The sequence below is a fragment of the Saimiri boliviensis genome, chromosome 5, assembly GCF_048565385.1.
Source record: "Saimiri boliviensis isolate mSaiBol1 chromosome 5, mSaiBol1.pri, whole genome shotgun sequence".
Taxonomy (NCBI): Eukaryota; Metazoa; Chordata; class Mammalia; order Primates; family Cebidae; genus Saimiri; species Saimiri boliviensis.
Window position 1 is genome coordinate 9,746,367 of NC_133453.1, and position 247,341 is coordinate 9,993,707.

General features: G+C 49.1%; 5 protein-coding genes, 2 non-coding genes and 1 pseudogene across 11 annotated transcripts; 2 read left to right on the forward strand and 6 right to left on the reverse strand.

Moving 5' to 3' along the window:
* Positions 1-392: 392 nt before the first annotated feature.
* COPS7B (COP9 signalosome subunit 7B) lies at positions 393-32,430 on the reverse strand. Of its 3 annotated transcripts, XM_039470169.2 has the most exons (8): positions 32,214-32,424; positions 26,941-27,219; positions 24,788-24,965; positions 22,044-22,119; positions 18,890-18,978; positions 15,841-16,043; positions 13,486-13,591; positions 393-4,571 (listed from the first exon to the last, which is right to left on the reverse strand). In XM_039470169.2, the coding sequence occupies exons 3-8, from the start codon at positions 24,947-24,949 to the stop codon at positions 4,413-4,415; spliced, it is 795 nt and encodes a 264-aa protein (XP_039326103.1). In that variant the 5' UTR covers positions 24,950-24,965; positions 26,941-27,219; positions 32,214-32,424; the 3' UTR covers positions 393-4,412. The 3 variants fall into 3 exon arrangements, with proteins under 3 accessions (XP_039326103.1, XP_010339464.1, XP_010339465.1); XM_010341162.3 differs by lacking the exon at positions 26,941-27,219 and having other exon boundaries at positions 32,214-32,430; XM_010341163.3 differs by lacking the exons at positions 18,890-18,978; positions 22,044-22,119; positions 26,941-27,219 and having other exon boundaries at positions 32,214-32,425.
* A 342-nt stretch (positions 32,431-32,772) lies between these two features.
* Positions 32,773-90,958, forward strand: PDE6D (phosphodiesterase 6D). 3 transcript variants are annotated; one of them, XM_074398857.1, is made up of 6 exons: positions 32,774-32,949; positions 78,476-78,656; positions 83,337-83,439; positions 84,674-84,799; positions 85,515-85,620; positions 90,352-90,958. In XM_074398857.1, exons 2-6 carry the CDS (start codon positions 78,642-78,644, stop codon positions 90,431-90,433), a joined length of 432 nt encoding a protein of 143 aa, XP_074254958.1. In that variant the 5' UTR covers positions 32,774-32,949; positions 78,476-78,641; the 3' UTR covers positions 90,434-90,958. The 3 variants fall into 3 exon arrangements, with proteins under 3 accessions (XP_010339463.1, XP_074254958.1, XP_003930656.1); XM_003930607.4 differs by lacking the exon at positions 78,476-78,656 and having other exon boundaries at positions 32,775-33,031; positions 83,351-83,439; XM_010341161.3 differs by lacking the exons at positions 78,476-78,656; positions 85,515-85,620 and having other exon boundaries at positions 32,773-33,031; positions 83,351-83,439.
* LOC120364479 (small nucleolar RNA U13) lies at positions 52,166-52,269 on the forward strand. Its single transcript, XR_005579730.1, has one exon. It is a non-coding gene; the product is annotated as a small nucleolar RNA U13 (small nucleolar RNA).
* Positions 59,806-59,907, reverse strand: LOC120364428 (U6 spliceosomal RNA). The gene has a single exon (XR_005579689.1). It is a non-coding gene; the product is annotated as a U6 spliceosomal RNA (small nuclear RNA).
* A 22,839-nt stretch (positions 90,959-113,797) lies between the features above and the next one.
* On the reverse strand, positions 113,798-118,766 carry PTMA (prothymosin alpha). The gene is made up of 5 exons (XM_074398859.1): positions 118,529-118,766; positions 115,855-115,926; positions 115,328-115,421; positions 114,858-114,931; positions 113,798-114,559 (listed from the first exon to the last, which is right to left on the reverse strand). The coding sequence occupies exons 1-5, from the start codon at positions 118,571-118,573 to the stop codon at positions 114,512-114,514; spliced, it is 333 nt and encodes a 110-aa protein (XP_074254960.1). The 5' UTR covers positions 118,574-118,766; the 3' UTR covers positions 113,798-114,511.
* Positions 115,653-115,771, reverse strand: LOC141584721 (U4 spliceosomal RNA; annotated as a pseudogene).
* A 122,247-nt stretch (positions 118,767-241,013) lies between the features above and the next one.
* LOC120364359 (large ribosomal subunit protein eL39-like) lies at positions 241,014-241,196 on the reverse strand. Its single transcript, XM_039470196.2, has one exon. It carries the CDS (start codon positions 241,179-241,181, stop codon positions 241,026-241,028), a length of 156 nt encoding a protein of 51 aa, XP_039326130.1. The 5' UTR covers positions 241,182-241,196; the 3' UTR covers positions 241,014-241,025.
* Positions 241,197-243,027: 1,831 nt separating this feature from the next.
* TEX44 (testis expressed 44) lies at positions 243,028-244,450 on the reverse strand. The gene has a single exon (XM_003930606.4). It carries the CDS (start codon positions 244,412-244,414, stop codon positions 243,164-243,166), a length of 1,251 nt encoding a protein of 416 aa, XP_003930655.2. The 5' UTR covers positions 244,415-244,450; the 3' UTR covers positions 243,028-243,163.
* Between the last annotated feature and the right edge of the window lie 2,891 nt (positions 244,451-247,341).

A 247,341-nucleotide genomic window follows, 5' to 3' on the forward strand; every position in this document is an offset into this window, starting at 1 on the left:
TTGAGAAAACTCCAATTTTGAAAGAAGGTCTACTCTGGATAAAATGCATCAAACAGCATCACATGCTACAGATAAATCTTTTGTGAAAGGAAGAGTCAATTAATGTGGTGAACGTCACTGCTATCTTGAGAAACTGCCACAGTCATTCCCGTCTTCATCCACCTGACTGGTCAGCAGCCATCGACATCAAGGCAAGACCCTCCACCAGCAAAAAGATTATGACGTGCTAAAGGCTCAATCATTAGCATTTTTTAGCTGTAAAGGATTTTCAGTTAAGGTATGTACTTTTTTTGAGATATAATGCTATTGGCTACTTAATAGGCTACAGTATAAAAATGGCTTTTATATACACCGGGAAACCAGAACTTCACGGGACTTACTTTATAGCAATATTTGCTTTATTGTGGTGCTCTGGAACCAAATCCACAGGATCTCCAAGGTATGCCTGCAGAATGGTCAGGATGTGGTGAATCATATACGGGACAGGGAGGAGTTAAGGAAGAACCCCAAGTTCTGGCTCAGGCAGATGTCTGCTATGAACTGAATTGTCTCTTCCAAAATTCATTATATTGAAGTCCTAACCCCCAATGTGATTGTATTAGTGATAGGGCCTCTAAAAAGGCAATTAAGGTTAAATGAGGTCATAAGCGTGGGGGGCCCTAACCCAATAGGACCAATGTCCTTAAAAAGGAAGAGACACTGGAGAAGTGTGTGCAGAGAGTAGAGGCCTGGCCTGGCGCAGTGGCTCATGCCTATAATCCCAGCACTTTGGGGGGCCAAGGTGGACAGATCGCTTGAGCTCTGGAGTTCGAGACCAGCCTGAGCAACATGGTGAAACCCTATCTCTACCAGACAGACTACCCAAGGCATGCTAGACTTGAAACTCAGATACCATGGCAGTGTGATGGGTCCTTCGGGATCAACAAAAAACCAACTTGCTGCATTTTTTAAAAAGTGTTTGAAGTCTCAGGCTGCCAGAAAAACAACTTTAGTACAAAAACTGGAACATTCTGGTTTCAGGCAACCCAGTACCTCATAGGTGGAGAAAACAAGAAACATGTAAACATATCACAAGCAGATTATCATTTAAGCTTGTTTGACCACCACACCATTTCCTGTGACTGAAAAGTTTGGGGAGAAGAGAATCCTACTATCAGTGATGACCATCTCGGATTAGTACCCCAGGAACGGCTGTACCAGGGGCTTGTGACCACCTCCCTAATGTTACCCAAATAGGAAGCATAACACCTCTCATCTGAACAGAAAAAGCAAAAATGGCTTCAGAAGGCAGAAAGCTCAGAGGTAAAGATAGTGCTCAAGCCAGCCCACAGGCACTGCCATCGAGCTAATTCTTTTTAATCCTGTGGTGTCTCCTTCCCTAAGATGTCTCACTGTTGATGAGGACATCTCTTTGGAATGTTTTGTGTATAAAACACTTCTGCACATTTTAGACCTGTGCCCAGCTACCAGGGTGCCAGACAGGAAACTGCAGAGCTTGAAGGCCAAGCCTCCTACCAGAGCAATGAACATCTGTCTGGGCCACTATTCCCACAATTTCTGGAGGCCCCTATGCCATATTCTCTGCTTCCTTATTAAGTGGCTGGGTGGGTTTGGCAAGCAGAAATGAGGTGTGTTAAAAGCGCAATGGCTGCAGGGACTGGGTCCTGGTACGTTGGGTTCCAAGTTGGGGCTCCATCTGCATCATGAGTGTCCCCACCACAACCTCCTCACTGCTGTCACCACCTCCAAAGGAGGCCGAGTCCTGGAGGTGGGCTTTGGCACGGCCACAACAGCATCAAAGGTGCAGGAGGTCCCCATCCAGAAACACTGGATCATGAAGTGCAATGACAGCATCTTCCAGTGGCTCCAGGACTGGGCCCAGCAGCCACACAAGGTCATCCCCTTAAAAGTCCCGTGGGAGGAGATGGTGCCCACCCTGCCAGGTGGTTGCTTTGATGGGAACTTGTATGACATGTACCCACTGTAGGAGGAGACGTGGCACACACACCAGCTCAACTTCATCAAGAACCATACTTTTCACCTGCTGAAGCTGAGGAGGGTGTCCCCCTCACCTACTGCTACCTCACTTCCTAGGGGCAGCTGAAGTCAAGTACTCAGGTATCACCACCATCCAAGACACAGGTGCCTGAGCTATTGGAGGCAGACCTTCGGGGGAAGAACTTCCTCAGAGCAGTAATGGTGCTGGTCCTGCAGATGATCACATCCCTGGTCATCAAGCCCTGAGCCCACCCAGCCCTCACCAAACAGCCCTCTGCCACCCCTCCTCAGTACCTTCAGAGCCTAGAAGCCCAGGCTCTGGCTTGTCATAGCCCGACAGCTGACCCTGGCTGTGTCTCTGGGCAGCTTTTCTGACCTCTACAATGGAAACACTGTTGCTTCCCTGCCAGGGTCCTGGAAGGCAAAATCAACACTAACACTGGGCTTGCTCCTCCCTCAAAATAAGGGCAAGATGAACTCTCAGAGGAACAGCAGCACGTAGAGAGGTGCCAAGGGTCAAGGGTGGAGAGCAGACTCCAGATGAGAATGCAGCAGAGCAGATGACAGGATGTGCAAGTCAGGTGATCTAAGATCTAAGTGGCATGAGCCACTGTGCGCAGCACTCTTAGGCTTTTTGAGAAATATACTTTCCCCAAAATTTCCATAAGATTTGTTTCACCTAGGTATTACCCAAAAGGATCTGGTGGTGAAATCAGTGTGGGTATAGGCTTCCTCACCATGGACTGCTTGGAGACCTGAATAATCAATTTCCAATGAGGATATGGGATGCAGGGAGTGCCATATTTATTCAATAACGGAACCCCTTTTCCACAGAGCATCTGACAGGGGGTTTCATGAAACATACTTTGGAAATTAAAGTGAACTCTCCACTTGGGCATAATGTTATGTGGGCACATGGACTGGCTTAAAGGGGAAACGAGAATACTTCAATATTCAATCGACAGTAGGCAGCTGCTGGACATTTTAGAAAAAGAAGAAATCCATTTTTTGACCATGGCTAAACATGGTGAAACATCATATTTTCCTGAACCACCCTAATCCCAGCCCCTGAAGATCTACCAGGTTTGCAACCCCACACCCCACAGTCACATACATTAAATCACACTTTTATTTTTTGTAAAATGTGCTTTTTCCTCAATGAACTTTAATATCAGTCCAGGACCTCCACTTCCCCTTAAACAACACACACACACACACACACACACACACACACACACACACACACACCCCACTTCCCCTTAAACACACACACACAGCCCTCCAATCAGGTGAAAAATCCCGGGCGATTAGTCTATAACAAATATTGACACGAGGGGGAACAAAAGCATGTTGAAATGTATTAGAATCAGAACCTGTACAAAAAAAAAAAATTAAAATATAACCTGAAACTGTTCAAGTTCAGAAGTCTAGTTAAGTCCTTTTCTCTTGCCAGGAGAATGCCATCATCAGAGGGCTCTGGGTCATCACCAAGGAAGTGTAGAAAGATAGACGGAAGCAGCAACAGGTCCTTCAGCAGACAGAGGGGCATCGGTGCCACCATCCCTACCCAGGTGGAGCCAGGAGGAGTTAAAGATCTCAGGAGAGCAAGCATTAGCCGGCAGCCCCAGTGGGCTGCTGGGGTCTATACACCAAATACAAGGCTGAGCAGTCAGAGGCAGCAGGAAGAGTGGCCAGGGGAGAATACCAAGCCAGAAGGAACCACTTCTGCCACCCAGCAGACCCACAGCACCCTCCGTCTGTGCTCAGATACCAGAGGTTAGTCAACCCAGCACTCCCAATTGATCAGAGATCGAAGCTGGGCTTAAGAGGCTGAAAACCCATGGCTTTAGTAAACATAGCCCAGCATCACGTCCCTCCACGGCCTGAACTGGAGCTGCCAACAAGGGATGAGGCAGAAGAGGGAAAGCAGAGCATCTTAACGCCTGGCTAGAGATCGCTGCACCATCATGGGGACTGCGGTATGAGGGGCTGGAGAGAAACGCCCCCTCCTCACAAGGGGAGGGGCCTCCTTCACAGTCATCCCTAGGGGCTGGTCAAAGCTGCCTCCAGCTTGTAACCAGCCTGACAAAACGACATGGAGCAAAAGAAAAACTGGGAGGGAGACAAGCCCTTACACAGAGACAAGAACCTCCTGGAGGGAAGCTGGGCAGTGTCTGACCCTGTTGGGATGGCATTGGCGGAGCCCCTGAGTCTGAAGGAACAACTGGGGGAGGAGGGAGTGGGTGAGGGGGAGTAACAGTTTTTCTGGAACAGTACCAAGAGGGTGGGGAGGCGCTGGTGAGGGGACGGGCAGGTCTGGAACTCACTGCAGGTAGAGAGGGGAGGAAATGGGCCCTTGGTGTCCCCTCTCCACCTGACCCAGGCCTGGTGAGTGCCAGCTGCCCCAGCCGGCCCTAGTGGCGGCTGGAGACCAGACCTTTCACTTTGGACATCTTCTTGGTGGGCTGCCTCTGCTCAGCGTGAGGGGGACACTCCCGTTCAGCCAGCTGCTGCTCCATCTCCTGAGCTGAAGAGGATGCGGTGGCTTTGAGTGTCTTCTTGATGTTGGTTACCTGGTGGGGAAACAGAGAATCGTGTGCTCAGCCTGTATGTGCTCACTAAATCTTGCTCTCACTATGTCTTCACTTCAGACAGAAAGCTAAAATCCTCTGCAAGAAAATCTGAAATAAGCTTCAGAAATCCAGATGAAGAGAAACAAGCCTGGGCTATTCACAGATAAGTGGAAACGAGTCAAGCAAAAATGTGGGACTAATGCTCTCCTGGTGGAAACAAGTGGAAGGGACCATTTGGCAAAGAGGCACAACACTAACAGTGAAACAAAGTAGTGATTAAAATGTTCGCAGAGCCGGGCGCGGTGGCTCAAGCCTGTAATCCCAGCACTTTGGGAGGCCGAGGCGGGTGGATCACGAGGTCAAGAGATCGAGACCATCCTGGTCAACATGGTGAAACCCCATCTCTACTAAAAATACAAAAATTAGCTGGGCATGGTGGTGCACGCCTGTAGTCCCAGCTACTCGGGAGGCTGAGGCAGGAGAATTGCTTGAACCCAGGAGACGGAGGTTGCAGTGAGCCGAGATCGCGCCATTGCACTCCAGCCTGAATAACAAGAGTGAAACTCCGTCGCAAAAAAAAAAAAAAAAAAAAAAAAAAAATGTCCGCAGAAAAAAAAAGAGGGACCCAAGAATTCTACACTCTGCTGCTATTCATTTATAAAACCACAAATATTTTCGTAAGAACTTTGGGAATACAGCTCCATGAACCCTTCTTGAATAAACAGTAGATGATGAACTTCAGCCAACTAAGTGAGAAACGAAGAAAATGTAGTAAAAGTACTGGCAAAATGCTATTTCGCTACTATGTACAGCATACCTTTCTTTCACTTAAAGTACAGACTCAAAAATATTTAAGCAGTTCTTGAACATTTTTCCATGTCAGAACAGATATCCTCTGTGATATGTGAATACTACTCTATTATGAAGGTTCTTCAGTTTTTTGAATTGGTTCCTAGTTTGAGTTTCAGTGCTATGCTGAACAGCCCTCTATGTTTACCTTTGCATACCTCTGTGAACATGTATGGAAGATACTCCTAGAAGTAACCTTTACAGAGCAAAGTGGATTTACATTTTCCATTTGAATCAGTACTGCTATATTGCCTGCTGAAAAGGGACTATTCCAAACCTTTGTTCCTCAGCTTGTTGAGAGGAAGAAATAGCAGGAAGAGGATGGTAGAGGTAGGGAAGAAGACAGGTAACAGTTTTTTCAATTTTTTTTGGAGACAGTTTCACTCTGTTGCTCAGGCTGGAGTATAATGGCGCAATCATAGCTCACTGCAGCCTCAACTGCCCGGGCTTAAGTGATCCTCCCACCTCAGCCTCTTGTGTAGCTTGGACCACAGGTGTTCAACACCACGCCTGGCTAACTCTTAAAAAATTACTTGGAAAGGCAATGTTTCATCATGTTGCCCAGGCTGTTCTTAAACTCCTAGGGCTCAAGTGACCCTCCCACCTCAGCCTCCTAAAGTGCTGGGATTACAGGCATGAGCCATGGCACCCAGTCAGTTTTCCACACAGTGGAAAGGGAGTTGTCAGGGTCCAAAATTCTGAACAGTCAGAATATCATGAGCTTGAGAGTAAGAGACAGTCCAAATGCAAAGATGAAACAATGCTATGAGAGTGAGACAAAAACTGGGTGCCTAGAGGAGCGCCATCATCTGCAGAATCAATTTTAACTAGATCAGAAATTGTTGGCTGGGCGCGGTGGCTCATGCCTGTAATCCCAGCACTTGGAGGCCGAGGTGGATGGATCATAAGGTCAGGAGTTCAAGACCAACCTGGCCAACATGGTGAAACCCTGTCTCTACTAAAAATATAAAAATTAGCCAAGCATGGTGGTGCACGCCTGTAATCCCAGCTACTTTAGAGGCTGAGGTAGGAAAATCGCTTGAACCTGGGAGATGGAGGTTGCGGTGAGCTGAGACCATGCCACTGCACTGCAGCCTGGGCAAAAGAGCAAGACTCCATCTCAAAAGGAAAAAAAAAACAACAAAAAAAATAACAACAACAACAAAAAACCATAAATTGTTTTCTGTTGTCATTATTTTGAGATGGGGGAAAGAGCCATGCCCCAAACTTCTGTAACCTCAATCGACAAGGTAGCCTTTCTGAAAAGAGAGTGACAAGAGGACTGTGGGCTGAACAGAAATTACAGAGGGCAGTCTGGGTATGGTGGCTCATACTCCTAGAATTCTGGGAGGCTGAGCAAGGAGGATTGCTTAAGAGCAGGTTTCAAGACCAGCCTGAGCAACATAGTAGAACCTGTCTTTCTAAAAAAAAAAAAAAAAAAAAAAAAAAAAAGAATTAGCCTGGCGTGTACCTGCAGTCCCAGCTACTCAGGGGGCTAAGGCAGGAGAATTGTTTAAGCCCAGGAAGTAGAGGCTGCAGTGAGCCATGTTTGCACCACTGCACTCCAGCCAAGGTGACAGAGTAAGGCCTTGTCTCAACAACAACCAAAAAAAATAAAGAAAGAAAAGAAAAGAAAAATGAAAGAGAAAACCAATTAGCCCAGTTAGGTGGCATACACCTGTAGTCCTAGCTATTCAGGAGGTTGAGGCAGGAGGATAACTTAAGGCCAGGAGTTTGAGGTTGCAGTGAGCTATCATCGTGCCACTGTACTCCAGCCTGGGTGTCACAGCAAGACCCACAGCACGCGCGTGTGTGTGTGTGTGCGCGCGCGCGTGCACATATATATAATTAAATAAATAGAGAGAGGCATCAACTCTGGGTTTATCCAGTGTCCTGCCAGACCACAAAACACCATCTGGGAACCCTGAGGCATCTCACCCTCCTGGCAGCTCACTGCTGCTTTGCTGTATCTCATTCAGTGAGCTACCTGGTGAGGTAAGTGAATGATCTGGAGCAAGTCAATGGCTTGCCACTCTTTCTCTGATAAAAGAGATTATTTATTTTACTTTAAGCCTCTTTTTTTTTTTTTTTTTAAATAGAAATGCGATCTTGCTATGTTGCCTAGGCTGGCCTCAAACTTCTGAGCTCAACCAATTTGCCTGCCTCAGCCTCTTAAGTAGCTGGGACTGAAGACACACACAGTTATGCCCAGCTAAGGCATATTTTGATTACACTGGATGAAAAATTAGGAAATTTGATTTCTCAGGGAACACTGCTTTATCTAAAAACATTCTAAGGCTTCTCCAATTTGATATATTTTCTAAATATCCAGAAGAAAATGAATTAAAATCATGAAAGGGAACAGCATGACTTTAGTTTATTTCTTTGCATGACAGTAACCTCTGACTTCCAAAGATCCTGCAATTTAACGTTACCTGAGGGAATATATTTTAAATTTTCCCCAAAAGCTGATAAAATTTTAATCAAGTAAGACATTAGAAAACTAACAAGTTTTTGTTTCAAGGATTGTATTTCCAAAACTTGTATCTTTCCAAGCAAATAATTACCTTCCCCATTTGGCAAAATAGCTTTATTAAAAATTAAAAAACGAAACCAAAAATATTTCCTAATTTCATCTTGGCTGATAAACACTATTCGGCCTTATTTCCTCACGTTAATTGTGTAACAATTTTTACTAAACAATCAGATTATGCTACAAATAGTTTTCTATATTACTTCATTTAACACGTCTTAGATTTACTGACAGTCTCATAACCCCTACGTGAGTAAGGAAAAGGGATTACTCAATCCCCAAATAATGGTTGTATTTTCAATCTGCTGTATCTGTGTTTCTGTAACATAAAGTTATTACCAGCTTACCAAAAAGTGACAACCAGCATTTATCTCTTTAGAGTGGCCCAAGGTGACTTGGGCTAGCTTTGGACTCAAGAGTATCAATGGCTGAGCTGAGTGATGAGTCCCCAACCTGCCAGCCAAGGAGCAAACTCTGCCTGTGGCACATTCACCAAGGCAATGCTCTGCTGCCAGCCTCTCATCAATCGACCAGTTCAACTGACCCCAAAGGTTTTGCTTTTTACTCTCTTACTTTTCAAAGCTCAACACTTCCAATGCTTCTCCTTCACAAAGCCACGAATTCACAGTTCTCACTCTGGTCTTGAGGGAGCCTGCGCATCACTCTTTTGCAGTCACAGAAGGGCTTACTTACCCTCTGCTTCATTTCTTTACTGCCACCCCCACCATAATGCAGCCTTCCTTTCTCCTGGCCACTCAATTCTGTTTAAAAACCTTTGAGATTCAAGATCCTGTCAAAAGTTTTTGAGCAAATAAGTAGAAAGAAGCATGGACACCTTCCCCTGTCATTCAAATGCCTATTTACTTCCTCAAGCAATTTTCTCCTGTAGAAACTGCTCTCTCAATCAGCTGTTTTAGGTGCTCCATGACTATGATATGCAATAAAAAGATATACGACTTAGCCTGGGAAAAACTTGGTTTTTTCTCTAGTTCTGAAACACCAAGATCGGATGTCTTCCTTCCACTCAAGCCTGCCCTGCACTCAAGCCATGCTAAGCCACACTCGTCCCCCACACCATACTTGGAAGCGGTCATCTCCACTCTGCCCCTCTGTTTTTCATGCACCCTGGAAGGGCACCACTCCTCCCCAGCTCGCCCATCTCATCCTGCCTGGAGAGTTGAGCGCCTCGTCCAAACAACCTGCCCTGACCGCTGCAGCCCACGCTGATCTGCCACCCTTCAACCTGTACTTGCCTGGCAGTGCCTCTCCCTGTTCGATGGCCTCCCACACACTGTGTCTCCTTTGTGTGTCAGAAGCATACGTCTCGCTCCGCCAATAACACTGCCAACAAATCTAAGTCCTCTACAGTCATTACCACTTTGAGGCAAAATGTAAACACCCTGCAGAGAAGAAGAGGGCTTCTTGGGCAAGTGTGTTTAACTCTAGGAAATGAACCCTTAATCCTCCACAGAGGCCTGGCCTGGGCTGGGGCAGTGCCATGGTCCTCACACTGGGATCCATTACAGAGTCGCTTTGCTCAAGTCAGCTTTACCGCTGCATTTATAACACACAAGTCACAAATGAGACTTCTGAAGCACTGACAGACTCTCCCAGTAGAGGGGACCTTCTAAGTCAACTAACTTCTTCCAGTAGCTGGGCAGGTGGTAAGCGCAGATAGCTCCTTCTAGGGCTTCAAATTGGCCACCCAGGCAGGTCAACCAATTAAAACTCATTTTGGCCTTGCAGACTTTAAGAATTCCAATTCCTCTTTCACAGAGCCACCCTTCAATTGACAACAAAGGTCATCCTCACAGACTTGTCTTCTTTTACCTAAATTTGGTAGAGTCCCTTATGAGTTTCTTCCTCTTACAGGCTCCTTAAAACATGAGCCTCTGAAAAGTAGGACTGCACTGCTAGCAAAAATGTAGCCTAGCTCTATCAGAGACCTTAAATATTTAGGCAAAAGGAGAGAGAAGAATTCCTGGGGCAGAAAACCTTCCTTCAGTTGAGGGGCAAAGCAAAGGCAGACAAGAGGAAATGCAATGCAGTTGGAAAAACTGTGCCAATAAACCTCGAGATTGTCACTAACTCCTAGCGGATTTTTTACATAATGGAAAACAGAGCTTACTTTGTCCAGTTACACTTTAGGACCTACATGACTAGAACACAGCCTACTTTGTAAATGTGGCAATAGTTATAAATTAACATTCTACATAACATCAGACATAGGCACGAACAAATATAAAGAAAAATGGGGCTGGGTGCAGTGGCTCAAGCCTGTAATCCCAGCAAGTTTGGGAGGCTTAGGCAGGTGGATCACTTGAGGTCAGGAGTTTGAGACTAACCTGGCCAACATGGCGATATCCTGTCTCTACTAAAAATACAAAAATTGGGCTGGGTGCGGTAGCTCACGTCTGTAATCCCAACACTTTGGGAGGCTGAGATGGGCACATCATGAGGTCAAGAGATGGAGACCATCCTGGCCAACACGGTGAAACACTGTCTCTACTAAGAATACAAAAATTAGCTGGGCGTGGTGGCGCATGCCTGTAGTCCCAGTTACTTAGGAGGCTTAGTCAGGAGAATCGCTTGAACCCGGGAGGCGGAGGTTGCAGTAGTGAGCTGAGATCACACCACTGCACTCTGGCCTAGGCAACAGAGTGAAACTCTGTCTCAAAAAAAAAAAAAAAATGAAAGAAAAGCGGTTTGGGCATGGTGGCTCACACCTGTAATCCCAACAAATAGGGAGGCACAGGTGGGAGGATAGCTTCAGGTTAGGAGCTCAAGACCAGCCTGAACAACACAGCAAAACCCAGTTCTCCATAAAAACAAAGAAAAAAAAATCAGCCAGGTGTGGTAGCACGCACCTGTAGTCCTAGCAACTTGGGAGGCTGGGGCGAAAAGACTGCTTGAGCCCAGGAGGCTGAGGGTGCAGTGAGCTGTGTTTGCACCACTGCACTCCACGCACTCCAGCCTAGGTGACAGAGTGAGATCCTGTCTCAACAACAACAACAAAAAAAAGGAAATACTTTCCAAAATCAAATTTAAATGTGCAAGTGTTCTGTAATGCTCTGAGTATTACCTCCTCACCACAGTGCTTCCTCAGAGATAATGAAACAGCTCATAATGTTCCCCCAGGTATGCTGGAACTAGGAACTAATATGTGTTATTTCCACGAAAGCCTAAATGGAGAGAATATTCTTCGGCAGTCTGTGATAGGGCTGACTTCATTAAGAAGGAGGGCTCTTAAAGCTACAACTCACCAGAAGATAATTGTTGTTATAAGATTCAGGAGGGGGACATCATGTTTTTCTCTCTGAAAACAAGCAATCTAATTTAAGGACAAATAAAAAAAAAAAGCTCACCAATCAGTTGACAAAATAGCTTTTAAAAGTTAGGCCAACAGTAGAAGACTCATAAATACAAAAAGAATATGACAGAATCACCCTGGTTGGTTGTAGATTTCTTTTTCTTTCAAGCCAGTAACTATTTGGTGAGTACCTTCTGTGTACCTCAAGCAGGGGGCAAGCAGCCTCCAACACTTAGCAGCCAGAGCATGCATTTACTGAATGGAAAAACTGACAAAGCTCTAAGCTTTGGCCATGCTCAGGGAACAGACGATATTGGTCTGTTCCAGATTTTCTAGAAGACTATGACGTCAATAGATTGTTTTAATTGGTGGTGGAGGCGGCCTTGGCCTTTTCCTCAGATTTCTTTCTCAAATGTAAATCCTTATTGCCACCTGCTGGCAGCATCGGGCTCTGCTAGTGTCTTCCAACCACTGGTAAATTTAATAAAACCCTGTGTGCTAGTGCACACACTCTCCCTCTCTGTGTTTAAATAACCAAAATTTAAAGAGTCTACACTGTAACTCAGGCTTCAGCCAGGTGTCTACAATAGCTCTGTGCACACCTGGCTTTCTTTTGTCTGATGCTATTTATCATGAAAATAAACTTGAATAGTTCAAAATTCTAAAACTAGTATCATTCATCTTTGTTAATGACCTCGATGCCAAAAATCAGGTGGTGCGGTTAGCCTCCCAACCTTATTCTGTCCAGAGTTTAATTTATAGGGAAGAATAAATGAAAGGAGAGAGTGGTGAGCCCTTCCTACTTTGTTCAGACCTCAAAGCCAAATTAGAGGTCTACCACTATCATGAAGAAGGTGGTTGCACAGCTTATCAGAAAAGCAGCAGGCTTATTTTCCTAATGGTCTTTGCTTTTGGCTGGTGTTAACTATAGTGCATACTTCCTTGCCCAGGCTGGTCTTGAACTCCTGGACACAAGCAATCCTTCCTCCTCACCTCTCAAAGTGTTGGGATTACAGGTGTGAGCCACTGTACCCAGCTCACAGTTCTATGGCTAGAATGATTAAAAATGGTCTATGAATTGAACATCCACAGAGTATATGTATATAGGGCAGTGTGTGTATATTCAAAAAAATTAGCTCAAATTCACAAAAAGCAGAGTTCAGCAGACCATTAACACACTTCTATGGTGTGCCAGAAATATCCAGTTCAACATTTGAGTATCTACTTTGGGTTAGGCATGGGATAAGAAGCTTATCTTACAAATAGGATACAGGTTTTATTTTCAAGGAGTACATATAAAAGTATAGGGAATCACTCCAAATTTCACAAATCCCCCTTTGAAAGGCACCATCTACTCATTCTTATGATTCTTAGCTAGAATTCTGGGCCCTACTCTGCCACACTCTTAGACACCTGATTTTCAAAATTCATTAAGTATCATTAACATTTCAAACCCCATCCATCATAGAAAAGAACTTCCAATGCTAAGGAAGATCAGTGCTTCTGGTGTTAAGGGCTCCAGATAAATTCTGAAGTGAGGTCATGTCATGTATCAGGCAACAAGTACACAAATGCTCATAACACAAAGGCTGGGGCCTACATCTGTCCAAGAGGCTAAAAGTTTCCTCAACAACCAGGTGTCACTAAAACCACACTTACATCCTCTTAACTTCACTTGCAGCTCATCTGCCAAATTTTATCCCTTTCTTCTTTCCGTATGAAACATGCCATGCATTTTACAAGTTTATTATATGTAGAGTTTAGAGAAAAAGAATAAAATAAGCACTATGTGCCCACCATGCAACTTAAGCAGCAGAACATTTCCAGGGCCTTGAAGCCCCACATGGCCCTGCCCAGCTGTACCCCTCCCTCCATGCCACCTGGTTACTTATCACCATCTTACCCATTTTTAAGATCCATCCCCAAACTCATTTTCTTTTGCTCTACAGCTGCAAAGTACATGTGTAATGAAACTACAACATTCTCTGTTCTCCAAGCCTGATCAATCACCCTATGCTGACCAGGAATCAGAAAGAGACAGAACACCAAGAGCGGGAGCCATGTCACACTCATCCCTGTACCCCAGCACCTGGCCCAGGCCCATTTGTTGGTGACTGCTTATTTCATCTACACCAAGATTCGCAAAACAAAAACATAAACACTGCAAAGAAATCAAGAGGTATGCCCTGGAGAGAGGAACAAACGTTCCTTTCCTTCCTTACCTCTGCTTCTACCTGCTGCTGAGTTCGGTTGTGATTCTCTTTGTACTGGTTGGCTCTCAGAACTTGCTGCTCGATGCCCAGCAGAACTGCTTCACAGCCGTCACACCTACAATGGAGAAAACCAGCCCTGAGCTGCAGAAAGGCCTGGGAAGTCTCTTCCAGCCTCTGAAATCTTCCTCCCCAACATCTTACGGGACCTCCTTTAATACTCCTTCTGCCACATCTCTTGCCCATTTACTCCTTCCAAAAGACAAGCACTTCTAAATACCTACTGCAGGACATAACACAGGACGTAAGGAGACAAATATGGTAGTCTGGGGCTAGTTTCTTAGAATACAGCTTTAATTTTCAACTTTGTATTTCATGGAAGATGGTTTTGTAGCACCTAAGATTAAAGAAAGTAGGATAGGTTGGGTGTGGTGGCTCACGTCTGTAATCCTAGCACTTTGCAGGGGCAAGGAGGGTGGATAACAAGGTCAGGAGTTCGAGACCAGCCTAGCCAACACAGTGAAACCCCATTTCTACTAAAAATACAAAAATTAGCCGGGTATGGTGGCACACACCTGTAGTCCCAGCTACTTGAAAGGCTAAGGTGGGAGAGTACCTTGAACCTGGGAAGTGAAGGCTGCAGTGAGCCAAGACCACACCATTGCACTCCAGCCTAGGTGACAGAGTAAGACTCTGTCTCAGAAAAAAAAAAAAAAAAAGGAAGAAGAAGGTAGGATACGATTTTTACAGATGGCATTGAGTAATCCTTTTCTCAACAGAAAAAAAAGATTTTCTAAAAGCATCCTATTTTGAAGATTCCTCCTTTTCTTAGAAGTTTAAGTTACTTCCTAATTGCCATACCCTTCCTCCTATTTTATTTTCCTCACTATTAACTTTTTTAATAACAAAAAAGTTGAAAGAATACTACAATGAATATCCCCATACCTCCACTTAAGATCCAACAGCTGTGAGCATTTTGCCATATGTGTGGTACCCCGCTCAGCAAACCAATTTTGTTTCAATCTACCACCAGTGCCTAAACATGAGTTGTAAGCATCTCTACTAATAAACACACTGTGGTAACCAGTTAGTCTGGCACCTCTATGTCAAACATATTGGGGACTTAGAAACTGGAAAGCAAACTATGGACATGAAAAACTGTGTCAGCCATTTCAAAAACAGAATAGGACAGCCAACTTTGGCAGGTTCAGAAACTAGATTTTGTGTGCCAGACCATTTTGTGATGGGGTATTTCTAAGTTTATTTCTTATTTATTCTAAGTTTCGTAACCTATTGAAAACTTCTACTTGTGTCAGATGTTGAACAGAGAAGGTGTTTGGGGCCACACCTGGGACAGAACTTGGGGTGAGGGGTGAGCAACACATGTCCTGAGGTAGAGTAGCTTAAGTGAGGGAGACTTGGGGGCATAAGACCCCAGGAAGTCAAAGTGGCGCTGCTCCTCTCTGGATATACTTCTCTCAGGGATGAGCAGAGATTCCACTTCTCTCCCTAACCTGTGCACAAAGCTCACCAGCTCTGCTTCATGGCTTCCAACATGCCATGTGCCTGCCTGGGGACATACTCTCCTCACCTCCAGGCACACGATAACCCTGCCTCTCCTTCAAAACTGAGCTAAAACTTCTCCAATAAGTCCATCTGGCTTTATAAGCCCCAAATAATTTAATCACTCCAAAGTAAATCCTCACAGAATGTGTGACGGCTCTTGCAAATATCAAATTTCATAAAAACAGAACATCCAAATGTCCCAAGGCTTTTTATACACCAGAATATAGTTATCAGATATTCTATGGATGAGTCTGTATTCCAACTTAGAATGACCCACTCCTTGTTTTCCATGTCCCTCATGGTGTTTTACAAACACTAGCCCAATACGCTACTGATTTGGAACCTAAGTCCTTTTATCCTAAGAATCTTACAAACATGTTAACTTCCACAGGGATAGAAAAATTAAGAAGAACAAAGAAAGACTCTTACAAGCATTAACCTTCTTGGCTCAGTAAACTTTGAGTCTGAGTTTAGCAAAGGCAGGACTAGCCTCACACAGTCAGGACACATAGGCTCCACCTGCTAACCCTGGGCATTTTACGGCCCACTTTTAAATAGCCCCCAGTTGCATTTAAGGCAAGAACTATTTTACAACCAAGGCACCAGGAGGCCTGAAATGACTCCTGTTGTCACCCAGCTGTGATCACAAACGTAGCCCCACTCTCTGGCTCACTGTCCTAAAGCCTCAGCTCCCAGGCAGCCACAGCCCCACCCCAAACCCTCAGCTGACACCAAGAAATCACATTTTTGCAAGGAGAGGCACAAAAGACATGCTAGATATCCCCCTCCTTATAGCCTCACCATTCATGCAGGGTCTTGACAATATTATTGATATCCTTCTTTCGGATGTCACGGCCAATGCAGAAATCCACTTCCAGCAGCTGGTTTCGCTGGTCCAGCTTGCCCTGGATGATGTCAGTGTAGACAGCCTCAATGATGAGGTCTTCTAGTTCCCGGAGATTCCGCATCTCCAGGTCTTTCAGCAACACGGAGTAGGGGATACACTGTAGATAAGGCCATGTGATCGTTATAAAAACCATCTGGCAAGCATTAGCGAAAATGCAGGTATGACCCACATAGCCAACAGCTGCCTCTAGGCTCAGGAACTGCAGGCTAGTGGTAATTACTAATGGCTAGGACAACAAGAGATGGATAATGAACGATGAGACCTAGAAGACCCATCAACATCTAAGAAAGCAACCTCCTGGTTCTCTACCTCCTTGGCTTCACCCAGCCTTCAGATTTCACATGCTGCAGCATACTTGTAGAGATCCTAAAAACTTCTACCAGTGGAGAGAAAGGGAACTACTCAGTATATGCCACTCTGCCACCTTCTGGAAGCTTTCAGATTTTGCCAGATCACCATAATCTCCAATAGATCCCAGACACTGGAGAGAACTGGCTACACACAACAAAGTGCAAAAACAAACAAAAAACCCGCAGGCCAGCACATCTACCGACAGGTGGCCAATGGGGACTGCCAGCTCAGAGGTCATCCTGAAGATTGCATCTGTTTTCTCAGACACTTAGAACCACTATGAATTCCCAACAATAGTTCTTTACTGGGCTGTACCAACATTCTGCATGACTCCAAGACTCCAGTTTTCTGCAAATCCTCTGCCATATAACTACTAGTTTGGAAATTAACACAGTGATCAAATCTGTAGAAACAGACACGAGAAAGATATATACAGAGAAGAGAGCAAATATACCTAGAAGGGTTTTCTATGGCTAAAGGCATGATATCCATGGGCAGTAGGTGGACTTACAATGACAGGTTACAAGCCAGGCGCGGTGGCTCAAGCCTGTAATCCCAGCACTTTGGGAGGCCGAGGCGGGTGGATCACGAGGTCAAGAGATCGAGACCATCCTAGTCAACATAGTGAAACCCCGTCTCTACTAAAAATACAAAAAATTAGCTGGGCATGGTGGCGCGTGCCTGTAGTCCCAGCCACTCAGGAGGCTGAGGCAGGAGAATTGCCTGAACCCAGGAGGCAGAGGTTGCGGTGGGCCAAGATCGCGCGATTGCACTCCAGCCTGGGTAACAAGAGCGAAACTCCATCTCAAAAAAAACAAAACAAAAAAAAACAATGACAGGTTACAGAAATGAGGAAAAGGGTCACTTCGACTTCTTTACTATACTTGAGAAGTCCACAATCAGGACATGAAAAAAGGTCAGGTCCTCATTTCCCAACAAAATAGGGCTCCCACTGAAATGCTAGGCTGAGAATCGGAGTGTCATTATATCAGATAAAATGATTTCAGCAACTGAAATAGCAATCCAAGAACAAAACAAACCAAGTGCAGTGGTTCGCACCTGTAATCCCAACACTATGGGAGGCTAAAATGGGAGGACTGCTTGAGGTCAGCGGTTTGAGACCAGCCTAGGCAACATGGTGAGACCCTGTCTCAATTTTTAAAAAATTGTTTTAAGCTAAAAAATAAAGAAGTAGATAATAATAATTCTATATATATACACACACACACACACACACATCTATCTATCTACCTATCTATCTATCTATCTATCTATCTATCTATCTATCTATCTATCTATCTTGGCCAGGCATCATGGCTCGTGCCTGTAATCCCTGCACTTTGGGAGGCCAAGGCAGGCAGATAATCTGAGGTCAAGAGTTTAAGACCAGCCTAACATGGTGAAACCTCATCTCTACTAAAAATTAGTTGGGCATGGTGGTGCATGCCTGTAATCCCAGCTCTTCGGGAGACTGAGGCAGGAGAATTGCTTGAACCCAGGAGGTGGAGGTCACAGTGAGCCAAGATCAAGCTACTGCACTCCAGCCTAGGCAACAAGAACAAAACTCCATCCTTTCAAAAAAAAAAAGGAATATATATCACTGAAGCTCAATCATGGAGGGAAAATGCTAAAACCAAAATTTTTTAAAGGCATAGTCCCACAAAAATTTAGGCATTTAGGCTGGGATTAGGCAGAGAGCCAAAATCAACTATACATTAACTAAATCTGGACCATCATCATTAATGGCTGTGAGCAGCTGGCTGCAAGTCATCTTCTAAATCAACTGTGGGAGAGGACTTGGAGGTACAGTAGAAGAGGTGGTACCCTATATCAAGTTAGAGTCTAAAGTTAGCATAGGAGACACAAATTCCAATTAGTGCAATAAACCTTGGAAATCCCAGAGAAAGGCAGTATATTAAAAATCTAGGCTGGGCATGGTGGCTCACGCTTGTAATCCCAGCACTGTGGGAGGCTGAGGTGGGTGGATCACCTGAGGTCAGGAGTTCAAGACTGGCCTGGCCAACATGAAGAACTCCTGTCTCTACTAAAAATACAAAAAATCAGCCAGGCATGGTGGTGTATGCCTGTAATCCCACCTACTTGGGAGGCTAAGATGAGATAGGAGAATCACTGGAACCCAGGAGGCGGGGGCTGCGGTAAGCGGGTATCATGCCATTGCACTCCAGCCTGAGCAACAAGAACAAAACTCCACCTCAAAAATAAAATCTAGTAAGTCAACACAGCAAGTTTTTCCTCTAGCATGGGCACAGTTCACTGTACACTGAGCAATAGATAAAGTTATTAACTTGCCTTGAGATGCCTTGCTATTTGAAAAACATCTATCTTTAACAGCAGTCTCCCCTTAATATGGGAAAATGCTCATCCCACATGAGGTACCACAGCATGCCACATACGCTTCCTGTATGGAATGGGGAGTACTTGTCTACACCATTTTATCTTTTCCTCTGTAAAACAAATTTTATGCATTAATGATGTGACTCTCTTGTGTACAGCTCAGACTTCTCTCATTGATGCCAGTGAGACAGCTGACTCGGAGTGAAGAGGAAGACAGACGAGGGCTCAGGACCGTACCTTCATTCTTGATGCCAAGCTCACGATGGTAAGATGCTTCAGCTTGTTCTGCTGAGCTGTGCTCAGTTCTGGCAGGCTCTCCTTGTTGGCTGCTCGGTCCCACCCACCACAAAAATCAAGACATAAAATAAAATTAGGATTTCTTTTATGGAATAAGCTCACCAACTCCCCAGACCAAATCTACTACTGAATCACTATCATGACTTTGCACTTATTCATTTGGCAAATACTGCCATCTCCTTTGGAAGACCATGTACTTCCAAAGAAAAGACTCGGTCTCTACACACCAAGTTTAATCTCCTAAAAACTGAACAAACAAAATGATGTGGCAATTATCTTAATGGAGTACTATTTGTGCCCCTTGTGACATTCAATTAAGTTAAACACAACTTCACTGAGCATCTGTTATGTGCAATGCTCTGTCTTGAGAAGAGCCAAGGATGAATAAGATGGGCTTTGCCAGGGCTGCTGCACGGCACAACTCCAGGGCCACCAACCACCTGGAGGTGTGCAACTTAATGGCCCTGGATTTGTCCTCGGTCTTAAAATCAAATGTTTCAATAGCTACATATGCAAGGCAGAACTACCAGAAAAAAGGTACAAGCTACCAGAAGAAGAGAGGGATGGGGAGGAGGTAGAGGGTGAGAGGAAGAGAGAGAGGGAAAGAGAACAGTATCATCTGGGAGGTACAGGAGATAAAAAGAAAGACTTCATGGAAGAGATGGAGTTTGAGTTGAGCTTTGAGGAAGAGGTAAAATTTCAGTAATAACCATAAATGATAATAACAGCAAGGGCAGCAGCTGCAGCAGCTAACATAAATAGCAAGCTTTACATCTTGTGGATCACACAGATCCACACATCCAGTTCATCTTCACAACAACCCCACAAGACTCCAAGTGTCATCAATTCCTTAACCACAATTCTGGATTCCAAAAAGCTGAATCCAAACTAATTTTTTTTTCTTAAGCATGGTGCTGAAATTCATCTGGTGGGAATTTCTGACCTGAACCAAGACAGGCTTTTTGTCCCACTTGTCGTGAATATTCACCTGTTTTGCTGCAAAATTATGAATGTGTTTAACTGCCCACATTCTTCTGAAAATGTTACATAAAGAGGCATGTGCATCACATTACCTTTTTAAAGTCCCCAAAATTCTAAATTCGGAAACATCTACCCTCAAGGAGTGTAGGTAAGGAATAATGGACTTGTATTGTTACTCCCACCTTACAGATGAGGAAATTAAGATTACTTAGTTAAAGAACACAAAACTAGTAGAAGTGAAGCCAGACTAACAACGGGAAGTCTGGTAATAGAGTCTGTGTAATGCTGCCTCTTTTTTTTTTAATTTTGAGACGGAGTCTCGCACTGTCACCCAGGCTGAATGCAGTGGCACGATCTCAGCTCACTGCAATCTCCACCTGCTGGATTCAAGCAATTCTCCTGCCTCAGCCTCCTGAGTAGCTGCGACTACGGGTGTGCGCCACCATGCCCAGCTAATTTTTTCTTTGTATTTTTAGTAGAGACGGGGTTTCACCGTGTTGGCCAGGATGGTCTCAATCTCCTGACCTTGTGATTCACCCACCTCGGCTTCCCAAAGTGCTCTTTAGTAAGCAAAGATAGAAGAATAGAACACACTCACTGGAACAAAGGGAAGATCAGAAAAAAATGTGGTGTGCCAGGAAGTGGCCAACTGTCCGGTCTGACAGCAGCACAAAGTAGAAGTGACCAGGGAGAAAGGAGGAGAAGTCAGGGATATTGCAGAGAAGGCCCTGAGTATCAGGCTACTGTCAAACCATTAAAAAACGGTAGGAAAGCCAGAAAAAAATGGTTTGGGTAGAAAGTAAGTTAGTGGTTGGATATACAAGTATCTCATTCCTAATATTTAAGATTCTAATTTAAAATGACTCAAATGCCCTACAATAGAAAATGGGCTAGATTATAAAGCATTAGATTATGAAATATTAAAATTACAAATATGTAAAATATGGATGTCTATAAGTATGAGACAAGCAAGACATAAAATTATATACATAGTTATACCTGTGTAATACAAAACACAAACGTAAGGGGCACAAAAAACTCCAGCATCCAAATGTTTGCTGGAGACGCAACTATAAGTGATTTTTATTTATTTATTATTTTTATTTTATTTTTTTTTTTTTTTGAGACCGAGTCTCACTCTATTGCCCAGGCTGGAGTACAGTGGTGCAATCTCAGCTTACTACAATCTCCATCTCCCAGGTTCAAGCAATTCTGCTGCCTCAGCTGCCCGAGTAGCTGGGATTACAAGTGCCCACCACCTAGCCCAGCTAATTTTTGTATTTTTAGTAAAGATGGTGTTTCACCATGTTGGCCAGGCTGGTGTTGAACTCCTGACCTCAAGTGATCTGCCTGCCTCAGCCTCCCAAAGTGCTAGGATTACAGCATGAGCCACCATACCCAGCCTATGGTGACATTTTAAAAATCTGTTTTCCAAATTTTCTTCAATAGGCTGATATTATCTTGATAATATTTAAAATGTTAAAATATTCCACAGGTATATATTCTGATGCTTCATAGCACTCCAAGAGCCCTACCAACACCCATCCTCAAGAATCTCATCTGGAAAACAAACAAGGGCACCATTTGTGGATGAGCACACATAGTCCCCATTTTTTTTTTCTTTTTTTTGAGATGGCGTTTCACTCTTGTTGCCCAGACTGAAGTGCAATGGAATGATCTTGGCTCACCACAACCTCCACCTCCCAGGTTCAAGCAATTCTCCTGCCTCAGCCTCCCCAGTAGCTGGGATTACAGGCATGTAGCACCACATCCAGCTAATTTTTTGTATTTTTAGTAGAGACGGAGTTTCTTCATGTTGGTCAGGCTGATCTCAAACTCCTGACCTCAGGTGATCCGCCCGCCTTGGCCTCCCAAAGTGCTGGGATTAAAGCCACCACACCCAGCCACACAGTCTCCATTTTACCCACTAGAATATAAAAGGTGACAAGGAAAATTCTCTTTGTGAGGTCACCTACTGGGCACAGCAAAATGGGAGGCAGCCAGGTCAAGAAGTCTCCCCACTACCCCATGCTTTATATCTCAAACCTTGATGGTCTTCCAAACTGAGCAACATAATTAAGACAGGTCTTTTGAAGGATCTTCACCAACTCACCTATGTAATCTGGGTATGTCCCATAGGCAAACAGGTTCAACAACTGCAAATAAGCAGCATTAGCTCCTTCTGCAAGCTGAGGAGGAAAAAAAAAGTTCACAGACCAAACTGTCTACCAATCACTGTTGTGTTCAAACAGAGGATGGGTGAGCATGTGTCAAAGATGCCATGGCTGTTTATTCTGTACTATTTGATTATTTGGCTCCTCAGGTTTCTTCCGACTCTGACTCTTCAAGAAAAAATAAACAAGATTATTAAAGCCCCAAATTTAATTTCTCTCTGAGTATCAAGCTACTGTTTTACTTTCCACAGAGCATGCCCAAGGAATTGCTTTTCTCTCTCACACACATACAAAGCATTAAGCACTGGAAGCAGTTCAAATCTTCTCAAGATTCTGTTTGCATCAAAACAAAGACTGGAGCAGCCCTGTCTACATACCAGCTTGGCAAGTATGGTATGAGCTGTTACCAACCCAAAGTGAACAGAGCTCAGGATTGGTTCCAAGTTTCAGGACTACATGTGGACTATGAACCCTGGGAGAGACCAGCATATCGTAAGACATAAGAGAAAGCCAGGCTGAGACAGAAAGCCAGGCTGGGAGACAAAACCAGGATATCAGTCTGCCCCAAATAAAATGTCCATTAAAATTACTTACTCCTCACTGATGCTGATGGCAAAAAGCCACATGTAGAAGAAAAACGAAAAGATCCACTGTTCTGCCTGGAACTTCTCTGCTGTCAATTATCATGACTGATTTTTTTTTTTAATCACAAACATGCTCCTGTTACCCTTCCAACTTACCAAGCTCAGTAAACTCTAAACAGAAATAGCAAGTGGTATTCCACAGACAGCAATAGTAATACTACTCAATTTTGGCCATTAAGAAAAAAAGGTTCCAAGAAATGCATCTATAATTTCAGATCACTGAAAAGCAACCAGCTTATTCTCAGCCCACATATGGAAAAACGCAAAGTATGGGGAGATAAAGGTGGTCTGCTAAGCACCCTATGGAGAACTCCAGCATCCTAATACCTCAGGTTACCGGAAATCTCCTAAAGTCCCTGAATCAGAGAGGGGAGAAACCTGGTAAAGACTATCCAATCTAGCCCCACTTTTCAGACACATAATTAACAAAATGAGCCAGAAAAGAGTATTTTCTCCAGAGCACATACTCCAAACTTCTCCCACTGGCCTAAATCAATAAGGTCTTTCTGGCTTTAATTTCCATCCACCTCCTCTTAATCTTCCACAGTTACAAAACAACTACTTGGCATATTCACGCAGTCTTTTCATGAACCTGAAGGAACACATTACCCCTTGGTCATCTCTTGTGTTGAAAAATGAACCCAGTTCTCTCAGATTTTTTTCATAAAACTCATTTTCCACTTCTGGTAAATGAAATTAGTATTGAAAGCCTAATTATGTGTCAGGCTATTCAGCTCTGAAAAAACAATGGTTAGCACTACAGACCTTATCCTCACAGAGCTTACAGTGTGGCAAGCAAGCCTGACATGAGATACAAACTTACAATGAAAAGGTAAAAGTGGCTCTTCTCCTCTCTGACCATCACTGGTAGAGGAGCCATGTGTGGGCATCTGAAATGCTGGGCTGTGGGGAACTGCTCCAGTTTCCTCATCAAGAAGAATACACAGACACACAGAACTTAGTAACCTGAAGGCTGGCAATTCCTTTGGTTACAACTAGCTGATTCACTGAAACTCCTGTTAAAACTGGCTGTGGGTGTGGAGCCAACAGCAAAGGTGTTGTGGTGGTCATGAAGGTGATAAACTGCCCAAAGAAAGAAGACCACTTCCTATATGCAAATCGCCACCACCAAGAATTCCAGGGCCGCTCTCAACACCATCCAGCACATGCTCCACAAGAAGTACCACCACCCACATCTGTGCATGGCAGCCATCCACAGAGCCAGCACCAGCCCACACAGCCAGAAAACTGTGACAGTGAAGAGGAAGGGGACCTTCCCCACCAATCCACCAAAAGCTCCTGAGCACCACCCTCCACCCCACAAAGCAATAAAGATGCTCACAGACTTTTCTCAAGTAAGTGAATAAATATAAATAAATACAAGTGTTCAAAGTGGGAAGTAGAGGTTGAGAAGTATAGATTGCTTCACATCTTCTTGTTCCATCTCTTCAATGGATCTTCTCATTTTTGAGGCACAATAACCAAAACTGGATACCCAAGGTTTTAATAACAAGCAAGCAAACAAGTAAAATGAACTATTCTAGCTTTTCATGTCATACCTAACACATCCACTTCAGCACAACACTGCCCTTTTCCACAAGAACAATATACTCCTACTCATGTCCATTTTATATACAACAGCAGTAAGTTTCTGCTGTGTATGTCCCTGACCAATCTTCCTGATTGATATTGCACTGGAGATTTCTGGTCCCTACGAATGCCTGAATCTACCTTTATTAAACATCAGCCCACGCTTTTAGCACTACTTTTCTAATTTATCAGGACCAATTTGACTTTTTTACTATCTTTTAGATCATTATTAGCAACAATCTGATTTTACCCAAGGTAAGATGAAAATACTGGATCAAAGGAGCCAAGGACAATCCTTTCAATCTCTCCCCCTGCCCCACCAGTTCCCAGCCTTCTCTCAATAGGGTACCTCACAGGTTCACAATACTTCAGCATTGAAATTCTTCGGAAACCTGGACAATTACAGAAAGGCTTAGAACAAAGAGAAATTGTTTGAAAACCGTTCTTACCTCCTGCACATTGGCCAGCTCCAGAAGTTCTCCAAAGACATACACTCCAGGGGCCTCTAAGACCTGGCTTATGAGAGCAGTGAGGGCTGAGCCACTGGTACCTTTGGCTAGTAAAATAAACTGCTCCAGGAGGTTACTTGAGGGTTTCTGTTCCCCTGCCATTCTCTGGCCTTGAAATCTGTCCAAAAGAAAAGTGTGTCAGTCATTCTTTCTTCTCCTTTGCAAAGTCCATGCCTATTTAGTGCTGGATCAAACACCAGAATACTATAATTTTATAGTGTTCATAAATAAAAAACAGGCCAGGTGCAGTGGTTCATGCCTGTAACCCCAACACTTTGGGAGGCCGAGTCAGGTGGATCACCTGAGGTGAGGAGTTCAAGACCAGCCTGGCCAACAGAGCGAAACCCCATCTCTACTAAAAATACAAAAATTATCCAGGCTGGTGGTGGACCCCTATAGTCCCAGCTACTTGGAAGGCTGTGGCTTGAGAATCACTTCAACCCAGGAGGTGGAGGTTGCAGTGAGCCAAGATCAGGCCTCTGCACTCCAGCCTGGGCAACAGAACAAGACTGTCTCAGAAAAAGAAAAAACAGTTCCTGAGTCCAGATGCAGAATTCTCACCACCTTGTGAGATGGGTGGAGTTCAACCTGGAGTTAAAAGGATCTTGTCCTAAATTCTGATGTATGAAACACTTTTAAAAAGTCATTTCACTTCCACCTGCCCTCCTCCAGAGGCAACACCTTCTAAATCCTTAAACCTGATCAAGACCTAAAGAAAAACACAGCAGTTTCTCAGCAGCTGTTTTATATCCACCTCGTTTACAGATTCTGGTTAAGAAATGGAGGATACTGCCCAAACACAGAGGCACCAGATGTAAGCAAAAGCAATCAGTTACAGCTCCCACTGTGTCATCAGAATCCCATCTACAGGAACACACAAAAATTAGACACGAAAGATGTCTTATCAAGTCAGGTAAGCATAGGAAAAGGAAGACATCATTTTGAAAGAAAAGCGGCGACATAATCAGACTAAGAACATGAATGCTGTGTAAGACCATGGAGGAAAATCCCTGTATTCGGCCTCCTCCTGATATATGACATTTTAAACAAATGTGACTGCAGAATGTGTACAAAACCTCAAGATTTGAGAAAACAATGAAAATACTGTATTACCACTCCGAAGACATTAGGTACAGGAGGGTCCCTCAATTGTATAATCTAATTACAAGCTGAGTGTACAGGAGTTCCAGGTAAGAGTTCTCCTCCAAGAAGATACATATTGGAGCAGCGTTGACAAAATGAACAAAAGACGGTATAGTAGAGTGGAGCAATGAACAATTCGAAGAATAGTTTGGTGCAAGACAAAGTAAGTTTTGTGGAAGCAGGCACACAGAAAAGCAGCCCTTTCACAGTATTAGAGAAACAAGTATGTCGCCTCACTTAGGATTACCTAAGAAGGTCCGGCCAGACACAGGGAAAAAAAAAAAAAAGTGAAGTGCTAGGAAACAACGGGTTTTGAGGAAAGAAGGGAAAGTGGAAAGAGAAGGGGAGAGGATACGAGGAAGAAGGAAAGGAGCAGGGAAGAAAGGAGGGTCGGTGACGGTCAAGAGACGAGGAGCGAAATGGCCCTTCCAAGTGGACCCGTGTGAAGAGACAGGGGGATCTCTGCCAAGAGACTGAATGGAAGGAGGTGGGGGTAGAAAAGCGGTAGGGAAATAGAAACTTCGGTCCCTTCAAAAGATCTCGACTTAAAAGAGCAAAGCTTGTGGGCGCAGAGAATGTAAGGAGATGTCGCTCTGTTCTGGAGTGGGAGGGACAGAGGAGGCTAGGCACAGAGCGGAGATAAATTCCCGTCAGGGGAGGGCGCTATTTTGATGGACCGGAGTGGGGCAAACGGGCAGCCCTTGGGGATGGGAGAGCGAAGGCAGCCACAGCGCTGAAGCTGAGGGTCGCAAGCCGCAGCAGACTTCAGGTAGGGCGGTCTGTTCCAAGCTGGGCCGCAGGCGTGGAGTGAGGAGCCACGGGGCGCGCTCCCTAAGGCGGGGGCGGGGCAACACGGCCGCGGGCTTCCTCGGCGCCTGGCGCTAAGCCGGATAGTGCGGCAGAGCTTGGAACGCCGGCCCTGCTCGGCCCACCCGCTCGCTAGCCCCTACCTGTCCTCGCCACCTCTCGGTCCTCTGGGTCGCTGGCTCGGCCTCCCGGCGCTTGCCCGCAGGTTGTCAAGCGTCCATGATCAGCCCGGCGTCCGGCGCTTTTCTGCCTCCGCCGACCCGTCGCCCGTGCAGCTCCCCCGGAAGCCTCCCACCGCTGCACTCGCGTTCCGCCCACTCAAGGTTCCCCCCGCCGCGTTCACAGCCTTCGACCTCCGGTGAAGCGGGGGCGAGGTGGCGGGGAAGAGGCTGCAGCCCGGGAACCAGGAGGGGTGGAGGTGGCTAGGGGCCAGAGGAGAGGAATGAGGCCTATCCCGCACTGCCGCCCAATCGTCGCCTTCGCCATCCCGGGCTCCAAAACCTCCCCTTAGGCTGCACTCTCTCAGGAGCTCCCCATGGCGACTGCGCTACCCCTGGGCACGGAGATACATTAAGCCTACTATCTACCCCTTATTGAGCGTTTTTCCATATGCCACGTGCTGTACATCCATTATCTCGTTGAATTCTCATAACTATCGCTAGTATTATTTTTCCCATTTTTCAGATGAGTTAACTAAGTCCAAAAGTCAGAAAGTGGCAAAGCTTGCTTTGGAACCCAAGCTATCTGAGGCTGAAGCCCATGTTCTTGATCTCTATTCAGAAAATGTTTTAAAATAAGCAAGAGATGGGTTGAGCCAACAATGTTCTGTGATCAAAATGTCATTGATACCGTTGCATCTGGTGCTTACCAACTCCCCTGGGAAGATGGCTAAGAAATGCCACATAATTGAACACAAACTGATTCTTGTATACACCACAGTCTTTCAGGTCTTGAAAATGAGAGAAAAAGCCCTATTTGTCTATTGTGCATTAGAATGCAGAAATGAGATAGGACAGATGCAAAGGCGCCTCACACCAACCCATTCATTCATTTATTCAAAAACATTTCTTTAGCACCTATTATGTCCTGGAAAGTTATATGAAGATAAAACAAGGTTCTTACCCTCAAAAGCTCCAATGTGTTAAATGCTATGAGGAGGATATGACAACAGCTTGGAAGCACAGAAGAGAAGAGGTTGAAGTAAAAATAGCCAAAAAGTGGAAAAAAGGCAGGTAGTGCCCATTGTCACAGGTTTGCACCGTGCAGCTTATACTAATATCAAAAAGAAACCCAGAGTGGCTTGACCCCAGGGTTCAAGTGAGAAATGAAGAGTACACAGCTGGAGTCAGGTCGTCAAGGGTCTTGGAATCCACATGCCAGGTACTGGGGAACTACTTAGGCTTTTTTTTTTTTTTTTGAGACGGAGTTTCGCTCTTGTTACCCAGGCTGGAGTGCAATGGCGCGATCTCGGCTCACCGCAACCTCCGCCTCCTGGGCTCAGGCAATTCTCCTGCCTCAGCCTCCTAAGTAGCTGGGATTACAGGCATGCGCCACCACGCCCAGCTAGTTTTTTGTATTTTTAGTAGAGACGGGGTTTCACCATGTTGACCAGGATGGTCTCGATCTCTCGACCTCGTGATCCACCCGCCTTGGCCTCCCAAAGTGCTGGGATTACAGGCTTGAGCCACCACGCCCGGCCTACTTAGGCTTTTTAAGTTAAGAAGAGGTATGAATAATTGCCTCTTTAGAGTGATCATGCTAGGTGCTATAGGAATGGATTGGATGTGGAGAGAACTGGAGGCAGGGGAAACCTCCAGTGAGGTGACTGATTTATTCTAGATGAAAGATTATGAGATCTCAAAGGTAGTGGCAACTGCTGGGTGAGGTGGCTCACGCCTGTAATCCCAGCACTTTGGGAGGCTGAGGTGGGCAGATCACCTGAGGTCAGGAGTTCAAGACCAGCCTGGCCAACATGGCAAAACCCGATCTCTACTAAAAATACAAAAATTAGCTGGGCATGGTGATACGCACCTCTAATCCCAGCTACTCAGGAGGCTGAGGCATGAGAATCGCTTGAACTCAGGAGGTGGAGGTTGCAGTGAGCCAAGACTGCAACCACTGCACTCCGGCCTGGGTGACAGAGCAAGACTCCACCTCAAAACAAACAAACAAAGAAACAAAAACAAAGGTAGTGGCCATTAGGGATGAAAAAGAAGTGATATGTTTGGAGACATTTAGACTGTAGAATCTATAGGACTTGGTGACTTGGTGACGAGTTGAATACAGAGAGAGTGAAGGAGCATAACACCCAGGATTCTGTCCTGGGAGGCCAGAGCTGTCTGCAGCTGGTGTTAGGTGAACAGGGCTATGGAAGAGGAGGGGCAAATATGGAAGTGAGAGAAAGACAAGTGAGTTTATTTGGACTTCATAAAAATTTCAGCAATGTCTCCACTTCCTCCAGAACAATGTCCAGACTCCAAAACTGCAATTTGGATTTAGTGTTTTGGTTTTTTTCTCTTAAGAGATTAAGTCTTACTCTGTCACCCAGGCTGGAGTGCAGTGGCACTATCATAGCTCACCGCAGCCTTGAACTTCTGGGCTCAAGGGATCCTACCACCTCCACCTCCCAAGTAGGTAGAACTACAGATGTGTGCCACCACAGTCAGCAAATGTGTTCCTATTTTTTTTTTTTTTTTTTTTTTTTTTTTAGAGATGGAGTCTCACTATGTTGCTCAGGCTGGTCTTCAGCTCCTGATTTTGTGACCCTCCCATCTTGGCTCCCAGAGTGCTGGGATTAGAGGTATGAGCCACCACGCCCAGCCCATGGCTGCAGTTAAAGCCCTTCAAAGTATGCCTCCCTCCTAATTCCTCGAGCTTTGCTTTGTTGCACCCCACCCCCTTCACAGTCCAAACTCCCATGCCTGGCACAACTTAAACCTTCCTTCTCAGACACCAGGACTGTGCTCAAGCTTGCTTTCTTTTTTTGTAATGCTCTTATATATTCCTGTAAAAATCCTATCAACTCTAAAAGCAAAGATTTCTAAAATCCAGTGCAAAAAATACTAACCATAATAGAAAACATGGAACTTTTGCACTGTGTTAAAATTAAGAATTTCTGGCCAAGTACGGTGGCTCACACCTGTAATCCCAGCGCTGTGGGAGGCCGAGGTGGACGGATCACGAGGTCAGGAGTTTGAGACCAGCCTGGCCAACCCTGTCTCTACCAAAAATATAAAAATTAGCCAGGCATGGTGGTAGGAGCCTGTAGTCCCAGCTACTTGGGAGGTTAAGGCAAAAGAATCACTTAAATTCAGGAGGCAGATGTTGCGGTGAGTCTAGATTGCGCCACTTCACTCCAGCCTAGGCCACGGAGCAAGACTCCATCTCAAAATAGAATTTCTGCTTGTCAGATGCAGTGGAGTATGCCCATAGTCCTACTTGGGAGGCTGAGGCAGGAGGATCACTTGATCCCAAGAGTTCAAGGTTGTAGTGGTACCTGTGAATAGCCACTGCATTCGAGCCTGAGTAACATAGCAGAGACCCCATCCCTTGAAATAATAATGATTTGTTTCAGAAGACACCAGTAGGAGAATGAAAAGACAAGCCACGCCTTGGATAAGACATCTGCAAAGCATATATCAAAGAACTCCATATCCAGACTGTAAAGAACTCCATATCAGTAAGAAGACAGCCCAATTTTTAAAAGTCAGGAAAAGAACGGGCACTTCACAAAAGAGGACATTCAACTAGCCAAGAAGCATATTGAAAGGTGCTCAACATCAGGAAAAACGTTAATAGATACCTTAATGCAGTAACATTCAGCTAGAATGGCTAAAATTAAGAAGACCAACAACAAACATCTGGTGTTGGCAAGGATAAGAGGCACCTAGAACTCTTAGTGAAGGCGTAAACTGGTACAATCATTTTGAAAGACTAGCAATGTCTATCACTGATCATGGGCAAACCCTCCCTACACACCAGCAATTCCTATCCTGGAAGTGTGTGCAAGTGTCTGCAAAAAGATACATGTAAGAATGCTCACTACAGCTTTGCTAATAATAGTCCAAAAAAATAACAACCCAAATGCCCAACAGTGGGAAAGATAAATTGTGGTATACACATACAACAGAATACTATTCAGCAGTTAAAAGGCTACACACAACATGGATGAATTTCACAAAAATACTGACAAGGTTAAAAAGCCAGACACATACTGTACATACTCTATTATTACATTTAACTACTCTATGATTACATTTAACTGGAATTCAAGAACAGGCAAAACTGATCTACGGTGATACAGTCAGAAGAGTGATTATCTCAATATGTAAGAATGTAATACTGATTGGGAAGGAGCACTAGGCATGCTAGAAATGTTCTTTATCTTGATTTGGGCAGCAGGGACAGGGGCGTATACCTATGTGAAAATTGTTCCCTTGCTGTATGTATGTTACATTTCATTATCAAAAACTTTTTTAACATAAAAAAAAAAAGCAAGCTCAAATGCCACCTTCTCATTAAACTTTTGCCAGCTGCAATGAACCTTTTTATAAGGGCCTCCTTAGCATTCTGATGTCATTTCTTTATGCCATTTTACCACACTCCATCTTGAATCTCCGTGGAGTCTCCTTATTTCTCTAAATAGATGTTTTGTTTATCTTCCTGGTGGCAGTGACCATGTCCTTCACCTTTTACCCACTCAGTGCCTGACAAATAATAGGCTGAAAACATGTTTGTTGAATTACATGGAAGAAAAAAATTGGGTGAGTTCCCAGATGGGTGAAAGCAAGGACAGGCAGAGGAAGGAAGGCCAAGAGAAGGTCATAGGAGGTGTCCAAGGAAACCGTGGCTCACGCTGCAATTTTACCTACTTCCTGAAATCACGTTAAATGTCACTTTGAGTGGCAAAGAACAAAACACCAAGTCCTACCTAGGCTGAAAATAAATAAATATAACACTCCCTCACTTACAAGAAATCACCAAATAAATGCTATCTAATATCTGGGTGTTTCAACACTGGATGGGAAAACCGTTCAAGGAGAATAATAATTCACATCGCCATCCTGCTAAAAATATCACCTCCTTAGTGTGGTGCAGAGTCCAGACTGCAAGTCAGCAGACTTAGGGCCGAATTCTAACTCCGCCCGAACTTGCTGTGATCTGTGATCAATCCCTTCGCCTCTCTGGGCCTCAGTTTCCTCATACGTAAAAACGGGGTAGATTAGCAAAGTCCCTTTCTGTATTGATATTGAGGATACAATCCATAGCTCTCCCGGTCCAAAGCAGGAATACAGCAAAAAACCCCCGAAAAACACGTAAAAGGCGCCTCAGACCAACAAAGAAACACGACTTGAAGAAGTCATTTTGTTATCTTTCACGATTCAATCGTGTTTTTGTTTGTTGTTTGGTGCCTTACCATGATTTGCAGAAGATGTCTGAGTTCCATGTAAACAGAAGTTAACTCTCTGCGGCCTGTCATCTTCTTTGGAGGGTGAGAAGGGTCTTCCCGCCTGGTTTCAAGTCTCGGGATTCTGAAACCACCAACTCAGCTGGCGGGTTTATGAATTTGCGCACACTGCGCGGCACACTGGAGCCTTAAGTTATAGAGGAACCGAGTGCAGGGAATGTTGGGATTTGTAGTCCCCGGGCCTCTTTGTGGTGCGCTGGGATCTGTGGTCCCCGAGTACACCGCTGGAATGCTGGGAAATGTAGTCTGTGGCATCGCACAGTGCAACTAGCTGCCGTCTCAGACGGTTAGTGTGCTCAGTGGCGGGAGCAGGTCCCTAAAGCCTCTGCATATCCGAAGGCAACCCTCCGCTGGGACAAACTCTAGGCAACAACACCAGATGAATATTATGTCCTTTGGGACTTCCCGGGGTGGGCCCTTCCCATTGACGTTCACAGTCCCCCTGCGAAGCCGCTGCGCCCTTCTATTGGCTGATTGGGTTGCCAATTGCCAAGGCGGGCTTGCCATTGGTTCCAGGAGGGCACTCGAGGCTTCAGGGAAGGAGAAGGGATCAGGAGCGGGAGCTGAGGAGAGAGAGAGGCCGGTCCGGGTCTGGCCGCTGCTGCTGCTCTCTCGAGGTTTCCAGGCCGGGCTGCGGCTCCATCCTCGGCTCCTGGGCACCGTCTGCGAGGCTCCGCCGACCAGAGTGAGAAAGCCGCGGGCGGCGACCGCCGCATCATGTCAGCCAAGGACGAGCGGGCCAGGGAGATCCTGAGGGGCTTCAAACTGTATCCGCCCGGGAGCGGGGCGGGGCCGGGAGGACTTGGGAGACTGCCGCTCCCTGAGGAGACTGGCAGGGGACGGGGGCCGCGCCAGGTGGGCCCCACAGAAGAAGGGCTGCGGGAGGGGAAAGGAAAGGAGCAGCTTGCCGGGCCCCCGAAGGGACCGGGCGCAAGAGGCGGCCCCAGGGGCGTCCGGAGGAAGGACGGGGACGTTGACGGGAGCCCCGGGAGCCCCGGGGGGTGGCGGGTGGGGACGGTGGAGCCTGGGGGACGGGGCTGCGAGGGGCGCCGGGCGTCGGAAACGCTGTCGGAGAGGCCGGCTGGATTCCGATCCCCGGCAGGGACCCAGAGGCCGGGAGGGAGCTGCGGCCCGCAGGGAAGGGCTGAGGGGGCGCGGTGGGCTGATCTCGCAGGCTAGAAGCGCTCTGGCGGGAAGCCCACCCGGGGAGCGGGGAACAGTGACTTGGAGCGGGCGACCTTGTGTGGGACAATTACCAGTGCTTTAAAAGACTCTCTCAGGTCTCCCACCGCACCGCACCCCACCCCTGTCTGGTTTCCACAACTTCTCTTCCAAACTTGTGGCTTCTTCCAGGGCTGGAGTAGTTGGGGGGCGGGGGGGCGGGGAAGAGAAGTCCAAGATCGACCTTGTCTTAACACTCTCGGCCTCCTGAGGCATTGGTCACTGCCTCCCCCACAGCGCCTCGGTTTTCTTTCCAGCTAGATGGGGACAGTAGACTTGGGTGTGGGACGCCTCGCGCTGGGACTCCTAGCCGAGGTGTCTTTGCTGGCTCCTGTCCGTGTGGTTAACGCCTGGCGGTGGTGGAGCTGTCCAGCAATGGTGTGATGTCGCTGGGGCAACGCTAGAATAGAGCGGGTTAGAAAAATCATTGCCTCGGGCCTGTTGTGGTGCCGCTTTTGCAACCTTTCCTCGTGGTAAGGAAGCTTTGCGTTTTCGTGGAGTGTGTTAGGCTGTCACCATATGATGCAGATGAAAAAAAATGCAAACTTGTATCTTCACATTTTCCATTCTCCTGCGGACTTTAATCTCTTCATACATCTTGTCTGTAATCTATAGTGCGGAACGTTCTTAAATTCCTCCCGCCGTGAAAAGGTGATCATCACTTTTGGGCTCCTCCCTTGGAGGTTTAGTGCACCGTTCTCTTGGTCTGCCGTTGCGTTTTTACAATGTCTATGTCACCCTTACAAATTTTAATTGCTTTGCTATGATCAGAAACCAAGTTGGTAATACATTTTAGATCACAGTGCAAAAAGTACAAGTGAGATTTTTCAAATGGAAATTGATCTTTGCTTTTTTAAAAAATAAAGGCTGTATCCCCTTTGCATACTACATTTCGTGATAAACTTTAAGAACTTTTATGTAGTGGTTTAGTGGCAGCCTCTTTTAGCTCCATATGCATTTCTGTGTTTCTCTCCATAATGGATCATATAGGTATACAGGGATGACTAAAATGCTAGAAAAGCTATGACATGGATTTTATTTTCCCTCAAGTAATTATATTATTACTTAACAAGTAACAGTGTAATAATATTATTAACAAGTAACAATGTAATAATATTGTTACTTAACATGCTGCATAGGCAGTAAACCAGAGATTATGGAGAATTGAGAGGTTGAGAGGTTTCAGAAGCAGCATTTTCATCTGATTGGAAAAACCATATTGCTGAAAAGAAGAAAGGTATTTTTAATGGCTTTTGAACAAGCAAAAAAGTTTGAGCTTCTCACTTTCAGTTTTGGCTCTTGAACCTGTTGAGAAAGAGGGTAAGAGACAAATACAGAAAAGAGTAGAAAGCAGAATCTGTGTCAGCCCACTAGAAGGAAAAGTGAATCAACTGATTCAGTGATGTTAGCGCATCCAGAAACAGGCTTTCAGAGAGAGCTTGACCTGAGCTAATTAAACCCTGAAGCACAAGGGAAGCAGCCACATCAAAAAGTTAGCAAGAGAGCAGTGGCATGCTCATCCTCTGGTAGCCTTTATTAGGCATCTGGGGAGTAAGAGAGAAAAGAAAAGCAGAAATGTTAGGATATGCTACTCCCTTCAGGAAAAAGTGAAATTAATGTTGGCCAGGTGCAGTGACTCAAACCTGTAATCCCAGCACTTTGGGAGGCCAAGGTGGGCAGATCACCTTAGGTCGGGAGTTCGAGACCAGCCTGACCAACATGGAGAAATGTTGTTTCTACAAAAAATACAAAACTAGCTGGGTGTGGTGGTGCATGCCTGCAATCCCAGCTACTCAGGAGGCTGAGGCAGGAGAATTGCTTGAACCCAGGAGGCGGAGGTTTCTTTGAGCCAAGATTGTGCCATTGCACTCTGGCCTGGGCAACAAGAGTGAAATTCCATCTCAAAAAAAAAAAAAAAAAAAGATAAAATGTTTTAGTAAGGAACTATCTGACTGTTGTCCACTTTTTATTGGGTAGATTTTCTGAACTTTCAGAGTGTCTTGTTTCTGTAAGAATTGTTTATCACTGCAAAAAGAGCACCATTATGTTCTCCCACCAACAATATTGATGGTACTCAGTTGACCTGTTGACTAGGTTAGTCTTTTTTATTTGCCAGTTTGTACAACAAATGAGATCTTGTTTTAATTGGTATTCTACTGGATCCCTAGATCCATGAAGAGGTAATGTAGCATAGTGGTTAAGAGTTATACTGGCCTGTGGCTATACTGCCTGCACTGGAGTTCTCGCCCTGCACTCCTAGTTATGTGTCCGTGAGCAACTGCTTTAACCTCACCTCAATTTTCTTATCTGTAAAATGGGGAGTTCAAGACCAGACTGACCAACATGGAGAAACTCCGTCTCTATTAACAATACAAAAATAAAACAAGCAATGAGGAAAGGATTCCCTGTTTAATAAATGGTGTTGGGAAAACTGGCTAGCCATGTGCAGAAAGCAGAAACTGGACCCCTTCCTGACACCTTACACTAAAATTAACTCCAGATGGATTAAAGACTTAAACATAAGACCTGACACCATAAAAACCCAGAAGAAAATCTAGGCAGTTCTAACCATTCAGGACATAGGCATAGGCAAGGACTTCATGACTAAAACACCAAAAGCATTGGCAACAAAAGCCAAAATAGACAAATGGGACTTAATCAAACTCCAGAGCTTCTGCACGGCAAAAGAAACAGTCATTAGAGTGAATCAGCAACCAACAGAATGGGAAAAATTTTTTGCAATCTACCCATCTAACAAAGGGCTAATATCCAGACTCTGTAAAGAACTAAAACAGATTTACAAGAAAAAAACAAGCCCGTTCAAAAGTGGGCAAAGGATATGAACAGACACTACAAAAGAAGACATATATGAGGCCAACAAACATATGAAAAAATGCTCATCATCACTGGTTATTAGAGAAATGCAAATCAAAACTACATTGAGATACCATCTCATGCCAGTTCGAATGGCAATCATTAAAAAATCTGGAGACAACAGATGCTGGAGAGGATGTGGAGAAATAGGAACACTTTTACACTGTTGGTGGGAGTGTAAATTAGTTCAACCATTGTGGAAGACAGTGTGGCGATTCCTCAAGGACCTAGAAACAGAAATTCCATTTGACCCAGCAATCCCAATACTGGGTATATATCCAAAGGATTATATATCATTCTGTTATAAGGACACATGCACATGAATGTTCACTGCAGCACTATTTATAATAGCAAAGACTTGGAACCAACCCAAATGCCCATTGATGACAGACTAGACAGGGAAAATGTGGCATATATACACCATGGAATACTATGCAGCCATAAAAAATGATGAGTTCGTGTCCTTTGTAGGAACATGGATGAACCTGGAAACCATCATTCTCAGCAAACTGACACAAGAGCAGAAAATCAAACACTGCATGTTCACATTCATCGGCAGGTGTTGAACAATGAGAACACATGGACACAGGGAGGGGAGCATCACACACTGGGGTCTGTTGGGGGGAACTAGGGGAGGGACAGCAGGGGATGGGGAGATGGGGAGGGATAATATGGGGAGAAATGTCAGATATAGGTGATGGGGAGGAAGGCAGCAAAGCACATTGCCATGTATGTACCTGTGCAGCAATCTTGCATGTTCTTCACATGTACCCCCAAACCTAAAATGCAATAAAATATATATTTAAAAAAATACAAAAATAGCTGGGCATGGTGGCACATGCCTTTAATCCCAGCTACTCAGGAGGCTGAGGCAGGAAAATTGTTTGAACCCCAGAGGCAGAGGTCACAGTGAGCCGAGATTGCCCATTGTATTCCAGCCTGGGCAATAAGAGCGAAACACCATCTCAAAAAAAAAAAGTTATCTGCCAGGCACAGTGGTTCATGCCTGTAATCCCAGCACTTTGGGAGGGTGAGGAGGGTGGATTGCTTGAGCCTAGGAGTTTGAGACCGGCCTGGACAACATGGCAAGACCCCACCCCTACAAAAAGAAAAACCCACAAAAATTAGCCAGGTGTGGTGGCATATGCTTGTGGTCCCAGCGGTGGGGGGTATCACCTGAGCCTGGGAGGTGGAGGTTGCAGTGAAACCAAGATTGTGTCCCACTGCATTCCAACCAGGGTGACAGAGTGAGACCCTGTCTAAAATAATGATAATAATAATAATAGACTCCTTATTCCCAATTAATTGATAAAAATTTAAAAGATTGGTAATGTTCATATCCTGAGAATGGTACTGTATGAAAATAAAGTAAAATTTAAAAATTAGGCCAGGCACAGTAGTGGTTCATGCCTGTAATCCCAACACTTTAGGAGGCCAAGGTGGGCAGATCACTTGAGGCCAAGAGTTTGAGACCAGCCTGCCCAATATAGCAAAACCCCCTCTCTATTAAAAATACAAAAAATTAGCCAAATGTGGTAGTGCACACCTGTAACCCCAGCTACTTGGGAGGCAGAGGCAGGACAGTCGCTTGAACCCAGAAGGCGGAGGTTGCAGTGAGCCGAAATCATACCACTGCACTCCCGCCTGGGCTACAGAGCGAGACTCTGTCTCAAAAAAAAAAATAATAATAAAAATAAAAAAAGAAAAAAAAAGAAAAAATGATGCCAGGCTCACCCCTGTAATCCCAGCACTTTGGGAAGCTGAGGTGGGTGGATTACTTGAGGTCAGGGGTTCAAGGCCAGCCAACCTGGCCAACATGGTGAAACCCTGTCTCTATTAAAAATACAGAAATTTGCTGGACATGGTATGGGCAGCTGTAATCCCAGCTATTAGGGTGTCTGAGGCAGAAGAATCATGTGAGCCTGGGAGGCCAAGGTTGCAGTGAGCCGAGATTGCACCACTGCACTCCAGCCTAGGTAACAGAGACTCAATCTCACACACACACACACACACACACACACACAAATTCAATGTTCACAACTTTGAGGGAAAGGGGCATTCTCATTTGCTTTATGTGTGTGTTCATAGTGTCTGAAGGCAGTAATTGATATCTATTGAATGTTTTAACGTAACTGTAGTAGAATTTATAGCACAGTGGTTGAAAGCATGGGCTCACTTCCAAGGTTTAGACTTACTGCCTTTACTATTGTGATTCTCAACAGAACACTCAGACTCTGAGCATCAACATCTGTATCTCATATCATCAGAGGGTTGTTTTGAGAATTAAATGAAACTGAATAAAAGATGTTTGGTTCAGGGCTTGGCACATAGTAAGTAATATCTTCTGCCATTCATTTTATTAATAATAATGACAGGCCAGGTGTGGTGATTCATGCCTATAATCCCAGTACTTTGGGAGGCCAAGGCAGGCAGATCGCCTGAGGTTGGGAGTTCGAGACCAGCCTGGCCAGCATGGTGAAACCCGTCTCTACTAATAAAGTACAAAATTAGTCAGGTGTAGTGGTGTGCACCTGTAATCCCAGCTACTCGGGCGGGTGAGGCAGGAGAATCACTTGAATCCCAGGAAGTGGAGGTTGCAGTGAACTGAGATTGGGCCACTGCACTCCAGCCTGGACAACAGAGTGAGACTCCATCTCAAAAATAATAATAATAATGACAATAGTGTTAATATGATTGTAAAGCCACTTATTTCTCTGAGATATAACCAATACCTTCATTCTAGTTATATTTTCTTATAGAAAAACTATGGTATTTCTGTTTTGCCTCTGAAGAAATAAGCATTGATGTATACCCTGTGTTAATCTGTCTAGAAAATGAATCTCATTCTAGTTTATAGCAGGTTAGCAAAAAGAGTTTGGCTCAGAAGCTTTCTGAAAGCACCTTTCACTTGTGTTCTTACATTTCTTCTCCCATACGTAGTTTGATCCTGGAATCCCTATATCCTTTTTCTTTTTTCTTTTCTTTTTTTTGAGACAGAGTCTCTCTTTGACACCAGGCTGGAATGCAGTGGCACAGTCTGGGCTTACTGCAACCTCTACCTCCCAGTTCAAGTGATTTTTCCGCTCCAGCCTCCCAAGTAGCTCGGACTATAAGCACACACCCCCATGCCCAGCTAATTTTTTGTATTTTTAGTAGAGATGGGGCTTCACTATGTTAGCCAGGATGGTCTTGATCTCTTGACCTCACGATCTGCCCTCCTCGGCCTATCAAAGTGCTGGGATTACAAGCATGAGCCACCGTGCCTGGCCCCCTATATCCTTTCTCATAGTACCTTGATCTTTGACTTTGCTTCCAATCAAAAAATAATTGGCTTTACATCTTTTATTTACTCACTTGAATAAAGAATAAGAATAGTAGACTTATTAAGAACAGTCAACTATAGAACTCTCGAATGTCAGTATTCCCAAATACAGTTGCCTTGGCCAAATGTTAAAAATGAATTTGAGCCGGGCACGGTGGCTCACGCCTGTAATCCTAGCACTTTGGGAGGCCGAGGCAGGTGGATCACGAGGTCAAGAGATCGAGACCATCCTGGTCAACATGGTGAAACCCCATCTCTACTAAAAATACAAAAAATTAGCTGGGCATGGTGGTGCGTGCCTGTAATCCCAGCTACTCAGGAGGCTGAGGCAGGAGAATTGCCTGAACCCAGGAGGCGGAGGTTGCAGTGAGCCGAGATCACACCATTGCACTCCAGCTTGGGTAACAAGAGCAAAACTCCATCTCAAAAAAAAAAAAAAGAATTTGAGGTTTATTATTTTCTATAATATAGTTTTTGTCTATCAACCCATATTCTTGGAAAGCAGCCAGACATACCACTCACATAGCCCCATTTCATGTAGATTGTGATTGGTAGCTTGTTTCCTCATGCATGGACTCGAGAATTTTTATTGTTATCCTGAATAGATTAAATGAATACAATGTCCTATGGATTATCTTAAGATTCTTTTTTTTTTTTTTTTTTTTGAGACAGGGTCTCACTGTCAGCCAGGCTGGTGCCATCATAGCTCACTGCAGCCTTCACCTCCCAGGTTCAGGTGATCCTCTGCCTCAGCCTCCTGAGTATCTGGGACTGCAGGTGTTCACCACTACATCCAGCTAATTTTTGTATTTTTTTTCCCTTTAAGAAAGGGTTTCATTATGTTGCCCATGTTGGTCTCAAACTTCTGGGCTCAAGTGATCTGCCCACCTTGGCTTCCCAAACTGCTAGGATTACAGGCATGAGCCACCACACCCGGCCTTACTTAGGATTCTTACAGGCATTCCTGCTTTTGCTTTTTGGAAGGAATTTAGAGTATAACTAGATACTTATAGTCTTCTACTAACTTTCTAAGCTTCTTCCCAGGATTGTGTATATGGTTTATAGTGAAACATTATGGTAACTTCTGGACAAAGGGGACAGAACACAGTAAAACTCTCATGGAAAATTACAGTTGTATCACCACTACATTTGATAAAGGACTAGCAGTGGTTCTGAGGCTTGGAAGCTCTAGGCTGATCTCAACTAGGGTTGACCTCGGTTTTACCTCCCAGCCCTTACTTGTCAGCATTCTGCATCCACAAATCCTCATGTTATGGGAGGATTTGACTTATGAACGTATAGACCTGTCCCCACCTAGTCCTGAGCTAAAACCTAGCATCAGAGAAAGGAATTGTGAAGGCCATCTTCTCCAGCAGCCTGACTAGTCTAATAATTGCTTGAATGCTTAAAACTCAAATTGTCAAAGTTTTGAGAGCAGCATTCTTTTTTGCTTTTGTCCTGCTTATAATTTTGGAGCTGCGAAGAAAAGCAAATATATTTTCTTAAAGTTCAGTATCCACAAATATTTCAATGGATTGGACTAAAGCATACTGTTTATGGCAGAGAAGGTGATGGTCTCACTGTAGGACACATGACAGCTTGTTTAGTCTACAGCAAAGAGAGGCAGGGGGAAGTGGAACTGGTACAAAGGAGGACTACTTGAAATATGCCATACATTCAATAATGGGGGAACTGAGGGGAGTTTGACCTAAAGATGAAAAGAGCTGGACAAGGGATGTGAGTATTCTCTTCTAAAGTTTAAAAAAAAAAAAAAAAAAAAAAAAAAAAGGTGTTCTAAAGAGGAAGAATTAAATGTTGCTGTGTAGCTCTCAGAGGAAGTACAAGACTTGAGGGGCAGAAATTACAGATGACAGAGTTTAGCCCAGTTTCTAACAATTAGTAGAGTTATCTGAAAAAAGACATTTTCTAGAAAGTGTTTCAAGCAGCAGATGGATGCCTGTCTGTCAAGAGTATTGCAGAGGGAAATTTTGTATGTATCAAATGTATATTATAGTAGATGATCTCCAGAAATACTCTAAAATCCTTTCCCAACACTACAATTCTTTGATTTGGTGACAGCCTTTCTTACTTAACAAGTACTCTTTTCAGCAAATATTTACATTGAGATATGTTCTATGCCTAAAATAGACAAAACATTTTTTGTGACTTGTTTCCTTTTTGTTTTTGATATAACTCTTTTCTTAGACGCTCAATATTGAAGTATTTGATTTAGTGCACTGTGGATACAACTGATTCAGGGTCAAGGAGAGCAATTATTGAATTCAGAAAACGTTGAGAGAATGAAACATAAATAGCTCTAATATAAATTAACACTATAAATATAGCCATAAGAAGAAAGGGGTAGTCTAATAATATCTGATATTCTTATACTGCTTTTTGGTCTTTAAAGAACTTTGATATATTACAACAACCCTATTCATTATTAGCCTCACATTATAGGTGAAGGAATTGAGGATTGATGAGGTCGTCACTTTGATGAAGGCAGAGCTTTAATTTAAGCCTTGTTTTGTCCTTTTATAAAGTCCATGTTTTCTATGGTATAACATGATGCCTCTCTAGAGAATTTATTCTTTTGTTGCTGTATTATTGATTGAGTTTTAAAATTTTCTCAGCTTGGCTGAGCAAGGTGGCTCACGCCTGTAATCCCAGCACTTTGGGAGGCCGAGGTTGGTGGATCACTTGAGGTCAGGAGTTCCAGACCAGCCTGGCCAACACGTCAAACCCCATCTCTACTAAAAGTATAAAAATTAGCTGGGCGTAGTGGTGCTCACCTGTAGTCCCAGCTATTCGGGAGTCTGAGGCACAAGAATCTCTTGAACCCAGGTGGCAGAGGTTGCTCAAATTTAAAAAAAAATTTCTCAGCTCACTGCATGCAGCCTTAACCTCCCAGGCTCCAGTAGTCCTCCCACCTCAGCCTCTCAGGTAGCTGAGACTACAGGTACACACTATCATGCCTGGCTAATTTTGGGGTTTTTTTGAGACGGAATCTCACTCTGGTTGCCCAAGCTGGAGTGCAATCGCACAATTTCTGCTCACTGCAACCTTTACTTCCCAGGGTCAAGTGATTCTCCAGCCTCAGCCTCCCGAGTAGCTGGGATTACAGACGCCTGCACCCATGCCCGGCTAATTTTTGTATTTTCACTAGAGATGGGCTTTCACCATGTTGGCCAGGCTGGTCTTGAACTCCTGACCTCAGGTGAACCACCCACCTCAGCCTCCCAAAGTGCTGGAATTAACAGCCATGAGCCACCACGCCCAGCCAATTTTTGCATTTTTTTTTAGAGACTGGGTGTTGCCATTGTTGCCCAGGCTGGTCTTGAACTCTTGGGCTCAAGTGATCTGCCTGCCTTGGCCTCCCAAAGTGCTGGAATTAACAGACATGAGCCACCATGCCTAGCCCTTTTCTCAGTGTTTAAGTCACAGCCAGATATATTTTCCACTTGAAAATTATTCTCTTCTAATGTGGTAATATTCCCTATATTACTATATTTTTCTCTCAACTCTCCAGATACAGAGGGCAGGGTTTAGCTCAGGATAATGATTTTTTTTTTTTTAACAATTAGAGTTACCAGGGGAAAAAAAGACATTTTCCAGAAACTGTTTAAGCAGCAGATGGATATATTCTTGTTTTCATTTTTTTTCATCTTAAGCACAGTCCTCTTAAGCATTGTCCTCTGTGGTCAAGAGATAGGGATCGGATTAGTAATTTCAGTGATGATCAAACATAGGAAGTTGTTACTCAAGTCTGATATGCACAAGATTGTGTCCATATAGTTTCGTCCAATAAAGTAACACAAAATTTGTCCCACATCGACCTTGTTTTCAGATGAGCAATTCAGACAATCTCATTAATAGGGGAAAAAAGTGAAAAAGTCTTGGATATTAGCATGGTTAAACAAGATCATGTGGCTTTATTCAGAATACTGAAAGCTACCTTGTGCCCAGTTTATTTCCGTTTCATTCTGAAACCTTTTTCTTAAACATCTATGAAAAATATTAGACGAAAGCATATTGTGGGTAGGTTATAGAACCAACCCAAGGGTTCCTGTTACAGAGTGTTACGCATTTAGGGTTTGTTTTAAAGGTCCCTTAAGTATTTATGGATTGATGAAAGAATCTAACAGACTATTTCTTTTTCTGATTCTCTGTTTAAAAATGTGGATGAGGGGGCCAGGTGAGGTGGCTCACACCTATAATCCCATCACTTAGGGAAGCTGAGGCGGGCGGATCATGAAGTCTAGAGATTGAGACCATCCTGGCCAAAACGGTGAGACCCCCGTCTCTACTAATAATACAAAAAAAAAAACAAAAAAGTTAGCTGGGCATGATGGCATGCACCTGTAGTCCCAGCTACTCAGGAGGCTGAGGTAGAAGAATCACTTGAACCCAGGAGGCGGAGTTTGCAGTGAGCTGAGATCCCACCACTGCACTCCAGACTGGCAACAGAGCAAGACTCCGTCTCAAAAAAAAAAAAAAAAAAAAGTGGTTGGGGCACACATCTGTGGTCCCAGCTATTTGGGAGGCTGAGCCAGGAGGATCACTTGAACTCGGAAATTAGAGGTACCATGAGCTATGATCGTGCCTCTGCATTCTAGCCTGGGCAACAACAGAGCAAGACCCCATCTCTAAAAAACTGTATACTTACAGATCTCTGTGTGTGAGCAAATTGTAGGATAGTTGTAACTATGCCATGTATGGCACTGCTACCTTGATGACTACTCTGTCTGGAAAGTACAGTTCTTCACCAGGTCACTGCTAAAGCTTAAGAAAAAGGGGGCCAGGCACAGTGGCTCACGCCTGTAATCCCAGCACTTTGGGAGGCTGAGATGGGTGGGTCACGAGGTCAGGAGTTCAAGACCAGCCTGGTCAAGGTGAAACCCCGTCTCCACTAAAAATACAAAAATTAGCTGGGTGTGGTGGCAGGCACCTGTAATCCCAGCTACTCAGGAGGCTGAGGCAGATAATTGCTTGAATCCAGGAGGCGGAGGTTGCAGTGAGCCAAGATGACACCACTGCACTCTAGCACATGCAACAGAGGGAGACTGCATCTCAAAAAAAAAGAGAATTATCATTGACTAGGATCTTAAAAGAAGAGGTGTTACCTAGTTTAATCTTTATGATAGTAGGGAGTAACATAGAGAAAGGAAAGTATTTCAAGAGTGAGTTGGAGTCAGGAATGAGGAAGGATAAGGGTCAAAGAAGTTCTCGGAATTCATCAAAATTTTATTTATTCAATGATATTTAAGAATCAACTGAGAGTCCCATGATACGTTATAGGTCATGGTGATCTTTTTAAGAATAAGAGATAGTGGCAGGGTGCAATGGCTCACACCTGTAATCCGAACACTTTGGGAGGCTAAGGCATGTGGATCCCTTGAGCTCAGGAGTTTGAGACCAGGCTGGGCAATATGGTGAAACCCTGTCTCTACAAAAAAATACAAAAATTAGCCAGGCATGGTAGTATGCACCTGTAGTCCCAGCTACTCGGGAGACTGAGGTAGGAGTATTGCTTGAGCCCAGGAAGCAGAGGTTGCAATGAGCCAAGATCATGCCACTGCACTCCATCCTGGGCCACAGAGCAAGGCCTTGTCTGGGGAAAAAAAAAAAAAAAGAATAGTTAAAGGAACAAATAAACTATAGTATTTCAAGATTAGAAAATGAATTAAATAGATGAGGAAATAAAATCAGCAAGAATAGATTACTCTTTCAAGAAATCTGGTGACCTAGGAAAGCAGATATTAAGGGAGCAGCTTGAATGGGTAGATATAATTTATTAAATAATGAAAATCACTTATTTAAGCTATCTGACTTTGCACAAGTCACTTAATATCTGTAAAACCAGGATAATGCATGCTGTTTGATGGAGATGTTATGAAATTTGAATGAAATAATACATGCCAACTCACTTTAAAAACCATAGATCTGGCTGGGTGCAGTCGCTTACACCTGTAATCGCAGCACTTTGGGAGGCCAAGGTGGGCGGATCACCTGAGGCTGGGAGTTTGAGACCAGACTGACCAATATAGAGAAACCCTATCTCTACTAAAAATACAAAAAGTAGCCGGACATGATGGTGCATTCCTGTAATGCCTGTAATCCTAGCTACTCAGGAGGCTGAGTAGGAGAATCATTTGAACCCGGGAGGCGGAGGTTGTGGTAAGCTAAGATTGTGCCACTGCACTCCAGCCTGGGCAATAATAGCAAAACTCCATCTTAAAAAAAAAAAAAAACCAGCCGGGCAGGTGGCTCACACCTGTAATCCCAGCACTTTGGGAGGTCGAGGCAGGTGTATCATGAGGTCAGGAATTCAAGACCAGCCTGGCCAACATGGTGAAACCCCATCTTTACTAAAAATACAGATATTAGCCGGGCGTGGTGGCACATAGCTGGTATGCTGGGCAACAGAGCAAGACTCCACTTCAAAAACAAAAAAAAACCAAAAAAACCTGTAGCTTTCAAATGCACTATGCTTTCTATTACATTATCACAATCATTATCTTTGCTTTAAAGTTTAGTTTTGCTTTCTATTTTGCAAATTTAGAGATTTTATGTTTCAGGGTATCAGAGAAGCCAGAGCCTTAGTGATTCTTTTTTACTTCAGCTTAGATACCTGAAAGTCTTTTTTTAACAATTCTGGGAATTTTTTTTTTTTTTTTTTTCAGATGGAGTCTCGCTCTGCCACCCAGGCTGGAGTGCAGTGGCACAATCTTGGTTCACTGCAACCTCCACCTCCCGGGTTCAAGCAATTCTCTGCCTTAGCTTCCCAAGTAGCTGGGATTACAGGCACCTGGCACCATACCCAGCTAATTTTTTGTATTTTTAGTAGAGATGGGGTTTCACCATCTTGGCCAGGCTGGGCTTGAACTCCTGACCTTGTGATACACCTGCCTCAGCTTCCCAAAGTGCTGGGATTACAGGTGTGAGCCATGTGCCCGGCCAATTCTGGCAATTAATTGTGGCTCTTGAAGTGACAACAGAAGAAACCCACAGATGACACTTATATCCCACTGGAAAATCAAAATCATCGACTTTTTTTTTTTTTTTTTGAGATGGAATCTCACTCTGTTGGCCAGGCTGGAGTGCAGTGGCTCTGTCATCCAGGCTGGAGTGCAGTGGCCCAGTCTTGGCTCACTGCAACCTCCACCTCCTGGATTCCAGTAATTATCCTGCCTCAGCCTCCCGAGTAGGTGGGATTACAGGCATGCATCACCACACCCAGCTAATTTTAGTATTTTTAGTAGAGACAGGGTTTCAGTTGGTCAGGCTGGTCTAAAACTCCTGACCTCAGGTGATTCACCCTTCTCGTCCTTCCAAAGTGCCAGGATTACAGACATAAGCCACCATGCCTGTCCAGCTTTTACTTTTTTAAGAGTTACAGTTTGAAGAAGTTGATTTTCCTCCCAATTCTATAGCATTTTGTTTTTGTTCTTTGTTTTTGAGGCAGAGTCTTGCACTGTTGCCCAGGCTGTAGTGCAGTGGCACGATCTTGGCTCACTGCAATCTCCACCTCCTGGGTTCAAGCAATTCTCCTGCCTCAGCCTCCAAGTAGCTGGAACTATAGGTGTGTGCCACCATGCCCAGCTAATTTTTTTTGTATTTTTAGTAGAGACAGTGTTTCACCATGTTGGCCATGATGGTCATGATCTCCTGACTTTGTGATCCACCTGCCTCGGCCTCCCAAAGTGATGGGATTACAGGCGTGAGCCACTGTACCTGGCCTACTATAGCGTTTTTAAAAAACTGGTGAAGGCTGGGCATGGTGACTCATGCTTATAATCCCAGCACTTTGGGAAACCGAGGCAGGCGGATCACAAGGTCAAGAGATTGAGACTATCCTGGCCAACATGGTGAAACCCTGTCTCTACTAAAAATTCAAAAATTAGCTGGGCATGGTGGCACACACCTGTAGTCCCAGCTACTCAAGAGGCTGAGGCAGGAGAATCACTTGAACCCAGGAGGCAGAAGTTGCAGTGAGCTGAGATCACGCCACTGCACTCCAGCCTGGTGATAGAGCGAGTCTCTGTTTCAAAAAAAAAAAAAAACTGGGTGAAATTCAGGAATCTCTGAATGTAGATTTTGGATTTTGATAAGCTTCAAGGAAATATCCCTGTGCCTTCAAATAACCTGAAAGAAACAGTGGCCCTTTTGGGAATATGCCCTTGGGAAAGGGCCTTATATTATCTCTTCTTCAATCAGGAGGTACTGGGAAGCAAATAAAAGTACAAAGGGAGCCTCTAAGAATCTTTTTGGATATGTCTCTTCTAGCTTGTTTCTGACCAGTTCCAGGCACCTAACTGTGCATGTCAGTAGGATAATGGGCTGACTAGAAAAAGAAAGGTTTGTTTCATTGTTTGATTTTGGTAGGAAGAAGACTGTGTTACGTTTCAGATACTGATATTTTTCTCATTACTAAATTACTTGCCTCCACTGTTTCTCAGGCCAGTTTAAATTTTGAGTGTATACTTTCCAAGCACAGTAACTTTGCCAGCACAAGAGTATTATTTCACAGGGATATCACCACTGATTACAGTGCTGCATATTATGTTTCAAGGATACTGAAACCTGGGTTCTCAGGGATCCATTTATATTTTCTCACCTTATGCTCCATAAATGGGAAAATCACTTGGAAATCATTGGATGGAAAAATATATTTAAATGCCTGTGAATTAGAATTGGTTCTTAAGAAGGTACTAAAGTCAGAATGCTCTGTATAACCAACACTAAGGCAGAAGCATAAGAGGGCTCTGACATAAGTGGTATTTAAGAATTAATGAAGAAAGTGGGAGTAAGGAAGAAAATGCATTCAGAAAGGGAACAAGGAGGAGAGAGTTTGAGAGGGGAGAGATCATAAAGGCAGAGTGTGAAAAGATGGAGAACAGGAAGAAAAAGAAAAAGCCACAACTAAAAACTATGAAAGCAGAGTAAAGAAAGACAGCCCTGTAATGAAAATGCTCAGAATACCACCAAATAAAAACTCCCTTTGTTTACTGCTAGTCGTTGCAGCTGCTTCCACCCCAAAGTAATGAGAAGGGAGAGGTTTTTCTTTATGCCTGTGACCTTGGTTTTGAAGCTTTACTTCATATTGCTCTGCTCTACCATAGTAGACATTAGCATATATCATTATGTGCTTAGTCAGCCATTTTGCCTGAAAAATATACTTACCTTGAAATTACTCAGAGCCACATCCTCATATATAATTTATGAGTACTCTGTCAAGTCATGAATTCAAACTTAATGCAGAATGGGCTTTTAAATTCTAATGTATTGTTACTTGCAATTCAGCTGACTGACTTAGCTGTTCTCCTTAGGGAGAGCGGAGGTTTTTTGGTTGGTGGGTGGGTTGGTTTTAACTTTTCTTTTTCTTTCCGAGTTCTAGCTTTAAGTTGCCCACCCCCTACTTTTTTTTTTTTTTTTTTTTTTTTTTTTTTTTTTTTTTTTTTTAAGAGATAGGATCTTGCTTTGCTACCTAGGCTGAAGTGCAGTGGTGAGATCATGGCTCACTGCAGCCTTGAACTCCTGGGCTGAAGCAGTTCTCCTGCCTCAGCTTTCTGAGTAGCTGGGACTACAGGCATGCACCACTGTATAGTTAATTTGTCTTTTTTTTTTTTTTTTTTTTTTTTGGCAGAGATGGAGTCTCACTATGTGCCCAGGCTCATCTTGGATTCCTGGGCTCAAGCGATCTTCCTGTTTTGGCCTTCTAAACTGTTGGGATTACAGGCATGAGCCACTGCGCCCAGCCTAAATTGCCCTTTCTACAGTTTGCTGGTTTGGCTCCCAGACACTCTTCAATAAGCCTTGCTTTTTGGTTGCCAAGCCTGAAAGAGAATTCTAATGAACTCTCTGACTTGCCCTCTATTGCTTAGTGTGGTTCAACACATATTTGAGTGCCAGTTACATGCTGAGCACTGAGAAGAGAAAGATAAATAATATAGTGTCAGTAGAATTTGACTTGCAAACTAATATATTCATGGTACTCTCTGATAAGTACTATGACACAGGTATAAACAAGTGGCCAGGATAGGAGGTAATGCTGTAACAGACAGCACACTGGAGACTGGAACGGATGGCAGAGACTAGACCTAGTGTCTTCGTCCAGTAAGCCTTGATTTGCCATCTTGACTTCACCTGCAGCATAAAGCAGTTTGTTACACCTGCTGGCCTCCTGGTTGCCTGTTGATTTCATATTCTTTGTCAAACTATCCTTTCTGTTGACAGCCTTCCTTATCTCACCTTTCTCTGTTGTCCTTTTAACCTATTAATAGTTCATTAGAAAATCAATATTCCACAGACCTATTTACAAAGCCTAAACTTTCAGTGTTCCTCAGAAATGTATATGAGAATGGAAGAAGGTGGTGGTGGTGGTGGTGGTGGTGGTGGTGGTGGTGTTGGAGACAGGGTCTCCTCTGTTGCACAGGCTGTAGCACAGTGGCATGATCTTGCCCTCAGCCTCTCAAGTAGCTAGGACTAAAGCCGCACACCACCATATCTGGCTAATTTTTTTTTTGTTGAGACACAGTCTCACTTTGTTTCTCAGGCTAGTATCAAACTCCTGGGTTCAAGTGATCCTCCTAACTTGGCCTCCTAAAGTACTGGGATTGCAAGCTTGAGCCACTACACTTGGCAAGACTTTTTATTGAACACTCACACAAGACTAGACTAAGACCTTGTCAAGAGCAAAAGTCTTTTTTTTTTTTTTTTTTTTTTTTGAGACGGAGTTTCGCCCTTGTTACCCAGGCTGGAGTGCAATGGCACGATCTCGGCTCACCGCAACCTCCGCCTCCTGGGCTCAGGCAATTCTCCTGCCTCAGCCTCCTGAGTAGCTGGGATTACAGGCACGTGCCACCATGCCCAGCTAATTTTTTGCACTTTTTAGTAGAGACGGGGTTTCACCATGTTGACCAGGATGGTCTCGATCTCTCGACCTCGTGATCCACCCGCCTCGGCCTCCCAAAGTGCTGGGATTACAGGCTTGAGCCACCACGCCCGGCTAAGAGCAAAAGTCTTATCTTACTCTTCCTGTTTCCTAGAACAATGCTGCTTAAACTATGGCTGGCAAACAATCAGGTTTTTACTTTAATCCTTCATAGACCAATATTTTTGTAAAATACAGTAAAATGAATTATTAGAAAAATAACATAGTGCCAGGCCTTGTGCTTCATGCTTGTAATCTAGCACTTTGGGAGGAGTTCAAGACCAGCCTGGGCATCATAGACCCTGTCTCAACAAAAAAAATTAAAAATTATGCAGGCATGGTGGCACACGCCTACAATCTCAGCTACTCAGGAGGTTGAAGGGGAAGATCACTTGAGCCCAGGAGTCTGGGATTACAGTGAGCTATGATCACACCACTGTACCCCAGCCTGCGTGACAGAGTGAGATCCTGTCTTTAAAAAAATTGTTTTTGGGCCGGGCGCGGTGGCTCAAGCCTGTAATCCCAGCACTTTGGGAGGCCGAGGCGGGTGGATCACGAGGTCGAAAGATCGAGACCATCCTGGTCAACATGGTGAAACCCCGTCTCTACTAAAGATACAAAAAATTAGCTGGGCATGGTGGCGTGTGCCTGTAATCCCAGCTACTCAGGAGGCTGAGGCAGGAGAATTGCCTGAGCCCAGGAGGCGGAGGTTGCGGTGAGCCGAGATCGCGCCATTGCACTCCAGCCTGGGTAACAAGAGCGAAACTCCGTCTAAAAAAAAAAAAAAAAAAAAAAAAAAAAAAAAAATTGTTTTTAAAGAAAAATGACGTAAAGTAAAAGCTTTTAAAAATTATTGAAATAAATTATTCTGCTGTATTATTATTAAAAACTTTTTTTTGGGCCGGGCGCGGTGGCTCAAGCCTGTAATTCCAGCACTTTGGGAGGCCGAGGCGGGTGGATCATGAGGTCGAGAGATCGAGACCATCCTGGTCAACATGTGAAACCCCGTCTCTACTAAAAATACAAAAAAACTAGCTGGGCGTGGTGGCGCGTGCCTGTAATCCCAGCTACTTAGGAGACTGAGGCAGGAGAATTGCCTGAGCCCAGGAGGCGGAGGTTGCGGTGAGCCGAGATCGCGCCATTGCACTCCAGCCTGGGTAACAAGAGCGAAACTCCGTCTCAAAAAAAACAAAACAAAACAAAACAAAACAAAAAAACTTTTTTTTTAATAAGAGACGGGGTCTCGCTGTGTTGCCCAGGCTGGAGTGCAGTGGCTATTCACAGGCGCGATCCTACTACTGATCAGCACGGAAGGTTTGACCTGCTCCGTTTCAGACCTGGGCTGGTTCACCCCTCCTTAGGCAACCTTGTGGTCCCCCGCTCCTGGGAGGTCACCATATTGATGCCTAACTGTGCAGACACCCAATCGGCATAGTGCACTACAGCCCAGAACTCCTGGGCTCAAGCAACCCTCCCACCTCAGCCTCCCGAGTAGCTGGGACTACAGGCACGCGCCACCGCGCCCGGCTACTATGAAAAACTTTAAACACCATCCTTTTGTAGTTCATGAGCATGATGATTGGGTGTTCATGTGCTTGTGTGTGATGTGCCACCCTTGAACCTTGTTACAACATTGGCGCATTACCCATCTGACCTGAAGAAGAAAAAAAAAAAGAAGGGGAAAAAAAAAAAAACCTTAAATACATGTCACAGGCTGGTAGCAAATGAATTCATAGACCAGCACCAGTCTATAGGCCACCTTCTGAGTAGTATTGGAATCTCCAATATTTGTGCCTGATACAGTACCTCAGCACATGTTTGTGCAATAAATACTTGAATGAGATGGTTGACATGATTATAGAGGTAGACAAAGAAAAAAGAAGAATAGAAGCTCTCTTTGGAGAGTTGAAAGGAAATGATTATGTGATAAACTCAAGATTACTGCAATAATGCTACTCTCCAGCTAGGTGCAGTTACTACAATAATGCTACTCTCCAGCTGGGCGAAGTGGCTCATGCCTATAATCCCAGCACTCTGGGAGGCCGAGGTGGATGAATCATCTGAGGTCGGCAGTTTGAGACCAGCCTGACCAACATGGTGAAACCCCATGTCTACTAAAAATACAAAAAAATTAGCTGGGTGTGGTGGCGCATGCCTGTAATCCCAGCTACTAGGGAGGCTGAGGTAGGAGAATCACTTAAAGGGGAGGTGGATGTTGCAGTGAGCTGAGATCATGCCATTGCACTCCAGCCTGGGCAACAAGAGAGAGACTCCATCTCAAAAAAATAATAATAATAATGCTACCCTCCATGTAAAACAAACTTTTTGTCATTAATTCTGAATACCATTCTTTGGCTCTCTAGCAAGACAAATAAATACTAATAAATCCTCTGTCTGAATTTCTGAAAAATATAGTTTTGATCTTGCTGAATATGTAAAACTTGTTCTAAATGACTGTACAAAGATGTCAACCTGTTTATCTAAACTAGCTCTCATGCAGATCTACAGTTGGCTAGGATTGATTTCAAATATATATATATATATATATATATATATATATATATATATATTTTTTTTTTTTTTTTTTTTTTTTTTTTTGAGACGGAGTTTCGCTCTTGTTACCCAGGCTGGAGTGCAATGGCGCGATCTCAGCTCACCGCAACCTCCGCCTCCTGGGTTCAGGCAATTCTCCTGCCTCAGCCTCCTGAGTAGCTGGAATTACAGGCACGTGCCACCATGCCCAGCTAATTTTTTGTATTTTTAGTAGAGACGGGGTTTCACCATGTTGACCAGGATGGTCTCGATCTCTTGACCTCGTGATCCACCCGCCTCGGCCTCCCAAAGTGCTGGGATTACAGGTTTGAGCCACTGCGCCCGGCCCTGATTTCAAATATTAACACCTGCTCTTAGAACCAGTGCATTTCTCCATGTTGCCGTGTAGATCATACTGCCAAATGCTTTCTCTGCCTGCAATTTTCTTTTTTTTTTTTTTTTTTTTTTTTCATAGAGATGGGGTCTCACTATGTTGCCCAGTCTGGTCTTGAACTCCTGGGCTTAGGCAATCCTCCCAGTAATCCTCCCTACAATCCCAAAGTGCTGGGATTACAGGTGTGAGCCACTGCACCTAAGATCTCTGAGATTTTCTTGTTTCCTGTGTGTCTTCTCAGAAGATTAGCTGAATAGGGTAAGAAATAGTTTTATGAAAAACTTTGAAAAAAACAAGTCTTCTGTGTCCATTAAGATAATTTCAGGTTGCTTACAACACTATAAGTCTACAGTTCTTAAAACCAAATTGTTAGGCCAGGTGTGGTGGCTCACACCTGTAATCCTAGAACTTTGGGCGGCCAAGGCAGGTGCATCACTTGAGGTCAGGAGTTCAAGAATAGCTTGGTCAACAGGGTGAAACCTTGTTTCTTCTAAAAATACAAAAATTAGCTGGGCATGGTGGTCCCCACCTGTAATCCTAGCCACTTGGGAGGCTAAGACAGGAGAATCACTTGAACCCAGGAGGCAGAGGTTGCAGTGAGCTGAGATTACACCACTGCACTCCAGCCTGGGCAACAGAGCAAGACTGTCTCCAAAACAAAAATTGTTAGTCCTTAAATCCCCTTCAGATAAATTTAAAAAAAAAAAAAAAAATCATGGTTTCATTCAAGGCATAGAAAAGAGGAGGTCTACTTTTTAATAGCCACACGTATAGCTATTATCAATGGAGAATATTATTTTGAAATATTTAAGCTCACAATATTTAAGTGCAACCTATTACAGGGAAATTTTATCATAAATGGAATTTTGTTTTCAGTGTGAATCAGTACAAATTCAATGACTCAATACATTATCTTCCTTCTCTACTAAGCATCTCCCCAAGAGAACATTGTTAGGAAGGGCAAAAGGGCCATTTCTGTGGTATATTTGAGGGAGTCTGCTTGCCTTTCTCACCCTCTCATCAGTTCCTCAGCTCTTGTAGCTCTGAAGGAATGTCGTCACAAAGGTAGCCAGGACCCTGCAGTTGCCTGGAGCCTCTCTGTTCCCAAGGATATGTAGTGAGAACAGACTTCTGCCTGAATGTTAGCTATGTTATTTACCAGCTGTGAGTTCCTGAGAAAGATATTTAACTGCTGGGAGCACCACTATTTTATGTGGGTATGAGTATTAAATAAGATTGAAAACTAGAAAAGAGGGGCTGTTAGCACAGTACATGACATACATGTTGAAAGCAGGTACTCAAATATTAGCTCTTTTACCCTGCCTCCTCTTTCTTTAAGGGTAACCTTTAAACTATGAATATAGCTAGATGCCAGATAGGGCTAGAAATATTGTTTACCTTTTTCCCGGCCTTATGCTGTCTGCAATTAAGTTAAACAAGACTGTTAGAAAGCTAGCCCTGAGAAATGCAAAACAGTTAAGACTTTGTCTGCATTGATAATTAACCATAGGTTAAGAATTATTGATTTATAGCCATTGTTGGGCTAATACAATTAATGGGATTTCCCTTTAGCCTTTGGAAGTTTTATAGAAACTCAGATGACAGACCACAACCTTAGTCTTAGACTCATTTCTGTTGCCTCCATTCTAATGTATTCATGGACCAGGTTGTCAGGCAACACTCTTATCACTTGAATATGGAAAAGATCATCCACTCAACTGGTATCAGATCTGTTACCTGGACATCGTTATGGCTTTACGACTTTTATATAGTTTGATGTGGTTCAGTAATTTCTGGAAAGCTCACTTAGCTAGAAAATAGAGTCACTAGCCTTGCTTCATGTCCTTTTTGTAAATATGCCTTTTGTTCATTAAGGGTATATAAAAAAGATTAAAAATCAAGAGTCCCAAAAGTATATGGGTTTTGACCTGTGAAATACAGTAGCAGCATAATCTGATCTGGCGTTTTGTATCCTGTAGTATTTGGAAATGCCTTTCTAATCTCATGTCCTAGAGAAACTACTTTTTCCTGGCCTTATGCTGTCTGCAATTAAGTTAAACAAGACTATTAGAAAGCTAGCCCTGCGAATGCAAAATAGCTAAGACTTTGTCTGCATTGATAATGCCATAGGTTAAGAATTATTAATTCTTGTACCATGAACATAGTAATCATGACTTATTCATCTTACATCCCTCAGTCTCTCCCTGGTACAAACCGGGTTTGCAGGATAGCTGGGGGTGTCGTATAAATGTTAAAAATCATGGATGTTAGCTGGGCGCGGTGGCTCAAGCCTGTAATCCCAGCACTTTGGGAGGCTGAGGCAGGTGGATCACAAGGTCAAGAGATCAAGACCATCCTGGTCAACATGGTGAAACCCTGTCCCTACTAAAAATACAAAACATTAGCTGGGCATGGTGGCGTGTGCCTGTAGTCCCAGCTGAGGAGGCTGAGGCAGGAGAATTGTGTGAACCCAGGAGGCGGAGGTTGCGGTGAGCCAAGATCGCGCCATTGCACTCCAGCCTGGGTAACAAGAGCGAAACTCCGTCTCAAAAAAAAAAAAAAAAAATCATGGATGTTAGAATCAGGCAGTCAAAAACCATCTTGACCACTTATTGGCTTTGTGACCTTTGAGCAATGAAATGAAGCAAAAACTTACCATCCTCAAACCACAGATTCCTCATCAATGTAAGGGCTCTAATAATAATGCCTATTTCATAGGGTTATGTGAACTAATTTATATATGAATAATATCTAAATTATTAGCATACTATCTAGTACTCAGTACATTTTAGCCATCTTCATTATACAATAAATAGATACTGAATGTGAAGACTGCATACATTTCTGCCAAAGTTTTTTATACCTAAGTGATGTGTAACACAAATCATCTGACAAGAGACTTCTTTCCATATCTTCGTAAAGCCTTCCCCTTACTATCTTCTATTTATTTAAACAGAAATTTACTTGGATGTGACCCATTTGATACGAATCATACAAGCTGATTCAAATAATTGCTCCAGCTAATTTACATGAAGGTTTTCCTATTTTATTGTTTTTAGAAATTATTTTGGAGTTATAAAAGTCTGGTAGTGACTTACGAATATCTTTATATTAAATGTTTACCTTATTGTTCTAAAAAATACTAAACATTTCTCGTTTCTGTGGGAAGACCCTCAGGGGAAAAATAGTTTTTTCCCTGTTTTGGGGGCTACATCTCTAACCTGCCTGGAAGTTTAGAAATTCCCAGAATGGTATTGCCAAGAAGCCGCAGAGCGATGTCGTGTTTGAGCTTCTTGCCATTCTTAATGCTTACATAGAGAAACATTTGGGCAGTAGTTCACTGTTTGTTGTTAGTTCCTAAAGCACTGCCAGGGGAGACTTATACTCCTGGGGTCTCTTCTTGTCCCCAGGAGGGAGTTGATGGAAGATGGTTATTAATCTACACCAACTTCAGTTTAGTAGCTTTTCTGGCTCCCAAACATGTTTTTGACAGAGAAATAGATTCCACAGATCCCCTTATAGTGTTTATCTATCCCTTTCCAGCATTGTAGCCATGGGTTTATTTTTTTATAACAATTTTTTAGACATTTGATCTTTTTCTCTCACTGCCTACCCCTCTTCTCCCCCATGCTTGCTTGCTTTCCTTTGTACACACAAATACATAAGCTCCAGTGGCTATTTTTTCCCTGAAAAAAGTGTTATTCCAAACCTTTCCAATCTCTAAAATCTCATTTCCTATAAATATCTTTTTCCCCTTTTTCTCTTTAAAATTGTTTTATTTATTTATTTTGAGACAGGGTCTCACTCTGTAGCTCAGGCTGGAATGCAGTGGCACGAACACAGTTCAATGTAGATTTGACATCTGGGCTCAAACAATCTTCCCACCTTGTCTTCCCAAGTAGCTGGGACTACAGGCATGTGCCATCAAGCCTGGCTAATTTTTATTTTATTTTATTATTTTTCTCTTTTTTTTATTTTTTTATTTTTTTTATTTTATTTTTTTTTTTTTTTTTTTTTTGAGATAGAGTTTCGCTCTTGTTACCCAGGCTGGAGTGCAATGGCGCGATCTCGGCTCACCGCAACCTCCGCCTCCTGGGTTCAGGCAATTCTTCTGCCTCAGCCTCCTGAGTAGCTGGGATTACAGGCACGTGCCACCATGCCCAGCTAATTTTTTGTATTTTTAGTAGAGACAGGGTTTCACCATGTTGACCAGGATGGTCTCGATCTCTCGACCTCGTGATCCACCCGCCTCGGCCTCCCAAAGTGCTGGGATTACAAGCTTGAGCCACTGCACCCGGCCATTTTTTTTTTTTTTTTCTTTTTTAAGACGGGGTTTCACCATGTTGGTCAGGCTGGTCTTGAACTCCCGACCTCAGGTGATCCGCCCGCCTTGGCCTCCCAGAGTGCTGGGATTACAAGCGTTAGCCACCGCGCCCAGCCTATTTTATTTTATTTTATTTTATTTTTTTGAGACGGAGTTTTGCTCTTGTTACCCAGGCTGGAGTGCAATGGCGCGATCTTGGCTCACTGCAACCTCCGCCTCCTGGATTCCAGCAATTCTCCTGCCTCAGCCTCCTGAGTAGCTGGGATTACAGGCATGTGCCACCATGCCCAGCTAATTTTTTTATTTTTGGTAGAGACGGGGTTTCACCATGTTGACCAGGATGGACTCGATCTTTTGACCTCGTGATCCACCCGCCTCGGCCTCCCAAAGTGCTGAGATTACAGGCTTGAGCCACCGTGCCCGGCCTATTTTATTTTTTTAATAGAGATAAGGTCTCTCTATGTTACCCAGGTTGGTCTCAGACTCCTGGCCTCAAAAAATCCTCATGCCTCAGCCTCCAAAAGTGCTGGGACATCAAGCGTGAGCCACCATGCCTGGCCTAGAAATCTTTTAATTCCCAGCCTTAACCCTTTGTTCATCCACTGTGGACCACCCCTCTCTGTCTGGTGGTATAGAATATGGGATTTAGTGGCTATAATTTTTTTCTTTTCATTCTTTATGAGAGTCTTCTTTTCTAGTACCCTAAAGCTACTCAGAGTATGGTCTCTGAGCCAGTAGCATTGGCATCATCTATCTGGGGGCTGGTTAGAAATGCAGAATCTCAGCTCCCACCCCAACCTGCTGAACCAGAATCTGTATTTGTGTGTGTGTGTGTGTGTTTTCCCCCTGAGATGGAGTTTCGGTCTTGTTACCCAGGCTGGAGTACAATGGCATGATTTCGGCTCACTGCAACCTCTGCCTCCTGGGTTCAAGCAATTTTACTGCCTCAGCCTCCCAAGTAGCTGGGACTACAGGCGCACGCCACCATGCCCAGCTAATTTTTATATTTTTAGTAGAGACGGGGTTTCACCATGTTGACCAGGATGGTCTCGATCTATTGACCTCGTGATCCACCCGCCTCAGCCTCCCAAAGTGCTGGGATTATAGGTGTGAGCCACCGCGCTCAGCCCAGAATCTGTATTTTAACAAGCTCTCCAGATGATTGGTATGCACAGGAAAATTTAAGAAATCCCTTTTGTAAATCACCTTTTGCTCAAGGGTCAGGGATTAGGGGACACTTTGTCAAGTAGTAGTTCTCCACCCTGGCTTCAGTGAAATCAGTTGGGGAACTCTGAAAAATACTGATGCCTGAATTTCACCTCTGGAGATTCTAATTGGTTTGGTGGAAGGTCAGGTCCAAGAATCAGGAGTTTTAGAAGTTACCCAGGTGATTCTAATAGGCAGCCGTTGAGAACTACTGTTGTATATGGTTCTTATAATTTGCCTTAGCTTCTTAGAATACAAGGTATATATAAGTTGATATGGCCAGATGCAGTGGCTCATGCCTGTAATCCCAGCATTTTGGGAGGCCAAGGTCGGGGGAATCACTTGAGCCCAGGAGTTTGAGACCAGCCTGGGCAACATAGTGAGACCTTGTCTCTACAAAAAAAAAAAATGAGCTCGGCATTCCTATAGTCCTAGCTACACAGAAGGCCAAGCCAGAAGGATCCCTTGAGCCCAGCAGTTTGAAGCTACAGTAAGCCATGTGCACCACTGCACTACCTACCTATCTGTCTATCTAAGATGCCATTTTAGACAGACAGACCGACAGGCAGGTAGGCAGGTTGGTAGGTAGGCAGGTAAGAAGGTAGATAGATAGGCAGGGAAGGCTAATGATTAAAATATACTTTTACAATTACATTTGTGGGGAGAAATATTTAATATATGTGCATTAAAAATTAGAAATATATACATTAAAATATTAAATGGTAATCTCTGGGTTACTTCTTTTTTGTCCTCTGTTTTCTTTCTGTTTTTTAAGGGGCCATGCTAATCTTCTCTGTATCGTTCCAATTTTAGTATATGTGCTGCTGAAGCAAGCACTGTCCTCTATTTTCCAAACTTTCTGTAATAGCCATTCCTTTGGTAAAAAAAAAAAATCCTTATATGTGTAAATATAATTCTTAATAACTATGATCACATTATACATATTTTGTAAACTGCTTTTTAATTAAATTTTTTTTATTCTTCCTGTTCACATATCAATACATTATGAACATTTAATCATACCATTACACATAATTAGATAGGCTTTTATATTGTTTAAAGTGAATCCTGACCCAGGATAACTGAATTTTTACCTTAATTTTATTTACATATTGATATGGGTTTTTTAATAAATTGTTTAGCCAGGTGCAGTGGCTCACACCTGTAATCCCAGTACTTCGGGAGGCCGAAGTAGGCAGATCTCCTGAGGTCAGGAGTTCAAGAGTAACCTGGCCAACATGGTGACACTTCATCTGTACTAAAAATACAAAAATTAGCTGGGTGTGGTGGCACGCACCTGAAATTGCAGCTACTGGGGAGGCTGAGGTAGGAGAATTGCTCGAACCCGGGAGGCAGAGGTTGCATTGAGCCGAGAATGTGCTATTGCACTCCATCCTGGGCAACAAGAGTGAAACTCTGTCAAAAATAAATAGTTTAATTCTTGAACGCTTTAGTATTTAGAAGTTGTCCTGGTCCACGGAAGGGGACATTTTTAAAAGGAAATATGTCTTGGGAGGCCAAGGCGGGCGAGTTGCTTGAGCCCAGGAGTTCAAGACCAGCCTGGGCAACATGGCAAAACCCTCTCTCTACTAAATACATACATTAGCCGGGTGTGGTGGCGTACACCTATAGTCCCACATACTTGGGATGCAAAGGTGGGAGGATCACCTGAGCCCAGGAAGTTGAGGCTGCAGTGAGCTGTGTTCATACCACTGCACTCCATCCTAGGCAACTGGAAAAAGAACCTGTCTCAAAAAAAGAAAGGATATCTGGGCCGGGCGTGGTGGCTCAAGCCTGTAATCCCAGCACTTTGGGAGGCTGAGGCGGGTGGATCACAAGGTCAAGAGATCGAGACCATCCTGGTCAACATGGTGAAACCCTGTCTCTACTAAAAATACAAAAAATTAGCTGGGCATGGTGGTGTGTGCCTGTAATCCCAGCTACTCAGGAGGCTGAGGCAGGAGAATTGCCTGAACCCAGGAGGCGGAGGTTGCGGTGAGCTGAGATCGCGCCATTGCACTCCAGCCTGGGTAACAAGAGTGAAACTCTGTCTCAAAAAAAAAAAAAAAAAAGAATACAGGCTTCTTCAAGTAGTGTTTGATCGGAGTTTGTGCCTTAACCTGAGACTATGGCCCTATCGATGTTGGCTATCTTGTCTAGGTATGCAAATCAGGAAGATAAGAGATACCTGGGTATGTCACAGTGCTGAAAAATGATACAAGTCAGTGAGTGGATATTCAGCTTCAGAGGCCTGTTTTAGACACTGGTACTTATCTCACAAGGCCTGATCACAGGCAAGCTGAAGATGGTACTTTGTACAAGCCTCCATTATAGATAGTCCTGCTCATATTGTGTTGTAATTATTCTTTTACTCCAGGGACCATGTGCAGGAACCATGTCTTATTAATCATAGTATACCCTAGCCCTAAGTGTTCAGTATATGTTCATAAGTGTTCAGTAAATGTTGGACAAATGAAATACCCAATTCAGCCTTCTTATAATCTAAAACCTTTTGGTCATATACAAATCCAGATTAATTTGACTTTTGTTTTTTCTTTTTACCAATTACATGTTGATCATTACTTAATGCCAATAAGTCTTTACATTACTATACTTAACTAGTCTCTTTTTTTAAGTGTAGAACACTTTTTTTTTTTTTTTGAGACGGAGTTTCGCTCCTGTTACCCAGGCTGGAGTGCAATGGCACGATCTCGGCTCACCGCAACCTCCGCCTCCTGGGTTCAGGCAATTCTCCTGCCTCAGCCTCCTGAGTAGCTGGGATTATAGGCACGCGCCACCATGCCCAGCTAATTTTTTGTATTTTTAGTAGAGACGGGGTTTCACCATGTTGACCAGGTTGGTCTCGATCTCTCGACCTCGTGATCCACCCGCCTCGGCCTCCCAAAGTGCTGGGATTACAGGCTTGAGCCACCGTGCCCGGCGAACACTTTTTTTTTTTAAGTGAAGTTGATAACTATTCTGGAGGAAAGATGGAGAAAAATAATTAAGAAACTTTGAACCTAAAATTATATCAAAATTTGAGAACTAGATTTATTTTTATTTTTTTGAGACACAGTCTCATGCTGCCACCCAGGCTGGCGTGCAGTGATGCATTTTCAACTTCAGTCTTCTCCTCCTGGGCTCAAGGGATCCTCCCACCTCAGCCTCCCAAGTAACTGGGACTACAGGTGTGCACTACCCTGTGACAGCCTAATTTTTGTCTTTTTTGTAGAGATGGAGTTTCACCATATTTCCCAGACTAGTCTTGAATTCCAGAGCTGAAGGAATTCACCGTCCTCGGCCTCCCAAAGTGCTGGAATGATAGGCATCAACCACCATGCCTAGCCAGATTTTTTTATATTTTTTTACTTTTAGAGACAGGGTCTCACTCTGCCACCCATGCTGGAGGGCAGTGGCACTATCATAGCTCACTGCAGCTGTGGAACTCTGAGACTCAAGCAATCCTTCCACTTAGACCTTCCAAAGAGCTGGAATTATAGGCATAAACCACTGTACCCACCCATGGATTAGATTGTTAGACTTGTTTTATCTATGTTCAAAATGAAACTGTACTTTGGAGGATATGTGTGTGCTACGCTGCCTGTCAGCATAGTAACTTGACTCTTAAATAAGATATGCAAACACAAAATTAAAGAGTATTTCTCAGCTGGGTGCAGTGGCTCAAGCCTGTAATCCCAGCACTTTGAGAGGCCGAGGCGGGTGGATCACGAGGTCAAGAGATCGAGACCATCCTGGTCAACATGGTGAAACCCCGTCTCTACTAAAAATACAAAAAATTAGCTGGGCATGGTGGCGCGTGCCTGTAATCCCAGCTACTCAGGAGGCCGAGGCAGGAGAATTGCCTGAACCCAGGAGGTGGAGGTTGTGGTGAGCCGAGATCGCGCCATTGCACTCCAGCCTGGGTAACAAGAGCGAAACTCCGTCTCAAAAAAAAAAAAGAGTATTTCTCAGGCCAAGCGTGGTGGCTCATGCCTGTAATGCCAACACTTTGGGATTACAAAGTGTTGGGATTTGGGGGGCCAAGGTGGGTGGATCACAAGGTTAAGAGTTTGAGACCAGCCTGGCTAACATGGTGAAACCGCATTTCTACTAAGAATACAGAAATTAGCTGGGTGTGGTGGGTGTGCCTGTAATCCCAGCTATTCAGGAGGCTGAGGTGGGAGAATCGCTTGAACCTGGGAGGCGGAGGTTGCAGTGAGCCAAGATCATTCCATTGCACTCCAGCCTGGACAAGCAACAGAGCAAGACTCTGTCTTGGGGAAAAAAAATAATAATAATACATGCATATATATATGTATATTTCTCTGGGCCTGGTGTGGTAGTTCACACCTGTAATCCCACCCCAGCACTTTGGGAGGCCAAGGAAGGAGGATCCCTTGAGGCCAGGAGTTCAAGCCCAACCTAGGAAACATAGCAAGACTCTGTCTCTGTTAAAAAAAAAAAAAAAGAATATTTTTTCTGGCCACAAATGCTAATATATTAGATAAATGAATGAGATGCATGTTTCATTTTTGGGTAACTAGCAAAGTTATTGCTCTAGAGTATTATTTTGGCTTCCTAACCATTAGTCAAAAACTATCTGTAGTTGTCAGCTTGGAATTTGTTCATCCTAAGTAATAGTTTTTTTTTAATTTTTAAAAAGTAGCCGGGCGCGGTGGCTCAAGCCTGTAATCCCAGCACTTTGGGAGGCCGAGGCGGGTGGATCACGAGGTCGAGAGATCGAGACCATCCTGGTCAACATGGTGAAACCCCGTCTCTACTAAAAATACAAAAAGTTAGCTGGGCATGGTGGTGCGTGCCTGTAATCCCAGCTACTTAGGAGGCTGAGGCAGGAGAATTGCCTGAGCCCAGGAGGCGGAGGTTGCGGTGAGCCGAGATCGCGCCATTGCACTCCAGCCTGGGTAACAAGAGCGAAACTCCGTCTCAAAAAAAAAAAAAAAAAAAAAAAAGGCTGGGCAAGGTATCTCATGCCTATAATGCCAATGCTTTGTGAGGGGAGGTCAAGGTAGGAAGATCGCTTTAGCCTAGGAATTTGAGACCAGCCTGGGCAACATAGTGAGATCCTATCTCTACAACAGAATAAAAATTAACTGAATGCAATAGCACATGCCTGTAGTCCCAGCTACTCAGGAGGCTAAGGTGGAGAATTGCTTGAGCCCAGGAGTCCAAGGCTACAGTGAGCTGAGAACACACTACTGTACTCCAGCCTGGGTGACAGTGAGACCTGTCTCAAAAAATACATATATATATATGATTTAAGATTGGTCCAGAATATATAATACATTTTAGTATGTGCCAAATTGCTATTTAAAATGACTTCCAGCCAGGCACAGTAGCTCACACCTATAATCCCAACACTTTGGGAGGCTGAGGCAGGCAAACCGCTTGAGCTCAGGAGTTCGCACAGCCTGGGCAACAGGGGAAAACCCAGTCTCTACCAAAAAAAAAAAAAAGGCCAGGTGCGGTGGCTCAAGCCTGTAATCCCAGCACTTTGGGAGGCCAAGGCGGGTGGATCACAAGGTCAAGAGATCGAGACCATCCTGGTCAACATGGTGAAACCCCGTCTCTACTAAAAATACAAAAAAATTAGCTGGGCATGGTGGCACGTGCCTGTAATCCCAGCTACCCAGGAGGCTGAGGCAGGAGAATTGCCTGAACCCAGGAGGAGGAGGTTGCGGTGAGCCGAGACTGCGCCATTGCACTCCAGCCTGGGTAACAAGAGCAAAACTCCATCTCAAAAAAAAAAAAAAAAACTTTTTTTTTTTGAGACAAGAGTCTCACTTTGTCACCCAGGCTGGAGTGCAGTGATGTGAGCTCACTGCAACCTCCCACCTCCTGGGTTCAAGCGATTCAGACTTAGCCTCCTGAGTAGCTGGGATTACAGGTGCCTGCCATTATACCCAGCTATTTTTTTTTTCTTTTTTTTTTTTGTATTTTTAGTAGATATGGGGTTTCACCATGTTGGTTAGGCTGGTCTCAAACTCCTGACCTCAGATAATCCACCCACCTCAGCCTCCGAAAGTGCTGGGATTATAGGCATGAGCCACCACACCCAGCCAAAAAATTTGTTTAAAGTAAAAGATCAAGGGTTTGCAGATAGCCAACCTGAACGCCGTGGCTTACACCTGTAATCCCAGCACTTTGGGAGGCCAAGGCAGGTAGATCACTTGAGGTCAGGAGTTCAAGACCACCCTAGCCAACATGGCGAAACTCTGTCTACCAAAAATACAAAAATGAGCTGGATGTGGTGGTGAGCATTGTAATCCCAGCTACTCGGGAGGCTAAGGCAGGAGAATCGCTTGAGCCCAGGAGGCAGAGGTTGCAGTCAGCTGAGATCGTACCACTGCACTCCAGCCTGGGTGACAGAGCACAACTCCATCTCAAAAAAAAAAAAAAAAAAAACAGCAAAAAAAAAGTCAACCAAAAATATCACCTGCATCTTTATCTCACTATTTCCCAGCTATTTAATATTAAGGTTTTTAATATCTCTAATACTTAGTTTTCTCATCCAGAAAATGAAGTAATAGAGGTAATAAGACCCAATTCACAGGATTTTTATATAGGTAAATCACCTAATACAGGGCTGGGCATACTGACTGTAATGAGGTGAAGTATGAGGAAATTAGACCTAAATATTAAAAGTTTAAATGTAAGAGAAAAATAATAGTGCACACAAGCTAGTAAGAAAGCCTATATACTCAGAGAAAACAGTACATTTAGACAATGTTAATACTAATCTAGTGAGTACCTATTGTGTTCCAGATGTTCTATTAGTTTTATATACATTGCATCTTATTGAATCTTCACAAAAATCATGTATTTATTACATTATGGAGTTGAGGCAAACTAAGCCATAAGAAAGCCCAAGACCACTAAACTGTTAAATGGCAGAGCCATGATTATACCCGGGGCTGTGAGACTACGCCTGTGCTTTAACCACATTGTATACTGATGGGAGGAAAGGCAGTGAAACTAATGTGAAAGAATGTCAGAATATGGATAAGTAAAGGGAAGAGAGGAAATCAAGAGTCGGAAAAACAAAAAAGGTTTGAAGAGATGGTATCACATACAGGGACAGGTTAGTTATTATAGTGATTGACCCTCTTTGGCTGGAGCAGATGTTTTTTGAGGTGAACTGGAGACAACCTGCATAGTTCAGGATGTTGATCAAGGGTGTCTAGACTTGATCCAATGAGGGGAGAAGCATTGAAAGCTTTTGAGTAGGAAGGTGACATGATACAAGTGATATTTGAGAAAAATTATTCTGGCAGCAATGTGCAGACTGGATTGGAGTGGAGGGGAGAGAAAGCAGTTAGGAAGTTCTTGCAGAAGTCCAATAATTTGGAAACATGACAGTGCATCTCAGTGGAAGAAATACCAGGATCTGGTAACCGGAAAGGAAGGTTGGGGAGGTCATGAAAGGCATGTCTAAACACAAAGCCTTCAGGCAATTTTGGCACGGAACTAATGTGTCCTCCTTCACCAGATTAGAAATCTTGAGAATGAGCTATAAATGACTCCCTGGCTCTTCTATAAACTTCCTGTTTTCCCCAAATGCAGGCTCCTCCAGGCACCAGTCCCTTCTGGTGGTGTCAGCTCCCTGCTTTATATTCCACCCAGTTATCAACACCACTACTGTCCTGTCAGAAAGCCCTTCCATTATAAACAAAATCCCCTACCTCATGGAGCTCTTCATAGAGCCCTCCTTCCATCTTCCTACCCTCACTGAAACCTGACCCTCCCGCATGGAGGCAGCCTCCTCAGGAACCCTCTGGGGACGAAGCTGCTTCTCCGTCACTTTCTCTGAGGGATGGGCTCAGGGGTCAGTCTGCCAGGTGAAAATTTGCATTTCCCTCATGTTTTGCCTAATGCTCTTTTGAGGTGTTTATCTTTTTTTTTTTTAGATGGAATTTCGCTCTTGTTGCCCAGGCTGGAGAGCAATAGCGTCTCAGTTCACCACAACCTCCACCTCCCAGGTTCAAGCGATTCTCCTGCCTCAGCCTCCTGAGTAGTTGGGATTATAGGCATGCACCAACATGCCCGGCTAATTTTGTATTTTTTAGTAGAGACAAGGTTTCTCCATGTTGGTCAGGCTGGTCTTGAACTCCTGACCTCCCAAAGTGCTGGGATTACAGGACTGAGCCATCATGCCCAGCCTGTTTATCTTTTTCTTATCGTATATAAGTGCTTATTATATAGTAAAGAGTTTGTCTTTTTGCTCATCATATTATAAATATTTTTCTAGTTTTTCATTTGACTTGCCTTTGTTTACCATGATTTTGAGTTAAAAAAGATTTTCCCTTTTTACTTTCTGAACTACTTTTTAAAAAAAAAAAAAAAAAAAGAGAGACGGGGTTTCTCCATGTTGGTGAGCCTGGTCTCGAACTCCCAACCTCAGATGATCTGCCCGCCCTGGCCTCCCAAAGTGCGGGGATTACAGGTGTGAGCCACTGCACCCGGCAAACTACTTTTTAAATTAAGTTTAATTACTCAGATAATAACTCTTCTTGTAAAAAATTACAATAGGGCTGGCACAGTGGCTCACGCTTGTAAATTCCAGCACTTTGGGAGGCCATGACGGGAGGATCACTTGAGGCCAAGAGTTCAAGATCAGCCTGAGCAACATAGTAATACCTTGTTTCCACACACACAAAAAATTTTTTAATTACAACCATTTTTTTCCCCCTGCGATGGAGTCTTGCTCTGTTGCCCAGGCTAGAGTGCAGTGGCTCAGCTCACTGCAACCTCTGCCTCCTGGGGTTCAAGCAGTTCTCCTGCCTCAGCCTCCCAAGTAGCAAAGATTACAGGCATCTGCCACCATGCCCAGCTAATTTTTGTATTTTTAGTAGAGACAGGATTTCAGCATGTTGGTTAGGCTGGTCTCAAACTCCTGACCTTAAGTGATCCACCTGCCTCAGCCTCCCAAAATGCTGAGATTACAGGTGTGAGCTACCGCACCAGCATTAATTACTTTCATAAGCAATCAGCTTCCCTAGAATTGGGAGCCTGTGACTGAAATCAGAATTGTCATTGGTTTGAGCACTTTGGTGTTTATAGAAGTGCTTAAGACTTAGTTTTTCGGAGTCTTTTACAAATAAGTTGTTCTTTATTTCATTACGAAAAACACTGTAATTTTAAAAGTTTATAATAGAGATATCTTTGTCATTTCGGCTGCTGTAACAAAGTGCCAAAGTCTGGGTGGCTTATATACAATAGAAACATTTCTCACAGTCTGGAGGTTGGAAGTCTGAGATCAGGATACCAGCATGGTCAGGTTTTGGTGAGAGCCTCCTTCCAGGTTGCAGACTACTGTTTTCTTGTATCCCGATGTGGTTCAAAGAGAGGGAAAAGCTCTCTAGGGTCCCTTTTGTAGGGCATTGATCCCATTCATGAGGATTTTACCCTCATGGCCTCATCACCTCCCAAAGCTCCACATCCTAATACCATCACATTGGGGTTTAGAATTTCAATGTATGAATTTGGAGGGGACACAAACATTTAGTTCATTGTAAGAAATAAGGGTCAAGTTTAGTCTTGGGAGGAGAGGATAACAAAGGTGATAGCAGAGCAAGAAGAAGATTATCCTTTTCTTTGCTGTGTAACCTTGGCCAGGGTACTTAACCAGTCTACTTTATTACCTTTCTCTTAGTCTCATCACATGAGAAACTGCCATTCTTTGGAATAAGTTTTGTTGCATGGCATTAATGGCATTCTCATGTGAAAAAGACAAAAGCAGGCTGGGCGTGGTGGCTCACATGTGTAATTCCAGCACTTTGGGAGGCCAAGGCAGGCAGATAACTTGAGGTCAGGAGTTCAAGACCAGCCTGGCCAACATGGTGAAACCCTGTCTCTACTAAAAATAAAAAAATTAGCCAGGCATGGTGGCGGGCACCTGTAACCCCAGCTACTCAGGAGGCTGAGGCAAGAGAATCACTTGAACTTGGGAGGTGGAGGTTGCAGTTAGCCAAGATCACACCACTGCACTCCAGCCTGGGCGACAGACATAGACTCCATCTCAAAAAAAAAAAAAAAAAAAAAAAAAAATAGGCCAGGCCTGGTGGCTCACGCCTGTAATCCTGACACTTTGGGAGGCTGAGGCAGGCATATCACGAGGGCAGGTGTTCAAGACCAGCATGACCAATATGATGAAACCCCATCTCTACTAAAACTACAAACATTAGCTGGGTGTGGTGGCACATGCCTGTAGTCCCAGTTACTCGGGAGGCTGAGGCAGGAGAATCACTTGAACCTGGGAGCAGAGGATGCAGTGAGCCAAGATCACGCCACTGCACTCTAGTCTAGGCAAGAGAGCGAAACCCCGTGTCAAAAAAAAAAAAGACAAAAGCCATTTTCTTCTTGCAGCAGTGGAAGTGAAGACTATTGAGAGGATGTATTTTAGAGAGATTTTCTTGAGGTGATATGGCTGGCTTTGCCCTGTAGTTGGTACATCTAGGGCAATTGTAGCCAGCCTCTAATAACAATAATTGCTGTCTTCCCTATTCCCATTTTCCTCTGTCATGTTTACCTCCACAGGGATTTTCTAAGTTGGGGAAAGGTTTATTCCTACTTCCTTTCTCATCTTGATCTGAATGTGGCCCTATGGTCATCATAACACTTGATTGGGTTCCTGAAAGGCCACTCAACTCTTTTGATGTTGCTAATGTTTGAAGCCTTATGAGGGCTTCAAACAAGAGTGTGCAAGCTGACCAGAGTGCATAGAGATGCCTACCTGCATAGTATATTCACTGTGCCTTGATGAGAATGGGTGTAGGAAGGAGTGTAAAACAGAAGGGGGAAAGGGAAAAATCTTTGAGCCACAACGTAAAGAACTTTCAATACTAAGCTAAGAAGTTAGCACTTTCCTCTGAACAGTGAAAACCTGTTGAAGGTTTTTGAAGAGGAGGTAATGATATAAGCCAGTTTGTATTTTAGGACTGGAATGCTAGTCACAGTGTATTAGATTGTAAAAGCCAGACTGGTGGGTTTTTAAAACTTTTTGTTATTTAATTTATTTCCATGCAAAAGCTTATCTATGTGAAAGCTAGTGGTTTTTTATATTTTTACTTTTTTGAGACGGAGTCTCGCCCTGTCACCCAGGCTGGAATGTAGTGGCATGATCTCGGCTCACTGCAACCTCTATCTCCTGAGTTCAAGCAATTCCTCAGCCTCCCAAGTAGGTGCAATTACAGGCACCTGCCACCACACCCAGCTAATTTTTACATTTTTAGTAGAGATGTGGTTTTACCACGTTGGTCAGGCTGGTCTCAAACTCCTGACCTCAGGTGATCCGCCTGCCCCAGCCTCCCAAAGTGCTGGGATTACAGGCGTGAGCTACCTCGCCCAGCTGAAACAGCATTTTTAACAAAGTCATGAAAGCACCCTTTGAGAAACAATGGACTAGAGACTGAAGGAGAAAAATAAGTTGGGAGGCTGTTGGACCAACAATATAAAAGAGAAAAAATACCTTAAAAGAACTCTTGACATCTCTCAAAAGGAGAGTAAAAAAGAAAGATTAAAAAAAAAAAAAAATTCTTGACAGCAAGTGCAAACAGTAGACAACAATCATTGCTTGCTAGTCATTTTCCTCCAAAAAAGACTGAACACAAGGGAGCCTTCATTTAATTTGTTTTCAAGTTAAGATACTCAGATCTCTCAAATATAATTTCTGCTTTGTGTATGTCTATCTAATAGTATATATAATACAAGTATAAATTAGAATTAGGTCTTATCTCTAAAACAGAAGAGGGTGAGCAAAGAGATGAAGATAAGTATATGAGCAGCACAAAAGATTGCAGCAGGTTTTCTAGAAATTACAAGGTTTTGAGTGAATAAAACTCAAGTCAAACATTAATACAAATAAGCTTTCGGTTTTGTTTTCCTTTTTGAAGATTTTAGAGAAATAAGATAATATACCCTTCTATTTATTTTTTATTGATTTATTTTTAAGATGGAGTCTGCCGGGCGCGGTGGCTCAAGCCTGTAATCCCAGCACTTTGGGAGGCTGAGGCAGGTGGATCACAAGGTCAAGAGATAGAGACCATCCTGGTCAACATGGTGAAACCCCATCTCTACTAAAAATACTAAAAATTAGCTGGGCGTGGTGGCGCATGCCTGTAATCCCAGCTACTCAGGAGGCTTAGGGAGAATTGCTTGAACCCAGGAGGCGGAGGTTGCGGTGAGCCGAGATCGTGCCATTGCACTCCAGCCTGGGTAACAAGAGTGAAACTCTGTCTAAAAAAAAAAAAAAGATGGAGTCTTATTCTGTTGCCCAGCCTGGAGTTCAGTGGCAAAATCTTGGCTTACTGCGACCTCCACCTCCTGGGTTCAAGCAATTCTGCTGCCTCAGCCTCCTGAGTAGATGGGACTACAGCTACCTGCCACCACACCTAGCTAATTTTTGTATTTTCAGTAGAGACAGGATTTTACCATATTGGCTAGTCTGGTCTCAAACTTCTGACCTTGTGATCCGCCTGCCTCAGCCTCCCAAAGTGTTGAGATTACAGACGTGAGCCGTGGCGCCTGGCCAATATATGCTTTTATTAGAGAATTTGAAGTTGTCCATAAAAAGTCACTTCCATAATTTGCCTTTTTCAATCCTGAAGAATTATGGTATAATAATGTCCTACACTTGTGTATATCATGTTTTATAATATCTAAACCATTTTTGTAGGCGTTTCTTATAATCCCAGAATAATTGTAAGGCATTCATATTATCTGTTGTTTACAAATTAAATCTCAGGCAGGTTAAATGACTGATCTAAGATCACAGCTGCTACATAATAGAAGTGAGACTCCAAAACAGATGTTCTGCTCCAAACCAACTGTATTTTCCCCTCTCTCAGCTTTTCCTTCTGACTATAAACTAGCATGCCCTATGGTTTCTGTCTTCCCCTGTAACTCAAATGAATTCCTGAGACTTACATGTAAGCATATCAAATAAATATTTTTAATCAGATTTCCTAGTATTGAAATATTTTCATCTTGGCGATAAAAATTTAGGTATCAGAGCACAGTCATATGATTTTTTTTTAAACCCAGCTGGACTGATATAAGTAATTGAGTAAAACAAATGGGGAGAAGAGATAAATCTGTAGTGCATAATTCTAAGTAATTCATATAGTTGTTATTTATCCTTCAAGGAAGTAGAGCATAATTCCCTACCCCTTAAGTTGTGCCAGGTATAGTAACTCCCTTCAAAAGAGAACAGTAGGGAAAGGAGAGGAAAAGAGTAACTTCACAATGGAAGAAACTGACAAAGACTACCCTCAACCAGGTGATGAGGTTAACATCAATAGTGATCAGTCATGTTGATAGCATGCATCCTTGATGTTGATGTGATAAAAATGACACTACCTCTGCGGTCTTCCTCCCAAAAAAACCGTAACTTCAGTCGAATCATAAGGAAAACATCAGACAAATACCAGCTGATGGATACCCTACAAAACACCTGACCAGTTCTCCTCAAAACTATAAAGGTCATAAAAAACAAGGAATATCTGAGACTCTCCCACATCTCAGAGGAGCAATAGTATATCAACATTGGTTCATTAGTTGTGACAAATGTAAGATGTTAATAATAGAGTATAACTTCATGTGGGGTAAATGAGAACTCTACTATTTTGCAACTTTTCTATAAATCCAAAACTATTTTTGGCTGGGTGCATTGCTCACACCTGTAATCCCAATAGTTTGGGAGGCCAAGGTGGGAGGATCACTTGAGCCCAGGAAGTTGGGACCAGCCTGGATAACATAGTGAGATCCCATCTCTATAAAAAATGTTTTTAAAGATTCGTCAAATGAAGTAGTAAGTGCCTGTAGTTCTAGTTACTCAGGAGGCTGAAGTAGGAGCATCAATTGAGCCTGCAGTGAGCAGTGATTTCAACACTGCACTCTAGCCTGGGCAATGAAGACCCTGTCTCAAAAAAAAAAAAAAAAAAAAAAAAACTATTCTAAAACAAAAGGTTTTTTTTTGTTGTTGTTTTTTAAGTTATATAGCTGGGCACAATGGCCCACACCAGTAATCCCAGCACTTCGGGAGGCTGAGGCAGGTAGATCTCCTGAGGTTAGGAGTTCGAGACCAGCCTAGCCAACATAGTGAAACCCCGTCTCTACTAAAAATACAAAAAATTAGCTGGGCATGGTGGCCGGCACCTGTAATCCCAGCTACTTGGGAGTCTGAGGCAGGAGAATCGCTTGAACCTGGGAGGCAGAGGTTGCAGTGAGCTAAGATCATGCGATTGCACTCCAGCCTTCGCAACAAGAGCAAAAATCCAACTCAAAAAAAGTTATATTTTAAGTAGAATAATTCTTGGTGAATTGTTATGAATTGAAATGTTTTAGATTTTTCCATCCCTAAATTGGTAATGAGGATTTGGGGTAATATCATTAGAGGATTATCTCAGTATGATTAAGAAGTGTCCAGCTTGTGTATGAACTGTTTTGAAGAAGATGAGTAAATAAGTTCTTTGGTTCTAACTAAAGGGAACCCATAAAATTATCAGAATAATGTCCAAATAAAAGGTAACCCTGAATATAATGCAATCTCTTCTTTTTCCAGTGAAAAAACATTGTTTAAAAGTGATGTGAGGCCAGGCATGGTGGCTCACTTTTGTAATCTCAGCTCTTTGGAAGGCCAAGGTGGGCAGATCACTTGAGCTCAGGAGTTCAAGACCAGCCTGGCCAACACAGTGAAACCCCACCTCTACTAAAAAAAAAAAAAAAAAAAAAAAAAAAAAAAGATTAGATGGGCATGGTGGTGTACACCTGTAATCCCAGCTACTTGGGAGGCTGAGTCAGTAGAGTCACTTGAACCCAGGAGGCGGAGGATGCAGTGAGCTAAGATCACACTCCAGCCTGGGCAACAGAGCAAGTGAGTAAGACAGAGTGAGTGAGACTCTGTCTAAACAAAAAAAATTGTGATGTGGATGAAATAGACATATATTTTCACATATATTAACTAAGACCATAAATGTTATCAAATAATATATGAATTTTAAAATATTATCTCCCTCTATACCACCTATCATTTTATATGAAACATATTGCCCTAATTTTTTAGATGCAACTTTGACATTAATACCTGTCACATTATAGGTTGTATTAGTTTGTTTTAATGATGCTGATAATGTCATACCTGAAACTGGTGGGAAAAAAAGGTTTGATTGGACTTAACAGTTTCACATGGCTGGGGAGGCCAAACCATATCATAGGTTGTCAGTAAACATGTATTGAATGAATAAAAGAATGAATGATAGTTTGATATCAGATATAGGGAGGGCCCTGGGTTAGTCTGTGAGGATCCACTTAAAGTCTTTTTTTTTTTCCTTATTTTTAAATTTTTAAATTTCCTATTGTATATTTCAAAATACCCACTTGACATCCCAGAAAGTCTTTGACTAGGAAAGTAATATACCAAAGATGAAGTGGAATTTAGGCTCTCCTCAGAAGAGACAGAGATAATCACAAATTGTCTGTCCAGGGGAGGATAGCCAAGTGTTGGCATGGAGGCAGAGAAGGAGCCCCAACTTAGAAATTAAGCACATGTGCATTCAAAAACCACTGTGGACTCAGTGTTCCCAAGAACCTCTCAGAGGAGGTGCCACTGACACCAGGACCTGAGGGTGTGAAGAATAAGGTCAAGAGTACGCAGCCTGTCTGGCGCAGGTGAGAAGAGAAAGAGGTAAGTGGTTTTTGTGCCTAGGGCATAGTGATTGAGGGGCCTTGTAGACCATGGAAAGAACTCGATTTTTTTAAGTGCAGAGGAAAGCCAGGGATTGACACCTAACTTGTAGTTTTAAAAGACCCCTTCCTTCTGTGAAGAGAATGGAGAAGAAGGCAAGAATGAAGGAAGGAAAATCAGTCAGAATGCTAGATGGGAGACGATAATGAATTAATTCTCATTGATAATAATAATAGCTAACACATGTATTACTGATGCCAAGGACTGTCCTAAACACATTTTATGAACCAGCTCATTTTAAGTATGCTCTTCGATTAGCACCCTCTTTCATTCTTAAAAGTATCATAATTTGGATGATAAATTACATGAAACTGTGAACCAGCCAATTAATATTTTCAGAGGGACTTAACACTTCAATGCTTAGTCTTCCTCCTCTGCTCATCAATTTCAAACTGTCTTATGAAACTCACTAACCCAAACAGCTATATAATATTAAAGTAGGAAGAAAATTGTGTGAGATCTCATCTTCAAATTTTCTGAGGCTCCTCTTTGTTGCCGTCTGTCCTGGTGCTCTCTCTTATTCTGAGTTGTATGTGGGCCTTTCTGTTTGGGTGTTTTTCTCAGTCTTTTTTACCCTTCACTCCCTGCCTGTGTCTCTGCCTCTGTGTGTGTCCCCCGTGTTTCTTTTCTCTTTCCCCTTTTTGTCTTCCCTTTCCCTCCCACTCTCTATTCTCTTACTCTTGATTTCTCTTTCTTATTTCTTCAACTGGCAAGTGAGGTACTGGCATGTACTGTGGACCTGTTTATTATATAAAAATTGATGTTGACCATTTCCATTTAAAACTAATTAAGATTCTCAGAACCAGTGTACTTATTTCAAAATACTCCTAGATAACTGTTAACAAACTAGTTTAACAGGGGTGTCCAATCTTTTGGCTTTCGTGGGCCACATTGGAAGAAGAATTATCTTGGGCCACACATAAAAACACTAACAGGCCAGACGCAGTGGCTCATACCTGTAATCGCAGCACTTTGGGAGGCCAAGGCAGGTGGATTGCTTGATGTCAGGAGTTCAAGACCAGCCTGGCCAACATGATGAAACCCTGTCTCTACTAAAAATAAAATTAGCTGGGCATGGGTGCAGGTGCCTGTAATCCCAGCTACTTAGGGGGCTAAGGCAGGAGAATCACTTGAACCTGGGAGGTGGAGGATCCAGTGAGTTGAGATTTCACCACTGCACTCCAGCCTGGGCAACACAGCAAGACTCTGTCTCAAAATAAAAATTAAAAAATAAAATATAGTGACGATAGCTGATGAACTGAAAAAAAAAAAAAAAAAAAAAAAAAACGTTTTGAGGAAGTTTACAAATTTGTGTTGAACCACATGCAACCCAGAGGCCGTGGGTTGGACAAGCTTGGTTCAAATCCTTTTATTATCCTGTTTTCTAGTTTTACATCTCTCAAGGAAATTTGCCTAGTGCCCCATTCATCTAACTGGTTTCTTCTGATCCCCAATCCTTCCCTTCCCATTCTACCACCCATCTCCCTCACTGCCTTCTATACCTCAAGTCTGCCCCCAGCTCCTGCACCAGACTGCATCTAAATCACACCAGGTCACAACTATTCTGTAAGACAAGGATTTGTGTAACCTGTCTGGAGCCAAGTGTCACCCAGTTCTTCCATCATATTCATGGAATATTTACTTCCTTTTTACCTTCCCTAACACTTAATACTTTGCAAACTATTGGTTTTGTTCTGAAGCTTATTTTTAAGATATTCTTACTTTTACATGTAAGAGTACTTCTTTATGTTTGCCTTATGTTTACCTTGTTGCATGTTAGAGGGTACCAGGGCCCACTCCTGTGTAAGGAGGAGGCTTCCCATAGGAAAGGAGTGTTCCTCTGTGCTCATCCTTAATGTAAATCACCAGAGAGCTTTTAAATGAACAAAGACCTGGCTGACCCAGAGGGTAGAATTTATAAATAGACTTCCAGCCCCTCCTTTAAAGCCTGTCCACCTAATCCTCCTCTCAAGATTGGAAGTGACTTGACCTTTGAGTCTTAAAACTCAGGCTTTTTTTCTCTGAAAAATCTGGTTAGCAATACGCTGTTAAAACAATGTTTTTAGCCAAATGATGACCAATCATCAACACTTGCCTTTCATTTCTAGCATTTTTAGCCAAATGTTTCCTCTCTTTTTTTTTTTTTTTTTTTTTTTTTGGCTCCTCAGAAGACAACTTGAAGTTTCCTCTTTTGAGGACCAGCTTTGCTCATTGTTATTATTTTAAGACACCTACCTTAATAACTTTTATTTCTCTTTACTAGTAGACTGTTGTGGATTTGCATTTTATAAAGCTGCATTTCTGCCATAAACTAAGAGCTTCCTTTTCACCCCTAAAATTACAGAACTTGGGGGGCCTTCAGTAGCCTCAATCCCAATATCCTTGGATGGAGCTCTCTTTGTATTTCTCTAATGCTATATTGAGGATAAAATCTTACAAAACGTGTTAAGGATTAAAATGTGCAAGGATTATAAAACTAAGCACATGATATAGATACTGGCAGATAATTTTCCAGATTAGGGCACAGGTAGGAACTGCATAGTTATTGAACTGGCCAAACATATAAATATATTTTATAAAATATATTTTTATATAATTCCCAAAAAGATAAGCAATTAGGGCCAGTTGCGGTGGCTCACACCTGTAATCCCAGCACTTTGGGAGGCCGAGGCAGGCGGGTCACCTGAAGTCAGGAGCTTGAGACTAGTCTCACCAACATGGAGAAACCCCATCTCTACTGAAAATACAAAATTAGTTGGGCATGGTGGCACATGCCTGTAATCCCAGCTACTCAGGAGGCTGAGGCAGGAGAATTTCTAGCCTGGGAGGTGGAGGTTGCCGTGAGCCAAGATCACACCATTGCACTTCAGCCTGGGCAACAAAATCGAAACTGTTTCAAAAAAAAAAAAAAAAAAAAAAAAGATAAGCAATTAAGTCCTTAACCTGACTATTTATAGAGAAAAGACACTCATGTTGTAAAAATCACTTATGTATTTTTAGCTACTTCTCTCCCTTGAAATAGGGGGAGCTTAAATTCACTCTTCACTAAATACCAGATAGAAGACTAATTTAAAATGTCCTTCTTTTTATCATTTAATGTATAAGTTGAAGAGTAAGTCCTGGCCCCAGGCTTTCCTTTCCTGACCTCTGCCAGTTACAGTAGTGCTTTTTCTGGAAAATCAGTCTGTTCCAGCTACAGCTTTGTGCAGCGGCCCTTTCTCCAGGACTTTTCTAGTTTGCTAGAATGTCTCACCTGCCTGTGAGCCTGGAACTGTAGAAGTCGTTTTAGTTTTGTTTAGTTTTATTGTTTAATTTAAGAAAATCTGATGTCTGTGTTGCTGTATTGGGTACATAGGACACTGTCTTCTGTGAAAGAATCAAAAGCTTGTTCAGAGCAGGTCGAATGAGGACTGTGTCTTCAGAAAACCTTGGGCTTAGCTGCCTGGGACAGTTTAGATCTGAGCTCAGAGGGGATTGATAGAGCAGTAGTATCTGTTGTTTTCCTTCTGCAGTTGGGAAGCTTTCTCTTAATTTACAGAGACCCTGGGATGGGTGAGCATGTTTGTAGTAATTATAATTGTGAGACATGACCTAAGCAAGTATATGAATGTGCTTTTGAATTTAATTGTTTATTTTTTTAAATAGTGGAATTTGAAAATATGAACCAGAGGAAGGCAGATCACATGGGTGGAGAGGAGCAGCACTGTCTGAAGATGTAATGAGCGTGGAAGAGCTTTTTAGGAATTGCACACCCTGAGAGGGGAGTAACACAACCATTGTGGCCTGAAAGTGAAGGTACATTCCTTTAGGGATGCCCACAAGCAGGGTGAGTGCACAGACGGCTTGACTCCTCATCATGTTGCAGGCACTCTGCTGAACAATACTTGGTTATCTTTTGGGACTTTTCTTGTATAGCAACAAAACCAGAGGGTAAAATGTAGTGCCATTGCACACATGATGATTCCAGTCAGCTGTATTGTTTAGGGTTCTCCACTGCAAGCTATTCAAACAATGGGAAGGGATATCAGGTTTTCAGAACTGCCTGCAATTTGAAGGACAGGGCCTGCAGCAGCAAAGACCACACAGTAGGAAAGGGCAGGTTGGCATACTCCTGCTACCCCTACCCTGAAGAACTGCCAACTCCTCCACAAGACCTTGTGTAATTATAGCTTCAGGACCCCAGAACTGGGCAGCAAATGTCCAAGGCTAGGCCTTCTTGTGCTCACCCCAATTATACCAGGCCTGGGAAAAAAGGATCTGGCCTTTCTAGCTGCTGTAGTACAGAGCGGTCACTGCCTTCCACAAGGAAGCAAGGATATAAGGTGCTTTGAGAAGAGAGTTTGATTACAAGGTAACAAACAGAAGGAAAAAAAAGTGTGGCCAGGTGTGGTGGCTCATGCCTATAACCCTAGCACTTTGGGAGGCTGAGGCAGGTGAATCACAAGGTTAGGAGTTCGAGACCAGCCTGGCCAACATGGTGAAACACCGTCTCTACTAAAAATACAAAAAATTAGCTGGGTGTAGTGGCAGGCACCTGTAATCCCAGCTACTTGGGAGGCTGAGGCAAGAGAATCCTTTGTACCTGGGCGGTGGAGGTTGCAGTGAACCAAGATCGCACCACTGCGCTCCAGCCAAGGCCACAGAGTGAGACCACATCTCAAAAAAGAAAAGAAAAGAAAAGAAAAAAAGACACACATAAAGTATATCTATGTTATATATATTTATCTGAAGCTCAGTCTCTTTCCAAATATTAACCATCTTTTGCAGACTTAGCCTCTGTGCTTGCATAATATTTTCTTTTCCTTTAATGGTTTGTCCATTTCTTTAAAACAAAACAAAAAGCCTCAGGACCCTCTTCTAAAATTTAGTCTTTATTTTTATTAAGTTGTATATGTTCATCATTTAAAGAATCACAGTCTACCTAGTTTCTAATGAAGAGCACCACTCCCTGTACCACCCCTATTTTCTACTCACCAGAAAAAACTTTTCAATTCTTTTTAGCTTATTTGGTATTTATCTTGATATTTCCAAAAAGCAAATTGTGGCTATGTCTTAATGATTTCATTTTAGCATTATTTATCCATTTTCCACTATGGAAAATGACAGTTTTGTTGTTTCTCAACATTTCGTGTCTGACTATCCATACATACTCTTGTTCCCTCATCCTCCCAGGTAATTATACTGGGCCTTAGCATGTACTCTCATTGTTATGACTGCATCAGCACTACTTGCAATGAAGCCATGTGTTATACTATGACTACTTTTTTCTTCCAGTACTACTTTTGATTTTTCCTTGATATCAGTAATTGGATTTTTGTCATTTGCTTAGGCTTTCTGTGCTTCTCATCAATTTGACGCCAAAATCTCCCCCTAATTGTATAAATCTCCTTTCCATATAAACACAATAGGTATTCTATGAATTTCATCTTTTTAAAAGAAAATCTCAGCTGGGCACGGTGGCTCATGCCTTTAATCCCAGCACTTTGGGAGGCCAAGGCAGGTGGATCACCTGAGGTCAGAAGTTCGAGACTAGCCTGGCCAACATGGTGAAATCCTGTCTCTACTAAAAATATAAAAAAATTAGCCAGGCATGGTGGTGAGCACGTGTAATCCCAGCTACTTGGGAGACTGAGGCAGGAGAATCACTTGAACCCAGAGGTGGAGGTTGCAGTGAGCTGAGACCGTGCCATTGCACTCCAGCCTGGGCAATAAGAATGAAACTCTGTCTCAAAAAAGAAAGAAAGAAAAATCTCTTCCTGAGCTTTCTGACCTGCTCTAGCCTGGACCCTGAACTAGTCACTCTGCAGACCTGCTAAAGAGCTACTATCTTGGGATCTTCCTTCCTTGTCACTCAGGGGACTCCCTTCAGCTGTTTGTTGCTTCCTACATCCCATGTCATCCCCTTTCTTGGTTTTCTCTGTCATTTTGGTGAAGCCATGCTATTCTTAGTTTCTTGAGAAAGTAAATATTTTTTAGTTTGTTTTAGGAATTGTTTTTCTGGGATTTTTTGTTTTTTGTTTTTGAGCTGGAGTCTTGCTCTGTCTCCCAGGATGGAGTGCAGTGGTGCAATTTTGGCTCACTCCAACCTTCACCTCCCAGGTTTAAGAGATTCTACTGCCTTAGCCTCCCGAGTAGTTGACACTACAGGCATATGCCACCACACCCGGCTAAATGTTTTTGGATTTTTAATAGAGACAGGGTTTCACTGTGTTAGCCAGGATGGTCTCGATCTCCTGAGCTCGTGTTCCACATGCCTTGGCCTCCCAGAGTGCTTTACAGGCGTGAGCCACTGCATCTGCCTCCCTGAGAATTTTAAAGGCCCTGCTCAATTGTCTCCTATCTTTCAGGGTTCCTACTGAAAAGTCTGATTCATTCTGATTTTTTTTTTCCCATTATGATTTGACCCTTTGTATAATGACTTGTTTTCCCTCTGGAAGCTTTCTTTTTTTTTTTTTTTTTTTTTTTTTTTTTCTTTCTTTTTGAGATGGAGTTTCACTCTTGTTTGTTGCCCAGGCTGGAGTGCAATGGCACAATCTTGGCTCACTGCAACTTCCACCTCCTGGGTTCAAGCAACTCTCCTGCCTCAGCCTCCCGAGTAGCTGGGATTACAGGTGCCTGCCACCATACCCAGCTAATTTTGTGTGTGTGTGTTTGGTAAAGGCAAGATTTCTCCATGTTGGCCAGGCTGGTCTCAAGCTCCTGACCTCAGATGATCCACCCACCTCGGCCTCCCAAAGTGCTGGGATTATAGGTGTGAGCCACCGCGCCCAGCCAGCTTTTGCTTTTCTTTGTCTTTAATGTTCTGTAAATCCACTATGATGTGACTTGGGTATTTGCTAGACACTTTCTTTTCTTTTCTTTTCTTTTTTTTCTTAAAGGGAAGGAAGTGGAGGACTAGACACTTTCAATCTAGGAAATTTTCCTGAATTAATTTATTGATGCCACCCTCCCCTCAGTTTTCTCTGTTCTGTCTTTCTAGAACTTCTGTTAGTTAGACATTGGAACTCTTGGACTTTTCTCCAGTTTTTGTGCCTTTACTCTCCCTTATTTTTTCAGACAGAGTGTCCCTCTGTTGCCCAGGCTGGAGTGCAGTGACATCATCTCGGCTCATTGCAGCATTGATTTTTGTGGGCTCGAGCAATCCTCTCACCTCAGCCTCCAGAGTAGCTGGGACCATAGGCATGCACCACCATGACTGGTTGATTTTGTATTTTTGTAGAGATGAGATTTCACCATGGTTCAGCTAATCTCAAACTCCCAAGCTCAAGGAATCCACCCGCCTTAGCCTCCCAAGTACTGGAATTACAGACATGAGCCACCATGCTCAGCCTGCTCTCCTATCTTCTATCTTTGCCTTTTTTGTTCTGAAAAGATTCTTCAGTTATGTCTTTGTCTTGAGTTGTTTGGTCCTGCTATCAAAATACGTGTGTTTCTAGAGTTCTGTTCGTTTTTAAATTGGTATTATTGACTCATTTAATGTATCAAACAATACAGAAACTAGAAAATATAAATACTTAGGTTAGAAGGCATTTTCTGACAGAGAATATCAGTTGACCTGCTTCATAAGTTGCAACCTCAAGCCAGAGAAATCCACCTAAGATATACACAATTTTATTGTATCAATTTTTAGTGTCTGTAGAGGTTATGTCATCTCTCTTTTCTTTTAATGCTCCTTTTTACAACGTTATGTCTTTATCTGTAAGCCTCTTTTTTTCTTTCATAATAAATGCTTTCTTGAATTTCTGGCGATACTTGGCTATCTTCTCCTATTTAGAAACAGGGCACTCGGAGGCTGAGGCAAATAGATCACATGAGGTCAGGAGTTCGAGACCAGCCTGGCCAACATGGTGAAACCTCATCTCTATTAAAAATACGAAAAGTAGCTGGGCATGATGGCATGCTCCTGTAATTCCAGCTACTTGGGAGGCTGAGACACAAGAATTGCTTGAACTCAAGAGGCAAAGATTCTAGTGAGCCAAGATTGCACCACTGCACTCCAACCTGTGTGACAGAGTGAGACTCTGTCTCAAAAAAATAAATAAAAGGGGGTTCTAAAAAGCGAGTTGAGAGTTGTGCTTGTGGGTGAAGTTTATGGACTGTGGCCTTCACTATGGAGTGATCTTCATGAGTTGTTTCCTTGGGATACATCTGATACTGTTTCTTTAGGCGTTTTATCTTGGTTGGTCAGATCCTGTTGGTAAATTTTAAATTTTGCACTGTTCATTTTTAATTCAGTTTTAAATTTTGCACTGTTCATTTTCTGTCACTTTCTTGCAATTTCCAGGTGTGTGCAGTCTTAGGATTCTTATAGATAAAAATATCTTCTCTAGGTCTCTGCTTCTTCCTTTAGATGTCTTTTTGACTCTCCTACACATTCTGATCTGCTTCCATGGCAATGAGCAGTTTTGACAGACTTTTTAAAAAGTAAACAAGAATTGGTGGGAGCAACCATGAGACACCTAGAGAACAAAGTGGGAGTCACTTTCAGTGCCTTATTTTTCCTTAGTCATATTTGATCAGAAATTGGATGAACCTTCGGGATGCTGAAACAGGGAAGATACTCTGGCAAGGAACAGAAGACCTGTCTGTTCCTGGTGTGGAGCATGAAGGTACTTTCCAACCCTTTGCCTATACGGGGCTGTCACCAATGCCAGACAAGGGCCTGGGCATCAGAGAGCTAAGTTAACACATACCTAATAGGCTGGTGAGCCCCTCAAGACACAGCATGTTAATCCATGTGTTGTTGACAGTTTCAGTTACTTTCTTTTTTTTTTTTTTTGAGACACAGTCTCACTCTATCACCTAGGCTAGAGTGCAGTCACGCGATCTTGGCTCACTGCAACCTCTGCTTCCCAAGTTCAAGCGATTCTCCTGCTTCAGCTTCCCAAGTAGCTGGGATTACAGGTGCACGCCACCATGCCCAGCTAATTTTTGTATTTTTAGTAGAGACGGGGTTTCACCATGTTGGCCATCCTTGTCTTGAACTCCTGACCTCAAGTGATCTGCCCGCCTCAGCCTCCCAAAGTGCTGGAATTACAGGCGTGACCCACCACGCCCATCCCAGTTACTTAATGTTTCTTTCTCCCACTTCCCAAAACTTATTTTGTGCTGAAATTTTTACCATTAGAACATATCCAAAGATATAAACTAAGATCTCAACTTTTTTCTCCAAAAGAAAATTTTTCATTTTTATCTCCCTCAAGTAAAAGATAGGGTTTAGGCCGGGCGCGGTGGCTCAAGCTTGTAATCCCAGCACTTTGGGAGGCCGAGGCGGGTGGATCACAAGGTCGAGAGATCGAGACCATCCTGGTCAACATGGTGAAACCCCGTCTCTACTAAAAATACAAAAAATTAGCTGGGCATGGTGGTGCGTGCCTGTAATCCCAGCTACTCAGGAGGCTGAGGCAGGAGAATTGCCTGAACCCAGGAGGCGGAGGTTGCGGTGAGCCGAGATCGTGCCATTGCACTCCAGCCTGGGTAACAAGAGCGAAACTCCGTCTCAAAAAAAAAAAAAAAAAAAAAAGATAGGGTTTAAATCACCAGAAGAGAGTAGAGAGAAGATACCTATGCAGCCCCTTTCCTGATGAGAGTAGCTAGATGAGGCCCTTAAATGAACAAAATCTGGTGTTCTGTGAAGATCTAGTATCTTTCAGATACAGGTGACCAATTGGAGAACTCTGCCTTCAGCCACACAAAGTATAATACACTTACCAAGGCATTATCTAAAATGTAATAAATAAAGTGTTGTCTAAATCAGCTGTAAGAAACTCCCAGAAATCTGAAGCATCATAGTCATGTGGTTTTCATTTAGAGTGGCTTCAACATTTGTTTTTCTCTTATCAGCCCGTGTTCCCAAGAAAATCCTCAAGTGCAAGGCAGTGTCTCGAGAACTGAATTTTTCTTCAACAGAACAAATGGAAAAATTCCGCCTGGAACAAAAAGTTTACTTCAAAGGGCAATGCCTAGAAGGTATTCTGCTGCCTACATGCCTGAAATCAGGGCTTAGGGCGACCAGGACAAAAGGCACACCAGTGAACTAAAGCAGTGCTTTGATAACTCCTTTTACAACTCAGTTTGTGGTAGGGTTCCTACGCCCTGCAAGACTGGGGATCCCCAGTGAAAACAAACCAAAACAAAGCTGGCCAATATAAGGGGCTTTGAGGTCTCTGACACTGGGAGCATGGGTGGTGCCTGGTTTAGGCACTGACGTTGTATTGTGATATGGTCATGGAGGAAGCTGCTGTGAGCAGGGCCTAGTACAGTGCTCTACATACAGTATCATACAGATTTGACTGGCAAGGCCACTCTGCATTGAATTCTCACCAAGCAGTGTAAGAGGGCACATATGCCCCTTTGAGCTAATTCCAGGTGAATTTAGCTATGTATCTATGTATAGTTCACATCTAGCCTACCTCTAAGAAAATGCTGCTTATATTATATCCTGCTTGCTGGTCCTAGTCCTTTAGACCTCAAATCAGGAGAAGCAAGCCTTTGGTGTGGTTCAGAGGACAACCTAAAGGAGGCTTCCCTGTCTTTCTTTATGCCTCTGGTCTGGGAGGTTGCTGATAGCTTCCTTTGGTGGTTTTCAGGGTAGAAAGAGGCTCACTGTAGAGGAGGGAAACAAAGAGCCCTTAAACTTTATACCGGGGCACCTGCTCACCCAGGCTTTTCCTTCTTCCTTCAGAATGGTTCTTCGAGTTTGGCTTTGTGATCCCTAACTCCACAAATACCTGGCAGTCCTTGATAGAGGCAGCACCTGAGTCCCAGATGATGCCAGCAAGCGTCTTAACGTGAGTGAGCAGGTCTCAGGAAATTATGAAGTGTGTCTAGAAACAGGCATTCCAGGCAAGTGGGACTCCTGGTGCCATTCAGTGGGCAGAGAGTTCAGCTGAGAAATATAGTAAAGGAGCATCCAAGGGTATCTAGGTTTCCAAGTTCCTGACCTTTTTCATATGAAAAAGACAGTGTGATAAAGTAGAAAGAATAAAAAAAAATCTTTAGACCAGATTTAAATTCTTGATTCACCGTGACTACCTGTGTCATCTTGGGCACTAATATACTTTTATTTCTCTGAGCCTTAGTCTTTAATCTCTAGACACAGAATTAATAATTCTGTCTTACAGAGATGTAATGAAGATAAAATGAGATGACATGAAAGGAGACTGCCTTTAATATATACCAAATCTATGTTAATTTGCTCTCATTCCTGACTATCATACTCTGGTACCTCTGTATTTTGTTTAGATCACCTTTAACAGAATCTGGCAAAGACCTATTAATAATTCTGTTTTCCCCAGCACTTTGGGAGGCTGAGGCGGGTGGATCACACGGTCAAGAGATCAAGACCATCCTGGCCAACATGGTGAAACCCCATCTCTACTAAAAATATAAAAATTAGCTGGGCATGGTGGCATGCACCTGTAGTCCCAGCTACTTGGGAGGCTGAGGCAGGAGAATTGCTTGAACCCGGGAGGCAGAGGTTGCAGTGAGCCAAGATTGCATCACTGTACTCCAGCCTAGCAACTGAGCGAGACTCCATCTCAAAAAAAAAAAAATAATAATAATAAGCTTTTGAGTATAATACTTGGTTACAGTTTTTTGGCAAATAGCTCACCATATTTATAGCTTTACCTCCTCTTCAAAGAATAATTCGTTTGTCCTTTGTCCAAAAATACTGTCAATAACTTCTCACCTCCCATTTTCTGTGGGAAGGATGTTAGTCTCTCAAATGTTACAGTAATAGTACTTTCTAAAGAGTTAGTCCCAAGTTAACTCTTGGCATGGTGGCACATGCCTGTAATCCCAGCTACTCAGGAGGCTGAGGCAGGAGAATTTCTTGAACCCGAGAAGTGGAAGTTGCAGTGAGTCAAGATTGCCCCACTGTATTCCAGCCTGGGTAACAGAGTGAGACTCTGTTTAAAAAAAAAAAAAAAAAGGCCGGGCACGGTGGCTCAAGCCTGTAATCCCAGCACTTTGGGAGGCCAAGGCGGGTGGATCACAAGGTCAAAAGATCGAGACCATCCTGGTCAACATGGTGAAACCCCGTCTCTACTAAAAATACAAAAAATTAGCTGGGCATGGTGGCGCGTGCCTGTAATCCCAGCTACTCAGGAGGCTGAGGCAGGAGAATTGCCTGAACCCAGGAGGCAGAGGTTGCGGTGAGCCGAGATCACGCCATTGCACTCCAGCCTGGGTAACAAGAGCAAAAAACTCCATCTCAAAAAAAAAAAAAAAAAAAGTCCCACAGATAAATTGTGTAATATTGGATCATCTCTTTCAACAGGTCCTTTATGAAAGCCATATTGAATCTGTTAAATTGAGGTTATTTACTTTTAGGTTTTTTGTTTTTTGGATTTTGTTTACTTATTTATTTATTTTAGAAACAGGGTCTTGCCATGTTGCCCAGGCTGGACTCCAACTCCTGGGCTCAAGTGATCTTCCTGCCTCAGCCTCCTAAGTAGGTAGGACTACAGGCATGTGCCACCATGCCTGTCTCTACTTTTTACTTTTTGGGGGTTTTTTTTCTTTTTTTTTTTTGAGATGGAATCTCTGTTGGCCAGGCTGAATCTCGGCTCACTGCAACCTCTGCCTCCTGGGTTCAAATGAATCTCCTGCCTCAACCTCCTGAGTTGCTGGGATTACAGGCACCTACCGTCACACCCAACTAATTTTTGTATTTTTTAGCAGAGATGGGGTTTCGCCATGTTGGCCAGGCTGGTCTTGAACTCCTGACCTCAGGTGATCTACCTGCCTTGGCCTCCCAAGGTGCTGGGATTGATTACAGGAGTGAGCCACTGCACCCAGCCCCTTTTTAAGTTGTTTTTTTTTTTGAGATGGAGTTTCACTCTTGTTACCCAGGCTGGAGTGCAATGGCGCGATCTCGGCTCACCACAACCTCCGCCTCCTGGGTTCAGGCAATTCTCCTGCCTCAGCCTCCTGAGTAGCTGGGATTACAGGCACGCGCCACCATGCCCAGCTAATGTTTTTTGTATTTTTAGTAGAGACGGGGTTTCACCATGTTGACCAGGATGGTCTCGATCTCTTGACCTTGTGATCCACCCGCCTCAGCCTCCCAAAGTGCTGGGATTACAGGCTTGAGCCACCGCACCCGGCCCCCTTTTTAAGTTTTTAATAGTTTTTTTTTTTTTTTTTTTTTTTGGAGACGGAGTTTCGCTCTTGTTACCCAGGCTGGAGTGCAATGGCGCGATCTCGGCTCACCGCAACCTCCGCCTCCTGGGTTCAGGCAATTCTCCTGCCTCAGCCTCCTGAGTAGCTGGGATTACAGGCACACGCCACCATGCCCAGCTAATTTTTTGTATTTTTAGTAGAGACGGGGTTTCACCATGTTGACCAGGATGGTCTCGATCTCTTGACCTCGTGATCCGCCCGCCTCGGCCTCCCAAAGTGCTGGGATTACAGGCTTGAGCCACCGCGCCCGGCCCCCTTTTTAAGTTTTTAATAGTTTTTTTAATAGCCAGATGTGTTGACACTTGCCTATAATCCTAGCTACTTGGGAAGCTGAGGCAGGAGGATTGCTTGAGTCCAAGAGTTTGAGATTAGCTTGAGCAACATAGCAAGACCACATCTAAATTTTGTAATAGAAGCAGGGCACTATGAATCACGCCTGTTATTCCAGCACTTTGAGAGCTGAGGCGGGTGGATCATGAAGTCAGGAGATTGAGACTATCCTGGCTAACACGGCAAAACCCTGTTTCTACTAAAAATACAAAAAATTAGCCTCGTGTGGTGGCACATGCTTGTAGTCCTAGCTACTCGGGAGGCTAAGGCAGGAGAATCGCTTGAACCTGGGAGGCAGAGGTTGCAGTGAGCCAAGATTGCGCCACGGCACTCCAGCCTGGGTGACAAAGCAAGACTCTGTCTCAAAAAAAAAAAAAAGTTAATAGAATTTTTTAAAAGTTTTAATGGTTTTAAAAGTAGATTTTTAATTACAATGGTCACTACTTTTATATCCTATCAGCCAGTCAGATTTTGAGTACCTTATTTACCTGTTTAATATAATTAATTACCAGCAGAAATGTATCTGCTGGTAATTAATTACCCTGGGAAAGTACAGTAGTTTATGAAAGCAGGGTTTTTTAGATTTTATTAAACTTCATTTGACTACTTCTTCAGCAGGCCTGATTTTTTTTTTTTTTTTTTTTTTTTTTTTTTTTTTTTTTGAGACAGTCTTGCTCTGTCACCCAAACTGGAGTGCAGGGGCACGATCTTGGCTCACTGCAACCTCCGCCTCCCGAGGTCAATCAATTCTCCTGCCTCAGCTTCCTGAGTAGCTGGGATTATAGGTGCCTGACACAATGCCCGGCAAATTTTTGTGTTTTTTTTGGTAGAGATGAGGTTTCTCCGTATTGGTCAGGCTGGGTCCAGGCCTGATTTCTTTCAGGTACTAAAACCATTAAGTCTGTGATAACATTTTTAGGTTAAGTCATGTCATGCTTTTTAGAGCACCCCCAAAATAGTTCAGGTACTCCTCAACTTATAGTGGGTTTACATCCTGATAAACCTATCTATCATAAGATGAAAATATCATAAGTCAAAAATGCATTTAGCATCCTCATAAATCCATTATAAAGTTGAAAAATAATAAGCTGATTCGTGTAAGTAGGGGACTAGCTATACTTAACTTTTTAGAACCCCCAAAAACAGTTGCCCTAAACTCAGTTCAAGTGTAATTTGGTAAGGTTATAGTCTATCCCATTTTACAAATAGGAGCACTGAGATATCCACCCAAAAAAATAAAATTCTGCCCTCACAATACAGGTGCATCATTTAGTGTTCTTTAGTTGTAAATCATAGAAACAGGCTCTGGCTAATACAAGAGTTGAAAGACTAAGGGGGAGACCTGGGGCGGCTTGGAAGATGCAGGGGACAGGAATTCCTGGATGGCTTCCTCAAGAAGCAACTACAGGAAGGATCTTGCTCAAGCGAAAGAGTCTGATTGGGCTAAGTTACATCCTCTGTTCACCCTTTTGCCAGGTGAGTGAGGGGCCACTCACTTGGCATATGGACTGGAGGAAGGGTAGTTCCCAAATGAAGAGCAAGGTGCTGTTATCCAAAGGCAGGAAAATAGACACAGGCCAGACCAAAGTCCACTATAGTGAGTACTGTAGGGAAGGATACTGCCACTGAGGTCTGCAGGCTTCTATGTGTAAACCAGCCAGAGGTGTCCATGAATGCGGTATCAGAAAGTCAGTCGGATCTATAAGCACCCTGTGTGCAGAGCACTCTACTAAGGGCTTTAGAGTGTATCAAGGAGTGGAGAAATGCTCTCACTTCTGATTTGTGAGCTTGACAGAGATAAATCTAACAACATAAGTTAAATGTCACATTAGACTTGTAGCCCCATATAGACAAGGATTTTAATGTCCCTAAGCTAAGGCTCTGGGTGGGTGCATGTCCATTGGCCTAGGAATCCAGATAGAAACCACTTTGTGGAAATGAAATCCTGTGCCTAACATGATCACTCTCTTTCTTTTGCCCTCTGTTTCTCGTCTTACTTACAGTGGGAACGTTATCATAGAAACAAAGTTTTTTGACGACGATCTTCTTGTAAGCACATCCAGAGTGAGACTTTTCTATGTTTGAGAGAAGAATATGTATGCATTTCAAGAATTTGGGTTTTTTGGAGGGAGGAGGAAACTGTTTACTTTTTCCCTCCACACGTTTGGTTTTTGACAGTTCCACCCCTAATTCCCTCAACAGCAGAACCTACCTGCAGCCACCAGGGGACCAGCTCTGTGTAGGTAACCAGATGGCTCTTTTTCCCAAGCCGCCATCTTCCAGCTGACCAGACTAAACTCCCAACCCCAGACCAGGGAAGGGGACAGGTCTCAAGTCCTTTCCAGTGTATACACAGGGAACAAATACATACCACAAACCAATAACTGTACCTGTCACCCTTCCTGACTCCTCCTTGGGCCCTACAGGCTACACATCTACCTTTGGCCCCTGGTTTTTGGAAAAATTCCATGTTCCTGACCCACGTTTAGTTTTTTTTCCTACCATTTCTATTTCATACATTCTCATACATTTAATTTGTAAAATAGACTGTGATATTATTATTACATAATGTAATTAAAAATACGAATTAAAATATTCCTACAGTCTTTAGCATGGCACTGCTTTTATCTCTCCTTTTTCTGGAAAGTGAACCTGGCTGCATGATGGGAAGAAACCAAATATAAGATCCCAACCGTATTTTACTCCAGGAACGGAACTGAAAGATCTTGTTCCTGAGTGCCACAGTTACTACTTTCCAAAATTGTGCAACAAACTTGAACCAAACCCATGACCTTAACATTTGTCTTTTAGACACAATTTTTAATGATTCTTTCCCACAACATACATGCACCCTTTGTTTGTTTATTGTTGTTAACTTTTTCTATTTGTTTACAGTATTCATTTGTTCAAGAAGTTTCCAGAAAGGGCAGTTCTAAGCTGGTAGAGTAGGGACTCTTGTACTCCTAAATGAGACTAGAAGCTACAAAATGAAGAGATCTCCATGAACCTAACTGGAGAACAATGGGAAGGCCTCTGGGCTGGGAGAAGGCTGGGAGGCCTTTTAAGACTGCCGTCATTTTTGGAAACCAGTGTGGGAGAGGAGGGATTACAACTGGCAGTGTTTTCAGGTCTGACATAAGAGAGAACACCAAAAAGTGTTCTTACCTCTGAGCTACCAGTAGCCTTCACTGTCTTTTTTTTTTTTTTTTTTGCTGTTGTTTTGTTTTGAGACAGAGTCTCACTCTTGTTGCCCAGGCTGGAGTGCAGTGGCGCAATCTTGGCTCACTGCAACCTCTGCCTCCTGGGTTCAAGCAATTCTCCTGCCTCAGCCTCCCAAGTAGCCCACCACCACACCTGGCTAATTTTTTTGCAATTTTAATAGAGACGGGGTTTCACCATGTTAGCCAGGCTGGTCTTGAACTCCTGACCTCAGGTGATCCACCCACCTCAGCCTCCCAAAATTCTGGGATTACAGGCATGAGCCACTGCTCCCAGCCTTCCCTCACTGTCTTTTATAAAATACCAACAATTACATGTTTTCCGGTTACCAAAGCAGTAAGATCTGAGGCCAGAGGACAGAACACACCAGAGGTATGGCTCTCTTTGGTGTGGCTCTTGCTCTCAGATTTCTGTTTACCTTTTCTGTCTATTACCTGAGTCTGTTTGCATCTGTGGGTGGGGAGGAGAAATGGTACATTTTTAATGTACTAGCACCATCTTTCAATGATGATTCAATTTCTCATATTAGATCTGTTGTCTTCAAAAGCTATTTTTTAAATACCAAAGGTTGGATGGAAAAACAAGGTGAGCCAGACACGGTGGCTTACGCCTGTAACCCCAGCACTTTAGGAAGCCAAGGCAGAAGGATCGCTTGACCCCAGGGGTTCAAGACCAACCTGGCAACAATGGTAAAACCCAGTCTCTACAAAAAGAAGTAATAATAATAATACATAAATTATCCAGGCATGGAGGTGTGTGTCTGTAGTCCCAACTACCTGGGAGGATGAAGCAGGTGGATTGCTTGAGCCCAGGAGGCAGAGGTTGCAGTGGGTTGAGATCATGCCACTGCACTCTGGCCTGAGTGACAGAGCAAGACCCTGTTTCAAAAAAAGAGAAAAGAAAAAAACAGGCTGGGCGCGGTGGCTCAAGCCTGTAATCCCAGCACTTTGGGAGGCCGAGGCGGGTGGATCACGAGGTCAAGAGATCGAGACCATCCTGGTCAATATGGTGAAACCCCATCTCTACTAAAAATACAAAAAAGTAGCTGGGCATGGTGGCACATGCCTGTAATCCAAGCTACTCAGGAGGCTGAGGCAGGAGAATTGCCTGAACCCAGGAGGCGGAGGTTGTGGTGAGCCGAGATCGCGCCATTGCACTCCAGCCTGGGTAACAAGAGCGAAACTCCGTCTCAAAAAAAAAAAGGAAAAAAAAAAAAACATAGCCAGGTGTGGTGGCGGGCACCTGTAATCCCAGCTACTCAGGAGGCTGAGGCAGGGAGAATTCCTTGAACCAGGGAGGCTGGCTGCTCTAAGGGAATAAAACAAAAGTGTGTGCTTCAGGGACAGTACTAATTGGGGGCTCCAAGTAGTGTGGGTGGGACTTGAACTGGTGGGAAGGAAGGCTGAATGCTAGGAGGAGAAGGAGGGAAATGGTGCAGGCCTGAGTAAACACAAGCAAAAGGAGAGGACAGTGGAACAGTAGGGACGAGGACTCTTCTAAAATCAAAGTCACCTCTTGTGTGGTAGGCCTTGATGCAGGCCCAGACGCCTGGAGATGCAGCTTTTTCTGGATACACTGAAGGCCACAGAATGTTCCCGGAAAGCGATGTATATAGACCAGGCTTGGCACAGTCGATGGCCACTGATTTTCAAACCACTGATGGGCACCTCCCCACCCCAGAGATTCTGATTTAGCAGGTGTGAGGCCCAGAAATCTGCGCGTTAAAGCCACCAGGTGATTCTGATGCAGGTGGTCTATGGACCATGCTTTGAGAAATACTGGTAGAGGCATTTAATATGTGTTAGAGACATAGATGTGTCTCTAACATGGGGATGGCTGCAGGACAGACCGAGGTCTCCAAGCAGCTTGCTTAAGGAACGGAGTCCCATCTCTGACCTGTACAAGCTGAGAAAGAGAGTTCAGCTGCTCAGGGTAATCAAGAGGGGCTTCAGAGTCTGTATAGGGGAGGAGAGTGGGGAAGAATCCCAGGCTGCACAGCCTTGGAGAAGGAGACTTGCGAGAAATAATAAGATTTCTATTTAGGCCGGGCGCGGTGGCTCAAGCCTGTAATCCCAGCACTTTGGGAGGCCGAGGCGCGTGGATCACGAGGTCAAGAGATCGAGACCATCCTGGTCAACATGGTGAAACCCCATCTCTACTAAAAATACAAAAAAATTAGCTGGGCATGATGGCACATGCCTGTAATCCCAGCTACTCAGGAGGCTGAGGCAGGAGAATTGCCTGAACCCAAGAGGCGGAGGTTGCGGTGAGCCGAGATCGTGCCATTGCACTCCAGCCTGGATAACAAGAGTGAAACTCTGCCTCAAAAAAAAAAAAAAAGATTTCTATTTAGAGAATTTCTGGTAAGCTTTGCTGTGTAATAGGCAATACACTCTTGCATCTGTACCCCCGTTTTGTTTCTTGCCAGTGTTTTGAGTATTGGGCTTTTGTGATCAGGAATGTGATGAAGTACTGAGTCAGGCCCTAGTTGGGCCTGACTCAGTCTTCCAAAGGGGATATAGCGACACTTACAGGCCTATTTTACCCACTAATAAGCTGCTGTGCTGGGCACAGGCCTGCCTTTACTGAGTTGGTCTCTAATAGGAGAATATAACAAATAATTATCAGAAATGCCATAAGAGGCCTGGCGCAGTGGCTCATACCTGTAATCCCAGCACTTTGGGAGGCTGAGGCAGGTGGATCACCTGTGAGGTTAGGAGTTTGAGATCAGCCTAGATAATATGGTGAAACCCTGTCTTTACAAAAACAAATATATATATGTATATATACAAAAAAATTAGCTGGGTGTGGTGGCCGGCCTAGATAATATGGTGAAACCCTGTCTTTACAAAAACAAATATATATATATACACACACACACACACAAATTAGCTGGGTGTGGTGGCCAGTGCCTGTAATCCCAGCTACTCAGGAGGCTGAGGCAGGAGAATTGCTTGAACTCGGGAGGCAGAGGTTGCCGTGAGCCAAAATCGTACCACTGCACTCCAATCTGGATGACAAGAGGGAAACTCCATCTTAAAAAAAGAAAGAAAACGAGAGAGATCCAAGATGTCTGATCACTAGCAGCTCGGGATTGTAGCTCCCAGTGAAAGTGCAAAGAACAAGAGGACGCCACACCTTCACATGAATTCTTGTTGCGCACACACCAGGAGATTCCCAGCGGAGGAGCCCCACGGGTCGCCAGCGCGACTCTTGTGACCGGCGAGGCGGTTTTGCTGGTGCCTCGGAGCGTTGGTTCTTGGTGCAGAGTCAGAAAAGCACCATCAATCTTAACGCCGCTGATTTAGTCGGCACAGTGGGTTGCTCAGATTTTGGCGCTGAGAATCAATAAGTTGGACGTCCACTCAGAAACCCAATTACAAAGACGGTAATTATAAAGACCACATGGATAAATCTACAACGAAGGGAAGAAAACAGCCAAAAAAGGCTGAGAATACCCAAGATCAGAAGCCTCTCCCTCAGCAGGGGATCCCAGTTCCTCATCAGCAACGAAACAAGGCTTGATGGAGAACGAGTGTGTTCCAATTACAGAAGCAGGCTTCAAAATGTGGATAATAAGAAACTTCTGTGAATTAAAAGAACTTGTTCTAACACAATCCAGAGAAACTAAGAACTTTGAAAAAAGGTTTGACAAAATGTTAACAAGAATACACAATTTAGAGAGGAATATAAGTGAATTGATGGAGTTGAAAAACACAATAATACAAGAACTACGTGAAGTATGCACAAGTTTTAACAGCCGAATTGATCAAGCAGAAGAAAGGATATCAGAGGTCGAAGACCAACTCAATGAAATAAAACAAGAAGACAAGATTAGAGAAAAAAGGATAAAAAGGAACGAGAAAAGTCTCCAAGAAATATGGGACTATGTGAAAAGACCTAATCTATGCTTGATAGGTGTACCTGAATGTGACGAAGAGAATGAATCCAAGCTGGAAAATACGCTTCAGGGTATTATTCAGGAAAATTTTCCCAACCTAGTAAGGCAAGATAATATTCAACTCCAGGTAATACAGAGAACACTACAAAGATATCCCTCAAGAAGAGCAACTCCAAGGCACATAATCGTCAGATTTACCCGGGTTGAAATGAAGGAGAAAATACTAAGGGCAGCCAAAGAGAAAGGTCAGGTTACCCACAAAGGGAAGCCTATCAGACTTGCAGCAGATCTCTCAGCAGAAACCCTACAAGCCAGAAGAGAGTGGGGACCAATATTCAACATCCTTAAAGAAAAGAACTTTCAACCCAGAATTTCACATCCGGCCAAGCTAAGCTTCATAAGTGAAGGAAAAGTAAAGTTTTTTGTGAACAAGCAAGCACTCAGAGATTTCATCACCACCAGGCCTGCTTTACAAGAGCTTCTGAAAGAACCACTACACATAGAAAGGAATAAACAGTATCAGCCTTTCTAAAAAATACCAAAAAGAGCATCAATATAATGAAGAATTTACATCAACTAATGGACAAAATAGCCAGCTAATATTAAATGGCAGTATTAAACTCACATATATCATTGTTGATTCTAAATTTAAATTGACTAAATCCCCCAATCCAAAGACAGACAGACAATTTAGATAAAAAACTAAAACCCATCAGTATGCTGCATCCAGACCCATCTCACATTCAAGGATACACAAAGACCCAAAACAAGGGATGGAGAAAGATTTACCAACCAAACAGAGAGCTAAAACAAATAAATAAAAAGCGGAAGTTACAATTTTTGCCTCTGATAAAATAGTTGTTAAAGCAACAAAGATCAAAAGAAGCAAAGAAGGACATTATCTAATGATAAAAGGATCAATGCAACAACAAGAAGAGCTAAAGATCCTAAATATGTACGCACCCAATACAGGAATACCCAGACATATAAGACTAATAAAGAGACTTAGACTCCCACACAATAATAGTCGGAGACTTCAACATTAATATTAGACAGATCAATGAGACAGAAAATTAACAACGATATCCAGGACTTGAACTCAGATCTGGAACAAGTAAACGTAATTAACATTTATAGAACTCTCCACTTTAAATATACAAAATATACACTCTTATCAGTACCACATCCTATCAGCTTAGAAGTTTAAACGAAATGTTGGTTGGCTCCTTGTTTGTTATTCTCTTCCCTCATTTTATTTTATGTCTCCATTATTAAGGACAATTATAGGCATACCCATATTTAGACTGCATTCTAGCCCGGGCAATAAAGCAATACCCCCATTCTCTCTCCCTCTTCCTCTTTCTCCCTCTATTCTTTTTATTATTTTTTTCTTTCTCAAAAAAAATAATGCTTAATACACACACACACACACACACACATACACACACACACAAAGAAACTTGTGCTCCATAGTTTCAAACCATCAACTTTTTTTTGGCGTATTTCCTTTTTTTTTTTTTTATTGTACAAAAAAAAAAAAGAAAAAGATGCCATAAGATAAATACCAGGTAAAAATCTAAAGGAAACGGAGATTAGGCTTAAGACAAAATTGGAAAAGCCTTTTCTCTTCTCTGGATCCTTCAACCCTCAGCCCACAAAACATGTTCAAATCACCTTAAAAAATAAATTTCTAAAAATAAGACTTCTCTTCAATCTTGCATGGCCTTCAGCTCCTGCTCTAGTCCTTCTCTTTCTCTGCAGATCCAACTTGTAATTGTCTTTACTCACGCTTCCCACTCCTCTCATCCACTCCTCAAACACTGCCATCTGGCTCTGGCCCCCACCCCTCTGTTGAGCCCCTTCGAGTCCTTGCTTTATCTGCTGCATCTGATTCTTCTGATGTCAGCTGGGTTTCTCTTCTCCTTGGATTCTGGGAACCCCTCCTCTGGGTGTTCTGCTCCTCCCTCCTCTGTAGACTCTTCATTTTCTTCCAGCTGCCTTGTCCCGAAAATTTCAGAATTTGCTTTTTTAGTTGTAGAGTATTGAGAACATGCTATGTGCCAATTCTTTAAGCATTATACATTTACGCCACACACATTTACTTTTTATATTCCAGACACTGTTTTAAGCAGTGGAGATAACTTGCTAGACAAGATGAGTAAGGTCCCTATTTTCCCATTAGATTTTTTGGTTGGTTTGTTTCTTTTTTGAAATGGAGTTTCACTTTTGTTGCCCAGGCTAGAGTGCAGTGGCATGGTCTCAGCTCACTGCAACCTCCACCTTGCAGGTTCAGCAGTTCTCCAGCCTCAGCCTCCCAAGTCGCTGGGATTACAGGCATCTGCCACCACCCACAGCTAACTTTTGCTTTTTTTTTTTTTTTTTTTTTTTTTTTGAGACGGAGTTTCACTCTTGCTACCCAGGCTGGAGTGCAATGGCGCGATCTCGGCTCACCGCAACCTCCGCCTCCTGGATTCAGGCAATTCTCCTGCCTCAGCCTCCTGAGTAGCTGAGATTACAGGCACGTGCCACCAAGCCCAGCTAATTTTTTGTATTTTTAGTAGAGGCGGGCTTTCACCATATTGACCAGGATGGTCTCGATCTCTTGACCTCGTGATCCACCTGCCTCAGCCTCCCAAAGTGCTGGGATTAGTGGCTTGAGCCACCGCGCCCGGCCAACTTTTGCATTTTTTTTTTTTTTTTTTTTTTTTTTTGAGACGGAGTTTCGCTCTTGTTACCCAGGCTGGAGTGCAATGGCACGATCTCGGCTCACCGCAATCTCCACCTCCTGGGCCCAGGCAATTCTCCTGCCTCAGCCTCCTAAGTAGCTGGGATTACAGGCACGCGCCACCATGCCCAGCTAGTTTTTTGTATTTTTAGTAGAGACGGGGTTTCACCATGTTGACCAGGATGGTCTCGATCTCTCAACCTCGTGATCCACCCGCCTCGGCCTCCCAAAGTGCTGGGATTACAGGCTTGAGCCACCGCGCCCGGCTAACTTTTGCATTTTTAATAGAGACAGGTTTCACCGTGTTGACCAGGCTGGTCTCGAACTCCTGACCTCAAGTGAACATCCTGCTTCAACCTCCCAAAGTGCTGGAATACAGGTGTGAGCTGCCACACCTGGACAATCTCCCATTAGATTTTAATGGGAAGAGAGAGAAGGTAAATAAATAATTTCAGATCATGATCGGTGTTGTGAAGAAGACAGTAATGGCAGCATCAATCTGGAGTGAGGGGTGTAGAAACTGAAAAAACTCAAGGCCAGGCATGGGTGGCTCACAACTGCAATCCCAATACTTTGGGAGGCCAAGTGGGAGGATCACTTGAGGCCAGGAGTTCGAAATCAGCCTGGAAAACATTGCAAGACCCTGTCTCTATTTCTTTTAAATAAATAAATGAAAGAAGTCAACGTTCAGCTATTGACTTCCAAAACAGGATTTGTGAATCTCCATCAAACCAAAAGTCTGGAAAGCCAGGCTTTACTCAGAAAGAAGAGTTTTTAAATCCCTTAAACTGTCATCAACTTGGTAATTAAGAACCAGGTGACCATACTTGATTACCTGTTGAATACAGAGAACTCAGGCTACAATGTGAGGGAAATCCTTGCATTATAGGAGGAGGTGAAAGCCCTCCCCTTGCAGCCAAGTGTAGGGTGGAGAAGAGAAATGAGGAAGAAGTCAGGCAAAGAGGTCAGGTGCCCTTGCTTTCCTTCACTCCCCAGTCATGGGTGAGAGGGGTGGGTGGACACATCCACCCAGTGTAGGGCATGGGCTGTCTCCTTTGTCCCAGCCCTACTGCCCCACAGCCTAGTAGACCCTAGCCCGCTGACTTCACTTCATAAACATCATGTTTGTGTCCTCACCATCCCCACAGCCCCCACCTCAGTTCCTGTAACCATCTCAGGACTGCAGAACTGGCCTCCCTGCCTGATTTTTCCTCCACATCACAGCCAGAAAGAACATGCTAAGCTGCAGGGCCAGCCTCTCTAGTTACAATACTGTCCTGTGCCTGTGGGACAGTACTTTAAGCCTGTATTGTCAAGTTTATTTTTAGAACTTCTTGCCAGTGACCTGGTAATTGTTTTACAGCTTTCAAAACGCACTGTTAAAATGGTCCTCAAAGTGAAGACATAATGGGCTTAGCAATTCTCTTTGGTGATTTTATTTGATCTGTAACCAAACAGCTTCAGCTGTAGCTTTGAATAAACTGAAGAGTGGAGTTGGATGAGAATCAGGAATTCGGTGAAGACTTTCACAAACTCACAGGGAGCCCACAGGATTTTTTTAATTTTCAAAGAAAATACAGTGGCACTGAACATCCGTCCTATTAACTCTTAACTGTTAGCTCAAGACTGTTAAGTTTCAAATTAGGTCGTGCTGCATTCTCTTTGATGAAATATCTGTGGGAAGCTGAGCTTGCAGAGGTTTGGGTGATAAGAAGCCAGAACACAGAGAAAATCAACGTGAACAGGAGATGAGGGTGGTGGTGACCAATCAGATTCCAAGGTTCGAAAAGCTGCGCAGTGCCTAAGGGGCACACACACCCCATTAGTAAGTCATTCATTTTAACTAAAAATGAAATTGCCCGGGGTGGTGGCTCACGCATGTAATCCCAGCCCTTTGGGAAGCTGAGGTGGGTGGATCACGAGGTCAGGAGATGGAGTCCATTCTGGCCAACAAGATGAAATCCTGTCTCTACTAAAAATACAAAAATTAGCTGGGCATGGTGGTGTGCGCTTGTAGTCCCAACCACTCGGGAGGCTGAGGCAGGAGAATCACTTGAACCCGGGAGGTGGAAGTTGCAGTGAGCCAAGATCAGCCATTGTACTCCAGTCTGGCAACAGAGTGAGACTCCGTCTCAAAAAAAAAAAAAAAAAAAAAAAAATTAAGCCAGGCACAGTGGCTCATGCCTGTAATCCCCACACTCTGGGAGGCCAAAGCAGGTTGATCACTTGAGGCCAGGAGTTAGAGACCAGCCTGGCCCAATGAAATCCTGTCTTTACCAAAAAAAAAAAAAAAAAAAAAATTAGCCTGGTGTGGTGGCATGTGCCTTTAGTCTCAGCTACTTGGGAGGCTGAGGCAGGAAAATCATTTAAACCTGGAAGGCAGAGGTTGCAGTGAGCCGAGATTACACCATTGCACTCCAGCCTGAACAACAGAGTGAGTCCCTGCCTCAAAAAAAGAAGAAAAGAAACTATTTTCTCAATTTATGTGTTTTTTTTTTCTCCAAAATAATATGGCAAGCTACTAAGTTAGGGCAGAAATACTTTATAAGTTGTTTGAACCTAACTAAATAAAGAGGAGTTAGATATTTATTTTGGCCTAGGTGCACTGTAAAAAAATTACTGAAACACTAAGATTGCTGTGAACAGAGAAAGTTTGGGGACCTCAGGTAAGCTCTTAAAGACATATTTGTGGCCAGGCGCGGTGGCTCAAGCCTGTAATCCCAGCACTTTGGGAGGCCGAGGCGGGTGGATCACAAGGTCAAGAGATCGAGACCATCCTGGTCAACATGGTGAAACCCCGTCTCTACTAAAAATACAAAAAATTAGCTGGACATGGTGGCATGTGCCTGTAAGCCCAGCTACTCAGGAGGCTGAGGCAGGAGAATTGCCTGAATCCAGGAGGCGGAGGTTGCGGTGAGCTGAGATCACGCCATTGCGCTGCAGCCTGGGTAGCAAGAGCAAAACTCTGTCTCAAAAAAAAAAAAGAAAGAAAGAAACATACCCTCAAACCCCATTACTGGCAGCTGTAGCAACAAATGGGTATTGACCACCCACTTCTGAACTCTGAGCTCTTGGTTCAATAGAATGGTTTTGAATTCTTACACTTATTAGAGAAAATGCATTCAAAGGAAAAGGCATCTACTCAGATACCTTAGAATGGCTTCTTAAGTGAATTGACTTACTCAAATCATCACCCAAATAACTCTTCTCTGTTATAAGAGGATAAGCAAAGTTATTATTACTTGAATGCTTTATATATAATATTAATTCATCTTGAGCTAAATTATGTGCATTTGAGATATATAATATGCTATCTGAGTATTTTATGGGTCACAAGGTACTCTGGCATAATCAAGTGGAGATGATTGGTCTACCTGTTTACAGAACTTAAAATTACATTTTATTGCTTTATGTCAGGATTAGAATCCCAATCATCTCTTCTGGCAGGTATATACCAACTTTTAATTGGCTTATATTCAGCAACAAGCTGAATATAATTTAACAAATATTGAAAATTTTGAATAATAAATATTAATTTGGTAAAATTAGGCTAAGATTATAACCAGTTTTTCTTGGAGGATTCCAAGAAAATAAAAGCAGATTTACTTAAAAGTAGACATTTTTGGCCGGTGCAGTGGCTCAATCCTGTAATCCCAGCACTTTGGGAGGCCAAGGCGGGTGGATCACGAGGTCAAGAGATCGAGACCATCCTGGTCAACATGGTGAAACCCCGTCTCTACTAAAAATATAAAAAATTAGCTGGGCATGGTGGCACGTGCCTGTAATCCCAGCAACTCAGGAGGCTGAGGCAGGAGAATTGCCTGAACCCAGGAGGCAGAGGTTGCGGTGAGCCGAGATCATGCTATTGCACTCCAGCCTGGGTAACAAGAGCGAAACTCCATCTCAAGAAAAAAAAAAAAAAAAAGACTCTTTTGGTGGGCACAGTGGCTCAAGCCTGTAATCCCAACACTTTGGGAAGCTGAGGCGGGCGGATCACGAGGTCAGGAGTTTGAGATCAGCCTGGCCAACATGGTGAAACCCCATCTCTACTAAAAATACAAAAATTAGCCAGGTGTGGCAGCTCAAAATTAGCCTGTAATGCCAGCTACTCAGGAGACTGAGGCAGGAGAATCACTTGAACCCAGAAGACGGAGGTTGCAGTGAGCTGAGATCGTACCACTGCACTCCAGCCTAGGCAACAGAGCAAGACTCCGTCTCAAAAAAAAAAAAAAAAAAAAGACATTTTATGGATATTAAAATAGTTTTATAACCAAAGTGATCCTCAAACATTTATAGGCTACAAATGATGTTATAGCACCAAATCCGAGAACCTCAGCTGTGGACCTAATGGTATTTCTGGAGGAGATACACAGTGATATTCTTTTTTTTTTTTTTTTTTTTTTTTTTTTTTTGAGGTGGAGTTTCACTCTTGTTACCCAGGCTGGAGTGCAATGGCGCAATCTCGGCTCACCGCAACCTCCGCCTCCTGGGTTCAGGCAATTCTCCTGCCTCAGCCTCCTGAGTAGCTGGGATTACAGGCACACGCCACCATGCCCAGCTAATTTTTTGTATTTTTAGTAGAGACAGGGTTTCACCATGTTGACCAGGATGGTCTCGATCTCTTGACCTTGTGATCCACCCGCCTCGTCCTCCCAAAGTGCTGGGATTACAGGCTTGAGCCACCGCGCCCGGCACACAGTGATATTCTAAGGAAAACCATGCCTCTGCACACAGGCGTCTCCTTGGCCCCCTACCTGAGGAGGCAAAAAGCTACTGGGATGGCTACATTGAAAACATGTCATTGCACAAGAGGCTACCAGCAAAAGTTAAGTCACTGTTTTTAATTTCTCTTTAATTTTTTAAATGTTTTAAAGAGACAGGTCGCACTGTGTTGCCCAGACTGGTCTCAGACTCCTGGGCTCAAGCAGTCCCCCCACCTTGGCCTCAAAAGTTCTGGAATTGAGGCCGGGCGCGGTGGCTCAAGCCTGTAATCCCAGCACTTTGGGAGGCTGAGGCGGGTGGATCACGAGGTCGAGAGATCGAGACCATCCTGGTCAACATGGTGAAACCCCATCTCTACTAAAGATACAAAAAATTAGCTGGGCGTGGTGGCGCGTGCCTGTAATCCCAGCTACTCAGGAGGCTGAGGCAGGAGAATTGCCTGAACCCAGGAGGCGGAGGTTGCGGTGAGCCGAGATCGCGCCATTGCACTCCAGCCTGGGTAACAAGAGCGAAACTCCGTCTCAAAAAAAAAAAAAAAAGTTCTGGAATTATAGGCGTGAGCTTCACTGTGCCCAACCAGTTTGTTGTTTTAGTAGGCCCCTGGGCAGTCCTACCTCGAGTCCCCCATATTCTCTTCCCAGTCCCCACTCAGGTCCCGTCAGTCCCTTCTCTGTTTCCCCCTACTATGGTCTGAATGTTGGTATCCCCCCAAAATTCCTATGTCTCCCTAAGGAGAAAGTGTTAGGAGGTGGGGCCTTTGGGAGGAGATAAGGCCAAGGAAGTGGAGTCTTCATGAATGGGATTAGTGCCCTTATAAAAAGAGACCCCAGAGAGCACCCTCCCTCTTTCCACCATGTGAGGACGCAGCAAAGAGGCATTGTCCATGAGCCAGGAAGCAGCGCTCACCCCACATCAAGTGTGCCAGCACCCTTTTGTTTTGTTTCTGTTTTTGTAGACCTAGCACCTTTGATCTTCAATTTTCCAGCCTCCAGAACTGTAAGAAATAAATATTTGCTGGGTTTTTTTTTTTTTTTTTTAATGGAGTTTTGCTCTTGTCACCCAGGCTAGAGTGCAATAGTGTGATCTTGGCTCACTGCAATCTCCACCTCCTGGGTTCAAGCAATTCTCCTGCCTCAGCCTCCTGAGTAGCTGGAATTACAGGTGCCTGCCACCATGCCTGGCTAACTTTTGGATTTTTAGTAGAGACGTCGTTTCACCATGTTGTCCAGGCTGGTCTCGAACTCCTGACCTCATGTGATGCACCCACTTCAGCCTCCCAAAGTGCTGAGATTACAGGCATGAGCCACCACACCCTGCCAATATTTGCTGTTTATAAGCCACCCAGTTGAAGGTACTGTGTTACAGCAGCTGAGCTAAGACACCCCTTAGTGTCACCCTGCAGTTCCCCTTACATTCCCCACTCAGACCTCCTCAGTCCCCCACAGACCCCTCAGCTCTTCCAGTGGCTGAGTCCTCTGCTATATGAGCCTCCTACGCCATAAGCAGCTGGAGCTACACCGGTCCTTGTCACACTGTGCCACCTGAGAGCCCTGATATTTGTTCCCATCCTGCCTGTAGAAGAGTTGCCAAAATCCCTGTAACCTGCAGTTGCTAATCTTGATGAACAGTGACACTCGGTGGTGGGGGCGAGGCTGTGTTTGTCCTCGCCTTGAGAGGAGCAGAGCTGGTGAGCTCAGTTCCAGACATGAGAAGCCCAGGGCCTCACGGGAAGTTTCTTGCCTAAAGCCTCCCTCACATAGGGTCAGAGCTGGACCTGTCCTGCTCCCAGCATCTTCAGGACAGGGCTGAGCGTGAGAACTGTGGAGGATCCACCATCCTCTGGTGCCACCTGTTCCCTTAGAAGTCCTTGGCTGTGATATCATCTGGTCCCTTCTGTGAACCACTTTGACCCAGAGAGCAGGTGGCTGTTTTTTGGCTGGAGCGACCTCAAAAGGAGTGGTGGTGAGTGAGCCTGGTGGCCAACTATGTGACAAGGTCTCAACTAGCTGTGGCTAATCTTGATGAACAGTGCCACTCAGTGGTGGGGCCGAGGCTGTGTTTGTCCCCCCTCAGACAGCAGTATCCTTCCTCTGCTTGTAAAGACCCAGAGAGCAGGGATGAGAGGATAGTTCCTCAGAGGCTGGTGGCTCGGCACCCCAAGACACAGGCATCCTACATTGGCATCCACTGAAGGACCTGTGTGCTCTCTGGGGCATCCTGTGGCACTAGCTGCCAGCCCATGAAGTCACTCATGTCTAAATTGTCTCTTTCCTGCTCCTAGCCCTACCCCAGTTGGCCTTGAAAGGCTTGTCCCCTCCCTGTGCAGTCAGCAGGGCCCTTTCTCACTATCCTCTCCCACTGTAGTCATGTCTCTGAACTTTGGTCCATGATACATAAAAACACATTAACCCTTTGCTACTCTTGAGAGCTTGGTTTCCAGTGGTCATCTTGCTATAAGTAAAGAGAGTCTACTTTGAAACTCAAGCTGAGCAGTGCCTTCTTGACCCAGGCTGTGTCCTTCCCTCAGGGAATGAGACTCAAGCTTCCTGCCTCATCCTAGTGGTGGAAGAGCTACAAAGGGAAGTGAAAGAAGTACTCGGGGACAATACCAAGGGGAATATTGACATGTGGTTCCACTACCACTGGGTGCAATCATACTTCAGGCCCACCTGCCCAAGAGCAGGCCCAGGTCACTCTGCTTCCATTTTGAATTGTATTGAAATTCCTCCGCCAGGCATGGTGGCTCATGCCTGTAATCCCAGCAGTTTGGGAGGCTGAGGCGGGTGGATTACAAGGTCAGGAGTTTGAGACCAGCCTGGACAACATGGTGAAATCCCGTCTCTACTAAAAATACAAAAATCAGCCAGGCATGGTGGCGGGCACTTGTAGTCCCAGCTACTTGGGAGTCTGAGGCAGGAGAATCACTTGAACCTGGGGGGGCAGAGGTTGCAGTGAGCCAAGATCATGCCACTGCACTCCAGCCTGAGCGACAGAGGAGACTCTGTCTCAGAAAAAAAAGAAATTTCCCAAATACCCACGGAATGGATGCTGAAGACATCAGTTGCTTTCTCCTGCCCAGCCCTCCCTCCTATTCATAACGTTGACTTTTCATAAGGGAAGACACCTAATCCATTCTCACCCTCTGTCCAAGTGCCTCCGTGAGACTGACTTGGGGATGGGGTCACATGACCAGATCTGACCAGTGAGAGCCTTCCGCAGGACTTGGGCTGGAACCATCGGGGGAAAAAGACTGGTTCCCCTTCGGAGATGGTGGGTCCCAGCGGGCCCGCGAGCTGGACCTGCAGAGCACAGACCCATCTCAGCTGAATTAGGAGTAGGGGGATGAGGGGCTGCTGGCTTCCCAAAGGGCTCGTGATCTCTGTCATACTGCCTTCTCATGAGTTTCATTAGAAAACCGACAATTGGGCCGGGCGCGGTGGCTCAAGCTTGTAATCCAGCACTTTGGGAGGCCAAGGCGGGTGGATCACGAGGTCGAGAGATCGAGACCATCCTGGTCAACATGGTGAAACCCCGTCTCTACTAAAAATACAAAACATTAGCTGGGCATGGTGGCACGTGCCTGTAATCCCAGCTACTCGGGAGGCTGAGGCAGGAGAATTGCTTGAACCCAGGAGGCGGAGGTTGCGGTGAGCCGAGATCGTGCCATTGCACTCCAGCCTGGGTAACAAGAGCGAAACTCCGTCTCAAAAAAAAAAAAAAAAAAAAAGAAAACCGACAATTGGGGCCTGGTGCAGTGGCTCATGCCTGTAATCCCAGCACTTTAGTAGGCCAAGGCGGGTGGATCACAAGGTCAAGAGATCAAGTCCATCCTGGCCAACATGGTGAAACCCCGTCTCTACTAAAAATTTAAAAATTAGCTGAGTGTGGTGGTGCGTGCTTGTAGACCCAGCTACTCGAGAGGCTGAGGGAGGAGAATTGCTTGAACTCGGGAGATGGAGGTTGCAGTGAGCTGAGATCCTGCCATTGTACTCCAGGCTGGCCACAGTGCAAGGCTCCATCTCAAAAAAAAAAAAAAGCAAAGAAAAAACCAACAACTGTCCTGTTAACATATTACCTTTTCAGCCCTCCCACTCCTATCACCAAGCTAGGTGAAGAAGCTGTGAAAGTAGTCACCATAGCGGGCGCGGTGGCTCAAGCCTGTAATCCCAGCACTTTGGGAGGCCGAGGCGGGTGGATCACGAGGTCAAGAGATCGAGACCATCCTGGTCAACATGGTGAAACCCCGTCTCTACTAAAAATACAAAAAATTAGCTGGGCATCGTGGCACGTGCCTGTAATCCCAGCTACTCAGGAGGCTGAGGCAGGAGAATTGCCTGAACCCAGGAGGCGGAGGTTGCAGTGAGCCGAGATTGTGCCATTGCACTCCAGCCTGGGTAACAAGAGTGAAACTCCGTCTCAAAAAAAAAAAAAAAAAAAAAAAGAAAGAAAGTAGTCACCATGTTCAATACTACTATAGCTGTGAAATGGTCCGAAAACAAAACCAATGCTAAGGAAAACAGAACTGACAGAGGGCGGGAGGTAGACGGGTTCCTGATGACATGGTTTGAACACCTGAATATTGCTGCACTGCCTAGTGGCAGTGAACTCTACAGAAAGAAAATCTTTGTTTGTTTGGTTAGTTGGTTGGTTTTGTTTTAAGACAGGATTTTGCTTTACCACCCAGGCCGGAGTGCAGTGGTGCAGTGGTTCACTGCAGCCTCAACCTGCCAAGCTCAAGCAATCCTCCCACCACAGCCTCCCACGTAGCTGGGACTGTAGGTGCATGTGCCATCACTCCAAATTTTTTAATTTTTGTAGAGACAGGGTGTCACCGTGTTGCCCAGGCTGGGGCTGGCCTCAAACTCCTGAGCTCTCAAACTCCTGAGCGCAAGTGATCCTCCCACCTCAGCTTCCTGAAGTGCTGGGATTACAGGCATGAGCCACCATGCCAGAAAACCCTTTTAGCATTGCTTAACCTAGCATTTCTCCAGACAGGATGGAGTCACCTCCCCTTTATCAGGTACACCTTGGGGCAGAGAGACAACTGGGAGGTTCCAGGCTGCCTGAAGATGGGATCTCACACCTTAACCAGGAGCCTCCCAGGGCCATCAAGTTACTTCAGTGTGTGTGTTTGGCTGTAAGGCCCAGTGGGAGCACTCGGAGGTCAGAGGGCCAGAGATCACTGTGGGCAGGAGAAGAGGGGATGGGGGCTCCACACAGAGGACTCCAGGTGGGCAGCTCAGATGACCCCTGCCTTCCCCCCAACTGGCTGGAATGGTTCAGGCAGGACTCAGATCCTGCTGAGAGACGGACCATGACCATCACAGCCTCTTCTGAGGCTAACTCACCTCTCTCTATTCCTCCAAATCTGGAAACCACACCAGAGAAGGCATGCCCACACCTCTGTCCCCCACAAACAAGCTGTCTTTGTTCATGGAGACTTGGTTGTCCCTGGAGACTGGAGCCTGAAGCCCTGCATTTTCCGTTTATTAGTTGGGAGTCTTTCAGGTACAGATGACAGAAAACCCAACCTGAACTAGCCTAAACCAGGAGGAAATTTACTGGCTTGCATAACTGAATACTCTGCATGGCTGGATTGAAGAGATCAAGCAATGTCATCAGAACGTGAGGTTCCTCTGCCTCTTGGCTCAGCTCTGCTCCTCTCTGAGTAGACTGCATCCTCATCTTCTCAGCCTCTTAAGTTTAAATCCCTGAGGGACAAAACCAAATGTTTCTTACCTTTCCAGCAACCCAATAAAAAAATTAAAAAATAAAAATTGTGGGGAGGCCGAGGCGGGTGGATCACGAGGTCGAGAGATCGAGACCATCCTGGTCAACACGGTGAAACCCTGTCTCTACTAAAAATACAAAACATTAGCTGGGCATGGTGGCACGTGCCTGTAATCCCAGCTACTCAGGAGGCTGAGGCAGGAGAATTGCCTGAACCCAGGAGGCGGAGGTTGTGGTGAGCCGAGATCGCGCCATTGCACTCCAGCCTGGGTAACAAGAGTGAAACTCCGTCTCAAAAAAATAAAATAAAATAAAATAAAAATAAAAATAAAAATAAAAATTGTGGCCAGGCATGGTGGTTCATGCCTGTAATCCTAGCACTTTGGGAGGCTGAGGCGGGCGGATCACATGGTCAGGAGTTCAAGACCAGCCTGGCCAACATGGCAAAATCCCATCTCTACTAAAAATACAGAAAATTAGCCAGGTGTAGTGGTGAGCACCAGCTACTCTGGAGGCAGAGGCAGGAGAATTGCTTGAACCTGCCAGGCGCGGTGGCTCAAGCCTGTAATCCCAGCACTTTGGGAGGCCGAGGCGGGTGGATCACGAGGTCAAGAGATCGAGACCATCCTGGTCAACATGGTGAAACCCCGTCTCTACTAAAAATACAAAAAAGTAGCTGGGCATGGTGGCACATGCCTGTAATCCAAGCTACTCAGGAGGCTGAGGCAGGAGAATTGCCTGAACCCAGGAGGCGGAGGTTGTGGTGAGCCGAGATCGCGCCATTGCACTCCAGCCTGGGTAACAAGAGCGAAACTCCGTCTCAAAAAAAAAAAAAAAAAGAAAAAGAAACAAAGAAAGAAAGGGAAAAAAGTTCCAGAACTAGTTCTGACTGTATGACTTGGGTCACGCACCAACTTTGAACCAACCAATGTGGCCAGGGCACTTCAGGCCACTGATTGGCCAGGAATAAGTCACATGTTCTGCCCTGGGGCTTGTCTGAGTGTGGGAGAGAGGACATTCAGAAGGAAAGCTGGGGCCAGGTGGCTCACACCTGTAATCCCAGCTACTCAGGAGGCTGAAGCAGGAGAATTGCTTGAACCCAGGAGGCAGAGGTTGCAGTGAGCCAAGATCACGCCACTGCCCTCCAGCCTGGGCAACGAGCAAGAGCAAGACTCCATCTCAAAAAAAAAAAAAAAAAAAAAAAAAACATTGCTTCAGGGCATTGCTGCCAAGAATAGGATGAAGGGATGGCTGCTGGTAGCAAAAACAATAGATGTTCCCTGGGACCTTGGAGAGCCAGGAATCCACCAGCTTCTCCTTTCGGTAAGGGATCTGCTCCCTGCCCAGAGCCTCATAGTGGGATCCCCACATGAGTGCATGTAAAATGAGGTTGCTTCAAGTGACCACCTGGTCCTTCTTGTTGCTGTGGGTGACAGCCTTGATAGAGAGCCCATGGGAGCACCCACCCTTGAAGCTGGGTTCCTTGGCTGTGCTCAGGACTTCATGGAAGCCACACCAGTCACTGGCTGCTAGGCCTTCTCTGCAAATAATGCATTGTCATTCATCCAGTGTATGAGTAAGGTCAGTGTGTCAGGAGGCCTCATATTGTTTCAGCCATGTTTCCTTTTTTTTTTTTTTTTTTTTTTAGACGGAGTTTCGCTCTTGTTGCCCAGGCTGGAGTGCAATGGCACGATCTCGGCTCACCGCAACCTCCGCCTCCCGGGTTCAGGCAATTCTCCTGCCTCAGTCTCCCGAGTAGCTGGGATTACAGGCACGGGCCACCATGCCCAGCTAATGTTTTGTATTTTTAGTAGAGACGGGGTTTCACCATGTTGACCAGGTTGGTCTCGATCTCTCGACCTCGTGATCCACCCGCCTCGGCCTCCCAAAGTGCTGGGATTACAGGCTTGAGCCACCGTGCCCGGCCCTCAGCCATGTTTCCTAATCTGCGTTTCCATCACCTCTCTGAGCTCAGGCCAGACCCATGAGCATAGGCTGAGGTATCCCAAGAGGAGTAGCTCAAAACACAGCTCTGCCCGCTTCCCTGGCTGGCTCTGCCCATGCCTCTCCATGGGCTTGGGGTACAGGGAGGACAGGTAGCCACACTGCGAAACTGACCACACTTGCATCAAGGAGATGGGCTCCTGGGCAGACAGGTTGGGCATAGCGGGGACCTGACCTGTGAGGCTCAGCCAGACTCAAGCAGGCTCCAAATAATGCGAGATCCAAGGAGTCCAACCCCATGAAGCAGCTCCCACCAAGAGGACACCATGCTGTGGCCTGGGCCCTGAGGCAGGCAGGGCCAGTCTGTATCTGGGACACAGGCATTCGACCCGCAGAGGTGGCCTGGTAGAGGGAGACTAGGCAGCAAGGCCGGGGAAGGACTGAGATCCGGTTGGAGTTAAGAACGGAGGCTGAGGATCCTGACCCCCCACAGCTTGTGATGGCAGCAGAGGAGAGGCAGTGTTAGATACTGGGAGTGTGTAGCCAACAGCCAAGAGAGAGCCAGGAGGTAGAGCTGCAAGCCCCTGACTCCTTGCCCCTCATTCTAGTAACAGAGGGCCGTGGGATTGCACCCAGGGTAGCAGTCCCAGTGAGGGAAGGTGGAATTCTAGTGAGAGCGCGTGGCGTCTAGTGAGAGCGCGTGGATTTTAATGAGGGATCGTGGCGTCTTGTGAGGGATCGTGGCATCTAGTGAGGGCGCAGGGCATCTAGTGAGGGCAGGCGGTGTCTAGTGAGGGGGCATGGATTCTGGTGAGGGCGTGTAGATTCTAGTGAGGGCGCGTAGAGTCTAGTGAGGGCACGTGGAGTCTAGTGAGGGCACGTCGCGTCTAGTGAGAGCGCATGGATTCTAGTGAGGGCACATGGAGTCTAGTGAGGGCGCGTGGCATCTAGTGAGGGAGTGTACTACATGAGGCCCTTCCTTCCCTGTGTGCTGTACTTGGCACTGGAGAGAACTCAGGAACAGGCCTGCCCTGGCAGACACCATGCACACCACACATTTGAACAGAGCTGGGCAGGAGCGCTTGTCGCCGCAGGGAATCCCAAGGCCTTCAGGAGTGGAAGAGTGGACCCTAGCCTCCAGCTCTTGTTCCATGTAAGAGATAGTCCCCTGGGAGGGGACGTCAGTTGCCCAGAGGGAAGGCCTGGGAAAGGACTACTGACTGTGACATCTGACTGGGGTTCCAGCAACAGAGAAGGAGAAAGGTCTTGTTGGTGGGTCAGGGTGTGGAGGTGACTAAAGTTACCTACCTTGGGACCAGGGCCCACCGAAGGGTTTTTCCTGGACCGAACAGAATCCTGGGCAGAGGAACACGTTGCAGTTCTTCTGTGTCCACCAGAGGGCACCCATTTCCTGCTAATCTTTTCACCTGGGCTCCAGTGGGAGGCCATTCAGGGACTTTGGGAGTGGGCAAGGTGACTCTGGGCCCTGAAGCATATCCTCAGGCAGTGGCTAATTGTGTGCCAGGCTCAGGACTAAGGGCAATTGTGTTCTGCTGGCAGCAGCAAATCCTGTTCCAGGCCAAACCTTTGGCGAGATGAGGCAGCTCAGGCAGCACCTCCGCTGATGTCGGTGTCTCAGGGCAACCTAGCAAGGCCGCCCTGTGCCCTGGCTCATGCCTCATTCTGTTGTTCCCATTTTGCAGAGAAGGACTGAAGCCCACAAGGTTCAGTTTCTTGCCTCATGGTAATGAGGCTGCCCCGTCTGTGTGCGACCAGGGCTCAGCTCCTCCCCTTTCAGGGGGCGTCGCAGTAGTGGTTCTGAGCAGGACTGCAGGCTGAGGGAGCTGGGTGAGACCTGCTCTCAGCTCCAAGTGCTGTCTGCCGCGTGTGGCCTTCCTGCATGGACTTCACCTGCATTCCTGCCTTAGAGACATTCTCCTGGGCACCAAGCTTGGAAACATGGCGGTACTGAGCTGCCCTGGGCTGCAGGACAGAGAGGAGCTGGTGTTTTGACTCCGGACCCTCCCTTTCTTCCCTGGATGAACCAGGATGCAGACACCCAGGCTCTGCAGGTGGTGTGGGGTAGACACAGGTCAGAGGGTCCCTCCTACCAAAGCCTCAACCTGCCCCAATCCTGGTGGCAGCTGTCTGGGGACATGCTGGACAGGCAGCCTGAGCGGCCCCATGAGGATGACAGCTCCAGCCAGAGAAGGGTAAGGTCCCCCCAGAACTCTGGCACCTGGTGCACAGGAGCCGGTGTGCTGAGGGGCAGGAGGGAACCGGCCTCTTGCTGTCTTCACTACACACATTGCCCTTCTTCCCAGTCCCCCCAACAACCCAGGCCAGACCTCTGCAGACACCTCAGTCCTCTCCAGCGAGTTTTCCTGCAGAAACCCCTCGATGGCTTCCCCACGTCCTACATCGGTAGCAGGCCCACTGGCAGCACCTGTCCCAACCTCTGCAGCTCTCATTGGAGGATCCCAGAAGATTCCTGGTGAGCGCTAATCCTCACCTCCACCTCTGAGGGCTTGGGCTGAGGTGGCGCTTCCTCCGGTTGGCTATCCTGACCCACTGCTCACAGCCCTCTGTGAAAATCCAAACAGCATAGTAACTTCTCCAACTGTGTTCAAGGGACAGGCAGGGTGGGCCTGCCCAGCTAACCTAAGGGACCTGGAAGCCAAAGGTTGGATGACAGCCAGGCTGCACCAGAGCCCTGGAAAACCAAAGCACCGGCAAGCCTAAGGGGCCAGCAGATAGGACGTGCCACCAGCAGGGGGAGCCACACCGTGGAGCTAAATGGGTGAGGCCTGCAGAAGCAAAGCCACCCCTTGGTGGCATCTTGAGAAGCCTGGCAAGTTCTCTTGGGTCTGTGCCACTACCAGCCTGCACTCCACAGAATGGCAGTCCTATGTGTAGCCTCTTCTTCCAGTGCCCAGGACTTATACTCCCACCTCCAAGGAACCAGGGTCCCCATGTAGCACCCAGTGATGGAGTCCTCATCCCCAGTTAAGGCTTCTTGGGGCAATCACCGACTGCCCCGCAAGCAGCCCCCACAACTGCAGCTCAGTCCCTGAACAGCCACCAGACTGGTGGCACAGGTCACATCCAACTGCTTCAACCCACTGTCCCCAGGATCATCCCCCTCTCCTATCCATGTGCCCTGAAGGTCTAAAGAAACTGAAACAGACAAACCAGGCTTTGAGACAGCTTTGTTAGAACAACTCAGCAAAATAAAATTCCTGTTTATTGTTGGACAACATTGTTTCACACATACATCAAACAGGCCAAAAAAAATAAACAGCAACTTCATAGACAAAAAAGGAAAAAAAGGAAACCTTTTAATCTTTGGCCTTTTAACCATCTCATACAAACCAACTACTTATAGTACAGCTAAGTACATACACAACAAAGGTACTGGAATGCTCGGAATACGATTGTTTTTCTGTTGTCGTTTTCGCTTTTTTTTACAAGGTTTTTTTTCTCCTTTGAGATTATAATGAACATGGTCACACCACAAGTAAAGTCAGAAGTAGGACAGAGAACGCTCCGAAGGCTGGTTTGGTCATCCGAGATCATTAAAAATGGCTGACCCTAACAATATGTACAAAAATATAAAATGTAAATAAAAAATACAAACAAATTTCCTTTTTAAAGTACTTTTAAGAAAAAAAGCAGGGCCTTGAAAGTTTGGTTTTTTCCTCCCCTGTTGCAAATTCTCATGGTTTGGGTTGGGTAGTGGAGAGCGCGTCGTGTCATCTGCGGGTGGCACTGCCCGCGGTGGGCGGGCGGGCGGCCTCTCTACTCGAAGGTGACCACGTTTAGATTCTGAGACGGGAAGTGGAAGGTGAATAGGTCACGGCGGCCTTTTTTTGTTTTTTTTTGTTTTGTTTTTTTTTTAGTTTAACTTTTCCTTTTTTGCTGTCTAATCATCCTCGTCGGTCTTCTGCTTCTTGGTATCGACATCATCATCCTGGGCAGAAAAAGACTGTCAAGGCCCCTCCAACCCCAGTGGCCCTATCCAGCCCACTCAGTTCCCACCAGCAGACCAAGGACCAGGGACCCCCAGGGCCACAGCCCAAGGCCTCTGGGAAGTTGGGCCCAGGCCTGTTCCTTCCTATTCCTGAGATTCAGGACCACAATGCCCACCTATGAAATCAGAATCACTCTGTCCACGGTTTGAGTGCCTCAGGCACAGACTCGGCTAGAGGCGGGAGGGGAGACCCAAGATGCCAACCCCACCCCCTGCTTCTTTTCAAGCTAGAACCCACCTCATCATCTTCAGCTGCCCGCTTGCCCGTAGCAGACTCGGCTTCCTCATCTTCGTCTCCATCCTCCTCCTCACCTGGAGAGATTCAAAGGCCAGGTAAAGCACACTGCCCTCCTAAGGTGGCTCCTAGGGAAATCCCAAGGAAGCTGTGGAGGACCACAAGGTCCCAGCTCTGCCTCTACTGCCTGCAACTGGGCCATACCCACTGCACAGGTGGGCATCTGTCAGGGCACCCATACCCACTGCACAGGTGGGCATCTCCAGAGGTCCAAGCAGCTGGACCCCAAGAGGCGAGGCAACAGATCGGTGGCTTTCAGAGCTGCACGAAAGACACTTTGAGGTGTGAGCCCAGGACCATGTGGTCCACTGGCCCCTAGTATCATGGTCCCACTCCCTGAAGGCCCCACTCCTTCCCCTTCTGCCAGACAAGACCAGGAAACAGCGCCAACTGAGAGGGAGACGAGCACTCACCGTCGCCTTCCTCCTCCTCCTCCTCCTCCTCCCCACCTTCTTCCTCTTCTTCATCCACCTCGTTGTCAGCCTCCTGCTCCCCGTTTTCCTCATTCTCCTCGGCAGAAAGCAGGTCAAGTCATTATCAACCGACCCAAGGCTGGCCAGCGTTCGCCCCAGGCCTCCCACCAGAGCCCACCGATGCATCTACAGCCCAGCCCAGCCCTCCCCAGAGACCCTTCTCCAGGAAACACCCCCCAGGCTCCATAGTGAAACCTGCACATTAACGGCTCTAGGGGCTCGGGCTTCCCCTTCCCTGAGCCAAGTCCAAACTCTGAGCAGGGGGACTCCTCGGAACCTATTCTTGTTCAGGCGCCGCTCAAAAGGTTTTTACATATATTTAACTGGCAATAATCGCGCTTCAGGTAAACCTCATTGGCTACAATACTGCCACTGTGCAAAACTATATATATGTATGTTTTAAGTACAGCAAGAAAAACTGTGGGGCAGTAGCTGCCACGGCTCAGGAGGGTAAGGCGGACACTCACCGCATTCCCGTTAGCAGGGGCGTCTCTTCCATTTTCCGCCTCTTCCACAACTTCCTTCTTCTCCTTCAAGTCCTTCATAAGGGAAGAAGGAACCAGTAAGTCTTCTGAGCAACCCAGGGCACGCAAAGGCACTGACAACTAACGACAGGTCCATAGGGCTGCTCTGTCCATCCCAAGAGTCGCATGCGACATGGGGAGAATGACCTGACACCCCTGTGGGACTAGTGTCTCCTGCTAGTCCAGTGGAAGGAAGGCCCGCAGGGGCGTCTGTGATCGGGTTTCCCATCCTTTAAGACCCGCTACAGCGGGTTCCCACTGCCGCTTGGCGCTTGCTAGGAGCCATGCGGCGCCTCAGCTCCAACCCGTCGGGCCGGGTGGACGAGCCCCGGACACTCACGCCCATCAGCCTGCTTCCAAGTGCAGGGAGCTCCGCCCCGCAAGCCGTCTTGGAAGGCGACAGGTTATGTTCCAGAAATAAATAAGGCTACGAGGGAGGAGCCTGCGCGCAGGGAGAGCCCCACCAGCGCGCCAGCCTGGGAAAACCAGTGAGGCCGCACCGACTGGCCCCAGCTGCGAGCCCTGGCCAGGACAGGTCGCTGAAGACGCCAAAGCACACCGAACCCCAAATCCAACCGCTGTTCGAGAGGCCGCAGACTGCTGCTTGGCGGTGCCCCAGGCCGGGGCCTGCCGCCCACTCAGAAGCGCTGCCTGGAGCGACCAAGTCCCGGCCTCCTCGCGGCGGTTCGGGGTCCGGACCGCACCTCAGGGATGGGACTCCACCTGTGTTCTAAAAGGCAATGCCGCCCCGGCGTCCCTTAACTTTTTCCATACGACACGGCCGCCAACACCAACAAGCGTCCCACGGCCGGATTGCGGGAGCCCCTCGGTCGCTGTCCACAAGCGTCCTCAGGCCCACCTGTTTGCCCTCTCCGTCCCGCCCGCCCGGCTCCGCGGACCCTGGTGCCGCCCGCTCTCGCCCCCTGGTGGCCGAAGCCCCGGGGAGCAGGTGGGGGCAGGGAGGTCGCGGCGCGCAGGCGCGCATCCCCCGCCCGGCGGGCTTTGCGCGCGGGCCTCAGCACGCATCGCGCGCAGAGAGCACGTGGCCTGGGGCAGCCGAGTGCGTCCCCGGCCTTGGAGACTCCCGGCCGGCAAGCAGAGCTCGCCGTGCCACGCGCCCAAGTGGCGCCTCAGGCAGCGGGACTCTCAACTCGACGCCCCCCTGCTGCCACCCCGGCAGTCGAGATTCGCGGGCCTGAATGACTGCATTTGGCGGGCAAAGTCTTGCGGGAGATTGCCCCGAAATCCAACCGGCTGCGTTAGTCTGAGATTGTCGGGGATGTGCATCTCCAGCTACTCATCGCCCTCGCGGTAATTCATCTTTTACTGCTTCGGAAAAAATCGAACACCGAGGCCCAGCGCTAGGAACGGTTTTCTCCCCCCATAAACTGGTTCCCGGACTGAAACCAGAAGGGGCCACCACGAGCCCCTGCGGAGAACCGGGGCCGAGTTCGGCTCTGCCAAGGGAGTCGCCCCTGGGAGAACCAGAGGTGACGCCAGGGGCACAAAGATTAAAGAGACGCCAAGGTGACTTGCGCCAATCCCCACAGGGGCACACAGGGCGCGAACGAGGGCCGAAGGATTCAGAAAAAACCAGTCCGTCTGAGACCTCTGCGCTCCCGCCGAGGGCGGAGACCGTACCCAGGGCGGACAGCGGGACCAAGGCGGCGCTGAGAACAGGAGCGGAGCCGCGCCAGGCGCGCAGGACCTCATAGCCATTGGCAGTTAAACCCGCCTCGGGTCCCGGGAAGCCCCCCCCAGTTCGGCCACCACCGGCCTGTCGCGGCCGCGGTGCTGGTCCGCGTCGCCCCGAGCTGCGGCACACACGATGCTCCCGGGCAGCCGCCGGGGGCGCCCATCGTCGCCGTGGCCCCGCGCTTCACTTTCTCTTTCCTCCCCCTACGACGCGTGGGCTCGCCTCCACAGCCAAGCCCGGCACCGCGGTTGCATGACTGAAGCTGGGCGGCTGCTCCCGGCGCACTCACCTCGAAGGGCGCCCACCCCCGCCTCCCCGGGCGCCCAAAGCCGATAAGCCCGTCACACCTCCGCGAGGACGACCGACGTCGCGGCCCTCGGGCCCGCCGCCCCATCCGCCTTATCGGGGCTTAGTCCAGATAAACCACCTCGGGTCCGCTGCAGGGCGCAAAACCGGCGGCCTGGAGCCTAACAAAGAGGAGCGCGGCCGGCGAGCGCTTGCAGCCACTTCCCGCGGCCGGCCCGCGCCCCAACACGCGCCCCCCAGCACTTCCGATTCCCAACGCGCTCGAGTTTCAAAGTTATTTCCGTGCGCCCGGCGGGCCGACGACCCCCAGCCAGGTCCTTCTCCTCCCGCCGCCACTTGGACGGCTCACAGACTAGTTTGGAGAGCACTGAGCTAGCCTCTGCGCCGAACCCCGGGCTCACTCCCCGACGGGCTTCACGTCTGCCCGCGGCAATTCCCGCCCCCTCCCCCGCACCACACAAAGAGTGGGCTGCCTGAGGGCACCGCGCCGGGGGCGAGCCGTTTCACCACAAGAGGAAGCAACAGCGGGCTTGAAGCAGTCCAGCTGTTGCGCTCCAAACGTGGCCCGGGCGGCGGCGCGCGGACCCCGAGGGGGCGGGCGGCGTCCAACCTCACCTTGGTGGTGATTTCGGAGCTGGTGTCTACCGCTGCGTCTGACATGGTGGGGCACGCCGGTGATCCGATGCGGGGTATTTAAAAAAAAGCGAGAGTTCAAGGACTCTGGCGATTAAGCTGCCGGAGTCCGCGACGGCGAAGGAGGCGCGCGGCGGAGGCGGCTGCGGCGAGCAAGGAGTCGGACGAGGAACAATGCAAAGATGGCTTTTCAGAGCAGCCAGTGGGGGACTCACGCGGCGCCAGAAGCTTTAATATAGATTAGTGGGCGGCGCTCGGCTTCCCATGCCCAGACGCTATTGGCTGAGCGCAGGGAGCGGGCGCTCGCTCATTGGCTCGATTCCGAACAATGGACAAGCGTGCTTAAAGCGGCAGTGCCCCGGCGCGTCCCGCGCTGCGCAGTCGCCGGTCGCTCTGTCATTCAAGGCCGGAGTTTGTCGGGGTCTTAGCGGCGCCGAGGCCGCGGGGGAGGGGTGCGCGAGCGCGTTCTGGACGCTCGCGCTCCCGCAGCTGTTTTGCTGGGGCTGCTGACGCAGAAAGCCAAAGCGCGGCAAAGCTGCCCGCCCAGCTCCTTTCCCTCCCCCTCTCGCCCTCCCCGCGACTGCTCGGAAGGAGGGGGAGGGAAGAGGGGGCGGTGGCGGGCGCACGACGGCTGCCAGCGCGGGGGAGGGGAAGGCGGGGTGCTGGGCCGCGCTCGCCCCGGGCGGTGCCCAGCCCAGTACCCGCGGAGGTGCCCGCCTCCCTCGCCTGGGCGCCTTCGATCAAGTACAGTCTCAGTGCAAGTGGACGGAAGCCCCACGACGAGCAACAAGGTCACGAGGCCGAGACCCAGGCACCTGGGCCGCACCGTCCCTCTCCTATGCCCTCGCGCCCGCCCAGGGCAGTGCACCCCTAGTCCCGTGGGCAAGCGACCCCGTTTGCCCACCACCAGGTCCGACGTTCGTCGGTCAAGCCGGTCAACAAGTGGGCACCGTGCCAAGCACACAGGGATTCATGCATCAAGGGGACTCGAGCGATGCCGGCTCCTGCCTTCGAGTGGGACAGCCCGCGGGCCCCGCACGGCATAGCGGTCCCCTCACTCTAGGGCTCTGGTTAGGGTCCGTCCCGAGCGGTCACTGCCGTCGCGACAATCTCAGGGCAGCCTCCTTCCAGCGGCCCGCCGGGCCATCGAGTCTACCCTCCCATCCCACTGCTGGACTGCGATGTGCATATAGGCATTGCAGAGTTACTCGGGGGAAATAATCGTCTCTTGAGCCAGTTGGACTAATCCTTGGGGTTTAGGGGGCCATTTAGATAAATTTGGGGGACCATTTAGAGAACCATGCGGACGCCCGAGAAAGAGGAGCATCAAGACGCCACACTCAAGATGGCGCTGAGCTCGGCAAGTGTGGCGTGACGTAGCGATCCAACCCACGTGGGCGATCCAAGAACGACAGGCTATGCCGGCCTTATTGCCATCGCACTTGGCTGTAGAACTAAGAAATCCACTGTGTGGGGAAAAAGACCAGAATAGGTAAAAAGATACGCCTGAAATTTACCTGTGCCACACACAAAATGGCGAGAGGGAGCGTTCGTCCCTGTGCTGCCAAAAGGGGGCGCCCGACACGGAAGGCGGGACTCCAGAGAGACGAGCGCACATTGGCCGAGAGTGGCGGGCGAACACAAAGTTGACGCTTTGCGTACTGCCATTGGCAGTTCCGGCCGTCTCTCTCTCGCGTGCCGCCGAACTGGGAATGAGGAAAACCCGGAGTATAGGATCGGGGAGGGCGGACGATGCCAAGTCCAGCCAAGCTTGTGCTCGGGGCTAGAACAGAGACTGAGTCTCCCTTCTCGGTTTCATTAGGTAATGGGCGAGATGGCTCCATCCCCACAGCGGGGCTTTGCTGAGCTTAGCACGCACACTCCCGGCGGGGAGGAGGCGCGCAGTGCCGGGCGCCACCCCGTCTCCCGCACGCATCCGGCCCGCATCCCTGTTCCCAAATGACCGTCTAGCCGCTGCACTGTTGGCCTTTACCGAGCCAGTGTTACTTAGGAAGAAGCCCGGGCTCCCAGTACTTTGGCCTGAAGAAACGTGGGGCAGATGCTAGGCAGGGCGTGGATACCGCTCCACCACCCGCTGCCCAGCCGTCACCCTCCCGTGCGGCGGCGAAGGAACGCCCGCTGGGTCTCCGCCCTGCCCCCAGGCGCCCCAATGGCTTGAGGTGGCATTCTCCTCTGGGCAGGCGCGCCCCAATCCTGGGGACTCTCACAATGCTGTTCTGGAGAGCCACGCTTCTCAACTCTTTGTCCGTTCCCCTCCCTCCTACCGCCAGTCTGTCTTGACCGCCGCGTAGACCTGGGGCGGCTCTTCACAGAGAGGAAGGGCTCCTCGGCCTCAGCCCCCGTGACCCCCTCCTTTGTTTCACATTCTCGGAGAGTTGGAGGGATTATGCGTCTCGTAAACAGGGAGACCGAACGCCTTCCACCTGCAGTGCATCCATTAAGTTCTAGTTACCCTCGAGGGGACTGTTTTTCCACAAAACCTGGATGCAGTGAGAGCCTTGTCTGTACCACCTCTAAGCATCCAGGCTTCCCCCTAGTCTGGATGGTGGCCTTCAGGCAGTGGCCTGTGTCCACAGCTGAAATTCCGGACTTGACAATTTTGGATTCAGGCCGTTGTGGGAGCGGGAAGGTCAAACACCCAGGAGAAACTGATGAATGTGAATTTCCCTCTAAGAACTGCTTTGCGTGACATTCCCATGCAGGTGGCTTTGCTACAAGTGGGTGAGGAAGGCTCATGCCCACTGGTTCCAGACTCACCACTTAAATTTCCCAGACACTCACTGAATGGCCGCGGAGTACATGGCAGTGAGCCTTTGGTACATGTTGCATTTTCATGTACAAGGTGGGTAGGAGTTACGGAGTTGAAGCATATGAAACATGTTTATGTAGGTCAAAACCAACTGAAAATCAACACATTTACAGGTTCAATCTCTGATATAACCCTCCTTTTAAAAAATCGTAAAAGCAGACCTAGGGATTTTTGCCAGGAACTTGGAATTACCCACTGGATCAGTGATGGAGCCGAGGCTAAGTCCGAAAACAGAGGAATCTGCATTTTTAGATGAACCCTGGGGTGGAAGTTGGCTCCATGGACTTTCCCCTTAACCGGGAAGTGTAGCATCTGACACCTCGTAAGTCGTGGAGTTATTTAGGCTGTGAATGAAGAACCGTGTTCCTTCAGCAACAGGTAGCTCCCTACCTCTTTTGCTGTTGCTTTTTTTTTTTTTTTTTTTTTTTGAGACAGAGTCTCGCTCTGGCATGACCTCAGCTCACTGCAACCTCCACCTCCGGGGTTCAAGCAATTCTCCTCAGCCTCCCGAGTAGCTAGGACTACAGGAGCATACCACCACGCCTAGCTAATTTTTGTATTTTTAGTAGAGACGGGGCTTTACCATATTGGCCAGGCTGCTCTCTCAAACTCCTGACCTCATGATCTGCCCACCTCAGCCTCCTAAAGTGCTGGGATTACAGGCATGAGTCACCAGGCCCGGCTTTTTGTTGTTGTTTGAGACAGAGTTTCACTCTTGTTACCCAGACTGGAGGGCAGTGGCACAATCTCAGCTCACTGCAACCTCTGCCTCCCCAGTTCAAATGATTCTCCTGCCTCCCTCACTGTCCCAAGAAGCCAGGATTACAGGTACCTACTACCACGCCAGCTAATCTTTGTATTTTTAGTAGAGACAGAGTTTACCATGTTGGCCAGTCTGGTCTCGAACTCCTGACCTCAAGTGATCTGCCTGCCTCAGCCTCCCAAAGGGCTCCCAAATTATAGGCATGAGCCACTGCACCCGGCTCACTTTTTGCTGTTTCTGAACAGACTGTTCTTCCTGTCCCTTGTCACTTCCACTCATTGATATATTTCATGCTCTTTGTTATTACACAAGAAGCCAGGCACTTCTGTGGCCTTGCCCTTCAAACCCCCCAAGACAAGTGGTAAGCCTCCTTTCCTAACCCCAGTCTGAGATACAGTGGGCTTAGGCTAGAGCTGCTCCGAGCAAGGGCCCCAAATGGCCTCCAGGCATGTTTTGTTTTTTGTTTTGAGACCGGGTCTTGCTGTGTTGCCCAGGATGGACTCCAACTCCTGAGCTCAAGTTATCCTCCCACCTCAGCCTCCTGAGTGTCTGGGACCACAGATGCTTGCTACTGTGCCTGGCATTTCTGGGGGGAATTTTCACAGGGATGCCTCTGGGTGGCCTACACACTGTCCAGATGGCCCACAGGCATCTCCCTGCCCAGCCTGAGTAACACATTGATCTCATCTGCCTGGCCCTGTGGGCACTTCAGTTTGCAACTAAGCCTGCCCCTAAAGCCATTTCCAACTTATTCCTAATTGGTTATCTCACAAATCTGCTTGATCCCAAAAAGAGCAGACAAAGTTTATATTTTGTTCTGTTTTGAGATGGAGTCTAGCTCTGTTGGCTAGGCTGGAGTGCAGCCGCACAATCTCGGCTCACTGCAACCTCTGCCTCCCACGTTCAAGCAATTCTCCTGTCTCAGCCTCCAGAGTAGCTGGGATTACAGGCACACGCCAGCATGTCTGACTAATTTTTGTACTTTTAGTAGAGATGGGGTTTCATTATGTTGGCTAGGCTGGTCTCGAACTCCTGACCTCATGATCCTCCTGCCTCAGCCTCCCAAAGTGCTGGGATTATAGGCATGAGCTACTGCGCCTGACCAACAGAATGTATTTTTAAACTGCCTGGGTTGAAATGCTAGCTCTGACATACACTACCTTTTGTAAATTGGGCAAGTTACTTCCTCTCCTCTAAAAAACAGAGAGGACGGCCAGGTGTGGTGGCTTACACCTGTGGTCCCAGCCCTTTGGGAGGCCGAAGCAGGAGGATTGCTTGAGCTCAGGAGCTAGAGATCAGTCTCGGCAACATGACAACATGACAAAATGTCGTCTCTACAAAACTTTTTTTTAAATTACTCAGGCATGGTGGCATGTGCCTATAGTCCCAGCTACATGAAAGGCTGAGATGGGTGGATTGACTGAGGAAGTTAATATTCACTGTACTCCAGCCTGGGTGACAAAGCAAGACTCTGTCTTAAAAAACAAAAAATAGGCCGGGCGTGGTGGCTCACGCCTGTAATCCCAGCACTTTGGGAGGCCGAGGCAGGTGGATCACAAGGTCGAGAGATCGAGACCATCCTGGTCAACATGGTGAAACCCCGTCTCTACTAAAAATACAAAAAATTAGCTGGGCATGGTGGCGCATGCCTGTAATCCCAGCTACTCAGGAGGCTGAGGCAGGAGAATTGCCTGAACCCAGGAGGCGGAGGTTGCAGTGAGCCGAGATCACGCCATTGCACTCCAGCCTGGGTAACAAGAGCGAAACTCCATCTCAAAAAAAAAAAAAAAAAGGCCAGATGCAGTGGCTCACACCTATAATTCCAGCACTTTGAGAGATCGAGGGGGGCAAATCACGAGATCAGGAGTTCGAGACCCACCTGGCTGACATGGTGAAACCCCATCTTTACAAAAAATTAGCCAGGCGTGGTAGGGCACGCCTGTAATCCCAGGCTACTCGGGAGGCTGAGGCAGAAGAGTTGCTTGAACCCAGAAGGTGGAGGTTGCAGTGAGCCGAGATCGTGCCACTGCACTCCAGCCTGGGTCAGAGTGAGACTTCATCTCAATAAATAAATAAATAAATAAGAGAAGACAATAATAGTTCCTACCTTGCAGGATTATTGTGAAAACTGAGTAAGTTAATATTCAGAAAGTGCTGCAAATAGCGCCTGACACATCTGGGAAACCGTTGCGCCTCATTTTCCAGCTGCCATCTGTACTGAAGTGGGTTGGCTTTATAGAGCTTCTAGGACTCTGCACAAAGGAACTATGTCTTCAGCAAGTTCTCTTCATATGCAGTGGGAAATGAGGGCACTGGCCTCACTGTTTCTGGAAGTCTGTGATTCAGTGTCCAACATGCTTGGCAGCCCCTCTGGCCTCAAAGGCATGACAGAGTCTGGGAGGCAGGCGGAGTGGAGCAGGTCTCAAATAATCCCGCCTTCCCGCCCTCCAGAAACCCAGGAGTTCCAGACTGTGGTTTCCTTGCTCAGGCATCAGGGCCTGAGGAGCTGCCAGGAGCCTTTCAACCCTCCCGCCTTTCGGCCTGGCTGGGATTGTGTAAGAGCCCCTCACGCCTGCTCCCTCGGCACGCCCAGGCCTGCCTGTTGTCCTGGGAAGCTGTGCCAGAGCCCCGGCTCCTGGTACCCACACAGGTCTGGCCATCCTGGGAGGTTCCTGCCTGGTAGGGAGAGGGTGGGGAATGTCTCATAATGTCCCAGACCTGGCCCCAAACCCATACCAAGACCTGCAGAGCCAGGGCATTAGCCTAGGGAAGGAGGCTGGGAGAGGTAAGTGTGCAGTGGGCACGGATGCCACTGCCCCCTGGATGGCAAAAGGCCATTGTGCCAGTCCTTGACTCCCTGCACACGTGCTCCTTCAGATTCCCTCCAGGAATCCTCTGCCTGCCTGTGTCCCTTCCCGGCTCTCTTCCCTGGTTCCCTCCACGCATGTGCATCTATTTGCATAGCTCTTGTGGTGGGTATTTTGCTTAAGCTCCGGTTACAGTTCACGAGTGGGTGGGCCCAGCAGCACAGCGTGGTCAGGCCCAGGTGCCAGTTGGGGGAGCACGTGATCAGGCACACACAGGATGCCCTGCTGTGAACGTCTGCAAGAGCGCTGCACTCAAGGAAAGGTTAGACATCACTATGTGACCTTCTGCCACATGGCCCCCCATGGGAGCCCAGAAGACCAGGAGCCCCAAGTAGGCAGCAAGGAGGGTCTGTGTGCCCATGCCCAGCCAGGAGGCCCAGGTCTGATAAGCACAAGGGTGAGGAGGCCAGGCTCTGCAACTTCCTGATGCTTACTCGCTTACTCTTTCCTCTTCCCGGTTAATTTTTTTTTTTTTTTTTTTTTTTTTTTAGACAAGGTCTCCCTCTGTCGCCAGGCTGGAGTGCAGTGGTGCAATCTCGGCTCACAGCATCCTCTGCCTCCCGGGTTCAAGTGATTCTCCTGCCACAGCCTCCCGAGTAGCTGGGACTACAGGTGTGCACTACCATGCCCAGCTAATTTTTGTATTTTTAGTAGAGATGGGGTTTCACCATGTTGGGCAGGATGGTCTTGATCTCTTGAACTCTTGATCTGCCTGCCTCAGCCTCCCAAAGTGCTGGAATACAGGTGTGTGCCACCTTACCCAGACAATTTTTTTTTTCAGATGGGGTCCCACTACGTCACCCAGGCTGGAGTGCAGTAGCACGATCTCGGCTCACTGCATCTTCTCTGTTCATCTTAAATGTGTCTTTTCTAACTTCCCTTCTCCCCTGGCAGAGAATCTCCCCAGCTTGTTTGGGGAGAAAGGTGTAAGGAGCACAGGGCAGAGGCAGGGGGAGGACATACCACCATCCCAGACTGGCTCACTGTCCTCCTGCCACAGGAGGCTGTGGACAGGTGACCCACAGTCCCTGTTTGAGGGATTCCCAGGATGCAGGACTCTCAGTGCCACACCCAGAAAAGCTCCTGAGCAGACTGGGACATGTTGGTCACACTAGTTCACTCCTTATCACACACTGGGAACATTTATTTACTTTTTTTTTTTTTTTTTGAGAAAGGGTCTTGCTCTGTCACCCAGGCTGGAGTGTGGTAGTGTAATGGCACAATCTCTGCACACTGCACCCTTGACCTCCTGGGCTCACACAGTCTTCCCACCTCAGCCTCCAAGTATCTGGAACTACAGGCGTGCACCACCACACCCAGCGAATTTTTTTTATTTTTCGTAGAATGGGGTTTTCCTATGTTATGCAGGCTGGTCTCACACTCCTGGCCTTAAGTGATCTTCCTGCCTCAGCCTCCCAAAGTGCAGGATTACAGGCATTAGCCACCGCACCTGTCCAGATAAGGACATTTCTGAAGAAATCTGTAAACACCACAGTCCTTGTGGTCCTCAGTCCAAAACCAGCCTCCCACTGAGATCCATCCCTCTTTGCTACAGGAACCCAGGGTCACAGGACCCTGGGAGCATTTGGATTGCACGTGGCAGAGCGGGGGATTGAAGGGCTTAGGTAGATCACAGTGCGAGCTGCTGCCTGCAATCAGGCCCTCCAGGGAGGGCTCTCAGCTGCCCCAACGGTGAGGATCGCTAATCAGGTCCATAGCATGAGATCTGTTCCTTTCTAGATCCCAGCCCCGTCAGAGCAAATGTCTCTAGAAGGAGAAGAGATTTCTCAAGTTCCTTTCAGAAACATTTTCTCCTCCAAGATGTTTTCTGAGAATCTCCCTTGAACAATTCTTTTTTTTTTTTTTGAGACGGAGTTTCACTCTTGTTATCCAGGCTGGAGTGCAATGGCGCAATCTCGGCTCACCGCAACCTCCATCTCCTGAGTTCAAGCAATTCTCCTGCCTCAGCCTCCCGAGTAGATGGGACTACAGGCGTGCACCACCATGCCCAGCTGATTTTTGTATTTTTAGTAGAGACGGGGTTTCACCATGTTGACCAGGATGGTCTCGAGCTCTTGACCTCGTGATCCACCCGCCTCAGCCTCCCAAAGTGCTGGGATTACAGGCTTGAGCCACCGTGCCCGGCTCACTTGAACAATTCTATAGGAAAACCTCAAAATAGGATGCGGTGTCACCCAGAACTGAGCCTCACCAGGGAAGGGAAGGGAATGTGGAGGCCCTTCCAGAGAAGCTCGAGCCCCACGCATATGTGAATTCCCAGGGGAGAGCGGGCAGTCGGCACCTGGACTGTTAGCTTTCCCAGCCGTCCTCAGCCTCAAACAGTTCTGGGCTGGGCAAGTTGTGGCCAGGCCTTGAATTGTGGTCATTTATGGCCCATTCCAGAATCTTTATCCGCTTCTCCCCTCCTGTTGCTGTTAGATGCTGTAAGAGTGTTACCCTGCTGGGTGAGGTAGCTCACACCTATAATCCCAGAACTTTGGGAGGCCAAGGTGGGCAGATCACATGAGGTCAGGAGTTCGAGACCAGTCTGGCCAACATGGTGAAACCCTGTCTCTACTAAAAATACAAAAATTAGCTGGGCATGGTGGCAGGTGCCTGTAATTCCAGCTAATTGGGAGGCTGAGGCAGGAAAATTGCTTGAACCCGGGAGGCAGAGGTTGCATGAGCTGAAATCAAGCCACTGGACTCTAGCCTGGGTGACAGAGTGAGACACTGTCTCAAAAAAAAAAAAAAAAAAGCAGCAGCATTGGGTAGACACCTCTCATCCACTTTGCTGCTGGCATGGTCTCAGCATTCCCACTTGCTAAAAGGCGAGAATATGGCCAGTGCCTGGAGAGGGAGCAGTACGGCTGTTGGTCCCCACTCTGACCTGACTGTTCACAGGGCTGCGGTGCTGAGGCACACAGTCCCTGACTAAGACATGTTTTTGAGACCCCAGAGTATTAATCACTTTGGTATGAATCAGTCTTCTCTTGGGCTGTATGTGATACATGGGAGGTTCCCTCAATTAAGATTTTTAGGGGTGGGGCACAGTGGCTCACACCTGTAATCCCAGCACTATGGGAGGCTGAGGCAAGATAATCACTTAGCCCAGGAGTTTGAGACCAGCCTAGACAACATGAGACACCATCTCTATGAAAAAGAAAATTTTTTTTTTGAGACAGAGTCTCTCTGTGTCACCCAGGCTGGACTGAAGTGGCACAATCTTGACTCACTGCGACCTCCAACTCCCAGGTTCAAGCAATTCTCCTGCCTCAGCCTCCCACGTAGCTGGGACTACAGGAGCGCACCACGACGCCTGGCTAATTTTTGTATTTTTAGTAGAGATGGGGTTTCACTATGTTGGCCAGCTTGGTCTTGAACTGAGCTCAAGTGATCTACCCACCTTGGCCTCCCAAAGTGCTGGGACCACAGGTGTGAGCCACTGCTCTCCGGCAAAAAATAATAATAATAATAATAATAGGCCGGGCGCGGTGGCTCAAGCCTGTAATCCCAGCACTTTGGGAGGCCGAGGCGGGTGGATCACAAGGTCAAGAGATCGAGACCATCCTGGTCAACTTGGTGAAACCCCGTCTCTACTAAAAAAATACAAAAAATTAGCTGGACATGGTGGCGCGTGCCTGTAATCCAAGCTACTCAGGAGGCTGAGGCAGGAGAATTGCCTGAACCCAGGAGGCGGAGGTTGCGGTGAGCCGAGATCGCGCCATTGCACTCCAGCCTGGGTAACAAGAGCGAAACTCCGTCTCAAAAAAAAAAAAAAAAAATAATAATAATAATAATAGCCAGATATGATGGCACATACCTGTACTCCCAACTACTCAGGAGGCAGAGATGTGAACATTGCTTGAGCCCAGGAGGTCAAGGTTACAATGAGCTATGATTGAGCTACTGCACTGCAGCTTGGGTGAGAAAGCAAGATGACAGTGTCCAAAAAAAAAAAAAAACTTTTAGGATGATGCGTTGATGTGTTCTGGAATGTTCTTCAGAAGTGTCTGCTTCTCGGCTGGGGGCGGTGGCTCATACCTGTAATCCCAGCACTTTTGGAGGCTGAGGCGGATGGATCGCCTGAGATCAGGAGTTCAAGATGAGCCTGGCTAACATGGTGAAAGCCTGTCTCCATTAAAAATACAAAAAAAATTAACCAGGTTTGGTGGCGGGTCCCTGTAATTCCAGCTACTTGGGAGACTGAGGCAGGAGAATTGCCTGAATCCGGGCAGCGGAGATTGCAGTGAGCCAAGATTGCGCCATTGCACTCCAGCCTGGGCAACAAGAGCAAAACTCCAACTCGAAAAAAAAAAAGAAAGAAAAAAATGTGGCGGGTGCGGTGGCTCACGTCTGTAATCCCAGCATTTTGGGAAGTGAAGGCAGGTGGATCACGAGGTCAGGAGTTCAAGACCATCCTGGTCATTATGTTGAAACCCTGTCTCTACTGAAAATACAAAAATTAGCCAGACATAGTGGTGGGCACCTATAATCCCTGCAACTTGGGAGGCTGAGGCAGAGAACCCCAGCTTTCAAAGCTTTCAGCTTCATGGAGACTGTTGCCTGGCAGTAGTAGGGCTTCCTCATGCTTTGTCTCGGTCCCAGTCGCTCCCCTCTCAGGTCCCTGAGCCCCAGCCACAGTGGGACACGGAGCTCGTTGCCTGCAGGATTCACTCCTGGGCTTGATTGACATTGGTCCCAAACAGGACCCTTTACTTCCCCCACCTCATTCCCCTCATCCAGGGCTGACACGAGCGTAGATTTCTGAGCATGGACAACGGCTGTGTCGGCACCGGCCTCCCTGCGGGCCCTGTGAGCTGGGCATGGGCAGGGGCAGGCATGATTCCGTTCTCCACTCAGCATGGCCTTGAGCCTTGCATATCCAGCTACACTTCATAAGAAACGATCGGCCAGGCGTGGTGGCTCATGCTTATAATCCCAGCACTTTGGGAGACTGAGGCAGGCGGATCAGAAGTTCGAGACCAGTCTGACCAACATGGAGAAACCCTGTCTCTACTAAAAATACAGATTAGCCGGGCAAGGTGACGGGTGCCTGTAATCCCAGCTACTCAGGAGGCTGAGGCCTGAGGGAGGAGAATCACTTGAACCCGGGAGGGAGAGGTTGCATGAGCCGAGATTGCGCCACTGCACTCCAGCCTGGGGGACAGAATGAGACAGACTTCATCTCAAAAAACAAACAAAAAAAATGAGCCAGGCATGGTGGTGAACACCTGTAGTCCCAGTTACTCAGAAGGCGGAGGCAGGAGAATCGCTTGAACCCAGGAGGCAGAGGTTACAGACAGAGGTAGCAGTGAGCTAAGATCATACCACTGCACACCAGCCTGGGCGACAGAGCAAGACTCCATCTCAAAGGAAAACAAAAACAAAAACGATCAATTCTGTTTCTCTGATGTTCCATTGAGTCCCTTTCCCTGGGTGTCAAGGCCTACACCATGCCAGAGTGGTAAGAGAAGAGAAAAAATGAACATACTCCAGTTACACTGAGCAACCCTGCAGCAGAAGGAGATGGGAAGAGCCTCCTTTTACAGATAGAGATGCTAGGGCCGCCAGGCGCGGTGGCTCAAGCCTGTAATCCCAGCACTTTGGGAGGCTGAGGTGGGTGGATCACGAGGTCAAGAGATCGAGACCATCCTGGTCAACATGGTGAAACCCCGTCTCTACTAAAAATACAAAAAATTAGCTGGGCATGGTGGCGTGTGCCTGTAATCCCAGCTACTCAGGAGGCTGAGACAGGAGAATTGCCTGAATCCAGGAGGCGGAGGTTGCGGTGAGCCGAGATCGCGCCATTGCACTCCAGCCTGGGTAACAAGAGCGAAACTCCGTCTAAAAAAAAAAAAAAAAAAGAGATGCTAGGGCCAAAATGGGGGCCTGATTTGCCCAAGGTGACCGGCAGGGTGGCCCTGGTCAGAAGGTGACCCCTGGTGACCCTGGCTGCCAGGTCTCCAGGCCCCACACCCTGCCTCTCCTTGAATGATGGGGGCCCTGGGTGACACCAGCTCTGAAAACGCAGAGACCAGTACAGGTCAGAGCAGCCAGAAGTGCTTTCTGGAGCAAACAGAGCTGGGGTGAAGGGAAAGGGCAAGGGCGAGAGCCTGGCCAGCTCCAAGCAGAGGGATTCCAAGCATGATTCCACTTGGGTGCACAGCAATGGGGTTAGAACCCGAAAACCCACCCCAATGGGGGCCCAGTGAATGACCACAGCCACGGCGCTAGCACCTTGAGACAGAAGCAGCAGAGAGACCACCAGTGAGAATGATGACAGCTCCTGCTCACTGAATGAACTCTGGGCCAATCATGGTTCTGAGTCCTAGACACACACTCACTCAGCTCCATCCTATGAGGCTTGTTGTTACCCCCACCTTACGGTGAAGGAAACTGAGGCACAGAGTGAGCAGGTACTGCCCAAAGCCACACAGTTATTCAGTGGCAGAGCTGGGATTTGAACCCGACCTGGCTCCAGAGCCCCCTGTTACCTGCAGTTGCAGCATCAGCTTCAAGGGGAAAAGTCACAAGCAGAACCACCACCATCCACATGGCAGTCCCCTTGACCACCCTGTCCCCTCATGCACCACAGAGGGGATCGTGGGGTGTCCTCTTTTGAATGGTAAGCAGTTTCCCTTTTTTTTTTTTTTTTTTTTTGAGATGGAGTCTCGCTCTGTCACCTAGGCTGGAGTGCAATGGCCCGATCTCGGCTCACTGCAACCACCGACTCCTGGGTTCAAGTGATTCTCCTGCCTCAGCCTCCCGAATAGCTCGGATTACAGGTGTGTAATTTTTTTTTTTAAGAGACGGGGTCTCACTATGGTGCCCAGGCTGGAGTGCAGCGGCTATTCACAGGCGCGATCCCACTACTGATGGGGTTTTGAGCTGCTCCATTTCTGACCTGAGCCAGTTCACCCCTCCCTCCTTAGGCAGCCTAGTGGTCCCTTGCTCCCAGGAGGTCACCATATTGATGCCGAACTTAGTGCGGACACCCGATTGGCATAGCTCACTGCAGTCCAGAACTCCTGGGCTCAAATGATCCTCCCACCTCAGCCTCCCGAGTAGCTGGGACCACAGACACGAACTACCGCACCCGGCACAGGTGTGTAATTTTTGTATTTTTAGTAGAGGGGAGTTTTGTCATGTTGGCCAGGCTGATCTCAAACTCCTGACCTCAGTGATCTGCCTGCCTCAGCCTCCCAAAGTGCTGGGATCATAGGCGTGAGCCACTGCACCCGGCCAGCAGTTTTTCCGTATTTCATTGTATGTATTTGAGATGGGGTTTCACTTTGTTGCTCACACTGGTCTTGAACTCCTGGCTCAAGCAATCCTCTCACCTGGGCCCCACAAAGTGCTGAGATCACAGGTGTGAGCCACTGTGCCCTGCTGGAGTTTTATTTTCACAAACTGAGACACTCATTCTCCAACAGATGCCTCAAAGGTGGTAGGGAGGGTGTCCCAGATGAGTGATTTCTTGTTGTAAAGCAAGATTTTTCTGGTAGGACCTGGCAACCCGGGCAGGACATTTTGCAACTGTTTGTTGCCAGGGGCTCATCAGAAGGCCTACTAAAGACATGCTCCCAGGGTGTTCTCTTGAGATTTTTCATGGCATCGGTAGATAATTGGTAACATCTGCCTTGAACGCATTTCCAGGCTAACCTATCCCATGGTCTTGCTCCAGCGCTGCTCCAAGAAGTACTGCATTGCACAATGTTCCTTTTAAGGGGACCCGCAGGACAAATTCTCTCTGGTCTCAGCACCCGCAGGACAATGTGACTCTGTGTTTAGAAGTACAGGCTCCAGGTGGCCCCTTCTGTGAGTGGGGCAAGATCCCCTCCCACAACTGGGCTCCTCGCCTGCTTCAGTGTCATGGAACTGAGTCCCCAGGCAAGAGTGTGACCCCTGTGAGCTGCTTCTCATGTGTAAAACGCACAAATAATAACTTCCTGGCCCGGCCTGGTGGCGCATACCTGAAACCCCAGGACTTTGGGAGGCCAAGGGGGGAGGATCACTTGAGCGTAGGAGTTCAAGACCAGCCGGGGCAATACAGTGGGACCCCCACACGTTCCCCCCACCTCCATCGCTACAAAAAATTTAAAAAGTAGCCAGAGCCGGGCACAGTGGCCCATGCCTGTAATCCCAGCACTCTGGGAGGCTGAGGCAGGCAGATCACGAAGTCAGAGGTTCAAGAGCAGCCTGACCAACATGGCAAAACCCTGACTCTACTTAAAAATACAAAAATTAGCCAGGTGCGGTGGTGCACACCTGTAATCCCAGCTACTTGGGAGGCTGAGGCAGGAGAATGGCTTGAACCTGGGAGGTAGAGGTTGCAGTGAACCAAGAACATGCCATTGCACTCCAGCCTGGGTGACACAGCAAGACTCTGTCTCAAAAAAATTAAGTAATTAATTAAATTTAATTTAATAATTTTTTTTTTTTTTTTTTTTTTTTTTTTGAGATGGAGTTTCGCTCTTGTTACCCAGGCTGGAGTGCAATGGCGCGATCTCGGCTCACCACAACCTCCGCCTCCTGGGTTCAGGCAATTCTCCTGCCTCAGCCTCCTGAGTAGCTGGGATTACAGGCACGTGCCACCATGCCCAGCTAATTTTTTGTATCTTTAGTAGAAATGGGGTTTCACCATGTTGACCAGGATGGTCTCGATCTCTTGACCTTGTGATCCACCCGCCTCGGCCTCCCAAAGTGCTGGGATTACAGGCTTGAGCCACCGTGCCCGGCCTTAATAAATTTTTTTTTAAAAGTAGCCAGGCATTGTGGTGCATGCCTGTACTCCCAGCTACTCAGGAGGCTGACATGGGAGAATCACTTAAGCCCAAGAGATCAAAGTAGCAATGAGCCAAGATTGCACCCTGACTGCAGCCTGACAGAGCAAACCTCTGTCTCTAAACAAACAAATAAATAACTAAATCTTGGCTGGGCGCGGTGGCTCACGCTTGTAATCCCAGCACTTTGGGAGGTCGAGGCCGGTGGATCAAAAGGTCAGAAGTTTGACACCAGCCTGGCCAACATGGTGAAACTCCGTCTCTACTGAAAATACAAAAACTAGCTGGGCATGGCGGCAAGCGCCTATAATCCCAGCTTCTCGGGAGGCTGAGGCAGGAGACTGACTTGAACCCAGGAGGCGGTGGTTGCAGTGAAGCCACTACACTCCAGCCTGGGTGACAGAGCGAGACTCCATCTCAAAAAGAAAAAAAAAAAAAAAAAAAATCTTGGCCAGGCTCAGTGACTCACACCTGTAATCCCAGAACTTTGGGAGGCCAAGGCGGGAGTATCACCTGAGGTCAGAAGTTTGACACCAGCCTGGCCAACATGGTAAAACCCCATCTCTACTAAAAATACAAAAATTAGCTAGGTTTGGCGGCGGGTGCCTGTAATCTTAGCTACCTGGGAGGCTGACGCAGGAAAATTGCTTGAACCCAGGAGGTAGAGGTTGCAGTGAGCCGAGATCATGCCACTGCCTCCAGCCTGGGTGATAAGAGTGAACTCCGTCTCAAAAAAAAAAAAAAATTGATAAATACCAGCCACTTATTATTACCAGGAAAAGCTGGGCTTTTGAGTAATTTGTTTCCTTTTTTTTCTTTATAAAGCCTCCAGGTCTTATAACTGGTCCCCTTTCCTTCTCTGTCTTGGCTGTCAGAAGCTCGGTGCCAGCTGCGAGTTGCAGCTCTTGCTTCCGTAGCCTCCCGGAGGCTGACAGGACTAACCCTGCCTCTGACTTCTTCTTTCCCACCTATTTTCCTTGGTCCAACAACTTCAGTTATTTTTCTCCTGTTGTCCTTTAGGTATTTCTACAAACTTTAGAACTGAGGCCTAAATTAATTAAAGTGGTAATGAATTAAACAAACTAGAGCCTTTTATACCCAGGGCAGTTTCTCACGGGTTATGTCATTTGAGCCTCATGCCAATCAAGGCAGGTGTCCCCATTTCACACAAGAGGAAGTCAAGGCTGCCAGAGGGAATTGGTGGGGGTGGGGACCAAACCTGGCTTTGCCCCCATCCTGGCTTTGTACCCTGGCTTTGACCCTGTCCCGGCTCCGTGGGTGGCTGCCCCCACACATGAAGCCCTTCCCACAGTCCCTCGCCTGGACATAGCTTGGTGACTATGTGATCACCTCCATCTCAACTTCCATTTCCCCAGTATCATTCTCTGGCCTTTTGAGGGAAATTTCCAAGAGATGATGTCGTTCTCTCCATTACTGAAGGATGAATGAGAAACTAACCACCCCCTGTGTGGCCCCCCATGGCATCTACTCCAAATGGTTCTGATTGGCCTTCCCTCCTGGGCCAGACAGGAATGTCCCCGGGAGTGGCAGCATGCTGCTCAGCCTTAAGGAAGTGTCGTCCTGGGCTGGGCACAGTGGCTCACGCCTGTAATCCCAGCACTTTGGGAGGCCGAGGCGGGTGGATCACGAGGTCGAGAGATCGAGACCATCCTGGTCAACATGGTGAAACCCCATCTCTACTAAAAATACAAAAAAATTAGCTGGGCATGGTGGCGCATGCCTGTAATCCCAGCTACTCAGGAGGCCGAGGCAGGAGAATTGCCTGAACCCAGGAGGCGGAGGTTGCGGTGAGCCGAGATCGCGCCATTGCACTCCAGCCTGGGTGACAAGAGCGAAACTCCATCTCAAAAAAAAAAAAAAAAAAAAAGGACCCCTCCTCTCTTGGAGGCTTACAATCTTGGTATCCAGCTGAGCACCTAAAGCTCCAGATGTGCCAGGCAGGCCCAGAGCTGAGTTGGGGCCTGCCTGGGTGGGAGAGAGCTGAGCCACCCTTCAGAATAGAAGGGGAACAGCGGAGCCTTTCCACTGGCATGGAATATCAAAGCAACCCGAGTCTTATAATGTATTCTTAATGTCCCTTCTTAGTATTCAAAGCTTATGGTCGTTGCTTTTCAAGAATCTGTGGGAGCGTAGGTGGTGGTGTTACCTCTGAGGTCAGCTCTGCTCCGAAGCTTCCAACTCCTACCCTGGGGTCCCCTTCCCAGAGGGCCTCAATTATCTCCAGGTCTCAGGCCACGGCCCGCCTGCTGCATAGGCACACCGGTCCCCTGAGCTCTGTGCCTTCGTCCCAAACACTCACCACATACAGACTTCCTTGGGCCCCACAGCCCAGGAACAACATGAGCGAATTTGAGTGTTTCCTGTGTGTTGGCACACGGGTGTCAGCCAACTGACCCTCTCCACAGAAACACGCCCGTCCACATCTGTCCACAGGCCACCATGCACGTGTGCTGCCTCAGGCCGCTGGAGCTCAGGGGACCACTCTGGCCAGAGGGGCCCGTGGGAAAGGCCAGGGAAGAGCCAGGCCGGAAAACACAAGAAACAGTGCTGTGGGGCCCGAGCCCTGGCTGCTCGCTGGTGGGGATTTGAGGGAGGCTGCCTTGCCTACATGGACAGAAGCACAGAATGGAGCGGCCACTGCAGGGGAGCCTGGGGTGGACCTAGAAGGCAGGGCGACAGGGACCTGCAGGCGCTCGGCCACACCCAGGCCCCACCTGTCCTCTCTTCCCTGTGACAGGCCCGTTCCAGACTCCCACGCCCTGAAGCAGGCCGATTCCAGACTCCCACACCCAGTCTCTGGGTGTGCACGTACATTGTACAACCATGAACGCGGGTCCTGCATCGAGTATGGTCAGAGGCATGCGCATGCGCCTGCAGATATGCGCATGCGCCTGTGTTACCACCAGCCATTCAAGCACCCTTCAGCCGCCCAGGGCCCAAGCACCAAGCTGCTCCCTGCAGATCTGTGGGTGTTGGCTTTATTCTCCCTAGTATGTGTCTGTATTAAGAAAACTTGTGGGCCGGGCGCGGTGGCTCAAGCCTGTAATCCCAGCACTTTGGGAGGCCGAGGCGGGTGGATCACAAGGTCGAGAGTTCGAGACCATCCTGGTCGACATGGTGAAACCCCGTCTCTACTAAAAATACAAAAAATCAGCTGGGCATGGTGGCGGGTGCCTGTAATCCCAGCTACTCAGGAGGCTGAGGCAGGAGAATTGCCTGAACCCAGGAGGCGGAGGTTGCGGTGAGCCGAGATCGCGCCATTGCACTCCAGCCTGGGTAACAAGAGCGAAACTCCGTCTCAAAAAAAAAAAAAAAAAAAGAAAACTTGTGGGCCGGGTGCAGTTGCTCATGCCTGTAATCTCAGCACTTTGAGAGGCCGGAGCAGGAGGATCACTTGAGCCCAGGAATTGGAGATCAGCCTGGACAACATAGGGCGATTCTGTCGCTACAAATAAATTAAAAGGCGCGGTGGCTCACGCCTGTAATCCCAGCACTTTGGGAGACCCAGGCGGGCAGATCTCTTGAGGCCAGGAGTTTGAGACCAGCCTGGCCAACATGGCGAAACCCCGTCTCTACTAAAAATACAAAAAGTTAGCTGGGCATGGTGTTGCATGCCTGTGATCCCAGCTACCGAGGAGGCTGAGGCAGGAGAATCACTTGAACCCGGGAAGCAGAGATTGCAGTGAGCCGAGGTTGCTCCATTGCACTCCATCCTCAGCAAAGAGAGGGAAACTGTCGAAAGAGAGAGAGAGAGAGAGAGAAATAAAGAAAAAAAGAAAGAAAAAAGAAGGCCGGGCGCGGTGGCTCAAGCCTGTAATCCCAGCACTTTGGGAGGCCGAGGCGGGTGGATCACAAGGTCGAGAGATCGAGACCATCCTGGTCAACATGGTGAAACCCCGTCTCTACTAAAAATACAAAAAAATTAGCTGGGCATGGTGGCACGTGCCTGTAATCCCAGCTACTCAGGAGGCTGAGGCAGGAGAATTGCCTGAGCCCAGGAGGCGGAGGTTGCGGTGAGCCGAGATCGCGCCATTGCACTCCAGCCTGGGTAACAAGAGCGAAACTCCGTCTCAAAAAAAAAAAAAAAAGAAAAAAGAAAGAAGGAAAGAAAGAAAGAGAAAGGAAAGAAACTCAGTTCCACCGGAGGCATTTCATGTGGTCCAATTCCTTTCCCAATAACAGAGAGGGATTGTGGAGCTAACCTAGTCCCACTGCCCACCATGACAGGCATGACTCCTCCATAGCCCCCTTCGGGGCTCACCTGCTGACATCTGCACACCAGGGTGCGCACACAGTCATGCACCCCCACCTGGGACGTCAAGGCACAGCCTGCTCATGAGAAAACCCTGCCTCCTCATGAGCGCAATGCAGGCCTCTTCCATCGACCCCCAAACCCCGGAGGTCAGGGGAGGTCCCAGCTTAACTTCTCTCAGTCTCTGTTTCTTTTTCTTCTTTTCCTGAGATGGAGTCTTGCTTTATTGTCCAGGCTGGAGTGCAGTGGCGCGTTCTCTGCTCACAGCAACCTCCCGCCTCCCGGGTTCAAGAGATTCTCCCACCTCAGCCTCCTGAGTGGCTGGGATTACAGGCGCACACCACCTCTATTTTTAGTAGAGATGTGGTTTCACTATGTTGGTCTGACTGGTCTCGATCTCCTGACCTCAGATGATGCACTCGCCTCTGCCTCCCAAAGTGCTGAGATGACAGGCGTGAGCCACCGCACCTCACCTCTCCATTTCTCTTTGTAAAGGTGGGATTGGGATGAGAATAAAGGTACCTTCGCAGACTGTAAACTGCTCTATAGATGCTATTTATCATGATGAAACCATTTAAGACCAATTACAGAGCAACACATCAAGGATTGTAGAACAATGCTGGGAAAATTGCACACATATGTGCTAAGGAGGCCTGGAGGAAGAGCACTCTGAGCCAAGCTCTGCTGTGGTACCTGCATTTGGGTGGCATCTCTATGCCCTGCATTCTCTGCACAAGATAAATGCCTCAGAGCCAGCACAGGGGCAGGAGACTGGCCTCACATGACCTTAGGACGTCTGGCTCAGAGACAGGATCACACAGCTCACAGACAAGGCCAGGTTTGGAATTCAGGTCTTTTGGCCTCAAAACGTGAGCGCTTTTCACGCTGTCACTGCAGTAGGCCAGTTTTCAAGCCGGAGACAGGGAGACATGAGAGCAGATGTGAGCCACATGGGTGAAGCGAATGTCTGCCATGAGGAAGGGCAGCTGCACGTTCACGCACTCATCAGCACACGTTCACTGAACACCTGCCTCCACTGGAGGAACCGAACATTCTGGGGACCACAGAAGAGAGTGGGATGGGTTCCTCAGGGCTTTTGTGGCTGGGTCCAAGGGGCTACCTCCCTCAGCCTTGTTAGAGGCTGCCAAGGGCCGGCTTTCCTGCAAGAGCAGACCTCTGGTTTTTATCAACACCAGTTAGTAGATCCCAGGGCTTCAGCTGCAGGGGCAGAAAGACGCAGAGATGGGGGAAGGAGGACAAGGGGGCCTCCCTTGGGTCACCCAAGGTGCCAGGAGACTCAGAGAGTAGGAGACAGAGCCTGGCAGAGTGGGCCAGGCCTGCGTGCAGGAAGGCCTGGCGGATGGAAGCAGTGGACCAGTGAGAGGGGGCAGGGATGGGCTGATGAATAGACGGATGAATAGCAGGTGGACCGGCAGCCAGGGCTGATCTGGGCATCAGCCTCCTGCTCCCAGCCGCTGGCCAGGCCAGTGGGCTGGGGGCAGGGATGCCACAGGCCTCTGTTGTGGGTGAAGTTGTGGTCATGAATCACTCGCCAGCGCCAGAAGCCTGTAGGCCTCAGCACTCGCTCCCTGAGGATCAGCTAATTCACTTGGAGTGAGGCCGGCGCTAATGACGGCCCCTGTACCTAAGGACACCCCAGCCCTGCCGAGCCCCCTGTACTGCTGAACTCCTAGCAAGGGACCCTAAGACGGTGGACGGGACCCCCTCCCTGCCACAGGCTTGGCCAGCTCCCTGCCTGCCCTGGGGAGGGCCAGAAACACCCTTGAGGGAGGGGAGACCCCCGACCCTTGGTCTGATGAAGCTGGGAGAGGAGAGGCAATGCAGGCACCCCCTCTTGAACTGCACAGAGCCTAATTATGGGAGCAACTGGGAAGGAGATGGGGGGACTGGTGGGTGGGGAGGGGCAGTCTCGTCCTTCCCTGGTGGAAGGAGGAGGAGAAGGAACCTCATTCACCCAAGGCCCATCGCCAGGTCCAAAACTCCAGGCCCTACCAGGAATAGAAACTCAAGTCCCAAGAAATGAACCACTTAGAAAACAAGGCCAGGCACCTTGCCAGGCTCTCCCTGATGCTGGCTGTTGGCTGATGGCACAAGTGTGGCATTCCTGGGCTGGCCCCGCCCCCTTCCAGTTCTTGTACCAGGGTTTAGTGAACACATACTATGTGGCTCCCTGCTGAGGTCCACACGCTGTCCCAAAGGCTTAGCCAGGAAAGCACTCAGCACACAATGATCACCAAGGCGAAAACAGCCAACGTCCACCCACCATGGCCTGGCCCCATACCCAGATTCGGCATGCACTGCCTTGTTTGTTCCCAGCTCCACCTGCAACGCAGGGACTGCTAAAGATGTCTGTTTTATAGATAAGAAAACTGAGCCTGTGGAGGTTAAATCATCGCCCAGGGCTCTTAACTTGTACGTAGCAGAGGTGGGTCTTCAATGACTCCCATGCATAGCCTCCAAGGCTCCAAGTTGGGGTGAGGGGGTAAAGGAGGGTGCTGAAAGGTGAGGTCAAAAGAGCTGGGCACTGAGACGGGGAAGACTGAGGGGCTCACCCTTGGGGTTCTCAGCTCCCATTTAGGTATCTGGAAGCCCCTCCTCACCTCTCACCCTGGGAGAGCTCATTAACAAGCCCTCAAGGGGGCAATGGGGAGGCCAGAGGGCAAGCACCCTTGGCTCCTTGGGCTGTACTGTGAGGGGTGGGGGATTGCAGGGCTCTGGGGGGTCCACGGTCCTGCCTAGAACATGCATGAGTGATAGGCGGGCTCTCCACCCTTGTGATGGCTGCTGTCCTGGTGCTGGGCACCTGCCTCGAGCCTGGGTCCTCTCACTGCTCCGTAGCCCCCAGGCTCATCTCCCGGGCTGAGATGGGCGCAACCGCAACCAAGCAGGCCCTGCAGGACTCTCGGTCCCCAGGCACAGTCGCAGGTGGTCCCCAGGCGCAGCCGCCTCCCAGGAGTTGGGGGATGGTGAAACAAAGGGGACCTAGCTTGGGAGGACAGGAGGCAACCACGTGCTCCCTCCCAGCCCCCCACCCTCCAGTGGTGGGGCCTGTAGGGATGGGGCCTAGAGCGCCCTCTGCCGGCCTGGGGGCTCCTTGAGGGAGGAGGTGGCAGCTCCGGGTCCCTGATCAGCAGTTCCTCTTCCAGCACCTGAGGCCTGGCCAGGTGTATGCCAGTGTGTGCCTGTGTGTTCTGTGTATGTGCCTGTGTGTGAGCGGGTCTCTGTGTGCGTGTGGCTGCCGATGTGTCCAGGAATGCCTGGGTCTGATGTGCGCACCGTGTGCCTGTGTGTGTGTGAATCTGTGAGCATGCGTCTGTGTCTCCTGCACGCACGGCCTGCATTTTTTCTCTGTGCGTTTGTGTGGGTGCATGTCTGTGTGAGTGTGGGTGTCCACCTGGGCTTGGCCCCGTGGGGTGTGAACGGAACCAGGCTGATGCAGGGGAGGCTGCAGGGCCTCACTTACCTGAGCCCGACTTGGGGACAACCTGCCTGAAAATTGGAGGGAAGCAAGGAAGAAGGCCGAGTGGTCCCCCCAGCCTCTGTGAACATTTATTCAGTGCCTACAAGGAGGAAGGGAGGACAATGTAGGGCTCAGCTCTGTCCCCTAAGGAGCTTTGCATGTGAGAAGTCCGAATCTAGCATGATAATTAGCTCCCCTGGAGGTGCCTCCAAAACACAAGGCATCCTGGGGGCCCTAGATGGCCCGCAGCAATCCTAGAAGGCTCCTTGGAGGAGGCAGGCATGCCTGGAGGCTTGAGGGGGAGGTAAAGCCTTGGACAGACAGATAAGTTGGTTGAGGAAGGAGGGGGGCGCCCAAAGGGCTCAAGGCACAGGAAAGCAGCTAATCAGCGGGAGCGGTGGGAGCACAGGGGCCCCCTGGGGGTCCAGTGGTGAGGAGCAGGGCCAGAGCTTCACGGCAGGCTGGGCACAGGGGCCCCCGTGCTGCCTGGTGGGGAAGGGTCACAGAAGAAGTCTGAGTGGGGGTGAGGGTGGACTGGGGGTCCTTGGCCTCCTGCCAACACCCACAGAAGGGTGTGTGGCTCCGACTTAGGTAGTCCTGCCTGCCCAGGTGCACCAGAGGCCAGGATGCCCAGGGCACAGGCTGACCACAGACACTCTCACCTCCGGTTCAGGGGCCTGCTCGGCAGCCGCCCAGGGTGCAGGCTCATCCCAACTCCCCCTTCCAAGGCCCAGCGGTGCCCGCGCTGCACCAGCTGCGGTGGCCTCTGGGCGCTCTTGTGCCATCAATGCCTCCTCTGTGGCCTCGGAGGGTAGGCCGGGTAAGGCCTGGGGCCCCAGCCAGCTCGGTCCCCTCTCCGGGTGGCACTGGGCTGGCCTCTTTGGCACTGGCCTTGGGGTCCTAAGTAGGCATGCTCCATCCTGAGGGCCCGGTGGCCTGGAAGCCTGGCAGTGAGGTGGGCCCTGTGGTGGCTTGTGAACTCCATCCCAGAGAAAGCATCCTGAACATACACTCATCCAGGCACACCAGGGCAGCCATGTGGGCACACGTTCAGGAATGGGAGGAAAACTTCTACACTCCAGCATGCCTTTCCTATCAAGTCTCATTCGCTCTCTAGAAGCTGGTGTGCTGCTGGCTCCTTGCCCCCAGCTGCCTCTTCCCTGATGGTACCCAGGCCTCTCTTAGGGCTCTGGAGCCCTGGTTACTGGTCTGCCTCGGGGGTCTATTGCTCAAACCTCCCCCATTCCTGCTCATTCACATGCCCACTCAGGCCGAGCCCCTCCAATCAATGCCTTGTGCCACACTTGGGCTCAAGGACACATACTGCTTGTGGTCCCAGCTTTGTGACCAGTGCCAGGCAGGGCCCCTCAGGAGCACTGCTCACTATGGACACCACTGCCCCTAACACCCGGGAGGGGAGGTAAGCAAAGGTGCCCATTTATTTTTTATTTTTTATTTATTTATTTTTTTGAGACGGAGTTTCGCTCTTGTTACCCAGGCTGGGGTGCAATGGCGCAATCTCGGCTCACCGCAACCTCCGCCTCCTGGGTTCAGGCAATTCTCCTGCCTCAGCCTCCTGAGTAGGTGGGATTACAGGCACACGCCACCATGCCCAGCTAATTTTTTGTATTTTTAGTAGAGACGGGGTTTCACCATGTTGACCAGGATGCTCTCGATCTCTTGACCTCGTGATCCACCCACCTCGGCCTCCCAAAGTGCTGGGATTACAGGCTTGAGCCACCGCGCCCGGCTATTTTTATTTATTTATTTTTAGAGATGGGGTTTCTTCATGTTGGTCAGGCTGGTCTCGAACTCCTGACCTCAGGTGATTCGTCCGCCTCAGCCTCCCAAAGTGCTGGAATTCCAGGTGTGAGCCACTGCACCCAGCCAAAGGTGCCCATTTCTGACACGCTGGGGCTACCCTTCCAACTCAGGAGCTTGAGTTCCCATCCAGGCCGCGCTTCCTCCCCACTGCTGACAGCAGTTCCTTCCAGGACAGCTCTGCCTACATGAAACTATCCCACCCTCCCAGAAACAGGGGCAGGCCATCATGTTGCCCCAAATCACAGCTGCCTAGCTGCCCACAACAGCTCGAGCACAGGTAGGAACCAGGCCTGGGTTCCAGCTGCCCCTGTGGGAGGGCACCACTTCCCCACCGCAGACCTCTCTGGCTTTCTCTCACTGCCCTATGGCTACGGTCCCCCACCCTGCTCTGTCTCTCTTCTGTGGCTCCTCCTAACCCCAGGATTAACTACTTGTTTGGCATTCAAGGCCCCTCCATCGCCTGGCTGCAAGCCTCTCCTCCTCCTCCCCTCCCCTGCTCCTCCTCTCCCTCCGCCCCTCCCTCCGCCCCTCTCCCTCCCCCTTTTCTCCTCCTCCTCCTCCTCCTCCTCCTCCTCCTCCTTGCTGTGTGCCTCTCCCCCAACCTCTCTCATTGCCGCCCCATTCTCCCACTTCCCTCCCCTCCTGCTACACCCAGTCTCACTCTGGCCTTGAGATGGGGTGAGCAGCTAAAAAGGTCACCTAAGGGAACCCTCCTGCTCCCCAACCGTGCTCTGCCCAGAGCAGGGCTCCTGGTTCACACGGAGGGGTTTCCTCCCTGCTGCTCCCCCTGAAGCTCAGCCCCTGGCTTCTTAGGGACTGGCCCTAGCAGAAGCCCACCGAGGCCTCTGCGGTGTGCAGGCTGCCATGGTCTTCTGCTGTCCTTGAGGCCTAGTGCCAGGCTGACCCTCTCCTGGAGCAGGTGTTGGCAGGGAGCTCAAGCAGCAGGGGAACTAGGGGGCAGCGCGGTGGGGAGGGTACGGAGCTGCCAGCCCCTCTCGGCGCCACCTCTCATGGCCCTGGGAGCCGTTGCTAGGCTGGCACCTGGCAGCAGCAGGAGCACGTGCTCTCGGTCTCTGCACGCACAGCCTGTCAGCTGCGCCCATAGCCCACATGGCAGAAGCCAGCCTTGGGCATGGGGCAGCTCTTTGCCCAGGGGGATGCCAACAGGCTAGTCAGACTGTGGGGACTGGGGATGCAAGCACAGACGAACAGAGCAGGGCCCTGGGGTCACAGAAAGGGAAACCCTTCCACGACTCTACAGCAGGTGGGGGTGAGCAAATGGGGGGTTCCCACTCCTGACACCCCGAGGGGCCCAGCTGGTCTTCCTTAGCTTGTTTTTTTTTTTTTTTTTTTCTTTTCGAAGATGGAGTCTTGCTCTGTTGCCTAGGGTAAGGTGCAATGGCACAATCATGGCTCACTGTAGCCTCCGACACCCCGGGCTCAAGTAATCCTCCTGCCTTGGCCTCCCAAGCAGCTGGGACTACAGGCGTGCGCCACTGCAACAGTTCGTTCTTTGGCTGTGTTGTCTGCATCCTATCTGGTGGACTACCCAGGGCCCTCCTGGCATTACTGGGCGCTAAGGGGCTGACAGGAGCGTCCCGACCTCCCCACATCCCTGGGTCTGCCTTTTTGCTCCTGTCGGGGAGGCTGCAGTGCAGAGGACTCTTCAAGGCCTCACATCTGGGAGCCTCCTCTCTTCTTCAGAGCCTTTCCAAGGGCCTTCATTCTGACCAGGAGCTCAGAGACAGAGCTCAGGCCTGCTCCCAGCTCCTCGAACGGTCCTGAGCTCCATGACCAGGGCCTCCCCAGGGCAGGGCTCAGGATGCATGTGGCTCGAGAAAAGGATTTAAGCCTTGGGCTTAGGGGGACCAGATCGCCCAGACTGGGCCCCCCTGCCCTCCACGCTGCAGGCCCAGGAGCAGATTTAAGCACTGGGCGTGGGTAGTGAGAGCCCAGAACTGGGGTCTGCGGGGGTGGGGGGGTCCATTCTGGGCAAACTCTTCAGCTGGCAGAGGCTCCTGCCAAGCCATTTCCCCGCCCTGCCCCTGCCCCTCCACTCATTATCAACTTGGGGTTTGTGTGCAAACAGCAGCTGGTCTCTCTGGTCAGCCTCCCTACCCGCTCAGCCGCTCTACTCCTCCCCTGGTCCCCAGTGCCTCTCAACTGGCTCCTCCATACCAGGCCCTGCCTCTCCCCACCCCCCACCAGGTGATTTAGAAGCTGGGGCCCTGGGGAATCCCCAGAGGGAAGGCAGCCCCTGACCATTTTTGGCCCTGGGTCCCAAATTTTCCTCTTGCCGGTGATATGAAACCCATCTGGGACACCGTGAGAGCCGAAGTGGGTAAGTAACTAAGCCAGAGTCACTGAGCAGGGCAAGGGCAGAGCCAGGATTCACACCCTGTGTGCCTGTTTGCAGAGCCTGTCTGCAGAGCCAGCCTGCTCCCCACCTTGGCTGTTCCTCCGACTGCCCCCAGGGCCTAGCCCTGCTTCTATTAGGGCCGGGGGAAAGGTGGACCCACTTCCAATCTCGTTAGCTTCACCGGCTTCAGCTGGAGCAATCCTGTGTGCCTGTGGTTGAAACAGGAAGGCAGGCAGGGCCAGATGGCAGTCAGTTACACCAGGAGCTGGGACTGGATGCTAAGGCAGTGTGGGAGAGCCCTCCCGGCAGTGGGCCCTACAGACTGTGGAGGCAGAGGGCTAGCAGACAGATTGAGAGACCAGGCCAAGAGTAGAAGAGCCTGGGCCAAGGCGCTGACCTGGGAGAACGGGGCAGGCCAGGCCTGGGAGCACAGACTTGGCCCCAGCATATAGTGGGGTGCCACGAGGGTGAGGAGGACAGCTGGGTCTCTGGCCTGGGCAGTAGTGAGGATGGTGAGTCCTTCACAGAAACAGGAATGGGTGTGACCAATGGAGTACTTGAATTTGAGAAAAACTAGAGATGTTTGAGGGATATCTCCAGGGGGCCCAGGAGAGAGATGGGGGCAGGGCAGGGAGGTCTGAGATTGGCTGGCCTAGGAGAAGGTGGAGAGAATAAGGGGAGAAGGGGCTGAGGGTGGGGTCCTGAGCAGAAGGCGAACAGGTCTAGGAAGGGAACTCCAGGAGAGGGAGAGCAGGAGTGTCCCCTGGACCTGGGGATTAAGAAGAGGCAGGGGTGGGGCCTGTGTGGGTGCCAAGGCTCCTAGCTAGGTAGCTGGGTATTCTGTTCTTTGTAGATTCTAGCTTTTTTTTTTTTTTTTTTTTTTTTTTGAGATAGAATCTCGCTGTGTCCCCAGGCTGGAGTGCTGTGGCACGATCTCAGCTCACTGCAACCTCCGACTACCTGGTTCAAGCGATTCTCTTGCCTCAGCCTCCCAAGTAGCTGGGGCTACAGGTGCATGCCACCAGGCCCAGCTAATTTTTGTATTTTTAGTAGAGATGGGGTTTCACCATGTTGGCCAGGATGATCTCAATCTCCTGACCTCGTGATCCACCCGCCTCAACCTCCCAAAGTGCTGGGATTACGGGTGTGAGCCACCGTGCTGGGCAGCTCTTTTAATCCTTACAGCAGTGCTGACCTGGGATACAGAGTTGACCCTGGTACTATAATCCTGCCCATTTCACCGCTGAAAACGCCGCGGCTCCGATTCAGTGAGTGACAGAGCGCAGCCTCACACGGAACCAAGATCAGGCCAGGAGTGCCCGCGGAAGCGTGGGGACTAGGGCTTGTTGAAGGCCTCTTGCACAGTACGTGAGCCCTGCGGAGCGCTGGGGCTTTCTGCTGGGGAGGCCACAGACCCAGACCAAAGGGGACCACAACCGGGGTGGGGGGTGCATTCCCAAAGCGGGTTTGGAAGGAAGTCGGTATGTGAAAGGCAACGGGGACAGGACAGCAGCGTGGGCAAAGCAAGGAGGCTGAGAGTGAGGAGAGCCGTGGCCCGGGAAGGGACGGCGGGGCCCGGGAAGGGACGGCGGGGCCCGGGCTGGACACTGCCCAGGTCCTGGGTTCCTCCGTTGCCCTCCGCCCGTGGTCAAAGTTCAGTCCCTCCAAAGGGTTCTTCTGGGGCTTTGGCCAGGCCATCCCGAGCGCCCGAGGCCGCCACGGGCACACGAGCATGCCCAGCCACTCGCGGGCCGGTGCCTGGCGGCAGGGCCCGGAGTGCACCTGGGTCGGGCGCAGCCCACGCGCGTGCACTCGGCGGGTCCGCACGGGCCGGAAGCCGAAGGGCCGGAGCGGGGCGCCGGGGAATGCAGAGGGGAGCGGGAACAAAGGACGCGTCAGGGCGGGGGCGGCCGGGCCAGGCAGTGATTGGTGGCCGGGGTCGAGGGCAGCGTCCGGGCCGGGCCGTGATTGGCCGCGATCTCCCGGGGGGCCCCTGGCGCTGGCCCCGCCCCTCTCGGCCGAAACCAGAGACCCCAGCAGCGGCCGGGGACCCGCAGCCGCCATCTGCGTAGGGGCGGGGCGCCGGCCCGGAGTCGGGTTCCCGCGCAGCACCCCCCCCACCCCGCCTGCACCGGCCTCCCCCGCCGCCGCCCCCGGCCCAGCTGCGCGCGGGGTCCCCGGGGTCCAAGCAGGAGGCTGGGCCACCACCGTGGGGGAAAGCCCGATGGACACGGGAGGGCCAGTGGGCCCGAGGGGACAGGGGACAGGGCCTAGAAAGCGGCTCCGTCCGGGGCCTGGCGGTGGATGGTGGCTGGACTGGGAGAGCACTCAGAGAACAGGGGACATTGGAGAGGGTGGGCTGGGGGGTGAGACCAGGTAGTGGAGGAGGCCGCAGGCTAAAGGACAGCTCAGGGAGGGGTGATTCGATGGCCGGAGCCCGGCAGCTCCAAGAGTCACTGGGACCGAAGGCGGCACCAGAATTCCAAGCAGGGGCCGGGCAGGGTTTGGAGGAGAGGTTGTTAGCAGTTCACCACCAGCCAGGAAACTGCTGGGTGGTTTAAGGCGGGATGAGGGGACTTCTCCACTTCATGCTTCTTTCCCAGCGGCCTGGGAGGTGAGAGAAGGGGTGGGGCTCGGGCTGGGCCGCCAATCACAGCCTCGGCTCCACTTTGAATCTGGGCTGGCGGGCGCGGGCTGCCTGGCCGCCAGGTGTGCCGGCGCCCTCTTTGTCCCTGCTTGCCTGCCCAGGCACGTCCCACTCCATCCCCATCTTTCAGGAGGCTCCGTGCTTCACACGCTGGTTCCCGCCTCCCCAGGTGTCCCCAGCCTAGACTGAAGTTGGACGCAGGTTCTGCCCCTTTGAATGTTGATGACTCAGCCATGCCTCCATGCAGCTGCATCCCCAGCCCGGCACACGGGTCATCATCCGCAAGGGACAGCAACCTCCATCCCCTAGATGGCCACCTAGGGCCCCGTGGTGCAGGGAACAGGGCTGGAGTGGAAGTAACAGCCCATGATTTGCGGCAAAAATCCTGGCAGGGGGCTGGTCCAGGCACTAGCTGTGTGACCTGGGGCAAGTTCCTTCCTTAGCTCCCGAAGATGTGAGACTAAGATAATAGGGGTCTATCTCCCAGGTTGCTGTGAAATTAGATGGGATCCTATAGAGATGAGAGCTTTGTGAGAGTAAAAACTCAACACGTGTAGGAGGGTGGAGGGGTGTTTTCATTCTGCCCAGATGCTACGGGACTGGCAGCCACAGAGTGGGTGGACCCCTGGTCCCTACTGCATGGGCCAGTGCTAGGATGCCAGGTCGGCCAGGAGAGGCCAGTACAGAGGCCCATCCATCCCTGTGGATCCCTGAGCCCCAAACAGAAGGGAGCCAGAGTTCAGGGACCTGGCCCTCACACCATCCCCAAGCTCTCCAAGAAAGATGAGGCAGAGGGATCTGGAGGCTGTTTTCCCTTTATCTTTAGCCCTGGGGATGTGGAGGCATTCTCCCAGGTCAAGGCTAGAGGGTACATCTGGACCCCCATGCTTCTCTCGGATGCCCCACACGCCCCTACCTCTCCTGATCTGCTCCCCAGCTACTGCCTTGGCCTCCTCCACTCCTGCACTGGAACCAGCCTGCTCATGATTGAAACCTACTCCTTGCTAACTGTGCCTCAGTTTCCCCATCTGTAAAATGAGGATGACGATAACAACGGAGCAGTTTTCTGAGTGCTTTACATATACTCATGCTGAGCTGTTTAATCCGTATAACAACCTGATGGGGTAGTAACTCTCGTTATGTCTGCCCTACTGTACCAATAATAAGTAGAATAATGGAAGTTACACTAGATACCTAGTTCCTACAGTCATGGAATAAATGAGGTAATGCATGTAAAAATAAAAACTCTGGGCCGGGCACGGTGGCTCACACCTGTAATCCTAGCACTTTGGGAGGCTAAGGCAGGTGGATCACCTGAGGTTGGGAGTTCAAAACCAGCCTGACCAACACGGAGAAACCCTGTCTCTACTAAAAATACAAAATTAGACGGGCGTGGTGGCACATGCCTATAATCCCAGCTACTCGGGAGGCTGAGGCAGGAGAATTGCTTGAACCCAGGAGGTGGGGGTTGCAGGGAGCCAAGATCACGCCATTGCACTCCAGCCTGGGCAACAAGATCGAAACTTCATCTTGGCAGGGCACAGTGGCTCACACCTGTAATCCTAGCACTTTGGGAAGCCGAGGTGGGTGGATCTCCTGAGGTCAGGAGTTCAAGACCAGCCTGGCCATCGTGGTGAAACCCCATCTTATAAAAAGAAAGAAAGAAAGTTACTCTGGAACGGCTTGAAATCTCAGTACATTCTAGCCGGGGTTTTTTTTTTTTTTTTTTTTTTTTTTTTTTACCCAGCCCCTCCTACCAACACCCTTCCCCAAAATCTAACCTCCAGTCCCACCAAACTTTAGACACACACCTCTTCCCTTGCCCTAATTGCCTTTCCCCTTCTTTCCCCCACATTTTTTCCCTGTGTCCCAGGACCTGGCACACACGGGTGCTTAATGCATGTTTCGGAATGAATAAACGAGGTTTTGGAATGAATAAACGAGGGTTTTGGAAGGAGGCTGGCTGAAGGGATTATTTGATGCTCATGCGCCCTCTGGTGGTGATCATGGGCATTTCAGGCCTTGGCTCAGCGTTTCAAACAGAGTGGCAGCACAAGGTAGCTCATGCCTGTCATCCAGTGCTTTGCTTTGGGAGGCCGAGGCAGGGGGATCGCTTGAGCCCGGGAGTCCGAGAGCAGCCTAGGCAACACAGTGAGACACACTCCCCTGCAATTTAAGCAAAAAATTTTAAAATTAGCCAGGTAGCCAGATGTGGTGGCTGACTCCTGTAGTCCCAGCTACTTGGGAGACTGATGTGAGAGGATCGCCGGAGCCTAGGAGTATGAGGCTGCAGTGAGCCACGAGCTGTGATGGCACCACTGCACTCCAGCCTCGGTGACAGAGTGAGATCCTGTCTCAAAAATAATAATAATACTAAGATGGGTGGGCAGGCTAAGTGTGGTGGCCCATGCCTGTAATCCCAGCACTTTGGGAGGCCGAGGGGGATGGATCACCTGATGTCAGGAGTTTGAGACCAGCCTGGACATGGTGAAACCCTATCTCTACTAAAAATACAAAAATTAGCCGGGCGTGGTGGTGCGCGTCTGTAGTCCCATAGTCCCAGCTACTTGGGAAGCTGAGGCAGGAGAATTGCTTGAACTTAGGAGGTAGAGGTTGCAGAGAGCTGAGATTTCACCATTGCACTCTAGTCTGGGTGACAGAGTGAGACTCCATCTCAAAAAGTAAATAAATAAGTAAAACGAAAGGGCAGAAGGCAGAAGGCAGGCTGGGCCTGGGAAGGTGGGTGGCAGCTACCTGAGGACAGAGTCTGCAGCCCAGGGCTTAGGCCCTGCAGTCTATGGGACTCCAGGGATCTTAGCTCCTTAGCCAGCTCCTCCTTCCTTCCCCTTCTCTGTGAGATCCCCTTTCATGTGTTTGTGTTCCACTTTTTTTTTTTTTTGTCTTTTTTTTCCCCCTTTTTGTGGAGAACGGGGGTCTTGCTAGATCACCCAGACAGGTCTCGAACTCCTGGGCTCAAGCTATCCTCCCACCTCTGCCTCCCTAAGAGATGGGATTACAGGCATGAGCCACCATGCCCCACTCGTGTGTGTTTGTGTGTCTGTGTTGTGTGTGTGTGTGTGTGTGTTTCTCTGTGTGTGTGTCTGGGTGTGTGCCTGTCATTGTGAGCTGAACTGTATGCCCAAGAGGCCAAGTGTTCAACTGTGTCTGCACAGAACAGATGGTGGCAGTGGGTTCTGTCTTTGGAAGATGTAGGTGTGGGTGGAGCTGGGTGCAACTGAGCCCACATTTGTTGCTGTGTCCCCTGCTTGTGTATGGCTGTCACCAGGAACCTGTCTGGATCTGAGAATGCTGGAGCTCAGCCTACCAGTAAGCCAAGAATGGGCCACAACCTGTCACTGGAATTTTCCAGATCTTGGTTCACTCAACGGTGTCTAGGTGTCTGTGGTCTAGAAAAACTGGTACCTAAGCCCTGAGAGTCTTTTTTTTTTTTTTTTTTTTTCCAGACAGAATTTTGCTCTTGTTGCCCAGGCTGGAGTGCAATGGCACAATCTCTCAGCTCACCGCAACCTCCACCTCCCAGGTTCAATCAATTCTCCTGCCTCAGCCTCCCAAGTTGCTGGGATCACAGGCATGCACCACCATGCCCAGCTAATTTTGTATTTTTGGAGAGATGGGGTTTCTCCATGTTGTCCAGGCTGGTCTTGAACTCCTGATTTCAGGTGATCCACCCACCTCAGCCTCCTGAAGTGCTGGGATTACAGGCGTGAGCCACTGCACCCAGCCTGAGTCTCTTTTTTTTTTTTTTTTTATTTCTTTTTTTTTTTTAAAGATGGGGTTTCACCATGTTGGTCAGGCTAGTCTTGAACTCCCGACCTCAGGTGATCTGCCTGCCTTGGCCTCCAAAGTGCTTGGATTACAGGCCTGACCCACCATGCCCAGCCCCCAGCCTGAGTCTCACACACATCTTGCTGTCGGCAGGTATCAGGGCCCCTGGGTACCTGTGTGTGCTGCTTAGGGGGAAGCTGGCGCCTCCCTTCCTGTCCTCTTGTGTATGTATTCCCTGTGTTCCAGCTGCATTTGCGAAGCAGCTGCTGTGTATGCTTCTGGGGTAGGAAGGAGTTGCACATCTTCGTTCATGAGCATCTCACAAGGTTACTCGAGGCTCTCTAGTTGCGCGGCCAGGACATCTTCCTGTGCACAGGCAGCCTTGCCTAAGAGCGAGGAGCTGGGAGGCAGACATGTTTGAGTTCAAGTTCAGGCCCTGTCTAGCTGTGTGTCTAGCTTTGTCTAGACAAAGGATTTAACTTCAGCCTCAGTTTCTTCATCTGCTAAATGGGAAGAAGAAGAGTGCCTACCTCCTAGGCCATTGTGACAAGTAAGTGAGACGAAGACTTGAGCAGTGTGACAGGCACACAGAGGCATGTAATACGTAATGGTGGTTACTGGTGCATTTCTGGCTCTGAGCTGGGCCTCTGGGCTGTTTCCTGTCCCCATATCTCTGTGTCCTGTGACCTGTGACACATGGCACAGTGTGTCATCATAAACCCTGCTGAAGCGTTTAGAATGGCCGTAAGCAGCTCCCCTGCAGCCAGCTAAGAATACTTTCCGACACCTGGGCTGCAAAACCGCTCGCTTCCTACAGACGCGAATCCACATCCAGGTGGCGTGGTTTTCCAAATCCCAGGTCAGAACACCTGGTCTGACCTGGGAGCTGTATTGATGGGGCTAAAGGGGCGAACTGTTTGCAGCGAATCTTCGCTGGACTCCCCAGTTTCTGGCCTTGGTGCATTTGGCCACCTGGGGGAGCCCCTGTGCCCTTCGGTCAGAGGGGAGAGGGGCCATGCGAGGGGAGAGGTGCCGGGAGTCCAGAGGGGTTTGCGGGCTGAGGGGCCATCCCCGCCGGAGCCAGGTCAGGAGTTAACCCATCTGCTGCCAGCCCCAGCTCTCACACCCCAGGGGTCTGGGTAGACACGCCCAGGGTGGGGTAAGGCTGAGGGGATTTGCCCTCCCTGGGACTAGTGGCTGCAGACAGAACATGGTATTCTGTGCAAATGACTGAGGCCCAGTCAGTCATAGTGGCTCCTGCTTGTAATCCCAGCACTTTGGGAAGCTGAGGCAGGTGGATCACAAGGTCAGGAGTTTCAGACTAATCTGACCAATATGGTGAAACCCAGTCTCTACTAAAAATACAAAAATTAGTGGGCGTGGTGGCCCATGCCTGTAATCCCAGCTACTCATAGGCTTGAGGCAAAGGAATCACTTGAACCCAGAAGGTGGAAGCTGCAGTGAGCCAAGATTACACCATTGCACTCCAGCCTGGGTGACAGTGAAAAAAAAGCAAATAGCCGAGGCCTTCAAAACATACCCACCCCTTGCTCAGAAGACTGATGCGCTCAGCCGGCCATGTGAGAATGTGTGTAACTGCCCAGGTCACTGGGACTCCCAGATCAGTGCAAATGCCTGCAGATTCGTGAAGCCCTCTGCAAACCTCTCACTGTAGCTGAGAGCACCGGTGCCAGAGTCTACCAGGCAAAGCTTGGCCCCTCAGTGTGCAGCCACTGCCTGGACCTGTGCCTGTAAGTCCTCACAGGACCCAGAGGTCAATTCCACCTTACCATCCTTACTTTTGGCCTGAGGAAACCAAGGGCACCCAGCTGGCGCACAGCAAGGCCTCTCTGTACCCAAGATGCCCTATGCCAGCCCTCGTTCCCAGCCTCCCCACTTCCACTCTTAGAGGGAGACCACCAGCACCAAGGCCCAGGTAGAGAGAGGGGCCTGCAGGGAGGACAGGAGGGCAGAGAGGCGGGCCCGGAGAAACGGGCACCCAGGGGACAGGGAAGAGGAGGGCTCTGAAGACATGGACAGGGGGCCAGGTAGGTATGTGGTTGGTTGGGTGGGAGGACTGGACTCTACAGAAGATCCCTGGAGCAGCTGCAGGAGGCCAGCTGCTGAGGAATGAGGAAGGGAGAAGGAGGTGCAGATGTGGTGAGAATATCTCTTTCAAGAAGGAGGCTGTGGCCCGTAATCCCAGCACTTTAGGAGGCTGAGGTGGGCGGATCACGAGGTCAGGAGTTCAAGACCAGCCTGGGCAACGTAGTGAAAGCCCTTCTCTACTAAAAATACAAAAATTAGCCAGGTGTGGTAGTGGGCACCTGTAGTCCCAGCTACTTAGGAGGCTGAGGCAGGACAATTGCTTGAACTCGGGAGGTAAAGTTGCAATGAGCCGAGATCATGCCACTGCACGCCAGCCTGGATGACAGAGATTCCATCTCAATAAATAAATAAATTAAAAACCACATATATGGCCGGGCGCGGTGGCTCAAGCCTGTAATCCCAGCACTTTGGGAGGCCGAGGCGGGTGGATCACGAGGTCGAGAGATCGAGACCATCCTGGTCAACATAGTGAAACCCCGTCTCTACTAAAAAAAATACAAAAAACTAGCTGGGCATGGTGGCGCGTGCCTGTAATCCCAGCTACTTAGGAGGCTGAGGCAGGAGAATTGCCTGAGCCCAGGAGGCGGAGGTTGCGGTGAGCCAAGATCGCACCATTGCACTCCAGCCTGGGTAACAAGAGCGAAACTCCGTCTCAAAAAACAAACAAAAAAAACCACATATATGGAGGCTATGAAGTCAGGGAAGCAGGAGGGAGATAGGCTGGAGCACCTCATGTGAGCAAAGAGGGACCTGAAAGAAGCCAACAGGAGGGACAGATGGAGTCAGGGCCAACATAGCGTGGAGCCCGGCCGGGACTGGGATAGGGAGCTGCTTGCGGGTGAGAGGCAGGAAGTAGGATACCCCGGGGTGTGGGGGAGGGCCCTCTTCTCCTGCTGGATGGTGGGAGGAGGAGCCAAGAGGATCGGATGGGGAAGAGGAGGGAGTGTGGATTTCCAAGTGGCCCGGGGTTGGGGGCCTTGGAAGTGAGTGCCATGGGGAGTTCAGTGCCCAGAGTTTATGCCTCAGGAGGGGCCATGACTTTCAGGGACCAGGTTCCAGGGTCCCGAGGATGAGCTGGACGTTCTAGACCTGGCCTCCCAGATCTGAGGCTCTTCCCCTCATGCCTCCTTTCTCTGAGGCTCCGACCAAGCTCTTAGGGGAGACTGCAAAGACCCTCCAGAACCAGGGCTCATCAATTTTGGTGGAAAACAAGGTCTGCCGTGAAATCAGAACTTTGGTTCCTGCCCAGGGGCTAAAAGGACTTATTTTATTTATTTATTTTTTTTCTGAGACGGAGTTTCGCTCTTGTTACCCAGGCTGGAGTGCAATGGCACGATCTCGGCTCACTGCAACCTCCACCTCCTGGGTTCAGGCAATTCTCCTGCCTCGGCCTCCTGAGTAGCTGGGATTACAGGCACGCGCCACCATGCCCAGCTAATTTTTTGTATTTTTAGTAGAGACGGGGTTTCACCATGTTGACCAGGATGGTCTCGATCTCTTGACCTCGTGATCCACCCGCCTCGGCCTCCCAAAGTGCTGGGATTACAGGCTTGAGCCATCGCGCCCGGCTTATTTATTTTTTTTTTTTTTGAAACAGAGTCTTGCTCTGTTGCCCAGGCTGGAGTGCAGTGGCTCAACCTTGGCTCACCGCAACCTCAAGTGACTCTCCCACCTCAGTCTCCAGAGTAGTGGGAGTACAGGCGCGAGCCACCACGCTTGGCTAATTTTTTTTTTTTAATTTGAGGCGGAGTCTGGCTCTGTCGCCCAGGCTAGAGTGCAGTGGCGCGATCTTGACTCACTACAACCTCCACCTCCCGGATTCAAGTGATTCTCCTGCCTCAGGCTCCCAAGTGGCTGGGATTACAGGCCCGTGCCACCATGCCCAACTAATTTTTGTATTTTTAGTAGAGACAGGATTTCACCGTGTTGGCCAGGCTGTTCTCAAACTCCTGAACTCGTGATCCGCCTGCCTCGGCCTCCAAAGTGCTGGGACTACAGGTGTGAGCCACGGTGCCTGGCTGAAGGGGCTTTCTGATCTTCAGGTGGGGCCGGGCTAGGGTGATTTTGGTGCCCCCAGGAGACCACAGGGAAGCAGCCTGGGAGTAGACCCACCTTCCCCCTCTGCCCTCAGGCCAGGACCCTCCCTTTCAGGCCTCCTGTTTCTCCCCTCCCCCGCCCTGTACATTCCCCAGGTTCAGCTGAGCTTCACAGTGTGCAGTGGGTGCCCTGAACCCATCTCAGCCCTGAGCCAGGTATCCCTGCCATCCACTCCTGGGGCAGCTGGGCCTGAGGGCAGCCCTGCCTACTGGTGCTGGGAAGCCCCTCGATGGCCCTGCAGCCTGGGGGACAGATGGTCCACTGCCCCACTGTGGGCTCCTCAGTAAACCCTGTGGGGGGCCCCTTGGCTTCTCCCTGTGGCCTCCCCAGTCTCCCCCTCACACTCTGAGAAGCGGTGAGCTGAAAGAGACAACATCTGGGGCTCCCCAGGGCCCCCATGGCTCAGCTATCTGCCACCTGCAGTCTCAGGGGACAGCAACCACCCAGTGCTGGCGTCGCCCTGCCCATCATCTTTTGAGGCAAGGTCCCAAGCTTAGCTCCCTCCTGGCCCGGGTCTTTCAGGCAAGAAAGCTATGTGGGTGGCCGGGTGCTGTGGCTCATGCCTGTAATATCAGCACTTTGGGGGGCTGAGGCAGGTGGATCACCTGAAGTCAGAAATTCAAGAATAGCCTGGCCAACACGGTAAAACCCCATCTCTACTAAAATTACAAAAAATTAGCTAGGCGTGGTAGTGGGTGCCTGAATCCCAGCTACTCGGGAGGCTGAGGCAGGAAAATTGCTTGCACCCAGGAGGTGGAGGTTGCAGTGAACCAAGATTGCGCCAGGGCGCAGAGTGAGATTCAATTTCAAAAAAAAAAAAAAAAGACGGCCGGGCGCGGTGGCTCAAGCCTGTAATCCCAGCACTTTGGGAGGCCGAGGCGGGTGGATCACGAGGTCAAGAGATCAAGACCATCCTGGTCAACATGGTGAAACCCCGTCTCTACTAAAAATACAAAAAATTAGCCGGGCATGGTGGCGCGTGCCTGTAATCCCAGCTACTCAGGAGGCTGAGGCAGGAGAATTGCCTGAACCCAGGAGGCGGAGGTTGTGGTGAGCCGAGATCGAGCCATTGCACTCCAGCCTGGGTAACAAGAGTGAAACTCCGTCTCAAAAAAACAACAACAACAAAAAAGAGGCCCAGTGCAGTAGCTCATACCTGTAATCCTAGCACTTTGGGAGGTTGAGGCAGGTGGATCACGAAGTCAGGAGTTCAAGACCAGCCTAACCAACATGGTGAAACCTCATCTCTACTAAAAATACAAAAATTAGCTGGGCATGGTGGCACTCACCTGTAATCCCAGCTACTCAGGAGGCTGAGGCAGGAGAATCACTTGAACCTGGGAGGCAGAAGCTGAAGTGAGCCGAGATCGCACTACTGCACTCCAACCTGAGCAACCGAGTAAGACTCCCATCTCAAAAAAAAAAGAGCTATGTGGGCTTGGCTCAGCACCCTGCCGTGGTCCCTGTATGGAGTCGGAGGAGGGGTTCCCAGCCAGCTCCTCAAAAGTCTGCCCACATCGGCCCCCAGACACACAGGGCCACCTGAGCCCCAGACTAAAAGTCTGCCCTCAGCCTGGTGGTGGTAGGGGAGGGGGCAGACATCACCGATGGTCTGTGTGATGACTCCACTTGGGATAGGACAGATTTCAGCAAAGGCAGAGGGCTATGAGTGCCCTTGGGCAGGGACTCATGGCTCAGGGCTCCAAGGAGAGAGGGCCCACTGCTTAGCTGGGTCCTGCCCGGTGGGTGAGTGCTTCACCAAGTGCCTGACCACTCCTCTCTCGAGCATACCCACGGACCAGGCCATGGGAACTCTTTTCGGAATCTGGGTGTGGCTGGCCCTTGTCAGTAGAGAAGGAACAAACATTGATTTGCATATGGGGCCAGTTTGCATTTCGCACCCAGGCTCTGGTCCAACCTCTGCTCCTGCCCACTCTGCTCAGCCCGCTCAGGTGGCCCATGCACTCAGAGGCAGAAAGGTGATATGCTGGCCGGCAGAGCTGGGACCAAGCACTGGGGTTCGGCCAGCAGAGACCTGGCCCAGGCTCTCCAGCCAGCTAGGGCTGTCTGGCTAGCCGAGACCCCAGGACTCTCAGAACACAGCCTACCTTGGGCAGGACTGCAGGTGTTCCAAGGGACTTGGGGGCCTGGGGCAGGAGCGCAGGGGAGGAGGGGGGCGGGGGTACTGGAGGTCTCCAGGCAGAGGGCTGGCCTAGGAGGCAGTTCCTTAGACCAGCCACTGCTGCAAAGCCACACCTCCTCCAGCGACAAAGAGGAGGCGGGCAACTGCCTGTGCCCGGAGTCAGCAGTGCGGGTCTGGGTGTGGAGCCAGCTCTCCTTGGCACATCTGGGCAGGCGCTTTCTCAGGCTCAGCGAGACCTAGGGGCATGGGAGCCGGGCTGAGCCGGCCACCTTCGGCTGGGACACAGGGGGTGTCTACTGACCCAACAGGCCTTGGCCTGGTGGAAACCGTGGTCGGCAAAGCCTCCTCCCGCAGGGGCCTCTCTCCCAAATCTCCCTTTTTTTTTTTTTTTTTTTTTTTTTTGAGACGGAGTTTCGCTCTTGTTACCCAGGCTGGAGTGCAATGACAGGATCTCAGCTCACCACAACCTCCGCCTCCTGAGTTCAAGCAATTCTCTTGCCTCAGTCTCCTGAGTAGCTGGGATTACAGGCACGAGCCACCATGCCCAGCTAATTTTTTTGTATTTTTAGTAGAGACGGGGTTTCACCATGTTGAACAGGATGGTCTCGATCTCTCGACCTCGTGATCCACCCGCCTCGGCCTCCCAAAGTGCTGGGATTACAGGCTTTAGCCACCGCGCCCAGCCCAAATCTCCCTTTTCTTTTCCATTTGCGGCAAATTTCATCTTCCTCTGCTTCCCTTCGTGGACAGAGGGGTTTCCTCTCCGTCACAGTGACCCTGAGTGGGACTCAGCAGGGTGCCATGGCCCTGACCCAACCTGCCCCCTGCCCCCCCCAACTCTGCCTGAGCCTCTGTGGCCACCAGGTGGTTCTGTTGAGGAATGTTGGCACAAAACCCCTTCAGGGGAGGAAAACCTCTCTGGGCAGAGGCCCTGGTTCCTCCCTGGGACAGTCCGTGGCTCTCAGCCTTTGCACTACAAATTCAGGTACAGGCTGGTCTCAGCCAGAGCTTCCTCCCTGCCCTTCACCAGATCCAAAACCTGTGTGGCCAGGCGCGGTGGCTCACGCCTGCAATCCCAAGCACTTCGGGAGGCCAAGGCAGACGAATCACCTGAGGTCAGGAGTTCGAGACTAGCCTGGCCAACATGGTGAAACCCCATTTCTACTAAAAATATAAAAATAAGCTGGGCATGGTGGTGGAGGCCTGAAATTCCAGCTACATGGGAAGCTGAGGCAGGAGAATCACTTGAAACTGGAAGGTAGAGGTTGCAGTGAGCCGAGATCACTCCAGCCTGGGCAACTAGAGTAAAACTCTGTCTCAAAAATAAATAAATAAGCCGGGCGCGGTGGCTTAAGCCTGTAATCCCAGCACTTTGGGAGGCCGAGGCGGGTGGATCACGAGGTCGAGAGATCGAGACCATCCTGGTCAACATGGTGAAACCCCGTCTCTACTAAAAATACAAAAAACTAGTTGGGTGTGGTGGCGCGTGCCTGTAATCCCAGCTACTCAGGAGGCTGAGGCAGGAGAATTGCCTGAACCGGGGAGGCGGAGGTTGCGGTGAGCCGAGATCGCGCCATTGCACTCCAGCCTGGGTAACAAGAGCGAAACTCCGTCTCGTTAAAAAATAAATAAATAAATAATAAATAAATAAATAAATAAAAAGAATCTGCAACCTGTGGGCTTGGGTGAGGGGTGAGTTTGACCTGGCCCCCATGGCAGAGAGGACCAGGAGGAGCCAGTGGCTCAGGTGCCATATGAAGTCTGCCAGCCACCAGCCTGTGGTGATTCCCCACCTCCTAGCCCTCAGGAGTCAGTCAGCAAACACTTACTAACCCAGAGCTGTGTGTTCACAACTACCCAATGCCTGTGCAGCTCTGTGGGCTGCAAAGCTGAGCCACAGCACCTGGAAGCCCGGGAGCCCAGGGGCTCCTCCACCCCCAGGCAGACACCTGCCGATGACCTGCTTATGGGTCTCAGCTTGGGGACTGGGAGATCCCCAATGCCAGGTCTTGCTCGCTGAGAAAACCAAGCAAGGGGCACATTCCGGCACCTTCTTGCCCCACAACTAGACTGTTGGCCCTCAAACAGGTCCCACCTAGGAGGGCCCAGACCTGCCCTCTTCCAGGGTGTGGTGCCATTGCCATACAAAGCAAGGAGCCTCATGCTCTGCTAAAACTCTGGAAGTTAAAGTTATATCTCTCGTACAAAGGACCAGCCTGGGGCTCAGAGAGATGCAACCATGGTGTGATGCTGAAATAATCCCTCGCAAGGCAGGCTGTGTGGACAGCAGCATGGAGTGCACCCCAGGAGGCAGTAGGCCCCGCTCCACCTCCACAGCCCTGGAGGACTGTCCTGAATGGCGCAGAAGTGGAGTGGGGCCTAATGCAGAGTTCATTGCAGGGACCCACTGCTTAAAAAAAACTCTGCAGCCGGGCACGGTGGCTCACGCCTATAATCCCAGCACTTTGGGAGGCTGAGGTGGGTGGATCACGAGGTCAAGAGATCGAGACCATCCTGGTCAACACGGTGAAACCCCGTCTCTACTAAAAATACAAAACATTAGCTGGGCATGGTGGCACGTGCCTGTAATCCCAGCTACTCAGGAGGCTGAGGCAGGAGAATTGCCTGAACCCAGGAGGCAGAGGTTGCGGTGAGCCGAGATCGCGCCATTGCACTCCAGCCTGGGTAACAAGAGCGAAACTCCGTCTCAAAAAAAAAAAAAAAAACAAACTCTGCAACCTCCGGGCACGGTGGCGCATGCCTGTAGTCCCAGCTATTCGGGAGGGTGAGGTGGGAGGATCGCTTGAGCCCAGGAGTTCTGGGCTGTAGTGTGCTATGCAGATCGGGTGTCCGCACTAAGTTCGCACCAGGTTGCCTAAGGAGGGGTGAACCGGCCCAGGTCGGAAATGGAGCAGGTCAAACCTCCCGTTCTGCTCAGTAGTGGGATCGCGCCTGTGAATAGCCACTGCACTCCAGCCTGGGCAAAATAGCCAGACCTCGTCTCCTTAAAAAAAAAAAAAAAAAAGAGGGCCAGGTGCAGTGGCTCAAGCCTGTAATCCCAGCACTTTGGGAGGCCAAGGCGGGTGGATCATGAGGTCAAGAGATTGAGACCATCCTGGTCAACATGGTGAAACCCCGTCTCTACTAAAAATACAAAAAATTAGCTGAGCATGGTGCCGCGTGCCTGTAATCCCAGCTACTCAGGAGGCTGAGGCAGGAGAATTGCCTGAACCCAGGAGGTGGAGGCTGCGGTGAGCTGAGATCGCGCCATTGCACTCCAGCCTGGGTAACAAGAGCAAAACTCCGTCTCAAAAAAAAAAAAGAACTCTGCAACCTGCAGGTGGTAGAGGGGTGGGAAGGATGAAGAATGTTCTGGAAACTATGTCATATGTGGATGGTGTGGAAAGCTGGTGCTGTCTAGTCCAGAGTAGATGGCTGCACGGCAGCACGCTGGCTAACATTCAGTGTTGCTTCAGCAATCACAGCCGTGGAACACCGCTACATTCCAGCTTCGTGTGAGGCGGAAGATGTAGCAGGGAGCAAACTCCCCTACCACGCTGCTTTCATAGACCCCACAGTCAGAACAAGGACTGTGAGGACAGGAAGATTTTGATTCCATATAAGACAGAACACACCCGCCGGGTGTGGTGACTCATGCCTATAATCCCAGAACTTTGGGAGACCAAAACAGAAGGATCACTTGAGCCCAGGAATTCAAGACTGGCCTGGGCAACATGGCAAAACCCTGCCTCTACTAAAGATTCAGAAATCAGTCTGGCGTGGTGATTTATACCTGTAGTCCCAATTACTTGGGGGAATTGAAGGGGGAGGATCGCCTGAGCCCAGGAAGTCAAGGCTGCAGTGAACCATGATCATGCCACTGCAATCCAGCCTGGTGGATGAAAAAGCAAGACCCTATCTCATAAACAAGAAACGAAACGAAACAAAACCATACCAAGGTAGTGAGTTCCCCGCCACTGGAAGCAATCAAGGAAACAGTAAAGAGATTTACTTTTGGTAGTTGGGCTGAATGAAATAAGCATTCAAAGTTCCCTTTGAATACCAGTTTGGCCGTTTTATCGGCATCTGGATTGTGAAATGTCAGATGCTTCTGAGTGTCCATTTCCCCATCTATAGATTCCTGAGACCTCCCCCAGTGTAGACAGAGAATCTTAAAACTGAAGGGTCTATGCACTGATGTACTAACCAGACTCTACTTCAGCTCCGGGATCCTAGTGTACTGCAGAAGACTGGTTCTCCAACTGGGGGACTTGAATCCTACCCACTTCCACTGAATCAGGACGGGGCAAGATGGCTGGGGCCCATGGGAGCTCTGAGGCAGGAGGTGACTGTCTCAGTGTCAGGTGGTAAGGGCAGTGGCTGGGAGGAAGTCAGTTTACAGATGGATATCCCTTGACTGAGAGACCAAGGACGGACCTCGGGAAGCAGAGCATCAAGGGGCTTCGGGAGAAAGGATGGGAGTCGCAGGGCCAGCTGGCAGCCAGGCCCAGGAGGCTCTTCCCCTCAGCCAGGTGTGGGTGGTGCTGGCAGTACTGGCTTGCCAAGGCTTCCTGAACCAGGGTTAACTTTCAGACTCAGCCTCAACCTATACTCTCTGAGGTCAGACCAATTCAGGATGTACTGGAGCAAGCGAATTTCTTTTTTTTTTTTTTTTTTTTTTGAGACGGAGTTTCGCTCTTGTTACCCAGGCTGGAATGCAAAGGCGCGATCTCGGCTCACCGCAACCTCCGCCTCCTGGGTTCAGGCAATTCTCCTGCCTCAGCCTCCTGAGTAGCTGGGATTACAGGCACGTGCCACCATGCCCAGCTAATTTTTTGTATTTTTTTAGTAGAGACGGGGTTTCACCATGTTGACCAGGATGGTCTTGATCTCTCGACCTCATGATCCACCCGCCTCGGCCTCCCAAAGTGCTGGGATTACAGGCTTGAGCCACCGCGCCCGGCCTCGAGCGAATTTCTTACTGGAGCCCCATTTAAAAAATATCCCTGGCCGGGCGCGGTGGCTCAAGCCTGTAATCCCAGCACTTTGGGAGGCCAAGGCGGGTGGATCACGAGGTCAGGAGATCGAGACCATCCTGGTCAACATGGTGAAACCCCGTCTCTACTAAAAATACAAAAAATTAGCTGGGCATGGTGGCGCGTGCCTGTAATCCCAGTTACTCAGGAGGCTGAGGCAGGAGAATTGCCTGAACCCAGGAGGCGGAGGTTGCGGTGAGCCGAGATCGCGCCATTGCATTCCAGCCTGGGTAACAAGAGCGAAACTCCGTCTAAAAAAAAAAAAAAAAAAAAAAAAAAAAAAAAAAAAAAAAAAATATCCCAGTAGCCAGGCATGGTGGCATGTGCCTGTAGTCCCAGCTACTTGGGAGGCTGAGGTGGGAGGATGCTTGAGCCAGGAGTTCTGGGCTGTAGTGTGCTATGCCAATCAGGTGTCCACACTAAGTTTGGCATCAATATGGTGACCTCTTGGGAGCGGGGGACTACCAGGTTGCCTAAGGAGGGGTGAACCGGCCCAGGTTGGAAACAGAGCTGATCAATAGTGGGACAGTGTCTGTGAATAGCCACCCGGCACTCCAGCCTGGGCAACACAGCAAGACCCTGTCTCTTAAAAATAAAAAAAAAAAATTAAAAAAAATCCCAGCCAGGCGCTGTGGCTCATGCCTGTAATCCCAACACTTTGGGAGGCCAAGGCAGGCGGATCACAAGGTCAAGAGATCAAGACCATCCTGGCCAACATGGTGAAACCCTGTCCTTACTGAAAATACAAAAATTAGCTGGGCATAGTGGCATGTGCCTGTAGTCCCAGCTACTCAGGAGGCTGAGGCAGGAGAATCACTTGAACCCGGGAAGCGGAAGTTGCAATAAGCCAACCTCCAATGAACTCCAGCCTGGCAACAGAGCAAGACTCCATCTATTTTAAAAAAAAAAAAAAAAAAGGCTGGGCGCGGTGGCTCAAGCCTGTAATCCCAGCACTCTGGGAGGCCGAGGCGGGTGGATCACAAGGTCGAGAGATCGAGACCAACCTGGTCAACATGGTGAACCCCGTCTCTACTAAAAATACAAAAAAAAAAAAAATTAGCTGGGCATGGTGGCACGTGCCTGTAATCCCAGCTACTCAGGAGGCTGAGGCAGGAGAATTGCCTGAACCCAGGAGGCGGAGGTTGCGGTGAGCCGAGATCGTGCCATTGCACTCCAGCCTGGGTAACAAGAGCAAAACTCCGTCTCAAAAAAAAAAAAAAAAAAAATCCGGCCGGGCGCGGTGGCTCAAGCCTGTAATCCCAGCACTTTGGGAGGCCAAGGTGGGTGGATCACGAGGTCAAGAGATTGAGACCATCCCAGTCAACATGGTGAAACCCTGTCCGTCTCTACTAACAATACAAAAAATTAGCTGGGCATGCTGGCACGTGCTACTCAGGAGGCTGAGACAGGAGAATTGCCTGAACTCAAAAAAAAAAAAACCCCATGGGAGGCCGGTCATGGTGGCTCACGCTTATCCCAGCACTTTGGGAGGCTGAGGTGGGTGGATCACCTGAGGTCAGGAGTTTGAGACCAGCCTGGCCAACATGGTGAAACCCCATTTCTACTAAATATACAACAATTAGCTGGGTATGGTGGTGGGCGCTGTAATCCCAGCTACTTACTTGGGAGGCTGAGGCAGGACAATCTCTTGAACCCGGGAGGCAGAGGGTGCAGTGAGCCGAGATCACTCCATTGCACTTCAGCCTGGGTGACAGAGTGAGACTCTGTCTCAAATTAAAAACAAAAACAAAAAAATATATATCCTGTGGGGAATACGCCCCATCAGACATTCAAGTCTGCTTTAAAGGCTATCACCTTGGAGAAGTGAGACACTGGCCTGAGAATCTAGGGCAGTTCAGGGGTCTGAGTAGACACCCCAGGGGATCAGGGGCTAACCAGGCTCTAAACAGCTGGGGTGCTCCCTGAGGTCACTGTCACATATCCCGAGAGAGAGTGCAACGACCACAGAGCCTTGGTTTGCTGTGGGAGGCAGCTGTGCTGTGGTCTGCCGGTTTCTTTTTCTCTTTTTTTGGGTGGGGGGAGGGATGGGGTCTTGTTTTGTTGCCCAGGCTGGAGGGCAGTGGTGCGATCTCAGCTCTCTACAGCCTTGAACTCCTGGGCTCAGGTGATTCTCCCACCTCAGCCTCCAGAGTAGCTGGGACCACACATGCCACCTTGCCTGGCTGATTTTTTCTGTAGAGACAGGGGTCTCACTGTGTTGGCCAGGCTGGTCTGAAACTCCTGGGCTCAAGCGATCTGTCCACCTCGGCCTCCCAAAATGCTGGATTACAGGCCGGAGCCCCAGGGTTGTTTGCAGTTTGGCTGTCGGCGCTCATGGAGGGCTAGCACCTGTGGCCGGCCTGGGAACAGAGGGAAGCCGCATTTCCAGAGATGCAGCTCCTCCACTTCCCACCCCGGGCTGTCCCTCCCATGAGTCACCCGGTTATCCCCCCACAGCCAAATATAGCTCCCAGGCCTGCCGGAAACAATGGAAACAACGGGTGTAGCATTGTGCCCCATTGTGCCCGGTGCTAAGTGGGGGGCGGTGAGGAGCACCCTGAGGCTAGGGGCCAGCCAGCCCACCCTTCACCCCTTCCTGTCCGGACCTGGGGTCTCTGCTGTGCCTCTGATCTCACAGAGTCTCCCACAAACACGGGGAATTCAGAGAAACATCCCGTAGAGAAGCAGTGACCACTTCCTCCTAGGGGACTGTGGGCCACTCCAGGGGACAAAGAGCAGGGAGGGGTGTCCTTTCCTCCAAAAGATGAGGCCAAGATCCAGCTGGGCAGGGGTTCTGCTTCTGTGATCGCCCAGGGTGTGTCCGGTCCTCCCCAGCAGCCTCTAGGGCGCCGCCTGGGCACTCAGAGCCACCACATAAGGAAATGTTTGTGCCTTGGGGGCCGGGCAGTGGCTCTGCGCCCTCCCCCCATCTCTCTCTCCCCGCCCAGGCTGCCTCCCAGATGGCCTGGGCTGGGGCAGTTGGACCCAGGAGGAACTACCCTGAGGCCTGGGCTGGGGACTCGTCCCAGCCTCCGACTCACCCCAGGCCTCAGCTGAAGACTAGGCGGGGAGAGGGCCGGAGGCAGGGCCTGCGGGCCACTCTCGGTGGTCCTCCTGCTGCGCCGCCTCAGGGGACACCCTTCCTGGCTGGGCCTGCGCTGGCCGGAAATCTTCTCCCTTTACTCCCCTGCATGCAAGGCAAGCTGCTTGGGGAGCGGGAGGGAGGGCAGGACACATCAGGGCCAGCCAGACTGGGAGATTGGGCTTTGAGATCTTGGAGCTACCACACCCAGAAGTCTAGGAGCTGGGGGTGGCCAGAATCTACTCCCTAAAGAATTCCCACCTGCCCAGCCCAGCGGTTCCCCCAGGAGCCCAGAGCAGCCTTCCTTCTCAGGGCTGTAACTAGGCATCCTGACTCCCCCCAGCCACCGCTGACAGTGGAAACATTTTATAACCTGCTTTCTGGCAAGCCCGGGCTCCCATGGGCTGCCTTCCTTCTGGAGTTTTCCATTAAATTATTTACTCGAGCCCACAGACCTCTGCAGGAAGTCAGCAGGCACAGGGTGGCATTTATTCTTCTGCCATCTCATTTCTCTAGGGAACCCCTCCTCTTGAATGTGGCTCCTTTGGAGGTCAGAGGCCGAGGATGGTGGCATCTTCTAGGTCCCTGTTGTTTACTCTTGAGGACAGAATTTCCCACCAGGTGTTTCCTGGGCACGGACCCCTTGCCCAGTGCGGCATTCAGAGGGGGCAGCTCTGTCCCCCTGCTCAGGAGTGGGGTGGGCTGGGGAGCTGCCTCTGGAGCCCTGTGCTAAAGGAGGGGGCCTTTGAAGGAGAGGACATCACTCAGGTCCTGGGGCTTTCTGGGAAAGTAGAAAACCTGCCTGTTCTGCAGGGAGACCAGCTCACCTACTTCCAAGGAAGCAGACCTTGTTTAGAGCAGGTCTCAGAATTGGTGCCCTGAGGGCTCCTGCCCTTGGCCCTGGTGGTGGATTAAAGTGCCACAACCTGGCCTGAGGCCTGAGTGCACAGGAACCAAGGCTAGATGGCTAGACACTGGTTCCCTTGCCCCACCTTCCAGGTGGGCACGGCTGCCAGATATGGGGCTGAGGGAGGTCAGTGGGATGGCCCTACCACGGCCACCTCTCAGACTGCCCTGCACCGAGAGTCCCCCATTCCCTTCTGAGGAAGGTCCCAACTGGTGTCCGAGGGACTGCAGTCAACTCCCCCGCTACTCCCAGAAGCAGGGGCTGGGGGCCATGCCCAAGCCTGGGAAGAGGAAGACAGTGCCTAGCAAGGCCACTGCCTCCGTGAGGAGGAGGGCCTCCCGCCACCCAATCCCCACCTTCTCTGTTAAAATTCAAGATGCACAGGGTTGAGGGGCTGAAGGCAGGCCCCGGAGCACAGACTTTACCCATCACTGCATTGAGCGAACGAAGCTGTTTGTTGGCTTTTGGACCCTTGTGTCCCAGGACTTGGGTCTGTATATTCCTTAGAGGCAGAAACTGCTCCGTGGCTCTATCCCTAGTCCAGACACAGGCCTAACAGAGCATGTGCTCAGAAAGCATCTTCTGGAGGACCAAAAAAAAGGCTTCATTTCAGATAAAAAAAGATCTGGCCTAGGCTGGGCAAGGTGGCACAGGCCTGTAATCCCAGCATTTTGGAAGGCTGAGGCAGGAGTATGACCTGAAGTCAGGAGGTCGAGACCAGCTTGGCCAACAAAACCCCATCTCTACTTAAAATACAAAAAATTAGCCGGCGTGGTGGCATCTGGCTGTAATCCCGAAATCACACCACTGCACTCCAGCCTGGACAATAAATCAAGACTCCATCTCAAAATAAAAAAAGTGTCTTTTGAGGGGCTGAAAAAAAAAAAAAAAAGCCTTCATTTCAGATTTAAGGAAAAAAAAAAAAGATCTGGCCTAGGACAGGCACACTGGCTCACATCTGTAATCCCAGCACTTTGGGAGGCTGAGGCGGGTGGATCACTTGAGACCAGGAGTTTGAGACCAGCCTGGCCAACATGGTGAAACCCCATCTCAACTAAAAATACAAAAATTAGCCAGACATGGTGGTGTGTGCCTGTAGTCCCAGCTGCTCAGGAGGCTGAGGCCTGAGAATCCATTGAACTCAGGTGGCGAAGGTTGCAGTGAGCTGAGATCATACCACGGCACTCCAGCCTGGGTTTACAGAAGGAGACTCTGTCTCCAAAAAAAAAGAAAAAGAAAAAAGATCTGGCTACAGCAAAAAGGCTGTCTTGCAAAGTGTGTGAAGTACTCCTGGTCCCTTTTGAGACATGTTCCAAACGGCTGAAGGAGGGATTCTCAATGGAGAGGTAGACACCTCAGGGGACAGGTTTCCCTGAGCATGACCGGAGAGTATCTGTAATCATAAACACAGGATGGGAGGCGCAGTGGCCCGTGCCTGTAATCCCAGCACTTTGAGAGGCTGAAGTGGGCGGCTCACCACAGGTCAGGAGTTCGAGACCAGCTTGGCCAAGAGAGTATCTGTAATCATAAACACAGGATGGGAGGCGCAGTGGCCCGTGCCTGTAATCCCAGCACTTTGAGAGGCTGAAGTGGGCGGCTCACCACAGGTCAGGAGTTCGAGACCAGCTTGGCCAACATGGTGAAACCCTGTCTCTACTAAAAATACAAAAATTAGCAGGGTGTGGTGGTGGGCGCCTGTAATCCCAGCTACTTGGGAGGCTGAGGCAGTTGAATCGCTTGAACCGGGGAGACGGAGGTTGCAGTGAGCCTACACTGTGCTACTGCACTCCAGCACGGGAAAAAAAAAAAAAAAAAAGAGAGAGAGAGAGAGACTAGGCGCTCTCTGAGGGAGAGACCAGGAGGGTCACATCAGGGACGTCGGCAGTCACTCCAGCTCCGATGCTTGCCACCTGCGTGTCTGGGACAGGTCTTCTGTGTCTCTGCGTCTCCCTCTATTCTCCATCACCAGAGGTACTTTTTTTTTTTTTTTTTTTTAAAAAGACGTGGTTTCACCATGTTGGCCAGGATGGTCTCAATCTTCTGACCTCGTGATTCACCTGCCCCGGCCTCCCAAAGTGCTGGGATTACAGGTGTAAGCGACCGCGCCCGGCCAGAGCTACTGTTATTATGCAGGCCACCTGCCCAGGCCTTCAGTGGCACTGCAGGGCCGGAGCCTGCAGCCCGAGTCTCTTTTCTCGGGAAGAGGCCCATGCTCCACACAGAAGCCACAAGGAGCAGCAGCCCCAGAAGGTGTTAACAGCGGGGCACACGGGCCCTAACCCCAGACCCCAGCTGCTTCTCCCCACTGCTCCATGGGGAGGTCGTCCCTACGATCCCTCACTTCAGACGCCTGCCCTGAGCCTCACCAACAGGTTCCTCTTCCCACACACTCTTCTCTCCATCACCTGCCCCTCTGCTTCCACCCACCGCCCTCTCAAATGAGACGGAATGCCTCCCCCAACAGTCCTGGGCCGTTACTCCATTCTTGCTACCCCGGGCCCTAGTCTTGGCTCATGGCTTCCCCAAGGCCGCTTCCCCTAAGCCACTTTTCCGGTCATTGGCAAGCCATGCACCTCCTTCACAGCAGCCTCAGGATGCCCTTAACTGCCTATTTCTTGGTGTTTCTCCCACTGGCCTCAAACTCCGAGTCACCGCTTGCCCCCAAGTGCAAAGTTAGGTCCACCACAGCAGGAGCCCACAAGTCAGTGAAGAAAAAACAAAGTAAAGGTTCAAAGTCGCTTGGGGTGGCCGGTAGGTTATGCTTTGCACGTAAACTCGGCAAGTGCAAGTGAATCCAAAACAGGCCGGAAACAGGCCGCGGAGGCGGGGGCTTGCATTCGGGAGTCCACGCACATCCCCGGGACGCAAACACTGGCTCCTGCGAACCACCAGCTTCCCGAACGCACGTGTCCATGCACACCTGGACCTGTGCAAACACAAATGCGGACATTCTCGGGTCCAAATACATCCTCGAGGTCGTGCACACACGAATACATGGAAACCCTCGGGTTCGTGCATAACAGTGTGGGTGTGCGTGCTACGGAGTGCAAGCGAGGGTATGTGCGTGCACACGTCCGAAGTTGTGCATACACAGGAGCAAGCCACAGGGTTCTGTACACACGAGGCCTTGCACACCCGAGGCCAGCCCGCTGACCCTTCCGGAGGAGGTACAGACGCCCATTTCCCCCCATACATGGGCACCGCCGCAGGCTGTAGGCGCCATCTTCGCTCCGCGGGCAGCGGAAGAACAGGCAGCCAACGACACCCCCGCGTTTGAGCCTTTGTTGTGCCGGCTTCCGGGCGTCCATCACGCGAAGGCCGCGCGCGCCGGACCCAGGTGACGCGCCGGAGCACGAAATGGCGGGCGGGGGGCGGAGCGGCCGGGAGCCGCGCCTACTCGCGACTCCAGGCTCTTGCGCAGGCGCACAGCCCCGCGCGCGGTCCCGCGTTCCTTCCGACGCGCGCTAGGACACAAAGGGCTGGAGAGAAAGCACGGAGCGCGGTAAACCTGCGGAGCGGCTCGTGGTCTGGAGCCTGGAGCGGACTCTCAGGGCCGGAGCCGGGCTCGCCGGCATTGCGCTCGGGCGCGTGGTGGGGCGCTGCGCGGCGCTGGTTCCCTCCCCTTCCCTCTCTGTCCAGAGGCGCCTCGCGGGCCGGGGCGGGCGCTTAGGGCGCAGGCGCCGCGCGGGTGGGACAAGGCGCCTCCATTTTCCCTCGCGCGCGCAAATGGCGGAGCTGGGCGCGCTTCTTCTGGTGGGGGCAAAAACTCGCCTCCGGGGAAGCCCGAGGCGCTTACTCCCCAAACTCTTACCTCGGTGGGCGAGGTTAAAGCCGGCGGATGAAGCATTCTGGAAAATGCGTACACGTTTTGAGATGTGATTCTGAGTTTTTCATGGAAAAAGAAAAGACCCTTCCGCAAATTCATCCTGATAGTTTGCAAATTTCTACTTCAAATTGGGGTTACGGATTTGGAGGAGGTTAAGAAAAAAGGGAAAAAAAAATCACTATAGCAATCACATTCATTATTGCTGGGATTTAAAAAAAAAATTCACTAAAGAGACATTCCTGTATAAAAACAATGATCAAGAAAACGTTGAAAAGCAAACCTTAGCCATAAAACGAGTAAGTTCTTGGTTGAAGTTTTTGAAAGAAAGAATGATAGCGTTCACTTTACGTTTGCAATATGCCAGGTCCTGTTTGTTGTTGTTGTTGATGTTTTTTTTGAGATGGAGTCTTGCTCCGTCGCCCAGGCTGGAGTGCAATGACAGGATCTTGGCTCACTGCAACTTCCGCCTCCCAGGTTCAAGCGATTCTCCTGCTTCAGCCTCTCAAGTAGCTGGGATTACCAGCGCCTGCCACCACGCCGGCTAATTTTTGTATTTTTAGCAGAGAGCTGGTTTCACCATGTTGGCCAGGCTGGTCTTGAACTCCTGACCTCGTGATCCGTCCGCATTGGCCTCGCAAAGTGCTGGGATTGCAGGCATGAGCCACTGATCCTGGTCCAGGCCCTGTTTTAAGTGTATTAATTTTCTTTTTTCTTTCTTTCTTTTTTTTTTTTTTTGAGACGGAGTCTCACTCTCGTTACCCAGGCTGGAGTGCAATGGCGCGATCTTGGCTCACCGCAACCTCTGTCTCCTGGGTTCAAGCAATTCTCCTGCCTCAGCCTCTAGAGTAGCTGGGACTACAGGCACGCACCACCATGCCCAGCTAACTTACGTATTTTTAGTAGAGACGGGGGTTTCACCATGTTGACCAGAATGGTCTCGATCTCCTGACCTGATCCACCCGCCTCGGCCTCCCAAAGTGCTGGGATTACAGGCTTGAGCCACCGCTCCCGGCCTTTTTTTCTTTTTTGAGACTGTCCTGCTTTGTCTCCCAGGATGGAGTGCAGTGGTGTGACCTTGTCTCACTGCAACCTCTGCTTCCTGTGTTTAAGAGCTTCTGCTTCAGCCTCCCGAGTAGCTGGGAGTACAGGCACACGCCACCACGCCTGGCTGACTTTTTTTTGTATTTTCAGTAGCGGCGGGGTTTCACCATGTTAGCTAGGATGGTACTTAGGAATGTGAAAGGACAAATAGTTCTTTCAACCTTCCAGTACACCACTGTCTGATTTAGTTGCATGGCTCCCGCCAGGGCTCTTCAATGCCTTAGGACGTTTGGGTCATGGTTTTCCTGAATACTGGAGCAGTTTTTCCTTGTCCAGGAGAGCTGTGGTTGGGCAAGTAGAAAAACTCGGCAGGCTCAGAGGAGCCGGTCAACGGCCAGTTTCTCATGGTCTCTGGGGAGAGCTAGGTCCCGGCCAGTTGAGGGACGGAGTTCTAAGGTTAGAATGCTAGTTATATAGTGATCTGGGATCGAGAACGCATATAACCCATGTGATCAGTCTCTCTATTCCTCCTTCCCTTTTTTCCCCTACAGGGTGTCAGTAGTTAGTAGCATAATCGCAGGTCACAATTGTCTGACTTTTAAGTTTTGCAACTCATTTGAGAATTATGAGGAACGGCATTTTTAGGTCAGAATGGGGTCCAGGTAGAAAGCAGAGGGCAGGGATCATTCGTTGTTGATGCCTGAAGCAGCTGAGATTTTAAGGTTATTAGTCTTGCCCAAGTTCATAAACTAGTAGTGGAGCAGAGATACTTCAAGTATGAAGTGTCTGACTTGCAACCTCGGTTTCCAAGTCCTCAGGGTCCATGTGATCTTTTTTTTTTTTGAGACGGAGTTTCGCTCTTGTTACCCAGGCTGGAGTGCAATGGCGCGATCTCGGCTCACCGCAACCTCCGCCTCCTGGGCTCAGGCAATTCTCCTGCCTCAGCCTCCTAAGTAGCTGGGATTACAGGCACGCGCCACCATGCCCAGCTAATTTTTTGTATTTTTAGTAGAGACGGGGTTTCACCATGTTGACCAGGATGGTCTCGATCTTTCGACCTCGTGATCCACCCGCCTTGGCCTCCCAAAGTGCTGGGATTACAGGCTTGAGCCACCACGCCCGGCCTCATATGATCTTTTTATTGTGTCCATGCTTATTTCTCTCTCTCTCTCTCTTTTTTTTTTTTAAGATGGGGTTTCACCTTGATGGCCAGGCTGGTCTTGATCTCTTGACCTCATGATCCACCCGCCTCGGCCTCCCAAAGTGCTGGGATCACAGGCTTGAGCCACCGCGCCCAGCCCTAATTTTTTTTTTTTAATTCTTTTTTTTAATTTTTTTTTTTTTTTTTTTTGAGATGGAGTTTTGCTCTTGTTACCCAGGCTGGAGTGCAATGGCGCGATCTCGGCTCACCGCAACCTCCGCCTCCTGGGTTCAGGCAATTCTCCTTCCTCAGCCTCCTGAGTAGCTGGGATTACAGGCACATGCCACCATGCCCAGCTAATTTTTTGTATTTTTAGTAGAGACGGGGTTTCACCATGTTGACCAGGATGGTCTCGATCTCTCGACCTCGTGATCCACCCGCCTCGGCCTCCCAAAGTGCTGGGATTACAGGCTTGAGTCACCGTGCCCGGCCCCTAATTTTTTATATTTTTAGTAGAGATAGGGTTTCACCAGTTGACGAAGTTTGTCTCGAACTCCTGACCTTACCTGATCCACCTGCCTCGGCCTTCCAAAGTGCTGGGATTACAGGAGTGAGCCACCTCGCCTGGCCAGAAAGTTATTTAACTTTCTAGCTTGTGACTTTGCCAAGTTACTCATCCGATTCTGTCCATCTGTAAAGTGTGTCCTGGCAGAGTTCGGGAGGATGGTTGGAGATAGTAATTGTAAAGTACCTAGACCATAGTGGGTGCTCAATATTTAAGTGGAAGCAGTCGGTTTTGGTTGTTATTTTTTGTGAAAATGAACAGGAACGTGATCAACTAGCTGTTTGCCATTGGGAAACATTAAGACAACTCACTGCGGATCACAGCTGTGTCTGGTTCCACGAATAACGTCTGAGACTGCTCAGAACGTTTAATCAAGGAGAGAAGTTTCCAAATTCACTTCAGAGACAAGCCAGGTGCTTGCTTGATGCACTGGGGACATGTTTTTGTTGTTGTTGTTGTTGTTGTTGTTATTCTTTTTCTTCTTCTTTTTTTTTTTTTTAGAGGCAGAGTTTCACCGTGTTAGCCAGGATGGTCTTGATCTCCTGACCTGGTGATACGGCCACCTCAGCCTCCAAAGTGCTGGGATTACAGGCATGAGCCACCATGCCTGGCCTGGGGACATGTATTATCTAGAGTAAATCATAAAATGCTTAGCTGGGATGGACCCACGTGAGATGCCCCTCCCTTCCCTGAATGGGGCTTGGTCTCAGCTGCAGCCCTGAGAGGGAAGGCCCAGTTTCAAAGCAGCAGGGCCTCTGTAAGCCACAAGGCTGAGTCTGGTCCCTGTATTCCCTGTCCAGTGGATTTGCGTGTCCTGTGTTTCAGTGTGGGTGGCAGGAGACAGACCAGTGAAGGAGCTCACTGATCCCTGACCTCGTGGAGCATAGAGTTTAGTGAGGAGGCCAGACCCTGAGGAAATTACCAGGGTAGTAAGTGTTAGGATGGGGGTGCTACACAAGGTGGCAGTGGTCCTAAGTAGGCAGAAGGCCAGGGAGGCTTCCTGGAGGTGGTGATTCATTAGCTGAGCCTGGCATTTTCTTTTCTTTTCTTTTCTTTTTTTTTTTTTTGAAATGGAGTCTTGCTCTGTGGCTCAGGCTGGAGTACAGTGGTGGGCTCTCAGCTCACTGCAAACTCCACCTTCCAGGTTCAAGCAATTCTCCTGCCTCAGCCTGCTGAGTAGCTGAGATTAGAGGCACATGCCACCACGCCCAGCTAATTTTTGTATTTTTAGTAGAGAAGGGGTTTCACCATTTTACCCAAGATGGTCTCAATCTCCTGACCTCATGATCCTCCTGCCTCGGCCTCCCAACATGCTGGGATTACAGGCATGAGCCACCACACCCCACCAAGCCCAGCATTTGCTAAGACTCTGAGGAATAAAAGGGCTCATTAAACATGAGGAACTGAAGTCTAGAAGGGCTGGGCATGGGGAGATGGGATGGGATGACAGGAGCTCAAAACAGAGCAGAGCCAGAGCATAGAGTTTTTTTGTTTTGTTTTGTTTGTTTTTTTTTTTTTGAGACGGAGTTTCGCTCTTGTTACCCAGGCTGGAGTGCAATGGCGCGATCTCGGCTCACCGCAACCTCCGCCTCCTGGGTTCAAGCAATTCTCCTGCCTCAGCCTCTTGAGTAACTGGGATTACAGGCAGACACCACCATGCCCAGCTAATTTTTTGTATTTTTAGTAGAGACGGGGTTTCACCATGTTGACCAGGATGGTCTCGATTCCTCGACCTCGTGATCCACCCGCCTCGGCCTCCCAAAGTGCTGGGATTACAGGTTTGAGCCACTGCGCCCGGCCCCAAGTCTTTTTTTTTTTTTTTTTTTGACACAGAATATCACTCTGTTGCCCAGGCTGGAGTGCAGTGCTGTGATCTCGGCTCACTGCAACCTTCGCCTCCTGGGTTTAAGCAATTCTCCTGCCTCAGCCTCCCGAGTAGCTGGGACAACAGGTGTGCACCACCACGCCCAGCTAAATTTTTGTATTTTTAGTAGAGACGGGGTTTCACCACGTTGGCCAGGCTGGTCTCGAACTCCTAACCTCGTAATCTGCCGGCCTCGCCTCCCAAATTGCTGGGATTACAGGACTAAGCCACCGCCCCTGGCCTAAAATTTTTTGATTCAATTTTTTTTTTTTTTTGAGACGGAGTTTTGCTCTTATTACCCAGGCTGGAGTGCAATGGCGCGATCTCGGCTCACCGCAACCTCCGCTTCCTGGGCTCAGGCAATTCTCCTGCCTCAGCCTCCTGAGTAGCTGGGATTACAGGCACGTGCCACCATGCCCAGCTAATTTTTTGTATTTTTAGTAGAGACGGGGTTTCACTGTGTTGACCAGGATGATCTCGATCTCTTGACCTCGTGATCCACCCGCCTCGGCATCCCAAAGTGCTGGGATTACAGGCTTGAGCCACCGCGCCTGGCTTTTTTTTTTTTTTTTTTTTTTTTGAGACAGAGTCTTGCTTTGTTGCCCACGCTGGAGTGCAGTGGGGCAATCTCAGCACACTGCAGCCTCCACCTCCCAGTCCAAGTGATTCTCTGGCCTCAGCCTCCCACGTAGCTGGGATTACAGACGTGTGCCACCACACCCAGCTTATTTTTGTATTTTTAGTAGAGATGGTGTTTCACCATGTTGGCCAGGCTGGTCTTGAACTCCTGACTTCATGATCTGCCTGCCTCAGCCTCCCAAAGTGCTAGGATTACAGGCATGAGCCACCTCGCCCGACCTTTTAATTTTTGAGATATAACTCACATAATATAAATTCCCCCTTTAAAAATATATAATTCAGCTGTTTTCACTGTATTCATAAAGCTGAACAACCATCTTCACTAATTCCAGAACATTTTCATTACCCCGAAGCAAAACCCATATTCACTAGCGGTCACTCTTCATCTGCCTACCTCCCACCCAGCTCTTGGCAACCACTAAACTACTTTTGTCTCTATGGAATTTTCTGTTCTGGACATTTCATATAAATGGGATCATTCAACATGCGGTCTTTGTGTCTGGCTTCTTTCACTTAGCATAATGTTTTAAAGTTCATCGATGTTGTAGCATATATCATTTCTTTTTATGGCTGAATAATATTCCACTGTATAGATATGCCTCAAAAGACTCAAGAAGAAGGTATTTCTCTGTGTGATGTGAATGAGTGATTTGGTGTTTGATCTTGGTGTGAGAAGCACTGTGCTCTGTATGGCACTGGAGTTGGACAGCCTAAGCTCTCCCCCTTGCTGGCTGTGTGACCTGAGCAAATCACTTTCTTTCTTTCTTTTTCTTTTCTTTTCTTTTTTTTTTTTTTTTTTGTTTTTTTTGGAGATAGGATCTCACACTGTTGCCCTGGCTGGAGTGCAGTGGTGCAATCTTGGCTTACTGCAGCATCGACCTCCCAGGCTCAAGAGATCCTCCGAGTAGCTGGGACTACAGGTACACACCACCATGCCCAGCAACTTTTTGTATTGTTTAAACTCCTGAGCTCAAGTGATCTGCTTGCCCCGTCCTCCCAACGTGTTGGGATTACAGGCATGAGCCACTGTGCCTGGCACATTTAAAAAATTAATGTAAATTTTCAATATACAAAAAAAGTAAGAGGCTGGCCGTGATGGCTCAGGCCTGTAATCCCAGCACTTTGGGAGGCCAAGGCAGGTGGATTGCCTGAGGTCAGGAGTTCCAGACCAGGCTGGCCAACATGGTGAAACTCCATCTCTACTAAAATATATAAAATTGCCGGGCACGGTGGCTCAAGCCTGTAATCCCAGCACTTTGGGAGGCCGAGGCGGGTGGATCACGAGGTCAAGAGATCAAGACCATCCTGGTCAACGTGGTGAAACCCCATCTCTACTAAAAATCCAAAAAATTAGCTGGGCATGGTGGCACACGCCTGTACTCCCAACTACTTGTGAGGCTGAGGCAGGAGAATTGCCTGAATCCAGGAGGTGGAGGTTGCGGTGAGCCGAGATCGCGCCATTTTTTCTATTTTTAGTAGAAACGGGATTTTACCATGTTGGCCAGGCTGGTCTTGAACTCCTGACCTCAGGTGATCTGCCTGCCTCAGCCTCCCAAAGTGCTGGGGTTACAGGTTTGAGCCACAGCTCCCCGACTTTATTCCAATTTTTCAATCCTTGACAGAGGGCTTTTGTCCCACAACCATATAGGGGAGGCACACCCAATAGGTAGAAACCATCTTGCAAGAACCCGGGGGAACTGGTTTTGTGGGCGGGTTGAGAAACCCGCAGGCTTGATGAGGCTGCAGAGGTATTCACTGAGGGCTTTTTTTTTTTTTTTTTTTAATTGCAGCCCCAGCTGTTGCAACTGAGGGCTCTTTGCCCCCTTCCTTCCACTGAAATCACGTAGCACCTGTAGAATGATCGTGTCCCCAGACCCTGGCCGTCTTTCCTGTAGTAACAGTAGTATCCATCAGGAACAAGCCAAGAGGGGGCCAGTCCGTACTACAGCACATGGTGCTCTGGCAGCCACATTTTAATATTTATTTATTTTATAGACAAGGTCTTGCTCTGTCCCCTAGGCTGGAGCAGAGTGGTCCAATCATAGGACTCCTGGACTCAAGCGATCCTCCTGTCTCAGCCTTCTGAGTAGCTAGGACTACAAGTTTTGTGCCATCACACCTGGCTGGTTTAGTTTAGTATTTTTGGTAGAGACATGGTCTCAATATGTTGCCCAGGCTGGTCTCAAACCTCTGGGCTCAAGCGATCCTCCGGCCTTGGCTTCCCAAAGTGCTCAGAACCACCACACCTGGCCGACCTTTTTTATTTTTCATAATTTTTTAAAGTGCAATGATACTACATGCTAAACAGGGTTTTTGTTAGTTTGCAACAGAGTCTGGCATTGTCACCCAGGCTGGAGTGCAGTGGCGCAACCTAAGCTCATGCAATCTCTACCTTCCAGATTGAAGTGATTCTACTGTCTCAGCCTTCCTAGTAGCTGGGATTACAGATGTGTGCCACCACACCAGGCTAATTTTTACTTTTTTTTTTTTTTTTGAGATGTTGTCTTGCTCTGTTGTCCAGGGTGGAGTGCAGTGGCAGGATCTCAGCTCACTGCAACCTCCACCTCCTGGGTTCAAGCGATTCTTTTGCCTCAGTCTCCTGAGTAGCTGGGACTACAGGCACACACCAGCATGCCTGGCTAATTTTTGTATTATTAGTAGAAATGAGGTTTCACCATATTAGCCAGGCTGGTCTCGAACTCCTGACCTTGTGATCCACCTGCCTCAGCATCCCAAAGTGCTGGGATTACAGGTGTGAGCCACCTCACCTGACCCATTTATTATGTTTTTTTCTTTGAGAAATTCTGGTACTTATATTCGAGTAAAGAAGGTGATGTGGCCGGGCGCGGTGGCTCAAGCCTGTAATCCCAGCACTTTGGGAGGCCGAGGCGGGTGGATCACGAGGTCGAGAGATCGAGACCATCCTGGTCAACATGGTGAAACCCCGTCTCTACTAAAAATACAAGAAAATTAGCTGGGCATGGTGGCGCGTGCCTGTAATCCCAGCTACTCAGGAGGCTGAGGCAGGAGAATTGCCTGAGCCCAGGAGGCGGAGGTTGCGATGAGCCGAGATCGCGCCATTGCACTCCAGCCTGGGTAACAAGAGCGAAACTCCGTCTCAAAAAAAAAAAAAATGTGACCTCTAGCCATTCATGTGCCTTCTTGCAAATCTTTCTCCTCACATTTAAAAAGACCACGCATCCTACAGATGACTTCTGAAAACTTTCTATCTGGATCTAACTTTTCTTTTTCAAAGTATTTTGTGCTTTTTTTCTTAAGTATAACTACTTATGGCAGGGTGCAATGGCTCACACCTTTAATCCCAGCTTTTTGGGAGGCCAAGGTGGGTGGATCACCTGAGGTCACAAGTTTGAGACCAGCCTGACCAACCCCATCTCTATTAAAAAAAAAAAAAAAAAAGAGCCGGGCGTGGTGGCTCACGCCTGTAATCCCAGCACTTTGGGAGGCTGAGGCAGGCGAATCACAAGGTCAAGGGATCGAGACCATCCTGACCAACATGGTGAAACCCTGTCTCTACTAAAAATACAAAAATTAGCTGGGTGTGGTGGCATGCACCTGTAGTCCCAGCTACTCCGGAGGCTGAGGTAGGAGAATTGCTTGAACCCAGGAGGCAGAGGTTGGAGTGAGCCGAGATCGTGCCACTGCACTTGAGCCTGGCGCCTGGCGACAGAGACTCTGTCTCAAAAAAAAAAAAAAAAAAGAAGAAAAGTGATAACTACTTATTAATCAACCCTTTATTGGTTAAACTCATTAAGTGATTTTCAACAACTGGGTGAGTTCTCTGGCTCCCTTGGAGGCTTTAAAGGAGGGATGTGCAGAAAGCAGTATTTGTGAAAAAGAGCTAAACTGTCAACTCTGTATGTAATTCATTCATTCTCACAACCACTCCATAAGGCATTGTTATTGTCCCTGTTTTAGAGAGGAGGAAACTGAGGTACAGAGGTTAAGAAGTTTTCCCAGGTTGCTTATACCCATTACAGCCAAGTCAATTCTAAGCAAAAAGAACAAAGCGGGAGGCATCACATTACTGGGCTTCAAACTATACTACAAGGCTACAGTAATCAAAACAGCATGGTACTGGTACCAAAACAGAGATATAGACCAATGGAACAGAACAGAGGCCTCGGAGGCAACACAACACATCTACAATCATCTGATCTTTGACAAACCTGACAAAAACAAGCAATGGGGAAAGGATTCCCTGTTTAATAAATGGTGTTGGGAAAACTGGCTAGCCATGTGCAGAAAGCAGAAACTGGACCCCTTCCTGACACCTTACACTGAAATTAACTCCAGATGGATTAAAGACTTAAACATTAAGATCTAACACCATAAAAACCCTAGAATAAAATCTAGGCAAAACCATTCAGAACATAGGTGTAGGCAAGGACTTCATGACCAAAACACCGAAAGCATTGGCAACAAAAGCCAAAATAGACAAATGGGACCTAATCAAACTCCACAGCTTCTGCACAGCAAAAGAAACTATCATCAGAGTGAATCGGCAACCAACAGAATGGGAAAAAATTTTTGCAGTCTACCCATCTGACAAAGGGCTGATATCCAGAATTTACAAAGAACTAAAACAGATTTACAAGAAAAAAACAAACAAGCTCATTCAAAAGTGGGCGAAGGATATGAACAGACACTTTACAAAAGAAGACATATATGAGGCCAACAAACATATGAAAAAATGCTCATCATCACTGGTCATCAGAGAAATGCAAATCAAAACTACATTGAGGCCGGGCGCGGTGGCTCAAGCCTGTAATCCCAGCACTTTGGGAGGCCGAGGCGGGTGGATCACGAGGTCAAGAGATCGAGACCATCCTGGTCAACATGGTGAAACCCCGTCTCTACTAAAAATACTAAAAAAAATTAGCTGGGCATGGTGGCGCGTGCCTGTAATCCCAGCTACTCAGGAGGCTGAGGCAGGAGAATTGCCTGAACCCAGGAGGCGGAGGTTGCGGTGAGCCGAGATCACGCCATTGCACTCCAGTCTGGGCAACAAGAGCGAAACTCCGTCTCAAAAAAAAAAAACTACATTGAGATACCATCTCACGCCAGTTAGAATGGCGATCATTAAAAAATCTGGATGTTGCCAACAAAATTGGGATCATCTAAATGGAGTCCAGCTGGCTAATTCTAAATATATGTATATCTTTTCACAATTAAAAAAAAAAAAAATCTGGAGGCTAAGGCAGGAGAATGGCTTGAACCAGGGAGGTGGCAGTTGCAGTGAGCCAAGATTGCACCACTGCACTCTGGCCCAGTGACAGATCAAGACTCCATCCCCACCCCCCCCCACACACAAAAACTTCAATAAATTTAACTTTTTTTTTTTTTTTTTTTTTTTTTTGAGACGGAGTTTCGATGTTGTTACACAGGCTGGAGTGCAATGGCGCAATCTCGGCTCACCGCAACCTCCGCCTCCTGGGTTCAAGCAATTCTCCTGCCTCAGCCTCCTGAGTAGCTGGGATTACAGGCACGTGCCACCATGCCCAGCTAATTTTTTTGTATCTTTAGTAGAGACGGGGTTTCACCATGTTGACCAGGATGGTCTCGATCTCTTGACCTCGTGATCCACCCGCCTCAGCCTCCCAAAGTGCTGGGATTACAGGCTTGAGCCACCGCGCCCGGCAAATTTAACTTTTATAAGACTATCTGCTCTACTGTTTATATTCCAATTTTATCAATTGATCCAAATATGTCCTTAATAACCATTTTTTCCCCTCCAGGGCAGCATTCAGTCTAAGACCAGATATTGCATTAACTTGTTCAAACCAGGACTTCCGAGGGAAAGATAGCACAACTAATAATTATGCTGAAAAGGGACAGAGAAAGCCATTGTGGTAAAAGGTTGATAATTGTGGAATCTGAGCAAAGAGGTAATGAAGTATATTTTACTATCTATTTTTTTTTTTTTACTTTCATGTAAAGTAAAATTGGAATATAAACAGTAGAGCAGATAGTCTTATTAAAGTTAAATTTATTGAAGTTTTGTGTGTGTGTGGGGGGGGTGGGGACGGAATCTTGATCTGTCACCAGGCTGGAGTGCAGTGGTGCTATCTCGGCTCACCTCAACTGCCACCTCCCTGGTTCAAGCGATTCTCCTGCCTCAGCCTCCCGAGCAGCTGGGATTCCAGGCATCCACCACCAAGCTCGGCTAATTTTTTTTGTGTGTTTTTGGTAGAGACAGGGTTTCACCATGTTGGCCAGGCTGGTTTAAAACTCCTGACCTTGCCGGGCGCAGTGGCTCAAGCCTGTAATCCTAGCACTTTGGGAGACTGAGGCGGGTGGATCACGAGGTCGACAGATCGAGACCATCCTGGTCAACATTGTGAAACCCCGTCTCTACTAAAAATACAGAAAACTAGCTGGGCGTGGTGGCACGTGCCTGTAATCCCAGCTACTCAGGAGGCTGAGGCAGGAGAATTGCCTGACCCCAGGAGGCGGAGGTTGCGGTGAGCCGAGATTGCGCCATTGCACTCCAGCCTGGGTAACGAGCGAAGCTCCGTCTCAAAACAAAACAAAACAAAACAAAACAAAAACTCCTGACCTCAAGTGATTCACCCACCTCAGCCTCCCAAAGGGCTAGGATTACAGGCGTGAGCCACCGCCCCCAGCCAAAGTTGATTTTTTTTTTTTTTTTTTTGAGATGAAGTCTTGCTCTGTCACCAGGCTGGAGTGCAGTGGTGCAATTTCAGCTCACTGCAACCTCCAACTCCCTGGGTCAAGCGAAGTGAAAGGACCAGAGGTGCCTGGGAGAGAGCTGGGGACGTGAGAAGCAGGGAGCCCCAACCAGTCCTCCCAGCCAGACCAGCTGCAACCTGCTATTGTCACCAGAGGGCCTGGAGGCGGCAGGTGGAGCACCTATCCATGCACACTCCAGGCTGGCTTCCAGCCAGGACGGAGTGTCCCTGGTTGGCAGCTCCACCGTGCCCAGGCCATCCTCCTATCAGTGGCCCCTCCTCTGCCTTCCAGGACTCCCACACCACCTTCACTTTTTTTATTTTTTTATTTTTTTTCGAGACAGAGTTTCACTCTTGTTGCCCAGGCTGGAGTGCAATGGTGAGACCTCAGCTCACTGCAACCTCCACCTCCCGGGTTCAAGCGATTCTCCTGCCTCCACCTCCCAAGTAGCTGGGATGACAGGCGCCTGCCAACATGCCCAGCTAATTTTTGTATTTTTAGTAGAGATGGGGATTTCACCATGTTGGCCAGGCTGGTCTCGAACTCCTGACCTCAGGTGATCGACCTGCCTTGGCCTCCCAAAAAGCCACCACGCCTAGCTCCCACACTAACTTGGAATGACAGCAGAATCCAACTCTAGTTCAAGAAGGTGTCCAGAAATCCAGGTTTTCCTCCCAGATTGAGGCCCCTTCAGACCTGCACACTTTAGAGTCTCAGGCTACAGTTGAGGATTCGGTGAATTTAGGATGGGAAAAAGTGACACCATGGATTTTTGCTGATCTCTCGTTGACATCTAGCATTTCCTTCTATGTGTACGTAAGCAGCATACCACAGTAGTATAGGCAGTTCCTGGGACTGTGTCACCTATAGAAAGTACAGGCATTTTCTTATCACACCACAGTTGTGGAAGGTATTTTGGCTGTCATTCATGTTCATCACAACTTTAAAATCATGGTAATGCCTGGCACAGGGGCTCATGCCATAATCCCAGCACTTTGGGAGGCTGAGGAGGGAGGATTTGCTTGAGTCCAGGAGTTTGAGACCAGCCTATGCAACATAGTGAGACCTCATTTCTAGAAAAACAAAACAAAACAAAACCAAAACTACCCAGGCATCGTGGCATGCAGCTGTGGTCCTGGCTACTTGGGAGGTTGAGTTGGGAGAATTGCTTGAGCTTGGGAGTTTGAGACAGCAATGAGCTATGATCGTGCCACTGCACTCTAGGTAACAGAGTGAGACTGTGCCTAAAAAAAAAAAAAAAAAAAAAAAAAAAAATCGTGGTAGTTATCAGGCTCACTACTGGATCTAGTTATTGAATAAATTTATAAAGAATTACCCTCACGCTTGTAATCCCAGCACTTGGGGAGACCAAGGCAGGCGGATCACTTGAAAAGAGGAGTTTGAGAGCAACCTGGCCGACATGGTGAAACCCCATCTCTACTAAATATACAAAAATTAGCTGGGCCTGGTGGCCAGCACCTGTAATTCCAGCTACTTGGGAGATTAGGCTAGAGAATTACCTGAACCTGGGAGACGGAGGTTGCAGTGAGCCGAGATTGCACCACTGCACTCCAGCCTGGGCTACAGAGCAAGACTCTGTCTCAAAAAAATACAAAAAAAGGCCGAGTGTGGTGGCTCACCCTTGTAATCCTAGCCCTTTGGGAGGCCCAGGCGGGTGGATCAAGAGGTCAGGAGATCAAGACCATCCTGGCTAACATGATGAAACCCCGTCTCTACTAAAAATACAAAAAAAAAATTAGCCAGGCATGGTGGCACGTGCTTGTAGCCCCAGCTACTTGGGAGGCTGAGGCCAGAGAATTATTTGAATCTGGGAGGTGGAGGTTGCAGTGAGCCGAGATCAAGCCACCGCACTCCAGCCTGAGTGACAGAGCAAGACTCCATCTCAAAAAAAAAAAAAAAAAAAAGGCCCGGTGCGGTGGCTCAAGCCTGTAATCCCAGCGCTTTGGGAGGCCGAGGCGGGTGGATCACGAGGTCAAGAGATCGAAACCATACTGGTCAACATAGTGAAACCCCGTCTCTACTAAAAATACAAAACATTAGCTGGGCATGGTGGCACGTGCCTGTAATCCCAGCTACTCAGGAGGCTGAGGCAGGAGAATTGCCTGAACCCAGGAGGCGGAGGTTGCGGTGAGCCGAGATCGCGCCATTGCACTCCAGCCTGGGTAACAAGAGCGAAACTCCGTCTCAAAAAAAAAAGAAAAAGAAACTGTGTCTCAAAAAAAAAAAAAAAAGAAAGAAAGAAGAGAAAAGAAAAAAAAGAAAAGGAAGAAAATAGGCCGGGCACAGTGGCTCATGCTTGTAACCCCAGCACTTTGGGAGGCCAAGGTGGGTGGATCATGACGTCAGGCTTTTCAGACCATCCTGGCCAATACGGTAAAACCCCGTCTATACTAAAATATACAAAAAATTAGCCAGGTGGGGTGGTGCTTGTTTGTAGTCCCATCTACTTGGGAGACTGAGGCAGGAGAATCACTGGAACCCAGTAGGTGGAGGTTGCTGTGAGCCAAGATTGTGCCACTGCAATCCAGCCTGGGCAACAGAGCAAGACTGTCTCAAAAAATAAATAAAAATAAAAATGCATAAACCACTCTGAGAAGGGTCCATGGGTCCTACTAGACTCCAGGGGGGCTGTAGCACAGAAGAGGAAGCAGCCCTGGCCGGCACCAACTGCCCTCACAGTCACCCCCAGCCCTCCTGCCTGGCATCCCTGTCTTCACTCCTGTGCCTCAGTGGCCTGGCACCCTTCCTCAGTGGATTGGCCACCTTCAGTGGCCACATGCTGCCATCTGCTGGAGTTGGCCCACACGACACCCTGGTGACACTGGTTCCTGCTGGTCCTTCTCTTCCCTGTGGCACCTCTGTCCTGGGGCAGTGGGTTGGCGCTGCCTGACCAGGAGGAAGATGCTCGGGGCAGGTCAGTGTCAGAGCACAAAACGAGGGTCTCAGAGCTGGAGGCAGGGGCATCTGTAATTTCAGTATCAGGCAGAAAGAATCCTTAAGGACAGTTGCTCTTTGACTAGATACACGAGCACAAGGGGCAACATTAAAAAAGTTTTTTAAAAATCTGAGAACCTCCCCCCTCAAAAAAATAAAAATAAAAGTGAGAAGTTTCTCTCCCACCCTGTCCTTGGCTTCAAACTTTTTTTTTTTTTTTTTTTTTGAGACGGAGTTTCGCTCTTGTTACCCAGGCTGGAGTGCAATGGCGCGCTCTCGGCTCACCGCAACCTCCGCCTCCTGGGTTCAGGCAATTCTCCTGCCTCAGCCTCCTGAGTAGCTGGGACTACAGGCACGCGCCACCATGCCCAGCTAGTTTTTTGTATTTTTAGTAGAGACGGGGTTTCACCATGTTGACCAGGATGGTCTTGATCTCTTGACCTTGTGATCCACCCGCCTCGTCCTCCCAAAGTGCTGGGATTACAGGCTTGAGCCACCGTGGCCAGCTAGGTCTTTCTTTTTGAGACAAGGTGTCGGGTGTGGTGGGACATCCCTGTAATTGCAGCTACTGTAAATTTAGCTGGGCGTGGTGGCACATCCCTGTAATCTCAGCTACTCCGGAGGCTGAGGCAGGCCAATCGCCTGAGCCTGTGAGGCACAGGTTGCAGTGAGCAGAGACGGCACCACGGCACTCCAGCCTGGGCGACAAGAGATGAAACTACATCTCAAAAAAAAAAAAAAAAAAAAGACAAGACAACGTTGGCTAGGCTGGAGTGTAGTGGCGCTATCATGGCTCACTGTGGCCTCTACCTCCTGAACTCAAGCAAGTTTCCCACCTCCCAAAGTGGTGGGATTACAGGCATGGGCCACTGAACACCTTTGGTGTCTTAAATGCTAATGTGTGAGGCACCTGGTCTGCACTGGCTTTTTTTTTTGAGATGGAGTCTTGCCCTGTTGCCCAGGCTGGAGTGCAATGGCGAAATCTCAGCTCACTGCAACCTCTGCCTCCCAGGTTTAAGTGATTCTCCTCCCTTAGCCTCCTGGGTAGCTTGGGATTACAGGTGCTCACCACCATGTTTTTTTTGTATCTTTAGTAGAGATGGAGTTTCACCATGTTGGCCAGGCTGGTCTCGAACTCCTGACTTCGTGGTCTGCCTGCCTCCGCCTCCCAAAGTGGTGGGATTACAGGCGTGAGTCACTGCGCCTGGCTGCATTCGCTTTTTTACTTAGCAACCTATGCTTTGGAAATTGTTCCTTATCTACATAGAAGTAGCAACCTCAATTTTTTTCTCCTTATTTTTCTCAGATCCTATTTCCAAGCCGTCCATTGAAATAACGTCTTTCCATAGAAACAGGAATACCGAGACATTGTTAGAAATTTCAGGATACTTTTAGGATTCTCTTACTCACCTCCAAAATTCTAGGGGTACTGAGTTGAGTAGTTCTGTATTCCTTTGTGGTGGATTTGCATTTAAAAGGGACTTCATAGGACTATGATGCTTTAACCACCAAAATGATTAGATGGTGGATTTTTGATCAATAGGATCTGAGGTAGCTTGGTCTCTGGGTGGAGGATTTTATCTGTGGTGTCCCTAAGTCCAGGTGTTAGAGCGCCATTATCTCTGTCTATTCCTTAGTGCTTGATGAGTTTGGTTAGTGTGAGTTGGTCCTTCAGAAAGGGATTCCCTTTGGCCCACAGAGCTGGGGACTGTACTGCAGACCATGGTGGATTCTTAGGTTCAGCATCTGGAGCCTGCAAATGAAGCTGACAAGAGAGAAACAAGAGACATGTTTGCAGGCAGGAATTTGCAGAAAAAAGTGACTCAAGGAGGCAGTTAGAATTTGGGGCTATATACTACTGAATGCCATAGGAAAAAAGGTAATTAAAAAAAAAAAAGAGGCCGGGCGCGGTGGCTCAAGCCTGTAATCCCAGCACTTTGGGAGGCCGAGGCGGGTGGATCACGAGGTCGAGAGATCGAGACCATCCTGGTCAACATGGTGAAACCCCGTCTCTACTAAAAATACAAAAAATTAGCTGGGCATGGTGGCATGTGCCTGTAATCCCAGCTACTCAGGAGGCTGAGGCAGGAGAATTGCCTGAACCCAGGAGGCGGAGGCTGCGGTGAGCCGAGATCGTGCCATTGCACTCCAGCCTGGGTAACAAGAGCGAAACTCCGTCTCAGAAAAAAAAAAAAAAAAAAAAGGAAGGAAGGGAGGGAGGGAGGGAAGAACAAAGGAAGGGAGGAAGGGAGGGGCTGGGTGGCCCAAGCCTATAATCCCAGCACTTTGGGAGGCCCGGGTGGATGGATCACTTGAGGTCAGGAGTTCGAGACCAGCCTGGCCAACATGGTGAAACCCTGTCTCTACTAAAAATACAAAAAAATGAGCCAGCATGGTGGTGCACGCTAGTAGTTCCAGCTACTCAGGAGGCTGAGGCACGTGAGAATCCCTTGAACCCAGGAGGTAGAGGTTGCAGTGAGCCGAGATGGTGCCATTGCACTCCAGCCTGCGCCAGAGACTCTGCCTCAAGCAAAATAAAATAAAAAGAAAGAAAGGGAGGGAGAGAGAGAGAGGGAGAGAGAAAGAAAGAAAGAAAATCAGATCCTTGGGCAGCACAGCCCACTGCAGAACCTCGGAGAAACAAAGAAAGAGGGGCGGGGCGTGGTCGCTCACACCTGTAATCCCAGCACGTTCAGAGGCCAAGGTGGGCGGGTCACCTAAGGTCAGGAGTTTAATATCAGCAACATGAAGAAACCCTGTCTCTACTAGAAATAAAATAAAATAAAAATTAGCCAGGCGTGGTGGCACATGCCTGTAATCCCAGCTAGTGGAGAGGTTGAGGCAGGAGAATGGCTTGAACTCAGCAGGCAGAGGTTGCGGTGAGCTGAGATTGTGTCACTGCCCTCCAGCCTGGGCAAGAACAGTGAAACTCTGGGGAAAAAAAAAAGAGAGAGGGAGAAAGAGAGGGAGGGAAGGGAGAGAAAGGAAGAAAGAAGAAAGAGAGAGAAGGGAAGAAAGGAAGAAAGGAAAGAAAGATTCTAAAGAAGGCTGTGGGAAAGTTAAAGAGAGAGAAAAGGAAGGAAGGAAAGAGAGAGAACAGGAAACAGAATAAAGTGGAAATTACAGGAATTATGGTTATATGATTTTTTTTTTCTTTTTTTTTTCTTTTGTCTGAGACAGGGTCTCACTGTCACCCAGGCTGGAGTGCAATGGCAGGATCTCGGCTCACCACAGCCTCTGCCTCCCGGGTTCAAGTGATTCTCCTGCCTCAACCTCCCGAATATCTGGAATTATAGGCATGCGCCACCACGTCCGGCTAGTTTAGTACTTTTAGTAGAGACAGGGTTTCTCCATGTTGGTCAGGCTGGTCTCGAACTCCGGAACTCAGGTGATTTGCCTGCCTCGGCCACCCAAAGTGCTGGGATTACAGGCATGAGCCACTACACAGGGCTGCCCATATGATCTTTAAAAAAATGATTTTCGGCTGAGCGCGGTGACTCACTCCTGTAATCCCAGCACTTTGGAAGGCTGCGGCAGATCATCTGAGGTCAGAAGTTTGAGACCAGCCTGACCAATACGGTGAAACGCCACCTCTACTAAAAATACAAAAATTAGCCGGGCATGGTGGCAGGCACCTGTAGTCCCAGCCACTCCGGAGGCTAAGGCAGAATTGCTTGAACCCGGGAGGCGGAGGTTGCAGTGAGCTGAAATCGCACCACTGCACTGCAGCCAGAGAGCAAGACTCCGTTTCAAAATAATAATAATAATAATAATGATTTTCAGAGTAAAGCAGGCCTTCATTCTCATAGAATTTGCTAAGTTTGTTTATATATATATATAGAGAGAGAGAGAGACAGAGAGAGAGAGAGAGAGAGAGAGAGAGAGAGAGAGAGAGAGAGTCTTGCTCTGTCGCCCAGGCTGGAGAGCAGTGGCACAATCTCCGCTCGCTGCAGTGGGACAAGCATATTTCTGTCTGTGAAGTCAGCGGGGCACACGATCCCAAGCTCAAGTGATTCTCCCACCTGGGCCTCTGTAGTAGATGGGACCACGGTGTGTGCCACCACACCTGGCTCGTTTTTGTATCTTTTCCGAGACTGGGTCTCACTATGTTGCCTAGGTTGGCCTTGAACTCCAGTTTGAGCAAGCTTCTCGCCTCAGCCTCCAAAAGTGCTGGGATACAAAGCACTTGGCCCACTCCCTCCTCCGCCCCCGCCCCCAGGCATAGATTCAAGTCGCGTGTAACGTGCACTCTCTTCCTGCTCACTAATCAGGCTTCTTCTTGTCTGAATTTCCACCGGACCGTGAATGGGGACCTCGTCGCTGTGGCTCACGCGGCTGGCTCCACAAATGGCTGTGGGACCAGCATGTTTCCGTCTGTGACGTTAATGGGGCACGTGGACAGGGGGGTTCCTGGTTCTGAAATTTGTTAGGGTGGAGGATGCCTCTGGCTTTGCTCTTTCTTGCATTCCACTTCACAATTCCACACCGCCACAAGGCGGTGGTCAGGACACCGCTGACCTCCTACGCGTTCTGCCCCCGGGAGCGCACTTGTGCGCGCGGGGAAACTGGCTGACCGGTGACCACGGGGTGAGGCGTGAGCAGCTTGGACCAGAATAGAAGGTCTAAATTTAAACTGTGACTGGAGGCTTCAGAGAGCCAGGCCGGCCCGCAGGCCCTCCAGGCGGCAGCTCGCCCCGCCTGCGGCCACACCCTCCCGCGCCCTCCCAGAGTGGAAACTGTTTCTTCCTGGCTGCTGAGAACCGGTTTCCTCCCAAGGAAATAACGTCTCACCGCAGCTGTGGCAGGAGCTGCCCTCTGGAATTTCCCTGCAGCGATGAAACACCCTCCTGGCTGAGCTGCTCTGAGATGGGACGCGCCTAGAGCCTGCCAGTGCACAACCCAGAGGGAGACACACCCAGAGACGTGCAGATAGAAACAGAAACACTGGAAACCCTCCCCAGGAGCGGCTGGGCCGCGGGGACCCTAGCGAAGCAGCTGCATCCCGGGCTCTGCCCTGGCTCTGTCCTGGCTCCTGCCCCCTGTGCCGCGAGCGTGGGTCGGCTCCTCCTCCTGAACCCCTGTTTTCACCTCTACAGTATTGAGAGAGATCTTTTAAAAATCAAAGTAGAACGGAACTTCAAAGGAATAATCCTAGAAAGTTCTGTGATTATTTCAAAGATGTTGCTTTCACTGTTCAAAATATTTTATTTTTAAAGTTGTTTTTTTTAAAAAAAAAAACAACAACTTCTTTTCAGGGCTGAACGTAGTGACTCAGGCCTGTAATCCCTGCACCTTGGGTGGCTGAAGCAGGAGGATCACTGGAGGCCAGTTCAAGACCAGCCTGGGTAACCTACGGAGACCGCCGCCCTGCGCCCCACCCCCACCCCGTCTCTACAAATAATTTAAAAACTAGCTTTTCTGATGGCATGAGCCTGTAAGCGGGAGGGTCACTAAAGCCCCGGAGGTCAAGAATGCAGTGACTGCACCACTGCACTCCAGCCTGGGCGACCCTATATCAAAAAAAAAAAAAAAAAAAAAAAAAAAAAAAAAATTCTGACCGGGTATGGTGGCTTATGCCTGTAATTCCAGTACTTTGGGAGGCTCGACGCAGTGGATCGCTTGAGGTCAGTGGTTTAAAACCAGCCTGGCTAACGTGGCGAAACCCCCATCTCTACTTAAAAATACAAAAAAATGGCCGGGCGCGGTGGCTCAAGCCTGTAATCCCAGCACTTTGGGAGGCCGAGGTGGGTGGATCACGAGGTCGAGAGATCGAGACCATCCTGGTCAACATGGTGAAACCCCGTCTCTACTAAAAATACAAAAAACTAGCTGGGCATGGTGGCGCGTGCCTGTAATCCCAGCTACTTAGGAGGCTGAGGCAGGAGAATTGCCTGAGCCCAGGAGGCGGAGGTTGCGGTGAGCCGAGATCGCGCCATTGCACTCCAGCCTGGGTAACAAGAGCGAAACTCCGTCTCAAAAAAAAAAAAAATTAGCTGGGCATAGTGGCACATGCCTTTAATCCCAGCTACTCTTGAGGTTGAGGTAGGAAAATTGCTTGAACCTGGGAGGTGAAGGTTGCAGTAAGCTGAGATCGCGCCATTGCACTCCAGCCTGGGCAACAACAGCAAGACTCTGTCTCAAAAAAAAAAAAAAAAAAAAAAAAAAAAAAAAAAATTCATTTCAGAACCTGTTTTTGGAACATATAAGTTGGCCTTGGCACATTTCCAGGCATTTCGTTTTTGTCTTGAGTGATCATTACCCTTGGTACCAAGACACTTCATGCTGGTTCCAAATAATGAATTTAAAAGATTTCTGTAAGCCAGGCACAGTGGCTCATGCCTGTAATCCCAGCATTTAGGGAGGCTGAGGTGGGCGGGTCACCAGGTCAAGAGATCAAGACCATCCTGACCAACATGGTGAAACCCCGTCTCTACTTTAAAAATAAAAGATTCCCACAAGAATAGTGAGAAGGTGGCCGGGCATGGTGACTCACGCCTGCAATCCCAGCATTTTCGGAGGGCCGAGGCAGGTGGATCACTTGAGGCCAGGAGTTTGAGACCAGCCTGGCCAACATGGCAAAACCCTGTCTCCACTAAAAATACAAAAATTAGCTGGGCATGGTGGCGGGTGCCTGCAGTTCCAGCTACTCAGGAGGCTGAGACAGGAGAACCATTTGAACCCGGGAGGTGGAGGCCGTAGTGAGCGGAGATCGCACCATTGCACTCCAGCCTGGGCAACAGAGAAAGACTCTGTCTAAAAAAAAAAAGAAAAGAAAAGACTAGTGACAAGGGTCTGGCAAATGCTGTCACTGCTGTCACTGTGGCCACATCCACCCAATGCCCAAAGCTGGCCCCCGGAGAGGGACAACTGCCCTGGATGGTCAAGCTCCACTTCCTAAACTTCTCAGCCATGAGCAGGGTCGTGGTAGAGCCTTGAATAGACCAACAGACACAGAACGCAAGGGAGCGCACGTGCGCGCGCGCGCGCACGCACACACACACACACTCACTCTCACAGCCAAATGGAAACTTCCCATTTCAGCCACAACCCCCAGAGGCAGCAGTGTGGCAGGACCCCAGCCACACCTCCCGGGGTTCTGTTCGCCCTGGGACTGGAGGGCAGAGGCTATCCCAGACTGATCAGGTCAGGGCGGCCGCAGCCCTGGACCCCCGCCACGCCGGCTCTGCCTCAGGCTCCAGGAGGGGAGAGAATTCTAAGGGGACACACACTGGGTTGCTGGGCAACACAGCAGTGGCGCACAGGGACGCACCCACTTTGGGACAACACACTCATACTGTTTGGGCACAAACATAATTGCAGGAAGCAGGCTGCTCAGCGGGGCCCCTCTCCAAGCAAATGCGACCGTCGGGAAAAGCCTCCGGGCATAACCGGCTGGGGAACTGAAAAGCCCACTCAGCTGCCCCCCAGAACACTTCCCCGGATTTGGACAGTATCCAGGCAAGGCCCCCAACTCCCAGTCACTCCTTAGTAACACACCCTCTCTTCTAAGTGCTCAGTCTAGACTCCTCGCCTCCCTTTGTGTTCCCTTGGAAAACCTTTAGCTTTTCCATTTTAATCAGCCAGTGACCAAATGATCTATTTCTGTAACTTCTAAATAGTAGCCAAGGATTGTTTTGAAAGATCTACAGTAAGTTACAAATAATGCCTCTGACGTTTCTTTTCTTTTCTTTCTTTTTTTTTTTGGGGGGGGGGGACAGAGTTTCGCTCTTTCTGCCGGGGTGGGAGGGCAATGGCGCGATTTCAGCTCACTGCAACCTCTACCTCCTGGGTTCAAGCAATTCTCCTGCCTCAGCCTCCCAAGTAACTGGGATTACAGGCATGCGCCACCACACCCAGCTAATTTTTTGTATTTTTAGTAGAGATGGGGTTTCACCATGTTGGCCAGGTTGTCCTCAAACTCCTGACCTCAAGTGATCTACCCACCTCAGCGTCCGAAAGGGCTGGGATTACAGGAGTGAGCTATCTCGCTGGCCTTGTTTGTTTTCAAATTCAGCCATGCAAACACTAAACACTCCAGCCTAAGTAGCCGTGAACTACAGGCACACAAAACAATTTTTAAAATTCACAGACAGGCCAGGAGTGGTGGTGCCTGTAATCCCAGCTACTTGGGAGGTTGAGGTGGGAGAACTGCTTGAACCAGGGAGGCAGAGGTTGCAGTGAGCTGAGATTGCATGTTGGCACTCCAGCCTGGGCAACAGAGCAAGATTCCATCTCAAAGAAAAAGAAAAATTCACAGACAAACCACGTTTGAGGCTTTTTTCAACCTGTGATTGTGGGAGACAGGCAAGCTTATCAACTTTTCAGCAATTCTTAAAATTCTAACTTGGTAAACAAAACCCAACCACTGCCAAAACTGTAGCATCTTGAAAGTATAGAATGGGCCGGGCGTGGTGGCTCATGCCTGTAATCTCAGTCACTTAGGAGGCTGAGGCAGAGAATGTGAGACTACCCCAGCCTCACATTTATTTAATATAAGTTTTACATAACACAGGAAACTTTGTGAATGAAAAAAGAAACAGGTGAGAAAAGAAAAGATCTTTTATCTGAGGAATTTGAGTCCTTTTCAGTTACCAGGCCCAGAGTGACATTAAAATGAGCCAGCAATCAGGGCCTACTGCCCCCTTTCAACAGAGCATTCATCTCTGAAACTGCTGGCTATTAACCTAATAATGCCTCGAGGGGACTCTATACCGTTGTAGGATCCGCATCATTGTAAAACTTAACCTGGAGTTTAACAATGGAAAGGCGGCAGGGTGCAGTGGCTCAAGCCTGTAATCCCAGCACTTTGGGAGGCCAAGGCGGGTGGATCACGAGGTCAAGAGATCGAGACCATCCTGGTCAACATGGTGAAACCCCGTCTCTACTAAAAATACAAAAAGTTAGCTGGGCATGGTGGCGCATGCCTGTAATCCCAGCTACCTGGGAGGCTGAGGCAGGAGAATCGCCTTAATCTGGGAGGTGGAGGTTGCAGTTAGCCGAAATCACATTTGCACTCCAGTCTGGACAACAAGAGCAAAACTCCATCTCAAAACAGAAAAACAACAAACCATGTGTAGCTGGTACAGTGGTGAATGCCTGTAGTCCCAGCTACTCTGGAGGCCAAGGCAGGAGGATCACTTGAGCCCAGGAGTTCAAATCCAAACTGGGCAACATAGTGAGACCCCTCCATTTTGTAAAATAATAACATAAGATACATAAAATAAAATAAAACAGGCCAGCGGGTGCTGTGGCTCACAGTGTAATCCCAGCACTTTGTGGGAGAACGAAGCGGGTAGATCAACTTGAGGCCAAGAGTTTGAGACCAGCCTGGCCAACATGGTGAAACCTCATCTCTATTAAAAATACAAAAAATTAGCTGGGTGTGGTGGCAGGCGCCTGTAATCCCAGATACCCAGGAGGCTGAGGCAGGAGAATCGCTTGAACTGGAGGTGGAGGTGGCAGTGAGTAAGATTGCACCATTGCACTCTAGCCTGGGTGACAGAGCAAGACTCCATCTCAAAAAAAAAAAAAAAAAAAAACAGGTTAGGCCGGGCACAGTGGCACATGCCTGTAATCTCAGCACTTTGGGAGGCTGAAGGGGAAGGATGCTTGAGCCCAGGAGTTTGAGACCAGCGTGGGCAACAATGTGAGACCTCCTCTCTAAAGAAAAAGTTAGCTGGGTGTGGTGACACCTGCCTGTAGTGTCAGCTACTAGGGAGGCTGAAGTGGGAGAATTACTTGAGACTAGGAGGTTGAGGCTATGGTGAGCCATGATTGTGCCACCATACTCCAGCCTGGACAACAGAGCCAGATCCTATTTATATACATGCATACACACACACACACACACACACAGAGACACTCAAGAATTTAAAGTGTTTACTTGAGCCAAAGTGCTGGGATAACATGTGTGAGCCACCACACCTGGCCAACCTGTGTATTTTTTATGTTAGGTTTGATGATGAAGTGTGTAGTCATGGAGAAGTGTGGTTTGATAAATAAATATTATCTAATGGCAGTAAACTGGCTGGGGAGTGGGTGGTGCATGGGACTTAGCAAGGCCTGTTTGTTCATAGTCTTGTCTGTGTCCCTGTGTCTTTGGAGACAAGGCTGTTCCTCTCCCCCAGATATCCGGAGGGCATCTCTGGAATGAGACTCTTTCCCTCCTCCCACCAAGAGAGTCTTGCTCTGTCGCCTGGGCTGGAGTGCAGTGATAGGATCTTGGCTCACTGCAACCTCTGCCTCCCAGGTTCAAGCAATTCTCCTGCCTCAGCCTCTCGAATAGCTGGGATTACAGGCACCTGCCACCACACCGGGCTATTTTTTGTATTTTAACTGAGAGATGGGATTTCACCATGTTGGCCAGGCTGGTCTCGAACTCCTGACCTCGTGATTCACCCACCTCAGCCTCCCACAGTGCTGGGATTACAGGCGAGAGCCACCGCGCCCAGCCCTGGAGTGAGACTCTTATGACCTGCTTTAGAGGAGCACGGTGAGAGGAGGGTGACAGAGCCCCCTTTTGCTTCTAAGGTTTTCCAGATGCTGAGGTGCTATATTTTGGGGTGGTGTGTCCTGAACTCCATCAAGTCTGTCCCATTCTTGGGATGTTTCCAAGCCTGTGTTGGCTTGGGGGAGATAATCTGGTTTCCAGAGGCTAGGCCAGGCCTCTCCAGTGCTGTCACCCCACAAGACTGACCTAGGGGCACCTTGGAGCTGCACTTGGCCATGAAGACCCTTGCCCTTTCCTTCCTCCTTCCCCCTCCCCGGAACAGTGACCCTTAGTGAACTGGGCCTCTGTGGACCCCGCTGGGAGAGTCAGCCTCCCGTGTTCCTCGGTGCTCTGCGCCCTTCGCCCTTTCCCTTTGGTGTTTCTGCCCTTGGAGGCCTCCTCTTGCCAAGTCACACTCAGTCCCTCCTCCCAAAGATCAAACAAAATATATATATATATCTACATATATTTTACATGGAGTTTTGTTCTTGTTGCCCAGGCTGGAGTGCAGTGGTGCAATCTTGGCTCACTGCAACATCTGCCTCCTAGGTTCAAGTGATTCTCCTGCCTCAGCCTCCCGAGTAGCTGGGATTCCAAGCATGCACCACTATGCCCAGCTAATTTTTTGTATTTTTAGGGGAGATGGGGTTTCATCATGTTGGTCGAGCTGGTCTCGATCTCCTGAACTCATGATCTGCCCGCCTCGGCTTCCCAAAATGCTGGGATTACAGGTGTGAGCCACTGTGCCCGGCCACACCTGGCTAATTTTTAAATTTTTGTAGATATGGGGATCTCCCTTTGTTGCTCAGGCTGGTCTTAAACTCCTGGCCTTGAGTGATCTGCCCACCTTGGCCTCCTGAAGTGTTGGGATTACAGGTATGAGCCACCATGCCGGGCCTTAATTTTAATTTAATTTAATTTTGGAGACAGGGTCTTACTCGGTCACCCAGACTGGAGTGCAGTGATGTGATCTCAGCTCACTGCGGCCTCAACCTCCCAGGCTTAAAATATCCTCTTGCCTTAGCCTTCTGAGTTGCTGGGACTACCACGCCTGGTGAATTTTTCTGTTTTTTGTAGAAACGGGATCTCACTATGTTGTCCAGGCTTGTCTCAAACTCCTGGGCTCAAGTGATCCTCCCGCATTGGCTTCCCAAAGTGCTGGGATTATAGGCATGAGCTATCACACCTAGCCCAGTTTTAATTTTTTTTTTTTTTTTTTTTTTTTGAGACGGAGTTTCGCTCTTGTTACCCAGGCTGGAGTGCAATGGCACGATCTCGGCTCACCGCAACCTCCGCCTCCTGGGTTCAGGCAATTCTCCTGCCTCAGCCTCCTGAGTAGCTGGGATTACAGGCACGCGCCACCACGCCCAGCTAATTTTCTGTATTTTTAGTAGAGACGGGGTTTCACCATGTTGACCAGGATGGTCTCGATCTCTCGACCTCGTGATCCACCCGCCTCGGCCTCCCAAAGTGCTGGGATTACAGGCTTGAGCCACCGCGCCCGGCCAGTTTTAATTTTTAAATGAGAATTTTTTATAGGGTAAAAGCCACAAACAAATTTGAAAAGCAAAAGACAAATTTGTAAACTGTATTTTCTGCACAAATGTGACAGGCAGAGACAAATACCCTTTATATAGAAGGGGCTTTTCTTTTTTCCCAGGCTGGAGTGAAATGGTGCAGTCTCTGCTTACTGCAGCCTCCACCTCCCAAGTTCAAGCGATTCTCCTGCCTCAGCCTCTGAGTAGCTGGGATTACAGGACCCTCCACCACACCTGGCTAATTTTTGTATTTTTGGCAGAGACAGGGTTTTGTCCTGTTGGCCAGGCTGCTCTCACACTCCTGCCCTCAGGTGATCCGCCTGCCTTGGCTTCCCTAAATGCTGGAATTACAGGTGTGAGCCACCACACCCAGACTAGAAGAGGCTGTTTTTTTTGTTTTTTTTTTTTGTTTTTTTTTTTTGTTTTTTGAGACGGAGTTTTGCTCTTGTTACCCAGGCTGGAGTGCAATGGCGCGATCTCGGCTCACCGCAACCTCCGCCTCCTGGGTTCAGGCAATTCTCCTGCCTCAGCCTCCTGAGTAGCTGGGATTACAGGCACGCGCCACCATGCCCAGGTAACTTTTTGTATTTTTAGTAGAGACGGGGTTTCACCTTGTTGACCAGGATGGTCTCGATCTCTCGACCTCGTGATCCACCCGCCTTGGCCTCCCAAAGTGCTGGGATTACAGGCTTGAGCCATCGCGCTCGGCAAGAGGCTTTTTTTAAAAGAATAGGGCACTGGCAAGGCTTTTTTTTTTTTTTTTTTTTTTTGAGACGGAGTTTCGCTCTTGTTGCCCAGGCTGGAGTGCAATGGTGCGATCTCGGCTCACCGCAACCTCCGCCTCCTGGGTTCAGGCAATTCTCCTGCCTCAGCCTCCTGAGTAGCTGGGATTACAGGCACCCGCCACCATGCCCAGCTAATTTTTTGTATTTTTAGTAGAGACGGGGTTTCACTATGTTGACCAGGATGGTCTCGATCTCTTGACCTCGTGATCCACCTGCCTCGGCCTCCCAAAGTGCTGGGATTACAGGCTTGAGCCACCGCGCCCGGCTAGGCTTGGTGCCTCACACCTGTAATCCCAGCACTTTGGGAGGCTGAGTTGGGCAGACTGCCTGAGATCAGGAGTTCGAGACCAGCCTGGCCAACATGGTGAAACCCCATCTCTACCAAAAATACAAAACTTAGCCAGGCGTGGTGGAGGATGCCTGTAATCCCAGTGGCAGGAGAATCGCTTGAATCCGGGAGGAGGATGTTGCAGTGAGCCGAGACCGCGAGTCTCCAGATAAAAAAGAACAGAGCACCAAGGATAAAGATGGAGCATGTGTGAGCTGGCAAATGACTCAACCGTGAGCCAGATGGTTAATAAGAGGAGAAAATCTTCAGCCTCTCTGTACCCAACACAAGGCAAATGTTATCACATTTGAGATAACATTTCTCCTTTCACCTATCAGATTGGCAAAAGAATATCACTTAGAGGAGAGGCTTTCTCACTAATGACTTCTAAGAATGCATATCATGGGACGAGCCTTTTTGGAAGAAAATTAAGCCTTTAAATTACCAATTCCTTTTCACCGGTCATTTCCACATCTAGAAATTCTTCTGGAAGGAATATTTAAGACGTCCAAAATGTAGCAACAAAAATGTCCATGGAGGGCCGGGCGCGGTGACTCACGCCTGTAATCCCAGCACTTTGGGAGGCCGAGGCGGGTGGATCACGAGGTCAAGAGATCGAGACCATCCTGGTCAACATGGTGAAACCCCGTCTCTACTAAAAATACAAAAAATTCGCTGGGCATGGTGGTGCGTGCCTGTAATCCCAGCTACTCAGGAGGCTGAGGCAGGAGAATTGCCTGAACCCAGGAGGCGGAGGTTGCGGTGAGCCCAGATCGCGCCATTGCACTCCAGCCTGGGTAACAAGAGCGAAACTCCGTCTCAAAAAAAAAAAAAAAAAAAAAAAAAAAAGTCCATGGAAGGATGGTTGCTAAAACAAAAAGAAAAAAATGATTTGTAGTTTTCTCATTTCTTGACTATATATCCAGTTCCCCCGGGTCCTTTTTTTGCTATATTTACTTAAATCCTGCACCTCCCATGCCAGAATGTTATTGCATATTTTATTGTCTTAATAAAAAATGCACTTGATAAATATTCTGAGCCTGCAAGTTTGAGGCTTCACCCAGCCCCTCCCTGGCCCTGCAGTCAGTCGCCTGTGGACAGTCTTCCCTGAAGCCTCGTGCTCTGAGACGTGTGGGACCTTGGAATGAGGCAGGGGCGTGGGGAGCGGACGCTGTGGGAGAGCAGTCGTCAGGATGAACGGTGAGCTCTTGGGGAGCAGCCTGGAGGTTGGACTGCAGGTAGCCGGAGCCCTGGTGCTCAGCCAGGTGTCTGGGATGAGGAGGCCTCTGCTGAAGAGGCCCTGGCCTAGGGTTGGAACCACCCCGTTTCTCTCCGTCCCCTCACCCTACCCAGCAACGTGGCACCTCAGGATGGGCCCTGTGCTCAGCCAAGCCCACTTTTGGGCTTGCAGGCCTAGCAGTCACCTTTCTCCCTCCCTCTCTCCCGCTCTCTCTCTCTCTTTCTTTTTTCTTTCTTCTCTTTCTCTTTCTTTCTCGAGACACGGTCTCGCTCTGTCATCTGGGCTGGAGTGCAGTGGTGCGATCTCAGCTCACTGTAGCCTCGTTCTTGGCTCACTGCAGTCTCCACCTCCCAGGCTCAAGAGATCCTCCTGCCTCAGCCTCCTGAGTAGCTGGGACTACAAGCACACACCACCATGCCCTGCTAATTTTGGTATTGTTTGTTGAGATGGGTTTTGGCTGTGCTGCCCAGGCTGGTCTCGAACTCCCGGGCTCTAGTGCACGCTTGCAGGCAAGAGCCACTGTGCCGGCCAGGCCCTTTGTGCTGTGGCCAGAGAGTCAGCTGTTTCCTTCACTTCTTCCCTAAAACGTGTCTTAGCCCTGCTCTTTTCTCCGATTTTCCTCATCCTGGTCCCCCTCCCCTGGGCCTAGGCTATTATACTCCCAGAGTCTCCAGGCTGGTTAGGAAATGTATGCAGATGCCTAGCTGTGCGCACAGACACACACAGAGACACACACACACACACTCTCACACAGAAACACACACACAGACACACAGACAGACACAGATACAAACACAGACACACAGACACACACAGAGACACAGAGACACACACACAGACACACTCACAGAGACACACACATAGACACACACAGACACACACAGAGACACACACACACAGAGGCACACACACACACACAGAGACACACAGACACACACTCAGACACATACACAGACACATAGACACACAGACAGACACAGAGACACACAGAGACACACAGACACACACAGAGACACATACAGACACATACACACAGACACACACATAGACACACAGAGACACAGACACACACAAAGACACACACAGAGAGACACACAAAGACACAGACCCACAGAGACACACAGGCACACACAGACACACACAGGCATGCTGCTTATTTGTAGCCCATACATACACACACTCACACATACTATCACACTGCCGCCTTACCCTTACTCCTGTGTCTCTACAGATACACAGATGCAGACACACTACTCTTATTTTTGGCCTCTACCTACATGCCTGCACGTGCACACACACACGTACACGCATACAAATAGGCACTGGTGTTTTCCTCTGAACATCATTCTTTCAGGGTCCTTACGGACCTGGTAGCCCCCTCTCCTATCAGCCTCCTTCTCAAGCTCAACTTTGACGCGTGGGCACCATTGGCTCCGCATCTCCCAGCTGCACCAGCTCAGCTTGCAGGTGGACCTGGAAGGCACTGCCCCATGGGAGGGGTGTCAACCCCTGTGGGCACCGCATTGCTGCCCTCACTGCCAAGCTGCTCTGGCGGTGGAGGAGGATCTGCCCATCTGACATCTGGTGCCTCCCTTCCCAGGCAAATCTCCTTGACACTGGCCAGCTCCTGGTGGGTCCACGAAGCCTTTTCAGGAGATGGATAAAGAGGGCGAGGAAGCCGGGCATGGTGGCTCACGCCTATAATCCCAGCACTTTGGGAGTGGATCACCTCAGGGTGGATCACCTGAGGTCGGGAGTTCGAGACTAGCCTGACCAACATGGAGAAACTGCCTCTACTAAAAACACAAAATTAGCCGGGCGTGGTGGTGCATGCCTGTAATCTCAGTTACTAGGGAGGCTGAGGCAGGAGAATCGCTGGAACCCTGGAGACAGAGGTTGTGGTGAACCGATTGTGCCATTGCACTCCAGCCTGGGCGACAGAGTGAGACTCTGTCTCAAAAAAAAAAAAAAAGAGGGCGAGGAGAGTGTTCTAGGCGGGCTCAGTGCCTCAAAGCTCATCTCTGCAAACTGTCACCCTCAGCCTTGTGTGAGCCTCTGGCAGCTACACCTTCCCAGGAGCAAGGAGCCAGTTCCAGAGGTTCCTAGAACAGCTCATCCCAGCCCCCAAACATCTTCTGACAACCAGGTCTTCCAGAAACCTCAGGGCCCCTGAGATGGGCATATAGCTCCGCCTTTCTTTTTTTTTTTTTTTGAGACGGAGTTTCGCTCTTGTTACCCAGGCTGGAGTGTAATGGCGCGATCTCCGCTCACCGCAACCTCCGCCTCCTGGATTCAATCAATTCTTCTGCCTCAGCCTCCTGAGTAGCTGGGATTACAGGCACATGCCACCATGCCCAGCTAATTTTTTGCATTTTTAGTAGAGACGGGGTTTCACCATGTTGACCAGGATGGTCTCGATCTCTCGACCTCGTGATCCACCCACCTCGGCCTCCCAAAGTGCTGGGATTACAGGCTTGAGCCACCGCACCCGGCCCCCGTCTTTCTTTCTTTTTTTTTTCCGAGACAGAGTTTCGCTCTTGTTACCCAGGCTGGAGTGCAATGGTGCGATCTCGACTCACCGAAACATCTGCCTCCTGGGTTCAGGCAATTCTCCTGCCTCAACTTCCTGAGTAGCTGGGATTACAGGCACACACTACCATGCCCAGCTAATGTTTTGTATTTTTAGTAGAGACAGGGTTTCACCATGTTGACCACGATGGTCTCGATCTCTTGACCTCGTGATCCACTCACCTCGGCCTCCCAAAGTGCTGGGATTACAGGCTTGAGCCACCGCACCCGGCCCATCTTTTGCACAGAAGTCTCATGATGTATTTGTGGTATGGCTGGTGAGAAGACTCCTGAACAGCTCTCTACCGCCTCTGAGGAGGAGGAACAGGAAGATGTCAACAGACAGGACTCAGGTCTCGCGGAATTTAACGTTATACAAGAAAAACAAACACAAAGTTAAAATGATGAAACATTCCCACAAGGCCTGGATTCTATTGCTATTGCTGCTGCAACTAATTACCACAAATTTAGTGACTTAAAACAATGCAAATTTATTTATTCTCGTACATTTCTGGAGGTCAGAAGTCTAGAATGAAGGGCCGGGCATGGTGGCTCATGCCAGTAATTCCAGCACTTTGGGAGGCCGAGGTGGGTGGATCACTTGAGTTTAGGAGTTCCTGACCAGCCTGGGCAACATGGCAAAATCGTCTCTACAAAAAATACAAAAATTAGCTGGGAGTGGTGGCATGTGCTTGTAGTCCCAGCCACTTGTGGGGCTGAGGTGGGAGGATCGCTTGAGCCCAGGAGGTCAAGGCTGCGGTGAGCTGAGATTCCACCACTGCAATCTAGCCTGGGTGACAAAGAAAACAGAGGGCTACAATGAAGGTGTTGACAGGGCCGTGTTGTTTTCTGGAGGCCTCAGAGAAGAATCTCTTTCCTCTTCCAGCTGCTAGGAACTGTCTATATTCCCTTGCTCCTGGTCCCTTCCTGCATCTTTTTTTTTTTTTTTTTTAATTTTTTAGTTTTTCTTTTTAAAGATGGGGTTTCGGCCGGGCACGGTGGCTCAAGCCTGTAATCCCAGCACTTTCGGAGGCCGAGGCGGGTGGATCACGAGGTCGAGAGATCGAGACCATACATGGTGAAACCCCGTCTCTACTAAAAATACAAAAAATTAGCTGGGCATGGTGGCACATGCCTGTAATCCCAGCTACTCAGGAGGCTGAGGCAGGAGAATTGCTTGAACCCAGGAGGCGGAGGTTGCGGTGAGCCGAGATCGCGCCATTGCACTCCAGCCTGGGTAACAAGAGCGAAACTCCGTCTCAAAAAAAAAAAAAAAAAAAAAAAAAAAAAAAAGATGGGGGTTTCACCATGATGGCCAGGCTGGTCTTGAACTCCTGACCTCAGGTGATCTGTGATCCACCCACCTCGGCCTCCCAAATGCTAGGATTACAGGTGTGAGCCACCGCGGCCTGGCCCTTCCCGCATCTTTAAAACACATCACCCCAGGCCAGACATGGTGGCTCACACCTGTAATCCCAGCACTTTGGGAGGCTGAGTTGGGCAGACTGCGTGAGATCAGGAGTTCGAGACCAGTCTGGGCAACATGGTGAAATCCTGTCTCTACTAAAAATATAAAAAAATTAGCTAGTTGTGGTGGTATGAGCCTGTAATCCCAGCACTTTGGAAGGCCGAGGTGGGCAGATCACTTTGGCTCAGGAGTTTGAGACCAGCCTGGCCAACATGGCAAAACTCTGTCTCTACAAAAAATACAAAAATTACTCAGATGTGGGGGTGGATGCCTGTAGTCCCAGCTACTTTGGAGGCTGAGGTGGGAAGATCACCTGAGCCCAGATTTGTCAAGGGTGCAGTGAGCTCAGAGTGTGCCACTGCATGCCAGCATAGGCAACCAAGCAAGACCCTGTCTCAAAAAAAAAGTACTCATTTCCCCATATCCTCACAGTATCTGGCATTTTCAGATTTACTATTTTTCTTTGTTTTAGGGATAAGACAAGGTCTTCTTACGTTACACAGGCTGGTAATCCTCTTGCCTCAGCCTCTTGAGAAGCTGGGATTACAGTCATGAGTCACCATGCCCAGCAGATTTATTATTCTCTTTATTTATTTATTTAAAGGGACTATTTTCTTTTATTTTATTTTTTTGAGATGAAGTCTCTCTCTGTTGCCCAAGCTGGAGTGCAGAGGCATGATCTTGGTTTACTGCAACTTCCACTCCTGGGTTCAAGCTATTCTCCTGCCTCAGCCTCCCAAGTAGCTGGGACAACAGGCACGCACCACCATGCCCAGCTAATTTTTTTTTTTTCTTTTTCTTTTTTTTTTTTTCCTTTTTTTTTTGTTTTTTTTTGTTTTTTTGAGACGGAGTTTCACTTTTGTTACCCAGGCTGGAGTGCAATGGCACGCTCTCGGCTCATCGCAACCTCCTCCTCTTGGGTTCAAGCAATTCTCCTGCCTCAGCCTCCCGAGTAGCTGGGATTACAGGCACGTGCCACCATGCCCAGCTATTTTTTTATATTTTTAGTAGAGACGGGGTTTCACCACGTTGACCAGGATGGTCTCGATCTCTTGACCTCGTGATCCACCCGCCTCGGCCTCTCAAAGTGCTGGGATTACAGGCTTGAGCCACCGCGCCCGGCCTTTTTTTTTTTTTTTTTTTTTGAGACGGAGTTTCGCTCTTGTTACCCAGGCTGGAGTGCAATGGCGCGATCTCGGCTCACCGCAACCTCCGCCTCCTGGGTTCAGGCAATTCTCCTGCCTCAGCCTCCTGAGTAGCTGGGATTACAGGCATGTGCCACCATGCCCAGCTAATTTTTTGTATTTTTAGTAGAGACGGGGTTTCACCATGTTGACCAGGATGGTCTCGATCTCTCAACCTTGTGATCCACCCGCTTCGGCCTCCCAAAGTGCTGGGATTACAGGCTTGAGCCACCGCGCCCGGCCCTTTTTTTTTTAATCTTTAGTAGAGACAGGGTTTCACCATATTGGCCAGGCTGGTCTTGTACTCCTGGCCTCAAGTGATCATCCTGCCTCAGCCTCCCAAAGTGCTGGGATTACAGATATGGACCACCACGCCTGGCCATATTATCCTTTTAAAATTTTATTTCTTTTTATAAATTATTTTCAAAATTAATAGAGATAGGGTCTCACTGTGTTGCCCAGGCTCAAGTGCTGGAATTATAGGCATGAGCCACCATGCCTGGCTCAGATTTACTATTTAAAAAAAAAATTGGCCGAGGCCGGGTGTGGTGGCTCACGCCTATAATCCCAGCACTTTGGGAGGCCAAGGCAGGTGGATCACAAGGTCAGGAGTTCAAGACCGGCCTGACCAACATGGTGAAAGCCCATCTCTTTAAAAAAGGAAAATTGGCCAGGCGCAGCAGCTCCCACCTGTATCCCACCACTTTGGAAGGCCAAAGCGGGTGAATTGCTGAGCTTAAGAGTTCAAGAGCTGGGCGCGTTGGCTCACGCCTGTAATCCCAGCACTTTGGGAGGCCGAGGTGGGTGGATCACGAGGTCAAGAGATCGAGACCATCCTGGTCAACATGGTGAAACCCCTTGGCCGGGCGCGGTGGCTGAAGCCTGTAATCCCAGCACTTTGGGAGGCCGAGGTGGGTGGATCACAAAGTCGAGAGATCGAGACCAACCTGCTCAACATGGTGAAACCCCGTCTCTACTAAAAATACAAAAAAAATTATCTGGGCATGGTGGTGCGTGCCTGTAATCCCAGCTACTGAGGAGGCTGAGGCAGGAGAATTGCCTGAACCCAGGAGGCGGAGGTTGCGGTGAGCCGAGATCACGCCATTGCACTCCAGCCTGGGTAACAAGAGCGAAACTCCATCTCAAAAAAAAAAAAAAAAACCAAACATGGTGAAACCCCGTCTCTACTAAAAATACAAAAAAATTAGCTGGGCATGGTGGCACATGCCTGTAATCTCAGCTACTCAGGAGGCTGAGACAGGAGAATTGCCTGAACCCAGGAGGCGGAGGTTGCGGTGAGCCGAGAGTTCGCACCATTGCACTCCAGCCTGGGTAGTCTCAAAAAAAAAAAAAAAAAAAAAAAAAAAAAAAAAAGAGTTCCAGGCCAGCCTGGCCAACACAGCAAAACCCCCATCTCAATTAAAAAAAAAATTAGCGAGGTGTGGTCGTGCATACCTGCAGTCTCAGCTGCTTAGGAAGCTAAGGCAGTAGGATGGTTTTGAACTTGGGAGGTCGAGGCCGCACTGCAGAGATCGCACCACTGCACTCCAGCCTGGGGGAAAAAGCTAGAAACTGTCTCAAAAAAAAAAAAAAAAAAAGATTTTTCTTACATATTTTCCAGTCAATCTGTACTGCTCCCAATCTTTTCTTGACTGTTTATGAGGCTGGGATCCTTCTTCCATCTTGACCCTGGACGACAAATCCACCAGGACTTTCTGAGCCCTGCACGGGTCCCTTCCCCAGATCCCCTCTTTTTTTTTTTTTTTTTTTTTTTTTTTTTTGAGACGGAGTTTCGCTCTTGTTACCCAGGCTGGAGTGCAATGGCGCGATCTCGGCTCACCGCAACCTCCGCCTCCTGGGCTCAGGCAATTCTCCTGCCTCAGCCTCCTAAGTAGCTGGGATTACAGGTACGAGCCACCATGCCCAGCTAATTTTTTGTATTTTTAGTAGAGACGGGGTTTCACCATGTTGACCAGGATGGTCTCGATCTCTCGACCTCGTGATCCGCCCGCCTCGGCCTCCCAAAGTGCTGGGATTACAGGTTTGAGCCACCGCGCCCGGCCAGATCCCCTCTTAAGCCGATGACTCTGGACTGTGCTCTGACTACACTGTTCCACTGTTGCCAGCCTGAGGAGAGCTTTACCCAGTGTGAGTCTGAAGCTTTCTGCTCTTCCCACAGAATGCCCTGGAATGTGCAGCAATTTTCCCATGGGAGGAATGAAGTCTTTTGCGTTACTACCCTTTAGCCTACATGAATTAGGCAAGTCTAACCCTGATTATGTGAGTCAATCCATCCCAGAATTATTTGGTCCTGAACTCCAAAAATAAATGGCTGTTTTTTTCCTGCCCCCAAGGGTGTTGTGAAATATACCTGCCAATGAACTGGAAAGTGTCTCCTGGAATGTGGTGGGAGCAGGGAAGAAATCCGAAGACTGACCTTTCTTCCCAGAATAAGCCTTGTTTCTTTACCAGCCTGTGGCTTTTGGAAACCAAATTCCCTTCCATTTTAGGTTTTGTTTTTTTGTTGTGGTGGTTTTTTGTTTTTGAGACAGGGTCTCACTCTGTTGCCCAGGGTGGAGTGCAGTGGCATGATCATGGCTCACTGCAGCCTCAACCTCTCAGGCTCAAGGGATTCATTCTCCTGCCTCAGCCTCTCCAACAGCAGGGATTAAAGGTACACGCCACCATGCCTAGCTAATTTTCACCTCAGGTTTTTAACCCCTCCTTTTAAAATCCAACTAGGCCTGGTGCAGTGCTTGTCTGTAATCTCCACACACTGGGAGGCTGAGGCAGGAGGACTGCTTGGGCTCAGGAGTTCAAGACCAGCCTGGGCAATGTGGTGAAACCCCGTCTCTACGAAAGATGCAAAAAATTAACCAGGCGTGGTGGCACGTGCCTGTGGTCCTAGCTACTCAGAGGCTGAGGTGGGAGGATTGCTTGAGCCTAGGACGTTGTGGCTGCACTAAGCCACTATCATGCCACTGCACTTTAGCCTGGGTGAAAATGTGAGACCCTGTCTCAAAAACTAATAATAATAAAATAAAATAAAAATAACAAAAATAAAAGGCTGGGCTCGGTGGCTCACGCATGTAATCCCAACACTTTGGGAGGCTGAGGTCAGGCTCACCTGAGGTCAAGAGTTCAAGACCAGCCTAGCCAACATGGCAAAACTCTGTCTCTACTAAAAATACAAAAAAAAAAAAAAAAAAAAAAAGCTAGGGATGGTGGCGGGCCCCTGTATTCCCAACTACTTGGAAAGCTGAGGTGGGAGAATCACTTGAACCTAGAGGGTAGAGATTGCAGTAAGCTGAGATCGTGCTATTGCACTCCAGCCTTGATGACAAGAGCTAAACTTATTCAAAAATAAAATAAAATAGCTGGGCGCGGTGGCTCAAGCCTGTAATCCCAGCACTTTGGGAGGCCGAGGAGGGTGGATCATGAGGTCAAGAGATCGAGACCATCCTAGTCAACATGGTGAAACCCCCTCTCTACTAAAAATACAAAACATTAGCTGGGCATGGTGGCACGTGCCTGTAATCCCAGCTACTCAGGAGACTGAGGCAGGAGAATTGCTTGAACCCAGGAGGCGGAGGTTGCGGTGAGCCGAGATCGCGCCATTGCACTCCAGCCTGGGTAATAAGAGCGAAACTCCGTCTCAAAAAAATAAATAAATAAAATAAAATAAAATAAAAAAATAAAGTCCACCAGGTACGGTGGCTCACACCTGTAATCCTAGCATTTTGCGAGGCTGAGGTGGGCTGATCACCTGAAGTCAGACATTTGAGACCAGCCTACCCAACATGACGAAACCCTGTCTCTACCAAAAATATAAAAATTAGGCTCCCCTCCTTTTTCTCCCTTATCCCTTTGCAAAAAAAAAAAAAAAAATTAGCTGGCCATGGTGGTGCATGCCTGTAATCCTAGCTACTCAGGAGGCTGAGGCAGGAGAATTACTGGAACCTGGCGGGCAGAGACTGCAGTGAGTCGAGATTGCACCACTGCACTCCAGCTTGGGCAAGAGAGCAGGAGTCCATCAAAAATAAAATAGAATAAAATAAAATAAAGTCCAACTATAGCAGTGGGCTAAATATCTTTAGCTCTTTAACATGTCAGGGGTCATCTCTGAGTTACTTGATCTTCACGATGATTCATTTCTACTCCTGCTCCTCCCTAAAGGAATGCAATGCTACCATCCTCCTGTATATGTCCTCAGATGAAAGAGATTGCTCAGCTATCTGGTTCCAGCCTGACAGTTCCTTGAGCCTTGCATATATCTCCGGCTGTAAATACCCTTTTTGTATATTCCTGTCTCCCCACTAGTGTGGCTTTGTCCATAGTGTGCCCCTGCAAAGGATGGTTCCTAGAGGGGAATGACTGCCCACTTCAAGGCGGGCCAGGTGCTGCTGGTGGGGCCCCCCTTAACCTCCTATTGTGTAACAAGGACTGGCAGGACACTCAGGGGTCCCTACACTCAGACATTCAGGTATTGAGAGTGAATCCTCTGCAGAGTTCTAGGCTGAGATGGGTACATTAGAAGCTCCCATTTCTTGCACAATGCCTATGATTCTATTTATTTTCATTTTATATATTTTTCTGAGACAGGATCTCACTCTGTCGTCCAGGCTGGAATGCTGTGGCACAATCTCCACTCACTGCAACCTCAGTCTCCTGGGTTCAAGTGATTCTCATGCTTCTGTCTCCTGAGTAACTGGGACTACAGGTGTGCACCACCATGCCCAGATAACTTTTGTATTTCTTCATTGAGAGGGGGCTTCACCATGTTGTCCAGGCTGGTCTCAAACTCTGGCCTCAAGTGATCCACCCGCCTCAGCCTCCCAAAGTGCCAGGATTACAGGAATGAGCCACCAAGCCCAGCCACCAATGGTTGTGATTCTAACAGTCAGCACTCCGACCCCCTGTTCGACTATTCCTGGGACTGAGACAGGGAGATGGCCTCTGTGGGTCCCCTTCCGCCATCTGAAGGGCATGCAAAACTCCATTTCAAGCGTCTCTCAGAAGCAGCTTTCCAGAGAATAACCCAGACTCACAGAGCCTAGGTCAACACCAGCCCTAATTGTCCTTCTGACAAAGGCTGTGGGAAGCTCAAAATGCCTGACAGAGGTGCCAGGAAGCAGAGCGACAAGCCAACCACAGAGGAAGACACCCAGAAACCCAGGGAGTTAAGTCCTCATTTCAAGTACTTGTTTTAAAAAGCAAATGTTGCCGGGCGCGGTGGCTCAAGCCTGTAATCCCAGCACTTTGGGAAGCCGAGGCGGGCGGATCCCAAGGTCAAGAGATCGAGACCATCCTGGTCAACATGGTGAAACCCCGTCTCTACTAAAAATACAAAAAATTAGCTGGGCATGATGGCGCGTGCCTGTAATCCCAGCTACTCAGGAGGCTGAGACAGGAGAATTGCCTGAACCCAGGAGGCGGAGGTTGCGGTGAGCCGAGATCGTGCCATTGCACTCCAACCTGGGTAATAAGAGCGAAAACTCCGTCTCACAAAAAAAAAAAAAAAAAAAGCAAATGTTTCCTAATGGAGCTTGAGGGGAGTCCTGGGCAGCCACTAAGGCACTTCCTCTTGGTGGGTGTCCAGGCCGGGCCATCCGTGGCTTATCTTGGGGACAAAGAGAGCTCCCGGCCACACTCACTCATGTGCCATCTCCATTAGGCTCCTCTCTCCAGGGTCTGTAGATTCCTGAATTCTCTCTGGCTGGGATATATGATCAATCATCCAATGTTTTTTTTTTTTTTTGAGATGGAGTCTCACTGTGTTGCCCAGGCTGGAGTGCAGCAGCGCGATCTCAGCTCACTGCAACTTCTGCCTCCTGGGTTCAAGCAATTCTCCTGCCTCAGCCTCCCGAGTAGTTGGGATTACAGGTGCCTGCCACCGTGCCCAGTTTTTTGTGTTTTTAGTAGAGACAGATTTCACCATGTTGTCCAGGCTGGTCTCTAACACCTGACTTCAGATGATCCACCTGCCTTGGTCTCCCAAGGTGCTGGGATTACAGGTGTGAGCCACTGTGCTGGCCAAAACGTTGTTTCTTTCAGATTTACTCAGGCTGCCAGGCGCGGTGGCTCACGTCTGTAATCCCAGCACTTTGGGAGGCCGAGGTGGGCAGATCACCTGAGGTCAGGAGTTTAAGACCAGCCTGACCAACACGGAGAAACCCCATCTCTACTAAAAATACAAAATTAACTGAGCGTGGTGGTGCACGCCTGTAATCCCACCTACCTGGGAGGCTGAGGCAGGTGGATCGCTTGAACCCAGGAGGAGGAGGTTGTGGTGAGCCAGGATCGATCGCGCCATTGCACTCCAGCCTGGGCAAGAAGAGCAAAACTACACACACAAGCAAAACTACACACACACACACACACACACACACACACACACACACGAAAGGATACCAAAAGTGCAGGTCTAAGGAGGACGGAGGGAAGAGGACAGCTGATATGATACAAGGGGCATGTTTCACGGAATATTTGAAATTTAGATGACGGGATCCAGGGGCAGTGTTTTGAGCCATTTCTGAGACCATTTCTCCTGCAGTTTAGATTAAAATGGGGCATCAGCTCTGCCTAAGAGGGAAGGAGGGCCGACCAGGCACAGTGAGGAAACAGAAACAGAAACAGAAACAGGTTCCTCAGCTCTGGGGAGAAGGCTCATCCCCCCGCCCCCTGCCGCCGCAATCTGCATATGCGGTAAACAAGTCCCAGGGAATGTAGCAAAACTCCCGTGGATTCCAGGAACCTTGTCACATTACAAAAAACTCTTGGAGGCCCGCATCGGTGTCTGGGGGTGGGGCGAGGGGTTCTCCTTGAAGGACTTAGGGGAGACTTGGAAATTCTGAGCAGAAATAATGCAGGCTCCAGGTGCTTGGGCCACAGCCAGGAAATCATCCCAGACGCAGCGCGATGCGGGAATGGCGCGCAGCCCTGCTGAAGGCGGACAGGCCCCACAGATCGGGGACAGGGGTCGCTCTCACCCCTCCCCGGGGGACCGGGATCCTGGGGAGAGGAGACTCTCCAGGAAACTGAACACAAGGTGGCCTGCATTTAACAGGGAAGGCCAGGATGGAGGGTGGGGGTGGGAGGATGGAGTGGGCTGCCCCCATAGCTATCCCCCCAGGGCCGGTCTGTGTCCTCCGGGGCCCTCAGACAGTCCCCACCTCCTTCTACGGTGCAGGTAGCACCCGTGAGGTCTTCTCCGTTGAGGCTGTCGCTAGTGACAGAGGACTTGTGTAGCCTTTCCTGTAAACACCTGGGGCGAAGTGCTGAGCAACAAACCTAATAGGACCACACCTTGGTCGCCTTCCTTTTTTTTTTTTTTTGCGTAGTTGTCTTGCAGTGCAGTGGCGCGATCTCGCTTCACTGCAACTTCCACCTCCCGGTTCAAGCGATTCCCCTGCCTCAGCCTCCCAAGTAGCTGGGTTTACAGGCACTTGCCACCATGCCCGGCTAATTTTTTGTATTTTTAGTAGAGACAGCGTTTCACTGTGTTAGCCAGGATGGTCTCCATCTCTTGATCTCCCAACGTGCTGGGATTACAGGTGTGAGCCACCGCAATCCGGCTATGCCTTCCCTTTTATCTTGTTGCTAAAGTCCTTCAGTTTCCAAATAAATTAGATGCATAAAGTCACTGCCACAGGATGTTCTAAATCTCCTTCCATACTGTGGAGACACCACTATGAGAAACCACGAGCAACCTTTGAAGGCTGCTGACCCTAATAAGTCAGCCCCCACAGCCTCATATCAATAACAGGGAAACTAAGTTTCTGCTGACTTTTGCTCTCAATAGGTTGAATGTTGAGTTCACATGGATACCACGGAATTATGATATCCTACAGATTCGGCTACTTGGGGACATATTTTAAGCCAACACTTTCCCCAAAGCCTGTCAGGAAGGCAGCAGCTGCCTGTGAGCTAGCACAGAAACGTCTGCCCAGCCTCAATCATTCATTTGACAATGCTGAGACTCAAGGCTGCTGTGTGTCATGCTAGCTCCACAGATGCAAAGAGAGGACAGGCCCTATGTGGGGGAAAGGATGACGCCATGACCATGGTGTCGCAGGCTGATGGCCCCCAAGGACAGCCCTGTGCTGCATTTGTGACTGTGTCTCTTGCACCTAACAGGAGGCCCAGCATTTAGCAGGTGCTCAATAAAAACAGTGAAAAATGAAGAACACACCTCCGCATCAAGTCTAAGTTACAGAAATGAGACAGAGGAAGAAAAAAAAGAAAAATGAAGAATACGACATGATGCCTTTGATAACAGCAATCTGGGAGTTCAGGGAGAAACCAGTTAATTCTGCTTGGGAATTAAAAGCTTTGAAGGATGAATGACAGGTCCCAGCTGGTCCTTGAAATGTAGGAGGCGGCCGGCCGGGCGTAGTGGCTCACACCTGCAATCCAAGCACTTTGGAGGCCAAGGCAGGCGGATCATCTGAGGTCAGGAGTTCAAGACCAGCCTGACCAACACAGTGAAACCCTGTCTTTAAAAAAAAAAAGAAAGAAATGTAGGAGGCAATGGGCCTAGAAGGAAGACAGGCAGTCCAGGAGGAGGGCGGCGAGCAGGAGGGTGGGAGGTGCCAAGAGGCCAGACCCAAAGGAGGCAGAATGAGGACTCTAGAATTGCAGGCGGCCCATCCCCTACAGAGTCAGAGTGCACATAGATACTGACCACACGATAAATTCCTCTTAGAATCAGGAGCCAGTTTGGCCGGGCACAGTGGCTCACGCCTGTAATCCCAGCACTTTGGGAGGCCGAGGTGGGCGGATCACGAGGTCAAGAGATCGAGACCATCCTGGTCAACATGGTGAAACCCCATCTCTACTAAAAATACAAAAATTAGCCGGGCGTGGTGGCGCCTGTCTGTAATCCCAGCTCGGTAGGCTGAGGCAGGAGAATTGCCTGAACCCAGGAGGCGGAGGTTGCGGTGAGCCGAGATCGCGCCATTGCACTCCAGCCTGGGTAACAAGAGCGAAACTCCGTCTCAAAAAAAAAAAAAAAAAAATCAGGAGCCAGTTTCCGTCTTTATTTTTTATTTTTGTGGAGATGGGGGTCTCACTATGTTGCCCAGGCTGGTGTCAAACTCCTGGCCTCAGGCAGTCCTCCTACATGGGCCTCCCAAGGTGTTGGGATTACAGGCATGAGCCACTGTGCCTGGCTGGGTTCAATCTTTGGAAACATTAATTTTCTTTTTTCAAATAGTAGAACTACACTGTCAGCCGGGCGTGGTGGCTCAAGCCTGTAATCTCAGCACTTTGGGAGGCTGGGGTGGGTGGATCATGAGGTCAAGAGATCGAGACCATCCTGGTCAACATGGTGAAACCCCGTCTCTACTAAAAATACAAAACATTAGCTGGGCATGGTGGCGCATGCCTGTAGTCCCAGCTGCTCAGGAAGCTGAGGCAGGAGAATTGCCTGAGCCCAGGAGGCGGAGGTTGCGGTGAGCCAAGATCGCGCCATTGCACTCCAGCCTGGGTAACAAGAGCGAAACTCCGTCTCAAAAAAAAAAAAAAAAAAAAAAAAGAACTACACTGTCATTCCTTTTTCATCTTGACTGCTGGGAGGGTCCTGAAGAGCTGGGTTCCTTACACTTTTTGGTATTCCCTAATAGCCCTACAGAGGACTTTGTACCTAATAGGTTCTATATTGGTTCTTTGTTGCTGCATAAGAATGTCACCACAAAAGTAGAGGGTTAAAACAATACACATTTAGCTTGGTGCAGTGTGGCACAGGCCTGTAGTCCCAGAGACTTAGGAGGCTGAAGCAGGAGGAACTCTTGAGTTCAGGAATTCAAAGCCAGACTGGGCAACATAGCAAGACCCCATCTCTAAAAAAATGAAACAAACAAAAACACATATTTATTATCTCACAATTTTTTTTTTCCTTTTCCTTTTTTTTTTTTTTTTTTTTTTTTTTGAGATGGAGTCTCTCTGTCACCCAGGCTGGAATGCAATGGTGCCATCTTGGTTCACTGCAACCTCTGCTCCCTGGGTTCAAGCAGTTCTCCCATCTCAGGCTTCCAAGTAGCTGGGATTATAGGCACCTGCCATCATGCCCAGCTAATTTTTTTTTCTTTTTTGAGACGGAGTTTCACTTGTTACCCAGGCTGGAGTGCAATGGCACGATTTCAGCTCACTGCAACCTCCGCTTCCTGGGTTCAAGCAATTCTCCTGCCTCAGCCTCCCGAATAGCTGGGACTACAGGTGCGTGCCACCATACTCAGCTAATTTTTGTATTTTTAGTAGAGGCAAGGTTTCACCTTGCTGACCAGGATGGTCTCCATCTCTTGACCTCGTGATCCACCCACCTCGGCCTCCCAAAGTGCTGGGATTATGGGCGTGAGCCACCGTGCCTGGCCACGCCCAGCTAATTTTTGTAGAAACCAAGATTTCATCATGTTGGCCAGGCAGGTTTTGAACTCCTGACCTCAGGTGACCCTCCCGCCTCAGCCTCCCAAAGTGTTGGGATTACAGGCATGAGCCACTACACACAGCCTATCTTGCAATTTTCAGACAAGATCAGGCGCGTTCAGGGTGGTATGGCTGTAGGATTATCTTGCAATTTTCTTACGGGAGTCTGAGTATGGCTCAACTGGGTCCTCTCCAAGTCTGTGATCGAGGTATAGGCCAGGGCTGGAGTCTCACCTGTGGTGGCTTCACTAGGGAGGGATCTTCTTCCAAGCTCATGTACTCATTGGCAGAATTCAGCTCCGAGAAGGTCATTGGGCTGAGGGCAACAGTTTCTTGCTCGTAAGCCAACAAGGAAAGATGTATCCTAGCAGAACTGTCATTGTAATTTCATATAACATACACACACATCGTCATATCCAGCCTATCACCTTTGCCATATTCTATTAGTTAGAAGCAAGTCACAGGTCCCACCCACATCCAAGTGGGGGGCGTCTCACAAAGGCATGGAGACCAGAGGGATCATGAGCCCACCTTCTGTTGGTTGGCCATGGGACCTCACCAGGTATTAGCTGCTGGTCAATTGAAATGCTCCCTTTGGCAACTGAAGACATCGCTGTTACATGGATGCATGTGTTGTCTCCCCAAGAAGACAGTGAAGTGAGCTCTCTTCCTGCTAAGAATGTTCCCCCAGCCTCTGCTACAGCACTGGGCACAGGCAAGTGGGTCAATAAATATGAAATGAAGAAATTAGCTGGGATTACAGGCACGAGCCACCATGCCCAGCTAATTTTTTGTATTTTTAGTAGAGACAGGGTTTCACCATGTTGACCAGGATGGTCTTGATCTCTCGACCTCGTGATCCACCCGCCTCGGCCTCCCAAAGTGCTGGGTTTACAGGCTTGAGCCACCGCGCCCGGCCTGAAATGAAGAAATATTATAGGGTGCACATGACTGCTGGAAGGACTTGGCGTTTTCTTCCATCAAGGTAATGATCTGACTGGCATACACTTCTCAGTTGACAGTTGTGCTTTAAAAAACCCATAAAACAACTGTAATAGCCACAAAGTGGGAAGTGCAGCAGGCATCCCAGTTACAAATGTGACTTCCCTAGAAAAATATCTCCTAAACCCCAGCACCTATTGTTTTCATCCTGCCCTATGGATGAGCTATGTGTATTCACACCACTTCCTGATTCTGCCTGTGCAAAAGTTTATAAGCACAGTCTAGAAGCGCAGGCTCTGGGCCAGGCTGCCACGGTCAACACCCAGCGGAGCCCCTGCCTGTGTGACCTTGGATGGGTTGCCTCACTTCTTGTGCCTGTTTTCTCATCTATAAAATGCAAGTGATAATGGTGCCCCCCTCCCAGGGTGGTTATGTGGGTTAAATTAATTAATATATGCGAACAGCCTGGCAAATGGCAAATAATAACTAAGCATTTGCTATCGTTACTGGAAGTTCAATTCCGTTTTTAGGATGCACCAGGATCAGAGCATTTCTCTTTGTTTCTGCTCTCCCGAACTCTGCCTTTCAAGGGAGGAGAAAACATTCTGACTAGAAGGAAAGTTCTGCAAAGTGTATGTGAGTAGGTGGGAGGTGATGAAGAATAATGCTTCAGGCTGGGAGTTAAGATTACACTTGTAATCCCAGCACTTTGGGAGGTGAGGTAGGAATATCATTTGAGCTCAGGAGTTCAAGACCAGGCTGGGCAACATAGCAAGACCCGTCTCTCTACTAAAAATCCAAAAAATTAGCTGGGTGTGGTGGTGTGCGCCTGTAATCCCAGGTACTAAGGAGGCTGAGGCAGGAGGATGGCTTGAGCCCAGGAAGTGGAGGCTGCAGGGAGCTGGGATTTTACCCCTGCACTCCAGCCTAGACAACAAAACAAAACAAAAATAGAATATTCGCAGCCTGAGCAAAGACATGGAGATGGAAGGGTGAACAGTCCAAATGACAGCTGAGGATGAAGGAACAGCACACAGGATTTAGTGGTGCAATCCCCTCATCTCTGAGTGACACCACCTTTGATGTTTGTCGCCACACGGGAGTCACACCTGGGTCCCACTATCCCAAGCACTCTTTTTTTTTTTTTTTTTTTGAGACGGAGTTTCGCTCTTGTTACCCAGGCTGGAGTGCAATGGCGCGATCTCGGCTCACCGCAACTTCCGCCCCCTGGGTTCAGGCAATTCTCCCGCCTCAGCCTCCTGAGTAGCTGGGATTACAGGCACGCGCCACCATGCCCAGCTAATGTTTTTTTGTATTTTTAGTAGAGACGGAGTTTCTCCATGTTGACCAGGATGGTCTCGATCTCTTGACCTTGTGATCCGCCCGCCTCGGCCTCCCAAAGTGCTGGGATTACAGGCTTGAGCCACCGCGCCCGGCCCTCCCAAGCACTCTTTTCTCTCCTGCTGCCCCGAAGCTGGTCCTGGCCAGGAAGGATAAGTAGAAACCATCTGACACCACTTAAATTGGCACCATTACCATTGGCACCACCGGAATTGACTAGATTTTTTTTTTTTTTTTTGAGACAGTCTCGCTCTGTCAACCAGGCTGGATGGAGTGCAGTGGTGCGATCTTGGCTCACTGCAACCTCCACCTCCTGGATTCAAGCAATTCTTCTGCCTCAGCCTCCTGAGTAGCTGGGACTACAGGCACCTGCCACCACACCCAGCTAATTTTTTGTATTTTTAGTAGAGATGGGTCTCACTATGTGAGCCATTGCACCCGGCACGGACTAGCTCTTTAAACGTGATTTCCTCCCCTGTGCAGGGTGTAGGAAGGAAAGAGGAGATGCCACAATGCTATCATTTTGGGAACTGGATGCCATCCTGCTTGCCCCAGTATTTTTAGGTGAATCTAAGGAGGCCCTGCTTGTCTGCTCCGTCTAGTCAGTATCAGTTGGCATAGTAGATGAGGAGTTGTGCACCTTGAAGGCCTCCATCGCCATGGTGCCGGGGGGACTGATGGAAGAGGGAAGCAGGTATCTCAGTTAAAGTTCTCCTTATGGGAGGGCTGGGCCCCCCAGCCAGGGCCTGTGCCTCCACTTCTGGAATCTCCCACAAATTCCACAAGGGCAAAGGGCCTCTGAGTTAGCCTGTGAGCAGCAGTGAATCCAGGTGTGGGATCAAGGCTTTATTTATTTTTTATTTTATTTTTATTTAAGAAACAGGGCCTCCTTATGTTGCCCAGGCTGGTCTTCAACTCCAGGACTCGAGATCCTCCTGCCTCAATCTCCTGAGTAGCTAGGACTATAGGCACAGGCCACACTTCTGGCGAATTTATTTTTGTTTTTTTCTGATAAGCGGTCTTGCCATATAGCCCAGGCTGGCCTCAAACTGCTGGGCTCAAGAGATTCCCCCCTGCGTCAGCTTCTCGAGGTGTTGGGAACCAGCGCTCCCGGCCAGGACCAAGACTTTCCCATCCTGGGATGGTTGGGGACGAGGACTGGTATCCTGCCTCTGAAAGCAAATAACAGGGTTGAGAACGGACGGTCGGAGACACCGGTACACCCGAAAAAGCAGGCAAAGCGGACCAAGAGGACGCCTGGAGGAAAGGCCCTTCTCGAGCAGCCTGTGGGTTCCCTCAAGACTGGTTAGACCAGGGAGCTAGTGCTGAAAGGGCCGATAGGGCGTTCCCTCTGACCCCACACAGCAAGACAGCTCTGGGACTGGCCTCTGCGGATCCGGGAGGTCCTCCCGCTCCGTCCTCATCCTCCTCCCGCCCGCCCTTTCAGATCTTTTCCCACCTGAGGGCATGGCTGCCTTCTACTGGGCTGTAGGAAGGCACCACCTGGGATTCCAAAAGCCCCACAGAGGCAGGCACCCTTTTCCAGCCTGAGCACCCCTGCGAGTCTGGCTTTTGCTGAGCAAACACAGCGTCTCTTACACTTTTCCCGCCAGCATAGCCAGGCAATAACTCGGAGGCCCCTGGGCGCGCAAAGTCGCAGCGTGCAGAGACACAGACTGAACTCAACCCGGAGCTGGCAGGATCGGTGGCGGACACGCAGTTCCCACGGGCACGAGGGATCTGAGGCTGAGCGTGACCTCACTCCAATAATCCCCCGACTCCCTCATCTCGCCCTTCTCCTTTCTCCAGGGCCTATTTTCGGTTTGTCTCCACTTCCTTACTGACAGCGGGGAGGGGATTAGGGAAGTCGTCCCCTAGCCTTGTCGCTTTCCGCCCGCGGGCGAGCCCACTTTCACGTGGAGGTGGGAGGTGTTTCTGCCCAGGAGCTACCACGCACGGTGATCACACCGAGATCTCCCAGGGGCGTCGGGCCGCGTGCGCGCGAGCGAGTTCCCCTCCGCAGTGGGCCAGGCTTCCCAGGGCCCTGACTGCCCTGCCTGCCCCTTGGGGAAAACGCGAGGCCCTTTGCAACTGCGAAATAGGGGCGACCTCATCCTTTCCAACGTGCAGCCCCCGGGAGGAACTACGGGCGCGGGTAGCGCCTTTGCGAGATTCCGAAGCGCGCCGGCCCGGTGACCGTCAACTTTGCGCACAATTGTCGGGCTGGGACGACGCAGGCCCTGGAGGCGGGGACAGGGGACAGAGCAACGCGTCTGGAGAGGGCTCAGATCCCCGAAAGAAGACTCGGGGGCAGCCGGGGCGCGGGAGGCTGGGGGTGGGGAGGCGGCTCGCCCCTGCTCCAATTGAGCCCTGGAAAAACCCCAGCGCGCAGGGGGAGGCGGGCCGGCTCGCGGGCAGACCGGGGACGGCGGGAACAAAGGCGGCCCGAGGCCGGATGCAGTCATGGAAAAACCCATCGGGGCGCCGGGGTGGGGGCGGCGCGCTCCCGGCAGCCTAGCCGCCCTAGCAGGCCGGCCCGGGCGGGGCTGCTCTCGGCCCCCGCCCCGGAGCGCGCCTCGCCGAGCAGAAAAAAAATCCCTGGCGGGGAGGGGGCGCTGGTCCCCGGGACCAGGAACCAGAAGCTCCCACGTTCCGGGTGCCGCGCACCGCGTGCTGTCCGCCGCGAGGGGCAGACGGCCCGGGCTGGTACACGCGGGGCATACGCGGCGCTGCACACGGCCACCTGGCTGGCGAGGGGAGGCCAGCACCTCCCGGGCGCGCACAGACGCCGCCGGCTCCTGCACACACAGGGTCACTTGCACGCACGTGCGCCCACACACGCAAGCTGCCCGCAGCTCTCAGGGCAGAGGGAAGGAAACGGTTGGACAGAGGGGGCCGAAATAAGTGTTCGTTAGGGCGGGTCCCGGGGCTGGATACAGAACCTCAAGCTGGGGGTGGGGGGAGGCCTTTGAAGAAGCTACAGTCAGGCCCGTCCCCCATTTTACAGGTGCAGGGACTGGGCCTCCCGGGCGGACTTGCCCAGGTCCCGCCTCAGGGCCAGAATTTCCCTCTGGTGCCGGACGCTGCCGGCCCAAGCCTCCTGCTGTAAACCTGGCTGGAGCCGGGGAGGCGGCACGACGGGTTTTCCGATAGAGAAGGAAGTGTTGGCTCAGTTTGGACCCAGTGACTCGAGGCCTTTTCCAGTTGTGACTTTTTATGAAGAAGGAACTGGGCCCAGAGGCCATAAAAGGAATTGGGAGAAGCTGAGAGAAAACGTTGGTGCCTGTTTCGGCTTCAACCGCAGGCTCTTCCTGGTTCAAGTGTCCCATTGTTTATTCGTGCTGCTGCCTGCCATGGAGTGAGCAAAGCCTCACCCCGCGGGGTCTCCGGGGTGGGGAAGGGATGTCAAGCATGACAGGGCTGCAATGGGGGCTCCCGGCTCTGCCCAGATGAGGAGGCTGTGGGATGGGCGGCTGATGGGGGTCCCTAGAGAACAATGAAGCAGGTGCCAGGCTTCCAAAAAGTTCAGGTTGGAGAAGGGGCTGCTGGGATTGCTACTGGAACACAGCGGGGGAATGGGTCGTGATGTTGGCCAAGACTCAGAACAGGATCGGCGGGGGTTGGGGGGGTGTGGAACCCCGGAACCCCGGGAGGCGACAGGGCTAAATGAGCTAGCATTTGCTTGTGATCCCACTGGTCACTGACCTTGGAAGCAGATGACCCAGCGCTGCCTGTCCCCTAGCCTCTTGATCTCACCCAACATCTTTGGGCCTCTAATTCCTCATCTGTAAAGTGGGAACAGGCGCTCCTCCACAGGGCTGGTTTGGGAATTGAAAATGGGTATAAGTAGGCTTCCGTCCCGCCTTCCCTTCTCCCTCCCAGTGGGGCAGGGTCCAACTCCCGCCTCCACTCCGCATCTCCCGCGTCTTTGCTACTTTCGAAGTCTCTCTGTCTGCTCTCAGGGACGCCTTCCAAGGCCTGGTTTCTGGCGAGCACGTTTGGCTGGGAGGGGGTAGGCGGGGGCGGGAGGGGGCGGTTCAGCGAGATGGCTGGGGGAGCGGCGCCCCCTGGTGGCCAGTTTCAGGAGAGCCTGGACTGTTCCTGGGGACAAGCCCAGGCTAATACTGCCGGATGGCGGCTGGCAAGCGAGAACCTCCCAAGGGCTGACCATGGGGCTCCGCTCAGGGAGCCTTCCCTTCTGACTCACTTTCCCCGCCGTGTAAACAGAGAGAATGCTGGTTCCCCACCGCAGCGTCTCCTCTGCCTTTTCATGGCCCAGCTTCTTTGGCCTCAACAGGCTTCTCGCGGCCAGGAGAAATGGAGGAACCTGGTATTTATATCGTGCCTTACAGTATCCAAAGCCCTTCGACACACATGGCTTGTGCTGAGCTGTGCTGCGGCGCTAGATGGAGAGAGGGTCGTGGTTCAGAGCAGGGCTCCAGCCCCAGGGGTTCGTTGGAATCCTGCCTCCTCCATCCAGCTGTGTAACCAGGGTGACCTTCAAAACATTGACTAACCAGTAGGACAGGCGTCGGCCAATCAGAATAGACCCTGCCACAAACACCAGGTTTAGCCAAACCCGTGTGTCCTGGCGGAAGAGTCTGGAATACCCCCGCCGCACTGGGCCTCGGTTTCTCCATCCGCGGTATAGGATAGTGACGATACTAGCTCCACCTCACAGGCAAGGAAGGGACTTGCAAACTAGGGACTGGCCAGAGATAGCATCCCAGGGAGCACCAGCCTCCTCCTCTCTGCCGGAGGTGACACCTCTCAGACTTAGTGACTCAGGATGGCTGCCACTTTTAAGACTCCCCAACTGAGCCCCCTGTGTGACCTGAGCTCACCTCCTGCTCCCTCAGGACCTCCTTCTTGGGAGCAGCCTCACCTGTCCCAAGGTACCCACAAAGACCTGTGGCCGAAGGTTTCCTCTCTGACTCTGGTCCTGATCCTTCTCCCATGCCTCAGTCCTCCCCTCTCTGCTATGCCCTAAAGCCCCGCTCCCCACCAGCCAGACACTTCCCACAGCGAGTCTCCCCCAGAGCCCGCCTGTCCTTGGCCCACTCCTAGAATCCCAGAGCCATCCTGCCCTTGCCTCCCTCTGCCCCCAGGCCAGCTGCTTCTCCCACAGCCTCTGGCCACCCCTTTGCCCTTGTCCCTGGTGGTCCCGCTGGCTTCATCTCCCTAAAACACAGGCTGCTGGCTGGGCTCATTGGCTCATGCCTGTAATCCCAGTACTTTGGGAGACAGGCGGGCAAATCACAAGCTCAGGAGTTTGAGAGCAGCCTGGCCAACGCGGTGAAACCCCGTCTCTACTAAAAATACAAAACAGTTAGCTGGGCGTGGTGGTGCACACCTGTAATCCCAGCTACTAGGGAGGCTGAGGCACGAGAATTGCTTGAACCCTGGAGGTGGAGGTTGCAGTAAGCTGATCAGGTCACTGCCCTCCAGCCACAGAGTGAGACTGTCTGAAAAAGAACAAAGAAACCACACACAGGCTACAGTACTCCGGTCTCAGAAGCCTTCAGTGCCCCCTCGTGGCCCTCCCAATCCAACCCTCACTTGAATCATCAACACAGTTACCATTTACTGAGTGCCCCCACCTTTCCCCATGTGCCAGGCACTCTACTAAGTAAGCATTTTATATGTGTTATCTCATTTAATCTTCCCCCCAGCTGGCACATCTATTATTATCCCCACTTTGTAGAGGCTCAGAAAGTTAAGTATAATAACTTGCCCAAGGTCGCTCAGCTCATGGGAGCCAGAGCCAGAGCCAGAATTCAGCCTCACGCCACCTAACTCCCCATTCTTGTTTGGCCATCTGAGGGGCTGCTCCCGAGACAGCTTTCATCTGCCTTTCTTTCTTTCTTTCTTTCTTTTTTTTCTGAGACGGAGTCTTGCTCTGTTGCCCAGGCTGGAGTGCAGTGGTGAAATCTCGGCTCACTGCAACTTCTGTCTCTCGGGTTCAAGTGATTTTCCTGCCTCAGCCTCCCAAGTAGCTGGGATTACAGGCGTCCACCACCACACCTGGCTAATTTTTATATTTTTAGTACAGATGGGTTTTCGCCATGTTGGCCAGGCTGGTCTCCAACCCCTGACCTCAAGTGATCCACCTGCCTTGGCCTCCCAAAGTGTTGGAATTACAGGCGTGAGCCACTGTGCCTGGCCCTTCCTGCCTTTCTGGGAATCTCTACCTCCTCATTTTGCTGGCCCTTAGGGCTGGCTGCTTCAGACCACTGGCCCTCCACCCTCATACCTGCCTCCTCCTTCCCAGCCTGGTCTTAGCCTTCTCTCACCTCCAATCAAAATCGTCCTCATCTCAGCTGGGCTTAAGGGCTGCCTCTCTTTTCACCCCCGCCCCCTTCCTGCTACCTATGAGGGGTTTCTCTGAGGCGCTTCAGTTACTCTGCCCTCTAGAAGTGCTTCTTTTTTTTTTTTTTTTTTTTGAGACGGAGTTTCGCTCTTGTTTTTTTTTTTTGAGACGGAGTTTTGCTCTTGTTACCCAGGCTGGAGTGCAATGGCGCGATCTCGGCTCACTGCAACCTCCGCCTCCCGGGTTCAGGCAATTCTCCTGCCTCAGCCTCCTGAGTAGCTGGGATTACAGGCACACGCCACCATGCTCAGCTGATTTTTTGTATTTTTAGTAGAGACGGGGTTTCACCATGTCGACCAGGATGGTCTCGAACTCTCGACCTCGTGATCCACCCGCCTCGGCCTCCCAAAGTGCTGGGATTACAGGCTTGAGCCACCGCGCCCGGCTAGAAGTGCTTCTTAAACTTTACCATTCATTCGAGATTCTTGGGGATCTTGTTAAATTGCAGATTCTGATTTAGTAGGCCTAGGTGGGGCCTAGGATTCTGCATTTCCTATGAGCTCCCAGCTGGTGCCAATGCTGGTCTAAGGACCACACTGTGAGAAGGAGACCAGAAGATCAGGCCTGGCACGGTGGCTCATGCCTGTAATCTCAGCGCTTTGGGAGGCCAAGGGGGTCGGGGGGCAGATCACCTGAGGTTAGGAGTTCAAGACCAGCCTGGCCAATATAGTGAAACCCTGCCTCTACTAAAAATACAAAACTTAGCTGGGCATGGTAGCACATGCCTGTGTGTGTGTGCTACTTGGGAGACTGAGGCAAGAGAATCACTTGAACCCGGGAGGTGGAGGTTGTGGTGAGCCGAGATTGTGCCATTGCACTTCAGCCTGGGCAACAAGAGCAAAACTGTTGTCTCAAAAAAAAAAAATTAGCCGAGATCGTGCCACTGCACTTCAGCACTCCAACCTGGGAGGTAAAGCGAGACTCCATCTCAAAAAAAGGGAAAAAAAAAACCAAACGACCGGAAGATCATAACTAAAACAGAAGCCTCAACTCATCAAATGTTCAAATGTTCATTAAACACCTCCTCAGAGCATGGAAGTTTGGGGATCCAAACGAGTTCAAGTGCTGGATTCCAGCCCCTAAACAGCAGACAGGATATTCCACAGGTGCAGGTTAAAGCTAATGTCGCTGCGTGTGGTGGGTGTGCCTGTAGTCCCAGCTACTTAGGAGGCTGAGGCTGGAGGATGCTTGAGTCCAGCTCTGGGCTGTAATGCGCTATGCTGATTGGGGGCCCACACTAAGTTGGGCATCAATATGGTCACCTCCCGGAAGCGGGGGACCACCAGGTTGCCTAAGGAGGGGTAAACCGGCCCAGGTCGGAAACGGAGCACGTGAAAACTCCTGTACTACCGGCCGGGCGCGGTGGCTCAAGCCTGTAATCCCAGCACTTCGGGAGGCCGAGGCGGGTGGATCACAAGGTCAAGAGATCGAGACCATCCCGGTCAACATAGTGAAACCCCGTCTCTACTAAAAATACAAAAAATTAGCTGGGCATGGTGGCGCGTGCCTGTAATCCCAGCTACTCAGGAGGCTGAGGCAGGAGAATTGCCTGAACCCAGGAGGCGGAGGTTGCGGTGAGCCGAGATCGCGCCATTGCACTCCAGCCTGGGTAACAAAAGCGAAACTCCGTCTCAAAAAAAAAAAAAAAAGAAAAAGAAAAAAGAAAAACAAAAAAACTCCTGTGCTGATCAGTAATGTGATTGTGCTTGTGAATAAGCCTCTGCACTCCAGCCTGGGCACCATAGCGAGGCCCCATCTGTTAAAAAATTAAAAAAAAAAAAGCTAATGTTCAGCCTGTGCAGTGGTGTGTGCCTGTAGCCCCAGCTACTGGGAACCTGAGGTGGGAGAATCATTTGAACCCAGGAGTTTGAGTAGAGCCTGGGCCACATGAGACCCTATCTCTAAAAACACCTCCAAAACCAAAAAGCCTAATGGCCTAAAAAGAAACAAAAACCCCAAACCTAACAGTCATTTCATAGAACACTTCCAGAAATACTTCCAGAAATGCTCACGTGCCAAACAGTAGGTGGTTCACGTGAGGAATTCATTTTCTCTCTGGTGGCCAGTGACGCCTGAAGCAGGTAAAGATTCCACAACTGCCCTGCTTAATTAGAACCATCTGACACTCCCACCTCACTCACAACAAAAGCTAGATTCTTTTAGATTCTTCTTCAAGGCCCTGCATCCTCTGGTCCTGCTTGGTCCTGCTTTTTTTTTTTTTGAGACAGTCTCACTCTGTCACCCAAGGGCATGATCTTGGCTCACTGCAAATTCCGCTTCCCAGGTTCAAGTGATTCTCATGCCTCAGCCTCCCAAATAGCTGGGCCTACAGGTACCCACCAGCATGCCTGGCTAATTTTTTTGTTGTTGTATTTTTTAGTAGAGACAAGGTTTCACCATGTGAGCCAGGCTGGTTGTGAACTCCTGACCTCAAGTGATCTGCCCTCCTTGGCCTTCCAAAATGCTGGGATTATAGGCGTGAGCCACCGTGCCCGACCCTGGTCCTACTTCTCACCTCATCTCCCATCATCAGCCTCACTCCAATTTACCTTTTGTTCCCTTGAACCCAACACCTTAATTTCATTTCCACCCAAAAGCTTTGAACTTGCCTGGTTAATTTTCGTCTTTCAACTTATCTAGCAACTGGCCTCTGATTCAGACATGGCTCCTCAGAGAGACCTTCCTTGACCCAGAGGAAGTCTGATGTTAAAGCAGGAGCCCCCAGCCACAGTCAGATTCTCTGCTGTATCATTCCTTTGTATGATGTTTAATGTCATTGCATTAAATCTTCGGTTACAGCCGGGCGCGGTGGCTCAAGCCTGTAATCCCAGCAGTTTGGGAGGCCGAGGCGGGCGGATCACGAAGTCAAGAGATCGAGACCATCCTGGTCAACATGGTGAAACCCCGTCTCTACTAAAAATACAAAAATTAGCTGGGCGTGGTGGCACCTGCCTGTAATCCCAGCTACTCAGGAGGCTGAGGCAGGAGAATTGCTTGAACCCAGGAGGTGGAGGTTGCGGTGAGCCGAGATCGCGCCATCGCACTCCAGCCTGGGTAACAAGAGCGAAACTCCGTCTCAAAAAAAAAAAAAAAAAAAAAAAAAAAACTTCGGTTGCTTTTTGCCTGCTCATCGGCGGGACTGAGCTCCATGAGGGCAGGGGTGTCTGCTTCATTTTGCTTTATTGTCAGCACCCAGAACAGCATCTGGCACATAGGAGGCCTTCAAAGAGGATCTGCTGAGTGGATGACTATTATAGGGCATTTGAAGAGGTGGGAGGTGCCCATCGTTGCCCCAGGTAGGGGAGACGCAGCTTCATGGAGGCAGATCAGCTTTCCTGGGAAGCCAACTCTGAGAGGGAGACTGCCAGGCAGGAGGTTCATCAGGGCGTGCTCCTGGTGTCGGCATCTCTGTGGGAAGGCAGCAGGAGGGGCAGAGGGAGAACTTGGAAGATCCTGCTGACCCCAAGGGGAGCTCTGGAGCAGGGATGGTCTTGTAAGAGCTCAGGGTGCGCAGGGATACCCATAGAGACTGGAAGACGAACATTAACTAGGCAAGTTCAAAGCTCTTGGGTGGGAATGAAATTGAGGTGTTAGGTTCAAGGGAACGAAAGGAAAATGGCCTGATGCCAGGGTGGGGACAAACCCAGTTGGACCAAGGCAGAAGTTCCTTCCCTGGCTTCCCAAGGGCAGAGCGAGACAAATCATGGGTATGACATGGACCTTAGGAGGCCACAAACATATCCTTGACTTTCGTCTTTTTTTTTTTTTTTTTTGAGATGGAGTCTCACTCTGTTGCCCAGCCTGGGGTGCAGTGGCACAATCTTGGCTCACTGCCACCTCTACCTCCCGATTCAAGTAATTCTCCTACTGCCTCAGCCTCCAGAGTAGCTGGGATTACAGACACGTGCCACCATGCCCAGCTAATTTTTTGTATTTTGAGTAGAGACAGGGTTTCATTATGCTGGCCAGGCTGGTCTTGAACCTTGTGATCTGCCCACCTTGGCCTCCGAAAGTGCTGGGATAACAGGCGTGAGCCACCGTGCCCAGCCAACTTTCATTCTTATATATTGTTTAAATGTTGATCAGTGTCAGATTCTCATCTCTCGGCTGCTGCATTTCACCTTAGGTAGATGCCCCTGCTACATTTTCTTCAAGAGCAAGTATTCCTCAGCGGAAAACAGGCAGGCAAGCTTGCAGTGCTGGCAGCATTGAGCGTTTCTGGAAGCGTTTCCAGAAGTGTTCTGTGGTCTTTAATGGGAAAGTACTGGGCACCACCCTGATGTCTAGTGGACCTCTTTCAGGCTGCCCTGGATGTCCAGCAGCGTCCAGTGGGCAGGCTGGAGAGATCCCAGGAACTGGCTAGCAGGTGGACCCAGAATGAGGGAAGAGGCGGATGGTGCCCGGAAAGGAGGCTGGCTTGGTGGCTTGGTGTCCTGGACTTGCCATCCTAGCCAGCTTCATGAACCTATGACCTGTGCAGTCACATGGGTCTCATCTTTAGTTTGATGGTCTCCTGATACTGTCTTGAAATCCATAATTTTTTTTTTTTGAGACAGTCTTTTTTTGTTTGTTTCTTTAGAGATGGGGTTTCAATATGTTGGCCAGGCTGGTCCCAAATTCCTGACCTTAGGTGACCCACTCACCTTGGCCTCCCAAAGTGCTAGGATTACAGGCATGAGCCACCACACCTGGCCCTTAAGACAGAGTCTTACTCTGTTGCCCAGGCTGGAGTGCAGTGGCACAATCTTGGCTCACTGCAACCTCTGCCTTCTGGGTTAAAGCAATTCCTGCCTCAGCCTCCCAAGTAGCTGGTATTACAGGCATGTGCCACCACATTTGACTAATTTTTGTATTTTATTAGAGACTGGATTTCACCATGTTGGCCAGGTCCTGAACTCCTGACCTCAGGTGATCAACCCACCTCCACCTCCCAAAGTGCTGGGATTACAGGTGTGAATCACCAGGCCCAGCCTCTGTTGCCCAGGCTGGAGTGCAGTGGCACGATCTTGGCTCACTGCAACTTCTGCCTCCTGGGTTCCAGCAATTCTCCTTGCCTCAGCCTTCCAAATAGCTGGGATTGCAGGTACCAGCCACTATGCCTGGCTAATTTTTCTACTTTTATTAGAGACAGGATTTTGACATGTTTGCCAGGCTGGTCTCGAACTCCAGGACTCAAGTAATCCTCCAGCCTTGGCCTCCCAAACTGCTGGGATTATAGATGTGAAACACCGTGCCCGGCCTCTTCATAATTTTTAACAAAGGGCTTCAGATTTTCAATTTGCGCTGGGCTCCACAAATTATGTAGGTGGGCCTGCTCAGCAGCTCCGGTTCCTGGGTCCAGGACTGGCTTCTGAGGGATTATCTGGGAGAGACTGGGGAACCTCGTGGGATGTGGGCTTGGTTGCATACTTGGACGGGCCCTGCAGTCCCTGAGCATCAGTGTCCTTGTACATGAAACACGGATCATGGTGCCTGCTCCACCCAGAGAGGAGAGGACATAGATCTGAGGCCTTTCCAACTGCAGTAGGCGCTCTGATGGTGGACAGTCTGCAGATCTGGCAGTGGAGAATCCCTGTTCTGGAAGCCAGGCTGGAACCACTCTTTCAGAGATGCCAGACGCCTCCCACACTCAGAGCCCCCGGTCAGGCTGTCAGAAGGCAGTCGCTGACTGTTGAGAGACGCTGCTGTTTACAGGGATGGGCTGAAGCCTCCCCAGGCCAGACGGTCGGACACAGCGTGCCCTGGCTCCTGGGCAGGCAGTGGGTTTGGATGTCAGTGCTTGGCCTGTTGGGCTGGGGGAGGTGGTGGCTTCCTGGAGACAGATCGTGAGGGGCCTGATTGTTACCCTGTGGTGACAGAGTGCCACTGGGGGAGGAGCCTGGGAGAGGCCTGGGTAGGTAGCATCACTGGGTCTGAGACTCAGTCCCAGTGCCCCACGTCTTAAGCCACTGCCACCGGCAGGCCTGGGCCAGCTCTCAGGCCCAAATTTAGGTCCCCGCTTTATCTTTGCACACCTGATGGTCCTTCTGCTCCTGTCGAATCTTGTTCCTCTTTCACCCCAGGCTGGAACCTTATTCTCTCTCCTCTGTGGCTGATGCCGCCTGCCTCAATTTACCCATGTATATTGTCACTGTCACTCGTGCATTCACCCTCAGTGGGCAGGGCTGGGGTTTTCGAACAAGCGGCCATGCATTTTATTCTAGCATTGCGGCCCAGGGCGCAGGTGTCCAGGCGCCCAGTGTGAGGGGTTCTGAGTGCTGGAGGAGCCTGGCAGCTCCCAAGGGTCTGCGTTCGTCCTCCGTCCCAGGAGAAGGCCGTGCTGAGCGCCTACTGAGGGCGGCGCTGTGGGCCGGGCTGCTGCACACAGAGGCCCCTTTCTTCAGTGAGTTTACTCAGGAGCACTTTTATAAACAGGACAAAGCCTGCCGGGCCAGGGGCCTCCCAGGCAGGAGTGGGGAGAAGGCCGGGCGTCCTCCCGCAGGGTGCCGCCCCGCCCCGCCCGGGCCCGAGGCCTCCGGGGGCTCAAAGGGCCTCTGTGTCCCGGCCCCCGCCTGCCCCGGGCCCGGAGCGCATTTCCTCAGCTGCGCCAGACCCTCGAAGCTCCGCAGCTCCTCTGGGGACAGACACAAATAGTTCCCGGCCCAGCTGCCCGGCCAGTTGCCTTGGGAACCAAACTCAATTGCCTGACGTCACCGGGCCGTCGCGCAGCAACCGGCTCAGCCTCTCCCTCCCCGCCCAGGCACTGAGATCACGGTCGCCATGGAGACAGCGGGGCAGGGCCGGCCGGGCCGGGCCGGGCCGGGCTGGGGGATGGGGCTAGGGGTGCTCGCTCGGCCTGGCAGGCCCCGCCGGCCCCCCGCGCCCTTGGTCCCGCCTCGGAGCCCCAGCCTCGGCTGCGGCCCCAACCCGGGAATTGCTCTTTCCTCGCGGAAGCGGCGCTGCCTGGCCCGCGGCTGCGCAGACACCCTGCCTTGCCCTCGGGCTGGCCAGGCCGCCTGTGGCCGGAGAAAGCCCCTTTGTGGCCTGAGTGCGCCCCGCAGCCAGCCGGGATTTCTCCCGCAGAGAGAGGCCTTTGTTCGCCTCACCCCATCTGACTGCCCCGTGCTCTGTTCCAGCCTCATTTGCTCCCCAAGCCCCAACCTGGGTTCCTGCTTTGGCAACAAGGAGCAGGTGGCCGCCCTGGGCGTTTTTGCGCCCCTCCCCCTAATCACCCAGGAAATCTCTGAGCTTGGCCACCTGCCCTGGGGGAGGAGACGCGGGGCGTGCGCACTCCACTCTGCTTCATCCCTTGCCGCCCTCCCCACGCCTGTGGGCCCCCCTGGCGTTTGTGCTGTGTGACATCCCTCTGCTCCACCGCTGCCTGAGGTTGGGGGCAGTCAGGCCAGCCCGGGCCACCCTTGGGTGAGGGCATTGGAGCCGGAGGGGTCTGCACTGACTACGTCCAAGTTTCTGGCACGGGCCCTGTTCATAGGCTCTTCCCACCGCAGCAGAATATAAAGTGCTGAAACCAGAACCCAGACTGGGACACGAGGCCCAGAACCCGCCCAAGTGCCACTGGCACCGGCCATCATGCCACTGCCCTGTTGTGCCTCGACTTACCCATCTGCCAATGGGGCAATCCTATCCATCTCTTACTGAAGGACTCTGCGTGCCTTGTTCAAGGTCAGTGTGGTCAGACCATTGGCGGAAGGTGTTTTTCCTCCCCAAAGACTGTTTTGAAAAGTACTAATAAAATACAGGAAGTGAGTAGCCAAAGCAGAATTTTAGGTGAATGCTATTTCCTTATTGGTTGACATTGAATATTCAGAGATGCAAAGGAATTTATTTTTATTTTCATTATTTATTTTTTGAGACAGAGTCTCGCTTTGTCGCCCAGGCTGGAGTGCAGTGGCCTCGATCTTGGTTCACTGCAACCTCTGCCTCCTGGTTTCAAGCGATTCTCCTGCCTCGGCCTCCAGAGGCACGTGCCACTATGCCCAGCTAATTTTTTTTGTATTTTTAGTAGAGACAGGGTTTCACCGTGTTAGCCAGGATGGTCTCAATCTCCTGACCTAGTGATCCGCCCGCCTTGGCCTCCCAAAGTGCTGGGATTACAGGTGTGAGCCACTGAGCCTGGTGCAAAGGAATATTTTTTAATCCATGGGGTTGGGGGATGAGTATTGAAAGATCTGAGTGCCTTGGCTCTTGCCAAAGCACATGGTTAAAGGAAGGTTCTAGTTGTGTGCAGGGCATTCACAGGCAAGCTTGTGTGTCGTGGGTGGGCATGCCCTAGGGCCCAGAGCCCAGCTGTGGATTCTATGTGGCCTTAGGCAAAAATCAGACCCCATCTGATTTCCTGGCCTATTTTTGCCGGAAAGGCAACTTTTATCTGTTGGGGAAACTTCAGATATAGGAGGGACAGGGCTTAGGACAGTGACCCCTGCAGTGGGGACTTAGAGGAGCCATAAGGGCAGGCTGCTTTGGGTCTTTCCTTGCCCTCTCTGGGAGCAGCCTGCTCTGAGAGGATCCAGGCTGGGCCAACCAGGGTCCCACCCCCTAGGATGGATCAGATCCAACAGGGGAAGCTGAAACTTTTCCTCTTTGGTCTTTCAAGGGCCAGCCTGTGGCCTGGAGCCTCCAGGAGCCACGGTCCTGGCAAGGAGCAGAAGGCTGGTGGAGAGGCAGAACCTCCATGGCTGGCGGAGGACATAAGTGATGGGGACAGAGTCCTGGCAGCACTGAGTTCCTGCTCCCAGCATCCCCACAGCCAGTCCCGCCTTCGCCCTTCCTGACCTAGCCCATTAATCCGGTTCGTGCCTAAGCTACTACATACTGGGTTTCTGTCACTTTCAATTAAGAGGCTCTTCACCAGTACACAGATCATGTGGAAAATCCCAGTAAAAGAAAACTGGCATTTGTCACATGCCCATTGTTTTTTTTTTTTTTTTGAGACAGAGTCTTGCTCTGTCGCCAGCCAGGCTGGAGTGCAATGGTGCAATCTTGCCTCACCACAACCTCTGCCTCCTGGGTTCAGGCAATTCTCCTGCCTCAGCCTCCTGAGTAGCTGGGATTACAGGCATGCACCACCATGCCAGGCTAATTTTGTGTTTTTAGTAGAGACGGGGTTTCTCCGTGTTGGTCAGGCTACTCTCAAGTTCCCAACCTCAGGTGATCCACATGCCTCAGCCTCCCAAAGTGCTGGGATTACAGGTGTGAGCCACCGTACCTGGCTGAATTTTTGTATTTTTAGTAGAGATGGGAGTTTCACCATGTTGGCCAGGATGGTCTGGATCTTCTGACCTCTCGATCAGCCCTCCTCACCTTCCCAAAGTGCTGGGATTACAGGCATGAGCCTTACCTGGCCGTATGCCCATTGTTAAATGCTGTTTTTGAAAAATATGCATTATTGCCAGGCACGGTGGCTCACGTCTGCAATCCCAGAACTTTGGGAGGCCGAGGCGGGGAGATCACCTGGCCTTGGAGTTCAAGTCCAGCCTGGCCATCCTGGTGAAACCCCATTTCTACAAAAATCCAAAAATTAGCCAGGCATGATGGCCAGTGCCTGTAATCTCAGCTACTTGGGAGGCTGAGGTGACAGAATTGCTTGAACCTGGGAGATGAAGGTTGCAGTGAGCTGAGATGGCACCATTGTACTCCAGCTTGGGCAACAGAATGAGACTCCGTCTCAAAAAAATAAAATAAAAAAGCATTATGGACCACAGCATCTCTTGTGAGGCAAATGGAAGACCCAATTTGCAGATGAGGAAACGGAGGTTTGGAGACAGTAAGGGCCCCAGTGTCCAGCTGTGCAGGATTCCACAGGATGGGCCAACCTACTTCTAGGCACAGAGTCAGTGGACCTTGCCTGTCCTGAGACCCCCTCAGCCAGACTCCACCCATGGAGACTTTTACTCTGTGGCTGAGTCCTTCCTGGAGGACTCTGGGCCTTCTGTGGTCTGAGTCTTGGAGCATTGTTTTTTTTTTTTTTTGAGACGGAGTTTCGCTCTTGTTACCCAGGCTGGAGTGCAATGGCGCGATCTCGGTTCACCGCGACCTCCGCCTCCTGGGTTCAGGCAATTCTCCTGCCTCAGCCTCCTGAGTAGCTGGGATTACAGGCACGCGCCACCATGCCCAGCTAATTTTTTGTATTTTTAGTAGAGACGGGGTTTCACCATGTTGACCAGGATGGTCTCGATCTCTTGACCTTATGATCCACCCGCCTCGGCCTCCCAAAGTGCTGGGATTACAGGCTTGAGCCACCGCGCCCGGCCGGAGCACTGTTACATTGCTGTGCTGTTCAGCTCTGGCAGTCACTCCAGTTGGAGGGTCTGTGCCCCTCAGTCCTTGTGCCCTTTTTGTCCCCTTTCTTTAAAAAATTAACAAAAATACTTTTCTTTTTATTATTATTTTGAGATAGGGTCTCACTCTGTCACCCAGGCTGGAGTGCAGTTACATGATCATTGCTCCCTTGGCCACTTGCCCTAGCCTCAACCTCCTGGGCTTAAGTGAACCTCCTGCCTCAGCCTCTTGATTAGGATTACAGGCATGTGCTACCACACCTGGCTATTTTTTAAAATTTTGTAGAGAAGTAGAGATGGGGTCTTGCTGTGTTGCCTAGGCTGGTCTCGAACTCCAGGGCTCAAAGGAACTTCCCATCTTGGCCTCTCAAAGTGCTGGGATTGCAGGTTGAGCCACCGCACCGTTGGACCCCCCTGGTGTGGGCTGGTGGTGCCTTCCCTCCAGCAGAGGGCGCAGTCTGTGTTTTTAGGGACTCTGGAAGCTCAAGATCAAGTCGGTCTAGGACAGAGGGCTACCTCTTAGCCTGGGCAGGTCTTTCATTTAAATAGTTAAATATGTACTTAAGTACTTCATTTACCTCTACACTTTATCACATCCTCCTTGAGGGACTGTCCTATGTGTGATCACTTTATCACTTTATTTTGGAGACACTCTTTTCCTTGATAGAAGCTATACCTCACCCAGCCAGTCCTATAACCTGGATTACAGTTGCATAGGAATTTCAAACAATTAGCCACAGGCCCACAGACTAAACAGAAATACAATCCTACATTCCTGCTAGCAGAGGTGTGTTGTCAAAAATAAAAAACATATATATCGTGCTTACAAAGCAAGTATAAACGCTAACAAAGATTTGGTTTCTTTACCATTCTCAAAAGTTGCCTCAAATTTTTAGCCTTTTTTTTTTTTTTTTTTTTTTTGAGACAGGGTCTCATTTGGTTGCCCAGGCTGGAGTGCAGTGGTGCGATCTCGACTCACTGCAACCTCCACCTCCTAGGTTCAATTGATTCTCCTGCCTCAGCCTCCTGAGTAGCTGGAATTATAGGCGCACACCACCACACTCAACTAATTTTTTTGTATTTTTAGTAGAGATGGGATTTCACCATGTTGGCCAGGCTGGTCTCGAACTCCTGAGCTTATTATTTGCCCGCCTCAGTCTCCCAAAGTGCTGGGATTACAGGCATGAGCCACTGCACCCAGCCAAATTTTTAACTTTAAAAAAAAGGACACATTCTTTTTAAAAAAATTTTTTCTAAATCTTTAAAGTTTTCTATGTTTTGAATCCCCCTCACTGCAACACATCTTACGTGGGAGAAATTAGCAGCCTATGGTGATACATTAGCTTCCCCAGAACACAGGCCCTGAGCCGGGGTTTGGTGCATGGGATGTTTATTGGGATCACGCCCTGTGAGGAGGAGCAGAATGAAGCTGGAGTGTGAGAGGGAAAGGTTGAGCCAGTAGTGCAGGTTCAGTAACAGCCCCAGCCAGCCCCACAGGAGCTCTGGAGCTTCAGTTATCCCAAGCTGGATAGGTCAGGATGGTCAGGCCTCAGACCCTGCACAGACCAGTGTGGGGACTGGGCCACCTGGGACCTCATGACTTTGGGTGAAGTGCTCTCTGCAGGAGCTGAGGCTGAAGGCTATCCAACGTCAATGTTCCCAGCGGCTGGGGGAACAAGGCTTCTTTGAGGGGGTTAGGACGGTCCAACCTTGGGGTGGAGGCCGGGGAGGCCAGGTGTCTCTTCTGATGTCTGCCAGGACTTGTTGGTGGCTTCCCCTTAGCCATCTCCGAATGGGCTCAGTTGTTAAGGACACAGTGCCTGCCCTGCTGGCTCTTGGTCCAGCCTCTGTGCCTATTGGCCGGTGCAGACCTCAGCTTACTTGGCCAATATCTCCTGGCAGAACACACCAGAGAGATGGCTGTTCATCCTAGAGAAATGCTGATTGTTGGCTGGGCAAGGTAGCAAACGCCTGTAATCCCAGCACTTTGGGAAGCTGAGGTGGACAGATCACAAGGTCAAGAGATCGAGACCAGCCTGGCCAAAATGGTGAAACCCCATCTCTACTAAAAATACAAAAATTAGCTGGGCGTGGTGGTGCACACCGGTAGTCCCAGCTACTCAGGAGGCTGAGGCAGGAGAATCGCTTGAACCCAGGAGGGTGGAGTTTTCAGTGAGCCAAGATCATGCCATTGCACTCCAGCCTGGGCAACAAGAGTGAAACTCTGTACCAAAAAAAAATATATATATATATGTATATAGTGCTCCCCCTTATTCAGTTTTCATCCATTGAACCCAGTGGACCACATGGGGCCTTTCTAGGGGAGGAAAAAGTATATCCGACCCTCTTAGGTTCAGTAGCTGGGCCTGCAAAATAATTGGACAAATGACAGATTAATAGGAGAAAAAGGCCGGGCGCGGTGGCTCAGCCTGTAATCCCAGCACTTTGGGAGGCCGAGGCGGGTGGATCACGAGGTCAAGAGATCGAGACCATCCTGGTCAGCATGGTGAAACCCCGTCTCTACTAAAAATACAAAAAATTAGCTGGGCATGGTGGCACGTGCCTGTAATCCCAGCTACTCAGGAGGCTGAGGCAGGAGAATTGCCTGAACCCAGGAGGCGGAGGTTGCGGTGAGCCGAGATCGGGCCATTGCACTCCAGCCTGGGGTAACAAGAGCGAAACTCCGTCTCAAAAAAAAAAAAAAAAAAATAGGGGAAAAAGGCTGGGTGTGGCGGCTCATACCTGTAATCCCAGCACTTTGGGAGGCCAAGGCAGGTGGATCACCTGAGGTCAGGAGTTCAAGACCAGTCTGGCTGACGTGGTGAAGTTCTGTCTCTACTAAAAATACAAAAATTAGAGGCCGGGCGCGGTGGCTCAAGCCTGTAATCCCAGCACTTTGGGAGGCCGAGGCGGGTGGATCACGAGGTCGAAAGATCGAGACCATCCTGGTCAACATGGTGAAACCCTGTCTCTACTAAAAAAAATACAGAGGCCGGGTGCGGTGGCTCAAGCCTGTAATCCCAGCACTTTGGGAGGCCGAGGCGGGTGGATCACGAGGTCAAGAGATCGAGACCATCCTGGTCAACATGGTGAAACCCCGTCTCTACTAAAAATACAAAAATTAGCTGGGCATGGTGGCGCGTGCCTGTAATCCCAGCTACTCGGGAGGCTGAGGCAGGAGAATTGCCTGAACCCAGGAGGCGGAGGTTGCGGTGAGCCGAGATCGCGCCATTGCACTCCAGCCTGGGGTAACAAGAGCGAAACTCCGTCTCAAAAAAAAAAAAAAAAAAAAAAATAGGGGAAAAAGGCTGGGTGTGGCGGCTCATACCTGTAATCCCAGCACTTTGGGAGGCCAAGGCAGGTGGATCACCTGAGGTCAGGAGTTCAAGACCAGTCTGGCTGACGTGGTGAAGTTCTGTCTCTACTAAAAATACAAAAATTAGAGGCCGGGCGCGGTGGCTCAAGCCTGTAATCCCAGCACTTTGGGAGGCCGAGGCGGGTGGATCACGAGGTCGAAAGATCGAGACCATCCTGGTCAACATGGTGAAACCCTGTCTCTACTAAAAAAAATACAGAGGCCGGGTGCGGTGGCTCAAGCCTGTAATCCCAGCACTTTGGGAGGCTGAGGCGGGTGGATCACGAGGTCAAGAGATCGAGACCATCCTGGTCAACATGGTGAAACCCCGTCTCTACTAAAAATACAAAAATTAGCTGGGCATGGTGGCGCGTGCCTGTAATCCCAGCTACTCGGGAGGCTGAGGCAGGAGAATTGCCTGAATCCAGGAGGCAGAGGTTGCGGTGAGCCGAGATCGCGCCATTGCACTCCAGCCTGGGTAACAAGAGCGAAAACTCTGTCCAAAAAAAAAAAAAAAAAAAAAAAAAAAAATACAAAAAAACTAGCTGGGCATGGTGGTGCGTGCCTGTAATCCCAGCTACTTAGGAGGCTGAGGCAGGAGAATTGCCTGAGCCCAGGAGGTGGAGGTTGCGGTGAGCCGAGATCGCGCCATTGCACTCCAGCCTGGGTAACAAGATCGAAACTCTGTCTCAAAAAAAAAAAAAATACAAAAATTAGCCAGGTATAGTGGTGCACGCCTGTAATACCAGCTACTTGGGAGGCTGAGGCAGGGGACTTGCTTGAATTTGGAAGGTTGAATTTGAATTTGCTTGAATTTGAATTTGAGATTGCAGTGAGCTGAGATCGTGCCACTGCACTCCAGCTGGGCAAGAGACCAAGACTCTGTCTCTTTTTTTTTTTTAAAGATGGGGTTTCACCATGATGGCCAGACTGGTCTTGAACTCCTGACCTCAGGTGATCCACCCACCTCAGCCTCCCAAAGTGCTAGGATTACAGGTGTGAGCCACCGCACCTGGCGACTCTGTCTCAAAAAACAACAACAAAACTGGAGAAGGGCATAAACATTTTATTTGATGTTAAAAGTTTTGCTTTTTTTGTTTTTCAGATTGGGTGGCCCCCTACACCAGAATAGGTTTTGGGTGACTCTCTAATGTTAAAAGTGTTACCTGGCATGGTGGCGGGGTGGGGGGGGTGCTGCATGGAAGAGAAACCCCACAAAGCAGGCCTGGTGGCTTTATACGATTCTAACAAAGGACAATACATTTGTAGAGAAGTGACAGGCAAAGGAAAGTGGCTTCTTAACTTTCTAGGGGCAGCAGGCTGTGGGAAGGTAAATGTGGGGACACTGTGGTAGATAGGCTATTTAGTAAGGCTTATCTGTGTGGATGCTTCTTGGTGCCATCTCTGTCTCCAGTGATAAAGCTGTTCTCCCCTGCCTGGTGTGGACAAGGTTGGAGGGCCTCACAAGGAAATGTGCACCCTGCTTTTCAGGCAGAAAGCTCATCCCATCTGCTTTTTCTCGATTGCCTTCAGCTCAAATCATCCTTATGCCAGAGGGTATATTTTGGGGTGGTCCCCTATGCCTTCAAGCCCAGGTCCCCATGAGACTGGATCACCCCTACTTGCGGACTGCTCCTGTGTTTTAGGAACTGCTTCCTCTTCTCTTGCCTGTGGGATGAAGCTCCTGTCTTTGTGCTGTATCTTTCTCACTCTATAATGTCTCCCTCAGCCAGCCATCCTGAGCTGGAGTGTACCCTATCCCTCTGTGTCAGACATCCCAGCCCTGAGCCTGCAGCCCTGACCGCCTCCCCAGGTGTGATAGTACCTGATGCCTGGGGGTCCCCTCGGAGACCATGTGTTGCCGGGGTGGGTTTGCCAACACAACTGTTTTTTTTTTGAAGTGAAAGGTCTCACATATTTATTACTGAACCCAGGCAACCAAAACCTTTTTTTAAAAAAACATGAATAATGGAAGCACTGTGGGTTGTACTAACTAATGCCTTCATAACAGATACAGAAAGGAATCTGTTCAAACGTCTCCAGATAGCTTGGTTTAGTAACACGATTGTGACCTGCAGACAGCATGAATGTGTGTGCCATCACATCCGTAATTTCTTTTTTTTTTTTTTTTTTTTTTTGAGACGGAGTTTTCGCTCTTGTTACCCAGGCTGGAGTGCAATGGCGCGATCTCGGCTCACCGCAACCTCCGCCTCCTGGGTTCAGGCAATTCTCCTGCCTCAGCCTCCTGAGTAGCTGGGATTACAGGCACGCGCCACCACGCCCAGCTAATTTTTTGCACTTTTAGTAGAGACGGGGTTTCACCACGTTGACCAGGATGGTCTCGATCTCTCGACCTCGTGATCCACCCGCCTCAGCCTCCCAAAGTGCTGGGATTACAGGCTTGAGCCACCGCGCCCGGCGCCGCATGCGTAATTTCTTACAGACCAAGCTTGGTTCTTCTCCAGTGTCTCCTTTTGGAGTTGTACCTGATTTTATTACCAGTTTTCATCCGAATCCACTGGAGAATGGGACGATTTTGCTTTTGCTTCTTGGCCAGGAATCGCTTAATCCTGAAAGTCTTGTGAGAAGACATGGCGAGAAACGGAGTAAAGCACACCGCACGATGGCGGAGAACGGAAGACAGGAGGAAGGCAGCCGGAAGAACGAGCTTGGAAGCCCAACACAACTGTTTACTCCGCAGCAAGGAGGGGAGGAGCAAGAAGAGCAAGCAGGGAGGGTCTGTCCAGCAGACACGGGACTGAGTGGGCTTCAAGGCAGCACAGAGTGAGTCGGCCAGTGGCGGGGCACTGGGGACTCAAAGCAACCAATGGGGCGTGGCTGCCACAGCCCCCTGGGGGACTGAGAACTTGGCCCTGGAGAATGCAATGCAAGGCAGAGAGTTGTGTGGTTCCAGTGAGACTTCACAGCTTTTCCCTGTTCTGGGCAGGAGCTGTGTCCTTGCTGAGTAGCAGTGACCTTTAGGCGTTTTTTTTTTTTTTTTTTTTTTTTGAGACGGAGTTTCGCTCTTGTTACCCAGGCTGGAGTGCAATGGCGCGATCTCGGCTCACCGCAACCTCCGCCTCCTGGGTTCAGGCAATTCTCCTGCCTCAGCTGGGATTACAGGCACGCGCCACCATGCCCAGTTGATTTTTTTGTATTTTTAGTAGAGACGGGGTTTCACCATGTTGACCAGGATGGTCTCGATCTCTTGACCTTGTGATCCACCTGCCTTGGCCTCCCAAAGTGCTGGGATTACAGGCTTGAGCCACCGCGCCCGGCAGAGATGGGGTTTTACCATGTTGGCCAGACTTGTCTCGAACTCCTCACCTCGGCCTCCCAAAGTGCTGGGGTTACAGGTATAAGCCACCCCACCCCGTTGTAAAATCTATTTTTTAAATGCTAGAGATTAGTTTACAATTTGAGAAACTATGTAGGTCAAACAACCCATCTGCTGGCTAGCTGCGGCCCCAGGGTTCCCATTGGGAGACCCTGCTGGGAACCAGGAAGGGCAAGTGAATGATCCAAGGCCAGGGCTACACATGAAGGCGCCAGGGTGAGGGCTGCTGAGGGTGCTGGCTGAGGCGGGGTGGGGCATCACTTACCACGTTACACTGCCGGGTACTGCGCAGGGTCTAGCCAGAGTGTGGGCTGACGGCTTCCAAAGCAGATGGCTGCCCCATTGCTGCACTCAAGGCCTGGTCTTGCTAATGCTTTCCCAGATGTATATCTTCACAGACAAGAGTAAGAACCACAGAAAGAGACCTGGGTCTAAAGTAAGCAACTCATCCTGGTTTGCCTGGGGTTTTCTGGTTGTAAATATGGAAGTCCTACAACCCAGAAACCCCCTTAGTCTGATGCAAGCTGGGACAGTTGGTTTGCTTAGACTCCTGCTCCCTGTGCACCCCCAGCCCGCCGGGGGGGAGAATGATAATGGCAGCCACCATGTGTGGCTTATCAAGTGCCGGAAGACACCATGCGTTATAACCTGCATCGCTTCCCTTCCGTCTTACAGCAGCATCGTGGTGTGGATTTATTCTCTCTGTTCTAAGCTAAGTAGGCTGAGAGTGACATGACTCGCCCAGGGCAAGTGCTGGCACTGGGGTTTGAACCCATAGTGCTTTGATTCAGCACTGTCAACTGTACTGCCCTCTCCTGCCTCTCAGCCTGAGCCTGCAGGGCCAGCCTGGGCCCCAGGGAAGTCTCCTTGGGAGCTTACCTGGGCGGAGGTTCAGTAGGAATGGGTTTTTGCAGGTCTGAGACCCCCCCCCCCCGCCCACACTGCCCCCAGCTGTGCCCAGGTTCTTCTCTGCCTGCACATTTGCCCCTGAATGGGACAACCTGAAAAACCCTCAGGGGACATTGTTTCTACCCCGCCCTCAGACCCCCTGTGCTGTCACCATGTTGCTCACTGCACCCCAAGGGAGGAGGCTGGTGCTTAGAAACGCTTGCTGGTGATTTATTGCATGGGCTGGGGGAACCGTCCAGAGCAGAGGTGGGCAAGGGAGCAGGGCGTGAGGGTCCCAGGGGGCTCTGGAGGCCACTGAACCAGCCCTTCGGGGGTCCCTGTGCAGGGTTCTAATCATAGTTGGGGTCAGCATGGGCCCGGCGTGCGGTGAGGTGGCTGGTCAGATAGCGCATGGCTGAGCGGACGCCCTCCACGGTCCTCTGCTCCACCGTCTCCAGCACGTGGGCGATGGCGCGCAGGGCTGAGCCGGTCCCGCACACCAGCCCGGAGGAGAAGGCTGAGCCGACGCTTCTCAGCATGCTGGAGACCGAGCGCAGGCTGGGCCCCGAGCTGTGGAGCAGGTCTGCCACAGTGCTGTGGTCAGAGGCCAGGAAGCCCGTGGCCACGGCCATGCCCATGGCGGTCTCGGACCACACCAGGATGTCTGCCAGGGAGCTAATGGAGCCCTCGCCCCTGCCCAGCAGGCTGGTCATGGAGCGCATGTAGCTGTTCTCATCACTGGCCATGTACAGGCTGGGGTCCAGGGGTCTCCTCCCCAGGGCCACCTCGTGGGGGCCGGGTGACGGGGGCACATTGCCTGCTGGAGACGGAGGGAAGAACCAAACCTGCGGGTCTCCTAAGCTCTCCACCACGTTCTTTCCCATGGCCACTGGGGACTCATCGGATGGCAAAGCTTCAGCATCAGGGTGCGGGGCCTTCGGACACTCAGCCTTCTCTTTTGCAGCCTTGGTGGTGCCAGTGGCCTCAGGGCCACCCTGGCCATCGGCACCAGCTGTGACCTCGTCAGCATCACTCCCGGCTGGCTGAGCCTCCACGTGCTGGGTGGACTGTGGCTCAGCACTCGGGGCAGAGGGAGCTGACTCTGGCTCTCTCTTGGGAACACTTGCTGTTTGTGATGTCTTGTCTTTACCCAGGAGGTGACTTGGGAAAACCACTAGACTGTGACTTGTCCTTGCATCTTGAACCAGCATGTCCCACGTTGGATTCTGGAGGCTCATAGATGTTTGCAGGGAACCTGGGTTTTGGCTGGGAAGCAGAGCTGTGATTTTTCTAGGTGTCTTCTGGTCATCTTCTGGAACAACTGAACCCTTGTCTTTGACCCCAGATGTTGACATGGCCTCGGGAGAGGCTGTCTGGAAGGAGGCCTGATCAACATCCTGCTGGTCGGTAGATGCGGCAGAGCTGCTCACCACCAAGACATCTGCTGTGAGTGGGGCCTGACCTTGGGGCCCTCCTGCTGGGATGTCCTTAGAAGTGTTGTCAGCCACGTTGCCGGGAGGGATCCCGGAAGTGCCATGTGCGGGGCTGCTGGTGGGGCTGCTGGTGGTGCTGGCCTCTACCGAGGGCCCTCCTGTGGTCATCTATGCTTTTTGCTACTTGTGGCGGTTGGAGGGAGTGGCTGTATCCCAGCTGGGCTGGGTTGTCCAGGTGGTGAGGTCACAAGGGACTGTGGCCACTGGTGATGTCACAGGTACCCGCAGAGCAAGGGTCCTGAGCCGCTGGAGCAGCCTTCCAAGTGGGCTAAGTGTGTGGGACAATTTGTCACCAACTTTGCAGGTATACAGGAAAAAAAAGTCTTGGAAAGGACTTGAGGTGTGTGTACAGGGCCAAGTACAGCCACAGGGCTGCAGGAGGAGTGAGAGCTGGGACTCTGACAGATGAGAAGGGATGCAGATGTTGATTCAGAATCAATGTTGGCCTGGCGCGGTGGCTCATGCATGTCATCCCAACACTTTGGGAGGCTGAGGCGGGCGGATCACCTGAGGTTGGGAGTTTGAGACCAGCCTGACCAACGTGGAGAAATCCTGTCTCTACTAAAAATACAGAATTAGCTGGGCATGGTGGCACATGCCTGTAATCTCAGCTACTAGAGAGGCCGAGGCAGGAGAATAGCTTGAACCTGAGAGGCGGACGTTACGGCGAGCCGAGATCGCGCCATTGCACTCCAGCCTGGGCAACAAGAGTGAAACTCCATCTCAAAAAAATAAAAAAATAGAATCAGTGTTTATAAGGGACCCCTCCTGGCACCTCTCTCTCTACTCTGGTGCCTCAAGACCCCAATTTTAGCTGGGCATGGTGGCTCATGCCTGTAATCCTAGCACTTTGGGGTGCTGAGGCAGGTAGATCACCTGAGGTCAGGAATTTGAGACCAGCCTGGCTAACATGGCGAAACCCTGTCTCTACTAAAAGTACAAAAATTAGCCAGGCATGGTGGTGGGCGCCTATAATCCCTACTCGGAAGGCTGAGGCAGGAGAATCACTTGAATCCAGGAAGTGGAGGTTATAGTGAGCTGAGATCACGCCATTGCACTCCAGCCTGGGCAGAAGCAGACTCTGTCTCAAAAAAGAAAAAGAAATTAAGAAAGACCCTAATTTAATCAGTTTCCTGCAGGGAATCCTTTTCCCAGCAGTGAGGGTAGGAATAAGCAAAAGCCAAGGGCTGGGCAGCTCCTGACCAGCTGTGGCTGTGGGTTTAACCCTTTTGATGTAGGGCAAAAATCTCCATCTTCTCCTTGCCCAAGTGATCTGGGAGGGCGGAGAATAACAAAAGGTCTACAGACCTCTGAGTATTCCTTGGAAAAGGATAACCCTAGTTAAACCTACTTGTGCCTATGGTCATTAAGAGGATGGTTGGGCCGGGCGCGGTGGCTCAAGCCTGTAATCCCAGCACTTTGGGAGGCCGAGGCGGGTGGATCACGAGGTCAAGAGATCGAGACCATCCTGGTCAACATGGTGAAACCCCGTCTCTACTAAAAATACAAAAAAATTAGCTGGGCATGGTGGCGCGTGCCTGTAATCCCAGCTACTCAGGAGGCTGAGGCAGGAGAATTGCCTGAACCCAGGAGGCGGAGGTTGCGGTGAGCCGAGATCGCGCCATTGCACTCCAGCCTGGGTAACAAGAGTGAAACTCCGTCTCAAAAAAAAAAAAAAAAAAAAAAAAAAGAGGATGGTTGGAGGAGGCCGGGCGCGGTGGCTCACGCCTGTAATCCCAGCACCTTGGGAGGCTGAGGCGGGCGGATCACGAGGTCAAGAGATTGAGACCATGATGAAACCCCGTCTCTACTAAAAAATACAAAAATTAGCTGGGCGTGGTGGCGCATGCGTATGGTCCCAGCTACTCAGGAGGCTGAGGCAGGAGAATTGCTTGAAACCGGGAAGTGGAGGTTGCAGTGAGCAGGGATCGCGCCACTGCACTCCAGCCTGGCACCTGGCAACAGAGCAAGACTCTGTCTCAAAAAAAAAAAAAAAAAAAAAAAAAAGAAGATGGGTGGAGGAAAAGGCTCAGTCTGTCGTGTCTGTGCTTCTTCAGGGGTTACCAGCTAACGTTTGTTGACTGCTTGTGGGCAGGAACAGGATCGTGGCATCCTTCCCACCACCCATAACCTGCGGGTAGGTTCAGATCTACTAGTATACCCAGTTTACACACAGGCATGCTGAGCCTCACGGAGAATAAGTGACTTAAAGCCACACCACTAATAAGCGCTGAATCCGGGATTTGAACCCTGTCTGGCTTCAACACTAAGCTTTCCGGCACTCTCTCTGTGGGAGGTAGGTAGTTCCTTTTTAAAGTTTCCTTTCTTGTTAAAGAATAAATCATAAGTGTGCTAATAACTCTTTGTTAAGCCCTATCCTATGTAGCTGTTAGACACGCCATGCTTACAGGCATGTAGTACATTCTGTGTCCTTGTACTTTAACCAAGATATCTGTGCTGGACGTGCTCACAGGCATGTCCCAGCTCTCCATTGCTTTTTACCTGTTTATAAAAGTTTTAAGTTGTTAGCCAATCAGGTTTTAGTTTAGATTGTGAGGTCTGGCTTCAGCCAACGGAGATCAGACACAGACAACCCCAAATGCATAAGGAATAAATTTGTCTGTTTTTCTTGATTCATTGTACTTTTGTGACAAGATGGTTAGCAAGAGTACCCTTCCACAGTCCAGGAAGTAAAAATTGTGTTGCTGAAAGATCCTTTGTGTCAGTGCTGATTTTCCTTTGTGGCACTGAGCATCTACTTCCAACACTCTCATACTCAGGAGGGATATTAAAAATGTTGCACGAGCGGCCGGGTGCGGTGGCTCAAGCCTGTAATCCCAGCACTTTGGGAGGCCAAGGCGGGTGGATCACGAGGTCAAGAGATCGAGACCATCCTGGTCAACAAGGTGAAACCCCGTCTCTACTAAAAATACAAAACATTAGCTGGGCATGGTGGCACGTGCCTGTAATCCCAGCTACTCAGGAGGCTGAGGCAGGAGAATTGCCTGAACCCAGGAGGCGGAGGTTGCGGTGAG

What these genes read in the sequence shown, in the direction of transcription:
- COPS7B (XM_010341162.3), bottom strand. Translation starts at nt 24,949, where the DNA reads ATGGCAGGGGAACAGAAACCCTCAAGTAACCTCCTGGAGCAGTTTATT. An exon ending in GACATACCCAGATTACATAG is followed by an intron (nt 18,979 to 22,043) that starts GTGAGTTGGTGA and finishes GGGACCGAGCAG; the next exon opens with CCAACAAGGAGAGCCTGCCA. An exon ending in GTCAAGACCCTGCATGAATG is followed by an intron (nt 13,592 to 15,840) that starts GTGAGGCTATAA and finishes TCTCCATTGTAG; the next exon opens with GTGTGACGGCTGTGAAGCAG.
- PDE6D (XM_003930607.4), top strand. Translation starts at nt 32,982, where the DNA reads ATGTCAGCCAAGGACGAGCGGGCCAGGGAGATCCTGAGGGGCTTCAAA. An exon ending in CAAAGGGCAATGCCTAGAAG is followed by an intron (nt 84,800 to 85,514) that starts GTATTCTGCTGC and finishes TTCTTCCTTCAG; the next exon opens with AATGGTTCTTCGAGTTTGGC. An exon ending in ATGCCAGCAAGCGTCTTAAC is followed by an intron (nt 85,621 to 90,351) that starts GTGAGTGAGCAG and finishes TCTTACTTACAG; the next exon opens with TGGGAACGTTATCATAGAAA.
- PTMA (XM_074398859.1), bottom strand. Translation starts at nt 118,573, where the DNA reads ATGTCAGACGCAGCGGTAGACACCAGCTCCGAAATCACCACCAAG. An exon ending in GCTCCGAAATCACCACCAAG is followed by an intron (nt 115,927 to 118,528) that starts GTGAGGTTGGAC and finishes TCCCTTATGAAG; the next exon opens with GACTTGAAGGAGAAGAAGGA. An exon ending in GGAGGAGGAGGAAGGCGACG is followed by an intron (nt 114,932 to 115,327) that starts GTGAGTGCTCGT and finishes GAATCTCTCCAG; the next exon opens with GTGAGGAGGAGGATGGAGAC.
- LOC120364359 (XM_039470196.2), bottom strand. Translation starts at nt 241,181, where the DNA reads ATGTCTTCTCACAAGACTTTCAGGATTAAGCGATTCCTGGCCAAGAAG.
- TEX44 (XM_003930606.4), bottom strand. Translation starts at nt 244,414, where the DNA reads ATGACCACAGGAGGGCCCTCGGTAGAGGCCAGCACCACCAGCAGCCCC.